Source organism: Argentina anserina, chromosome 7 (assembly GCF_933775445.1).
Source record: "Argentina anserina chromosome 7, drPotAnse1.1, whole genome shotgun sequence".
NCBI classification, from domain to species: domain Eukaryota; kingdom Viridiplantae; phylum Streptophyta; class Magnoliopsida; order Rosales; family Rosaceae; genus Argentina; species Argentina anserina.
The window spans coordinates 20,369,629-20,651,694 of NC_065878.1; the positions used below are offsets into that span (position 1 = coordinate 20,369,629).

The following is a 282,066-nucleotide window of genomic DNA, read 5'->3' on the forward strand; positions in this document are numbered from 1 at the left end:
TGAGGCTGAGAGGAACAACCCTCCATACCAGTTTTGGTACCGCTAGGACCTGCACCAGTCATTTTCGACGGTAGAGACATGCTGGATGGCCCAACCCCATGTGGAACAAGAGCAGTAGTCATGGCTGGACCTGGCCCGGAAGTGCTCAGAGGTGCAGTAGTGTTGATGGTGCCGAGAATCACCTCACTGTGTGGCAGCTCCCGATAACCTATTGTGCTAGTCACGGACGTGGCAGAGATGAGCGCAGGGGCCTCATGCGAGCTCAGATTTGGGCCAAAAGTAGCGGTCGCAGCTGCAGGATCAGTCGGGTCGACACGAGAACCAAACTGAATGGGACAAATCCCGGTGGTGGGTGGATCAGGGGGACGTCTTAGGGAACGGAGCTTGTCCATGAACTCACGATGGAAAAGAGAGAGTGTATCCTTGCACACAGCGAGACACTGCTGCATGGCATTGATTCGTGTTGTTGTCTCTTCCCGATGAGCTTGAAATTCGCTCTCAAGCAGTGACGCTTCAAAGGATCCACCGGCAGCACCAGCTCTCTTTGGACCCATGGAACCAGAGAAGGCTCTAGATACCAGATGTGACGAGACTAAGAACCCTAAGCTAAGAAAGGAAATAAAGAATTGAAAATGCAATGTTTCATAGATGATATCAGCTCCAGGGCTACAACTTAATATTTATAGTCCAGCAGAGCAATGAACACTGACCAGGTGTCATGCGGCTAGGACAATCATCAACCAACCCTAATACTTGGGGTAAAAGTAAATACACTGGTAAGATAAAATAAGGGCACATGCTAAACATGTGCACGACGAAAGCAAAACGCAGCTTTGGACCTCCTCCCATTACAGTTGCTGTATCCTTGAGCTTTGGAATCCCGCTAGCCAGCTTCATTCCTGGAATCAAAGGAGGCTAGGAATCTTCCCCATATTTCTGTTTTCTATTCTTTCTTTCACCTTCTTCCCTGATGTAGCTCAAGTCTTGGACGAACTCAACCTTATGAATTCTGAGTTAGGTCATATTACCATGTCCTCTGCTTTGCATTTTGAAATGATACAATGGTTGTTCTCAACCCTAACAGACATAGCTACTAAAGAAAAGGCAAGCCATGGAGCTTGGACTTTCCTTTCCGCAGTGGCAATGTGTGTTTTCATTGTTTTTGTCGTACGCCCGCTTATGGTATCAATTGCTAGGAACACACCAGAAGGACAGGAAGTAAAAGAGCGGTACTTAATCGCAATTAATGTTTTCAAAGGCAAAAACGAAGGCGAAGACGATGTGAGGAAGCCTCAAAAGGCGAGAGCATCAGCGTGCTAAGGCGACCGCATTTCCAACATATATTATTTTAATGTAATATGTTTATAAATAAGATATGAATATATATATATATATATAGGTTAAAATAAAGAAAGATTTTAATTAAATACATATAAATATATATAAATGATATTTTTATAAAAAATATGGTTGAGAAGCTGCGAAGACGTTTTTTTTTCAAGAAAAATATTTATATATACTAAATGTTCTTACAACAAAAACCTTGACAACTAAACCATACCGTCAAAATAAACTGCACTCCAAAGCATTAAGTGATCATGCATGTCTGTGCCCACCTTGCCACAAACCAAAACAACTATATATGAACTAGGTAGATGAAGATTGAAGAACTTGGAAGAACATTTAATTAGTTGCCTACTTTTTCCAAACCTTATCCCCATAGTTTATGAAGTGCTAGTACTCGAGTGATCTAGCCACTTAGCTTTTGAGGTTATGATCTTCGCCTTCTTCTCAGTTGCTTTTTTGGACTCCATTCTCATCCTTGCAGCTCCTGATGTACTTTCTTTCTTGGTCTTGGTCTTCGCCTTCTCTTCTTGCTTGCCAACATAATCTGATCTGGACCTCTGATGGGTACTTGGACCAGAAGAAGTATCAGAAACCATGGAATCATCATTATCATCCTTGTGATCATATCCATGTTTTCTTCCATCCTGGTAATCATCAATTCATCATCACTGTGATCTTGATGATCGTTTTCGCCATCTAAGCGAGAGCCGAGGTACATTGTCCACCTTGATTCACTGCTTTGGCATTCTTCCTCTGCATGATGGCCTCCATAGATTTTGGAAGGGCGTCGGTTTGATTACAAGTTAGTCAAAGACGTCAGTTTGACCGAAGGAAATAAGAAAACCCAGAAAATCTTCCGCCTCCCGCCGCATCAGCCGTCGCCTCCCGCCGCATCAGACCGCCCCGACAGTTTTTGCTTCGCCTTTCCAGCAGCTCGCCCTGGTTTGGACAAGCGAGGCGTTTTCCGGTCGCCCCGCACCAAAGCTCGCACCGGCGACGCCTCGGCGTCGCCTTTGAAAACACTGATCGCAATACTAGTCGTGGCTGTAGTCCTATCGTTCATATCAGATATTATAGGATGCACCTTTGTTCTTGGTTCTGTAGTTCTTGTGTTGGTCATACCAGATGGACCACCTCTCGGGGCAACATTAGTAGCCAAGACTGAGTTCTTGATCTCTGAACTTCTTCCAGTGTTTTATTTTCGTGTTGGCGCCAGAACAAACATAGATTCGATTCGCGATTGGAAGAGCTTTTCGATATTGCAGGCCATTATCAGTGCGTCATTTGTGGCAGTTACTACGGCTGCGTTTTTCTGCAAAATTAGTTTGAGAAATAGTTTCTTGCTTGGCATAATGATGAATATCCGGGGTATCATAGATTTGACCCTTTTCGCTAGATGGAGGTACAGTCAGGTATATATGCATATTTATCTACACCTTTCTTTCTTAATGCTGAGTAGTACTTTGGATTAGTAGGAATTAATGTTTATCTTTTGCAGTTCCTAAACGAAGAAGTTTATACTCAACTGTTGTTATCTATGCTGATTGGGAATATGATTGCAACATCGATTGTACATTTCACATATAGAGCTCAGTTAAGACTTAGCTCATCACTTCAAGGTCCTCCCATTATGAACATCCAATCAGTTCAAAGAAACTCTACTTTCAAGATTCTTTGTTGTATTCACAGCGAGGAAAGTATCCGCAACCTCACCTCCCTCCTAGAAGCCTCAAGCCCTACAGAAGCAAGCCCCATTTGTGCTTACATTGTCCAAGCCGTTGAGCTGTCGGGCGGGATATACCTGTACTAGTTCCTTATAAGAAGAAGAAGAAGAAGAAGAAGAAGAAGAAGAAGAAGAAGAAGAAGAAGAAGAAGAAGAAGAAGAAGAAGAAGAAGGCGGATGACCATATTGTACCTTTAATTATCCTCCCATTTCATGAAAATCACCAGGTTATGGGCGGCACCGACATGACTACCGCGATACGACAATTTAACAGCAATGTTCAAGAATATTCATCGTGTACAATTGGAATACTAGTTGAACGAGGGTTGCCTGGTCGACTGAGCCTGTCCCATTTCTCATACAATGTGGCTATATTCTTCATTGGCGGACCAGATGACCGTGAGGCTTTGGCCTTTGCAGCGCGTATGTTAGGCAACCAGAATGTAGTCCTCACAGTATACAGGATTCTGGTTGTGCGGAAAAAAACAAGTGAGGGAACCTATAGTGCAGATGAGAAGATGGAGGCCTTGCTGGATAATGCGATGGTGGATGAGTTTGAGCTGAGGAATAACAGGAATGATTGCTTGAATTGGCGAGATATCGAGGTTGAGGACACTGTACAGGCTATGGACGCAATACTGAATTCTCACGGGGATTATGATCTTGTAATGACCGGAAGACGGCATGCGACAGTTCATTAAGTAATGAAGAAATGTCAGACTTCGTGCATTATCCGGAGCTGGGAATGATCGGCGATATGCTTGCATCTTCAGAATTCTGTAGTGGAATGGTGAATGTTTTGGTGTTGCAAGAAAGCATGGAACTTAGTAGGAGTTACGGATAAGCTTTCCGGAGTTGCTCCATGGAATTGTGAGTTCTGCACCACAACTAACGCGTTACAAGAAGAAAAAGAAACTTGGTTATGCATTTGAATACTTGGATTCACCTACACATCGTACGAGTGATATTTCCCTCCGACAATTACTCTCAAAACTCTAGTGGACTGGTGATAATTCATCCTTTTACTTCGGTGGCCCCTCAACAATTAGTCTATAAACTCTATATGGATGAGACCAAATGATCGTGAGGCAGTGACATATGCATCACGCTGGGCGTCATGGTGTTCAGGATTCGATCTCATGAAGATCAACAAGTTAGAATATGGTTAAAAGAGGAGTGAGGGTTTGAGCTAGCTAGCTAGATCAGTCATTTTTGGGTTAGTTAAATTTAAGCCAATTAAGGAACACCGTGAACGATTAATTAGTTGGCTTGATCTTGAGGTGGATGCTGGTGTTAAGACTAAAATGCTATTAAGAATTTTCAAGGTGATCGAGTACGACCAAATTATGAAGGCAAGGGCAACATTTGCATCGATGTACCGTGTACGTGTCGTTGAGGGATGAAGACTTATCGCACAATCGCTGCTGAGTGATTGACGACATGCATGATTCCGTTTATTAGATTTCTGTGGTGGACTGCTGAGTGTGTGCATGCAACGGTAATGCAACAAAGTAGGAGCTTGAGTGGAGCTTAGTTTTTGCAACTGACTCCATGACGTGTTCCTATAAAGCTGGATTTCATTTCCATTTTTTTAGTACAAAGTCAAAACAATGGAGTAAGAGTACAAAGATAATCTACCTAGCATGTTGCATATCATACATATCGAATCAGACGGTGGATAGATTGTGTCTTGAAATGCATGTGGGGTGTGTGGGGTGTATGAACGGTGGATTAGGAGCGCTACACACATGCAGCATTGCACCATAAAATTTTTCCTATAAAGGCCGACAAAAAGAGTCATTCCATCTTACCATCCAAACTTAGAAAACAGTTAAGCTTACAGAGCCAAAATTATGCACCTACTATGAATACTATTTATAACATCATTATTTTAATGCATAGTAAGACTTAGAAAAATGAATAAAGTTTGCAACTAAGCCTCCTAAACACTATGACCGACTCAAAATTAAGCCATATTTTAGGTCATAAAGACCCAATGGAGCCAAAGCCATACCACACAACAAACGAGCCAAGAAGCTAACCAAGGCCCAGAAGCCAATCAAGCCAAGGCCCAACAAGCTCACTAATTCGACCAGCCAAAGTGTCGTCGACGTTGTCGCCTCCACCAACACCGCCCCTGATCTTCCAACCACCAAAGCACATCCACCAAAAAGAGGGAAATTAGTGTAATGCTCCAACCGAACACTACCCCCCGAACTCGTTATAATCCGTTAATCCCTTTAGTTTTAATTGATACGTTAAGAATGCCTAAACTCTCAATTACACCCACCGGCCGTAATTAACATACGAATATAGAGGTTAAAATGTTAACATGTATGAGAAAATTACCAATATCTCCACTACTATAACTAGAAGTGTGATTTTAGTATCAATAGTTTCACCAATAAACTAAAGTTCCCAAAATGTCCATTTATTATAAATGAATCATTCCATGAAAAAATATGTTATAAGGATTATTTGGTAACTATGCAGGAGATAACTTCCCACTATTTTTGGTTACAAAATAACTTTCCACTATCATTTAAACACTCCAATCGATAACAAAAACATAAAAACATAAAAAAATAAGATTGTAGGAAGAACATATTAATTGGGAATATCATTATGGATTTTTCACACATGCATCGCAAGGTCAAAATTCTAGTGTTATTAATTAGAAGCCCAATTTAATTACTTTTAAATCTTTACGTACTTTTGTAGTTTGTACGTAAACAACTTATATAGAGAGCTTCTATTCATATCTTTATAATATTGTACCTTATTACTTCAAAATTGAAACTTCCATGTATGATGTTGTCTCTGTTTGTGCATTTTCTTTTCCTTATATCTTTGTGAGCTTCTATTTATACCTCTAAAAATGACATTTTACCAATTTACTTTAATAAACAACTAAATGCTATATAGACCTCTCTAATTTTCTCAAAATGCTCATAGTCAATAAAACTAATATATCATGCTTGTCTTCTACCACGTACAATATTTTGCTGAGGTGTTATTTCACGCATTTTGACCTAATGTTACTTACTGAGTTATTGTCGACTATTTTTATGAATTCCATACGCAAAAGAAGTAAAGAATACGTACTAGCTAGTTCAGCACTTCAGCTTAACTGGTCATATCTTGCATGTTCATGCACCACGTTGCATTTTCAGAGCCGGAGAGCATGGCCAGATGGCCTTTTATTATGCTTTAGCCAACATACGTGTAATTTCAAAGAGTCATATTTGGGTATTCGTCTTCTTCTTTACTTTGTAGGCCAAAAATCAAATGAGGATGCGATGAGATGCTAAGATTTTGATATGACTAATGACTAATTTAGGGCATTAGGCGTCATTTTCTATTAACATGCATGCTTAATTAATTATGCGTGTTAATGAGCATAGCTAGCCTTCAATCTCTTTCCAATTTTCTTGTGGACTACGTTTCTCAGTTCTTTTCATATATAATAATAACCATACTTCCCACAACAACTTTTGCCGCTCATTTGAATCCAAACACCATCCCGAGCCCGATAAAACTATCAACCAGGGGCCTCCATATTCCACCGGAGGAGGCTTCATATATCTTGTTGGTAGTGAATTTCACAACAAAACCTCTGTTTGGATAATTCATAGGTTGAGATCATCATCAAACTATGAATTATCCCAACATTGGAATAATAACTGGGATCATTCAGCATCAAGATTATTGAATAATCAAGAAGTCTTTGAGAGGCACAAAAATGGCTGAAGACAGACCTGGAATATCGGTTCGCATATGTGTGCCATCAACTGCATTGTACTCCAAAGGGCTTTGGTTCAAAGAAAATCCTTTAGACCATCCATTACCTGCAACCCTAGCTCAAATTATAATTGTCGTTGTGACCTCCCGGCTACTTCATCTTCTTCTCAAGCCTATGGGACAGACCAAATTCACTTGCAATCTCCTGGTATGAACGCTTTTCTTACCTCGATGATTTTTAGGTTATATGTAGCCTTGTGTGAATATGATGATAGATTTCAAGGCCAAAACAATGAGGGCAACGTTAACATTGTCCTTTCCAGTCAACTATATGTTTTACGCATCAGTTTCAGCTTTTAGTCCAAAACATGAAACAAACTTATTATCAATATGATTTGTGAGATCAATTATCATTCTAAAGCAAGTGTTTTTGTTGTCCGGTCTTGTTCAGAGTGGCATTATCTTGGGGCCTTCTGTGTTTGGGCGCAACCATATTTTGAGCGAGAAGCTATTCGCTTCAAAAAATGCGTCGTTGTGGGCGCTATATACTCCTTGTTCATAACTGCAATAAAATTTGATGTCGGCACGGTTAAGAGAACAAAGCTTTCTCTGAAGATTGGTATTCCGGGGCTCATTTTCACCGTCGCGGTATCCTTGAGCCTCGGACTCACACTAGTTAGCTCCATTCCTGGAATCAAAGGAGGAGTGTTCCCCATTTTTCTGTTTTCCATTATTTCCTTCACTTTCTTCCCTGATGTAGTTCAGGCCTTGGATGAACTCAACCTTATGAACTCGGAATTGGGCCAAATCGCCATGTTCTCTGTTTTGCTCGCTGAGGTCGTGCAATGGTTGTTCTCAACAGTGCAAGACGTAGCTAGTAAAGATAATCCAAGCCACGGAGCTTTGACGGCCGCTTCCGTAGTGGGAATGGTTATTTTCATCGTTTATGCCTTACGCCCACTTATGGTACTAATTGTTAAGAACACACCAGCAGGACGAGAAGTAAAGGAGTGTTATATAGTAGCAATACTTCTTGGGGCGCTAGTTCTGGCGTTTATATCTGACGCTCTAGGTTGCTTCTTTCTCTTTGGTCCTCTAATTCTTGGGTTAGCCATACCAGACGGACCACCTCTGGGTTCAGCATTGATAGCCAAGAGTGAATTCTTGGTCTCCGAACTACTTCTACCCATGTTCTATTTTCGTACCGGCTTCAGGACGAACATACCTTTGATTAGCAACTGGAAGAGTTTTGCTACATTGCAGGCCATCATCGGTGCCTCATATGTCGCAAAGTTCGCCGGAGTTACCATAGCTGCATTATGCTGCAAAATTAGTCTCAGGAATAGTCTTTTGCTCGGCATGATGATCAATATCCGGGGTATTGTAGATATGGTCATTTTCTCTCGATGGAGGCACACTCAGGTACATACATATATTTACACCCTTGTTTCTTGACATATGTTTAGGTAGATTCCTACTGATGTTTATCTTCTGCAGCTTCTTGATGACCACGTTTATACTCAACTGGTGTTATCTGTGCTGATTTGGAACATGATTGCAACGGCAATTGTACATTTCACATACAGGCCTCACATAAGACTCGGGCCATCACTCAAAGGTCCGCGGATTAAAAGCATCCAGTCAATTCAAAGAAACTATCCTTTCGACATTCTTTGTTGTATCCACAATGAACAAACTATCCGCAACCTCACCTCCCTCCTAGAAGCCTCAAACCCAACAGAAGAGAGCCCCATTTGCGCCTACATTATCCAAGCAGTCGAGCTAGTGGGGCGTGCTGTACCTGTACTAATCCCTTATAAGAAGAGGAAAGAGGGGCACAAACTTGGCCGAATAAATTCACTCACATCTCATATGATGCAAGCCTTCATGAACTACTCGGAAAACTCGAGAGGACCTGTCTTGATTCAACCATTCACTATGATCGCTCCCTATAAATCAATGCATGAAACCGTTTGCCGTCTGGTGGATGACAATATCGTACCTTTTGTTGTCCTCCCATTTCATGAAAACCACCGGGTTATGGTTGACAGCAACGTGACTGCTGCAATACGCCAATTCAATAGCAATATGCTGGAGTATTCATCGTGTACAGTTGGAATACTCGTTGAAAGAGGGTTGCCTGGTCGGCTAGCCATATCCCATATCTCATACAATGTGGCTGCTTTTTTCATTGGTGGACCAGATGATCGTGAGGCTCTAGCTTTAGCAGCACGTATGTTAGGCAACCAGAATGTGGTTCTCACAGTATACAGGATTCTTATGGTGCAGAAAGAAAACGAGGGTAGCTGTGATGTAGAAGATGAGAATGAAGCTAGGTTGGATGAGTCGATGGTGGATGAATTTAAGCTAAGTAATATTGGGAATGACGGCTTGAATTGGCGAGATATCGAGGTTGAGGACACTATACAGCTTATGGATGCAATTACGAACTCGCAGGGGGATTACGATCTTGTCTTAGTTGGAAGGCGACATTCAAATAAGTGTTCATTGAGGGATGAGGAAATGTCAGAGTTCGTGCATTATCCGGAGCTGGGAATGATCGGGGACATGCTTGCTTCTACAGATTTCTGTGGTGGAATGGTGAATGTTTTAGTGCTGCAAGAAAGCAAGGAACTTAGTAGAAATTATGGATCATCTTTCCGTGCCGACTCCTCAAAACATTTAGCAGTCAAGTAGATTAAGGCCTAGTGGCCAAACATCTATAGCTTCATGTCTGTCCCGCACTCTTGTTGTGCAGATTTTAGGGAGATAGACGTAGCCAAAGCGATTTACGAGGAGTTAGTTTTGAATATGATGTGAAGAGCTAGCTGACCAGATGCTAGATTGTATATAGAAAACATGTAGCTTAGGAAAATCGTACTACAGTGTACGAATTTTGTACATGTTAATGATAATCTAAGTCTGGAATTTTCCACCAGTATTTTCAAAGTAGTATACAGTATGATACTACTCATTGCTATGCAGCTTGATCGGCTCCAAGTCATTTTTCTCATTTTCTAATCAGCACTATGCTTGGCGGCAAATGACCAAGAGAGATGCGTTTTATTTTGAAATGATAAACCAACTAAATATCCAGCCTTACCATCCCCATACCTGAGGTGGAAATATGAGAACCAACCTATTTCTTGACATTAAATGTATCTCTTGGTGAGGTTTAACCAATTTCACTTGTGCAGAACAACTGAAAACAGTTATAACAACTTAACTATACCAGTTATGTTGTAGTGCTCAACTATGCAACACGTCCTTCACTTGGACATTGATCTACAAACGTCTTTAACCACAACATAACTCTGATTCACATTAAACAGAACAGTTACCTGTTCCTGTTCCTGTTTTTGCCAACCTGATTTACCTGAACCATATCTTTCAGTTCAGAGCTTTAAAACGAGTATGTTGTGCTTGCCAATTCAATTCCATTTTTAAGTCAGGATTTGTATAATGGTTACAGTAAGCTATAACACAGAGTTCATGAACACCGATGAACATGGTCGAACATATTATTGTGATGGGAGCCGGCACAAAATTTCCAGAGGCATTTGGTTTGGTGATAATCCCTTGGAAAATCCCTATACTTTAACATTGCTCCAAGTCACACTAGTCGTGATGACCTCCCGGGTGCTCCAATATTTTCTCAAGCCTCTAGGATAAACGAAATTCATCTGCTATCTCCTGGTTAGGCCCAAGACCGGTTTCAAAATACTGATTTTTTCCCGAAACCGGAATCGGAAAAAAAAAAACGGTCCGGATCTAGCACCATTTGCTTTCGGAATTGAATCGAATCACAAATATTAGATCGGTTTCTGGATTTTTACGGTTCCAAAAGTTTACTGTAATATATATTCATCTCCAAGCCTTAAACAATAACCATATAATATACCAACTTTAAAAATGCGAATACAGAATGTCAACAACCTCTTTAGTACAATTACTCAATGATCAACAATTAACATACTCAATTATTTCAAAAAGAATTTAGAGAGAGAGAGAGAGAGAGTGAGAGAGTGCAAGCCTATGATACTTTGGATTTTAGGGAGTAACAAAATAATAAAGGACGTCATGGCATAAGACACAGAGAATAGTTTTTTTTTTAAGTTTATATAGTGATTAGTATGAGTCTGAGAAGTAAAAAAAATAAAGTGATGAAGGATGCGGCGACGAAAGATATATCTTTTAAGGATTTTTCTTATTTAGTTATGAATACTCGGTTCTAACGGTTCCAAAATCATTTTAAAAAATAGGAATCATAATCGAATCGAATCGGTTGTTTCGGTGCGATTCCTCTAGGGTTAGTAATTTATTTATTTTGAAATTGAATCGAATCGACCATTTTAGTGTGGTTCTGACGGTTCTAAACGGTTCTCGGGTCTAAAATCTCATACCTACTCCTGGTATATATATGCTTCCCCTACTTCTCATAATTCACATCATGTTTTTTTTTTTTGGAGAAATTTCTCATTATGCTTCTATCATATTTTTATACATATGCTATAAAGTAAAAAGCTTCCCTTAGAAAACTCAACATTTTGCTTGGTTTTATTGTTCTTAGGGCGGCATTCTCTTGGGGCCTTCTCTGATCGGACACAGCAAGGAAATCCGGGACAATATATATGGCAAAAAGGTACAATACCAGATGTTCGATACAATAGCTGAGATGGGCACATATATGCAATATTCCTAATGTCACTGAAATTCGACTTCGCGGTGCTCAAAAGAAATGCAAGAAGGTCATGGAAGATTGGTATATGAGGTTTCCTTTTTCCTACAGTAGTCACCTTTAACCTCATTTATCCAATTACTGGAATCGTTCCCAAGTTCCCGTGGTTGCAATTCATTTATCCAACAGATGAAAGCCCCATTTGCGCCTATGTTGTTCACACGGTTGATTTAGTTGGCCATTCTGTACCACAACTAACTCCTTACAAAAACAGAAATAAATTTAGGCAGATAGATAGAGCACCCACCAATCATATGATGCAAGCCTTTGAGAATTACTCAAACAGTTCAAGAGGACCAGTCGTAATTGAAGCCTACAATATGGTCGCCCCTTATACCACCATGCACGAGAATTTTATCCGTTTAGCTCTCGAGAATCTCGTACCTCTGATCATCGTCCCATTCCATGAAAACCACCAGTCTGTGGTTGGGCCCAGTATGACTGGCCCCATACGCCAATTCAACCTTATTGTACAAGAATTTTCCCCATGTACAATAGGAATACTGGTTGACAGAGGCTTGTGTTGTCGTCCTACAAAATCCAGTTTCTCCATCAATGTGGCTGTGTTTTTCATTGGCGGACCAGATGACTGTGAGGCATTAGCTTATGCATCACGCATGGCGGATAACTCAGACGTCTGCCTTACAGTGTTCAAGATTATCATGTGGATCACTAAAACAAAGAGTAATGAAGATGATTTATTTACAGATTTTAAGGTCGATGAGTCATTGATCAATGAGTTTAAGCTAAGGAATGCTGGGAATGATAGGTTGAATTGGCATGATACTGAGGTTGAAAACTGTGTTGAGGTTATGGATGTAATTAAGAATTCCCAGGGAATATATGACTTGGTGATGGTGGGGATGAAGAAATGACAGACTTCATCCAGAATCCAGAACTGGGAATGATAGGTGACGTGCTTGCTTCGCGGGATTTCTGTAATGGGATGGTGATGCAAGAAAGCAGGAAATTGAGTTATGGAGCTTATCATAATGAATCTATCGTCTGTACATGAATTGTATGTACTAGCTAGCTAGGGATTTTGAATCTATATATGCAGTAGAAGCAGATAGTGAGAGTAGGTATTTGGGAACTGTTTTCGTTGTAACTCCACATGAAGTGAAAGAAGTAAATTGAAATTTAGTGCATTATGTATTTTCATGTTTTCTTTTGCCGTAAAGATATTGTTTTCTTAGTATGTGTTATGCCTTCTCCTAGTTTGGTTCGGAGATTGTGAACTTTTCGGGTTTGAAATGAAACCTCTAAAGATCTAAATTTTCTTGTAGATAGTGACCAAGGGTACAGTTTTTTGTATTAAATCTTCTAAAATTCCAAAATATGAAGAGATAACATAGAAAGCAAGGCTCTTATATCAATATCAGATTTCAAACATAGACATGCATGTATCTATCAGTATAATCTCAAGTTGTTGCAACTATATATACGCAAATGAGTTAGACACAGAATACTATGTATGTGATGGAAATGGTAAATCTTACGACTTACCTGGATGGCAAGCTACACAAAATTCAATGACTTCCATGCATCCGTCCAAGTCTACAGCCATTGCATTTGGATCAAAAAGGTTAAATGTGCAGTACTCAAACCGCAACCAACTAGCTTGCTGCATGCTGTTTGTCATTCCTTTTTTAGAAACCACCCCAAGTTCGATTCACCCTCCTGGTTCACTCCGAGACCCTAATATCATCCGCATACCACAGTACTCTCACCACTTTCATGCTTTGCCCATTTTTCTTCCTCGAAATAATAACTTTCATTCAGACAAAACATCAAACACGTTATGAGCATGAATATCAACAAGCATCTTCTCGAGCATTTACTGTTGTAATTTCCTAATCAAATTAATTATAATGAAGACTGGATTAAATTATAATGGAATTAGAGAGAAAACAACCTGAGCATATGTAAAGATCACCACCTGGTGATATCTGGGTATGGACTATCTTCCAACGACTTTTGCTTCCCGCCATTCACCGGTGAGAATGACGACTATGACCTTTTGCTTCCCGCCATTTACCGCCCATAAGTTAAACATCTTCGTTATTTTTTTTAATACAGACCCAATTAAATATTACAAAACATTTAGCAAATATTTCAATTGTTTTTTCTTTCCAACTACTTACACAACTTTTACACACACTTGATCTTAAGCCAAAAGATATTCCATTATTTCCATATAATTTACCACCTGTAAATTTCATAAGCCAATTCTCATTTTCTTGTTACAACAACATATTTGCAATTGTATATTGTTTGGTATACAATTCTCAATTTCTTATCACAACACACTAACAACCGTTTATTATATTATTTATATCCAATCCTCTATTTCTCATTACAACACCAATAAACAACTGTATATTGTTTTTACATCTCAACTATATGGTTATTTCCTAACAACTTATGGAAAACCCCAGTTATTTTGTTCTATATTTTTACCTAAAGGCCTTCTTAATTATATATAAATGATTTTCATTTGTTCCAACATGAATGCTAATAGAAGTTCTGATGGTTCATTCACATAATACCATAAATGTATCGAAGCCGCTGCAGTGCTCAAATGATGTGATTTCAATGGATCTTCGCATCAATGGATTTCATATATATTGCAAGAAAAGGAACCCCATATGGGAATTTTCTTAGATACTACTCAGTATATGGTACATACATTTATAAATATGACTACAAATTTATCGTTATTGTGGTAAAATTAATAATTATTTAAGTAATTATAGCTTTATTATAGGTAATTACTTCACTTACAACATTTTACAAGTTTTTAAACAAATTGTTGTAATGATAGTAATTTTGTTGAATTATATATAAATTTATAAAAATTAATGTGATCATTTTATTGTAATTTAGTTCATGAAATTGTTATCAATGTATAAATTTTGTTCAATTGGTTGTAAATGGTTGTATGACATCCATATACCATACACGACCCATCCCAGATAATCAACCCACCCTATTAGTAAATTAAGATTATTTTTTCTGCTGGGGATTTCTTAATCCAATTCATCTAATGCTTGTTCTTTCGACTTGCAATACACATTGTCAATTTGCAGAATAGAGGTCGATTAACAGTGTCAGATATTGTATAGCTCGTGGGAGTTGAAGCAGCTCTAAAATTTAGGCTATATAAATAGTTACCACGGCGAGATCGATCATGAATATATGTTAACGGTTTAAATGAGCTTATAGCTCAATATTAGAAAATTATTGTAGACACGTGAAATTTAATGATGTAAATCATTTTCATTAAATGATTAAATCGACCAAGAACCCGATAAAATTGCACATATGACCCAAATGTTAACAAAGTTGGTGCGGATCCGAATAAAACTCGTATTAGCAAATAAATGGATGATCGTAATTGAAGCTACGTGATTCCGACTTAACTCAAAAATCGAATGTCATTGACGATTCGAAGTGGTAATCGGACATTTGATTAAATTAATAAATTCATTAACGGTTATAATTAAATCAATTATTATTTTTTATTTAGTTATGAGAATAACTAATTTTAAATTAATTAGAAATACATATTGATTTAATTATACAATTAAAGAAATTTATTATTTTAGTGTCATTAAAATATTCTACAAAATAGAAGTCTTGACACTATAAATACCACCTTCAATATGAAGAGAAGGTGAGCTGAGAAGAAAAGAGAAAATCACTTGAGCAAGATCATTATCGAGAAATCCTGAAATCTCCCAAGTCCACGAATAATCATCAAGCTACCAAATTGCTCGTTCGTCATCAAATCTAAATCCAAACCCAAGTCCACGAAGAATCATCAAGCTACCAAATCGCTCGTTCTTCATCAAATCCAAATCCAAACTCAAGTCCACGAAGAATCGTCAAGCTACCAAATCGCTCGTTCTTCATCAAATCCAAATCCAAACTCAAGTCCACGAAGAATCGTCAAGCTACCAAATCGCTCGTTCTTCATCAAACTCAAATTCTCAAGGTCAAATGCATGTCACCTTTGAGTCAAGTTACGTACGGAGATAGAATCAGAGGAGTTCACAAAGATTGTAACTTCGCACTTGATTATCAATAAATTATATTTTATTTGTACACGTATCTGCATTCTTATTTATTTTCATATTCTCGTTCTACAATTATATTGAAGCTTTTTTTAATATACTAATATATATATTGAGGCTTTGGTTGTTTCGAAAATGATAGATTTTAAGTAAGCTCGGAAAAGGGAAGGGAAACTACTTACTTACCATTTAGAGCAAGGTTAAGGAAATTGAATAAATCCACTCCTCAAGGAAGAATTTCAACTCCCTACATTAGTTACAGTTTATTTTTACATATATATTTTTATTATCACATTCTATGACAACATTACTAATTTGATGAGTACTTTGAGAGCATTTCTATGTTAAGATACAATACCATATATGAGACTGAAATGATCTATAATATTCAAGACTAATACAGCCACGCATTACAACAAACTTTAGCTAAATTCCGACTATCTATGTTTAACTATGGACTCAATTAATATGTTACAGCTTAATGAAGCTGTTAAATAAGCTGGCCGGAAGACTGTCCTTGTACTAATTTCACTTTGATCTACAAGGGCTCTTAGTTATTACCTCACAACGGTCAAAATCCATAGATGACTTTTCCAGTTATCACTGTCTTAATTTACTTAAACAACGCATGCTTCCTACTATATCTTCATGAGATTCCATTCAGTCCTGATTCCAATTGCAAAGACCAAAAAAAAAACAGTACTTTTGTTCTCCTACGAGGAATAAAAGTACTGGGATTACGAACAATTTAACGTTTAAGGTGTGTGATATTTGAGGATCTTCAGGTCTCATTCTTCTCCAGAAAGAAGAAGAGAAAAGGGATTGACGTTAACTTTGTCAAGTTCAAAAGGAGGTGAAAATCATGGCAAACTTGAGCAATATTGTCAACACCCAACACCTCTGTTCACTGCATCAGATCGGCTACGGTTCAAGATCCATTCGTCATGTTAACCCTCTAGAGTATATATCCGTATCCGCTAATGATGGTTCAAATCATTGTGATCGTTCTTACCTCCCAAGTGCTTTATATATATCTGAGGTCTCTGGGACAAAATAAATTCGTCTGCAATCTCCTGGTATGCTAACTCCTCCCAAGTGCTTAATATAGATTACGATCATTTACAACGTTTGATTAAATCTAGGGGTATTTAGTTTTACACCCATTTTTGACACATACTTTTAAAATAAATTCACATATTATTTAATTTTAATTTTCTCTCAAATATTGTCAATTAAGCTTATAAATTGTCTTTCGTTTTAACAAGAATTACATAGGTTGCCACTATTTAAATTTGACTAGTCAACTATAGTGAATTAAATTCTCTTTTAAATACCTAATTATAGATTGCACATTGACTCATTATTATTGCTAAAATTATAGAAATTCTGTTTGCAATTTTAATTTAAATTAAGGTAGATAATGAATGCAATACTTATATTTTGGTAATTTAAATTATAATCTTAAAGATAAGGCCAATTTTGCGGGCCGGTCCGGTTCATGATTTTGCCGGTCCGGTCTCAGTCTTTTAAATTTTCCTTACAAAAAAATCCCGAAGACCCGAAGATATACGTGTATGAATCTTATTTGGCTATATTTTGATTCTACAAGCTTATTATAGAGCCGATTGTAGCTGATCATAGGCTAAAAAATAAATCCTAAAACCCTAACTCTTTCGTACAGTTGCAACTCACAACCTAACTATAGAATCTCCTTTCGCAAATCGCAAGAGAAGAAGAAGAAGAACAATCTTAATTCGCAGAAGTGAAGGGTAAGAGAACGATGAGTTTCAATCTTTCATTGAATGGCGGAGCTGCGGAGTGCTGAGAACAACGAGAACACCATATTTCAAAACGACGAACAACTTTCCCAGATTCCTAATTTTCCGATAAGCTCTGTAATCCCAACTTTCCCAATTCTAGGTTAAATTGTGCAAGGATTCCAGATTTGCAGGCTCTGCGTAGATGCATAAATAACTTGCATACATCAATACAACATACCCTTTGACCTTGATGCCTTTGCCTTGATTCCCTTGAATGATTTTTTTCATCCTTTTGTAGGATTTATTGATTTGTATTGAATGGAGAATGATGGCAAATTCAGATAAAAACAGGAACAAAACCCGATCGAATTCTTGTCGGTCCGGTCCTTGACCGGTCCCAGGAAATTTGAGTGAAAAACCGGCCCGGAATTGGAGTGATCGGTCCGGTCCTAGTCCTGGAAAAAAAGAGGCCGGTTTGGGACCGGACCCAGCCCTACACGGAGTAATAGGAGACATCCTTGCTTCTGCGGGTACGGTGAACGTGTTGGTCATGCAAGAGAGTAGGGATTTAGGAATTGGAGCTTTCCGTTGCGACTCCTCCAAATCTTCGGAACTAAATCTATGTTTAATCACTTTAATGTGTAAAGAAACTATCAACGTAGTTTTGTTAATTAGAAATTAGCGGATTAGAATAGAACTGATTTTGGTAGCTAGTCATGAAGCTTTTGCCCTTAGCCTAGTTTATCTTCACAACTATAATTGGAGGCTCTAATTTGGTATTAACAACTTCACCAATAAATTGAAATTGTAACGACCCCAAAATTTCGAGTATAAAAACTCAAAATTTCAAAGTCGTTAAACACCAAACAATCTCGATGAAATCGAAATCATTTAAAATGCCACAGCGGATCATCTCTGAGTTCAAAATACAACTCAGTCAAACCGATTATTACAACCAAATTATAATTCAACATTATAACAAATGGAAATGTATAATCCTCACAACAACCTCACAAGATAGTCACACAAAATCCTCACATAAGCTGGAGATAAATAACTTCAAGTCCTCTGAGTGGTCCGTCAATTCCCGCTAATCCACACCTGCAGAGTTATCCACTACACCATCGAATTGGTGCACCGGGATTGTAACACAAACCCGGTAAGCTTTACAGCTCGTATGAGTAAAATGAAAATATATAACTCGCATATCAATATATACGAAAATTCACAAATCAAACAAATATAAATGCACTCATGAGTCAGTGGACGGCCCATCTGGTTGTCCCAAAGAAATATGAAATAAAACGCTCATGAGAAATTAAGTAACCCTTCTGGTTACCCAAATGCATTTATATTACGGGTACCAAGAACGCTGGTACACATCTGTTACCCCTCTCGTAATACACCGCCGACGTTGGATAGCCACCCGCTACCCAACATCCAAAACAATCTGAGTACCCATGAGAAGATAACCACCCGTTACCTCACATGCAGTACTAAGGCAGACAGACTAGAGCTCTATCTGTATCGTAACTTTCGCCCGGCCAAAGGCTAGGTTCCGACTTGCCAAACACGTACAATAATCTCACATCATATTGTACCAATAATCATGTCCGAAGACAAATCAACATTTTAACAATCTCAATGTTAAAATCACGTACAATAATCTCACATCATATTGTACCAAAAATCATGTCCGAAGACAAATCAACATTTTAACAAACTCAATGTTAAAATCACGTACAATAATCTCACATCATATTGTACAAATCAAAATCACATGCTCGATATTTAAATCTCGTCATCGAAATGACATAAATCACGATAAAATCATAACAGTATATTATATAGCAAACTATATATATATATGTACATATTTACCATTTATACAATATATATATATATAATCCATTATATCGTATACATGTCATATTTCATAAACACGTCTGAAGACAAAAACTCGTCCGAAGACAAAACTCGTCCGAAGACAAAACATTTTAACAAACTCATGTTAAAACCATATACAATAATCACACCTTATATTGTACAAAAATCACATCACATGCTCAACATTTAATTCTCGTCATTCGAAATTACCAATTCCAATGAATTCATAACAGTATATAATATAGCAAACTATATATATATGTACTTATTACCATTTATACGATATATACGTAATTCACTATATTGTATACGTGTCGTAATTCAATATTAAAAATTCTTGCAAAAATCTTGGAATCACCGCAAGGGTAGATTCGTAAATAAGTGAGATTTTACTCACCTTCTTTCCTGCGTGCAACTTCCACGACCCTGAAAGTAATTTCCTCACTCGTTTCGTCAGTCACCTAATAGCACGATAAATGCTTAGAAAATGATACTTAAAATATCAGGTGACGAGTTCAGCACAGCTAAATGTTGTTCAGAAAACACTGTTCACGGAACACTGTTCATGTTTACTAATCACTGTTTTTACTAAACCACTGTTCACATTTACTGTTTTACCAAAACAATGTTCAAAGTTACTGTTTTACCATGACCATGTTCACATTTACTGTTACAGATCACTATTCACAGTTACTGTTACAGATCACTATTCATGTGGAGTTACTATTCATAGTTACTATTCATTCGGCGTTACTGTTCACCGACCGCCACCAATCATCACCAAATTTCACCACCACAACCTAAACAACATTTCCAACAACTTCCTAGTTGACACCAAGGTCTAAATCCGAGTCTAAACAGTCTAAACAACGAAGAACATGAAATCGGCACTATTCACAAACCCTAGAAAATTGAAATTTTGATTCGGGTACTTACACTTCGATTTGGCTCGATTCCTTTTGTGGGAATGTTGCTGGGACTGAGACAAGCAAAACCCCCCAAGAATCTTGAGCCATGGTGGCCGGAGGAAGCGGCGCCGCCACAGCAGTAACTTCCGGCGTTTGTTACACCGTGTGTGGTTGTCGCCGGAGTGCAAGGCGTAGCCCAAAAGATGGAGCTCGTCGAGCCCGTCAGTTTGATAGGTGGCACGACATGAGGCGACGTCGGATGGTGGAGAAATCGGCCGGATAAGGTTTTTGGGTCGGGTGAACAGTACCCGAGCTCGGGTGAACAGTGCCCCGATCTGATTTTCTGATTTTTAATCTCCTCTCCTTCCTTTTATACTATTTCCAAAATCGGAAACGAACTTCCGACGTTAATAACTTTTGCATCCGACGTCCGATTCGAACGCATGACGTGTCCACGAATTCGTATCGATGAGCTCTACGACTTTTGCGAAGGAAGTTTTTGCAACCGAGCGACGGAATAAAAGTCGATCTATACGTTGCGGTAACGTTACGTTTTCTAATTAAACGATCCGAGAACGTTTCCGTTTTTGTTTTGAAATGTCGCAAACCTCCAATTGTCGTCTTAAATTAATTTCACAAGTTTAACACTTAAAAATACTCGACATTTAGTTTCTAAAAATTCGGGTTATTACAGAAATTTCAATAACGCCTATAAAATATAAATTTATAAATTAGAACATAATAGATTAAGGATGGTTATACGGTAAAAACGTAACAAGTGGAAAATAAATTAAATTAAATTAAATTAAATAAGGGGAGATAATTTTAGAAAAGAAACCACTATTTGAGTAATGGGAAGTTAAAAATTCTAAATCATGTTGATAAACCAACTACATTATTTGTTTAAAAATAATTGTGTAAAGTCCGTGGAAATATACACGGGTACATGTTAATTTGGAGAAAATAAATCGGAATTTAACGGGTTTCAATTTTCACTTCTTCCCAGTAATTTTGTCTAACTGCATGCAGTATATTTACCCGACCAATTAACACTCACTCATGTTTTGGAGTATTTAATGATCTGATCTTATTCGTACACTTCAAAAGGTCAAGTTTTATCTTGATGCATGTAGGTTGAATTTTCAGAGTTTAGACTATACGTACGTACCTTAACAAATGTTCTCGAGAAAAATTACTCTCACGTATATACGTAAGCAGAGCATTGGGGATGCTAGCTTGCTTGTATCACAAGCCACAGCGTCAATGGGGTTTTGCCAACCACACCGTCAAAAATTGTATATTGGAAATATTACCCCCTCACATTATTAACTTGGCTAGGACGACGAGCATATTGAAGAGGAGCTGGATGCGTTGTTGCTGGAGGAGTTGGTTCTATTTTTTTTTTTGGTTACAAACAAGGTCTAAAAGACCCAAACAAACAGAAACAAGAGACTAACTATTAGAGTAAGAGCTGATCTTCCTAAAAGTTGGTTGTATTTTGAAATAGCATATCATCATCTGATATAAAAGTATAGCAACTTTTTGGTTCAACGTATTGATATTTTTATTCCAAGACACTGGCACGTTTAGTTGAAAACATTAATTAATGTAAAGCTTGGTCAAATAAATGATGCTTATAGTTCCAGATACTATTTTCTTGATTAGTTATTTGCTGCCTTATTAGTGGTAGCAAGAGTCTAGGTTGGTCAGAAATTTGTAAGGCTAAATAAGTTAATTAGAAATTGCTGACTCAAGTGTCTAAATTAAATTTCATATTGAATTACCCGGGTTTACTTGTAGCTTGCTTTTCTTTCTACCCAGATCATTGTTATTCTTTCTTTGGTTGTATCCACATTTACCTAACTAATCTTCGAGTTCTTGCGTATATAACCAATTAATAAATGAGAGATGGTTGTATGAAGACTTGACATTATGATTATAAGACGCGCTATTTCATTTCTACCCACTTCTTTAAGGAACAGAGTAACAACAAAAGAGAACATTTGTATAATCTATTCAGTGTTTATCAATACTTTCTTAGTGGAAACACAAATGCTGAAAGTCGATGAAAAATATGGGCCGCCCTGTGGATAGATCGTATAATGCACGGTTTTGGAATCCCAGCACTATATATTTTCTCCAATCCCATTTCAAGTATCAAAAAGAACAGAACACAAACTAGACCCCAAAATGCAGGGGATTAAACAACAACGTACATAATTGTAACTAGAACAATATATTAAGGAAAAACTGAGAACCCTGTAATTAGGTTTTCAACAAGATGATTCGTTGGTCTAGGTACTTAACACACGGGAAGATCCGCCGGTGGAGGTTCAATCGACTGGAGCTCTCCGACTCCGTTATCCACCAAGAAAACCATAGCCAAACCCCAGTTGATGTGAACATCCAAATGACAATGCATAATCCAAGCACCTATTTACATAAACATAACCACAAACATGTGTTGGTAAATAACTATATATATGCATCAAATCTTTGATTATATTATGCATGTGAGATAAAATCATAGTTGGGTTTTACCTGGATTGTCAGCCACGAATCTTATGACGGCCCAACCATTCGCTGGTACTGCAACTGTGTTCCTCAGAGGAGGATCAATCAGGTTGAACTTTTGAGTGTCAGTCTGGGCATTGAAATTTCCAAACCCTTCGGCTAAGATATAGAAATCGTATCCGTGGAGATGGATGGGGTGGTTTTCGGGTGTGACAATACTAGTGCCTTGCAGTACAACCTGGACTCTTGATCCATATTTCAACCTGTAGCCCTTGGTCCCAGAGCTGGGCTGCCAGATTGATCTGCTCACGTTGCCGGTGTAGTCAAACTGCAGCGGTGGGTTTGCCGGGAAATCATAAGTGACGACTCCGGGGATGTTCTGCTGGTAAGCTTGAAGGATGGAGATGTTGTTTGGTAGCACAAAAGAGATATTGTTCGTGCTGGCGGTGAAGCGCGTGCCGTTAGGGCCCTGGCACCTACTGGAGGGGAAGTTTTTGGGGCAGTTGTTGAGTCCGAGGCCCACGGTGAAGAAGAGGTTCTCGTCGATGTCGGTGGGGACTTCGACTTTTCTAGGGCTACGGAAACTGGTGGTGAAGGCGGTGGCGGTGTTTGTGTCGTTGAAAGCAGGGAGTGCGGGCATGACGGGTTTAGTTGATGGGCCGTTTTTGCAGTTGCTGCATGGGGCAGACTTGTACTCAAGAATGGCGGTGGTGGTGGTGTTGTCGAACTGTGCATTTTGCGCACTGAAATAAGCACGCGCAGCCATGTAATACCGGGAAGGTGGCTGGTCGCCGGTGATTAACACGTCGGTGGTTTGGCCCGGGCCTAGCATGAGGGTGGTGGTGGTGAACGGCTTGGTGTACGAGGCATCTGCACCCACAACGGTGAGTTTATGGTTGGCCACGGTGAAGAATAGTTCTTGGTTAAGGGCGGAGTTGACGACTCGGATGAGGTTGGTCTCGCCGGAGGCTATTGGAACTATCACTGTGTCTGCATATATAACAAAGGAGCGTTACATGAATCACTGTTTTATGTACCAAATACAAGAATTTATTTCTTAAAAATAATTATTCAGTGACTCGAAAGAAACCTTTGCTCGAGCACTTGTAAAGATCACCAGGTTGACCATTGATGGTGTATGCATCAGAAACATTAGGAGCACCTCCGGTCCGAGTCGACTGCCTGAGCACGTCGATGGGGTTTGCGTCCCACCACTCACCAAGAAGAAGAGTTGTCTCGCGCTTTGGTTTAGTGAAGGGATACGAGTCTCCTTCTTTAGGATGGATAATAAGGGCTCCATAAACAGTGGCTCTAAGCCAGGAGCTGTGAGCATGCCACCATAGCGTACCTTCTTGACCTTGAATCGTAAACCGATAAGTGTAGCTCGCTCCAGGCCTAATCGGACACTGTGTTACGAATTCCGGCCCATCAGCCCATCCGGTTCTCATTTGACGAATTCCATGCCTGAAATTGCACACCTCGCGTTAGGATCTGATCATAACGCATGCATGTGTACTTATAGTTACCATGGTAACTTACCAGTGTATAGTCACGTTGTATCGAGCTTTGTTGGTCACCTTGACGACAAGAGTGTCGCCATTGTTAACTTCTAAGGTTGGCCCGGGGAATTGTCCGTTCACGGTGATGCTATTGTGGGTCTTGCACAGCCTCTTCACTGGTGTTGCTTGAATCTATATCATCGATTTTTTTTTCATCATCAAAATGATCAGTAAACAAAATGAACTAAACTAAATGCACTTACAAAATATAGAATATAATGAAGTGAGTAAACTTACAACAAATTCATGGTGGTGGGTTTTGGGTTCTGCCGAGGACATTGTCGATGAAGCCAAGAGAAGGCAAAGGCCTAAAAGGAAGATGGAGCTGTTGAGTACCCCCATTGCTGGTCGATAATCTGTGTTAGCTCTTGGAGCTTGGACTTTTGAATCTGAAAATGTTGAGTGACGAAATGATAGGGGGAGTGAGGCTTTTATAGAAAAAGTTTGAGAAGTGACAATGCTGTTTGAGGTTGGCAGATTAGGTTTTGATCGACACTTTGTTCAACCTATTGAAGCAGTAGTTGCACCCACTGGCCTAATATTTCCAGAGTGAATTATTTCTTCAATAATCAAATGCTTCATTTTCAAGTCATAAATAATGTCCACAAAGTATTAACGCGGGGTATATAGCCAGGGAAGTCCCACTAATAATTAGGTTTAAAATCTATGAGAATCTTTGTTTAAAAAAATAATTGGTTATTTCACTATGTGTCATCCGGTCTACAAGAACATATATAAGGTCTTTCCAAAAGAGAGTCGAATCCCACTTTTCAACATGTGAAGACAATCGTGATGCTCCCAAGAACTAAAAGGCGGGACACCCGTAAATAATATTAGTCAAACCTATTAATCAATTTTTATCTGTTACGTACAATAGAGCCCAGCTGAGACTATTTAGAACCCTAATCATTATTACAATACTATTGAAAATGGTTTCTTATTCAAAATATTACTAGGCCATACATGTAAATATTTCAGTTATCACTCGCTACCTATACACACGTAGATTAGATTTCTTTCTCAATTTTCTTTTCTTGGAAGTGAAATATATAAAAATCATACACGAATGAATTCATCCAGCTTGATCGATCATATCATTTTCTTTGTAATTATGGTGGAAATCGAAATTTGAGAGAACATTAGTCCTTAGGTGATCAGGAAGTGGGAATGTCTGCGTAACATATTTTGAAGATTAAGACCTCAAGCATAAACAGGATCTTGTATAACAATATAACGTCAAAATCAAACTACTTACTATTATATATTTAAAGACCCCACGGCATTGTCTCGATTCAACGAAGAGTATATAGTTGAGTTTGGTAGACAAGTCACAAGTGTTTGATGGTGGAGTGCAAGAGATTTCTGGGTTTCTAATTGATGTTAATTGTGGGCCAAGCTAGTTCAAATCAATTAGTTGCCCTTTGAAAGGTAATTAAAGTGATGTTGATGAAGTCATCCCATGTTAATTAGGTGGTATATTTGTTGCATGCATTACAATGAAGATTTGATTGAGTCTAACAGCAATTCTGTTAGAGAGAAAATAGCAGATAAAAGTGCTGATGAGTTCATTTATGGTAACAATCCCTTATGAAAGGTAAACTGTCATATACATGTAAATAGTAATGTCTTTGTTTCTTTAGTTCAAAGACTCTGGCTAGTAGCTAGCTAGCTAGTTAGTTAAAGATAAAATAACCAATTACTAGCAATAATTACATAGCTAGCTAGTAATGTATATCTAGTTTTGACTTATGAAGCAAATTAGTTAGGGTCAGTTCATAAAAGCTATGGAAGGATTGACATACCCTGGAACTACTAGGAATCTAGGATTATACCCTATAACGATGGAGTTAAAAGACAAATGATAAGTTATATATATTTTCCAAGGACCAAATTCCTTCAATTATTACATGAACTCCGGTGATTGATATCCTAACAAAAGTACTGCATGTGTTAATTTAGCATAAAATTCTTTAATTTAATTTGATAGAGATGAAGAAGATTTGAACTTAATTATAAGCTCATATATATCCAGTATTATCAAGACATGCACCATGACTTGTTAATTTACTTTGATTGCTAAGCGTTCTAGTTTAGTGCTTCAATTATAGGCACTAATTAAATTGCCTCGTAACCAGCTAGTAAGTTAATTAGTGGTGAGCTATATACTTATAATTAAACTAATCTATTGTTACATATAAGAAATTGGAAACTTGAAGATTTTTTTTTCGTACGGTCGTTCCAATCAATTATATTACATGCATGCTATATATGTTAATTTTCAATTAAACAATCAATTATATTGTATAAGAAATTTCGTCGGATAATGATTACATTTGATCGGATCATGCGTTCAAATTATAGTGACAAAACACAAGAAATTATTAAAGCTAACTAAGAGAAAACGAAGCAAAGAACAGCTAGCCGTTAGTACTCGATCTCTTAATTAGAATATAAGCATTTCTTTGATGTGAACTTAGGCTTTAGATAGGTGAACAAGATTGCTTAACTAATTCATACGACCAATTGACACATTCGATTGGTAGAGTTTGTTATTGACTTTTCATAATTTTGACAAAGATAATAAGAAAGTAGTTTAGAAGAGAATTAGTCGTTATGAGTAAGCTGCTTTTTGAAAGAAAAACAAGAGGAAACAATTTGATCGAGTAGCAAGTCAGTACGTTCATCGTCGAACTTTCCTGGGATCTGGATTTTCATTAAACTGATCTTATTTCTTTCTGCCATTTTTCTTGGGGTTTCGTTTTTCATGGGTAGTTGTGGGTGGTTGCCAAGTCACGTACCTTTCTAATTGTATCAAACACAATTCGATTGTAGTCATATATAAATTTTATGTTGCTTGCTTATGCTAGCTGTAACTAGCTCATAATAGTATTCATATGGTCTAAATCACGCCTAAATCACCAGAAAAATACATATAAGCCTAGTTAGGAAACTCTTAATATGGAGCCTATACGTACGGTAGATGTCTCATTGTACAAAATCTAGATTTTCATGAACACGCATTAATGCATTATACATAAAATGGACATTGCAAACATTATTTTTCTTCTTCTTCTTCTGGATTTGAGAAGGCAAACATTCATTCATAAGACTATGTGAAAAGTCCATATCGTAGGTGATGTATTCGTGGTCTATGTTACGTACACATTATCTTAGTTACTAAGTCTTTGATCAGTTATCACATATATTATGACTGCACAACTATATGTATAGTTCAACGCCTCAACCTCAGGGCAAGTACGAAAATTTATATATGTCTTCATTAATATAAATCATCATAACTACCGTATAGGCTAGGTCAATCTACAAGATGCCAAGAATTATTCTTTGTGGCCTTGTGGTTTGTCTGGGTCTCTGGGATGCTAGAAACAAGATCTTGTGGCAGTAGGGTGGCTGGAATCCGGTGTTTTGTGCTTAAGTATCTTGCGAAGTATCAGAAGTGTCATATCACCTAGTGGACAACTGAAGATCAATATCGACGGGGCGTTTTGACTACTCAAGGTGTGGGAGCTGCGGCAATAGCTAAACCTGTTCTACAAGGCCACTCTGCGTTATTCATGGAAGTGAAAAATGGCTGTTTAATTACTTGGCATACACCAAGGATGGACTGATATTGTGATTGAAAACGACTGTATCCGGATAGGGTACGACATTATGTGGTGGTGTTGAAATAAATTTATCTGATATGGCTGTATGAGTCGGGTTTCAGTGATTATAGAGATTATATGCGTGATTTTTTATTTATCCAAATCTGAAATCTGACACGTATTTAGAGACAAATAATATTGTTCATAGATTAACTCACCTAGTAAGTATTAGTACATACTTTAGAATCTAAATAACGTTTGGTTGGTGGAGACTTCTGACTAAATATTCTTTAAAATTAAAAGCATTTATCCTGGGAGGCCCAACATCACCAATCTTGGATCTCAATCCATGACAGATTGCCCGATCAATTTCATCAGACATAGGCCCAAATAACCAAATTAAAGATCGGATCCATCGGAGTGCATTGGCATACCACGTGGCATACCACGTGGCGGAAGCAGCGTCATCGCTTCGAATGAAAAACGAAATAGTTAGTCTCAAGTGTCCAAGTCGGCACCCAGAATTTGCAAAACGGGGGCTCCTCGTCCTCCCTGCTCCCCTCACCCGCCTTGACCCGCCCGAGTCAAACTCGGCTCAGTTCAACTCACTCACTAACTCCCTTTCATGCAGCTCCTCCTCCACCGCCTCAATCTCCTTATCCCTTTTTCTCTCTTTTTTTTTTAATTTAAATTTTTAATACCAGAATGATGAGGCAGGAAAACCACGGCGGCGAAAACTCCGACCTCTGCGAATCACAAGACGATATGGAATCTCTGGTCCTCGACGCGGCTCCTCCTCCTACCTCATCCAACGGCCAGTCTTCTCCTTCCTCAGACTTCATCGACCGCCAGACCAGCACCGCCTCCTCTTCCGCCTCAGCCTCGCAACACTTCAACTCCTTCCTCGAACCGCCGTCCTACGCCGACGCGATCTTCACCTCCTTCGACTCCTCCGCCTCCGCATCCAACGGCCACGACGCTCCCAAGCCTGAATCTGACCCTCCGGCGAGGTCCGAGTTCCTCAAGGTTTGGGTCTCCGACCCGCAGAAGGAGCTCGAGCTCTCCAACTCGCTCGTCCCGGGAGGGACGTCATACTACACGTACTTGATCACGACGCGGACGAACATGCCGGAGTACGGCGGCGACGGATCCGAGTTCACTGTGCGGCGGCGGTTCAAGGATGTGGTGACGCTATCGGACCGGTTGGCTGAGTCGTGCCGCGGATTCTTCATCCCAATCCGGCCGGATAAGAGCGTGGTGGAGAGTCAGGTGATGCAAATCGAGCAGTTCGTGGAGCAGAGGAGGGCGGCGCTGAGTCGGTACCTGAATAAGCTCGCGGCGCATCCGGCGATCAGGAGGAGCGAGGAGCTGAGAGTGTTTTTGGTTGTGAAGGGGAAGCTGCCGTTGATGAGGAGTGTGGATGTGGCGTCGAGAATGCTGGACGGCGCCGTTAGGCTGCCGAGGCAGCTGGTTGGGGAGGCGGCGGATGCGAACGAGGCAGCGCAGCCTGCGAAAGGCGGTAGGGACTTGCTGAGGATGTTTAGGGAGTTGAAGCAGTCTGTGGTGAATGATTGGGGAGGTGTGAAGCCGATTGTGGTCGAGGAGGATAAGGAGTTCTTGGAGAGGAAGGAGAAGGTGGTTGAGTTTGAGCAAGAGCTTAGCAATTTGTCGCAGCAGGTGTGTACTAATTTCACTATCTGCATTTGAGTTTCGGTTAGATTGTATCGACTGCAACTGCAATAGTGTGTTCATTTTTTATTTTATTTTTATCATCGAGTTAAGGGCTTTGAAGTTGAAAGATTGACCATTTACGTTTAGCATTGCTTATTAATTGCATTAGTGTGATAATGTCGAGCAGATCAATGATTACTGAGGGGCTTTGCAGTAGAAAGATTTACCATTTATGTTGATGAGGATCTAGCATTGTTTGTTAAGTAGCTTTCAAAACGGTTTCACTTAAAATGTAGTAGAGTGGCAGAGGTTTTAGGGATTAACTTGTTGAGCTGTTTGTCAATATTGATTTTCATGATAAATGTTTTTCCTTCTGGTGCTTTGCAGGCTGAGTTGCTGGTTAAAGCTCAGCAAGACATGGGAGAGACTATGGGGGAATTGGGATTGGCGTTTGTGAAGCTGACCAAGCTTGAGACGGAAGGAGCCATGTTTGAATCTCAAACAACACGAGCCACTGATATGAAAAATGTGGCTACAGCGGCTGTTAAATCTAGCCGACTGTACCGCGAGTTAAATGCACAAACTGTTAAACATTTGGTAAGTAATTTATTTAATCACCATAATAGGATAGTTTCTCTCTCTCTCTCTCTCTCTGTGTTATCACATTATGATCAAATATATTGCAGGACAAACTACATGAATATCTTGGAGTAATGTTAGCGGTCAACAGTGCATTTTCAGACCGAACAAGCGCTTTACTAACGGTGCAAACTCTTTCCACGGACTTGGTCTCCCTGCAGTCAAGGATAGAGAAGCTTGAAGCTGCAGCATCCAAAATATTTGGTGGAGACAGGTCCAGGATGCGGAAAATAGAGGAGTTAAAGGAAACTTTGAAAGTTAGTGAGGAAGCCAAAGCTTGTGCAGTTAACGAGTATGAACGCATCAAGGTAACATATCAGGCCTCTAAACCCAGACTTTTCAGTTTGCATCTTGGATTTATAGATTTTTTTTTAGAAAGATTGCATCTTGTATAGATCTGTCTTGTTTCTTTGTTTGACCTATAATCTTATACCTACAACATTTCATAGTTTAAATGTGATTCTAACTGATGTGCCTGTTTGATCATAATGGGGGGCCCTTGAGTTTCTTATGCTATTTCTAATTTCACATTACTATATAATAATGTCTGCAAATAAGTTTAACATGAGATTTGCACAGACCAGTGGACACAGAATGCACATAAAAGAATACGGAGGAAATTAGGATGAAAATTTAAAAATCTACAAACAGATCCTTGAATCCAGAAGAAAACAACAGAAGAGAAACTTTGTAATCTTCGTGATCGCATAATAAATGGATAGTGCATAATTTCTCAGATATGCCATTTATAAGTGTACAAGTACCAAGCAAGTAAGAAACTACCAAAGGTAGTTATAGTTGGTTACTAAATTAAGAAGAAATCATATGCCTTTGCTTATTAACAAAGGTATTCTGATTTAGACAATGCTTAAATATATACTATATAATTGGTTACCCATCTTCAATTTAGTGTGTGCCACTTGCCCTGCTTCTAGAGCTATTTAACTTTAGAAGGTGAAATGGCAACATTCACATTGTCTGTATATTGCCTTTGGCATAGTGAAAACCTGATGCCTCTTCTTTAGTTGATTATCACAATTAACTTAAAATTGGACATGTCTTGTTTGTGGTGTTTGGGAAACACTTCTTTGTGCAGTATTTTGGTCCAATAGGCTTGTGCAACTGCACTGCCCAACAAATGTTTTAAGTCATATTTAAACTAACTGAGGCCAACTATCATCTTTTCCTTGTTATTTTAGATAAGATCAAGTGTAAGAGTCTAAGCGGACACTGAACGACATGCATGCTTACTAGTTATAGATTTTAGCAAGAATCTTTGATATATGTGATTTCATGTGTTATTTAATGCAATCAGCTTGCCCTGGTTTTTTGTTCTTTGTTTGTATTGTCTGAATCTTACTCATCCAATGCTTGAAGTTCCTCTGAAACCATGTTTATTTCCGTAAATGTGAGTTCTTTTTTAAATTTGATTTTGAAGATGTAACAACTCATTCAAACCATGGGCAATTTTGGAAGTTAAGAAAAACACAGATGAACAGTGAAACAAATGCCTCGCTATATATATAGAGAAGATGAATGTTAAAAAGAAGCATGATTTATGGAGAACCTTGTATGCAGGAAAATAACAGGAATGAACTTGAAAGGCTTGACAGAGAAAGACAAGACGACTTTATGGGAATGTTGAAGGGATTTGTTCTTAATCAGGTAACTCTTCTGCTAAATCTCATTTTCCTGGTAACTTGGATGTCCTTGAACAATAATTTTGCTTCTTTTTTTTGTGTGGATAACAGGTAGGATATGCAGAAAAGATGGCAAATGCGTGGGAGAAGCTTGCGGAAGAGACTAGTGGGTATGCAAGAGATGGTAGCTGACATTTCTGCTGTAAATTTTTGCGTTTAGGTTTTCATTGTAAGTTCCCTATATTTCATCCATGTACACAAGTAAAATCGACATCCCATTTGTGTTATACAAAGAAGCTTCAACCCTAACCAATTCAATTAGGATACCAGAGACCGCGCCCTTTTTCTCTAATCTTCTATATCTTAAGCAAGGTTTTAAAGGTTTGATTTGATCAAAACTTGTGGTGAGCCTCTAGTTTCTGCAAGTTTTGGATGCTCGAGACTGGCCATTGCCGGTATATAGAAACATAGGTGCTTTTGGTGATGTTTAAACGGTGAATTATCTTCTTGGTATCATTTTCTTGGTATCATGCAGAGCATCGTAGATGTCGATGAGATAGACCAGTATATATATATATAATTATGTCGATTTTCTCGATGGAACATGGGTGTACACGTCTAAGTCTCATTTTCTATGATGATGACTAGTTTTTTTGTTCTCTACTCTTGTTCTCCACGTTGGGATTTGCCATTGATTTTTGGTCAGTGGTCCTTCCAATACGGTACTCACCTCTATATCCAATTTACATTGCAGATTGAAATGTACACTAACAGCATGCGGTCCATAATGCAGTCTCTGAGATTATGAACATTGATTACACTTCATCTAACTTTCAATCTTGGTTTGACATGGTAAAGAACTAAACTTCATCGCCCACTAGATTGATAACGCATAAGGAAATCACAAATGGCTCTTTAATTAAGAGAAACTTGTATTTACAAACACTGATGAAGTGTAACAAAACAAAACCAAGTAGGAAGAATGAAAGAATATTGAACTACTTTGTAAGTACTAGTTCTGGAATTCATTTTCACTCGCTTGTTGTCGAAGGGACTGACGGCTCTGCAGCTCCATCATCGGCTGAACTGGCAGCTGTTTCGGGTCTAATCTCTTCGAGTTGCTGCAGAACCTGCAGAACTTCCGGTCTTGCTGATGGAGAAGGATCAACACAATGCAGAGCCAGTTTCAATGTGTTTAGCAACTCATCCCCGATGACAGACGCATCCCTCATCAATTCCAGATCAAAAACTTCATTCGTCCACTCCTCTTTGACGATGGAGGCAACCCACTGAGGCAGGTCCAAACCATTCATTGGCTCGCCGGGCGACTTTCCCGTTAGGAGTTCCAATATGATCACACCAAGGCTGTATACATCTGTTTTTGTGTTGGCCTTCTTCAGCTTTGAGAGCTCAGGTGCTCGGTAACCAAGTGCCCCTGCTGTTGCAATCACATTCGAATTGGCGGCCGCTGTCATAAGCTTAGAGAGACCATAATCTGCGATCTTAGAATCAGTTTGCTCGTCAAGTAGGACGTTGCTGGATGTGAGGTTCCCATGTATGATGTTCTCATTGCTATGGAGATAGGACAGGCCTCGCGCCATACCCTTTGCGATTCTCATTCTTGTTGGCCAATCAATCGGAGTATCAGGTCCGCGAGCTGCAACAGAAATAACAAAAGGTGATCATTCTTGTTAGATAATGCAGAGCACAAGTCTTGGTTTATAAAGAACAGTTCGACTTAGAACCTTGGATGATGCTTACCATGGAGAAATGCAGCTAGACTTCCTTTAGGCATGTAATCGAAAACCAAAAGCTTTTCTCCTTTAGGTCCTAAGTAATAAGCCCTCATAGCCAAGAGGTTTCGATGTCTGATCTTCCCAAGTATATTCACTTCTGTTTCGAATTCCCTTTGACCCTTAGTAATCTTTTCTCTCAATCTCTTCACTGCAACTTCACTCCCATCCTCCAGTGTGGCCTTGTAAACTGTCCCAAAAGTGCTCTTCCCCATAATCTCTGCTGTTGCACACAAAAGATCATCAGCTGTAAAAGCCATCGGACCATCAAAATGGACTAGCTTTCCTCCGGCCTCTCCACCAGACTCGATTTCACCACCACCAACTGCAATTCCCTTTTCGGTTCTGGCAGCACCAGCTCCGGCCGGCCCACCGTCCTTTGATTTGGATGCATCTCTTTTCCGGATCAAACAGCAAAGCAGTATGCAGCAGAGTAGAAATAAAACTACTAGAAGTGCTGCTGCTGCAATGAGAATCCTGTCTTTGGTACTAAGTCTACGTCGACGACGTCTAGCTACCTCAGGTGCTGGAGCTACAACACTTTGGGAAGGCGCCTCAGAAGGACATGTGGTTGAAGCACTGTACCCACATAGCTGAATGTTCCCAACGAATGAGCTTTCATTGAACTTCTGGGAGAGAAGAGTTGGAACAGAGCCAGAGAGGTTGTTGTAAGAGACATTGAGGAAACCAAGATGTGGAAGATCAGCAAGAGAAGCTGGAATTGCACCACTGAGATTGTTAAGTGAAAAGTCAAGCTGTGCAAGAGAGGAAATGTTTCCGAGAATGTTTGGTATCGGACCCTGAATTTGGTTTCTGCTCAAGTCGAGAATCGCAAGGTTTTGCAATCTACCAATACTAGCAGGCAAGCTTCCTTTGAAGACATTGCTAGACAAATCTAATATCCTAAGATTTGAAAGAGTTCCGAGTTCATTTGGTATGTTCCCTGATAGATTATTGTGACTAATCGAAAGGAAAGTAAGGGAAGGTGAGTGAGTGAGACTAATAGGAAAAGACCCAGATAATGAATTGAAGCTCAAAGCAACTCTATAAAGCTTGGTAGAGTTTGCAAGACTATCCGGTACAGACCCAGTGAGAGAGTTGTTACTGAGGTCTAGGTTCTGAAGCAGAGGATTAAAACCCAATGAAGGTGGGATTGAACCAGAAAGCAAATTATTAAACAACTGCACACCTCTAAGGCTTGGAAGCAAGCCCAATGAAGCAGGGATTGATCCCCCAATGTGATTATCATGGAGGCTAAGCTTCCTCAACCCTTGAAGCTGGCCAATCTTCTCAGTGATTCTGCCACCTAAGCCCTTCCACGGAAGCTGTATCACAATGACCTGACCCTGAGCACACTTGATCCCAGCCCAGCCGCCGGAGCAGGCTCCGTAGCCGCTGTCGTTCCAGCTCTTCAGGAAGCCTTTAGGGTCGTCTAGCTCGTGCTTGAATGCCTGCAGGGACTGGTAGTCGGCCGCTGTGACAATAACGCCGTCCCAAGTCTCACCGCCAACCGGCCGAAACAATGCACACAACATGAAGAGTGAAAGAAAGATCAACAAGCTGTGTGATTGATTACCGCATTTCCATTTTTCCCTCCTCTTATGCGAAATGCGGTACCCTTTACTATTCAGGCAACCGCAGAACGTATTCGAAATGTGATTCTGGCTTTCCATAACCACAGAAGTATTGAAAGAGAGGAGGAGAAGAAGAAGAAGAAGAAGAAGAAGAAGTGAGTTGGGGAGTGAAGTAATGGAGGGCTTTAGAGGTGGGTTAGTGAGAGTGACAAGGCACGTGAGGAGTTGCAGAATCTTGTATTGGGAGAGAGAAAGAGAGAGTCCATGTGGGTAGCAGACGCTCTTCTTCTTCTTCTTCGTCTTGCAAAAACCTAACGGCTAGTTTCTATCTTTGTTAATGTTTTGATTTCTGAGAGGCAATAATAATAGTAGTGGGTGGGTCTGGTCAGCCTGGTCTGGGTGAGTACCAGAAAACCATAATGGTTGGGTTCGGGTGTATTTGTTTTAGTGTTTTCTTGTTCCTTTACTCTTCTCCATGCATTATGTAATAGTATGGTTGCATTATGTAACAGTATTCTTATTGGAGATCCTCGTGGTTCAGGTGATGTTTGAACTAGTTGAAGTTTGGGTCGTTTTATTGCTCTTATGGCTCCTCCTCGTAACGGTTATCTTGCTTTTTGGGTCTCGCACAAGCATCGTCAGCCAGCACCTGTACTATTACCGGATTAGGAACCTTCCCAATGGTCTAGACCATTTTTTACCCCAACGAGGCAACCAGTTAGTTCCGTTTGAGATCTGGCCGGAACTAAATCGTTCTGATTTCGGAGATACTTTGTGCCAAATTGTCGGTGTGAATTCGGCTGGGAACACGGCCTGTGATTCCCTCCGTAAATCACGGCATAATTAGTGAAAATTAGTGGGTAGAATAGTGCTAGAATTAGCCTATATAATGAAATGTAATATGTGAATAATTCATCAAGCAATATAATCAAACCATTTCAAGTTGGTATCAGAGCCTCTTCGTGCTCTGTTTTTTCCTGGGTTTTTTGCCCGTTTTTTCTTTTTCCGGCCGGTTACCACCGGGGTGCTCATAGCTACCTCCTCCCGTACTGCTGCCTCACCGCGGCCCTCTCTGACGTTGCCGCTGCCTTCCAGACGTCGCAGACTGCTGCTCCGGCGCCGCTGCTGCCTCCCCGACCGCTCCTGCTGCTACCTCCCCGAGGATTCTTCCATCACCGCTGCTGCTGTCTCTCCTCGCCGGACATCGCCACTCCACGCCGGATGTCGCCACTCCTCGCCGGACGTCGCCGCTCCACGCCCGACGTCACAGCTCGCCGATCCTAACCGAGGAGATTCTGCACCGCTCGACCCGTTTTCGGCCCAGCCCAGTTCATTGCGACCCGGCCCAGCCCATCTCAGTGCTACCCGGCCCATCCCAGCTCAGGTCCAGCCCAGCACAGTGCAACCCGGCCCAGCCCAGCTCAGTGCGACCCGACCCGGATCACCCGACCCGACCCGGTTCACCCGACCCGACCCATCAATGCATCTTCACTGACAGTTCCAGTGCACCGGCGGCAAATTCTTCTCCATTTTTTGTGCTTTTGCTCCTACCTCCTCTGCCTTTTTTTTCTTTACACTGTTTCTTTTCCATGGGTTCTGGACACGAAGGTGATGGTTCTCAGACCTCTGATATTCCGACATTCAAAGTATCTGTTAAGGGTTCTGACAGTGGCTCATTTGGAGGCGCCAAACTAAACGGCACCAATTTCCGTAAATGGAAACGACTCATGACTGCTCATCTTCGAGGCATGCATAAGATGGGACATGTCACCGGCGTCACTAAGGCTCCTAGTCCTACGGATATTGTTGCCTACACTAAATTGGACGACGACGATGGTCTTGTCATGTCTGTCTTGTAGAAAGCTATGAATGATGAGATAATTGATCTGGTGGAGGCCTGTGCCACTGCACAGGCAATATGGGAGACACTAGCCAGCTTATATACTAATGACTCTGATTTCATATAGGTTCATGAGTTAATGTGCACAGCTTTAGCCATTCACCAGGATGGGCAACCGGTGGCGCACTATTTCACTAAACTGAAGAATATTTGGGCTGAGATTGATGTGAAACGTCCTTGCATGATTAAAAATCAAGAGGATATTGTTTGGTACCAAAAGGAGAAGGAGCTTGAACGAGTTCACCATTTTCTAAAAGGTCTTGATGCCAAACATACCAGTGCGAAAGGCGAACTGCTCCGAATGACCGAACCACCTAGCCTACTCACAGCTTTCACCTATATCTGAAAGGATGAGTCTCAGCATGAGTATTCTTCAGGCACCGGTTGTAGTTTCCAGTCTCACTGTCCGTGCTCGTTCTCCAGCACCACCCCTTCCGCAAGTTACTTCCGCTCCCTTTCATCGACAAGGACCACCACCAGGCTTCGGGAATCAGCCCTGCCCTCCTTGCTCTTATTGTCATGATACTAACCATGCTCGTGCAACATGTTGGAAATTGTATCCACACCTTAGGCCTAAACGGCCTAATCATCGTCCACAGACAAAGGCAACTCTTCAATTAGTTCCAGAACCAGATATCTATGGTGTGGTTGGGCATGATCACCATACTGCTGGAGGAGCACCTACAGCCTCCATCGTTGGCCGTGGTCAAATTGGTATGGTTTTCAATATTTCTCACTCTGTTAGTTTTAATACAAGGATTATTGATTCTGGTGCATCTGATCATATGACTTATGAAAAATCTTATTTTACCGTATTGTCCCCTCCACCCGTACCCTATGTTACTAATGCTAATGGTGAGGCATTCCCGGTGTTAGGGACATGGTCCGTTCGTATTACTCCCACCATAGAGCTTCATAATGTACTATATGTACATGCTTTATCACATCATTTGATATATGTTCCCCAATTGAGCGCTGACGCCCAGTGCTCTGTGACCTTTTTTCCTATGTATGTAATATTTCAGGATCTTCTCACCGGACGGGTAATTGGTCGGGAGTATCTGAGGGGCCGGTTGTTTCATCTGGATCTGACATACGCTGGGGAAAAACCAGGGGGACAGTCTCGGACCACTTTACTCTCCACCTCTGACAAGCTAAGTGAAGTTTGGTTATGACATCGTCGCTTAGGGCATCCATCTTTTAGTGTTATGAAAACATCCATGCATTCTTTGTTTATTAGTGTGGACGAGTCTTTGTTATGTTGTGAGACCTGTGTTTTGGGCAAGAGTTATCGATCTACTTATTCCCCTAGTACTTCTCCTAAAATTTTTCTTCCTTTTGAATTAATTCATTCTGATGTTTGAGGACCCTCTAAGGAGTCAACTGTGTCAGGAATGCGTTATTTTGTGTCTTTTATTGATGATTGCACACGTCTTTCATGGATTGTTCTTCTTAAAACTAAAGATGATGTTTTTTCAGCTTTTCGTGCCTTTCATGCCTCTATCCAAACACAATATAATGCCACTATTCGAGTTCTTCGTTCTGATAATGGGAGGGAATATGTGAATAATGTCTTTTCAGGAGTTCCTTAACACACACGGAATTGTTCATCAAACAACGTGTCTTTACACACCTGAGCAAAATGGGGTCTTTGAAAGAAAAAATCGTCATTTACTTGATATGGCTCAGTGTATTCTTTTTAGTGCCCACATGCCTAAATACCTTTGGGGTGATGCTGTCATTACTTCCGCCCACCTTATTAATCGTCTTCCATCTCGTGTCCTTCAGGGGAAAGTTCCATATGAGGTGCTTGCATCACATGTCTCATTACCCTCTTTTCATAATCTTCCTGCCCGTGTTTTCAGTTGTGTTGCTTTTGTTCATCTTCCCTAACATCAGCGTTCTAAGTTGGATGCCCGGACAGTTAAATGTGTGTTTGTTGGGTACGGAGTACATCAGAAAGGGTACCGGTGCTATCATCCCCTACCCGGAAGTACTATGTCACTATGGATGTTACCTTTTTTGAGGACATGAGTTATTTTCCCTCTTTTGATACTGCTCTTCAGGGGGAGAATTCATATTTTGAATAGTTGTATCATGGAGAGGGGGAGACAAGTGAGCCAGTCGATATGGTAACAGGTTCTGTTAAGATTACCAATGTGTCAGCCACACAGGCACCCCCGGAGGTCATCACTCGAGAGATTCAGGCACCAGAAGCTGACAACACAACTACCCCTCATGACTCCCGTACAGCTGTTTATACCCCTGACCAATGCTCTCCTGGTACAGAAGATCACTTATCTGAGGTTAGTCATACTATTAGGGCTAATAGTAGACAATATGTTTTGTCAAATAGGTCTACTCGGGGTCAACCAACAAAAAAATATGAACCTACCCTTCAGACTAAAGCCAAGTATCCGGTGGTAAATTTTATATCTACCAAAAGATTATCTAAGTCATATGAGTCATTTGTGAATCAAATATCTACTGTACCATTACCTAACAAAGTGCAGGATGATACTGTTATTTCTCAAACATCAACAAGAGAAGGTAACAGCCTTGATTATATATGTTGATGATACTGTTTGAATACTTGAGTATATATGGTAGTTACTGGAAATGATACTATTGAGGTGGATAGATTATAGAAACAACTTGCCAAAGAGTTTGAGATGAAGGATCTAGGTACACTCAAGTATTTTTTAGGCATTGAAGTAGCCCGAGGAAATGAAGGTATCTATCTCTGTCAGAGGAAGTACATTCTTGATCTTCTAACAGAGACATGTATGTTGGACTGCACTCCCATTGATACTCCTATTGAGCAGAACCATCGGTTAGCAGAGTACCCATATCAAGTCTTTACTGAAAAAACTCGTTATCAGAGGCTAGTTGGACGCCTAATTTATCTATCACATACCAGACCAGATGTTGCGTATGCAGTGAGTATAGTGAGTCAATTCATGCATAATCCCAGTGAGGACCACATGGATGCTGTTGTAAGGATTTTGAGGTATTTAAAATCAGCTCCGGGGAGATGAGTAATGTTCTCTAATCACAATAATATCCTCGAAATTTGTGGCTTCACAGATGCAGACTGGGCTGGAAATATTACAGATCAGAGATCCACATCAGGGTACTTTACCTTTGTTGGAGGTAATCTTGTTACATGGAAGAGTAAGAAACAAAATGTGGTAGCACGATCTAGTGCTGAAGCAGAATACATAGGTATGGCTCATGGAGTGTGCGAATTGTTATGGCTTAGAAGTTTGCTACAAGATTTGGGTATTAAGCCTGAATGTGCTATGCAGCTGTACTGTGACAACAAGGCAGCCATTGATATCTCCCATAATCCTGTGCAACATGATCGTACAAAACATGTGGAGGTTGATCGTCACTTTATAAAGGAGAAGCTAGACGCGAAGATCATCAGTTTTTCTTTTGTTTCTACAGAGGAGCAACTTGCCGATATGCTCACAAAAGGAGTGTCTAAAAAGGCCTTTTATGATTCACTTAGCAAGTTGGGCATGGTTGACATGTATGCACCAACTTGAGGGGGAGTGTCGGCGTGAATTCGGCCGGGAATCACAGCCCGTGATTCCTTCCGTAAATCACGGCATAATTAGTGGAAATTAATGGGTAGAATAGTGCTAGAATTAGCCTATATAATGAAGTGTAATCTGTGAATGATTCATCAAGCAATATAATCAAACCATTTCAAGTCAAATGATGTGGTTAAAACTGGGTCAAGGATCAAGGTAGCAATGAGAAAGGAGGTCATCAATGTGGAGTACCTTATTAGGTTTGGTAACTTAGCTTTCAGTTCTTGACCATTTAGGGGGCCGTCGGCATCAGTTTAGGTCTTGGGGTGACAATCAGGGGTGGTCCAGATGCTGAAGCTTTGTAATTATTTTTGGCAGAAAGATGAGAAGGATATGAGGTAGAATGAGCATTCCCTTTCTAGTTTATGCTTTAGTTTTGGCTGAACTAAAACTCTGATTAGTTAATATAATACTTTCCTATTTAAGGAATTCATGTAGCTCAGTGTATGATTGGTCTATGGAGTTTATGATAACATGATGATAGATTTTAACGACCTTTGCATTTTATAATCAGATCGAACCTGCCAACCCATTTAACAGCATAGAATACAAAGATAGCATTGGCCCGGCTATTTAGTTATCAGAACTAATGAACCACCAGTCAAGTACTAAGAGGCCGGATACTAAGCATAGCACATGACAAGGGAGCTGTTGGGGCAAACCCTATCAATGAGAAGTGAAATTCATTTGATTACAATCACCAAATCAATCAAACAAACAGTGGAAGGCCAAGACTACGGTCTACGGATACATCGCCAAGACAGGCTTATTCAGTAAAGTGCATGATCAAGAGTTCAAGACATACAATGGTGACACAATTTCTGCAACTGTTCTTCTGCAAGAAAGCACAAACTACCCTGCTTAATACAGCTGCAGCATGCAATTACTTTTTACACTTTTTATTTTCACTTAATTCGTACTGATATCAGGAACATCATCCACCTTAATTATACCAGGAGTCTGATATGGCATCAAACAGATAAGCATTGCATAAACTATAGTGGCGAGCATTGTACTTCTGCCCAGCAGCCCCCTCTACCCAGCACTAGCACACTCCCTTGATCATAAACATGGCCTGACCTATCTCTCAAACAATCTACCCCCCCCCCCCCCCCCCCCCCAACGTTTGTGTCAACACAATAACTATCTCTTAGCAACCGACTATGAAATTCTATCAACATGAATGCTCCAACTACCATGAATGGGGGAGATACAGTCCACCCAACAATTTTTATTTCCGACTCACAATTCTATTGTCCCGAATGTCAATTCCTAGCTCAACAACATGTTATTTCTCTGATCAGAATGTACAGATCGTCATCTGAAGTTATAGACCATCACCAATGTCGGCACCTATTCCCCCAACACTCCACAATTAAGCACAAATACTAAACTAGGGTTCATGACCACCAAAACTAAACATGTGTGATCTCTCCGATCTAAAGCTTGTAGATCTTCAACCTGATCAATCTACAACACCCCTAGTCCACAAGAATTCAGACTAAAACCACCAATACTAAACTTGAGTTCTTGCCCACCTACTAGAACACATCAACATTGACTCTAATTGCTTTAGTCTTAAGTAAAACGTAAAACAAATGTATACAAACTGACAATAGACCCCATGAAGACTTGGCCACTCTCAAGACTACTAAACTTTAACAATTTCTTCAAAAAAATTGATCTTAAACTAAACATACTTGCATTCTCCTTGTACTCTACTCAATTTAACCTAAATTCATATTCACATTATCATCCCCATGCAATCAAATAAAATGAGTACTAATAGGATCATAAAGAATAGTTATACACAAAAAAAAAAGAACAAAATTCATGAGAATCAAAGTTATACTAAGAGAGAAGTAGCATTACATTTCGAAAATTCGATAGAGAACTAAGAAAATGCCAGATTCAATCTATATAAACCCTAATCTTTCACCAAACATATTGAATATCTCCCCCCTAAACAAATTAAAGATCCACCTACACACGCGCCGCCGCGGCGGTAGCAGCAGCTTGAGCACCGCCGAGGAACGAGAGGAATCCGGTGTTGGCCGGCTCCTGATCGTCAAGGAACAGATCCTCCGGAACCCTAAACGCGCCGTGCGCGAGCACAATCGCGAGTCCGATCAAGAGAGCCGAGATGAGGAGCGAGCCGACGCTGGAGACGAAGACGACGAGCACCGTGGTCACGACGAGGCCGATGAGAGTCTCGGCGTCGGAGAAGGTGCGGCCGCCGATGACGAGGGGCTGATCGGAGGATCGGAAGAGGTAGAGGAAGGCCCACGCGCCGAGGAGGGAGAGGAGGACGAGGAGGGAGAAGGGGTTGGTGAGGAGAGAGAGGGCGAGGACGACGGTGACGAGGGTGACGTAGTTGACGCGGAAGTAGGTGGCGTTTTTCCGGATCCGGGAGTAGGCTTCGGAGAGGGAGTCGGGTCGGGCGAGGGAGCTCCGGTCGAGGAGCTCGTACCAGGGGCGGCGCTGGGAGAAGCCGGAGCGGATGGAGGAGGTGAAGCGTGAGAGGAACGCGCGGAAGGCGGGCGTGGCGATTAGGGCAGGGGACTGGGAGGCGGCGGCGGACGACGTGGTTTGGGGGTTGGTGATGGGGAGCGTCGGTGGGGCGGACATTGTGGGAGGGTGGTGGCGCGTGAGATGTGGCGGGTGTTTTGGGAGCGAAAGAGGTTGGTTAGTTATTTCACGAGAGATCTTATGGAGCGAATTTAGTTATGGAGGAAAAGAACGGGAGTGTGATATAGTGTCTATTCCAATAGAAATAGAGCATTTGTCCAGGGTGGCGGACTTTTCTATAATCGGGTTTGGGTTCCAAGGTCCAACTATATACTTTCGTTTACAGGCTTTACCGGCCCAATTAACTATTTTGCAACGTTTGGCTCCAATTAATTTTATAAACCTCCCTAAACTAAAAGATCATTTTGTTAATTCAGTACAATTAAAGAAGTTAGACATTCTCTTAGAATAAAACACATGCTTAATATCCACCAAATGCATTAGTTAAAAAAAGAAGAAGTATGTATAATATCGAATACCCCTTAAGTCTTTATGTATACATCAAGACATGGCTATCAATATAATAGTCTTCAACAAGCAAGTTAGGTATGATTGCATGAAGCCATGAACGTAAACGAATCATGAGACAATAAGCTATTTGAAGGAGAAGAAAGCTTACTGTTGTAATTTGAGTCAAAAGTCCAATTCTGTTAATTATCACCATCCATCATCTGTCTACGAGCTTATGCAAATGACTAGCACATATTCGCATCCTTTTGGGGAACTAATAACATTTGCTTACATACGAAATGTTAGGCCAAACAAAAGTTAGAATCATTTCCTATATAATCACTGCATCATGTTGATTCTCCAGAAAACCAGAAAGCTAGCTAGCTTCGATGCACGTACGTACATGGGTAGATTTAGCACGCTATTGAAATTGTATTTATTAATTTTATCCATTTTTATATGAACTTCAACTGCAATTGCTGTAAGTCTTCGGGGTGTAATGATTGTCTAACACACCAGAGGACCATCTTGTGATTTGCCTACTTTTGTTGCTGATTTGGAAAATAAAATCTCTTGTCCGAAAACTAAAAATTCTTGAGTAAGAGACTACAAAACAAGCAATCGCATTTCTTGCACAACTATGAAATCCAAAAGTTCTTCCATGTTCACTTTTCCTACAACCAGAATCTGATGCGTTTGTATTCTATCTTTCAGTAGTACTATTTGCTTAACATGCAGAGCCCCTATAAAAATGGGGATCAACATTGAACTCTTTAGTTAAATTCTATGGCTTCTTCTGGATTTCCTGACATATTTTCATGGATTCAAAGCCTTCCACCAATCTCTCAATGGCCACCAAATAATTCCATCGTCTCCATTTCCTTGTGTTCTTCTTCAAGTTCATCTCAACCATCTCTCAAACTCTGCATATCTAAAAACCCTCAAGCCCCAACTCTCTATTTCTCCGTAGTTGCAGACTACAATCTCCCTGTCGCGCTTTGGACCTCGAAGCACTTCAAATATAGCCCCAATAACATCACGCCAATAAGTCAAGAAACCATTTCAAGTCTCCTAGTAAATGTCATTGAATCTGTCATTCACTATGGCTCAAATAAGAACAGCTTCTTGATCAAGTTTCTCAAGCTAGAGTACATAGCCAACTTGGAAGAAGTCTTCAACCTCTCATTTCTCACGCTTTTGTTCCTCGTTTGCATCTACGAAGCCCCTGCAGGTCTTCGCTCCGGATGTCTCAACATTCTCAAGAATCACTTGGCCGATTGCTGTTCAAGACAGACTTCGAAGTCGCTGATGATGCTCTTAGGATCAAATTTGGAGGAGGAATGGATGCGGTCCATGAACCTTGCTATTACTAATTGGACTGTGGAGCTCCAAGCAGAACACAGAACTGTCAAAACACCGTCACCACTTTATTCTTACGCAATTTCGACATTTGGGATGTTGAAAGTGCAGTTGTATTGTCCTGTGATAGCCATGGACATTGAAAAATCTAGCAGTCCTTCTTGTGATGATGAGAGGCTACAATTTTCTCTGAATTACCACCAGCTGGAGGGTGTTCTTCAGTTCAACTACAAAGTCATAGTCAAAGAGAGGTGGATAGATGTGATGCTAAACGTTGACAACATAAGGTAATTTCTTGTGTACAAATTTTGGTCCAACTATTAAGGCTTGTAAATCATAGGTGGCTTGGGAGCTCATGACCATCTTCATCCTTTGACTCACTTCTTTTGCAGATGTGATATTGTTAGGCTTGTGAATGAGACTCTAATGAAGGAACAAGGCGCCGGGACGGGTGAAAAACACTTCCCATCAAGAATTTCATTACAAATCACTCCAACTCGACAAAGCAATATAGTGAGTGTGTCGGTGAGCAAGTCCTCAGATAACCCTGCAAGAGAGATTGGCAAAGAAAAGGGCATAGAGGGTTCGTTCGAACCCCCTAACCCTTATGTGGCGATCAGGGTATCTGCTGGAGAGACCATGACAATGAGCTTGAAGCCATGGAAGTTCGAGGAATCTGTGTATGGTTATAGTGCAAAACTGAACTGGTTTCTCCATGATAGTGTGGATGGAAGGGAGATCTTCTCTTCCAAGCCATCAAAGTATCAACTGATCAACCCCAAGGCTTGGTTCAAAGACAGGTACTCTAGTGCTTACAGGCCCTTCACTAGGCAAGGAGGAGTCATTTTTGCTGGTGATGAGTATGGAGAGGGTGTCATGTGGAAGGTGGACAAAGCTGCCCTGGGAAAGACTATGGAGTGGGAAATTAGAGGGTGGATTTGGTTAACTTATTGGCCAAACAAACATAGGACATGTTATGCCGAGACTAGGAGGCTGGAATTTAGAGAAATCCTCAAACTTACAATAGCTTAAATAATCTTTGGGGGTCATGAATAATTAATAAACACTTGTATGAGTTCTATCCTATCATATGATGGAGAACTTGTAACTCTACTGATAATAAGCTAACAGCCTAATACACACTACCTGTTGAAGCAAGTGAGCTCCAATTGCCGTGGTTGGGTCAAAGCCCTTATATGTAAAGGATTATGCTAAAGTTTATAGCGACCTGTCCAAGATAAGGAGAAACTGTCAAAGGTATTGAAGCTGAAGGAAGTATGGATTGTAGAAGTACAGATTTATCTTTCTGTTAATATCTAACAAGATAGGCCTGTGTATATTTTTATTTCTGGATGAGGCTCATTGTGCAAAAATAGAAACCGAGAGGTCGTAGATGATTAAACCAGAGAAAACTTTGATATTTTACTGTACATATGCTCCAAATATATGTTCCACATATATATTTTTTCTTCCATATCCTGGAAATGTACAAGATCGAGGACCCCGATAACTTGTATATGCACTTAACAACGAGTTTAGTAATCTATAATGTGCGAAAATGTAGCAGTTTGAAAAAAAAAAGTGGAAAGCAGTACCATTTATCGTATCTGTAAGTGGTAAAAGATTCATCAGCTGTAAGACGTCACTAAGGAACTTGTGTTTGTCATCTCTGCGGCTAGACATTTCAGTACACTGCATACCTCTGCTGTTCTGGGAAGCATTGGATCATCAAAGAGAAAAGCATGCACCTGATTTCTGACTTCAATCCAACTGCAGCCAGGTTGCTTGACCGTGTCACTTTCTTTCATTAACACCCTGACTCGCTCAACCTCATCCCATCTGCCTGCCACAGCATTCATGTTTGACAAGAGTACATAATTTGAAGCTTTATCAGGTTCAAGTTCTAAAAGCCTCTCGGTAGCATACTTGCCAAATTTCAGATTTCGGTGTATCCTGGACGCTCCAAGTAATGCACCCCAAATTCTGGAAGTTGCCTTGATCTTCATATCTCTCACCATTATAAAGGCTTCCTCTAACCTCCCTGCACGGCCAAGCAAGTCTACCATGCAAGCATAGTGTTCAGCTAGAGGTTCAATAAGGTGAACTTCAGTCATGCTCTTAAACATTTTCAGTCCCCGATCAACCAGTCCACCGTGACTGCATGCAGACAACACCCCAACAAAGGTCAATTGATCTGGATTCAACCCTTTTCTTATCATCTCTTCAAACAGCTCTACTGCCTCGTTACCATAGCCGTTTAAAGCATACCCAGATATCAAAGAATTCCAAGAAACCATATCGCCATGATTGATATCTTCAAACACCAGTTTAGCACTCACAACTCTTCCACATTTAGCATACATCGTAATCAGGGCATTGCTGACAAACAAGTCATTCAGATAGCCAGTCTTCACAACCAAATGGTGAAGTTGCCTTCCTACTTGCAAAGCAGCAAGATTAGCACATACACTTAAACAACTTGAAAAAGTCGATTCATCAGGTCTCTTTCCTTCCTTTCCCATGATCACAGTACTCTTAAGTGCATCCAGATATAGCCCATTCTGCACATAACCTGTAATAAGAGAATTCCAAGAAACTATGTTCTTCTCGCCCATTTCCTTGAAGAGTTGAAGTGCTTGATCCATCTCCCCTACCTGAGCATAACCAGTGATCATAGTATTCCAAGAAACTACATCCTTGTCAGTCATTTTTCGGAAAAGAGATGAAGCTTCAACCATTCTTTCACACTGAGCATAGCCTGCAATCATTGTGTTCCAACAAACACCATCACGAATAGTAATCTGATTGAAAATTTGACTTGCTTCATCCATCCTTCCATTATGGGAATATCCAGATATCATTGCTGTTTGTGCTGCAATGTTCTTGTATGGCATCCGGTTTAGCAATTCCCTTGCTTTGTCAAGCTTGTCAACGCGAACATACCCATTAATCATTGTAGTCCATGACACTGAATCCATCTCTGGCATATCCTCGAATATTTTCACAGCCTTATCAATCTGGCGGTCTTGAACATAGGCTGCAAGCATTGCATTCCAAGCAACCACATTTCTACTCGGCATCTGCTCAAAGAGATCCTCTGCCTGCACAATCTTCCCATTCTGCGCAAACCCACACAACATTGTAACCCACGAAACAACATTTGGGTCTGGAGTCTTCCCAAAAAACTGCCAAGCAGAACTCAAATCACCAACCTGAACAAACCCATCCAACACCAAATTCCACGAAACCACATTCCTCTCAGGCATCTCCTCAAAGAACCTCAACCCCAAACACATCTCCCCATTCTTTGTATACCCTGCAAGCATTGAATTCCAAGAAACCAAATTCCTCTGCGGCATTTCATCAAACACTCTCTTGGCCTCATCAAACCTGCCCTTCTTCGCATACCCTGCAATCATGGCATTCCAACAAGCCGCGTCACGCTTATCCGGTAGCAAATCAAACAGCTCTCTAGCTCTCTCAAGATCACCCTTCCTTGTGTAGCAAGTAATCATCAAAGTCCACGAAAACAGATCCCTTTCCGGCATTCTTAAAAAGATCCCATAAGCTTCCCCGACCTTATTGTTATGCAGGTACCCAGAAATCATAGTGTTCCAAGTAACCAAGTTCCTGTGAGACATTTCATCAAACAGGTGGCGTGCACTACCAACTCTACCATTTTTGGCGTAGGCAGAGATCATAGAGTTGTATGTCACAGTGTTCCTATCAGTCATCTCTGAGAAAACTTGGACCGCATCGTCGATTCGTCCCAGCTTACCCAGCTGGGTAATCTTCCGGTTAAAAACTCGGGTTCCCTTTTCACCAATTGGTCTCAGCTTCATTTAGTCCTGCTTTGAACACTATTGAACCCGAAACGACACGTCGCAGGAGATAAAGTCCCTTCTCGAGAAGTGAGCCAGATTGGAGAGGACAGAAAAATTATTATATATACCTGTTACTGTGCGGTTTACCTGTTGTACTTTTTAAATATTATTAATATATTTTTATTGTATTTATTTTTAATTAATTATTTATATTTAAATAATTTTTTTATTTTCACTGTATATATATTTACTATATCACAGAGTAATATAATTAGTAGTCCTTATCCAGAGTGAAACTTCATTCTGAAATTTCAGAGTGAAACTTCATTCTGAAATTTCAGAGTGAAGTTCCAATTTTAGTATACTTTTCAGTCAAATTTTTTCACTATAAGCGATTTAATATTTAGGTATGTTATTCAAGATCATCTCCACAAAGTTTCATCAAATTTGATAATGGTTTGAGCTTTCAAAATTGAGATTTACACGAACGGTTCACGTTGAACAATTTTAATTCATTCATTCATTTACTCTAATTTCAATACCTTAGCGATGTCTGAATTTGATGAAATTTTGTAGAGATGATCTTGAATAGCATACCTAAATATTGAATCGCTTATAGTGAAAAAATTTGACCGAAAAATATATCAAAAGTGAAACTTCACTCTGTAATTTCAGAGTGAAACTTCACTCTTGATATTGACTGATATAATTAATATTGACTGATATAATTAGCTCCCACAACGTTAGTTACACAAATAATCTCTCGGAGAGGAAGGGCCACGTTGGAGTGTGTTAGCGACAAGTAGCACTAAAACGGAGAAACTAATGTGAGAGAGGGGGCGGAGATTTCCAAGACTGTCCCAACTGTGCTCAACCAAACTCCACCCCCTCTCCTCCTTCCTTCTCTACCTCTCTCTCGATTTGACCTCCCTATAAATCCAGTCCCAAACCATATCTGCTTCGTCTAAATCTCTCTCTCCCCTGCATTTTGCGAAATGGAGTCCTCTGCTGTTCTCCGATCCTTCAACTGTAAATCTCTCCATCTCTAATCTCTCACTGATTAATCATATTCGAAACTTGACTTAGTATACTTGCACTAGTGATTCAGCTGTTACTTGATTTGAGCTGTGTATCTCTTCTTATGTTTGATTTGCTGGATGAACTGTGTGAAATGGATTCGGAATGCTGTGACTTTTTAACCAGTAGTTGAGATTTTTGATTTGTTTAGTTGTTTACACACTATCTATGCTATGAGTGCAGTAATGAACTGAAATTGAGTAAATATGGATTCGATAGTAAAGAAATCGGCTCTCCCATGGTTTGAGATCTGATCTTAACTAGCACCGAGGTCTGTGATAGAGGCAGAATCAGGTGGACTAGTTTCTTGTGGAGCTGAAAAACTATTATGGAAAAGTAGTAAGTAGTAAACTGCTTGAATTTTGGTGTAAGGTAGTTAACTGTTAAGCTGTGAAGTTGATGCTTGCGAGCTTTTTAAATGGGAATATACTACAACCGTTAGATTGTTAGGCTCAGATGCTTCAACCGTAGCGTAAAATAGTGTTTCTGGGAGGAAATTGACTCTATATTTATACTGTGCGCAAAAGTTCACATTCACGCTTATTCCATTTGAAATCTGAAACGTGACAAACTTGTGGTATATTGAGTTTCTATCTCGCTATCATGAGACGGTCGATACCTGTTTTCTATCACTGACTCCGTCATAAAAGGAAACTTTTGTTAGTGCAAGAACATTCAGTTATGATTTGTTTCCAACAATGTTCTTATGGGTGAACTACTGAACTGAAACTATGTGTCTGAAGGTTTTTTCATTTTTATGCCCAGTGAAATTTCTCAACCAGTTTTGAAGTTTGGTCTGGATTCTGATAGACAATATTATACTGCAGGTTCTGTGGGCACAGTTTCGCAGATCCGCTCATTTGCTGACAAGCCTGGTATGCTTCCGGTGTACAATGCCAGAAGGCCTACCTCTAGTAGATCGTCTTTCCAAGGATTGATGGTTAGTGAGAAGTTCATTTATTCTCCACAAAAGCGGAAGGGAGTCCTTATATCATGTGTGAAGACAACAGAAGCTGCCAAGACTGAGAATTCCAGTGGTAAGTTTGTCTATCTTCAATCTTCAGGCTGTGAAATTTTCAGTCCGTTCATTTAACCATTCAATAACTATGGTTACTGACATTTTCTTGTTTACTTCATGTTTTGCGGTATTTGTTTTTATTTCCATTATGCTAGGTGTGAGAATAAAAGTACTTGAGAATTTGGTGGATTGGTATCCAATATTTTTTTTCACCACATTGAGAAACCATGGCTAGTCGCCTAGTCCTTCTAAAAAATCCTAAGCTTGCCAACCCATTGTGATAGTCACAGTTAGACTGCATCAATTTACATTATCCTTCTGCCTGGAAATTTGGTAAAGTCTGAATTCACTGAAACTGTAGCATTTATTTATTTTTCAATGAGAGAATCTAAATTATGATGCACGAGTATGGGTACGGGACACGGATACGGATACGGCATGACACATGATACGTTATTTTCTAAAATGTAGTGTTTTGGATACGTTTTGTAAAATAATATTATATATATATATTAAATTCTAAATTTTGATCAAACAAACAATTAAAAAAACATAAGTCTCATCAATTTTACAATAAACATAAGTTCATGAATTAAATACTTAATAAGTTCAAGCAAAACAAAACAATACGGCTAAGGGAGGGAGGGTATTAGATTAAGTTTTATTTACGTGACAATGACAATTATAACCCCAAAATGTATTCAAAACGGACTCTGACCGTATCTACAGAGTTGACATATACTACATAGTTTGGGTGCGTATTTTCAGCTTTGGATACGTATATGCAGCGTATCCTGCCCGTACCCGTATCTGATACGGATACGATATGGGCATTCACTTTTCTGGACGTATCCGTGCATCATAGAGTCTAATAACATCTAGTTCTGCTTTACCTTTTTTTCCTTTGATGCTCGATTTTGTATTGCATTATGCTTCTGTGCTTGCTAATTATAGTCATGTGTTTCACCATGCTAGTGCGTCAATGTCCCATTATTCAAGTAAATCTGTTACATCTTCCAAAAAAAAAAAAAAACCTGTTATATTGGCATCCTGATGACATTACATGTCTGCAGTTTTGTCGGATAGTAAGCAAGAAAGCACATCAGAAGGATCTCCTCAAAGCACTGTGTTTCCTAATGGATATGAGGTGAGAATATCCCTTTAAAAAAGAATAAAAAGGGAATGGATATAGGAAGCCTGGTTTTGCAGAATAATCCTTTCTTCTTCTTTTTCTGAGTGGATCCAGTGTAGATAACTTTTATTTATTCATAGATTTGTTAAGGAACTTATGATTAATTTGGTTAATATTGAGTTATTCATGCTATCTAGTTAATACTTCTCTTTTCTATCATTTGACTTGAGCTTTCTACATCATCAGGCACTGATGCTAGAAGTGTGTGATGAGACAGAGATTGCTGAACTGAAACTTAAGGTGAATCTTTAAATTCATCAAGCAACCTGGTGAACTTACTTTATATATAAACCCTATTGAACGTTCAGATAAAACTGCTATCTTAATAAAGACAGCATGGATTTGATAGAAGGTTTATGTAAAAAGTTCACCACCCTGTAAGCTTATAATGTCGTATTGTTTAGGGTTTATCTGGAGTTGATTACCTGCAACTTATTGGTTGTATTTACATTCTATTAATTAATTGGCCATGCTTATCTCTGTATTAGGTTGGAGACTTTCAAATGCATATAAAGCGGAACATTGGAGCCACCAGCGCTCCCGTGTCTACCATCTCACCAACAGTTGCACCACCTATTCCATCTCCTCCCATGGAGGCATCTGTTCCTGCTCCCCCTCCAGCATCACCGCCAAAATCTTCTCCTGCCAAAGCCACTCCATTTAATAACGGTTCTGTAGCCAAGTCACCAAAATTAGCAGCATTGGAGGCTTCTGGATCTAATGGATACATTCTGGTTACTTCTCCAACGGTATGTGTGGAGCGTATGTATGCAGGACTGAATAGTTCTTTTACGTTATTCAGGGAAATATATTTCTTTTACTTTATCTAGGGTCATTTTTTAATTTCTTTATTTCCCTTTCCCAGGTTGGTTCATTCCGAAGGGGCAGAACAGTGAAAGGAAAGAAGCAACCTCCTATCTTTAATGAGGTAACTATTGTATACATACTTTTTGATTATTGTATGCTCAGATTTGTAGCTCATAATTTCATGATAAAAAGCACCTAAGTATGCCATGCTTATGTGTTATTCATGTATCCGTGTTTTTCCTGTACTTGAATCTCTGAGCTGATGCGAAACTTTCATATGCTGGAAATGTATTGTTCAGTGTGACAAAATGTAGGTGTTCTGTGAACTAATTCAAGAACTTGGATGGTCCTGTAAATAATATGCAATATGAGATTCACACTTTTGGTAGGGAATGTTGCCAACACTGTCTTTGTGGCAACTTCACTTTACAATACAACTAGAGTCTAATAATGGCATGTTGATATCATCATTTTCTTATCCAATTACGGACTGTAGTTTTATACGCAATCTTGGCAACGTAATTTTTGATTGGCTTCTGTTTAATCCAATACACAGGGTGATCTTATCAAAGAAGGACAAGTTATCGGATATGTGGATCAGTTTGGCACTGAACTCCCCGTTAAGGTTTGTCTTCCATTTTGGTTTCTTGATGCCAACTTTTCCTGATGGACACTTCACTCATGATAAATTCTTATATTTTGAGCAGACTGATGTAGGTGGAGAAGTTTTGAAGCTCCTGTTCAATGACGGAGGTATAAGACCTATTATTATTTTGATTTATGAATTCTCTCGTACTATATCTTTTGAACACCAGAAACAAATTATAATATAAAAGTCAGAGTACTGATTACTGTTAACAGAAGGTGACATTGTATTCTAAAGCGCATGACAATGTCATTACTTTCTTATGATGTTTTTGTTTGATGATTTGCGCTCAACCTAAAGATAAGTAGACTGAATGTATATATAGGTATTCTGATTACTTGCAATTGTGTTGTATCACTTGAATGGCTGTTGATTGTGCCACTTGTTTGATTCGCAGATGCTGTTGGTTATGGAGATGCGCTTATTGCCGTCTTACCATCATTCCATGGTATCCGGTAATTGTTGTTGTTGGGGACCGGCGAGGCTTGCAGTTTTCAAGAATCATATTTTCCATCTGTCTATTTACCTCATGGCAATTAGGGGACGTGCTATGTTGGTATTCCGATATGTACTTCATATTTCTGGTCAGGAAAAAAATGACTGTAGATCAATCAAGGAATAATTTTGAGTTTTTTTAAACCTCGTACCGGACATTGCACTTGTTATTACTTATTAGTGGAGACATTGTAGATGTGTTGCATATGGACTTCCCATTTTCCTCCATCTAGCATGGCAGCAGTTTTGTACCATTTGTAACATCTTTATCTACTTTATCCCTTCAACTCTTTTCCTAGTGACTAAGAAAAATTTCATATGCTGTGGAATATGGATATAAGGTGGGACAAAATCAAACTCAATCAAGATGGTGAGGCTTTACTTAAACCCTAATTGATCTCCCACCACTCATTTTCTTTGGTGACTTTGGTGTATACCTGGCAGATAAGATTAATTGAGAAAGTTGGACAAATTCTGGATATAACTGATACAAGTAAGCTATTTTACCTCCAGAAATGTATGCTTCAAAAAATCCATAATATATGTGACAAAGAATTAAATTAAATTAAATTAAAAAAATTGAAAATGCCTAAGCTCTAAGTCTCTAACGAACTAACGACCCAACCCAAAAAGAGGCGGGGTACCTGCTCATCCATTCTGGCCTCTAAAAATGAAAATGAAGCCCCACACTAACACTGTTGGCTTCGCCGCTAGTAGTCCACCACTCCACATCACCTCTCCTCCCCGCGAATCTCTCTCCGGCGTCAACTCGTCCACGTCTTCCGGCGAGTATCTTACGCCGAACGCCGCCAAACTACTAGCGTCTCCGTCATTCTCCGCCGTAATCCTTCCGATAAAAACGTCAGAGATTCGTTGGAAAATGAAAACTATTCCGACGAAGCTGGCCGGACGAGTTCGCTCACAAGGAGACAAGCGCTACTCGTTCCGTCACTGGCGCTCGGCGCCTGGTTTCTCAAATCGGCCGCGGCGAGCGCGGACGACGCGCCTCCTCCTCCGCCGTCAGTGACGGCGCCGGTGCCGAGAGCGGAGGAGAAAAAGGAGGAGGTGATAACGTCGAGGATTTACGACGCGACGGCAATCGGAGAGCCGATGGCGGTGGGGAAAGTTGAGTACAGTGTGGGAGAAGCTGATGAACGCTCGGATTGTGTATCTCGGCGAAGCGGAGCAGGTTCCGATTCGCGACGATAAGGAATTGGAGCTGGAAATTGTGAAGAATCTGAACAAGAGGTGCTTGGAGAGTGGGAGAGCCTTGTCTTTGGCTCTTGAATCTTTTCCTTGTGATCTTCAGGAGCAGCTTAATCAGTACATGAGCAAAAGGTTTAAATCTGCTAAAATTGTATATTGAAATGTTTTTTATTTCTCTTCAAAAAGGAGATTGTGCATTTGTTGTGTTTGTGTTGATGATTTTGTGTTCTATGTGTGATGGCAGCATAGATGGTGAAGCATTGAAGTCATACACTTCACATTGGCCGCCGCAACGCTGGCAGGAGTATGAGCCTCTTCTAAGTTACTGCCGCGATAATGGCGTCCGGCTTGTGGCCTGTGGTACTCCACTCAGGGTACTCTTCTGCTCTTACTGCTAGCATTGATGAATGAATGCTGGTGCGTTTTGTTGTGAATTGTGTAATTTGAAATTGAATATATGATGACAAAGATGTGATTGCTTAAGTTTAGAGTGTGTTTGTAAGTTCTGTAAGGATTGTACGGTGAACTAGTGGTTCATCTTGTATTGATAGGTCTTACGGACTGTACGAGCTGAGGGAATTCGTGGGCTTTCAAAGGCCAATCGTAAAATGTATGCTCCTCCAGCTGGTTCAGGGTTCATATCAGGATTCACTTCGATCACACGCAGATCGCCAGTTGATAGTAATTCTCCGACTCAGACTGTTCCATTTGGGCCAAGCTCATATCTATCTGCACAAGCAAAAGTGGTTGAGGATTATAGCATGTCCCAGATTATCTTAAAGGCCATGGAAGGTGGAGGATCAAGTGGTATGCTGGTGGTGGTGACAGGTGCAAGCCATGTCAAGTATGGGCTTAGAGGGACAGGATTGCCGGCCAGAATTTCCAAAGGGATGCAAAAGAAAAACCAAGTAGTTATACTACTTGATCCTGAAAGACAGAACATACGGCTAGAGGGAGAAGTTCCTGTTGCTGATTTCTTATGGTATTCTGCTGCAAGACCCTGCAACAGGAATTGTTTTGATCGTGCGGACATTGCTCGAGTTATGAATGCAGCTGGCAGGAAAAGAGATGCACTTCCACAGGTGAGTTGGGTTCTTAAAAGTCATTTTGTCTTTCTTTGGGCAGTCATGGTTTCTAATTTCTGCAAATGTTAGTTCATTATTAAACTCTTAAGGATTTTCAGATTAAAACCTTTTGTTTCCAAAATACGCTATTATCGAGTGGTTCATACAGGTTAATGACCTAGTAATTCCAGTACAGATTGAAGTATATACACATTTGGGCAAATGGGATTAAGAGCTGTTCTCTACTCAAAAGTGTTGTCCCAATAAAACTTATACCTTCAGTAATTAATAATTGAAGGTTTTGAGGATCTCATTCTCTCTCCAGTTTTATCATGAATGAGGATAATATTTAAAAAGTGCTCTGTACTTCAATTGAGTGCCTACTGGTCATGGGTTTAGTGGGAAATATGTAGTTTATACAATAGTTAGCTGATGAGATCAGTTACTTGTAAGTGGAATCAGTTTAAACAACGATAATTGCAAAATATTGCTGAAACTCTGCCTTTACCAATAAGCCATATTGCATTAGCAGATGACATAGGGGGCAAGGAAAGATGTCATATGGGGTGGGTTGACAACCTGCATATGCTTTTAGAATTCCTTTATGATGTTACTTTCCTTCTCTCAACAAGACCATATTTTTAAAATCTTTTCAGGACCTTCAGAAAGGACTGGATCTTGGTTTGGTATCTCCAGAGGTATTACAGAATTTCTTTAATCTGGAGTGATATCCTCTTGTTTCAGAACTTACTCAACGTTTCCAGGTCAGGTTTAAACCTTCATAGTTTTGTTGAATTTTTAAGCATATCAACATCATGTTATATTTCTATGTGGGTGAAACCAATTGATGCTAGTGAAGCTACATGTGATGGGACACTTCAGTTGATCGTAGCTCATTTTGATGCAGGGTTTCAGGGAAAGATTGCTGGCAGATCCAAAGTTCTTGCATAGATTAGCTATAGAAGAATCTATATCAATAACTACTACTTTAATAGCACAATATGAGAGGCGTAAAGAAAATTTCTTCGAGGAGCTGGACTACGTGATTACGGTTACTTTAAGGGGAATAGTTGTTGATTTTTTTACTGTGTGGCTTCCTGCTCCTACATTGTAGTTCCTTTCATATGCTGATGAAACGAATGTGCCTGATAGCATGGACGCTATTAAAGGTATTCTTGGGTCCATTCCAGATAATGCGTTTCAGAAGAGTCTTGTGGGGCAGGATTGGAGTATCAATCACAGACTTGCATCTGTGGTTTTGGGTGGTCTAAAACTAGCTAGTGTTGGATTTATTTCCAGTATTGGGGCTGTTGCTTCCTCAAAATGTTCTATTTGAAGTTCGCAAATTCATTAGTCCAGCTCTGGTAACTAATCAGCAAAAGAAAAGAACTCCAATACTTAAAACAGCAATAATATATGGAGGCTTTCTCGGGACATCTGCAAATCTCCGCTATCAGGTAAGAAGAAGGGGTGGTCTTGTTTTCTCTTGTCCTGCAATATGACTAAATAAAGACATGTATATCAGTATATAGTTCTGTACATAATGATTATGTCCTGGTGTTCTTATGGCATTGACATGCAAAGTAAATGCTTCGCAGATCATAGCTGGACTAGTGGAGCATAGACTTTCTGACGAATTTTCTTTCCCGGACAATCAACTCTTACTGGGGAACTCAGGTTAGAATCATTTTGATACTTTTCAAGTTGTCTTATGCTGAATTTCATTTCTCTTTTACTTTTTCATGATCAACTATGCCATGGCAATATAAGTTCATTTCTTACCGAGAGTCAGGTTCCTGAACATGGTTTATCACGTTATAGTAATATTTTAGCTACTACCGGTATACTGTTGGTTTACATGAGCCATTGTGAATCTTTTTCTATTTGTGATAGTGGCTGATTTACAAAACCATATCGTCTACATGAACCTTTGATCCGTCATAATAACTATGATGCAAGTATATAATTTGTTGCACGGTATTGGTTATAAACATTTCCTGCTAACTACTGCAGCAATGGATTGATCTGGCACGCTTTACTGGACTGCAAGCGTCAAAGAGTAAACCGTCCGTTTACCAAACACCGGATTCTACTAACCAAGTTGCATTGGAATGTAACAGCACAGATGAAACAAGTATAGATGAAATCCAAAACAGATGAGGTGATTATCCCACTTTATACCTTTACACTAATTGGCAGATTATTCTTTAAGAGATGCTGGCAGAGTAGACAGATCTCAACAGAAATGAATTTTGGTCCGCAGCTTCACATGTATCACTTCCATACCCACATGTAAATTGTTTAATGCAAGTGTAACAGTTCTTGCAATTTTGGTGATCATAAAGTGTGCATTCTTGATTTGAATCCTAGAACTTGAATATATTTCTCGGTCTTGTTCGGTGTATAGGGTGGCAAGACTTGCATGGAAATGAATGAAGGAATCTTTATGGACTCAATTTCACTAAGCTTTCACACTAGAAAAATGAAAGAATTGTTCTGTTTCTTTTGGTAGGAAATTTACAGACGCCTCTCTGAACTAGTGAAATTACAAGAGAAACCAATCAACGAAAGAACAAAACATCAGGAAAAAAAAAATTCCCAACTATGTCATATACAGAAGAATGAATGTGCAGAAGAAAAAGAACGACGACGAGTAAAAGTATTCTAACCCCTATTTCCTATCGTATTCATTCACTGTAATTGTCCATGATGATCTCATTTGTTCATCTGCGATATCATGAATTAGCGGTTCTTTATCAACTGGTTTTGTAGTCCGACTAATTGGTTTTCCTGCTATTCTTTGTTGTTGTACCACTAGTACCGAAAGTGAGCAGCGAAAATCCGGCGAAGCAAGCATGTCGCCGACGATCCCAAGCTCTGGGCACTCACTCCACTCGCCGAGTCCCGAAAGAAGGGGGGAGTCCTGATGATGCATCCCCACCAACATCAAATCAAAGCAATCTACCATTGATTTGATAACAGAAGACAGCTTTGCTCCATCTTTGACCACTTCTTCCACCACAACAAACCGCTCATTTCCTACATGGGCTCGCCGGTATTCTTCAAGCAAGTCAGTGTCCCTCTTCCTGTCTTTCAAGTTATCATCTCCAAAGAGAAGAAACCGTGCAACTGTTAAGTCCACATTCGGATGACTCGCCATGCGAGAGCCATAGGCTAGTGCCTCTGCATCGTCTACACCGCCTAAGAAGATCACAGCAACGTGGTATATATACTGGTTGCTGAGAACTGACATCGAACCGCTCAGTATTCCACGATCAATGAGGATTCCAACGGAGCAAGGTGCCTTTTCAAGTACATTAATGTTCATGGACTGGTGAGCTCTGTTTACTGACCCAATGGTGCCATCTATTGCATAATGCTTGTGAAACGGCAGGATCACAATGTGTGCCCTCTTCTCAAATGCTACCCTTATAATGTCATCATGCATTGTCGGATAATGTGAGATGGAAGTGAACGGTTGGAGGGTGGCGCGCCCTTCATTGCACTCGGCATACTGCCCCAAGGCTTTGATAATTTGATTGGACGTGGATGCGCTGCTGCCGATGCTGCTCTGCAGATTGTCCCCGGGGTGGTGTGCTATGAGAACAGGGGTGCTTCGTCCCACAAGCTCGACCAGGATGAGGGCTATAGCTGCAACAGGGTTCTCTTCTGTAGCATTTGATACTTCTAGGATGTTTACAAGTGTGGGAACGTTCTCCTGGGAGTGGATGCAGGCCATGATTCTGAGTTCTGTGTCGCGCTTCAAGTGCTGGATCGTACTTCTTTTGGTAGCTGAGAATTGCCGTGAGGGATCATAAAGAAGTTTTATCAAGGGTGTTACAACAGCTGTTACTACTACTACGTAGATCACCGACAGGGCAAATTCTTGATCGCTCAGCAACTGCAAATCGAAGAAATGCACCATATTAGTCAAGATTCTAAATTATAAACAAGGACCAGGCAAAGCTATATTATGCGTTGCATTATCCTGGAGCAGCTTCAGTGTGCTTCCAAATGTAATAAAATGAACTTTTGACAGACTTGAACCTTGGTTTGCTTCCAAATGTTGTACATAACAAGCTCAGTGATGCCTTTTGCGTTGAGAATAAGCCCGAGCACAAAAGCTTCACGTACAGTCTGTTCATAATAGCAGGCTGCCAACATTACTGCTCCGATCTTGACCAAGCTAGCAAAGAGAAAAATAATCCCCAGAACCCAAGAAGATCGCGGATTGATTGTAAAGATGTTTGTTTTCAGCCCCGTTACGGCAAGGTATGATGGATAGAATAGTCCTGTAGCAAGAGTATCCACCCTAGCCACAACTGCCGAGCCCAAAGGCGGTCCGGCAGGTATTACAAAGCCAAACACTAGCGGCCCCAATAAGTAATGCTGGCTTGAGATCTCACTAAGAAATCCGAACACGAGCACAAGAACGAAAATGATGAAAATATGAGACTCCCTGACAGAATTCTTTTCCTCTGACCGGTTTCGTATCCACACCATGAATGGCCTGCAGATATAGATAATGCCAAGCACAAGAGCAGCTGCTTGTATCGCTGACAACCATGGTATTATTGTATTTTTGCTCTTCCTATCACTCAATGCAATAGCAAAAGCACTCATGATTATGCCAACAACATCACAAAACAGTGCCGTTGAGACCGCGGTGCGGCCAATGTCAGTATTCAACATCTTGAGCTCGGTAAGTAGAGAACCAACTACAGCAGAACTCGATATAGCTTGCGTAGCAGATACAAATGGGAGTGCAGCCTTAAGCGTCTGGTCCATTTTGGGGACACTGTGCATCAAGAGGAACGTTAGTGCCTCAGGGAGTACCAATGTGCAGAGGAACAATGTTCCTCCAATAACCATGTTTTTCCTTTGGGGACGTATCATTGTTGCGACATCCATCTGCACTCCTATCGAAAACAGGAAATATGTGAGTCCCCATGTCGAAAGTGTTTCGAGCACTATGATGCCTTCTAATGGGAAAAGGGTGTTCGCGATTTCCTTGAAATGCCCTAGAAGGGATGGACCGAATAATATACCACTCTGCAAGGCACACATTACGTTTGTTCAAGTTTCGCAAGCTATGCATTGCTAGCTAGGTACGTAATTGCATGTTACATGGTATTTAGGGACTGAAAACAAAGCTTACAAATATGTTAGAAACAATGCTGGATTGTCCCAAGTGCCGGAGCCAAACATTGACGAAGGTAGAGACAAATGTGATTAGAGATAACTGCACCAGAAGAAGAGAAGTGGAGGAATCCAGGGGGTTTTTGCCGCTCCAAAAACCCCTGACGTTGACGGTGTTGTGAGGATCTTGACACACCAATGTTACATTATCTATCGCCTGCCGGACGTCCGCGGCATGTGAAGACATTTCTCGCCTGTGCTACAAATCGATGAAGAAGAAAGGAGAGAAGCAAGAACACGAACACCAAAATCTGATGAAATGTTACACCCTACCTGCTACCACACACACTCGCAGAGACAAAATGAGAGGTCAAGCTGTTATTTTGGAAACTTTTATACTATCCACGGTTGTTCATAGATATATTATCTCTTACATTTTCCTTACATGACTAGGCTAAAAATAAATTTCAAAGCAGTGAGGAAAGTGCGGTGACCACAGTCAAACTCAGGTGACTGGTTGGGATTAAGTACTAGATAACCATAAAAATATGGCCGAAAATTTTCGACTAGAACCAGAACTTGAAACTTGTCAATTAAAAATCTATACTTTTATTGAAATATCTCATTTATGCGCCACTAAGTTTCCATAGTATAATATGTTCTTCTTAGGGCATTAAGGTAATGGAGCAGTAAGATATATAAAAATGACTCATACATCAATGAAATCATAAATTACTCTCGAAATTAAACTGTATACATTTTACAACTATGCAAGTTTCATTATATAAATATCCATTTTATAACTGATATTTAGTATTTAATTGGCGACAACATACATACTTGATACTTTTAGTTTCAATAATTTCATTCTATATCAATATATTCATCGACACCAAACTCAATGCTCTCCCTTTCTCCCTCTCTTGTTCAAGCAGCCACCAAGACATGTCTCCTGGTGTTGCGTTCGAACGAATTGGCCTAGATTCATGGTTGTGAGGCATCTCCGGTTATCCTCTTTAGGTGATGGCTTGTGGCCCTCACCATATAAGTGTTAGATACTAAGGTAGCAATTGGACGAGAGCCCTCAATATAATCGCTTGGTTGAGATTCTTCATTTTATTCCGAGTTTTATGATGTGATTTTGGCAATTAAAATTGTTATTGCTATAGGTTGATTCTACTTATGGTTGGAAAGTGATTTGGTAAGTGTGGTGACATGTTTTTCTTCTAAATCTTTCTCTCCTCCGTATAACTTAAGAGTCTGTTGGCACAAATGTCTATCTATAATCCACCTGATGTCTTTTCAATGCAGTCATATATTCAGATAAGGAAATGCGGTAGCTAACAGAATGACCAATTTAGGCCTCACCAATGACTCTTTGGCTTGGTATGATAGTCCTCATAATGTGTTCGTTAAGTTCTTACAAGCTGATTACTTAAGATTTCAAAATTATCGATTTTTATAATATGATTATATATTTTCTTTTTCTTTTTTCTTTGAGTTTTTTTTCTCTCGGCAATATTTTAGTCTAGTCCCCTTGTTAAGTTTTTTTTTTATTAAGTAGAATCGGGCACGGGACTGAGCCTCCCAACTTGATTCGGTTCCAAACCCATTAAAAAAAATTTGGATGAGGGCATAGGTTTGGTGTAGAATACGCGGTCTTAAAAGCTTTATGTCATGTAAATTAGGCGCTTCAAACTCAATGCTCTCCCTTTGGTTTGCTGGTATCAAAAAGTATCAAAAGTCTCATTATGTAAAGTCATAGTTTAAGACTTTAAAAACAGCTGATTTCTGTTTATTCCTTTACGTGTTCTTCTTATGTAATATTTTCGATTGACTAACCCCCACATTAATCTAAAGAAAGAACCTTCAATATACAATTCAGGGATTCAGGTCGATGGGTACGTATTTATACTTATATACCGTATTATCTTTTGTAACGTGATTACCAAAGCTTAACCATATATATTGCTTCATTTTATTATCCCCCGTCACAAGGATAAGGACAAAAGGCGCACACCTTTTACTCGTGCCTTGAATAAATACAGTGGGCTGTGACACTAAAATCATCGTTGGATTGGATTGTTTGGGCCGGTGGGTCCACATGTCCACTCCCCCCAATTATAACCCGCCACCTTTCGTTCTCGAACTTCCCTCAAATTTACTACTCTATCCTTTCCTCTTCCCTATTTATTCTCCCAGAACCAGGATAAGACATTTCACATCATTCTCGCCGATCTTATCCTCTCCACTCTTTCAGCTCACCTCGTTCTTCAGGTTCACACTCTCAAAGATCTCTCTTTTTTTCACTTCTTGTGGGTTTTTGATTGACACCCGGATCTTTTGCTTACAGTTCTTTTCCGATCATGGACGTCATTTCCCGACAGCAGCCGCATCAGTCGAGCCTGAACCCGAACGCTCCGATGTTCGTTCCGTCGGCTTATCGGTCGGTCGAGGACTTCTCCACCGAATGGTGGGCCCTCGTTCATTCCTCCCCTTGGTTCCGCGACTACTGGCTCCAGGAGAATTTCCATGATCCCCAAAATGACCCCTTCTATTCCGATATTCCCGACGACTCCGACTTCATCGACGACCTCTTCGACGAGCAGCACTACCCCAACACCACCGCCGACCACAACACCAACACCAACACACGTAAGTATTGAGTTTGAGTTTTGTTTGGTTTTACTGAGTCTACTGCGCCCGAGTCACCGATCTAACTCGGTTGTTTTTTGTTCTGCAGAGGCGGAGGAAGAGGGGGAGAAAGACTATCACAGGGAGCTGGTTTCGTTGGGACTGTTGAAGTGGCCGAAGGGCCGAGCTGTGGCGAAGGCGCCGAGGTTTATTGAGAAAGCTCCGAAGATTGTTAATGTCAAAGTGAGTCCTAGGCCGATTCAGCAGCCTAGGTAGATTGAGTTTCAGTGACCATCTCACTCGACTCGAACCCGATTTTTGTAAATACAAGTAATTTGGAGTCTTTGTAGTTCTTGTAATTTGCAGCTTTGTAATTTTCTGTTTGAGCAATAAAGATGTCTAATTTTCGACGATGTTTGGTTGGATGAGTGAAAGCTAGCAGCTTTTTCTGTTCTTTTTTATTGCAACTCGTAGCTAGAAGCTGAATTATACAAAATTTGATGGGATCAGTAGTGCAGATTAGATATGATCATATGAAACTAAATGGTTCTAACTTCTAACAAGGTGCTGCTTCTTGGTCCCAAGGGATTGCTGTCTTCTTGATCTTCTGAAGAGCTCTGATGACCTGTTCTGTGGTGACATTTCCGGTGACAATCACCTTGTTCAGCTCCGTATCCACATTATAGGTTTCGATATCTGCTAGGCAAATCAGAACAAGGGGTTTTGAGCAATTTTCGAGATAAGGGATCAGATGAATCACCTTTCAATCTTAATATGAACTAAGAAGCATGAAGAGAGATACAGTTGTGATGATTTACCTTCAATCTTCTTGATGGCCTTCAGGATTTTCTTGATGCATTCCTCACAGTGCAAGCCTACCTTCAATTCCACAACCTAACGCACAAAGAATCCAAAAAGGTATGTATGCCATTAGCGCAATCAAAACGAGAAGTCGAATAGCAGTACTACATGCGAAGATTGCCGTGCTGAAGCTTACGTTTCCCATTCAAGCTTTGTTGAGTTTTGAAGAACAAGTGAGACCTCTCTCAACTGTAAGAAGAGTAGAGATTTGAGGAAGGATTTTTCGTTCTAATAGTGAAATTCCCAATTGACACATATTAATAAACATTTCTGAGTGATTGAGGGTATTGGATTCTTTACGTGATTGATGGGAATTGGCCTTTTCCAGTGCAAAGGTTCCCTTTTTTCTTGATTGCTGACCTCAGAGCAACTAGCCTCCGCGGCTGAGACAAAGATTGAGACTTTAATTGTATTTTACCTGCTTATTCGTCAAATAAAGGCCCAGATTTTGGAAGGTGATTGAGAATTTCATATTCTATCTAGAAAAATGGAATGAACGGTGAATTTGTATGCCAGGGTAACACAGAGAACATTGACATTAAGCACGGAAAATGTCCACCAATTCATACTTGCCAAACATTGTTCAAATTGTTGCTGTCTTCCACTGTCATAAAGCTAAGCCAAAGGTGGAATGGAGAAGAAAGGAGACTCATGGGTGCAAATGGTGCAATGATGAAAGCCACATCAGGAGTCAGGACTAGAAGCTTAGAACACTCAAGAAATCTATACTCTCTAGACACATCATCATATTCTTTAAAAAAAAACTACTAAAAATTAGAGTAGAATAGCTACTAAGATAAATTTTTAAGGTTCGAAAATCGCAATAAAATGCAAAGAGGCAAGTAACCTTTTTCATCTTACCTTGAGAAGCTGGTACTTCCAAGGGGACAACCTCTTCGTTTGCACCCTTCTTCTCCACTGTGATTGCCTCTGGACTTTGACCTGCTACGTTTCACACAAACTTGAGAAGGAGAAAGAACAGGCATTTGAACTTAACTATCTTCATGTTGGTTCATGTACCTGCGTCACCGCCAGTTTGCTGTGAAACTAAAGTCCCTACATAAGTAGTTGCATGACTTGCATCAACGAAATACTCCAAATGAGTATTTGTGGAGTTCATAAGTGTCTTCTTCTTTGGATCATAGAGTGCCAATACAATTTTATCAAGGTTCATAATAATTTCATATAAACTTCCCCAGTATCTGAAATGCATAAAGGCCTCAAGTCCAAGTCATTGTCTCTAGGCAAAAGCCGCTAAACCTCCCCTTGGAATACTCATGACTCTTGTCCAAGATTCTTCTACCCCATATTCTTTCATCATTCATATTCTCAAGTTTTTATACAATGGTGTCATGTATAATGTGACACTTTGCCATAGTCCCGATACCGGCAGAGAAAAATAAACCGATTGTGAGAATTGTAATGCCGGTAGACCAGAAGAGGATGTGGGAATGGCATCTTGAAGTCTCTCCTCCGCCAAATCAAATGACACTAATTTCAAAACTAAATTTTTGAATCACCATTGCTTCCAAGACCAACATGTACCCAATGTAGAGCTTAGCAAGCACCCCTGCCGTATCAAAATCATTAATGTCTCGACGGATCTTCCAATGGTTCAGAGTTTTGGGAGCAAGAACATCAACTGTGTTGTGGGAGATACAAGTTGAAAAGTTAAATGTAGAAATGCATCGAACTACCTTGTAATCTTCGGGGGTGGAGTCGTAACCAAAATGCCAAATCCATAAAATGTAGATATATTAGTACTACAGAAAAACGTAGCAGCTAGAGGTTTTGGCAACATCTTGGATCTCCGCTACAACTACTAGGATTCCATATGATATTGCTGTCATAGTCAAATGCTAGACACATCAAGCCATTGTCAAATACTTCTATAGAAGAGTTTGGGATCATTACCGGCCGGATGATCAAGCACTCTGTTGCCTGCAACATTCAGTATGCTAGAGTAAGGGTGCGTAGTACGTCTATGGACTGGAGAGCATTAATGAGTTGTTATACAAAGATAAATGTCATATTTATCACCTAAGTAAATGAGGTAATATGAATGCTTGATAAAAACACATTGTAGTGCACATGAATGGTAGAAGAGGAGCTCGTAAATCTTGTTGTTCCTACTGCTCAGATGCATACGAACAAAACTAAGACCGGAGATTAAAGCACGCCTTGATGACTTGCAATTGTGCAAACACACCGGAATCCTATTACAGAATTGACTGGTGGCCTTGACAGTACTTATGTTATCTATGACATCGTTGTCAATAGAACAGAGTTGTCTTAGCTAACCATTGATACCAGATTACCAGAACTGGAACAGGCCATATCTAACACAGCAAATCAGCAATATAACGTTCTTTCTTTGTTTTGAAGAGATATATAACCTTCTTTGAACCTTTTGCTTCTCGCTGCGTTGTTGACTTGTTGGTTTTTGACATACTTATCTCATCATCTCCTTTGTTTGTCCACCATGAAGTACGTAGTATTGCAAATCTAAAGATTACTCTTATCTTTTGGATCTGAATCATCTGATACTAAAACAAAGCTTAACTTGGTTTCATAATTTAGGATAAACAGATCACACCATATAATTTACCTTAGACGCTTCAACCAATTTTAGCTATGAATAATAGAATTGTTGACCAGAGGACCACAAGATCAACCACGTGTCTTTCCCCAATTTGCGCCTGGCTTTCCTTACAGCTTTTCCTCCAAATTAGTCATAAGGAAAATGTTGGCCTTCAAAATTTAAGCTTCAAATCTCTTAATTATATGTGTCTAAGTCTAGTCACGTAGACACATCAAATCATTTGTAAATTTATGCACATAGACACATCATATCATTTCCAAATTTATGTAATATCATTGTTAAGTAGAAAAACCATCAAATCAGGTGCATGCAATATTGCATATCCCCAAACAGTCATGGATATATTACTTATGCATAACGAGGGCCCTAGTTATAAGCTTTAACTGCTTAATTATCGCTCATGCTCATCCATTCATACATAATGAATATGGGGTTATGAGCATGTCTAATCCAGGCTATGCAATAAAAAGTTTTCGAAGTGAATTCTCTTATATTGTCAGGGTGGTGAGCCCTAAGTTTTGAGCAAGGAGCTTCGGAAAGCAACATTTGGGTCTTAGTTCATCAAGAGTCCATCACACTTCTTTTTAATATCCCTACCTTATTCAAATTATCGCACTACGTGGTCGGCACTTGAATTAGATTAAAACCAATCAATTCAAGATTTTTATCTACATCTCTTAACTCAGTCCCTACATAGATGATTTGTGACAACAAGCTGCAAATTTAGTTGTTTTGGAAACCACCTAACTGACACGGTATTATGAGAATAAGCCGTCTCATATTTGATTCCAAGGCGTTTTGCTAGAGAGTTTGCGCCATAAGATGAGTCTAAACTCTTCTCTTTTTCACTTACACCTAACAAAGGTATAACCAATATGATTTACATATGTGGTGTTGACATTACCTAACCAATGACCTATCTCTTTGTTAAAACTAGATCCTACGGCTTTCTAGGAAGCTGTGGCGGCGACATAGGTTGATCATCACCATTAATTCCTACCGGATAGCACTTTCCATGTAAGACAATCTACAATGTTGTAATTTTACTTCAACAGAGTATGTATGGTTCAACATTAAACTCATTCAATATCGGCATTCTTCGAGATCTCTTAATTGAATTAGTATTTATATTCTGGCGTCCCCTAATGATAACCATCATCCAAGAAAACAGATGAGTGAGTATCATTGATCATAGATCAAGTTGTGTCATAACTCGCATTCAACAAGTATTAACGAACCAAGTGATCTCTTTACACTTTTTTAAGAACCACGGCCTAACTAATGACACCATCACCAATGAAGAGTGACTACATGTCCATTTGTTGAACATCAATCCTTACGGGTATAGTTGCAGCATTGATATATTTTTCTCAAATATATATTCTTCTAACTTTTTTTTCTTGCAAAAAAACTAAATAAACTCCCGAAAAGAAAAAAATGGTTAAATTTTTTTTAATGCGTAGTTGTTTTGAATATGTGAATACATATGAATATACACACATATATATAAGAGCTCTATATATAAATCATCTACAATATATATAATTTACACTAAATATATTGTGTAATTCTAACAAAATTCATATTGAAAATCGTATTTTATTTATGAAAATTTGTATTTCCTTGCATAATTACACTAACTAGTAAATTAAAAAAGTTAAAAGATCTAAATATGAAAATATATTAAGATATTTATTAAATTCATGAGATCCTTGTAACTAAAGTGGTAAGAAAATATTATTAAGTAATCAAATTTAATTAAGAAAAAAAATTCAAAAAAGTAAAAAATAAATTATAACTATTAAATATATTTGTAAAATAAATAATAATTATTAAATATGAAAGAATTTAATTATCTTTTTACTTAATAATGATTTGCATAGTTTTAAAAATGTGTGTACGTGACTAGACTTACACGTAGATTAAGGTTTTGGGAGACCCTATAGGCTATATCACTACTCTAAGTCATAAAGCCCTTACCAATTGGCAATTGTTTTAATTATTTATTTAGATATAGAAAAAGCTCTCATCTTTGCTTCGTTCTTGAGCTTCTCTCAACTTCTCCTTCCAGCTGAGACCACTTTAAGCGCAGATTACCAACAGCATTGCACAATGGGAAATGCCCTGAGGCTTCTTTACGGTCATTGCTGCAAGCCCACCACCACAGACTCCGATTCACTCGGTCCTCACGGCGTTACTGCCGCCACTGTCGGCGTTTCGGCTCTTGCCCACGATATCTTAAACTTCGCGAACACCGCCCAGGTACTTGTCCCAAACAGTTCGGTTTTACAAGTTTAACATTACTTAGACTTTCTGTCTCTGGGTTTTTGTTATTGTTGATCCCAATTATGTAAAGTAGACTTTTTTTAATTTAAGATTTTTTTTTCTAATTGTGTTTAAGGTCCCAGAAGGACTGAATCAGCATGTGGCTTCATCCAAGAAAGCTCAAGCAAACTGGTAAGTGATGATAAGAAAGCTAATCTATCTCATTGGTTTAGAAATGAGTGAAATGAAGGTTGTTAAAGATTTGATCTTTTATGTGTCTGAATTTGGAAATGTGTGAAGGTATAGAAAACTAGTGGAGAGCTGGAGGGAGGCGAGACCAGCGCCGAGAACAGCTGAAGAAGCAGCTAGGCTTGTTATTAAAACCCTCAGGAATCACCAAAAGGCTGATGTTGAGGTACATTTTAGAAGTATTGCTGCTATAATGTATGATGCTAATTAGTATGATGGAATGTGGTGGCATGTTAATGCTATTGTGATTTGTAAATGGTGTATGTGTAGGGATTATTGGCTTTCTATGGTCTCCCACTTCCCCATGCTCTGGTAAAACTTTCGGCTGAGGTCCCGAATTCATTGCCTCAAGGAGTTCAGTATGAATTCCAGACATTGCCGGTAATAGAAATAGTATTGGTAATTAATTTTATTGCTACTCTTTTTTGCGAGGCCAAGTTTAATTAGTTTTGATGGGTGAATCTTTTTGATGAAACCACAGGTTGATGCAAAAGCCGTTGCAGATGGCGATACAGTGACAGTCTATGTGAGTACAGCAGATCCTAGGGAGTCATCTTGTGTTCCGACTGAGGTACAAGTGGCAACCATCCAAAGAGAAAAGGCACGCGAGAAGAGGAATTATGCCAAGGCAGATGAACTACACAAAAAGATGAATGACGCTGGATACCGGTTGGATTTTCATAAAGCTTTTTAACATGGGATTCAGAATAGTACGGAAGGGTCTCTAACCTTCTTTTCACTCTCCATTCAGGGTACTACAGTTTCAAAATGAGGACGTCCTTGCGCGAAAGTATAGGATTCGACTGAGGTAAGAATATCAGCTTATAGGATTTCAAATAGGTGGAGCTTTTTCATATAGTTAAAGTTAACTGATTCTAGAGAAAACAGGGGTATAGATGCACCAGAGAGTAAGATGCCTTACGGAAAAGAAGCCAGAGATGAGCTTGTTAAGCTTCTTCAGGGCAAGTGTTTGAGGGTCCTTGTCTATGGGACAGATCGTTATGGCCGTTATGTATGTGACATATACAGCAATGGCATATTTGCACAGGTACTATTGCTACCGAAGAGGAATTCAATTCTATTATCTGTTATCAGCAGGTCACTGATCTTTCTCTTTTCTACTCAACTAGGAAGTAATGCTGAAGAAGGGGTGTGCATGGCATTACACAGCCTATGATCAACGCCCTGAACTCGCAAAAGTGAGTATTGTCATATTACTAGTTCTGCATTCAGTATAATAGCATTAACCCACCTTACATCATGATAAAATTGGGAAGTAATCCAGAATCTAATAGTATGTTATGTTTAAAATTGAAAGAAAAGAACTTCAAGAACCATACTCTCCAAGTGCTGTGTGTTACTTATTTCAAGTAAAAACTAATTATCTCTATCTATCAAAACATACCAGTGGGAAAGAGAAGCTCAAATGAAGCGAGTTGGATTATGGGCTTCATCAAACCCGGAGAAGCCATGGGAATGGAGAAAAGATAGACGTTAGGCAGATGATCAATTATTGACAATGTAACTTATCCAGACTATGTCTGAAGTTATCGATGGAAAGTCTGTTTAGGGTGAGGAAGTATATTTCATTATTTTGTACCATATGCAATTGTTGTAAGAGTAATATCCATTTGCGATTCTCCAAAAGGTGTACAATGTAACAGACAATGAATTGTATCTAGAGTGAATTGTATTTATATATCATTCCCGCTTGTCTGATAGTTTTAGTAGAATGTGCTGCACTGCAGTTCACATCATTTTCTTCGCAATACTTGGTACTACAGAAGAATACTGATGGCTTCATTTTCATTGCAAATTTAGTACTACAGAGCAATACGGATGGCTTACATTCTGATAAAGGTTCATAACCCTTTGGTTATCACTTATCAGAACCAACAGGTTCAGAACATTAAGGACTTTTTCATTATTATTATTTTTTTAAACTAAAGGGTTGTTACTGTTACTTCCGCACACAAAATGTGAGGACTATGTGACAATTCTTTAGCCAAAATCGAAAGTTATTATTATCTCACCAATATCCTCTTAAGGTATAACCAAAATTGTAGTTTTAAATGCATACATTCTTGATCACTTATTCCGGTAACAAAAGATCAAAACAGTCTCATGAACGCTCAGGGTGATTACTTGCTACCAAAACATCTTAGTTAACAGGTAATAGTCTACTAGAAATATATACACACACGTGTCACTAGAAATATATTTTAAGTTCAGGTCCCATAAGATCATCTTTCATGCGGATCCCATTTTACACAAATTTTTCATGATCATTAACATAGCAGTGATCTCCTAAGAAAGTACATTTTTCATGATTTAAGCTAATAGTTGAAGCATATTGAAAGGGGCCAATAGGTTGAGGTGGATGCAAAAGCAGTTTGCAGGTAGCAATACAGTGACCATCATATTAGTAATCATTTGCTCATAACAGATCCCAAAGAGTCATCCTCTGTGTTCCAAGAAGGTACAGACAGGAAATTTCTGCTGGCAAATGACACACTTACTGAAATTTATGGACATTCTTTTCATCTGCAAGTAATCATAACATGATTTAAGCAGGCTGACAGCTCTTTATGCTTTGGTACATGGAGGTAAACCAACACTGTACAACCTAGATAATGCACTTTTTTGGGTGACCAAAACAGTCCTTTGTCAACAGTAAAGTTCATCCGGAGCAGATATCCAGTGATCTCAAAACCAATATTACATTATTTTACCTGATATGATCTGTGATTTATTTGAATAGCAGAACGATCTGCACTGCTCTGCTCTGCTTTGCTGTCGAGTTTTATTCTAATAAGAATTGTTAATGACAAATCTACTACACATGCAGATATATTTACAAATTCCTTTCATTTAATATCTCTAGCAGCTAAAATCTAAGGACCAGAATATGATATCCCTACACAAAGGCTTCATGTTAGCCCACTACTAAGTTCTTGTACAGCTATAATAAAAGTGCAACACTCAATTTGACATTATAGAATCAGAACTTATTCACTTGCGTGTTGCATTATATGCATAATTTCAGATAACCAAAAAAAAAAACTTGCTTATGCAAAGTAAGGGTAGAAATCAATTCTTTTATTGGTGAGTTATGCGAGATACACATCAAAATCAAACCACAATGCTTCTTCAAAGACAGTAGGAACGAAAGAAAATCAACCCAACCTCTATAAGTAAACATTCCAAAATGAAAGTGCATCTGCTTTTACTTTGCGACATCTTCCAATTCATCCGAGTCAGAATCACTTGCGTGGTAACCTAACAATCGCCAAAAAAAGTTCAATTAGAACATGCCACACACCAATGATATAATCAGAGATTTGTTAAATAGCGACAAGCGTAGCCCGTGGACCAACTGTACCGATACTGTCTCAACTTAGCCACCTCACAGGTGTTGGGTTTTAAACTCAAAATGCCTCGGTACAATTGGTTATTATCCACCCACTTATAAGTTTTATTTTCTTTGTCACTTCTTAGATGTTGGATCTTTCCTCTCCAACACACCCCCTCACGTGCAACCTAATTTTTAGGTCTGCACGTGACAGATTAACATCCCACATACTGGAATGAAATAAACTAAGGTCCAGTAACCAACGACACTTAGTGGTCATCCAATCGGAAATCTTCCGATGACATGACAAAGTGGCACCCAATTCGGGCCCACGAAAGATTGGAGGCGCGACTGGAGAGGGACCCGCTCTGATACCATGTTAAACAGCGACAAGCGTGGCCCGTGGACCAACTGTACCGATACTGTCCCAACTTAGCCACCTCACATGTGTTGGGTTTTAAACACAAAAGGCCTCGGTACAATTGGTTATTACCCACCCACTTATAAGTTTTATTTTCTTTGTCACTTCTTAGATGTGAGAGATCTCTCCTCTCCAACAAGATTTCGAGATAGAGTTTACCTGGTTGCTTCTCGCTTACTTTCCAAGCCGCTCTTCGACTTCTTGAAGCTCTACTGATCCAAGCATGTCCCTACGAAACAAAATAAACCACTACCATCATTCAGAATGCACAGCTCACAATTTCAGAACAAGCAAAGATGACATCCTAAACACAATAGCTCACGGTCTCATTGCTCACAAAGAATAAAAAAGGCTAAAACTATCAAATGCTTCATTGAACTGAACCACACACTTTTAGACTCACATTTTCTAAACTAATATATCATAATCAATAAGCACTCAACTTCCTATATGAAAATAACAAAAGAACTGAGCTAAAACCAAACAGGCCCCATAAACAAAATGAAGAAAAGAAATGAACTTGAAGCTAAACCAAATTCAAAAATGGACCTTTTCAGGGTTTTTCTGAACACCATATCCACTGTGATACATCTGCCCCACCAACACCTGCATTGCGGTGTCGCCGCCCTTGGCCTCCTTAAGCGTGTCCTGAAACCACCGCTTGGCGCAGTCCGAGACGACCCGGGCCAGCGGGACCCGGCCCTGATCTTCGGAGCTCTCCATCTTCAGACTGGCCCGTTCCGGGTCGACCCGAAGACTGTTACCCGTTTTCGCGGTCTGCGGCGGCGAAACCCAGCGCTGGGTGGGGCGTTTGGGGCGGGAGAATTTGTCGGAGGCGATGATTCGGGTCAACTCTTGGAGCCGGGTCGAGGAAGGTAGGGACTTTCCCATTTTAAAAGTTGGAATCTTTTTTGGATTGGATTTGTTATCTGGTTTTCATAGATTTTAGAGGCTGCGTTTCTGGGATCTTCATGTTCTTAAACCACCTTCATTCTTTTTTCATTTTTTTTTGGGGGGGTTTGGTGAGCTGTTTGGATTGGAGAGACTATATAATGACACGTGCGAAGCTCGTGCGTATGATGTTGGTCTCTCTCTTTTTGCTGGGCCTGGTTTAAAGGCCTGGTTCTATTGAAAGCTAAACCCACTTTTCTTTGTTAACCCAAACAGATGTGTTTAACAAGAGTCTCATTTTTATTGCATAAACCACCAAAAATGGTGTTGTACGAACTAGGAGGATTGTGTCTTGGTTTATTTATCACAGCAATCGGGCTTGGAATTAGTTTTTGGGGAAATAGTTGCTTTAATCGAACGAGCATTATGTAATCTTTGTAAAATTTGTGCTATTATGGAATAGTCTCCGCAGAAATGTAGATGACGCTCTGTTTTTATCCATCAGCCACTTCTTAACCGTGGGAATAATATTCCTTCTCTTTAAGGTGCTAAGTCAAATTTCTTATCTAACTGTGCCTTTCGTAGAAGGCTGAGTTTTAAGCTTGAATATTTCTCCGTATTAGTTTCTTTCGTCATTAGAAGAGAAAATATGCTTAACTTAAGCCATAATTAACAGCTCTCGTATACCGAAATGTGGACAAAATCAAAGCTATTTAGAAGTTCCTTTGTCGTCCTAAAGCATAATTGGACCTTAACTTGCACAAAGCCGAATCAAGGTCGTCACACGCATTAACTTAATTAACGACTTTTTGGTACATGCTGTGCTGCTTGTTATAATCTACATACGGAAGATACATAATTATATATTAGCAACTAGTGGACTGGTAGAGTGGAACTTCAGAAACCCAGATTTTTTTTTTGGTTGATTCAGAAACCCAGATATACTACCTGAAAATCAGATATATGCACCGAAGTTAAATGCACGCGATACGTAACGTGTTGATTTGTACGGTGTTATCTACTAATTAACATGTTGATTGATACGTAACGTGCTTCTGCTAACTCCACGTAAGATGCATGTAAGAATTAGGGCATCGTGTAATTTGATATAGAATAAAGAAGAATATCTCCACAGCGAAAGGTCTGTTGTTATCGATATGCAAAGAGGTAGAAGGCTGCACGATAATGATTAAGCTAGAAACTTGCAACAACTGGTTAATTTCTCATTACAATACTCATGAGATTATGAGCAATGAAATGATTGAAAATAGTAAACATGTGGAAACTTTGATTAAGAAAATAATGATCGTGATATCCACGATCCAAGATATATAAGACTAATCACTAACAAAATTTGAAGTAGACATATATAGATATACTTTATCATGGTTTTTTCATGCGATAGATTTTTATCAGATATTAACAAACGAATTTCTACTGATGAGATGAGGTTTCAACTCTAATCAGTTTAAACTAACCTATCAATCAATTTCATAATCGATTGGTCACTGAACATCTATAAATTGTTGACGAACTGAAGTAGTCTTTATGTAATAGGAGCATAGATTATCAGCACACCCCTAACACTATCAATATCTCTTTCTCTTTTGAATTAATTCCAGCGCATCTCGATCATATCAGTGTCAGTCGACTATTCTCCACGCATGAACTGCAAATAGCTAGCTAGTGCAAAGTATTCTTAAACCACTAGGAAATATTGGGGAATCCATAATAGCTTAGATGAGTTTCCCTTGGGTATGTATGGGGCCATGGACCATCTCTGTCGGTGCAATTGAGAAAGAGTTTGCTTTTCAAAATTTATCGAATTTCTTTCTATATTGCTGAGAATTATATGTACAATATATACGTATAATTCAAGGAATCTGTTGAAGATTTTATTCCAATATTCAAAAATCCAGATCCTCATTCAAGTGTTTGATGCCTAAAAGGCTCGGAACGAGGTGCGAATCCACCTTACGGCCACTCACTAGGAATATAGGTATATTGGATCTGTTCAATTTACAAAGTTCTTCAAAACCTTAGTTAGTCCCATGCAAATAGGGTAACATGCTCTAGAACTAAACCTGATAACCATTTCAGCGTATATAAACTTCTTTTTTTCCAATTTGTTTTCAAGAGATAAATAGCTAATTAGCTTTACTCGTTTTATAATTTTATCAGTAACTTGGTAATTTAGGATTTCTCACCCATGACCCATTCGTACCTCACAATAATAAAATGAATGGGACAATGACAGGATAAACGTACAACATGCATACAGATTTTCTTTAAACATTATCGTATTAAAAATGCATCATTTTCTACTAGATAATTTATGAGTTTTCAAGTAAACTATCCGATCACTTCCGTAATGGATCACTAAACACACAATTCAAATAGCCGAATAGACGGAATAATCTTATCGAGTTGGAAATTAGGTTATTAAATATTGCATGGCTAGCTAGCTCTTGCAAGAGGCTTGGATGCATGACCATGACCATCACCACCTACTAATCTTTAAACTATCCAAACGTTGCTGATCCGATCGAATGTCTCCAATATGGTGCATGAAAGTATATGCTTGGCTTTTTTTAAGGCATCAAACAATATTCATCAACGTGGTCGATAGAGTTCGAGGTCGGTGACAATATGAGATGTGATAAACGAATTTCTTAATCCATTTGAGTTGGGTTATATATCATTCCGAAACAGAACAACAAACATTATTAGGCTCCCGGGACCCGATTGCCCGATTATAAGCAATCGGGCGAACATGAGGTGATGAGAACCCACCAATTAGGGCATGATGAACACGTTTTTGCATGTGGTCCGACATGATCAGATTGAACGATCTCATGTGTTTCATTGTCCCTGCATGCCATCCAAGTTTCCCTCGAACAATCCCAGACCTCTGGAAATTGAACCATAATTTATCTGCTCGTTCATTTTTTTATCATGATCGTCAAGTAGTCAAAATTACCACTTGAGAAAATGAGTGCCAGACTGACAGTCTTGACTGTTGACTGTTAAGTTGCATTTTATGATAGCCAGAGCTCTTTCTGGGGAATTCAACGATTTTTATTGATCTATTCCAGATTTCCAGAATATTGATGGAGATGAGAGAGCTTTTCGTCCTTTTTGATGAGACTTGTACACGGATATCGAGTGTTAGAGTTCTTTTTTCTTTCTTTTTTGGTTGAAATTAGGCTGAATTTTCTGGTCCAACCAGGATGTCGATATCGTTTATCAAATCGATTGTCTAATTTGTCTTCTAGGAGGAAAAAAAGGAAAGGTTTTTAAGGGAAACCGATTCAGCGCACCTAGGAGCACGCATACCGGTAAATCTAAACCGTCTATTTTATACACGTGGACAACTTGTTAACTTCGATATTAGTTGCTGTTAAGTCAGGCCAGTGAGGGTTTAGAAAAAGTAATACAGAGAAATGGAAGAACTAGGCTGGTTAACTCAGATTTCGAAATTAAATCCGATGGCTGAAAATGAAAATTTGTAGTTAGATTGAACTCAAAAAGAGATGGAGTTCGAGGTCTCAACAATACGTGTGTGGAATTAGGCCTCATCATTTAGCCCGCGGACCCGAAAAGTCCGCGGAGGCCCGCAAGCCCGACGGGCTTTTACCCGGCCCGGCCCGCGAGAAAGCCCGCCAAAGCCCGCTTCCGTGGGTAGAGGGCCGGGCTTAAATTAGAGGTGTGAAAGCCCGCAAGGCCCGTGAGACCCGGCCCGCCAAAAGCCCGCAAGGCCCGGCCCGTAAAAGCCCGCCAAATAATAAAATATTATACATACATATTTTATTAGGTTTAAAATAAAACTATTGCATTATGAAGCAACTATATTAAAGAAACTTCTTGGGATCGATCGACACCAGTAGATATGATCAGTATATATATTTAGTGACCCTGTAAAAATTTCATCCAATTCGGAACTCGTTTGACCGTCGGAATTTCCGGTAAACCGAAAACAACACTAATATGTCATAAGAGAAGACCCATTACCAAAATGCGAACACAAAAAGTCGTTTGCATATCTGAAATCACCTAATTTTTGTCACCGATTATGTGTGGTCGCACCAAGGAAACCAATTTGGCAAAGCCCCGGTCAAAGAAGATTTTAATATGTCAAAACGCCTTTTTCTTTGTTAACCGTAGGTACGGACGGTCAAACAATATCCAAAACGGACGAAATTTTTACGGGTTCCCTAAATATATATACCGATCACATCTACTGGTGTCGATCGACCTTATTTCGAACTAGAGTTATTGATCGTCGAAGCGTCAACTAATGTATCATACCCTTTATATTAGGTTTATATTAAAACTAACGCATTATGAAGCAACTCTATGAAAGAAACTTGTCGGAATCGATCAACACCATCCGATGTGATCCATATATATATTTAATGATCATTTTAAAAATTCATGCAATTCGGACCTCGTTTAACCGTCAAAATTTCCGGTAAACAAAAAACAACACTAATATGCCTTAAGGGGAGACCAATTACCAAGATGTGAATATATAAATTTGTTTACATATTTAAAATCACCTAATTTTTATTACCTATCGTGCGCGGTCGAACTGAAGAAATCTATTTGGCAAAGCCCCGGTCAATGAGGTTTAAATATGTCAAAACGCCTCTTTTTTAGTTGACCGTTGGTACGAACGGTCAAACCATGTCCAAAACGGACGAAATTTTTACGGGTTCCCTAAATATATATACCGATCACATCTACTGGTGTCGATCGACCATATTTTGAATTTGAGTTGTCGATCGCCGAAGTGTCCACTAATGTATTATAACCTTATATTAGGTTTATAATAAAACTATCACATTATGAAGCGACTATATGAAGGAAACTTCTCGGAATCGATCGACACCATCCGATGTGATCAATATATATATTTAATGATCATTTTAAAATTTCATGCAATTCGGACCTCGTTTAACCGTCAAAATTTCCGGTAAACAAAAAACAACACTAACATGCCCTAAGGGGGGACCAATTACCAAGATGCGAATGTATAAATTTGTTTACATATTTGAAATCACCTAATTTTTATTACATATCGTGCGCGGTCGAACTGAAGAAATCTATTTGGCAAAGCCCCGGTCAATGAGGTTTAAATATGTCAAAACGCCTCTTTTTTAGTTGACCGTTGGTACGAACGGTCAAACCATGTCCAAAACGGACGAAATTTTTACGGGTTCCCTAAATATATATACCGATCACATCTACTGGTGTCGATCGACCATATTTTGAATTTGAGTTGTCGATCGCCGAAGTGTCCACTAATGTATTATAACCTTATATTCGGTTTATAATAAAACTATCACATTATGAAGCGACTATATGAAGGAAACTTATTGGAATCGATCGACATCATCCGATGTGATCAATATATATATTTAATGATCATTTTAAAATTTCATGCAATTCGGACCTCGTTTAACCGTCGGAATTTCCGGTAAACCAAAAACAACACTAACATGCCCTAAGGGAGGACCAATTACCAAGATGTGAATGTGGAAATTTGTTTACATATTTGAAATCACCTAATTTTTGTTACCTATCGTGCGTGGTCGAACTGAAGAAATCTATTTGACAAAGCCCCGGTCAATGAGATTTTATTATGTGAAAACGCCACTTTTTTTTGTTGACCGAAAATTCCGACGGTTAAACGAGGTCCGAATTGGATGAAATTTTTACACGGTCCCTAAATATATATACCAATCACATCTATTGGTGTCGATCGACCATATTTTGAATTTGAGTTGTCGATCGCCGAAGTGTCCACTAATGTATTATAACCTTATATTAGGTTTATAATAAAACTATCACATTATGAAGCGACTATATGAAGGAAACTTCTCGGAATCGATCGACACCATCCGATGTGATCAATATATATATTTAATGATCATTTTAAAATTTCATGCAATTCGGACCTCGTTTAACCGTCTGAATTTCCGGTAAACTAAAAACAACACTAATATGCCCTAAGGGAGGACCAATTACCAAGATGTGAATGTGGAAATTTGTTTACATATTTAAAATCACCTAATTTTTGTTACCTATCGTGCGTGGTCGAACTGAAGAAATCTATTTGACAAAGCCCCGGTCAATGAGATTTTATTATGTGAAAACGCCACTTTTTTTTGTTGACCGAAAATTTCGACGGTTAAACGAGGTCCGAATTGGATGAAATTTTTACACGGTCCCTAAATATATATATCAATCACATCTATTGGTGTCGATCGATAATATTTCGAAACCAGAATTTATTTGTGACTTTTGTTTTAGAATGTTTTCTAACAATTCTTTTATTGTTTCAAACCCTTAAATTAGAGTATTATATTATTTTTCTAATACAAGCCCGTAAGGCCCGGCCCGTAAAAGCCCGCAAGGCCCGGCCCGCAAAAGCCCGCAAGGCCCGCCTTAGGTGGGCGGGCTTGGATCTTCGTATTTTTAAAAATACCCGGCCCGGCCCGGCCCGCCACTTATTTAAATTTATTAAGGCCCGGCCCGGGCCCGTCACTCATGGGCCGGGCCGGGCCGAGCCCGGCCCGTTGACGAGCCCTATGTGGAATAGGCTCCCTTTTTAAGTTTCAACAAAACGTGAAACAAATCAAGCACTCTTACGGAAATGATTCAAATGAACTTTGCCCCAAGGTCTTGCGAATACTAAACACCAATGTTTATCGAAAACACACGTTCTTATTGCATAATGGTATTCTCCAAACATAGAGGCGTCAGGATATGACCAGAAGGCCCTCGACCCCATGGTTCCACCAACACCAGCACACACAGAAAAACAAACACAACCAAACCAAACTAAAAGACAACAACCCGAAACCAAACAAACTCCTAACGGGTCTTACGTCGCCGTTATCCGAGTAGCCTCAGCCCATTCGCAGAAACCACTCAGATCACAACACGTAATCCCCACTTATTTATAATAATATTGAAATAAATTAAGAACCACGCCAAATAGATCTGGAGGGGGCTTTAGATGGCGAGGACCAGACCCGGAACCGACTTCCCGACCCGGTTGGAGCTCTCCCAGACGGAGGGGCAGTGGTACGAGGTAATCTCGGACGCCGATTTCGCAAACTTGGACGGCGCAGATTTGGCGGCAGAGTTCCCGAGGCGGGTGACGGTGAGGGAAGTGTTGAAGTACTCCCTAACCTGGGTGATTATCCCATCCTTGACAGTCCAGGCGTGCACCCAGAAGATTTCCTGCACCTGATCACAGCCCTCCACTAGGACTACTGGCCCGACGGAGCAGATAGACTGAGGCTTAAACTCAAACGACGCGTCGTTTTTACCGGTGAGCATGCGCATCAAGAACTGGTGGGTCGGGGGACCATGAAACCACCACTCGAGGTCGGCGGCGACGATGGTGTGGACGGTGGCCACGTCACGGGAGCTCAGGGCCTCATAGAGGGTCAGAACCAGCCGGTGATTGCTGGAGTCGGAGTCGGTTGCCTGAGATAACGCCAGTTCTAGCCTAAGCCCACGAGGCGGGTGTGCTGAGCAAATAGGTGGGTTTGTAATGGGGAAGATGAAGATGAATGTGGTGAAGAACGAAGAAGAAGAAGGAGTTGGGGTTTTTGCGTTGCAGATGAGGGTGGATTTTATAGGCCAGGTGGATGGGTGATGAGGATGATGGGTTTGGAATTCTCTACGGCCGTTTTTGCGTCTTTGTCGATCTAGCCGACCAATGAGAGGCGGTTGAATTTTGGAGAAGGCGTGTGAAGGTGACGTGGCGTATAGCGAGTGGTTTGGTGGTGGAGGGTACGTGTAGGGGTGCGGTGCCGTATCCGAAAATTTTGGTGGGTGCGAGGAAGGTGGGAACTGCGAAGAGTGTGAAGTGAAGGAGGACACGGAGAGTGAGGGAATCGAGCCAACTAAATTTGACGAAGTCGACCTCACAATTAAACACCTTAATCAGTGTGTTTCTGATTTTAGCTTAGTTGCTAAGTAGGATTAGAGTCAGTCTAATTACTTTACGCTAATGGCTTCGTGGTCAGTAGCCAGTAGCCACTACTTTTTTGGCCGGTGGCGGTCACTAGCCTTTAACCATATGTTACTACTTTATGCAGTAATGCTTCTAATTCTATAATCGTATGCTTCTAATTCGTGGTGAAAGTTATGACGTTTATTAAACCCATATGTTAAATCTAATGAAACGAGTTTGACTTTGATATGAAAACACGATTGGAATCTATACATGTATGATTGTTTATTTGTCGATATATTCTTACTGTGTTAATGATAGTTTAAGTTTTAAGTCTTTTAACCCTTGGTTCTAGGATTGAGAGGTTCTCAAACAAATAATATACCACTTGAGATCTTTCAAGGGTTTCAAAGGGGCTTTACTCGATCTTATGTCAAAGGGTCGGTGGAAAATTATTTAACTATGGTCCTCGATCACAATCTTTGCAATTACATATGATTCACTTAAACTAGACATTGAGTAAAGATGAAATCTGATATCAAATTAAGGGTCGAAAGAGGTGGTTGTAAACTGAAGCCGATCGATTTTTCAACTTTACAAAAGTAGGTATGTGTAGCCCCTTCTGGAAATGAAGCAAGGAATAACCTGGTTAACTTGAAAGCGAGGATTGCAAAAGTGGAACCTGATGGAAACCCATGCACGTTGATAATATTTATATGGTCCACAAATTGGTGGCGTCATGGGCAAATAGAAGGAAGGTATTCCCTTTTTCATTTTAGGTAGTTGCTGATATGGACTATCTAGTCACAGCAATACGAAAGTGCTTTTCTTCACAGGTGGAACTAAACTTGATCATGATTCTCCATTGAAGGATTCAGAGTTTGATGTCACTGAACCAATTCTGGATGGCGTATTTATGAACATGGAGTATAGGCGTATAGCAGTAGTCTTCATAGGCAACTAGTTGAACCAAGCAGGCTGTGTGTAATGATCAGAGAAAATCTTCATCAGATCCTGAATTACTATAGGGGATGCTTTGAATTTATTCTTTGGTTGAATTTTTTCTTTTAAAATTTGAAAGTCAAATTGATACATAGTAAGGGAAATATAATGGGTTTAACACCTCAAATGCATAAGTATAAGAACTTAAACTAAATAAATCTAATTATGCGATTTCTTAAACTTTCCAGTCTCTAATGACCTATAACCTCTTCTTCTCTTCATTTTCTATAGATTCAACATTTTTTTCACAATATAAATTGATTAATAATAACCTAGTATTCCAAAAACAATGAATCATAGATTGATAGATACATCAAGCATTCAAGGAGAACGAGAAATTAAAATAAACCTTAGACAAACCTAGGTTACCCAACGGCAACAATTTCCAGCAAGTAATCCTCAATTGAGTAATTCGTCCCTTAGTCCCTCACATCATCACATCCCTCCCAATAATTTTTGTAAACTAGCCTCATTGTTGACACAGGCCGGCAACCGACGGAGGTGGAGCCGTGGAGGGCGCATCAAAACTAGTGGTTTTGGCAGAGATGGTTCAATCGGGAGAATTAGGGATTTGAGAGATTGAGGTAATCAGTTGAGGAAGAAAAATATTAGAATAATTAAGCTGAGAAAGTGAGAAGGTTATTGAGTAGTGGTACGGATTCAGTGTGAGAATGCTTCAGTAGAGCCAACATTAAAAAACAAATTTAATTAATACTAGTTTTTGTTTTTTTTTTCAAGTTGTTGAGAGATGCTCAAGCATCCCATGCTTAGCCGTAGATCCGCCCTTGATCTCATCATTTACGTTACATGCATTATGTACATACGTACTAAGCTAGCTCTATTACAGAAACCCCGAAACAGCATTTTGATCTTAGACTAGATTAGGGTTTGACAGTTGACTCACGATGTGTATGTGCAGCACAGCAAACCACTGATCTGTTTGCCCATCGGACTATCAAAATAGAGTCGCTTTCAGGGGAATAATCGAAGACAAATTATTTTTGTGTTCTTCTTAGCAAAAGGGCAGCCCCCATATATATATAGTACAAAAATACTCGACTGGACTCACACCATCTGATGGTGCAATTCACTCATTGTGTACCATGGCATCCTAATCAGACAGCTAGCAAGAGTAGTTCATGGTTTACCGGCCACCAGACATGAAGGACTGGTTTCATGGCTGTCCTGTACTCGCTCTCTCGATCATCACCTCGAAAACAACAGGTTTTAGGTTTAAGAGTACAGTGTGCCAAGTTGTTTAGGTCAGATTAACTCGTTCATTCCCATAATGGATATGCCACGTCCTATCCCACTCTAATATTTTCCAAAGTATCATGGTAAGTGACAAGAACTGGCACTAGTTGTGCAATTATATATCAAGTGGATTGAGATATTAGTCTGGTCACTTTTTCCCCCGGAACGGCATCAATTTGTAGATTCTTATAATAATACGGATTCAAAATTGGGTAAATGACCTAATTAACTTGGCAATATTCACATGAACATTGTAAATAGGTTGGATTGTGGTGAGTTTAGGGTTGCATTAGTGGTCATTGATTCGGATCTAGTAGCTAGGCAGATACGTACCTAACCAGTCGAATCTCTAGGGCCATCTCCAGTGGTTCTGTCAAATGACAGGATGGAGGAAAAATGGAAAAAAAATGGCAGAGCAGCTCAATTACAGTGGAAGTGTCAAATCCTACGTGCTCCTAGGTGGATTTGATATTAGAGCTCGCACTGTCAAATTTGACAGGGCTCAAAACACTGTCAAATTCTTCTTCCTGTCCCTCTCCCTCTCCATACAGAAGCTATTGAATCCATTGTCTTTTTCCACAATCAAATCGATCTTCTTATCATCTCCTTCAAAATCGCACTTTCTCCACTCACAATCTTCTGTTCATTTACTAAATTAGAAGAAATTTCTAGAATCCTAGAAGATCTGGGTGAGATTATTATGTTTTGTTTGGCTGGGTTTTACAGGGTATATTCACAAGTTGGCTTGAATTTTATCGCATAAATCATGACATGGGTTTCAATCTGCAATTTTTGGAGAGAGAGAGAGAGAGAGAGAGAGTTTCCTGATATGCTGTAGGTGAGAAGGGTAGAAGATACGAATATAAGAAAGAAGGTTGGAGCCTGAGGAGTATGAATTGGGGGAAGTATGAACAAATAACTTTTTTAAATACAAAAATACTATAAATGAACTTGAAATATAACATATCCATTGGAGTGAAATTATGTCAAAATTGACACCGCTAAGTCACATGTTATATTTTGAATTTGTCAAAATCAAAAAATATTTTCATTGGAGATGCTCTTATGTGTTCGGCTTTTTTTTTTAAGTACAATATACATGTGACTCGAAAGATGTCATATGTCGAGTCTTTGGCAATTAATTCGAATATCCCCTTACACTAGGCAATTGAAATATGTCATACGTACAACCAGTCTAATTCTTCAATTTGTTTCTCCCGATATATACTATTCCAACGTATTCACGTATAATATGCTATCAGATGAGTATATATATAGGATATGATGCCCAGAAGCATATATTGTAGGACTGACGTTATATGATATTCCGATGTAATTTCACAGTAAGAGATGATCGATGATGTTGATATAAGATCTTACTAGTTCATATTGTCAAATTGTGCATATCGCTCATTCCATCGGGAAACATAGAAAACATAAGGTACGTGCCGGATTTAAAAATGACACTGGAGACTGTTTTAATTTATCGTGTATTACGGGTGGTGTTAACATCGTGATCGAAATTGCAAAGTTGCGCTTTGATAATTGATAGGAAGATGAACCTTTGGGTGAATCGAGAGTTTAAATTGAACCCTAAATACCAAGTTAATTGGGATAAGGTTTTGTTCTTTTCAGGGTGAACTTACTGAACCATGGACCTTATCAATTTGTGAAACTGAACATGCTGCAAATTAAGAATAAATCATCCCATGTCAAACAACAGTTTACTGGAAGAATAAACGAGAAATGAGCAATTGTTTCCTTAAAACTAGCAGATATTAGAGAACAGGGTTAATTACAGACGAAGAAATGACTTTTGTGTTGGGGAAAAGAAGTCACTTTGTATATCAATGTGCTATGCTTGGGATCATCGGATGTCTGAAACATTTAGGCCTTCACAGCCGGCGCTTCCACATCCATGCCGGAATAAGGATCCTTCTTTTGCAAGGGGTCAGAAGTTTTGTATAGAACAGCAAGTGTAGCTGTACTAATTATGATCAATACACTCATTCCAATTGCGTCGAGAGGTCGTGTAGATATACTGTAACGAAAGTGTAGACCACAAACAACATATTGGGAAAAATAGATTACTTGGAACAGAAATACAATGAGCATCTTATGTGCCTGTTCATGCGGCTTCTCTTTCCCATTTTCGCAGTAAAACCTTCGAAGCTTTGAAACATCTTCCGGTCTCCATCTGCACAGAAGAAAGAGGTGGTGGCACCACCTTGGATGGTGGTACAAACACAGTATGGTGAGAAGTAAATTGATAATTTGGACATTTACTTCGAACCATAAATCGTGCTCGGACTTGATTACTAGTTTGTGTTTCAACAATCCGCTTAGGAGAAGAAGCATAGAGATTAATGAAGCACAAACACAGATGAACCACAGAAGATGAAGTATCTTTAATGGCTGTCTGATCCATGCTTTGAAAAGGTCCACTTTCTCTTTGAAGGAAGTCATCTTGAAATTTTGGAGAAACCAAAAGTGTTTATATGTTAAATCCTCAAAACTAGAGAGATATACTTGAGTATTGAGTAGATATGTATTGGTTGCCTTGACCCTTGATTACTTGGAAATAATGAGACAAATGAGTTCTTATTTTAAAAAGCAAATGAGCAATGTAAACTGTACAAAAAAGAATCAGAATTAAAACTGCAGACAAAAATCTGGTTTCTCATGGTAGAAGAAACAAGAACGCGTTCTAACGGTAAAGATTTTTCAATAATTTTCAAGCCTTAATGTCAGGGACACCACAATTATCTGTTAATTGTTTAAAATTGGTTGCGTGATCTGTTAGACACCAAAAGGATGAAATTTACTAGTCCAGGTTGGTACCATTAACAAATGAAAGTTCTTAAATACTTGCAGTCAAGAGCCACTGACTATATAGTTGAACCGAATAAAAAAATCTCATAAACTAACAAATTAATATATTAGGTATAACTTGTCAAGGGAAAGACCGACTTGCGTAGGCATGCCAAAAAATCCAACCAATCTATCTACAGTTCACGTATTATGTACAAATCGTCTGTGACAGAAAACTAGATTGGAAAGAGGAAACATAAAAATCCGTAAATAGGGAAAGAATGGTAAAGTTTATAGAGCGATTTACCACACTAAGCAGGGCGGTAAACATTGCTATCACACCGCTTAAAAGCAACTTTGCATTTAGTATCCTTCCTAAATTTATCAGCACATCTAATAAGAAAGTCTAAGCTTTTCAATTCTATGATTAACCATCTGTATGATTATGGTCCATGGAAAACAAGAACAGATGCTACTGATCTTTGGCATGAAATAGTCAGCTGTCTTTGAACTGTATTACTTTATGTCATTCGATTAAGCTATATGTTATTCTAACATACTTCATAACTAACCCAACAGAAACAATGCAAAAGTTACATATCTATAAGCAGGCTAACTAATTGGTCGAATGCAATAGTATTGCTCTGATGGTACGGAAAGAATGCTAGGTGAAGGTACCTATCTTTAAGAGTTCTAAGTCAGACAAGAACAACAAAAGAAAGAAAATGAACAATAAAAATCAGAAAAGATTGCTAATGCAGGAATATCTAAGCAGATATTTCTTCACGAACAAAGTACAATTTAACTATTAATCATCGTGTCTTAACTATTGATGAAACATTTCAAAAGAAAAAAACAAGGATGCATCTCAGCACACAAAAGATTCCTGAAAATTTTACAAACTAATCTAAGGATTTCATATACAAAACATAGATGTAATCTTATGCCCAGTGGTGCTATGTGGCTTCTCTTTGTATCAATGAGGGTGTAGGTGCGGCCATAGTTCTATCCTTACCTGTTGGATGCGATTCTTCTTGGACCGAGGAAAGTGCCCTATCTGGACTATATAGTCCTTTTGAAAATCTGCTGGGACTTGGAGAACCAATCATGCTGGTCTTAGTTGGGCTCGAGTAGTTCCCCAAAGGAGAACTTGGACCAGACCTAGGTTCCCCCACTCCATCTTCACGGGGCAAGGGTGACATTGGTAGCTGGCTCTCAATATCCGTTCCTTTTCTACAAAACTTATCCTCCACTATGTCATAGGCATTCCCCGTCCTCACTTCCTGAGCAAGAGAACACCAACAACAGAAAAGCCACAATGCGCAGTCAGACATTGCTGGTTTACCAAAACAGAAGTTATAAGAAGGCAAATTGAATCTATTTCTCATTTGGATCCTCCAGAAGCCACCATAGAGCAAACCAAAGACACAGAGAATAATGCCAGTAACTGCAAGAGACTCCCGAACAGTCTCATTGTCAATATTAACAGCAGCCAAATTAAAGATCCAGAAAGGAGCCATGCAAAATAGCATAAATGTCATTATATGAACATACATGTTCCCAAAGCCAAGTCTGTCCATATTCCACCCAAATACACAAAAGTTACAGAACAGTGCAGCATATGCAAGAGAAATGTCATCCCAAATATCCAGTATACCTCCATTCCATTTTGGGGTAGTCTCAACAATTCGATGTTCATCTCTGGATGCAAAAGAATACATTCTCTCTAATTGTTTAAACCTTAAATTTTCAGCTACTTCATCAGCGCTAAGCTGAATTTGTGCTTCCTCATCAATATCGGAATCATAATCCTTCCCAAGGGGGCTGACAATGTTGTAAATACCAGCAAATGCAGGTGCACCAATTGCAAATGTTACACATATTCCAACTCCTATGGCTGGTCGATCAGATCTCTTGTAACCCAAGTTTAAACCACATAGTGCATATTGTGCAAAGCAATTCACATGGAGCAGAACAACAACAACCATCATGTGTGCCCATTCATGTGGCTTATAAGTCCCATGTTTACAGTATATCTTTCTAAGTTTGGAAATGTCTTCTGGTTTCCATCTACAGAGAAGTACTAGGTCGTAAAACCGCTTTGGATGCATATACAAACACATAAGAGTAAAAAGTGCATTGAGAATTTGATTATTCACCTCAAACCATGCATTTCTCTGGGACTTCTTTGGTAGTGCATGGTTCAACATTCCAGTCATGACAAGAAACAAAATTGCACCTGAAACAGCAACACATGCAATCCACAGAAAAAGAGCCATGTTCATTGGATCTCTGATCCACTCTTTGCTCATTTTCATGAGCGAAGGCCAATCAATTTTCTTCGAAAAGACCCCATTGATCCTTTCTTTGAAACCATGTCCACTCGACGAAGCCACCGAGCGTGAAATCTCATCTCTATCCAGTGCTAACCGCTTAACGCTAGCAGACGCCGAACCATATTTCAGAAACTTCACCCTATCAGAAATAGCATCATGGAACCTCCTCGGATTTTCCTCACTTAATAAATTCCTTTTAGACACTGAAATGTTGTCAAACGGAACTGGAGCCTCCACTCCACCACCATTAGAGCCTTCAATTTCCTCTTTTTGCTTCCCATTACCAGTCGAAACCATTCTCAAAATCAAGACAAAAACCGACAATCAATATCAAAACTGTGACATCAACCTCGCAGTGTGCACCTTTCTCCAATATTCCCAATGAAGAGGGTTACACGGAATCTCAAGCATAAACAGATGAAAAGTGCCCCTCTGGAATATAACTGAAGCAAGGAATCTACAAGCAAAATAAACAGATAGAATTCAAACTCAAGAAGCAAACCCAAATCACAAATCAACCAACACTCAAATCCCAAATACAGATACCAAGAATTAGACCCAGTTCAGATAAATTGCCACAGTGAACAACAGAAACTGATTATAAAGAACCAAACTTTCATCAACAAGAGTGGTCACACAAACAATTGCTAGTAACCCAGAAACTAAAACAACAGATTTGACCGAAAAATCATAACAACTCTACCCAGAACAAAAAAAAACAGGCACACAATTCAACCATTCAAGCAAAAACTACATGAACAAAGCAAACAAATGGAACCTTTATCAATGAAGAAATGAGAGCATGTAGAACAAAGCTTTGGATGTACCTTAAGAACGGTGGAGGGGCATGATAGACAGAGCAGAACAACAACAAGCTCTCATTGAAGGCTGCAAGTTACAAAAGGTGGGAGGTCAAACAAAGCGTTTTAAGTGGCTGTCATTTCCGTACGAAGGAAACCCCTGTACCGCTGTACGTCGTCGTTTTGAAGATTAGCAACCACGAAGCGGCGTCGTTTAAAAGAAAACATGAGTGGGGCTCGACTTTTCGCGCTGGTTAATAATGCATTAAGGGGTTTAATCAACCTTTTTGCCGCGTGTGGACTGTGTCTTCTCAATTATAGGAGGAATCGTATTCTCTCTTTGGATTATCAAATAGAATAGGCTCAAATTGCTCTCCTCAATTATTCATCTCCCAACTAACTACATCTTCGTCATCGTAATGATTTCCATTATAATTCTTGAGGATGATGTACCACCATAATGAATGGTTGAATACTTGAATTGCCCGAAAGATCATCTTGATATAGTGTGCAATAATTCGACCCAAGAAAAATATCTACAAGAATGTATATCATACTCAACGTGGAGTTCCATCTAATCATGGAGAAACTGTTAATCTTAGGATTATTCAGCCAGATTACCGGAATCGGAGAGCCTTCCAACACATTAGAAGGGTAAGTAGTTAAGTACTAAGTAGCATTACGAAACAATCAAGGAGAATTCAAAGTGTTTTGCTTTGGTCACCACAAGATCATATGTAGAACATAAAGAATGAATTGAACAGGGGAAGCAAAATCACCATTTCAGATGCACTTATCACCTTCTGTTATCTTTCAGATCTTCATTGCCACGGGAACTTGTATGCATAACAAGTTTACTTGTGGGAAAGTTTACTCAAGCACCAAACGAGGAATTGAAAAGAAAGACCCCATACATTATCTGATTATCACACAAAGAAACTCAATATAAGTGCACACCCACTCTGATTAGATACCAAACTTACTACAGTAATACACATCGTCAAAAGAAATGCAATTAAATTACAAATCCAGTGCAATGAAATCGAATCTTCGAAACCCAATAACAGGACCACACAACATCTTGTACTACTATTAGTTTAGGTCAGATCATCTTCCTCCAACTCCTTGGCTTTCAGCTTCTCCTTCACTCTCAGCAGTAGCGTGGTCTTCCAAGAATCCTACACGGAATTTCACGCAACAAAATTAAATTGGTTTATAATGAAAGAAAAACATTATGATTATATTTGAAGAGATGTGTACCAGTGGGGTCATGCTGTCAAATTCTTTCACCACATCAGTGAACTTAGCAACATCTTCTTCGTCAAGTGCAGCAGCAATATCCTGTCATCAAGCACAAAGCTCAAGTTAGAACCTGTTGGCAGTTAACAAACCAAATTCTTGTAGGCTACGGAGAGTTCAAGACTGGATATACATGAGTACAAGACACGTTCGAACAAAGAATAAAAGGCCGCAAGTTATCCTTTGATCAGAGATCAAAATTACTACTTGCAAACAAAATAATCCAAAAACGAACTGCTTCCAATATAAAAGCAACTCACCTTTAAAAATCTATACTCCCTTGTTCCTGAGAAAGTTGGATCCAGTTCCTGTAGAATACAATAACCATGTAATTTTTCTGAAAGATAAAGGGGCAACATGAAAATTGCAAATCGCAAATTTAAAACCTCGTATTTCTCTAATGCATTGCCGATTGCAACAGGATCTCCTTTGCAGAGTTGGCATATGCCAGCATTAAGGAGATGTCCTTTGACCCCATACTTCAGCAAGTTGTTGTTGAGTGAGTGACGTGCAATTTCCTCATATATTTGAATAGACTTGGGATATCTGCAGAATAATAATATTTGATTATTTTAATCAGTCATTCAGCAATATGTACATTGATAAGAAGCAATCACCTCTAAATACGTCTCACAACAAACCAAATTAATAATTAACATCTAGTAGATCCATTATTCACCATAATGGGTTTGACAATATAAAGCACATTAAACTAGAGAAGCCAAGAATCCACAAAAAAAAAATTCTGCAATCAGAATGATTATAAAATAAACTGAAGTTATTCAATGAAGGAAGGTCCAATCTGGTTGCATGCATTCTGGATGCTGATTACCATGTCATTCATCTTATTGTTTAGTTTGATGCAACCTTTGCTAGTTGGAAGGAAATTTCAGGCAACAAAACACCTGAGGCAATTCTTTGCAACCATATAATTCCTACCCATTTCTAATAGTTTTCAATGAACCAGCCGTGTCAAATGAAAACAAAAAAGTCATGCATATAATATCAAAGTTTCAAGAAGGCTATAATTACATATATTGACATCCAAAACCAAGCTGAACCACATAACTGCAGAAGTAAATTTGAATGACACTGATACACATTATAAAGTGTCCCTAAAGTACTGCAGGTAAAAATGATGCATTTGAATCTTATGCAAGGTTGTGCAAGGGCGATGTCATATCATACAAATAGTTGCATATAAGAACAATAATGTTGCTAAGCTTTCTGATCACAATCAGTTGCAAATATTAATGAAGTACAGTACAAATAGCAGTCACAAGAAGATCAGGTAGGCATATTCTTAGTATAGATTCACCAGCCAGACAAAAAATGGTATTCTCCACTAGAACTTACTGCAAATTATGTAGGATTCCATATCATGAACCAAAAAATAACTTTTGACTCCCAATATATTAGTAAAATGTAGACGACTTACTGTTCAATCAGAGCAGCATGATGAGCAACTTTCTGCTTGCACTGGTTGGCAGAAGTCGTAACTTCTTCATTTTGGAAAAAGTCAGCTGCTCTTTCATAGAAGTCAATAGCCTTCTCAGTCTTTTGTTGCTCTTCATATAACTCGGCAATTTCCTGATTGGAGAAAAAACATATCCCCATGTTACAGAACAACTATAACTTTTTCTTATTGCATTTAGGCTACAGAGTGGACTGCAGAAACATCTAGAATCAAGAAGAAAGCAACGAACACTAGAACCATTATCAGATTACATAATGTTTTGGTCACTTAATTTGCATCTTCCGTTTTTCTTTTATACACCTTAAGAATATAGTCTAACATTTCAACTCCTTATAATATTACCTCCTATTTTACATTTGTCTACTTCCAAGACCAGTTCCTCTTATCGTATCACTCATACTCTCATAGGTGTCCCAGATCAATGCAAGCATTTTAATCCTGGGAGAGTAGGCTTGTGACAGAACCTAAACAGGTGGAGGGTAGTCTACGTATGTTCACTTCAATAAAATCACACTAAAGTATGCCCCTAAATCCTTGGCCTAGGAGGATCCTCCATGCGGCAACAGGTTAGCAGGAAAAGAAAGTACCTTATAGTATCTTGCAGCCATATTCAGCCTTCCAATATCACATAGCAAATTTACACCCTGCTCTAGGCAAGAAATGGCCTCTGCAGGATACAAGAATCAATATGTATGATTACAGACTACCCTATGTATAGATAGGTAGAAATAATAGAAGAACAGAAAATTAAGAATTCAAATGCAGATAGAAATGGCTCCTGTCTATTCCAAGAAGGCTAAGTACCAGCTAAGTACAACAAATTTTGTAATTTAAACCTAAAAAACTTGATTTTAGGTACGTTAAATAACCAAGAACACAAATTATAGCTCAATTCATGAGACTATCTCTGTCTGGAGTGCTGAAATGCAAAGAACCCCTTCCTCACTGACTAATTGATTTTTTTTTCTGTATGATCTGTGAGCCAAAGCCACACATGTAAGATGTAAAATAACATACCATCAAAAGATGTTTTCTTGTAGCAATGCGCGGCATCAACATAAGCTGTGGCAGCTTCATGTTTGCTTTCAGTCTACATGGAAAAGTATCATCATCATCTTTTGTTCAAAGCATTATACAACAAATAAAGAATCCCCGAGTGTGAAACACCAAAAGCACCAACCTTCAAGTGACAGTTTGCCAACTTCACATATGTTTCCCCAGCTTTGTTAACTGAAACACCATATCATAAAGATCAGAATGCAATAAAAACGGCGCATTTCACAGAATAAGCAAAAGCATTACTTCCAAATAAATGAGCATACGGACCGATACATGTTGGCTTTCTACCATCTCATACAAAAACTCTTAATTTTTCGACAATATTTTGTACTTCTTTAAAGCAATTTCCAATCTCTTAACGCAACTCTGGAACATCATTAACTTATAATTACGCTAATTTTACACAATTAGTCCAAAATCAAACCCTAAACCATCAATTAAGTTGAAAATTCATACTTAACATAATTAACAGATCCTCAATAAACACTAATATCTTCCAAGATTCAAACACGACTAAATCCAATAGTGATTCGATTCAATCACACAAAATATCAAACGCAAAGAAACTCCTAGATCGCCGATCCTTCGTTAAATCCCTACCAAAACTTTACCGCAAAACCAAACCAATACAGAAAACCGGAGAATCAAAACAATCGGAGCGAAATCGAAGATGTTAGAGAGAGAGAGAAAAACTCACAGGATTTGGCGAGCTTGTAAGAATTGGCGGCTTTATCGAAGAGTTCGGCGGCGTCTTCGTATTTGGAGCTGAAGAGGCCCCAACCGCTGAGCTTCTTCTCCGCTTTGCGTTCGAAATCTTCAGCCTTTGCAATCTGATCGGCCATTTGGTTTTGGATTTTTGACCGAAAGAAATGAAAGGGTTTGAGTGGAATGGAAGGAAGAAAACAAGTCTTGAAGAGCTTGAGATTTATGTGAGGACGGGTGACGCGGCTAAGTCAAGCAAAGCGGGCTTTATATCCTCCAAAGGCCCAAGGTTGTTTAAGTTAAGGCCCATAAGGATTTGTCAACTGCTCAACTATGAACTATTATTCTCTCTTTTGTCACCATGCCAGTCAGAAGTTGTGTTTGATCACAGTTGTGTGAATATGGTTGAGATGATTTTTCTGTTATAGAGAATCAAACAGATTTAACTTCTTCTACTTATGTATAAAAGCATTAATCCAACGTCACTCAATGCATGATTGTATCGATAGCTTTCAATATTCGCATTAATAGATACCTAAAACTTGCATGAATAATTGATATCAAAGTTTTTGTGTCGAATTTGAATTTGACAACTTCTTCATCTCGATCTACACTCAAACCCATCAGTTAATGTTTTATTCAAGGATTAAATACTTGTGACTTATACGTTAGGTGTAAAAACTGTTTTGTCTTTCTACTTTCAAATTTAATATGTATATCCTTTAATTATTATTTTTAACAGTTTTGTTCATTCAGTTAGTTGACCGTCAAAGAATTTCGTTAAGCCGTTAAAATGTCTAAAACACCCCCAATTCAAATCAGATTTTTCTTTCTTTCTTTTCTTATGACTTTTTTTATTTTCTCTTTTAGTTTTTATTTTTGTTTTTCTTGTTTTTAAATTTAATTATGTGCTATCAAATATATATAATTGTAATCAACACAAATTATCAAATTAATGGTAAACAATGCCTAAAATGACATGTGAGTGCTAGTACTCAAATCTAGTTAGAAACTTCCTTTATATTATGATGCTCTACAAATGTATTTTGATTATTTTCTACAATGCTAAGACAAGAAAGACTTCTACTATCATAACCATACTTTGATGCAAAAATAGTTTCAAATTATTTATTTCCAACTTGTTGTTAAGAAATTGTCATTAATTCTCCTATTACTGCACAAGCAAATTAATAAAATTTCCAACAATGGGTTTGGGTGCTCTGACCAAAGGAAGAAAAAATATTAAAAAGTAATGTTTGGAACTAAACCTCTTGTCGTACGACAATGATTAGATTATAATTAGAAACATAGTGCAATTACTAGTAATAAAGTTTTCAAGCAATGCATTCACTATCATTTGCTCTAAGTTTGAGTTTTGAAGCACACATATATGGGGAGAGTCATTTCATTTTACTTGTTTTACATCTGCTCCAAGTTCTCGTAAGCGTTCAACAAAATTACAGATAACTTGATAGGGAGTAAGATCGTCATTCTCTTGTTTACAATTAATTTGATAATTTGTGTTGATTACAATTATATATATTTGATAGCACATATGATGAATTAAATTTAAAAACAAGAAAGACAAAAAGAAAAACCAAAAGAGAAAATAAAAAAGACATAAGAAAAGAAAGCAAAAACCTGAATTGGGGGTATTCTAGATATTTTAACGGCTTAATGGAATTTTTTAACGGTCAACTAACGGAATGGACAAAACTGTTAAAAAATAAGAGTTAAAGGATATACATATTAAATTTGAAAGTAGAATGACAAAACTGTTAAAAATAAGAGTTAAAGAACATACAGATTAAATTTGAAAATAAAAGGACAAAACTGTTTTTACACCTAAAATATAAGGTGTCACAAGTATTTAATGAATTGGAAGAAATATGAATATGAATATACATGAACTTTTAAAAATATGGAAGGTTAAAAAAATGTCGTTATGCCTAGTGTGCAGTGGCACATGGTCAAAAAATTTTGAAGGTTAAAAAAAAATTTGTATCAAAATGGTTTGAGTCTTGGATGTGTGTGTGGAACTAAGATGCATGGAATCGGGTGTGGGTACGTGGAAGCGAAGCGTTTAGAAACGCGGAAGTGATTTTTTTCAAAAATTAAGGAAGCGGGTGCGTTTTGGAATCGTCAGAATAATAAATATATATTATATACTATTTTTATCTTTTATTTTTCCAGTTTTAAAATAACTTGATAACTATTAATAACTTCTTTTTCAAACCATGATTATCCTTGGTTATAGCAATATTAAAGCTTCCTTTCAAAATTCAAACAAAAGAAGGTCTAGTATAGTGTGAAGGTATTGGCCATGTGCAAGTCAAAGAGACATCACTAGATGAAATTGAATAAAAAAATGTTCGTTTTCTCTCTGTCTCGTCAAGATTTTCTTCATATCTCTCCCCAGCTCTTTCTCTTTTCTCTGACACATTAGATCAATTGATGCTATTCATCTTTAACCGCTTGAAGAAATTGAAAGAAGATGAGACGACAAGAAGAGACTCAAGACATTGATTGATGAAATAGAGGAAGGGAAGGAATCGCGCTTCCAATTTGGAAGCCAACGCTTCCGCCGCGCTTCCACCGCGCTTCCAGTTTGGAAGCTAACGCTTCCGTCGTGCTCCCAAACCCTCCTTTTCTGGAATCGCGCTTCCGCTTCTGAAGCAGGAATCATCAAGACAAGCTTCCGTGTTATGCAGGTGTGGAATCCCTTTATCTCCGGTTCGAAACCTCTTATTCTTTGTTTTTTTAGTAATTTTCCTAAATTTTCATAAGTCATAAACTTATAATCTACCCTCATTCAAGTCAGTGACTTCCTCACTTCCCTCACAAACACAAAGTTGGCCAGTTCCCTGACTCAGTGACTCCCCTCATTTGAGTCATCTAGCTCAGTAACTCGTCCAGACCACTAAGACAGTGAGACCAGTCGTCCTCTCCCTTTCTCTGGCCTTTATTCTCCTCTCCTCTCCCACTCTCTTGCCTCTCCGAGACTTCGACCTTGACGAGCAATCAAGCATCATCATGACGACGAGGTGAATCTGGGTCAAAGCCGTCAAGCCTCCAAGTCTCCATTGTCCAACTCTCCAAGGTATGTTAGTTTCTTAGTTAGTCTGAATTGAGTTCTTGTTTTTTGAACTCTTTTCAAACTGAATTGATTGAACCACCAATTGTATTGGATTGAATTTTGATGTTGATGTTGGTCTTGAAATGAAAATGTGTGATAGGGGAGTTGAATTTCGTGTGATAGGGGAAATTACTGTTAAATTTGTATCAGATTGAATTAATAATTAAACTTTGTTTGAATATATTATGTTTGATGTGATGAATTTTGAAGTCAATGTAACATGCTTACAAAGCATTTGCTTTTGAAGTCAATCTATTATGCTTTTACAGAAAATTTGCTTTCAGTCTTCTATCTTTTTGTTGTTGTAATCTTAATTATTGGTCTGCTTATATAGATGTCTATTTGGGATACTATACTTCTAGTTTTGGTTTATTGTTTCTCTTTTTTCAGGAGCACATAAGGGGTCACATTTGATATTTCGCACAAGGTCTCCAAATACGACGGACCGGCCCTGCTGCTGCCGGAGAGCAAGAAAGCAAAGCATGGGGGCTCGGTTTCCGGGGCGGTGTTCAATGTTTCGACCAGCATAATTGGTGCAGGGATTATGTCCATACCTGCCACCCTCAAGGTGTTGGGGGTCATACCAGCTTTTGTGCTCATTGTGATCATTGCTTTCTTGGTCGATGTTTCAGTGGAGTTTCTGATGAGGTTCACGCATTCTGGTGAGTCGAGAACCTACGCCGGCGTCATGAGGGAGTCGTTTGGGGAGGTAGGATCTGTTGCAGCACAAGTATGTGTCATGTTCACTAATTTAGGGTGCTTGATCATGTACCAGATTATAATAGGTAAGCTAGCTCTAAATTCTCTGTTTAGTTTTATGTTATTTAGAATAGTTTTTCAAGAATAGTTAGATGAGCTATCTAATAATAGAATGAAATGCTTTTTAGGGGATGTTCTTTCTGGAAATGAGACGGGGCATTTGGGTGTTCTGCAAGAATGGTTTGGAGTTCAGTGGTGGAACTCAAGAGACATCGCCATTTTGTTCACTCTGGTTTTGATAATGCTACCATTGGTGTTGTTAAGGCGAGTAGGTTACTAGCTGATCACTTGGATTTGCCTTTAAATTATTACACGAGGTTTAGAAGCTTTTGAAATTGCGAACAAAATAACCCGAAAGATAGATGGAATTTACAATTGGTTTTGTAACGAACTGCAGAAACGCTTAGGTTCAGTTCGGCTATATCAGTTCTTCTTGCTGTGGTTTTTGTTGGGATAAGTTCCGCAATGGCAATCCTTGCAATCTTTGAAGGGAAAACCAAAACTCCAAGATTGGTTCCAAGTTTAGACCAACGAACCACCTTTTTTGATCTTTTCACTGCTGTTCCTGTCATTGTGACGGCCTTCACTTTTCACTTCAATGGTAAGAAGGGCATTGTTTCACCATTAGTACACACAGCTTTGAGTCCAGTTGCAGTCTTGCAGCTCATGTTTTTCACTATTCTGATATCTGATTTGCTTTGCGTACAGTTCACCCTATTGGTTTCGAGCTTAGGAAGCCTTCGGATATGATCTTGGCTGTTCAAATCTCTCTAGTGCTTTGTGCAGCCATCTACTTCGCCATTGGAATTTTTGGTTACCTATTGTTTGGGGATTCAATCATGCCTGACATACTTGTAAACTTTGATAGAAGCTCTGATTCAGCAATGGGGGCAGTACTCAATGATGCCGTCAGATTGAGCTATGCACTGGTGTTTCCACTCTTGAACTTCTCTTTAAGAGCAAACTTGGATGAGTTTCTTTTCCCTAGGAGACAACTACTGGCCACAGATAGCAGAAGATTTATGTTCCTCACTTTTGGTTTGCTAGTCTTTTCTTACCTAGCAGCAATAGCATTTCCCAACATTTGGTATCTCTTTCAGTTTCTGGGTTCAACCTCTGCTGTTTGCCTTGCATTCATTTTCCCTGGTGCTATTGTTCTGAGGTAATCTAATCTCTTCCTCTTCCCTCTTTGTTTACGAGAAGATGGCAAAACTTCATACTACTGATTTTTACTGTATGTGATTACAGGGATGTACATGGGATATCTACAAAAAGGGATAAGATTATGGCCACAACCATGGTAGCCCTGGCAGTGGTAACAAGTGCAATTGCCATTTCCACCAATGTGTATAACTTTTTCGGAAATAGCTTGTAAACGAATATCTTCTCTGGTTTGCGCAATATTGTTGTAATTGAGGTGTCTGTTTTGGTGTGTATTATTCATAATATTGTTGTCTATATAAAGCTCAGACATTACTACATGAATGCAAAGGAAATGATGAGGTTTCCTGGTAAATGGACTCCTTGAAGAACTGCTTACTGTCTTTCGAATACGCAGTAAACTACTAAATCGCCAATCTAGATGCAGGGTCTCTGTGTAAGGGGACACGTGTTATAGATAACTATCATTCATAACAAAAATGAAGCCAGTTGTCCGATCTCAAGCTCTGTTTATGACATGTAAGAATTATAGCATATAAAACTACAAGGCATATCCATCTATCCCAAAAAAAAAGAGGGCGTACCATGCGCATAGAGAAATGCCATTTCATCAGATTTAAATTGCAGCACCTGGACATTAGGAACTTGATACATCAGATGGAGTATCATATTTCAGATCTTGGAATCTCTGGAGTAAGGTTGACTTGTATTTCTCAATGTCAGCGTTCTCCAAGGAATCAGGGGCAGCTCGGATGACTGAGATTGCCCCAGCTTGGTGCAAAGCTCCAAGAGCTTGATCTGCAGTAATTAGAAAATAGGTTAGACAACCAAAAAGAATAAGAGAGAACTGATTGATACAACAGTTGGAGCATGAGTATAGTTGACATTACACTTCTGCACCAATCACCGGTTACTTGTGTAATTAACATGCTTTCTAAAATCTAAAAAAGTAAAATGTGGAGCTAATATGTTTGGCTTCACATTTTGTGCACATGCCTTTTCAAGAACTGTGTACAAAAGCAATCAAATCTATTACTGCCACCAATTACCAAAGGTTGATTGTGCTAATTAGTAATAGAACTCTTATGATTCTTATCAGCAACAACTATACTAGTTCTGTTTGGGGCACAGTCGGCATAACAATGAGGTATGCCTTGTACCTGGAAAGATTTTAAAGCCACAGTCAGTTACATTCTTCCATTCGGTATAAACAGAAACTGAAGTCATTTGGTCAACCAGCCTTAGTGTCTTTATTATCCACAGATGCAAATATAGGCATTCCAACAGTCATAGCAATTAGCCATTGTTCCGATCCCATTACAAAATAATTGCTAGCGTGAAAACTTATCATTGAAAAGAAATCAGTTGCAGTTAATTACTAATCTGGATATGGAATAAGTACAGGCATAAGGCACATGCAGTCACAAGACTATCAGCACAAGAACCTGACCTGATTTTGAAATAGCAGAAAGAGCTCTCAAAGCTTCCTTCCTTGTGCTATCATCTTTAGCATTCCCCAACATATTTACAAGCTCCTTAGCACCACCTATCTCCACTATTTTCATCCTCCTTTCGTCTACAAGCAACCAGATTAGTAAAGTGATGTAATCTTGATCAATTTCATCCCGAACCCCAACAAGTTCTAATATGGTACCAGCTCAACAAATCCTATTAGAAACATCAAACAAACATAGTGCAGCCCAAATTGACACATTTGAAGATCTGACTAATAATCGCCTACAACATTAAGCGGCTCAACATGGCAGTTTCAAAGCTACTACGCTTACCATCAATCGCAAACTGCACCAGTCTAGAAGCCCCTATTCTCTTAAACAAAGGATCCTTCACTTGCAAAAGTGACACCGACTGTTGCAACAAATTATCTCCTGCAAAGTGCATTACATCACAACAACAATGTCAGCCGACAAAACAACATAACACGAAAATCAAACAAAACCAACACACAAACAAACAACAAAATAAGCAGAGTGAGATTAAGACATACCCATGTATGGCATGATGTTGTAAGCTACAGCAGTGGCAGTGCCAGCAAATAACAGTTTCAGCAACCACCCGATTTTCCTATCGGCTTCTTCTTCAAGTGACAGCTCATCTGCACAATTCAAATCAAGCTCTCTCCTTTTTCACATTTCCCAAACTAAAAACCCAAACCCAATTCAATTTGGGTTGAATTCTGAACTTGGGTTATATCAGTAATCAATTAAACTCACCTCTTGCGTTGGAAGATGAGAACTTGCGAGGCTGAACATTCCGAACAGGGCTTGTTCTACAGTAATGCTTAGCACACTGATCAGAAAAGTTGGGAGAAATTAGATTGGAGAAGTTGGGCAAAGAAATTTTCAATTGGGGAGGGGCAACTTACAGTGGTGAGCTTGGTTGCTAACGTGCGCATACTGCAAAATTGCTCCGGTGCTCCCTGCGGCGATATTGGAAGTCCTTCAGAACCGAGTATAGGCTGCTCTGATTCGCACAGGGGGCTCTCTGTTTTTTATGTTATTGTTTCTCTTTGGATCACGGACTTTTAAGCCCAATATGAGCCTTTGCAGTTTGCACCAAAGAGAACTGAATTAGTTTCTTTTCAGAAAAATGATTAATAGGGAAGATTATACAGATTGGTGTCAATGGTATATCCTGAGAATTTGATTGTAGTAAAAGTGATACAAGGTGATATTCATCCACGGTAGACGGCAATTGAGTAAGAATTAATAGTCGAGTTGAGTACAACTGAGTGATGTTTGAACTGGGAGCTTTCAAGTTTTGATCCAAATAGAGATGAAACAAGTATACTGGCAGGAGAAGGGCACCAGAGAGAAAAAATAAGTGAATTGAAATGAGCTATAAGCTATGAAAATTGTGACAAATCTTGGGTATATTTGACTTCAGAAGGGTGATCTTCCATTGACTGTGATGAACATCTTCATCTTCTATTCCCGTAATGAAATCTAGTTAAGAAATTGTCTCCTGTTGAAGCACAAATGATAAGTAGATTATTCAATATTGGATGAAGAATGATTTTAATTACTCTTCCAGCGAAAAGCCCAGCAAACTCAGGGAAACTAGACAAACCTTTTGTTGGCCTTTACTGGGATTAATCCTCTTTTTTCAAGACTCTTGTAACGATCCTTGACAAGAGTGCAACAACCCTAGTCACAAAGAAAAAGAAAATTAAACAATTTAAAAAAATCTCAATCATACTCAAAACTGGAAATTTTGACCAAGGAAAGATGGAGCTAGTCTACTGTACCTTCAGTTTGCGGATGGATCCAGTTCTTTCTTCAGTCAAAAGTACTTGTACAGGGGCAGGTTCAAATCTGTAACAAAGGAAAAAGGACACATTACATCAAATGTGTATATATATTATAGAGAGAGAGAGAGAGAGAGAGAGAGAGAGAGAGTATAGTTTACATACTTGTGCTTCCCCAAGCGTGGGGGACATGACTTAGACTTTTCCTTTTTGGCAACAACATGTCGAAGATGTCTTTTTTGCTTCTCCTCATCCTCTTTGGCTATTTCCTGAATGATATCGGGTAAGCTGTGACGAAAAGGACCAAGCAATTTATTAGAATGCAACCTTCACCATAGATTCTATAAGCAAAAAGGTCATAAGACTACATTACCTATCAATTTCTTTGGAAAGTTTCTGCAACTTTTTAGCTTCTGCTTCCCTTTTCAGTTGTTCCTTACGCCTAGCTCTCTTGTTTAATACGACTGTGGTCACCCTCTCTTTTTTAAGGAGCCTGCACCATTTTCATCCAAACGTGAGCTCATGGAATAGCAACATAACAAGAAGAAATATCGCAAAGTGCAGGAAGGTGAAACTGTACAAAACAAGTACATACTTTTCAACGAGACATTTTCATATTGGCTACTGAAGTATTGACAGAGAGAAAGACAATGAATAAGGACCAATAAAACATGTTCTGTTTTAATTAAGTGGGGCATCTTCTCATATGTAAGCAAATCTAATCAAATAAACAAATAACACCTGTAATGGAGTAACAGCAATGTTAAACAAAATATTCCTCACCTTCTCTCAGATGTACCATCCTCATTCTCATCCAAATTTTCTGGATTCATGTCATCCTCACTGCCTTCATCTGCTTCAATGAAGTACATCTGACAAAGTGGATAGGTAGTTAGGTACTATAACATTCTCATTGTATATAAAATTTCAAGTAATATGTAAAACACAACAGTTTTTATATGATGATTTTAAAATTCAGTTGCATGATTAATAATTCAATCTATCTCATTATTTCTAGCACCAGTTGGAAGTACTTTTTTTAAGTAAATTGTCAAATGTAAAGACCAGAAATGTTGTACAATGTGTGAAAAAAACAAAAGACACTCACTTCTTCTTCATCAATAGTCTCCCCTGGAACAGTTAGTGGCACTGGTTCAGGCCCCAACTCATTTCTATAGACCTTCTGCATTTCATCTGCAACAGCATGAGCCAATGCTTCCTGGATTGGCAAACAAGGAGCAAAAGGTAAACAATTATGACATATAACCCAAAAGTGTCAACCAAACAGAGCTGGTACAAAATGTCAGAGATCGAGAAAATACCTGATGACTTTCATCTGTTGGATTATATGAGCAACCTGGAGGCTCAACTTCTACAGCAGGAATAGGTGTAGGCTTCATCTTCTTCACAAAGAAAATATAACTAATGAAAATACATTAATTAAGAGCTATGAGATGTTACTAAGATGTGCACCGTAATATGATAACAAATAATCAATAGAGTACTGCACCAGTGTTTTCTGTTTCATTTTTCAAAATGGGGACCCCCTGTCACACCATACAATCTTTATGACACAGGAAGCTATTACATTTAGCTAGGTAGGTACTGTCAAGGATTTCAAACCCAGGCCACATGAGAAGAGACAACGGCCATGATTAACAATAGTGGTTAATTGCATCCCACAACTAATGAACTGTAGGCCAACACTGGTGTATAGCATTAGTCGTCCAAATTTCGAATACAAATAACATAAAGCACCAAGAACCAAACAAAAAAGTGATCATATCTTCAAGCTTGAAAGATGAGCCTTACCTTCTTGACCACACGGTTGTCACCACCCTTCTCACCCCATAGGTCAGACATGCCAGAAGTTGAGACAGAACCCTGAAGATATGTGATAAAAATGATAACAATGGCTATAAATACAATTTCCTGTGTAAACACACATTTTAATATAACTATCTCACCTCAGGACCGCATTCAGTAGCATCTGCAGCATTTGCAATCTGTTTGCGTTTTTTCTTGGACTTCTTTAGCGTCGAAGAAGGCACTGCTTTTACAAATGGGTTTTTCTGTAGCATGCTGTCCATGTGAAGTACTTTCTCTCTATGCTTCTCAATCTTCCTCTTCACCGAAAGATCTGAACAAACAAAAGCAGATAACTTTCACATAACGAAGCTATGGACATTCAAACCCACAAGAACATCTGTGACAAGGGGTTCATTCGATAGTAGCTACTTACTTGTGGTTATTATTTATTAATATGATGAATATCAATTACTGTCTGTAAATATGAATATTTCATATATGTGAATAATGTGATACAGACACACCAGTCGTTGTGACTTGATATTGGTAATTGATTATCCAGAGATGTACTACCTTAATAGATAATATTGTTGACCCTTATTGTTTCATATATACTTGGCATGACTCAATGTAGAGAAAATCAAGATTCAAATAGAAACACAACCAAATTACAAATTATTGGTACCAAAAAGTAATCACATCTTTGATTCAACTACTGTCTATTAGTCAGTGATTATATGGCCGAGACTCCACTGTGAAGTAATCAAAACGCAAGATTGACTGCCAAAATACTTCTACAGAGTAACTACGCCTGAAGGTTTAAGTCGAGAGCTGACATCTACTCAAAAATCACCTACATTCCAGATTATCTACCTCAAGTAACTAAGCTCAATACTCTTCACTCCAACCAAATGGGGTTTTTCTTCAAAATTAACTAGTCATTTTCCAAAAAAGAATCAGACATTTTTGGCATTCATATGAACTTAAAATCTATATCTTGAACAGTAAACGCAACAACAAACTATACTTGTGACATTATATCAATAACAAAAGCAGTACAAAGTTTCCACAACCCCACATTTCAAGCATTCCACATCAAATTTGATATAAAGAAACACAATTTAAGCTAATTCAACACGATCCTGATGCTCCTTTAATTCAACTAGCTAATGAGGCTTAGATATGGGGACATGGGGGGAAATAGTTGAATAGCACAAGGGCAAAGACGGTAGAGAGAGAGGCGGGTACCTTTGGAGCTGTCGACGAAGAAGAGAGCTTCATCGGGAGCCTGGGAGAGATTGCCGCCGGAGAGAGCGTCTTTGGTGGACTTCTCAAAGTGGTCGTGGATGTCCTCCGTGCTTATGTTGGCCCTCCACGCCTTCTTCCCCTTCCTTGACGTCTTCGCTTTCTTCCCCATCTTCTTCTTCTTCTTCTTCTTCTTCTTCAGAGGGCGTGTGCTGGTTTTGTTTAGACTGAAGGACTTGGTGGATGGCGGGTATATAAACCCTAACTCCCAATTGCACCTAAGCGACACCGTTTGATCTTCTCTTCCGAGTTTTGGGTTTAGGCTTGCGTTATATACTTATATATAAAAATAGGCCCATTAAAACAAGGGTTTTTGACACTTACTTTTTTACTGTTTTTATTTATTTTGAAATCTTTCGGTACACACACATTAATTATCTAATGTTATAACTGGTTTTACTGATGATTAGGGTCAATATAACTTGATCCCAAGATTTCTTTGGAGGTGTACGGTTGATCGTATGATCCAGAGAATCTCGAAATTAAGGGCTAGTTTAGCATTGTTTTTGGAGTTGTTTTTGAGTCAGAATTGTTTTTAGGTCTAAATTGAAGTGTTTGGTAAAACTCTATAAAACTGATTTTAAACGAAACGCTTCTCCCAACTGGTTGTTTTTTGAGAAGCAGTTATTCCCTAGCTTTGAGAGATGCTTTTGCATAATCACCAAAGAAACACGGAGCTTTTAATGAATTGTGCTTCAGTACCTATTTTATCTTTAGTTATCTCTGATAATTCCATTGAACCTCATAACACAATCTTTCTTTTCTTCGTCAGATTTGCAATCTGCGAATCGCATTCAACCTCCATTGAAACCCCGAGTGCAAATTCCCCGATTATGAAGATGTAAAACAACTGACCCTCACAACATTAAATTATCGAAATCATTCAACAAAATCAGACTCAAACCTATCCTCGTACCTCAAGAGCTCATCAACAATGATTGTGAAACCTAGAAAAGCCTCCCCAAAATTCCTAGAAAAAAAAAGATAACAAAAAATAAGAAAGCAGAACCGCATCTACAAGATTGAGTGGGAATATAGGTAAACTGAAATCTAGATTACGAATTTCTTACATTAAAGAGAAATAAAGTGAAAAAAAAAACAAGAACGCATATCGGTAAAATGAAATCGAACGAATAAACACATTGGCAGGGTGACCAGATGTAGATCAAGAGAAAACAGTTGAAATAGAAAGTTTCTTCCCTCTGCGAAGACAATGGTGTGGGAGGTTTTTTAATCTTTTATAATGATACTTCTTTTGGGCCTGTTTTTAGTGAAAATGTGAGACACAAGAGAAGAAAAATTAGAAAAGATCAAGATGAACATATTAGTGAATTTTAGTACAGTACTTTCAGTCATTGGTCTTTTTGGTAATTATAAAATAGTCAACAATTTCACTCATGACTTTGCCAAACACTCGGACATTTATTTAAATTCTCACAGCACTTCCAAAAATAGTTTACCAAACAGCTCACTGTTTTATGTTACAGCAAATTCAGAAGTAATTCTGGCTACATCAGGTTTAAAAACAATTCTGCTCGCAGCACAACAATGTCAAACTAAGCCTAAAGCTCCTTGGAAGGCGCAATTATAGTACATAAAACAAGTGAAGAGTATTGTTCAGCCTGTTGAGTATGAAACAAGGTTTTCAATCTATCTTGTCATGGCTTAAGTTTTAGATGTTAAAGACTACATGGGGAAATGGTGGCTTGCAACAAACCAAAATAGGCCAAGATGGAATTGAAAGATCGGCAAAAGACATAAAACAACATTTTGATCTTGTAATTACCTAAAATTTAGATGTAAGGAACTAAGGATCCTCGAGGGCTCATATAACCTAATTTTATTAATCTTCTTTATAGCTCAGTCCTAATGTTTCACCTTTGGAAAATTTAATTAGCTCATCTTGTTCCCATTAAATGTGATGATTTGCGGGTAGCCGTGTGGTTACAAGTTACAACTAATAAGCATTGCCACTATTTGTGAGAATGTGCAAAAATAATGTACAACCAAACATTTACAGTATTGTAGTATATATATATATATATGTGTGTGTGTTCAATTAATACAAATTATTATATCAGGCTATACAATTTCATTGACTGATATAATTATCTGCCTATATATGCTCAACTCAATATATATATGGTCTTGTGGAAGATGCCCTTGAACGGTTGAACCCAATGTAAAATGTTGCCGTTGGGTACGTCCAATGGTCTAAATATCGTTTTCGGTATCGTATCGGTCGAGAGGTAAAACGATATATCGGAAGATATATCGGTTTTATCGGGGATATATCAGTTTTATCGGATTTACTTATTTTCAATAAAATTTATAAAATTATACTTCAATATGTAACAAATAAACTAAAAAAACGGTACTAAGTAAACTAAAGAAAATAAATACTTGATTTAATAACAATTAAAGTACACGAACGACATCTAATAATAAAAATAGGTATTTAAGAATGATTATTTAGACTTGAAATTCATCATATATATTTAAAATTTATATAAATTAAAAATATATATGAAAAAATGAAAAAATATATATAAGTTTTTTTTTAAAAAAAGAGGAAATAAATATTAAAAAATTAAACAAAATTTGAAAAAAAAAAAATCAAAGTTTGACCGATATTTGATTGTTGACCATCATTTTTGTGTTGACCGATAAATTTTGACCGATATGCTCTTATCGTATCGGATTCGAAATATCAGCGATATATCGGCGATATTTCGAACAGAGGGTACATGTGAAGGTGACCATATTGTGTGTTATTTCTGCGTGCAGTCATACTTATGGTAGAAGAAGGTCTCCATCATTTATGTTCTAATCTTGTGATCTGGTGCCAAGATGGAACATTACGCTTGGTCGTCTGAATGATGCAATGGACTTCATCTAAAGGATGCCGATTAAGCCCAATGAAATGGTCTGGCAGGCTTTATTGGCAGCATGCAGGGTCCATGAAAATTTCGGGTTGTTGGCTATTTATGTTCTTCTATCCAACACTTCAATTCCCGTTCCCATGCTCGTTTGTTGTTGGATGGCGTGGTAACTAAACATTGTACGTTTACGATATGGTGAATATGAAGCTGTTTTTACAGTAGAGAGATTGTGGGGCGCGGCATTGGACGTTGAACTGGCTCTGTACAGGGTAGATGCACCAGATGTTGGAAAGTAGTGGTTGCCTAATACAATGCCGACGGATAAATGATTATCTCAAGATCTGATTTTTTCCATTCCTGGTGCGATTAGCGGAAATAGCAACAACAAAAAACACGATATTTAACGAGATTCGGCAAATAAGCCTATGTCATCGGGGCAGTAGTAGTACTTTCTTCCACTATACTAAATAATAGGATTGCAAGAAACAACTCACTCTAGACTAACTAAAGTGGTAACACACCTCTTTCTCTTTCTCAAGAGGAATTTTCTTCTCACTAATTGAGACACTCTTTCTCTCAATCTAAGTGAGGATCACACTACTACACAAACATTTTAAGGTTTGTATCTCTGCCTTGCGATTTTGTTGTTGCAACCTTTCATGCTTTTATATAGGCAAATGGCTCCATGCACCATGACATGCAACTTATGCACGTAAATGCAATTGGAAGCAAAGTCAAGTGTCTTCCTCATTTCATGCTCAATGTTTGTATACTTATTAATGCATGTCTCCACCATCTTCAAAAATTGATGTCACCTTCCCACCTATGTTTATAGGTTTGTTTCTTTCGTTTCAAAGTTTACAGCATCCCCATGATATATGAATAGCAAACTAGCCTTGTGTAAGTCAATGGGTCGCCAAGGCTCTTACAACACATGTTTTTCTCATGTAGTAAATCACCACATGAATTTCTACCTCCAATCAAGGAGGGATTGACCTATCAATCTCCCCATCCCGACTTAGTTGAAGGGATGTGTCATTCCTGACGTGCTTTTGCAAAACTCAAACTTCTCATTTGATAATGACTTGGTCATCATATTTGAAATGTTATCATTTGTGTGAATCTTCTCAAGCTGTAGTTGCTTGGCTTTTAGCACATCACATATCCAGTGATACCTCACTTCAATTTGTTTTGACTTCGAGTGAAAACCCGAGTTCTTACTCAGATGAGTCACACTTTCACTATCACAATGCAAAACAAATTTTTGTTGCTTATGGCCCAATTCCTGTAGAAATTTATTCATCCATAAAAAAAATTTCTTTGTAGCCTTCTGTAGCTGCTATGAATTCGGCTTCTGTAGTTGACAAAGCAACACATTTTTGTAGTTTTGATTTCCATGAGACAGCTCCCCCTAGAAATGTAATCAAGTTTCCAGATGTAGACTTTTTCAAATCAATATTTTCGGCCATATCTGCATCTATGTAGCCAATCAGTTCAAGGTCCCCACTTCCAAAACATAAATCCATTCTAGAAGTACTTTTGAGAAATTTAAGAATCCACTTCACAACATTTCAATGTTCTTTGCCTAGATCAGACAAATATCGACTAACTACACCAAATGCGTGTGTTATGTCTGGTCTTGTACACACCATAGTGTACATCAGGATTCCTACCGCTGAAGCATATGGCACGATTGCCATTTCTTCCTCTTCTTTCTCACTTGCAGAACTTTGTTTTCAATTGAGCTTAAAGTGACTAGCAAGTGGAGTAGCCACTGGATTTGCTTTCTCCATGTTGAACTGTTTCACCACTTTCTCAATATATTTTTCTTGTGATAACCACAACTTCCCATTTTCTCGATCACAGATAATATTCATACCAACAATCTGCTTTGTGGGTCCCAAGTCTTTCATGACAAAAGACTTACTTAGCTATTTCTTGAATTTGCTAATCTTGTCAGCATTTGGTCCTATGATCAACATGTCATCAACATACAATAGTATGATGAAGTCACCACCTGAGAATTCCTTCACAAATACACAATGGTTTGAAGTTGTCCTCTAATATCCTTGCTCAATCATGAAGGAATCAAACTTCTTGTACCATTGTCACTGCGCTTACTTTAGTCTATACAAACTCTTTTTCAGTTTGCAGACTAGATTTTCTTGGCTTTTAACTTTGAATCTTTCTAGCTGCTCCATGTAAATTTTCATTTCATGGTCATTGTGAAGGAAAGCCGTCTTCACATCAAGTTGTTCAATCTCCAGCTTTAAACTTGCAGCCAAATCAAGTATCACCCGGATAGATGTCATCTTCACCATGGGCGAGAAAATTTCTTCAAAGTCAATTCCCTTCTTCTGACTGAAACCTATAACGACTAGCCTTGCCTTGAATCTAGGTCGTGAGCTATTCTCCTCAGTCTTCAGTCTATACACTCATTTTGTTTCTGAGTGCTCTTTTACCTTTCGGTAATTCCACCAGCTCATAAGTCTGGTTCTCATGCAAGGATTGCATCTCTTCGTGCATGATTTCCAACCACTCCCCCTTGTGGTCATCAGTTAGAGCTTCTTCATAAGACTCTGGGTCTCCTCCATTTGTGAGAGTAACGAACTCATTTATAAGGTGTCTATTTGAGGTTCTGCGTTCCCTAGTTGATCTGCGAGGGTCTAGTGCCTCTTCATCATCATTAGTTGTATCATCAATTGAACTATCAATCATTGCATCATCTGCTACATCACCGACATCTCTAGCTTCTCTCTGACTATCTTGCTTCATCGGCGGAGAAACTTTATCCGAACTGATCAGATATTCTCTGGGTTTCTCAGTTTTTGAGTATCTTCGATGTTCTAATCTTTGAAGAAGACAATATCTCTGCTTCTGACAATCTTCTTATTGACAGTATCACACAACCTATACCCATATTCTTCATTTCCATATCCCAAAAATATGCATTCTTTCATCTTGTTGTTGATCTTCGATCTTTCATCTCTGGGAATATGAACAAATGCTTTGCAGCCAAATACCTTCAAATGATTAAATGAGACGCATTTTCCGGTCCAAAACATGTTCGGCACGTCACCATTCAAGGGAGATGAGGGAGAAAGGTCAATCACATCAACTGCAATCATTAGAGCTTCACCCCAAAAGCTCTTAGGCAGCTTGGCATGAGATACCTTTGTTCTGATTCTTTCAACAATAGTTATGTTCATCCTCTCGACCACTCCGTTATGTTGAGGAGTCTTTAGAATAGATTGTTCACGCCTAATTTTGTTACTTTTGTAGTAGTGTCTAAACGTCCCCATGTACTCTCCCCCGTAGTCAATGCGTATGCATCTCAGAGTTCTATCGGTCTTCCTTTTAACTCCGGCATGAAATTGCTTGAATACTTCTTGCACTTTATCTTTAGTCCTTAGTGCATAAGCCCATACCTTCCGAGAATGATCATCAATGGAGGTAACGAAGTATTTTGCACCTCTAAGAGTACTTGTGCTCATGGGACCACACACATCAGAATGTACAACATCCAAAACAATGGATTTCCTTGAGGTAGGGAAACGATGGAATGCCGCTTAGTGTTGCTTTCCAGCCAAGTAGTGTGTACATGATTTTAGAGACACATCTTTAATATTGACCCTAGTCAGTACCTCTTTTTTGGCTAGAATAGAAAGTCTTTTCTTGCTAATATGACCGAGCCGCTTGTGCCATAGCTCTACCGGCGAATCTTCTTCGAGTGTAACTGCATACCTACTACAGACTTTTGCATATGTCATGTAGAGAGTGTTCTCCTTCTTTCCTCAAGCTAGAATTTATGGACCTCTACTGAGCTTCCACTTTCCATCACCAAAGAGGTTTGTGCAACCTTCATCATCAAGTAACCCTGTGGATATCAAATTGAGACACATGTTTGGAACATGTCTTACATCCTTGAGAACCATGCAGTGACATGTGTTGGTTTCAAGGGAAATATCTCCTCTTCCCACAACCTTGGACAATTTATCATTTCACATCCTAACGTTACTGAAGTGTCTGGTATTGCAAGATGTAGAGAACTCTCTTCATGAGGTTACATGAAATGATGCTCTGGAATCGACAACCCAACATGTATCTTGAGATGTCATATTAACATGACCATCTCCACAAATGATGATTACCTCGTCTTCGTATGAGGTAACGGCTGTATCTTTGGTACCACCTTTCTCAGCTAACTCTTCTTTGAGCTTTCTGCACTCATTCCTCATGTGACCTTTTTGGCCACAATGATAATATTTGATGTTCTTCTTTAGGTTGGACTTGCCCCTTGACCGATCTTTTACTTTCCCTCGGTTGTGGAACTTTCGACTACCTCCACGGTTGTCAGTGACGAGGGCTTCTGACTCAGTCGATATTCCTTGCTCCTTCCTCCTTGCTTATTCGTTGAACATGTTATCTTTTATAATGCTCAGTGTAAGAACGCCTTGAGGAGCTGAGTTACTTAATGACACCACCAAGGTGTCCCAGCTACCTGGGAACGAGCTTAGTAACAACAATGTTTGCAACTCATCATCAAGCACCATCTTCATATTCGTCAATTGATTCACCATGCCTTGGAAGTCACTCAAGTGTTCTGAAACACTACAACCATCCATGTACTTCGTGTTTACCAACCACCGAATGAACGAGGTTTTTTTTTTGTGGTCTTTCGCTCATACATGGACTCAAGCTTTGTCCACATTGAGTAGGTATTGGTTTCTTGTGCCACATGATGAAAAACACTTTCATCAACCCATTGATGAATTCATGTAACAACTTTACTATTCAAGATGCTCCATTCCACATCAGTCTTGGATGCTTACTTCTCTCCACCATTTTGAAGAGGCTCGTATATATCCTTGCTGTAAAGATGTCTTCCATTCTGAGCTTCCAAATGGAATAATTTGACGATGTCAACTTAACCATTGTTGTCGACGATAACGACGATTCTGCCATCTTGATCACCACCAGATGCCACGGACGATGATCACTAGGCTCTGATACCACTTGTTGGGAAAATAGTGGCTGCCTAATATAAGGCCGACGGATAGATGATTATCCCATGATCTGACTTTATTACCCCTGGTGTGATTAGCGGAAATAGCAACAAAAAAAAGACACAATATTTAACGAGGTTCGACAAATAAGCATACATCCTCAGGGCAACAATAGTACTTTCTTTCATTATACTAAATAATGAGATTACAAGAAACAACTCACTCTAGACTAACTAAAGTGGTAACACACCTCTTTCTCTCTCTCAAGAGGAATTTTCTTCTCACGAATTGAGACACTCTTTCTCTTAATCTATCTAAGTGAAGATCACACTACTACACAAATACTCTAAGGTATGTATATCTACCTTGGGATTTCTTGCTGCAACCTTTCATGCATTTATATAAGCAAATGGCTTTATGCATCATGCCATGCAACTCATGAACGTAAATGCAATTGGAAGCAAAGTCAAGTGTCTTCCTCATTTCATGCTCAATGTTTGCATACTTATTGATGCATGTCTCCTCCATCTTAAAAAAATTACTGCCATTTTCTCACCTATGTTTATAGGTTTGTTTCTTCATTTTTAATGTTTACGCCACCCCCATGCTATATGAATAGAAAACTCGCATTGTGTAAGTCAATGAGTCACCAAGGCTCTTACAACACATGTTTTTCTTATGTAGTAAATCACCACATGAATTTCTACCTCCAATTAAGGAGCGACTGACCCATCACCAGAATGCAGGATCCTCGATCATTGCTGTAGAAGAATTCAGGTAGATGCACCCCAACTCTGCAGCAAATTAAATGGTCAACACAACAATGAGATGCATTATTGATATATAGGTTTTGGATCACCTTGTTGTAGCTAGGTCATGATGAGTTGGGAATAATACCTCTGTATTGGTTCCTCGATATGATGATAGTTAAGTCGATCATCAGCCCCCACTATTTTTACTTGAATTTCTCAGTCGTATAAGAGCAACGTTGAACTATTTGTTAAAGTGCAAAAATGAACCTTTTTTTTTTCACAGCTTGGTGCAACTGTAGAGCTTAGCCGCAGAGAACTGATTGCTAGTATGAACAGACACGTACGTGAATGAACCGTACGTGATGAGTTGAGAATAATAACTCTGTATATTGGTTCCTCGATTTGATCATCGTTAAGTCGATCATCAGCCTCCCACTATTTTTACTTGAATTTCTCAGTCGTATAAGAGCAACCTTGAACTATTTGTTAAAGTGCAAGAATGAACCTTTTTTTCACAGCTTGGTGCAACTGTAGAGCTTAGCCGCAGAGAACTGATTGCTAGTATGAACAGAACCGTACGTGAAAGAAGCACTTTCTATTGTGCAATAAAATCTTCTTTTAAGGAGTTTGGCTGGGGTTTTACTTTCTGCTCTTTTACTCTCGTACTATTTTTCTAAAATCTGAAAACTGCGTCTCCTGTCTTCATGGGGCCTAAGAAAAGCAGGACATCGATTGAAAGGAGGCGGTAGAATGTGTGCCTTTGATTAAGCATCCAAATATCAGCAAGAGGACAGCAACAGTTGAAGATACCAATCTCGATAGGTCGTGCTGAAAAATACAGATAACAGGATCCGAACCCCTTCTGCCATCGCTGTAGGATCTCGCAGCAGCCCTAACATGTGATGAAGAAGACACAAGTCACACAACTACTCTCTCTCATTCACAAGGGACTAACTTGCATGATCATCATCATCCAGGTTCTCTTTGCTAAGCTATGCTCCATTCAACTTTTACTGAATTCATTTCTGGATCATTGCAAATCCAACTGTGTCAAGTTCGATGGCTACAATGAACCCCGTGACCTAAATTTTGCGATGTTTTTTTGGCACGAATGAGAAGTGGGGTACATGGATTGCTCAACCCGAAGGAAGTCTAGAACAATTACCTACAGTTCCTCTGTGACTTAATGCCATGCATAATGATGCCAGATATAGAGATTTTTGTCTTATACAATCGTCACACCTCCAAGATGATGGGTACAGATTTCACGTCCTTGAACACCCCACACAGGCCACTACACCCATTATTGTGGTTATTACGGATTGAAATTACAAATTTCTCTAATCAACTTAATCTCAATTTGCAAGGCAATGGACGTATGACAGTGTCGAATTAATTCAGACATTTTCCTTTAATTTATAGTGCTCCTTTGGTTTATAATGCACCTTCAAGAGGTTATAACGAGAATAATACAATAAATTAAGTTGGTTTGAATCGACTTCATAAGTATTCTTACTTCACAGCAGGGATCGATCGACTGACATTAATTTTCATACAACATGGATTTACGCGTTTGTCTGCACAGATTAAAAGAACAAGAACATCATCACCTACTACAATTAATGGCATCATCAACATTTAGTACTAACGAGTTAGACTACCTATAACACAAATGTTTTTGAAAGATGTCATGGCATGGACAAGGTTATTGACTCCGAACGATAGCGGGTAACATCTACGTGGTTGCTGGTTCCGTACAGCCACACATGGATGGGTTGAAGCCTAAGAGACCATGGCCAAATGAACTGGGAAATGGGAATTACAAGTGACTGCCCAGTTTGCATAGTACTCTTTACTTTTCTTATATGGCCTACCAAAGTCAATAGAGTCATAGACCGGCTGACCACTCATGACCATGAGTCCATGACCAAACAACACACCCTTTATTCATTTATGTGAAGTAACCAGAATGATATAACTTACGTAATCTGGTATTATTCATTGAAGATAATCAGGAGCCGGTCTGAATCTGATATTATATGCAAGAACACGCATTACAGAATCAATGAAAATAATTTAGAATCTAGAAAACAATGCATGCCGATATCGATCGCTTTCATAATACAATATATTACAGAAGAATTGTTTTGGATGGAATGAAAGAGGACAAAGCGATATAGCTGTATGAAGTCTAAAGCTTTCTTTGTAACTGCATGGCTGCTCTGCTTCTCTCTCTGCACATAACAAGCTTATAACATTACAGCGAAGCAATTTGTAGGGGCATTCGATTATGTAAGCTCCAATTCTGGAAGGACGATCGACGTTTCGACGACAGTGACCCCTTTTATTCTTCAGGGAAGAAGAAGATACATTCATACATACATGCATGCATAATGAAAATGACCTAACTAGCTTGCTAGATCTTCATTGCGTTAAACAAATTCATATACACTAATAATTAATATGAATTAATTTATATACAAGTACGTGTATATATCCGACCAAAATTAACCAAAAAACAAATCCTACCAAACATTTGGCTAAATGGGGCAATGGGCACAGTTTATATATATATATATATTATCCTTGCGCGTAGATATAGATTCTTCATGATTTGCGAAGAAGAAACTCTCAGTGTATATGAACAACAGAGGCACTTATCACTCGGCTTTAAACTTCGATTGAGTTTTTGTTTCCATTGCTGTCACATTTGCATGTGAATGTACTTTCCCGAAGTGCAGCTGGCTCACGTGAGGATTTGCTAGCAAGTCACAAGAATCCCATAATACTACTATACTATACGACTACAGGATAATTTATCTTAAAACAAGTAAAGTAACAGAATATATTGCTGGATTCACAAAGTTGGTGGATTTGAAACAGTTTCTACACTGTGATAATTATATTGTATATACGGTGCAGTACATTAAAAAGCGTATTTGTTGCATCCAAGTACTGTAAAGTCGTCTGTCATACAATATAACACTACAGTACGTATATAACAAAATACATGGCAATAATGACTTAGGAGTGTCGAATTAACATATATGATTATATTTGAAAGAAGTGATATATCACGTTAACGATGTATTAGCTAGATACACTTAATAATCACTATAAATATAATGCGTAATAGTTTTTATGGGTTGTGAATTACCAAATTTTGGAACCCTAATATGATCGTAGAATCACGTATGTTACCTGAAGCAGTGTGAGAAGATGGATCCATGTGGAGTTTGGGGGTGGCATGGCTTGTCATTTTCTGAGATTTATATTCCATTTTCAAATAATATGGAATGTCACGAGAAACATTTCTGAATAAAAAATTACTTTGGTTGCATGATTGTGCCCTAATCAAATGGGGCTCCTTCTTTGTTGTCATTTTGTTTTTCATTTTGATTTGTTTAACTTACTTAGACACCAAAACGCGTACCGGGTCATGAGTGTGCGCCATAATGAGTTAATGACCATATTCACTCACATTACTAATCACTTCTTAATGCCTTAGATTATTGTAGTTGATCAGGGTTTTTTAATAAGATTTGGCACAATATATATATAGTAAATTACATTCTAAAACAAAGGAATATATATAAAGTTTTTGGCTTACTAGGGTGTCTGTGTACTCCAAAGCTTTCTTGTCATCATAAAACATGTGAAGGAGAACAATCAAATCCTTAAAGAATCTTCTCCTATATCAACCTCCAACTTTTTGGCAACTAACAAAGAACTTATGTTTTTTATCAACTCAAACTAATAATAATACAATTGTATAGCTTTGTTAGCCTTCCCTTTCATCTGTAATATGTATTCAGAATAAAAGGAGCTGATCGAAAGCAAAAACAAAGATCAAATGGTATGATGGCCGTATACTATTGGTTCCAGATTGGACAACAACAACAGCATTTCAGCTTTCGAAACCCTCCAGCTTGTGGGCAAGCTAAACGGGCCCTAACCAGTAACCACAGAGCTCGCTGAAGGGAAATTAAGCCAGTGGCTGTAAACTATTGGTTGTTAAACTAACCGAAACATGCATGCAAGTACCTGAGCATAATATGGCCTGCAGTGATGAACCAGAAAGAAAAATCCACTTCTTCTTCGAGAGAAATAAGAAACATATCACGTCAATATTTGACGAATATATGTATTACTTGCTAATAGCTAGGATTCAAATGTATTATAAATGAAGACAAATTGCTTATCTGTTTAATTTGGTTTCATGCTTCTTTTTCCTCTGAATTATGATTTCGATAAGCATCAAGTCACGCTCATTCGACATGTTGTTGAAGGTGGGTATTTTGTTGATTCATGCCCTTATAGTATAGCATATATATTACAAGTGGAGGATATTTCATGGAGATAAAACGGACTAATCTTGTACTGCCTGATTAATCAGTGACGACTGAGCATGAAATATCACATCGATCAGCGTATATATATATATATATATATATATATGAAGCTAGCTAGTAAATTTATATGGAAGATTTACTACTGCATGTATATATATAGGTCTATGAAGCTCGGGCAAGAGACAAAGGTTTGAGCAGGGTGTGTGTATGGAGAGTATTGTTTGGTTGTAATGATTAAGAGGCACACATGTGAATAGGGTTTGGTACATGATTTGTCCGTGTCGAATGGTGACAATGTTGGAAGCAACAAAGGACTAGCTAGCTAGTGCAGAAAATTTCTTATAATATGGCACATATATAAAAACTTTGTGATATAATCACACTAGTAACCAAAAGAGCTTAATACATATTCTAAAGTCTCGTGATAATACGCGGTACTTTCTCCTTATCGATCTAGCTGTCCATGAAATGATATATAGAAGTAATACTAGTTTTAAGAAATTAATGTTTTGTGTACTACAATTGCAAGATATGATGAGAGCTGGTGAACAGTGAAACTGGAACGTCGAGATGCATATCGGAATCGAATAGTGTATACATGATTTTTCTTTGAAAGGGGGTTGGGGGAATAACCCCCAACACAAATTTATTTAATTAAATGGAACATCAAATAAATGCCTCAAAAGGGACATAAAACCAGAACTCCGGGCTATAATAGAAGCATAATATAAATCCTCGTAGAGAACATCCCGAATAATAGCAGGACTCTCATTTAATAAAATTTCATCAACATAAAAAAAACTAGCAAGTTGTACTAACTTGTTAGCCACGCTATTTGCTTCATTGAAGATATGACTCACTTGAATAGAGGGGAGTGAATATAAGTACACCTTACAATCCTCCACAAGCCGACTCACATCAGATAAATCACATGTTGTACGCGCAATTTCCGCAGCAAGCAAGGCACAATCGCACTCTATTTCAACGTCATCCCAACCCTTATGAATATCAAGAAGAATACCTGCACACAATGCCTCCGTCTCCATATGTACCGCCGACCAAACATGATGAAGCGGTCGAGCCAATGCAGCTACACATACACAAGTAGCATCACACACCACTACTCCTATGCCTCATTTCCCTGTAGCCTGAAGAAATAAGCCATCAACATTGATCTTCATTCTACCACTCGGGGGTACCTGCCACCCTACCTGATTAATAATTGGAGAAATTACTTGCTATATTGCTGAGCTAGTGTACCCAGCCAATAATTTGAGGACACGTCCACAACATTTTAGATTAGGATGTGAATAAATCGTTGGAATGTTAACACATTTTCATTGGATTTGTCTATGGTGTAGCGCTGCACACAATGCAATACATAATCATCATTATTTAAATTTAAACTTTAAAAATCTTGTGATTCTCATGTCATCTTGAAATCGATTTTTTGATTGATTTTTTTTTCACATGCGCACAAAACAGTCTGTATAGTGTGAATCACTGCATAATAGAATTTTCCCCGTTTTACTCCGTATAATTCTTTTCACTTCCGCAAACTGCAGGCTTTATTTTTTTGGATTCAATGGTTCTTCCAGATCTAGCACCCACACCAGCAAACTCATTAGCCTCAACACCACCCACCCACGATTGTATCTTTACCAAAATGATATACTCAAGCACCAACACACAAAGCTTCTGCAAATCCATGACTCACTGAACCTCAATAACCCTTATGGATCCTCTTCCTCTGGAAACAAAACCTTTGCAAAATTGCAACCGTCTGCGTTTCGTTTGGCTTGACGAAACCTTCTTATTCATTATATAGATTCTAAATAACTTAATTCTCCATTAAATAACAAAATTTTTGGATCTTCAATTATCTCATGGGTATATGTATATCAATTACGTTTTCAATAGCATTTGGGGTTTCTGTGAAAAGTTAATCTTTGCAATGTTGGCAAATTCCAGCTTAGGTAATTCTGTTGTTGCACTCTTGGGTTTTGCGGGGAAGAGGCTTTGGCTTCTGGGTATCATTCATATGTTCATGGAACATTGACACCGTCATCACAAAGATTAATTGATATAAATTACTCATTAAAAAGCCACGTGTCATTAAAGAATTGGCACTAAAGAATTGTCATTATTTCTCACTGATCGCTTTAGGTTTTCTACTTCATGATTTTGTTGCGATTGCATGGATTGGTAAAGATAGAACTAGGGCTGGGACCGGTACGTTTCGGTTCGGGATTTGTCCGATACCGATACAGATATCGATAATTTATTCGGTTTCGGTTTCGGTTCGGGATCGTAAATTTGAAACTTAATACCGAACTGAATCCGTACATATCGATTCGGGATGAGTTCGGTTCGGTAAAATTGTACATTTTTACATATATTTCTATCTATTTATAACTATTAGTTAATGTAAATTAACATTCTAAGTGTTTAAAAGTACAATGTAGACCTAACAAACTAAAAACAATATTGAAAATGCATATATTTAATATATTTTATACATTCGGTACGAATTATACATATACCGAACCGTACCGTTTATAAAATTTCAGTATTAAGTTCGGTACGGGACGGAAAATTTTACTGATTCGTCCCGACCCGTCGGTATTTGGTACGGGACGGTCGGTTTCGCTACCATTTTTTTCGATACCAACTCCCAACCTTAGATAAAACTAGCTAGCAAGTAAGATTGATGAACATGAAGGAAAGCTACTGTGAGTTTTGTCATGCATGCACAGGGATATCCATTATTATTATTGCATGGTAAGATATTTCGAGTCCCCAAAAATTAAAAGGGACTATGGAATTCAACAAGTATGAAGTAGAGATCGACGAGATATGAGAAGGTTTATGAAAGGGCGCACGTGTAGAGAGAGATCGATATTGACAGAGATCGAGAGGGAGAGGAGAGCTGGAGAGGAGAGGTTTGAGAAGAGCCTAAAAATGTCCCCCGTGAGGAGTGTTTGGAGGCATTCTAAAATCACAAAACCATATCGATCCTTTGTTTTTGTTGCTTTCTCGATCTCTCTCGCTCTCTCTCTCTCTCTCTCTCTCTCTCTCTCTCTCACTCCTTTCGATGTTGTTTGCTCGAATGGCCCCTATTTAGATTCACAGAGTTACCTCCTTCACGAGTTCATGATTCCTCCGTTTTCATCCCTCTTCCCGCCTTTACCTCCTTACCTGATCGTTTCCCAATCTACCCCTCTTAATTATATGTTATTATACTGTGATATACTCATATACTGATATTATTTTGTTAATGTATAATGCCGATAACAGAATCCAATATCAGAATTAGGGCTTTATTGAGGATTGATTTTAGGTTCAATGCTCTCTTTTCATTTGTCAGCAAGTTTTGTACATGTTTATCAGAGAATGTTATGATTTTAATTTCTCTATCTATAGCTTAATAATCACTTATTTTGGCGCCTCGCGCAGAAACCGCTACCATTAATGGCTGAAGATTTTTTTGTTTTATAAAGGAAAGGTTTACATAGCATGACTAAGTGGCTTTTGGCATTTGATTCTTGGATAGTTTTGATTATTAAGGATTGCTAACCTTTTCCTTAATTAATTTGTAGCATAATTAAAAGTCTCCTTATTGACATTTGATTGGAGATTTCTAAGTATTTTGGTGTTTGTTGCATTTACAGTATATCAACTTGCAGATTACTACAAAAAACAGGCATGTGAAAGTAGTGATCACTCCTAATCTACATCAATGTTACTGTTTTTAGTATCAAAAGGTTGGTTGTGTGTGAATTTACGTACTAGCTACTTGATCAATAATTAGCATCATGTTACAGTGTTGATATTCCTACTCTTTTAATTCGGCATATAAGAGATCCAAAGAAACAAGAAATGTTTTTCCCTGGATTTTCCATATTTGCAGATGAAGCTAGAAATACGTACATAGAAAAATAACAGTATCAAAATTAGAATAAATCAGAAAGGGCAGTACAGTATTTGGCTAGAAAAGAGAAATATATATTTTCTGTGAAAAAAAAACTGAGGTGGGAAGCAAATTAAAACAGGTGATCGTATACAGTTGAGAGCTCAACCCCCCTCCTATATAAACATCTTCTCAGAGTTATAAGGAGGATCGATATATCAGAGAAAGAAAGAGAGAGAACCATTAGAGAGAAGGGAAATCAGAAGCTGAAAGATAGAAGAGAAAAAGATATCGAATCTGATATGGTTTCTAGGGAGCACAAGAGAGCAGCACTTTATGAGAAGCTGCAACTTCTTCGTTCCATTACTAACTCTCATGCTGTAATTCCCTGAGGCCTTTGTTTCCATTGGCTTGAAGCTTCTTAACCAAACACCGAATTGCATGTTTCTTCTTTTTGTTTCCTTTAGCATCATATTTCATTTAACAAAACTATATATTTTGATTTCATTCATTTCTCTTCACTTGCCTCTCAGAAACCTCTGAAACTCTAGCCCTTCTCCAGAATAATTATCTGCTTTTTATCTATCTGTATATTCTCGACGGTTTTCTTCCGTTTGATATCATACGAACTGAGAATTTAATTGTTGTACGTGTAATCTGTAAATCAACTTTCAGAGATCGATGGACTATCCTGTAAATCTAGTTATAGCCATTGTGTTCATTTGCATGATTAATTAATTAGTACGTTTTCTAACGTTCTCACTTTCTTTCTGGAAATCTCATTCTCTTGGCTTTTTGTTTTTAACGTACTTATGAGAAATATAGACTTGTATTGCTCAGATGGTATTATTATTTATCTACTTGGATCTTTAATTTACTCTACATGTTTAAGAGGAAGATCGGAAATTCCCGATACTTAGGAAACTGTCAGTTAATTTGTACAAAGCAACAACTTCTTACGTTTGTCAGTATTTCTATAATTATCTAAATCTATGATGGGAGATCATGTAATTCTTCATATCTAGAGGTACATTTTTAATATTTTTATTTTCTGATTATGTGTGTGACAGCTAAACCAAACCTCAATCATAGTAGACGCATCAAAGTATATTGAAGAGCTAAAACAGAAAGTGGAAAGACTCAATCAAGACATTGCGAATGCAACTTCAAGTCATGATCAGAATCAATTGCCTGTGGTACTTGCTATATATATATACTGTAAACTCGATCAATATATACCCTCAATTGCATTTCTTCCTCCCCCCCCCCCCCCCACCCCACACCCTCGTTTTTATATTCTCACTTAATTTTTGCTTCCAATATTTCGTTATACATCTAGTACGTATTAATTGATACAGAAATATGTGTATTCCTTTGATCATATCAGCAGGTTACGGTGGAAACCCTAGATAAAGGGTTTTTGATAAATGTGTTTTCCGAAAAGAGCTGCCCCGGTTTGCTTGTTTCTGTACTGGAAGCCTTCGAAGAGTTGGGCCTAAATGTGCTTGAAGCTAGGGTTTCTTGTGAAGAAAGTTTCAGATTGCAGGCAGTTGGAGGAGAAGTAAGACATTTAGTAAAAGCACGTTGTAGAATTATTAATTAATGAGAGTAATAACTTACAGTATCTTTGTACTGCAGAATGAAGAAGACGGCGAAGGGATTAATGCTCATGCAATTAAACAAGCAGTTGCAGTGGCTATTAAGAACTGGAGTGAAACAACCGAACGAGATTAATCAAGCTTCGGTTAACATATATAGTAATGCTCTATCTAAGTACGTACGTGCCTAGCTAATTATATGTTTCAATTTGGGATCATAAATTTCCCCGTCTTCTATTTTTTTGCATGTGTAGCTAGCCAGCTAGCTAATCTAAAGCTTGGTTGGCCTGAATGATCTTGATCAATGAATCAAGCTTATAATTTAAAAAGATGAATTATGCGGTATAAATGTTTCATATGACAGAATCCACGTATAAGAACAAGCTTCATGATGATGAAAAAAAAAAGGTTTACCATGCCAACTAGTGAATCGAGTACGTCCTTATAAATCAGGTTCTCATCTTTGCACGGCAGAATAACTTCGAGTCGAATATTGGTATCAGAGAGGTCAGGTATAGTCAAAGTTATATCAATAGATTTTCCAAAAATCTAATAATTAGTTCGAAGAATTTCGACTGAATGCTTTCAATCATGCCTTTGTTGGAACCGTCGACCATGAATGCCATTATTCTCATGATATGTTTCATACTCAAAGGACCTACTTGACAAACCCGGTGAAAAGGATGGTGCCATGAGCCCATGACTAATTTTTTTTTTAAATTCTTTTCGATCTACTGATCGATGCATGCCAAATATTAGAGTAATTAGACTTAATATTCTTGCACCACTGTATATTAGTATATATAGACCCCTTCATCAGAAGAAAATTCAAGTTTACACCGGGAAAAGAAATAATGACATGTCGGAAAACAAATTTCGGTCAGACTAGTAAAAAAACCTATGTTCCATATATATAATCGGTGGGAATCTCGCCCTTATTGATCGACTAATTATAGCATAAAGCAATCAATTTACTGAATTGGATTGACTTTAGGATTTCAGTCGTAAATGTACGTATCAATAAAGCAAAATGGATTAAATTTTTGGCTCATGCATGTCGCCGAAAACAGCTTAATGCATCGTATAACCGTTTAGATCAACGTCATAACTTGGCAAAATAGGCTATCCTGCTGGTATACATGAATAATACACTAGTCCGCGCAATTTCTTTTAGCATCCATCAATGATGCTCTTGTAATTTGCACGCTTAAATGCGGATTCTTAAGTGCAAATGTATCATACTCGGCAGAAAATATGATCTCTTGCATGTTTTTGACAATGTAGTTCAAGGCTTTCTCCTTCAACATTAGAAAAGAACAAGTATCCGCAACCTCTAAGACATCAAGAGCATTGGACGAACTCAAAGACTTGTGCATGTGGCGTTCACAGAGCTTCTGCAAGTATGATATTCCGTACTTATCAGCTGCAAGAGATAATGAGTAGACATGCTTGCTCATCCTTTCTTCAGTCAAGTCACCACTATAGAGGAGTTCAAAGAAAGACTCGAGCTCTTCGTGATTCAACTTGGGCAATGTTATGGCGTCATCACTAGGTGGAGCAATGTTATCCGTCTGAGTCCAGCACGTTGCTAAAGATTTCCGATCTAACTGCCTAAAGTAAAATATAAACGAATTGAAGTAAACTAAATGCCTGTGTCCCAAGTAATAGAATACATTGAACATGATCATCGATCCATATAAAGTCAGTGAGAGAGAGTTACCAGTAACGCTCTATGTGTACAAATTGGAGGTCTCTTTTCTCCAGAACGAAGTTGTATGTCGATGTGAATTTGATCTCTAAATGTGTAATACCCCGAAAATTCATATCAAATTTCAAATGAGTTCCATGATATTATTAAATTGGTTATTCTCCAATTTTATTAGACGAGGATGAAAAGAAATGGTTCGAAATATTAATTGTTCGGAAATGTTCAATTTGACGAGTCTAAAAGTTGATTTTTGATTCATTGGGTTTCTTAGAAAACTTCTTACAAGAAAGTCGTAGAGCTCGTCGATACGAATTCGTGGACACGTGGCACTCATAAATCAGAGTTCGTATGAAGAAGTTCCGAATCAAAAGGTATTTGGACATTTTTGGAAAATAGTATAAATAGGGGAATAAAAGAGAAAAAGGAAGAAAAATCAGAAATTTCGAATCGGGTACTGTTCATACCCGAAAATCCCATATTTTCTCTCTTCGAGTGGCTGACTTTGGGGCGCCGGATCTCCGTCGTCCGGTCACCATAGAGTGGCGCACCGGTCACGTTTGAAAGGTTGTTGCATCCCCTGTCGATTGGTGGTAGCGTCACCCGCCATCTCGCCACCGTTTTAGGAGCAATGAAGCCCGAAAGTTCTCCCGAAAAAGCATATTTCGCTGAACTTCAACTCGTCGGATCTCCCTCCTCCAGCAACCAATCGGTACGATTATTATCCCATTTTGAAGGTCTCCTTCCATATTTTAGTTTAGATTGTGGTGGTCATTGGTGGCGACGCATGAATAGTACTGTGAATAGTGTTTTATGAACAGTGTTATGTAAACAATGGTGGTAAAACAGTACTGTTAACAGTGTTTTAGTAAAACAGTACATTGTAATAGTGATTAGTAAAACAACAAAACATGAACAGTGTTATGTGAACAATGTTTTATGAACAGCAATGAGCTGTACTGAAATCGTCACCTGATATTTTACGTATCATTTTCTAAGCATTTTATCATGTTATTAGGTGACTGACGAAACGAGTGAGGAAATTACTTTCAATGTCGTGGAAGTTGCATACAGGAAAGAATGTGAGTAAACCTCACAATGATCATCATGATCGAAGTAATATTATAATTATTGAATTTAGTTGAGTTATCATCATAGTCGTTGCATCACTAGTTTATAAAAATTATTTAAAAAATATATTTTGGTTTAAATTACGTGAACTTGATCGTCTACGGTTCATGGGTAAGTGAAACGTTATTTTAATAAATGATTTTTAAAAGGTTTTAGTGATTATGGACTATGGTGAATGTGAGTAAAATCTCACAGTAACGAATATACCCTTGTGGAGATTTATGATTACGCTAGATTTTAAAAGAATGAACTATGATATGTATATGATATAGTGGATTGTGTATGTGTATAATTGGTAATATAGGTACATATATATAGTTTGCTATATTATTTACTATCATAATTTTTTGTTGCGAATAAGTTCATCATAGCGTTGATATTTATTTATTTGAGCATGACAATTTGATTTGTACAATATCATGAGATAGTTGTTTTGTACGTGGTTTTAACTTGAGTTATGTTAAAACGTTTTTGTGTCTGTGGATCTATCTTCGAATGTGTTGGCATGTCGGAACCTAGCTTTGCCCGGGCGACAGTTACGATCCAGTTAGAGCTCTAGTATGTCTGCCGGGGTACTAACATGAGGGGTAACAGAGGTGTTCCAGCGCTTATAAGTCCCCATATTTTGGATATTGGGTAGCAAGTGGTTGCCCAATGTCGGGCGGCGTACTAACATGAGGGGTAACCGATATGTACTAGCGCTCATGAGTACTCATATTATAAATGTATTTGGGTAAACAGAGGGGTTGCCCGATTTCTCATGAGCACATATATTTTCAAATATCATTAGACAACCAGAGGGGCCGTCCAATGACTCATGAGTGCATTTATGATTAATGCTTTATGTATTTTCTTATGTATTTATATGCAAGTTATATTATTGTTTACTCATACGAGCTGCAAAGCTTACCGGGTTTGTGTTTATAATCCCGGTGCACCTATTCGATGGTATAGGGGATAATTCCGCTGTAACGACCCCGAAATTATGAGCATAAAAACTCAAAATTTCAAAGTCGTTAGAACACCAAAAACAATCTCAATGAAATCGAAATCATTTAAGTGCACAACGGATTATCACTGAGTTCTCAATACAACTCAGAAAACCAATTATTACAACCCAAATTTATAATTTAACATTACATAAGATGGAATGTAATAATCCTCACAATCTCTCACAAAACTCACAAATAAAACCACACCAATTCTCACACACAAATCCTCGCTAGAAACCTCACCACAAGCAGGATACGAACGACTTCGAGCCTCCAGAGTCGTCACTCAATCTCCACTAATCAGCACCTGCTGAAATATCCCCTACAGCATCGAATTGGTGCACCGGGATTGTAAACACAAACCCGGTAAGCTTATAGCTCGTATAAGTAAAATCAAAATATAATTCGCATATCAAAATATACGAAAAATCACAAATCAACAAATATAAATGCCCTCATGAGTCAATGGACAGCCCATCTGGTTGTCCCAAAGGAATATGAAATAAAACGCTCATGAGAAAATTAAGTAACCCTTCTGGTTACCCAAATGCATTTATAATACGGGTACCAAGAACGCTGGTACACATCTGTTACCCCTCTCGTAATACACCGCCGATATTGTATAGCCACCCGCTACCCAACATCCAAAACAATTTGAGTACCCATGAGCAGATAACCACCCGTTATCTCACATGCAGTACTAAGGCAGACAGACTAGAGCTCTAACTGTATCGTAACTTTCGCTCGGCCAAAGGCTAGGTTCCGACTTGCCAAACACGTACAATAATCTCACATCATATTGTACCAAACATCAAGTCCGAAGACAAATCACATTTTAACAATCTCAATGTTAAAATCACGTACAATAATCTCACATCATATTGTACAAATCAAAATCACATGCTCGATAAAATCTTGTCATCAAATGACATCATCACGATAAAATCATAACAGTACATTATATAGCAAACTATATATATATATATATGTATTTATTTACCATTTATACGATATATATATAATCCATTATATCTTATACATGTCATAATTTATAAACACGTCCGAAGACAAAACGTTAAACAATCTCCATATTAAGCTCACATGCTTGTCATCGAATTAACCTAATCCAGATGAATTCATAACTCCCAAGATGCATCACCCTCATCATGGTGACTCCACAATACCTTGACTAGCTCAACTTCTTTCCTCCGAAGCTTCTTTGTGGATCTATCCAGAATACGAACTGGCTCGACAACAAATGTTGCATTTTCCTTCACTTCAATGGTGCTATGATCGATCACATGTGACTCATCTGGTATATACTTCCTCAGCATGGAAATGTGGAAGACGTTGTGTATGCCCGACATGATAGTAGGCAATGCTAGTCGATATGCTAATTCACCCACCTTCTCAAGTATCTCAAAGGGCCCAACGTACCTCGGAGCCAGCTTTCCCTTCTTGCCAAATCTCACTACACCCCTCATGGGTGAAACTTTCAAGAACACATGATCACCGATCTCAAATTCCACATGTCTCCTCTTCAAGTCCGCATAGCTCTTCTATCTGCTCTGAGCGGTCCGGATTCTATCCCGAATGATCGAGATCTTCTCCGTGGTTTCCTGAATCACCTCTGGACCCATCATTGCCTCATCATCAACTTCGGCCCAACAGATCGGAGATCGACATGGTCTACCATAAAGTGCCTCATAAGGTGCCATGCTAATGCTAGAATGGTAACTGTTGTTATAGGCAAACTCAATCAATCTCAAATGATTTTCCCAACTACCCTTGAAATCCAGCACACATGCTCTCAACATGTCTTCCATCACCTGATTCACCCTTTCCGTCTGTCCATCAGTCTGAGGGTGGAAAGCTGTACTCATATCCAAGGTGGTGCCCATCGCCTTCTGCAAACCACCCCAGAACTTCGAAGTGAAACGTGCATCTCGATCAGAAACAATAGAAACTGGAGCACCATGAACTCTCACTACCTCATCCACATATAGTTTCCCAAGCACGTCCACTGAGTACTTCATCGACACTGGGAGAAAATGAGCCGACTTCGTCAACCGATCGACAATCACCCATATGACATCGTGACCCTTCTTCGATCTAGGCAATCCGGTCACAAAATCCATAGATATATGCTCCCACTTCCAAAGAGGAATAGTCAGTGGTTTCAACATGTCAGCTGGTCGTTGATGTTCTGCTTTCACTTGCTGACATGTAAGGCACTTCGATACAAACTCCGCTACATCCTTCTTCATACCGTTCCACCAGAATTGCCTGCAAAGGTCCTTGTACATCTTGTTGTTCCCTGGATGAACGGTATAACGTGATCGATGTGCCGTACGAAGGACCTCTTCCCGAAGATCATCACAATCTGGGACACACAATCTTGCCCTAAACCTCAACCCTCCATCGGGTCCAACTCTCCACTCAGAATGGCACTCATCAAGTGTATCTACTACAAGATCCGCCAACTTAGATTGTGAGAGCCTATCCTGCGCCTGACCCTGTATGATCCTCGTGATCAATGTGGGTGCACCGTGACACTACCAAGGAAAACCCTTGGTTCTCCTCCCGATGGTACTAAATCAAATTCCGATGCAGTTTCGAGCATGAACCATTCCTGGACCATAAGTGAAGCCACTACGCCTCTCGGTTTCCTGCTCAAGGCATCGGCCACCACATTTGCCTTTCCCGGGTGGTCCAATCTCTTCTCCTCCTATTCCTTCCTACGGTCTCAGACCACCTCCTACTCCTCCCACGCTCTCCCACGCGCCGCCTCTAGGCGGCGGTAACCCTCCCCTCTATCAAACTTCGATCTCACTCCAAACACACCAAAAATCATCACAACAATCACACAATCATTCCTAGCATGTATCTCACCTCGATTCGATGGTGGAAAGCTCGCCTTGAGCTCGGTGGTGGCGAAGAAGATCGGTGCTGAAACTTGCAGAAACTGTGGCGACGTCGGGGGTCCTCATGGCGGCGAGGTACGGGCTGGCAGGCTGAAGGGTGGCTGCAGAGGTCCTTGCGGTGTCGAAGAGATGGGCGGTGTACGTCATAGCGGCCTAGGGAGGCAGATCGCACGGAGGCGATTTCTGAGGTGAAGGAGAGAGAGTTTCAGGTGAGAGGGAGAGGGAGAGAGTGAATCGGTGAGAGGGAGGGACTCGGGGAGAGAGCACGATAGGGGAGAGAGAGAGAACCGAGAGAGAGAGAGAGAGAGAGATGATGGAGGCGGAGGGAAGAGAGAGAGAGGGTTTTCCAATTATGGAAACCCTAATCTCATAAATACTCTATTTATACTAGTTTCCAAATCGGAAACTAACTTTCGACGTTAATAACTTTTACGTACATCGTCCGATTAGAACGCGTCACATATTCACGAACTCGTATCGACGCGCTCTACAACTTTCGTGAAGAAAGTTTTCGCAACCGAGCGACGGAATAAAAGTCGATAATTTCGTTCGGAAACGTAACGTTTTTCTTATTAAACGTTCCGAAAACGTTTCCGTTTTTCGTTTCAAAGCATCGCAAACAATCACATTCGTTTTAATCGAACTTCACAACTTAATAGAATTTAAATTAAACCAAATATTGTTTTGAAATTTAGGGTTATTACATCCGCATGTGTAGATTAGCGGAATCGATGGACAACTTTGAAGACTTTGAAGTTGTTTTATTTTATCTTGTGGTGAAGATTGAGAGGATTTTTACATTTCCATTTGATATAATGCATGAATTATAAATTTGGTTTGTAATAATCAATTTAACTTAGTTGTATCATGAACTCAGTAATGATCAACTGTGACATTAAGATGATTTCGATTTATTGAGATTGTTTTCGAGTTTTTTATGGGTTTGAATTCGATTTTCATGCTCGAAATTTCGGGATCGTGACAAAATGCTACAACAAACCCACTTAGGTATTTAATTCTCACATCGAGTTCTTCTGATGAGTCCTTCATATCAAGAACCCATGTTGACACATTCATCAAATTCTGCAAAAGAAAAAAGAAAGCAGCAGCATATATATCAGGAAGATAGTAATTAGCAGTACTACTGCAGTACCGTGTCAAAAATTACGGCAAAGCAATAAGATTTGTCTTGCTCGTGTATGAAAGCTGAAAATACATGTACGCGTATGATTTTCGTGCAACTAATAGTTTGGAATCCAAAATCAGAAAGTTGGTTCGGTTCAAAGTACGTAATGGTTCGTGAGAGCCAAAATGACTCAGCACAAACGTTCTGTTTTATGGATTTTGTGCATATGGAGGTAATGTATGTACGTAGTGAAATTTAAGAGAATAATCACATATATACAGCATCCCGAATGAATTAAGCGTAAGCGGGAGAAATCAGATCCGAAAGAATCCAAAACGGTGTACTTGAAGAAAGATAAAATCAGCTTGCCTTAGTCAAATTTGCCTTATCAATTCCTTAGCAGCTTCGATTTTGTTTATGAAGGCGATGAGGCTTCTAGCTCCCTCAAAACATGCCCCGCATATCGTATTTCTTGGAGGCCTTAACTGAACCGGCATTGAAGTACAAACTGAGCAGTCCATATCTGCCTTAATCTCAAACCTTGAGATCGATCAATAGCGAAAACTGTCACGACCCCAAAATTTCGAGCATGAAACTCAAATTTCAAAGTCATGAAAATCATTAAAACAATCTCAATGAATCGAAATCATTTAAAATGCTACAGCGGATCATCTCTGAGTTCAAAATACAACTCAGTCAAACCGATTATTACAAAACCAATTTATAATTCAACATTATAACAAATGGAAATGTAAAAATCCTCACATAAATCCACACAAAAATTCTCACAAGGAAATCAACACAAAGTCCTCACCACAATATGGAAAATAAACAACTTCAAATCTTCAGAGTTGTCCTTCGATTTCCACTAATCGACACCTGCGGAATTATCTCATACACCATCGAATAGGTGCACCGGGATTGTAAACACAAACCCGGTAAGCTTTACAGCTCGTATGAGTAAAATAACAAATATCACTCGCATATCAATATATACGAAAATCCACAAATCAACAAATATAAATGCACTCATGAAAAATTAGACGGCCCATTTGGTTGTCTAATAATATGAAAATATATGTACTAATGAGAATTGGGCAACCCCTCTGTTTACCCAAATACATTTATAATACGGGTACTCATGAGCGATGATACACTTCTGTTACCCCTCATTTAGTATACCGCCGACATTGGACAACCATCTGTCCTCCAATATCAAAAATATATATGGGTACTCATAAGCCGATAATCATATGTTACCTCATATGCAGTACCCTGACAGACAGACTAGAGCTATAATTGAATCGTGACTTTCGCCCGGTCAAAGGCTAGGTTCCGACATGCCAAACACGTCCGAAGACATCAATCACGTCCGAAGACCAAAAACTCGCCCGAAGACATCAATCACGTCCGAAGACCAAAAACTCGTCCGAACACATCAATCACGTCCGAAGACCAAAAACTCGCCCGAAGACATCAATCACGTCCGAAGACCAAAAACTCGTCTGAACACATCAATCACGTCCGAAGACCAAAAACTCGTCCGAAGACATAAATCACGTCCGAAGACAAACACGTTTTAACAAACTCCATGTTAAAACCACATACAATAATCATCGCATCATATTGTACAAATTAAATCGACATGCTTAATATATAATCTCATCATCAAAATGAACATATTCACAACGAACTCATGACAGTAAACAATATAGCAAACTATATATATGTACCTATTTTCCATTTATACAAATATATATTCCACTATATCATATACATGTCATATTTCATTCTTTAAAATTCTGCATAATCTTGAATCTCCGCAAGGGTAGATTCGTAAATGTGAGATTTTACTCACCTTATAATCTCGAGCATAATTCCACAATTTCGAATGTAATTTCTTTTCTTAAATTATCGATCACCTTGAAAATATAAGAAAAGAATTTAGAATCGTTACGTAAACCTTAAATGCTGAAATAGTAATAATATGTTACTGTTCAGCAATTTTTAGTTTTACGAAATTAATGTTCACGGAGTTACTATTCACGTATTTATGTACAAATACACATCAATTACGTATTCATGTACATGTAAATATTGTTTACGTATTTCTGTACGTATACATACTATTCAAATGTAAATACTGTCTCTGTAAATAATAATTACTGATTTATCATTTCGAAATAACTTTTACATTGACTGAATATAATTTACATTTACATTTACTGTACGTAATTTACTTTTTACATTCACCGCACGTTAAAAAATAAATTTACAAATTACTGATCCTGGAACACTATTCACGCGCAGTCGCACGTGGGGTACACGCGCCACCTCCTGCGACCGCGCGTGGCACTCACACGCCATTCACTGTGGCAGCGCCACCGCCACCGCCGCCCTATTTCTCCTCCTCTTTTCCCCTTCTTCCTCCCCACAGCCACACGCCGCCTCTAAACCACTCCATTGCCCTTCACGCGCCGCCTAAGGCGGCGGTATCTCTCCCCCCTACTTCTCCACTCCTCCTCCTCCAATCCACACGAAAACCTCACCAAATTGACAAACAACCACACCAATCCATCAATCAAGCAAAACCCTTACCTCGACGAAGCTCGAGAACCACTGGAGAGTCGCCGGAGATGCGCCTAGGACGGAGGCGGTTTTTGGTTGAATCTTGGGGTCGCTGGTGGAGCTTCAGCACGGCGTGTCGAGCTCGGGGTCGGCTGCGGAGGGTCGCGCGAAGCTTCCTAGGCCGGCGGTGTGTGACACGGACGGTCGGAGGATGAGATCGCCGGAGATGGGTTATTTGAGAGAGGGAGAGAGCGAATCGGGAAGAGAGAGAGAGATAAGGGAGGCGGGTGAGAGGAGAGAGAGAGGGGTTTCCAGAAATGGAAACCCTAATCAGAAAAAGTCATTTTTATACTAGTTTCTAAAATCGGAAACTAACTTCCGACGTTAATAATTTTCACATCCGACATCCGATTTGAACGCATGACGCGTCCACAAACTTGTATCGACGAGCTCTACAACTTTCATGAATGAAATTTTTACAAACGAGCGATGGAATAAAAATCAATTCTCACGTCGCGGAAACGTAACAGTTTTCTAAATAAACGTTCCGATAACGTTTCTGTTTTCGATTTCCGACGTCACAAAGTGGAACAAACACAATTTAATGAATTTCACAAACTTATAAACTTAAAACCAAGTCCAATAATAGTTCCGAAAAATTCGGGTTATTACAAAAACACAGTGACAAAGAAGAAGCCGCAGGCCGGAAAGGAAGCTGCTAGCTGCTTCTTAATTCTTGAACGTATACAACTTCGATTAGAAGCATGCCATTTTTCTCTTGCTTTAAGGGAGAGATTTGTTGGACCTCACCCTGTCATTAATTAGTTAATTAGTCAATTTCATGAACCACCACCATGATTATTGCCTTAAGAAGCATGTTGAACTGCTAATTCGTTTTCGATTGAATTGACTAACCCAACCTTGATGAAAGCTTTTGCAAGAGCAAGTTGGAGGGTGTAATCGTCAATCAGAAGAAACTGGGAAGCTGGTTGGACTCATTTTTTGAGTGATTTTTAGTTCAGATGTATAAACAAACGAATATATTATTGCCAACAGAAGAATCAAAATGTTAGGAAGAAGAAAACGACTTTCCAACGTTACAACGGCAAATATGTGCAGCGCAATCAGCACGTCCTAGACGTAGGTCAATGAGTAAAACTAATAACCTTAAACATATTAGTCTCTATGATGATATAAACCGGTCTGGCCGGTTTGTAAACAGCACTGGCCAATAAGATTGCCACATTCGTAGAAGTTGAATCTCATCATTGACCGGAATTCATTCACGATCATTACTTCCATGAATAAACGAAGAATCATTTGAAAACGATATGTATGTGTACGTATGTGTATGACACTAGATTAATTAGTTTTTAGAGCTAGCAGTTTTGATTTAGGTTCCATCACCCTTTTGATCGAATTGGGTTCCAAAACCTTCCCACATTCGTTTAAAGTACTATTATAGTCGAAAAGTACTTAACAGAAAAGTTCTGCGTAAACCCAACAATATTGATGTACTTAATTATGTAATCATATATATTTTCATTATACCACTAATGGTGAAGGGAAAATAAACATAGGGGAATTAAGAAATTAAAACAGTACGAACTCCTATGAACTCATAAAGAACCCCTCTGAAATTAATCTGCCTACAAATTTATTAGAAATTAAACGTGAAACGAACTCCCATCTAGGATGGATGAACTTGGTAGAGATGAGAACATTGGTGGAGCTCTAGCTAGCTAGTTCGATCAGGCAGCTACAGCTAGCTAGCAAAATGTGTGGCCGGTGATCAAGCAGCTACATAGTTAAGTTGCAGAAGCAGCAGCACCGTGTGCTTCTTCAACAGCACCAGCACGCTGCTCATAGTAATGGAAGACCGCCGCGGCAGATAGTACACCCAGTGTCAAGGCTTGTGCGTGAATTCTGCCAAAACAAGCATTCGAAATTAGCACTACATCTATACATATGATAAACAAACACATACGGCAATGCAAGACTAATTAAGCAAAAAGTAATGTTGCGTCACAGCACTTGATGACTTGATGGAAGTTAGTTTTCTTGTCTTTAAATATCGGTTAAGGTAATTAGAGTGCTACTTGAACATATATACATCTGAAATTACATAATGCATGGGGATACGACTATTAGGTGCTTCCCATCAACTGATTAGTCGGAATAATATACCTAGCATGTATAAGCTTAAGGCTGGTCTTGAGAGGTGTTCTTGCAGTTGAATAAGCAAGGGATGCGCCAACTCCTGTTGCCCATAATCCTCCTGTAACACCCATTTATGAATTCAGATACTTCTGTGCTTTCACACACACACACACACACACACAAACTACATGATAATGCTAAAAGCACTCACCAATGCTGGCCAACTTGTTCTTTGAAACCCAAGATTGAATCGACTCCATCTTCTTCTTCTTCTTCTTCTTATTTACCGGGCACAACGTACGTTATTCTCAGAATATCTGAAAGCTGATGAAAACAGGAAAGATCGAGTATATGTTGAATTGAATGAGTTCGATGAGTGGAAACGAGCTTGTAGGTTTGGTATATATAGAGAGAAGTGGATGATCTTGATTCTTGAGAACTGTGCTTCTGGTTTTAACTGTGGTCTGGTATAGATGGTTTTATCTGGCTTTTGTTTTTCTAGCCGAGAACTCCGGTTTTGATGACATAAACTATAGGCTGCTTTCCTTAGTTTTGGCCCCTCTAGACTTAGTGGATTTCTGCTTAATTTGTTTTGCAGATTTTGCAGATTAGATTGTGGTCACACTCACCTTTGGATTCGTACAGTACTAATAAAAGAGATCGAATAAAAATCTTGGAGCCTGACGTGATCTCAGACTTACAGGTCGGTGGTGTTTGGTGTTGCGATTTGATCACCTCGAATAGTTAACTCCATCATGAAAGGACAGTTGGTGGCAACTAGCCTGCACTTGCACTTTCCATGCATGATGATGCAGCAGTTCAGGGTAAAATCACAGTGTGCTTCTGTTTACCTTGGTGAAAATGTTGAAATTAACCGAGAGATAAATATGATGTTAGTTATTTAGTTATGTTATAGACTAATGATGTACTTACAGAGTTGATTCACTTGATTGTGTTTAAAATATTTTCACAGCCCCATGTTACTGGACAATGGTTATGGAATTTGGCGATAGGCACGTGTATAGGAAAAACAACTGAGAAATTGCCTTCGAAACCAGCAACGCCACTGGATTTAGGTGAATAAAGTGAAAGCTTTGGTGCACTTGTCAGAAGTCAGTATATTACATCTCAAGTCTGAACCCTTTAGGGTAATTATTTTAGAAAGAAATTGAGATGCAATGTATTAAGGTCACTTTGAAAATGTGTAACAATCCATGAAAATATATAGTTCGAATGCTACTGGATCATAGTAGTTTTGGTCACAAACCATAGTTCCAACGTTGATACAAGGTATTTAAGTTGTCAATGTGATTACATGTATTTCATATTTATGCAACCATCTAATAATTAACAAATAATGGTTTAGTCACAAAATGATACATTTTAATGGCAACATCTCTTAAGTTGATTGGAACATACCAAATTTCGTGAAAGGTAAACTTGTCCTCGATATTATTTCTCGCCACATGGTTCCTTTTCAATTCATGCGTATACTTATAGTTTATAACCTAATGACGTTTCTTCTATCAAATAATTTATCGATAAGCTAATTCAACAACATGCATCATTTGACACGCCTAATGGGACTAAGGAACAAATGACATTTGATGCTATTGATTGCGAGACCGAGAGGCCGAACTTGCATGCAATTGTAATATGATATGCACGTAAATTTGACTAATCAAACTCTTATATTTGGGCGATTTAACATTCCCAGTGCTATCACTGGTATGAGATTTTGGTTGTGTGTGGTTCTTGTATCTACCATTTTCTTTAATTTGTCAATCTCTTGCTTCACGTAATTGCTTTTGGGCCATGTTCTAAGCAGGGTACACAGCAGCTTATATCTTTCTCCAGCCCAAACCCGAACCCGCTCACATCGAGTCCATAACCCGAATCCCTCGCTCTTTTTGTTCACGACCTAAAATCCTAAATAAAAGCCAAAACGAATACTGGTCAGAAGTCCAGAACCCTCTAAAAGTCTCCAACACAAAATCCATGACCGAAGAAAATTTTCCCGCCATCTCAACACTAAAGCTTCTCCCACACACCTTCCTCCTCCTCCTCTCTTTCTCTCTCTCTACTACCCTAACCCTCCTATAAAAGCCCAAACAGAATTCCACAATGAACGGAATCCGGAAAAGAAGTAACAGAAAACCAGAAAGGGAAGCTTCACTGCGGAAGCTGAGAATCCAGAAGCCGCTCTCCGATTGCAGCAACACCGTCGCCGTCGCCGCTACTACCGCCGCCTCCGCGCAGTCCTCCACTGCCTCCACCGTCAAGCGCCAGAACCCGACGCTGTCCTCCGTCGCCAAGACGCTCATCGCCTCCTTGAGTACCAAAAACGACGCCGTCGCCGAGAGCCCTAGGGGTTCCGATCCTTCTACTCCGCAGGTCTCCTCGTCCGTTGAAGGTAGTTTCTATGCTCGGCTTGGTTGTTGTTGTTCCTTTAGGGATGGAGAGGTTTGGGCTTTTGATTTCAATTGCGGAATCTAGGGTTTCTGAAATTGAATTTGTGGGTTTTGGGATTGAGCTGTGAGATGTTTGATTTTTGGAGCTGGCTAGTTGTTTTAGCTCTTATAATTTCTTTTAATTCAAATCAGACATGAAATTGGAGTGTGTGTTAGTGAAACTCAACTTGATGCTATGCCTAGAATCCCTAGATAGTAGATACATCATACATCTGTAAATGCTGCATAACTATCTGGTGGCGTTTGTTGGAAATTGAATTTGGTTTTCGGAGCTTAGTGAGTAATTTCTGTGTTTTGTGGGTTAGGTACCAGCGATTACGAGCTTTCAGAGCCTTCTTCAGTGCGCAATCGAAGACAAACGGCGCTAAAAAGAAAGAGTACAGGGAAGGAGAATGATGTACCATTCCTTTGCCCTCGTACACCAAAGACTCGGAATGTTGGGTGAGCTTATGGTTTTATCTATATTACATTTGCTACTCAGCAAGCTTTGGATTATATATGTTTCCGCAAATGTAGGATAAGATGTTGATTCTGACAGAGTAGTCCTATAATTATTTCCACTTGAATCAGCAAGCTTGACATGCAAAAGTTACTGGGTTCCAACAACATCTACTATTTTCATTCTCCTCTCTTCATGCTTCGATGTTGTTATTCTGTCTTACATGGAAGGTTAGACTGGGTGCGAAACATATTATCTCCTTGCCAGATCTTGGAAATGTCATTCCACGGTTCTCTATTCGAATTCATGATTCCTTATGCCCCTACCTTTTCTTCCCCCTGACCGTGTGTGTCCCCTTAGCTATAACCAAACCGCTAACGAGCTAGAAAAGGCATTATATATGGTCTACTGATGCTGTTGTATGTATTTTATTGCTTCAAACAGGAAAAGAACGAAACAAGATGGTGATAACATCGAATTGGAGATGGACAAAACACCAATTGCTTCCACTCCACCTTGTGTTTCGTCATCAACTTCTGGTAATTTGTTTGCTCCACTTTGAGTTTATACCTTCCTTGTTGGATTGTCCATGTTGAGATTCAATCAGAAACCAGATTTCCCGTAATGAGATTTGGTGTCATATACATCCAGCTCTGTGCCATTCTAGGAAATTTGATTGGCTCAGTAGCTTATTGATACTGAAGTTGGCTGTATTTGGTACTGTTGCTGTGATATATAGATTGCCTCTGCTTACAGTTAAATTTGAGTACTGCGCTTGCTGTGATATCGTCATGAATTTGGTACTGGGGTTCTGATTGTTGCACATATCATATATTTGTTGGTTATGCTGTTGGTTAACTCTGTGTGACAAATTTGACTTGATATGCTCATATACCACTATCAACTCTACATAATGTTATTCTGTTTCAATTTTTTAGTAACTCCTTTTGGTTTTGGACCTTAAAGTCTGCTTTTTATGAGTTCAGATACCATTAATCGTGATGTATACGAGCCTCATTCAGTATATAGTCGTAGACAGACTGCACAAAAAAGGGATAGTGAAGGGCAGAAAAACGTTGGATCTTCTAGTTGCCCTCCCGCACTGAAGATCCGGAATAAATGGTTAGTCTCATTTGCTTGATGGTATTTGAGTTTGATATTGTCATGGTTGGATAAAATTTTGTTTCTCAAGGAGAAAAGATCCAGAATACATGGTTAGTCTCATTTTCTTGATTATACATGATATTTGAGTTTGATATCGTAATGATAGGATAAGATTTTGTTTCTCAAGGAGAAAAGGCCACATACTTGAGTGATCTACTGAGAAACTTAATAAATCCAACACATGTTCTTGAATGAATGAGTTTTGAAATCGAAATAGTTTTCTTCTTTAGTGTAGCCAACTAGCCATAACACCTTTTTCCCCTTTATTTATGCTTGCATATTAATATTCTATTTCTGTGAATATCTTACACACCAATGCGTGTGAGAAAGGTGATTCATAACATGCCTTAGTCTTGACTAATGATCATCATCTTTGCACTTGAAGCAGGGATAACTCAAATGAAGTCGGACAGAACTGTCCTTCCAAGAAATGCAAGGCTCCTAGTAAAACAGTATGTGTTGCTTGTTATCTTTGTTGGCACATGACGTGTACCCTCATTTGATCAGGGCTTATCCTTTGTCCTTTTATTAGTAATTGTCCATACATCCCTGTGTATATAAGAATAATACGGTATTATTCTGTCTTGACACTCTTTTCATGGGCTTATGGCACAATTATCAACTTTAAAATGTGTACTCAAGTTGTTTGATCAAAATTGTTGAGACATGTTTTTATTTCAGTGTTATAATGTATAAGCTGATTTTGGAGATAAATGTCTTAATCTTACCATCTACTAGATTTATCATTTATAAAATTGGAAGTTACGTCTGAGGGGAACATATACTCATTATTAGATGATTTATTCATTGCTTCTCATTCGTTTAGATAATGGTGACAGTTATAAGGCCTATAGTCTCACGAGATTGTATGTTTTACTGAGTTTGATATATGTGTCATTTTTTATCCATCTGTAATATGTGCAGAAGGTTTTACCAGCTAAGAAAGAAACTTCCCAGTACACATCGCCAGAACTTGAGAAGCAGAGAGCTTACTTTGCAGAGCTCGATAAATATGAACTGCCAGTAGAGGAGGCTGAAGAATGGGAGTTGGACTGAATGAAAGACCGGTATGCTTCTTATGGAAGAGCAAAGCAGTCAATCTTTTGGGGCACTATGTATAGTCAGAATAGAGTGCAGTTGACCGGTTCTGAAGTAACTACCATTTTACCCACTTTCTAGTTTAACATCTATGCAAATCATTGATAGTCATATACTTATATATAGCTGCATATATATGTATGGCCTCTGAGCGTACAGAGCATTCGGGAAGAGAGTGTTCGCTGTTTACGGATAGATCATTGTGCATGGACATGATATCAATAGAGCACAAAGTTTTGGAAAAAAAAAGTGGTGGCTGAATTTGTACTCCGCTTTATTCACTGCATTTGATTCTGATTTCACCCTGGCTTCCTGTGAGAGGCTTTATCCTTCTCATTTTGGCCATGGAGTCGACAAACTCCACCAGCTTCGGGTATATTCACTAGTCTCCGTCAAAAGGTACTTGTGTTATAAATTTCCAAAACATGTCGGGATTTGGAGGTCTAGTGGTCGTGAACTCGTGATTGTCATTTCCGGTGATGTTAAACAGAATCATTCTGTCAACTTCGACGTTTCTTTTTCAATGCGAAACACATGAGGCGCTTAGCGCATTAGCTAACAAAAACGTAGGGAAAGAGTTGCAATTAATCAAAGTGAACTCTTCTAGATTGGAAGGGACCATAAGTTGTACAAAGTCTCTACTTAGTTAATGTGGGTTGTCTTGTTGGAGAGGGAAGCGGAAACAGTGATGTCCGATCCATGTCAATTGTGTTCATGATCGATCACGTAGTACTGTGACCACTACTACTCCTGCGCTCAATTTGCATGGATTGCAATGGATCTTACTTCCAACTTGCATATTATTACAGTAACCCAATCGATCGGGATCATCACTGTCACATAGTCCCTCATATTTTCCATATTGTTGTATTGATCATGTGAACTCGATGAAACGTGAAAAGTGCAAGCGTATCTTATAATAAACGACTACGTACGTATACCCCCGGTCGTGAAGATATTTAACATTAATGTTAGGGTTTTCAGGATGTGATATGATACAAAAGCTTTTCCGATCCTCACTCCAAGATTGATTACAACATCAGAATTAGGTTCGTTGGCTTTCAGTACGTAATATTATCTCTTTGTAAGACAGAAATAAATAAGAGCAAATCCAATTACAAAGCTAGGTCCAACTGGAGCAACATATATGTATGAGTGAGAGATAAGCTTTGGCTTGGATAGGGCTACTACCTATAGTCAGGTTGCTGTTGCTCTCGCTGTTGCTGTTGCTCTCGCTGTTGCTGTTGCTGTTTACCCTCGCAGCCATGCAACACAGATATGCTAAATTAGACTTATACTCCAGCACACTCCTTTGCTTTGGCCGTATATTTCATTTGTAAAATAATGCTATTCTTGTCAAAACCTTTCTCCCCATATATGATATGACACAATTTCAAGGGGCGGCAATATTATCAAGAAAAGAGAAGGAAGGTTATCATCATCATTAATTTGAACTTGATCGGAGCCAGACAAAAGACTTTAAAAGGCGTTGGTCTGTACGTCTCTTCGGGTATTTCAAGTTGGAGGTCGATTGTATGTACTGAACTACTGATCGAATGAAGCGTTTATGATCGATCTTTTTTCTCGTTGAAGATCATGTTACGACTAATGACATATATGACTGATATTCACATGTATTTTCTTATAACAATAGTTTATACCGCGCGCTGTGCTTCGTTATAAATCATGTTTATATAACTCTTTCTGGTTGTCTTCATTTCCATACAATGATCAGCTGGCTAGGGATTGTGCTTAATTTAAAAAAAAAGTGAAGTATTGTTACATGTACGTAACTTTTTTTCCGCTTAGTTCTGCCAGATTCTAACCCGAGTCCTGCATAGGTGATACAGTTAATCAAGTCGATATTAGTGCATGGCCAATATAAACAGACAAAGGTTATGCTGTCATGACTCATGAGTGATTAAGCAAGAGCAATCCGGGACAATAAAAAGCAGACTCTTGTGGTGCAATTTGTGGGTGGGCGGTTCAAAAGCTTCCATAAGTTCCCTTCAATATAAATGGCGGTGCTATCCAGACAGGTGAAGTTATAGTAATGGATGGGTCTGTTACTGAAGCATCAGCCATTCATACAACAGTGATATTATAGGTACTCGGGTTATCGTATTGCTCTATTCATTTTTCCAAGTCTGAAAAATTAGCTAGCTTGCTTGAATGCTCGATCAAAGCTGCAAGATTCTTCTTCCCGGTCCCTAGTTGATCGATTATCTTTCGTCTAGATTCCAAAAAGATCAGCATCCTCGAGAATTTATATCTGAATTTCAATCCACTGAAGCAAAACACGCATGCATGCACCACTGGCTGAAAAAAAAGACAAAAAGCTATGTTTCTACCTAGCTAAGGTAGGAATTGAACTTCTATGAACTTTGAACCATTTGTGAGGAAGAGCACTTGTACAAATACATTTCTTTAAACCCATTTTAGTGTCATGAAAGATCACCAATCCAAGCACCTCAGCTTTCATATTCGTCCGTACAAATATGCATGATGCACATAATACACGATCATGATATATTCATTGTTTTATCCTCTTCAACTATGTGATTAGGGCATTAGGCAGTTAAGTAGGTAGCTCTGCTTTTGTCACGTACTTCCCCTTCCAACTAGCTTAGCACAACTTAAAACCATTTTCTTCTAGTCAAGATGGAGGACCATATACATTCATACAGGTCTAATAATTCATGATACATATTGGTCGGTGCATATGTATATTTATATTGGGGTTCACGCGCCAATTCATTCTTTTAGCTAAACAAGAATATTTTGAGGTATTTGACCTAATTACTAATTAAGGGCGTTATGCATGTGGTAACTGATTATAACAAGGTTGGTAGCTACCATGAATCATATGTGGTATTTAGTTTAGGAGAAAGTTTAAATGTTGTTGGGGTTTAATCCTTTGATCAATCCCTTTGTTTTGGTAGAGGAGTCCTTTTATTTCGTTTTGCTTTTCGTTTTTGGTTGTGTTGGTTTGTCTGTTATGTTTAGGAGTGTAAATGAGCCGAGCCGAGCCAAAAACTAGGTTGTTCATGATTGGCTCGTTTTCATTCGATAAAGCTCGAGCTGGGTCAAAATTTAATTTTTGTTCTTCATGTTCAAGCTCGGCTCGGCTTGAAAAAACTCGAGCTGGGCTTGGACCAGCTCATTGTATTAGATGAGATCGAATTCGACATGTTATTGTACAAAACCAGGTGACATGCTCAAATAAATAAATATCAATGTTATAAATGAACTTATTTGCAAACGACAATATGACAATATATAATATAGTAACCCATATATATGTATCGATTTTACCAATTATACACATACACAACTCACTATATCATATACATATAATAGTTCAATCTTTTTAAAGAAGTGTAATTATGAATCTCCGCTAAGGGTAGATTCGTCACTGTGAGATTTTACTCACCTTATAATCCCGAGCGTAATTTCCACAATTCCAAAAGCGAATCTTTTACTTGTTGTGTCGATCAACTAGAATAGATAAGAAGTGAATTTAGAAGCGTTACGTAAAACTTTAAATGTCGAAACAGTATTAATGTTTTATTGTTCAGCAATTTTTGGTTTTCACGAAATTACTATTCACATATTAATGTTCATATACGTACTGTCTACGTATTACTTTTCATATACGTACTGCTTACATATTACTTAACCAGTAAATAAAATTTACTAAATTACCTTTCAGAATTATTTTACAATTACTGTACGTAAAATAATTTTACATTCACCGTACGTAAATTACTTTTTTACATTCACCGTACAGAAATCAATTTTTTTTACAAAATTACTGTTCACGCACCACCTCCGGCGACAGCACGTGGCGCTCACGCGCCTCTCCACAATGGCAGCGCGTGGAGCTCACGCGCCGCTCAAACCGGTGCACGTGGCTTGCCCACCACTGCCCAAATCTCTTTATTTCCTTCCCCTCTTCCCCTTCACGGCCCAAAACCGCCTCCTGCACCCCTCACCTTCCCTCACGCGCCGCCTAAGGCGGCGGTGTGATTCTCCCCAAATCTACGCAATTCACAACCAATGCATCTCAAAAATCAAATCGAATGAACCCTTACCTAGATTGAAGCTAGAACTCAGAAATGGCGCCGGAGAAGCTTGAATCGCCGACGGTGCTCGATTCCTCAGGGGAGGGTGTGTTGCGGCTTGAATCGAGTCCCAATTACTCTCATGCGGCGTCAGAGGGTGGAGAGGGATAAGTGCCGAGAGCTTGCGTCGCTGGGAGTGGGGTTTGAACGGCGGCGAACGAAGGCGTGTTGAGCTCAGGGGTCGCTGCGGTGGACCGTGCGAAGCTTTTGGGCGAGGCGGTGAGATCGCTGGAGGCGATTTGAGGGAGAGAGGAGAGTCGGGCGAGAGAGGGGGAGGTTGCGGGGTGAGAGAGAGAAAGGGGTTTCCGAAAATGGAAACCCTAATTCCCAAAATTTCCTTTTTATACCCTTTTCCAAAATCGGAAACTAACTTCTGTCATTAATAACTTTCACGTACGACGTCCGATTAGAATGGTGACGTGTCCACGAAATCGTATCGACGAGCTCTACAACTTCCGTAAAGGAAGTTTTTGGAAATGAGCGACGGAGTAAAAGTTGACTCCTACGTCGCGGAAACGTAACGTGTTTCCAATTTAGATTTTTGACGACGATTCCGTTTTCGATTGACAAAGTCGCGAAGTGAAACAAATGGGCTTTATTTAATTTTACAAACTCTATTAATTTCTAAGAATTCAATTTATTTGATTCCAAAAAATTGGGTCATTACATTGTCTATCCTAAAAAGGTGGTAGTGTGTGGATATGTAACGACCGTCTTACATTGCATTGCTCTTGGCCTCTTGCGTTTTGAACGAATGAATTCATCTTTAAAAAAAAAAATCATATTTGGTGTTTTGTGCTAGCTAGCTGCATGCAGGATATTGATTTCAAGACGTTAAATTTATGTTTAGTCAGATCCACTTTTGCTTAGAACTATGACGATCGATTAGGTGGTATTTGGTCGTTAGTGTCAAGTGTCAAGCTCCATGGACGCACCTTACTCAAAGCAAAGAAGAAGGGTTTCACTAATGTTGAAGTTGAAGGTGATTCCAAACTTGTGATCGATGCAGTGAAGGGCCGCTCTGAACCACCTTGGAGGTTGATCAAACTAGTGCAAGACATAAGAAACCTTGCTAGTTGCTACTTGTTTTGATACTATTTTCTTTTAATTTTAATGCCGATATCATTGCTAATCTTGAGCATTATGGTGATTTTCTTTATATTGGAATCATAGAGTTCCTAACAAGGCTTCGAGAGCCTTATTGTTTGACTTTCTACATGTTGGTTGTCTTAGAGCCTTCTTATTGTAATTCATTTCTCCTATAAAAAATAAAATAAATAAACCTCGAGACGCAAGCATTACGTAGCTTGGATAAAAAGGAATATTATTTCATCAAATTATATATATCTTAACGATGTCCGAATTAGATGAAACTTTGTAGAGATAATCTTGAATAACATACCTAAATATTGAATCGCTTATAGTGAAAACATTTGACCAAAAAGTGTGTTAAAATTAGAACTTCACTCTGAGCATATCAGTGTGTGTTCTATAGCGATCACTATCATTCCTCACCTCAACACAAGGGCTCTCCCACAGTCCCACGTATATTCATCATAACTGTGAGCCCCATTTACAGCCAAGCCCATCCCCCCGCCCCAAAATGATTCCGGTCCTTACTTTGATCGACCTCGCTGTTTTGAATCAATGTCATGCATGGGGTTTCAATTTCATTCAGCATAAGTTAAACTAGCTATAACTATGACGTACTCTTCTGCTGTCTTCTTCTAGGAACATATAATCGACCTTATTAATCAATACATAAGGAAGTATGTTTAAATACGTACCTGTAAACGAAACTACCGCTTCTGTCCTCCAAACTTACATTCACTGATCAACTCCCCTGGTTCGGGGGCCAACAATTGAAAATAGGGTTTGCCCACAAGGCCACAAAAAGGATATATTTGCCATGCATAGGCCGCATAGTGTGAGAGTCGTCTCTCACTACTCACTAGCTAGCTCTCTACTATATATAAGGCCGCCACTACCACTGCCCTGACTATACAAAGAAGCTTGATAGCTTTCTACATCTAAAACTACTTTGATTCACTTCTATATATCTCTCTTCAGAATCTGCTTTGTTTAACTAGTTCCCTATATAGACATACTTAACTGTGTTCGATGGAACTTGAAGCTGCCAAAGCGGGGTATACTGGAGATGGAACTGTCGATCTCCGGGGACGCCCTGCGCTTGCCTCTAAGACTGGAAAATGGAAAGCCTGTTCTTTCCTTGTTGGTACGAAGCTAACAAACCATGTCTTGTAATCATATCGTTAATTAACTTGAAATGTCTACATCTTTCTACATCGATCTAATACAATTTTGGTTCAGTGTACGAAGCTTTTGAAAGGATGGCCTTCTATGGAATAGCTTCAAATTTGGTGAACTACCTGACCACACAGCTTCATGAAGACACCGTCACCTCCGTCCGGAATGTCAATAACTGGTCCGGCGCCGTTTGGATCACTCCGATCTTCGGTGCTTACCTAGCTGATTCTTACCTCGGTCGTTTTTGGACTTTCACGGTCTCATCCCTAATTTACGTCATGGTAATTCTTATTTCTTCATTCATTTAATGATCCTTGTTATCTCTATAGTTCTATATAGATATATCTAGGTTCTACCATTTAACTGAGATAGTGATTGACACTTACACTACTATATATTGAGATTAACGTTCAATATCATTATCTTCAAAAATACTGCAATGTCGATCAGTCTGGACTCTGGACCATAGTTTATGTATCACGAAGTTAATATACACTTTTTTTCTCTTTCGGGACCAACGAAAGTTTGATTGGTGTACTTGTAAGATAATACTCGGTTTGAACATGCTAATTCTCGGTTTGGTGTACTTGTAAGATAATACTCTATTATTAATGCCGATAACGTTGATAGCTAGAGAATGAAACTCAACTGATCGATACAGACATTAAAATTTTGTATTTATCAATCAAAACAACGTACAACGGTGTTTCTTGTCAAATTTGCAGTGGCCCCTGGCTTGATAACAACAATTACTTCATTATTTAAATGCAGGGAATGATGCTTTTGACAATGGCTGTGTCACTCAAAACATTCAAGCCAACCTGCAGCAATGGCATTTGCAACAAGGCCTCTACCTCACAAATTGCTTTCTTCTACCTCTCTCTATACACCATTGCTTTTGGTTCCGGGGGAACAAAGCCGAACATATCAACTTTCGGGGCGGACCAGTTTGATGATTTTAACCCCCACGAGAAAAGGATCAAGGCCTCATTCTTCAACTGGTGGATGTTCAGCTCTTTCTTGGGTGCTCTGGTTGCAACCCTTGGCCTCGTCTACATCCAGGAAAACGTGGGATGGGGATTGGGGTATGGTATTCCCACAATTGGTCTAGTAGTATCCTTATTAATCTTCTATATTGGGACACCAATGTACAGGCACAAAGTTAGCAAGAACAAGACCCCAGCTAGGGACCTCATCCAAATTCCTGTTGCTGCCTTTAGAAATCGGAAGCTTCCCCTCCCGAATGATCCGTCTGAGCTCCATGAGTTTGAGCCACAGCATTACATTGACAGCGGAAAACGCCAGTTTTATCACACCCCAATTTTCAGGTAACTAAGAAATTAAGTACGCTCTAATTTAACTAGTACTATTACATAGTTATTTTTTTAAATTAGTTACTTTTCTAGCTACTAATTGTTGGCCGGTTTGATTACGAAGTGCAAAGTACTGGCTAGTAGAATCGAAAAAATAGGATACCCTTTTCCATAGGGCATGGACTCAAAGGTGAATCAGACCTCATATGATAAATACTGTGCCAAAGGCTAAGGTAGGTTCAAATATGGCATTGGAGTTTGGTATGCCTCATCATGGGCCGGGCTAGCCTTACTCTAAATTTTAGGGCTTAGGCAGAGCGAGAGATTTGAGGCCCAGTACGCGTAAAAAAAAAAAGATCATTGTATAATTTTTTTTATTTAAAAAAAAAAATTTTTCATTGGCAAAATTAGAAAGAAAAATAGGGGATTATATAAAGCTCTGAACACCGAAGCCGTCGAATTCAGAATATCAGAATAATTGTGAAAGATCACTATTAAGTCTATCCATTTATAGAGGTAGCATAGAAATAAATTTTGATTTAGGAGAACATCAATCGGCAACCAAACTCTTTGATTCTTGCTATTAGTCTTCTTCATAATGAAAGAAGAAGATTAATAATTTAAGAGAAAATAAGATGGCGGAAGCATGAAAAAAGTGAGGTTTTGCTGAAAAAATACATTATGAAAACCAAAGAAAAAAAAGAGGAAATTAATCGACAAATGAGCAAATAGAAAAAAAAACGAATTGGGTCCTGGGCTCAGTGTAGGAGCACTGCTTGCCCTCCCTCAGGGCCAGCCATGGGCTTAGGTAGAGTCAGGCCTTGACTAAACCAACATAATTTAAGGCTGGGCTAGGGTTTTGATTTTCAAACTCTTACTCGTCCTAAAGGCCCATTCATTTAGAGCTAAGAGAGCAGGTCGGACCGGCCCTCCACATAGAGTCGAAACGGGCTAAACATTGCATTCTTTTGTTAAACAAAAACAAAAATATTATGTATAATTTTTTTCTTAAAATTTACTTAAGTGGTGACAAGTATAAAACAAGCTTTTTTTTTTTTTACAAATATATAATCATATTATAAATACATATATGTGTTAGATTTAACTTAAAACATCTATATTTTTAACTTTAAATCTAAGTGATTATATATGAATACATTGTTTCAAAGCACTCAAAAAATATTTTTTGTTTTTCAAAATCAATTACAAATGAAGATAAGGTGTATTGTATATAAAATAGAAGAAACATATTTAAAATAGAAAAACATAAATTGTTATTAGGACCTAAACCTGCCAAATAAGGCAGGCTTCTAGGGCTTGGATGGGCTTGGCCTAAAGATCTCAATAGAACCGAGCCAGAGGTAGGGTCGGGTTTCAATTTCTAAATCCTAATTCTACCATATTTGAGAAAGAAAATTGAAACCCTAATTCTACCCGATTTGAGAAAGAATCGAGCCGAGCAGGACTTTGACCCTATTCGGATATGATTGGTTTTGGGGCGGGTTAGAGTCTATAGGCCAAATAATGACCCTAGAGTTTGAAGTGGATTTTGCTTCTATAAATGTCCCCATCAGTTGAGAGTACACCCCATTAACATCATTTTTGAATAGTCATAGTCATTTCAGTCAAGTTGTCAATGGAAGTGTCTGGATGGCATGTATCATATATGCGCACTATGTATGATACCAATTTCTCACCAAAAAAAAAAAAGCGCACTATGTACCCTACCAATTTCTTAAAGACAGAAAGTACTTGGTGTAAGTGTGTAACACAACTTCGATGCGTTAGCAATTTCGTTGTGGAGCGGATGCTGAAATAAGCAACTGTTTTGGCTTGAAGTTTAGAAAATGATGTTCCCTATCGTATACACATTCTGCAAGATTATATGTACAAGTTGATCAAAGAAATGCATGCCCTAAAGTATTCAGGCTTATTTGATTTTCAGGTTCTTGGACAAGGCTGCTATAAAAAATGGCAGCACGGTTGACCGATCAAGGTCGCCATGCACAGTGACTCAAGTTGAAGGAACAAAGCTGGTTGTGGGAATGGGAATGATATGGCTTGTGACCCTAATTCCAAGCACCATTTGGGCACAGATCAACACTCTCTTCGTTAAGCAAGGCACTACACTAGATCGGAGCTTGGGCTCGAATCAATTCCATATCCCGGCCGCTTCTCTAGGGAGTTTTGTCACCCTCTCCATGCTTCTCTCTGTGCCCATGTATGATCGTTACTTCGTACCCTTCATGCGTGGCAAAACTGGAAACCCGAGAGGAATCACCCTCCTCCAGAGGCTTGGCATCGGATTTGTCATCCAAGTCCTAGCCATTGCAATCGCCTATGCTGTTGAAGTTCGTCGATTGCGTGTCATTCGTGTCCACCATGTTTCAGAGCCTAAAGAGATCGTCCCCATGAGCATCTTCTGGTTACTCCCTCAGTACATACTACTCGGCGTAGCCGATGTTTTCAATGCCATTGGATTGCTTGAGTTTTTCTACGATCAGTCCCCGGAGGACATGCAGAGTCTCGGCACAACTTTCTTCACCAGTGGGATTGGTATTGGTAACTTCTTGAACAGCTTTTTAGTGACCATGGTGGATAAAATTACGGGGAGTAATGGGAGTAAAAGTTGGATTGGGAATAACTTGAATGATTGTCACTTGGATTATTACTACGGATTTCTTCTGGTCATATCTTCCTTGAATCTGGTGGCATTTTTGGTGGCTTCAAGCAAATATGTATACAAGAAGGAATCTGTTGACGTGAAAGAAGGGTGCATTGATTTGATTGAGGCCAAAGCAATGGCCACTCCTCTAGGAATATGTAATTAAGTAAACTTAAACTTTCGATCAATCTCAGAGCTCTAGGAGATCGATATCATGCGTGAATGTCGTTTGATTTTCAATTCTCTATTAAAAGAAAAACTCAAATACAGTTTGTAGACACTGTGGTAAGCTAGATTTGTGTATATATGCTGAGATTGAAACTAAGGGGGGTTGTATTCAACTAAGATTCTATAAGATTTTATTGTATTTGAAAAATCTTTTGAAATCTTGTGGTATTCAATTAACATTTTAAACAATTCATTGAAATCTCAACGTATTCAATTAAGATTTCTAAAACTCCTATGAATTCTGGTGGTATTCAAAAATCGATTGATTTTGAATGATTTCATTTATTAGTTGATTTTGTTGGATTTTGAAGTATTTTTACACTATATCATGCTTGTTAGAAATCAAGCATCTAGACATGAGATTTTGATGTATTCTCTCTCTCTCTCTCTCTCTTAATAAGATCGAAAATTTTTATGTTCTTAATTATGTGTTTTATTTTAATTGCTCAAATCAATACATATGAATGTTTATTATTGCTTGACATGTATGTATAAAAGATGTCGTTCCGATTAATTTTCTCCTGAAATAGAAAATGATGAAGAACTTGATATGGAAGACGAGAATCTTGAACTACTTTCTCAAAGTCAACTACAACAAAGAGCAAAGGCTAATGCTTGGAGACTTAATATTGCTGAAGCTATGTGGGAAGATAGACCACGGAATGATAATAATGAAAGTCAAGAAGATAACAATGATATTGAAGGCAATGCGAATGAAAATAATGAGGACAATGCGAATGAGAGGGATCATGAAGACTATGATGACAATGAGGTCGGAATTGATGAGTATGCAGACTGTTAAAAAAGAAAATCAACTTAATAATTCTCCATATTCTATATTTTATTATTTAATAATAATATATAAATCATACATGCACTTGTGAAATCCAAGCAAATCAAGACAAATCTGATAAATATAATACAATGAAATCTGGCTAAAACTATGTGGAGTTGAAATAATCTATGGATTTTCAGAATCTATTGATTATAATAAATCAATCAGAATCATTTGAAATCAGAATTGAATACACCCCCTTAAATAAAATCAGTTCATTGAGGCCCTTCCCCCTAAATAATTTATAGCCTTGTGTAATAACCCTACTTTTCAAAACAATTTTTGTTGGTTTGATATGATTTCTATAAAGTTGTGAAATCCAAGTAAAATAAATTTAATTGTTTGCGACTTTACGAAACGGAAACGGAAACGTTCCGAGAACGTTTAATTAGGAAAAAACGTTACGTTTTCGAACTAATATATCGACTTTTATTCCGTCACTCGTTTGCGAAAACTTCCTTCACGGAAGTTGTTGGGCGCGTCGATACGAGTTCGTGGATATGTGACGCGTTCTAATCGGACAATGTACGAAAACGTTATTAACGATAAAAGTTAATTTCTGATTTTGGAAACGAGTATAAAAAAGACATTTTGTGATTAGGGTTTCCATTTCTGGAAATCCCCTTCTCTCTCCTCTCTCTCCGCCTCCCTCTCCTCTCCCCCGAGCTTTTCTCCCTCTCTCGGCTCTCACCGCCGATCTCCCTCCCCCGAGGGCCGTGTCTCTCACCTCCAGTCCAGGGAGCTTCGCATGGACGTCTGCAGCTACCCTCGAGCTCGTCACGTCGCGCCTCGCCGCCGTTAGCTCCCTCGAGACAACCCGAGGCTTGGAGGATATCTCCATTGTTCCACGCGACGTCGCCGGCAAGGCTAGGGTTCAGAGACCTGCTTGTCGTCACCGCGCGCCATCCTAGCGCCCTCTGCAGAGTGATCGAAGCTCAAGCAACCGTTCGTCGCTCGCCCCGGCACGATTTGACTTCGCCGTACTCGTGAGCCTCTCTGGTGGTCTTCACGGCATTGCTGCACCCCCACGAGGTAAGGGTTTGCTAGATATATCGATTGGTGTGTTTGATTGTTGGATCAGAGTTGTTTTGGGAGAGAATCGGAGGAGGAGGATATTTGGGGATACCGCCGCCTTAGGCGGCGCGTGTGGACCTGTGGAGGTGGCTAGGCACGGCGTGAGGCCGTGGGAAGGAAGAGGGAAGAAAAACAGAGGTTTTGGGAGCGGCGGTGGCGTCATACGCGCCTTGGTTGGTGTCGGCGCATGGGCCCCACGCGCAACCACAATGAGTGGCGCGTGAGCGCCACGCGCGGGCCTGCCGGAAGTGGCACGTGTACCCCACGCGCCGCCACGTGCGGCTGCGTAAACAGTGTTTCCGAAAAAGGGTAATTTTGTAATTTATTTTTACGTACGGTAAATATAAAAAGGTGATTTACGTACAGTAAATATAAATGTAAATTACTTTTAGTAAAGGTAAAAAGTAATTTTTAGAAGGGTAATTCGGTAATTATTATTTACTGAGACAGTACGTACATTTTGAATAGTATTTATACGTACAGAAATACGTAAATAGTATGTACTCGTACAGAGATACGTATTGGCTGTGTATTTGTACATTAATACATGAATAGTAAAACCGTGAATAGTATTTAGTGAATAGTACTCAGTGAACAGTAAATTCGTAAAACCGAAAATTGCTGAACAGTAACCGATTATTACTGTTTCGGCATTTAAAGGTTTACGAAACGTTTCTAAATTCTTTTCTTATCTTTTCAAGGTGATCAATAAATCAATGAAAGGAATTATCTTCGGAAATTGTGGAATTACGCTCGAGTCGATAAGGTGAGTAAAATCTCACATATTTACGAATCTACCCATGCGGAGATTCAAGATTTTGCAAGAGTTTTTAATATTTAAATACGACACGTATATGATATAGTGGATTACATATATATTGTATGGTAATAAGTACATATATATATATATAGTTTGCTATATTATATACTGTTATGAATTCATTGGAATTGGTCATTTCGATGACGAGAATTTAATATTGAGCATATGATTTAATTTGTACAATAATGAGTAGATTATTGTACATGGTTTAACGTTGAGATTTGTTAAATCGTTTTGTCTTCGGACGTGTTTAAGAAATATGACATGTATATAATAAAAGTGGATTATATATATATTGTATAAATGGTAAATAGGTACAAATATATATAGTTTGCTATATTATATACTGTTAGGATTTCGTTTGTGAATTATGATCACAGTGGCGATGAGAATTATATATTGAGTATGTGATGAAATTTGTACAATAATGAGTAGATTATTGTACGTGTTTATGTCTTCGGACGTGTTTGACATGTCGGAACCTAGCCTTTGACCGGGCGAAAAGTTACGATTGTAATAACCCTAAATTTCTATACATTATTTGGATTGAATTGAGTTCTATAAAGACATGAATTTCAGTTTAGATGAAATTGAATTGTTTGCAAACGTTACGAAACGGAAACGGAAACGTTCCGAGAACGTTTAATAAGAAAACGTTACGTTTCCGAACGAATTTATCGACTTTTATTTCGTCGCTCGGTTGCTAAAACTTTCTTCACGAAAGTTGTAGAGCTCGTCGATACGAGTTCGGGGATATGTGACACGTTCTAATCGGACGTCGTGCGTAAGAGTTATGAACGTTGGAAGTTAGTTTCCGATTTAGAAAGGGGTATAAAAGGAAATATTTCTGAAGTAGGGTTTCCATTTTTGGAAACCCACTTCTTCCTCTCACCCCGCGCCTCCCTCTCGTCTCTCTCTCCATTCCCTCAAACTCTCTCCCTCCGAAACTCCTCAACGCCGGCGATCACTACCTACAGGCGGCCGTGGTCACCACCGCCTAGCCCAAGAGCACCGCACGGCTCTCCTCTACGAACCTTGAGGTTGTCGCAGCACCTCGTGACGTTGCGAGCCTCCACACTTCAACCCGAGGCTGCAAGCTCCATCGCCACCGTCGAGAGCACCACCGTGGCGACGCGAGGGCACAAAGGGGAGCATCACGACGCCAATCGTCGCCCTTGGAGTTTCTGCCATCGACGTAGTGGCAAAACCCCACGATTCGAACCCTTCCCGAAGAATCGAAGAACTGCCGGCGATCCAAGCTTTCCGGAGCCAAATCGGAGTTCGTGGAGTCAATTTAAGGTACGATTGATGTAATTGATGGGTTGTTTGTGATTGATGTTGAATTTTTGGAACGATTCGTGTAGATCGGAGGTGTGGGAGGAGGAGGGGTTACCGCCGCTTAAAGGCGGCGCGTGGCAGCGAGTGGGTAGGCTTAGGAGGGGTCTGAGGTTGTGGGAAGGAAGAGGAGGAGGAGGAGAAGAGGTTGGGCACGGTGGTGACATCACACGCGCCGGTTTTGGGCTCGGCGCGTGGGCCCCACGCGCTGCCGGCCGGAGGTGGTGCGTGTACCCCACGCGCCGCCACGTGCGGCGGTGTGACAGTGTTTTCCGATAGGGGTATTTTGGTAATTTACTTAAATGTAAATGTAAATTTTATTTACTACGGTAAATGTAATTAAATTTTACCTTCGATAAATGTAATTATAAATTACTTTCAGTAAATGTAAAAAGTAATTTTGTAAAAGGGTAATTTAGTAAATTTTATTTACTGAATTTGTTTTTACATTTAAATCGTACGTATACGTACAGAAATACGTATTAATATTTATACGTACAGAAATACGTATTAATATTTATACGTACAGAAATACGTATTAATATTTATACGTACAGAAATACGTATATAATATTTATACGTACAGAAATACGTATTAATATTTATACGTACAGAAATACGTATATAATATTTATACATACAGAAATACGTATTAATATTTATACGTACAGAAATACGTATTAATATTTATACGTACAGAAATACGTATATAATATTTATACGTACAGAAATACGTATATAATATTTATACGTACATGAATATGTATTAATTGCATAATTGTACAGTATTCGGGAATAGTAACAGTGAACAGTAACACTGAACAGTAATTTCGTAAAACCGAAAATTGCTGAACAGTAACCGATTATTACTGTTTCGGCATTTAAAGGTTTACGAAACTATTCTAAATTCATTTCTTGTCTTTTCAAGGTGATCGTTTAATCGAGGAAATGAATTATCATCGGGAATTGTGAATTACGCTCAAGTCTATAAGGTGAGTAAAATCTCACTGAATTACGAATCTACCCTCGTGGTGATTCAACATTTTTGCAAGTGTGTTTATCAAATGAATTACAACATGTATATAATTTAGTGGACTATATATATACAGTATAATGGTACTAAGTACATATATATATATATATATATATAGTTCATTAAATTACGTACTGTTATTAACTCATTAAAAATAGTCATTTCGATGACGGAAGTTGTGAATTGAGCATGTGTGGTGAAATATGACATGTATAAGATATAGTGGACTATATATATATTGTATAAATGGTAAATAAGTACGAATATATATAGTTTGCTATATATTATACTGTTATGATTTTATTGTGATTATATTGAGCATGTGAAATGAATTGTACAATATAATGTGAGATTATTGTACGTGATTTTTAACATTGAGATTGTTAAAATGTGAATTGTCTTCGGACCTGATTTTTGGTACAATATGATGTGAGATTATTGTACGTGTTTGGCAAGTCGAAACCTAGCCTTTGGCCGGGCGAAAGTTACGATACAGTTAGAGCTCTAGTCTGTCTGCCTTAGTACTGCATGTGAGGTAACGGGTGGTTATCTGCTCATGGATACTCAGTTTATTTTGGATGTTGGGTAGTGGGTGGCTATCCAATATCAACGGTGTATTACGAGAGGGGTAACAGATGTGTACCAGCGTTCTTGGTACCCGTATTATAAATGCATTGGGTAACCAGAAGGGTTACTTAATTTCCTCATGAGCGTTTTATTTCATATTTCTTTGGGTCAACCAGATGGGCTGACTATTGACTCATGAGGGCATTTATATTTGTTGTTTTGTGATCTTTCGTATATATTGATATGCGAACTGTATTGTGATTTACTCATACGAGCTATAAGCTTACCGGGTTTGTGTTTACAATCCCGGTGCACCAATTCAATGGTGTAGGGGATAATTCCGCAGGTACTGATTAGCGGAGATTGAGTGACGACTCCGGAGATTCGAAGTCGTTCGTACCATGTTGTGGTGAGATTTCTGGCGTGGATTTGTGTGAGAATTTGAGTGAATTTATTTATGAGATTTGTGAGTGATTTGTGAGGATTATTACATTTCCATTTTATGTATGGATTATAAATTTGGGTTGTAATAATTGGTTGTCTGAGTTGTATTGAGAACTCAGAATTGATCCGCTGTTACACTTTAATGATTTCGATTTATTTGAGATTATTTTGTGTTTAACGACTTTACAATTTTGAGTTTTTAGGCTCGAAATTTTGGGGTCGTTACAACGATGCAGTTAGAGCTCTAGTCTGTCTGCCGGACATCGGGTAACGAGGAGGTTGCCCGATGTCAGACATAGGGTAGCGAGGAGGTTGCCCTATGTCGGGTGTTGGGTAGCGAGGAGGTTGCCCAACATCGGCGGTGTACTATGCGAGGGGTAACAGATGTGTACCAGCGTTCATTAGTACCCGTATCATAAAATGTTTTTGGGTAACCAGAAGGGTTGCCCGATTTCTCATGAGCACTTTCATTTCATATATTTTTTAGGACGACCAGATGGGCCGTCCATTGACTCATGAGGGCATTTATATTTGTTGATTTGTGATTTTTCGTATATATTGATATGCGAATTATATTTTCATTTTACTCATACGAGCTATAAGCTTACCGGGTTTGTGTTTACAATCCCGGTGCACCAATTCGATGGTGTAGGGGATAATTCCGCAGGTGTTGATTAGTGGAGATTGAGTGACGACTCCGGAGACTCGAAGTCGTTCGTATCCTTCTTGTGGTGAGGTTTCTAGCGTGGATTTGTGTGTGAGAATTGGTGTGGATTTGTTTGTGAGTTCTGTGAGAGATTGTGAGGATTATTACATTTCCATCTTATGTAATGTTAAATTATAAATTTGGGTTGTAATAATTGGTTTTCTGAGTTGTACTGAGAACTCAGTAATGATCCGCTGTGCATTTTAAATGATTTCGATTTCATGAGATTGTTTTGGTGTTGTACGACTTTAATATTTTGAGTTTTTTTATACTCGAAATTTTAGGGTCGTTACACCTTGGCATGACCATATTTTCTTTACATCAACTACAATAAATTATCGTTAAATTAATACCCGATTAATTAATAATCTCGTTAAAATAATATTTTTTGCTGGTTCCGACTTGGGACTAACGTATTAAATTAATATTTTGCCAAATTTGTAAGATAATAGAAATTTAAAAATTCTAATAGACCCCATAAAATATATAAATTAATAATGACATAATTTATATATGTTTATGATGATATCATTGAAAATTTTTATTGATTCAATTATTATGAAATAATATAATATAATACATCAGACAATATACTATTTTGAACAACAATATCTACAATAAATCCAACAATGTAGTGCATGAAGAAAAGTAAAACTCTTTTTTCTTCGAAAAATGCAAGAAATATTTATTTCTACATTTATAAAATATATAAATTAATAATGACATAATTTATATATGTTTATGATGATATCATTGAAAATTTTTATTGATTCAATTATTATGAAATAATATAATATAATACATCAGACAATATACCATTTTGAACAACAATATCTATAATAAATCCAACAATGTAGTGCGTGAAGAAAAGTAAAACTCTTTTTTCTTCGAAAAATACAAGAAATATTTATTTCTACATTTATAAATTAATAAGTTATTAATTAATTGATAAATTAATAAATTATTAATATATTAATATTTCGTTAAAATAATAAATTTTTTCAGTCCTGAACCTATTAATTTATGGAGGTTACCGTATAAAATAGTTGCAGGTTATAGCAATTGTAGCATAAAAATACTTCTTCATCCTTATAATTGTTGTAAGCACATTTCTCCCTCCGTCATCAAGATAGTCACAAAGTAGCCTTGAACAGTTATGCATGCGCTTCTTTCGTTCTTTTTTTTCATATCTGCAATTTACTCCATTTGCTAGCTGAATCAGCCTAACTAATTGGTACGTGTATCCATTTTGGCTTCCAGAGAGAAAGGTCATGCATGCATTAATATTGGCTAGCCACAACTCAAATGACCATGGATAATATCGCAAGAGTACAAATTAAGTGGAAACACTCAGAAAATGATAGGTTCTCAGAAGTCAGAACTTCCGAAGTAGTTTACCTGCCAAAAGATGTTTTGTCTCCATATATGTATTATGATTCCGAGTCTTTTTGAAGCTAGACATTGAATTCATCTAAACTACTTGACAGATGTATTTCATCAACCTTTTGACCTGTAGCACAACATTGATCCATATAGTGTAAAATTTGTACATAGAGTGCCCATGTTTCATTTTATTACAAAAGTCTTTTGTTTTGTTAAACTCCAGTAGTGAGACTAATTTATTAAAAGAATTACTAGTATATCATAGAAGGAGGGATATGGTAAACCTCAACTCCCACCGAAACCTATATATATTACTCTCAAAAACTGTATAAATCTTCTGATACTTTTTTTTATACTAACGCTAAAAAACTTTATGTTTTGACAGAATTTACAATTTGAATATTGAATTCGAAACCTCAAATTAAGAATGACGTTGGATAACTTAGAAAAAGTACTACACAATGATGAAGGAGCCTTGATCGGTTTGAGTTTCAGTTTGGAATGAGTTTTAGCACTAGCTAGCTAGCTTCCATGAGCTATGAGTGTTTGGAAGTCCCTTAATTAACCTTCTGGATCTGGAGCGTATTGCAAATGAACTATACCAATTTATAAGCAAACCCGCCTAGACGGCGTAGTCTGATCAGGTAGTCTTCCGTATAATTAGTCTGATTCTGTTAAACTAATATCAAAGAGTGTGAACTCGAAGACTCACTCTCGCCGCACTACCATATATGCTAATCTGTGTAGCTACTTTCGGTTAAAGCTGAACTTCAATTTCTTCATCATCGAGACCTCTGGTACTAACAACTCCTCCACTTTGGCAAATATATAGTAACTTCAACATACTATACTAAGTCACTAACACGTATCCTTTGACAAATCTCAGCATGCACGTTCTATTATGGGATTAAGAGATTCTCTTCCGCGTCTTCCTCATTATCTTCGATTTTATTGCATGTCTGTAACAATCAAATTACCTTTCTGAACCTAGTTATCAATTGCCTGCACTAAAATTTCTACGTGTTAGGTCACCTGCCGAGACCAATCACCGTGAGAAGACCAGTATATAAACACCACCATCTCTGCTCTTATTTTCCACACAATAAGTAGCACTATCAAGTACTTGCTTTCTCCCACTATCTAGCTAGTACTTCTTAAAAATGGTTTCCTCTTCTTGCATAGCCATTTTGACCTTTGTTCACCTTATGTTCATGGGCACTACCACTGCTCAACTTTCAACAAACTTTTACTCCAAGTCTTGCCCTAGGCTCTTCTCCACCGTGAAATCCACCGTGCATACCGCAATCAGAAATGAGCCCCGAATGGGCGCCTCCCTTCTCCGCCTCCACTTCCACGACTGTTTTGTCAACGTACGTAAATTAATTTTCTTGTTTACCTAATTAACTTTCAAAGTTCACAAGCATTTCGTCATCCAAAAAGCCAACAATTATTGTCTGCATTGGTCGATCTAATGTCCATGTCCAACTATAACTAATTCATTAATTACATAATGGCAGGGGTGCGATGGCTCGGTGTTGCTGGATGACACATCAAAATTTACGGGAGAGAAAAATGCAGCTCCGAATCAGAATTCTATTCGAGGATTCAATGTGATCGATAACATCAAGTCTGCAGTTGAGAATGCGTGCCCCGGCGTGGTTTCATGCGCTGATATTTTAGCCATTACTGCCAGAGACTCTGTTGCTATCGTATGTCAGCCAAGTAATTAGTAATTTGAGCGTGCACTAATTATGGTTTAGCTAGAGCTTCATCGAGATTTGATTATACATGACTCTTTATGCAGCTTGGAGGACCAAGTTGGACTGTTAAACTGGGAAGAAGAGATGCCAGAACTGCCAGCCAAGCCGCTGCTAATAACAGCATTCCCCCTCCAACCTCTAACCTCAACCAGCTCATCTCCAGATTCAACGCTCTTGGCCTTTCCACCAATGACATGGTAGCTTTATCTGGTACGTAATGTAATCGGTATTATATAACACAAAAACTTACTGTACGTCGTGATGCACAACCTACTTGAGCCTCGATAGCTATTCTCTTATCTCTGGAGGTTAACAGTTATTGTACTATTGGACAGGGTCACATACAATTGGGCAAGCAAGGTGCACAAACTTCAGGGCTCGTTTATACAATGAGACCAACTTGGAGAGTTCTTTAGCACAAACAAGGCAATCAAACTGCCCAAGAACCACAGGCTCAGGGGACAACAACTTGGCTCCACTGGATCTTCAATCTCCAACAGCCTTCGACAACAACTACTACAAGAACCTTATCAAGAACAGAGGTCTCCTCCACTCCGATCAGCAGTTGTTCTTGAATGGTGGCTCCACTGATTCCATAGTGCGTGGCTACAGCACCAGCCAGAGCACCTTCATTTCTGACTTTGCTGCCGCCATGATCAAGATGGGAGACATCAACCTGCTCACTGGATCCAATGGAGAGATTAGGAAGAACTGTAGGAAGCCCAATTAATAGTATGCGCACATCAATCCTTCATAGTTCATATAAGAATATAAATGGTCTTAGTGAAGATATTATGTTTTATCAGTAATTAAGTAATGTCTTGTGCCGTTATGTCCTTGTGGGTTTCTCCTGTAGGACTCAAAAACTCAACGCCCATGATGGTTACAATTTGATTACTACAAGTTAAATGACCTAGATGTTCATCATGATATATACTAGGTGCTGAAATTTGCACGCCATATTTTACAAACCCCACACCCCATGTATTATTCCAAATATTTACACTGATAGATAAATATGAAATATTGGAAGCAGCAAAAAAGTGCCAAAGTACACGTCAATTTTGTTGATAGGAGCTAGCTCTGTATGGCCTTGGAATAATGTAGAAGTTTGTTTGAAATCTTCGACATGCATGCATGTCATTGTCTATTCTTCATCTATTGATTAAGGGCCAAGCATTAGTTGATTATTTCTCACTAATTTAACCAGAATCAGTGATAAATTACAATTTTCTAGGCTAGTATGTGTCGTATCTGGTCAAGATGCATGAATTCTCGTTCTATTTTTGTAGGGAGGCCTTTGAATTGGGTGTCCTAGTAGTCTAGTACGTAGTGCATGTTTAACTGCCAATTAGTGGGAACTAATGAGAGTTTGAGCTAGTCCGTACGTTGGTTAACTCTATCACCAGCTGCAATTCTCTTTTACATGGTTTGTGGAGCCGGTTTCACTCCATGCATACAAATTAAACGTCTTCTTTGTTTCACTGAAACATCTTCTGAATTCTGATCCGTTCTATCTATGCAAGAACAAAATAATTAAAGAAATACGTATACCAATTCTAGACCGTCTGAAACAAATAATATAGCAATGGCGTCGTCTTATTCCGTAATGACCATGTTCATGACCTTGGCTCTGGTTGCGAGCATTGACACCGCAGCCGGTGCTGGACTTTCCATGGGCTTTTACTCTGGATCTTGTACAGAGGTCTTCCCCACCGTGACCCATAGTCCAAGCTGCAATTAAAACGAATCCCTGAATGGGTGCCTGTCTTCTCCGACTCTTCTACCACGATTGTTTTGTTCAGGTAAATCTTCCACCTTAGTTATTCATTATATGCACACGAGGAGTAAAACTAAGGACTTGCATATGTAAAATTGTAATAACCCGATTTTTCGGAACGATTTAATGATTGAGTTTTAAATTGATAAATTTTGTGAAACTCATTAAATGTATTTGTGTCGCCTTGAAACGTCGGAAATCGAAAACGGAAATGTTATCGGAACGTTATTTAGAAAAAACGTTACGTTTCTGTGATGTGAATATCGACTTTTACTCCGTTAATCGTTTGTGAAAACTTCCTCCACTAAAGTTGTAGAGCTCGTCCATACGAGTTTGAGGACACGTCACGCGTTCGAATCGGACATCGTATGTGAAAGTTATTAACGTCTGAAGTTAGTTTCCGATTTTGGAAACGAGTATAAATGTAACGACCTTAAAATTTCGAATATAAAAACTCAAAATTTTAAAGTCGTGAAACACGAAAACAATCTCAATGAATCGAAATCATTTTAAATGCCACAGCGGATCATTACTGAGTTTACAATATAACTCAGACAAACCAATTATTACAAACCAAATTTATAATCCAACATTACATAAAAATGGAAATGTAATAATCCTCACAATCTCTCACAAAACCAACAAATAAATCTTCACAAGTTCTCACACACAAATCCACAATAAAAACCTCACCACAAGTAGGATAATGAACAACTTCGAGTCTTCAGAGTTGTCCCTCGATCTCCACTAATCAACACCTGCGGAATTATCCCTTACACCATTGAATTGGTGCACCGGGATTGTAAACACAAAACCGGTAAGCTTTACAGCTTGTATGAGTAAAATGAAAATATAAATCACATATCAATATATACGAAAATCCACTAATTAACAAATATATAATGCACTCATGAGTCAATGGACGGCCCATCTGGTTGTCCCAAAAATATGAAATGAAGTGCTCATGAGAAATTGGGCAACCCTTCTGGTTACCCAAATGCATTTATAATACGGGTACTAATGAACGCTGGTACACATCTGTTACCCCTCACGTAGTACACCGCCGATATTGGGCAACCTCCTGCTACCCAACATCCAAATATATGAGTACTCATGAGTCGATAACTCATCTATTACCTCACATGCAGTACTCCGGCAGACAGACTAGAGCTCTAACTGTATCGTAACTTTCGCCCGACCAAAGGCTAGGTTCCGACATGCCAAACACGTCCGAAGAGTGGTCCGAAGACATAAACACGTTTTAACAAACTCCATGTTAAAACCACATACAATAATCATCACCTCATATTGTACAAATCAAATCATATGCTCGATATATAACTCTTGTCATCAAAATGACATAATCACGATAATATCATAACAATATATTATATAGAAAAAATATATATATATATATGTACCTATTTACCATTTATACAATATATATATAATCCACTATATCCTATACATGTCATATTTCATAAACACGTTTGAAGACAAAACTCGTCCAAAGACAAAACGTTTTAACAAACTCCATGTTAAAACCACATACAATATCCATCTCTTCATATTGTACAAATTAACTCGACATGCTCAATATATAATTCATGTCATCAACATGACATATTCACAATGAATTCATAACATTATATAATATAGCAAACTATATATATATATGTATCTATTTACCATTCATACATATATATATATATATATATATTCTACTATATCGTATACATGTCGTATTTCAATATTTAAAACTCTTGCAAAATCTTGAATCTCCGCAAGGGTAGATTCGTAAATATGTGAGATTTTACTCACCTGATCAACTCGAGCGTAATTTCACAATTTCCGAAGATAATTCATTTCCTTGATTTATCGATCACCTTGAAAAGACAAGAAAAGAATTTAGAATCGTTTCGTAAACCTTAAATGCCGAAACAGTAATAATAAGTTACTGTTCAGCAATTTCTGGTTTTACGAAATTACTGTTCACGTAGTACTATTCACGTGTTTATATCTTCGAACCAGTCTTCGGACGTGTTTGGCATGTCGGAACCTAGTCTTTGGTCGGGCGAAAGTTACAATACAGTTAGAGCTCTAGTCTGTCTGCCGGAGTACTGCATGTGAGGTAACAGATGGGTTATCGGCTCCTGAGTACTCATATTTTTGTATGTTAGGTAGCAGGAGGTTGCCCAATATCGGCGGTGTACTACGTGAGGGGTAACAGAGGTGTACCAGCGTTCATTAGTACCCGTATTATAAATGTATTTGGGTAAACAGATGGGTTACCCAATTTCTCATGAGCACTTTCATTTTCATATTTTTTTTAGGACAACCAGATGGGCCGTCCATTGACTCATGAGTGCATTTATATTTGTTGATTTGTGGTTTTTCGTATATATTGATATGCGAGTTATATTTCCATTTTACTCATACGAGCTGTAAAACTTACCAGGTTTGTGTTTACAATCCCGGTGCACCAATTCAATGGTGTATGGGATAATTCCGCAGGTGTTGATTAGTAGAAATCGAAGGACAACTTTGAAGACTCGAAGTCGTTCATTATCCTGCTCGTGGTGAGGTTTTTATTGTGAATTTGTGTGAGAACTTGTGAGGATTTATTTGTGGGTTTTGTGAGAGATTGTGAGGATTATTATATTTCTATTTTTATGTAATGTTGAATTATAAATTTAGTTTGTAATAATTGGTTTGTCTGAGTTGTATTGTGAACTTAGTAATGATCCGCTGGGGCATTTAAAATGATTTCAATTCATTGAGATTGTTTTGGTGTTTCACGACTTTAAAATTTTAAGTTTTTATGCTCGAAATTTTGAGGTCGTTATAAAAATTGCGCATGCGTTGTCAACTATTGATGTCTGAGAATACTAATTCACGGCAATGCCAGGGATGTGACGCGTGACGCGTCGTTGCTCCTGGACGATAGTCCGTTCATTAAAGGAGAGAAAAACGTGCATCCGAACAAGAACTCTGCATGCGGATTCGAAGTCATTGATCGAATCAAGAACGCTGTCGAGAGAGTCTGCCCCGGCAGTGTTTCATGTGCCGATGTAGTTGCCATATCCGCAAGAGACTCTGTTGGCATTGAAGCTACTACTGAAAGTGGAATACATCAAAAGTTGATCGATTATATGGAATATCAATATAGTATATCTCAAGTTCCCAACATATATTAGTAACTTTAGCTGTATCAAAAAAAAAAAACTTTAGCTGGATAGTACGTTGATGCATGTTAGCTTCAGTAATAACTACGTACTTTAATTCTAAATATTACATGGTTTGACTGCATGCGTGTTATGTATAATGCAGCTTGGAGGGCCGAAATGGGAAGTCCAATTGGGAAGAAAAGACGCAAAGGTTACGAACCCCCTCATAGCCAAGATCAGCTTACCAACTTCAAGAGCTAATCTAAACGAGCTCATCTTCAGATTTAGAGCTCTCGGCCTCAGCAAACGAGACTTGGTTGCTCTCTCAGGAGCTCACACACTCGGCCACGCACAGTGTGTCAACGTCAGGAAACGTATATACAACGAGACCAACATTAACCCGGCCTTTGCAAGACAAAGATAGCTGGATGCTCTGGCTCCGGTGACAATTACAAGGCTCCCATTGATACCGTAACTCCGACTAAGTTTGACAACAGCTACTTCAAGAACCTTGTCGAGGTGGAGGTGCTACTCCATTCCGATCAACAGTTGTTCAACGGACGGGAAACATATTCACTTGTGAGAACTTCAGTGTAAGCCAAGAAAGCTTCTTCATGGACTTTGTATCTGCTATGACTAAGATGGGAAGCATCCAATGTAACGATCACAAAATTTCGAGCTTAAAAATTCAAAATTTCAAAGTCGTTAAACACCAAACAATCTTAACGAATCGAAATCATTTAAAATGCCACAGCGGATCATCTCTGAGTTCAAAATACAACTTAATTAAACCGATTATTACAACCCAAATTATAATTCAATATTATAACAAATGGAATTGCGTAATCCTCACAACAAACTCACAAGATAGTCACACAAAATCCTCACACCAGCTGGAGATAAATAACTTCAAGTCTACTGAGCGGTACGTCAATTCCCACTAATCCATACATGCGGAGTTATCCACTACACCATCGAATTGGTGCACCGGGATTGTAAACACAAACCCGGTAAGCTTTACAGCTCGTATGAGTAAAATGAAAATATAACTCGCATATTAATATATATACGAAAATCCACAAATCAAACAAATATAAATGCACTTATGAGTCAATGGACGACCCATCTGGTTGTCCCAAAGAAATATGAAAAGAAGCGCTCATGAGAAATTAAGTAACCATTCTGGTTACCCAAATGCATTTATAATACGGGTACCAAGAACGCTGGTACACATCTGTTACCCCTCTCGTAATACACCGTCAATATTGGGCAACCACCCGCTACCCAACATTCAAAAATATGAGTACTCATGAGCAGATAACCACCCGTTACCTCACATGCAAGACTTTGACAGACAGACTAGAGCTCTAACTGTATCGTAACTTTCGCCCGGCCAAAGGCTAGGTTCCGACTTGCCAAACACGTACAATAATCTCACATCATATTGTACCAAATCAAGTCCAAAGACAAATCAACATTTTAACAATCTCAATGTTAAAATCACGTACAATAATCTCACATCATATTGTACCAAAAATCAAGTCCAAAGACAAATCAACATTTTAACAATCTCCATGTTAAAATCACTTACAATAATCTCACATCATATTGTACAAATCAAAATCACATGCTCGATATATAAATATCGTCATCAAAATGACATAAATCACGATAAAATCATAACAGTATATTATATAGCAAACTATATATATATGTACATATTTACCATTTATACAATATATATATATAATCTATTATATCATATACATGTCATATTTCATAAACACGTCCGAAGACAAAACATTTTAACAAACTCATGTTAAAACCACATACAATAATCACACATCTTATTGTACAAAAATCCAATCACATGCTCAATATTTAATTCTCGTCATCGAAATGACCAATTCCAATGAATTCATAACAGTATATAATATAGCAAACTATATATATATGTACTTATTACCATTTATACAATATATATGTAATCCACTATATCATATACATGTCGTAATTCAATATTAAAAACTCTTGTAAAATCTTGAATCTCTGCAATGGTAGATTCGTAAATATGTGAGATTTTACTCACATTCTTTCCTGCGTGCAACTTCTACGACCTTGAAAGTAATTTCCTCACTCGTTTCGTCAGTCACCTAATAGCATGATAAATGCTTAGAAAATGATACTTAAAATATTAGGTGGCGAGTTCAGCACAGCTAAATGTTGTTCATAAAACATTGTTCACGGGAACACCGTTCATGTTTACTAATCACTGTTTTTACTAAACTACTGTTCACAGTTACTGTTTTGCCAAAACACTGTTCAAAGTTACTGGTTTGCCAAAACACTGTTCACAATTACTATTCATGCGCGTTACTGTTCACCGACCGCCACCAATCATCACCAAATTTCACCACCACAACCTCAACAACTTCCTAGTTGACACCAAGGTCTAAATCCGAGCCTAAACAGTCCAAACAACGAAGAACATAAAATCGGCACTATTCACAAACCCTAGAAATTGAAATTTTGATTCGGGTACTTACACTTCGATTTGGCTCGATTCCTTTTGTGGGAATGTTGCTGGGACTGAGACAAGCAAAACCCCCCAAGAATCTCGAGCCTTGGTGGCCGGAGGCGGCGCCGCCACAGCAGTAACTTCCGGCGGTTGCTACACCGTGTGTGGTTGTTGCAGGAGTGCAAGGCGTAGCCCAAAAGATGAAGCTCGTCGAGCCCGTCAGTTTGATAGGTGGCACGACACGAGACGACGTCGGATGGTGGAGAAATCGGCCGGAGAAGGTTTTTGGGTCGGGTGAACAGTACCCGAGCTCGGGTGAACAGTAACCGAGCGGATTTTTGGAAAAAAACTGATTTTCTGATTTTTAATCTCCTCTCCTTCCTTTTATACTATTTCCAAAATCGGAAACGAACTTCCGACGTTAATAACTTTCGCGTTCGACGTCCGATTCGAACACGTGACGTGTCCACGAACTCGTATCGATGAGCTCTACGACTTTCGTGAAGGAAGTTTTTGCAACCGAGCGACGGAATAAAAGTCGATCTATATGTTGTGGTAACGTTACGTTTTCTAATTAAACGATCCGAGAACGTTTCCGTTTTCGTTTCGAAATGTCGCAAACCTCCAATTGTCGTCTTGAATTAATTTCACAAGTTTAACACTTTGAAAATACTCGACATTTATTTTCTAAAAATTCGGGTTATTACATCCAACCTCTGATTGGTCCAGCCGGCGAGGTCCGGATCAATTGCAGGAGAATCAATCCATTGTATTGACTCCACTGATCCTACCACCCGCACTTCATTATTAGGTTTCAGGGCTCGATTAATCGTACCCTAAGGAAAATTATTTGATAGAATTGTTGGATGGAGATTTTGTTGTTTATCATATTGTGACTCACTTATTGAAACATATTAAAGATATATATTAAGGTGTACCCAGTGGCGGAGGGAGAAACAAAAATGAGAAGGGGCAAATTTTTGAATAATCACACAAAAGATGCCTTGATGAATGAACACATGCATGCATCATCTCAGATTCAAACATTGAATCAATATTTTAATTACTTTTAACCTCGAAATGAGATTAATACACAAATTTGATTGCCTTAATTAAGTTCATAAAAGATAAACACAAGTTAAAAGAGATGCAAAGCTATTACCTAGCAACAAAAGCGAGAAGCAACAAGTATGTTTATCTCTTAGATCCCTCCAGATATTGCTCTCTCCCGTAGAGTTGCTATAGTTGCTATGTGAGAGAGCATTGCCTAAATCCTTTCCCAAAGGCTATGAAGTTGATCATATCTCATCCTTAGCTTATTAAAGTTATTTTTTGTGATGGAAATTAAACGGATCAAACATACTTTTTAGCCAAGTCTTTTGCAGATGTGTTGGAGGCAGCAGATCGACAATGTGGTATATATGTATACATACAATCTGTCTAGGCCTCCGCTCTAATATATCAAAGGCCACAAAAATAGAAGAACATAGCAGAAATATCACACTAGAAAAGAAAAACTTAACTAAGAAATTAGTATCGCATAGTAAAATTAGTGTCTGAGTGGGGTACAAATGACTCAAATGTGAAAATAAAATAAATAAAAAGTCAGTGTGGGCCCCTGTCTCGGCCAATGGGTGTTAGTAAGGGGTATATTTTTCTTTCATATCCACTAAAGTTAGCCACCGATCTATTGGGTGCTCTAAATTCATCTCTTACTATTTCAAAGAAAAAAGAAAAAAAAAAGTGCGTGCCCTATATGTGTAAATCCTTGAACTTTTGGCCTAACAAATCATATCTTATCCCAGAACGACTTTAATTACTATCATATCAGTGACATCACATGGATTAATTAAGTTAATATCATGTATTATTTACAGAACATTGTCAACCCTGGCCTGCAGTCACGAAACTCAGTTACATATATTCTCAAACTTACCGTAGCGAATTTTCATGTGTGTTGTAATATCTTGAAAATTTATAATTATTTTCTAATTATTTAAATTGGTGTTGATCAGATTATATAGTATGAGGGAGAAAACGAAAGTATTCGAGCGTTTTATACTCATAAACGTTACCGTGAGGGGTAAAAGGTTTACTTTTTATCCGATAGGAATTTCAGAAAACTTCATTCATGAAAGTCGTAGAGTTCGTCCATACGAATTCGTAGACACGCGGCACGCCTAAATCAGAGTTCATATAAAAAAGTTACGAATCAAAAGGTATTTGGACATTTTTGGAAAATAATATAAATAGGGGAATTAAAGAGAAATATGGGAAGAAAAATAAAAAAATCGGATCAGGTACTGTTCACCAGAAACCCCAGATTTTTCCTCTCGAGCGACCGACTTTGGGCCGCCGGATGTCCGCCGTCCAGCCACCATAAACCAGCGCATCGGTCCCGTTTGAAAGGTTGTTGCGTCCCCTGTCGATTGGTGGCAGCGCCACCCGCCATCTCGCTGCTGTTTGGGAGTGGTGAAACCCGGAAGTTCCCTCGAAAGTGCACAGTTCGCCGAACAGTGTTGTGAACAATGTTTTTACGAACAACTTTGCATGAACAGTGTTGTATGAACAGTGTCCCGTTGTACTGAAATCGTCACCTGAGATTTTACGTATCGTTTTCTAAGCATTTTATCATGCTATTATGTGACCGACGAAATGAGTGAGGGAATCACTCTCGGTGTCGTGGAAGTTGCACGCGGAAAATAAATTGAGTAAACCTCACGATGATCATCATGATCGAAGTAGTGTTATAATTATTGAATTTAGTTTGAGTTGTTAACATTTATTTTTGTAAGCGTAAGGGAGCAAAACTCATTCCCTTACGAAAATTTATTAAAAAAGAAAAAACAAAAGTACATAAAAACTGGAGGACAATTCTCCTAATGAAACTAAGCAAATAAGTTGCAACCATGCAGTTGAACTCCCAACTAATCTTCCACACAATAGAAACCACAAAGCAACGAAATCCATATCATCAACATCATACCACCAGTAGACTCTAATTAAGTTACTTATAACCCAGATGTAAAACGATAGTTTGGGATACCCAAAAAATCAGCTTGCAAGTACCTGAGCAGCTCTGTCGGAGGCCGAACATACCAAGTAAGTGAGTCCTTTGAAAGACCTAAATTTGCCATCTTATCTGCCACTGCATTCCCTTCTCTGAAAATATGCGTACCACGAAAATACATATGTTGGATTTTCCTTAGACAGTTTTGTCATCTAACTCTTAGATTCCATGGAGGAGAAAAAGACTTTGAGGTAAAACACGTTAAAACACTGATAGAGTCACTCTCCAACCACATAGTAGACCAACCTCTAGAATAAGTAACTTCAATAGCCACAATCACCGCATAAAGCTCAACATAAAAAGAAGATATGCAACCTAAATGCTGGCAAAAACTTCCTAAAAATTCTCCGTTTGTATCACGAAAAACTCCCCCACAAGCTGCAGGACCAGGATTACCTGTTGCCAAACCATCAGTATTAACTTTAACCCAAGGAATAAAAGGAGGCTGCCACAGAACATGCAATATCTTAGGAGCCTTATGGGGCTTCGGATAAACTTTAAGAGAAGATAATAACCGGGAATCAAGAATACCCTTATAACAACCAGGAATTAGATGACCAAATTGGCGAATCCATGCCATAATTGAACAACACATTGTGGAAAAAATAAGAGATCGATTATCGAACCTGAGTCTATTACACGCCTTCCAAATTACCATGAAAGTAAGCAGACCCGTTGATAGCCAAAGATTGTGAAGCTGGGGGATAAAAGTCTTATGACAAAACCTATCCCAGAACTTTAGCAAAGAGCCATGTGTATAAAGAGTAGTTCCAAACTAAGCTGCAAGCCATCCCCAAAGCCGTTGTAAAAAAGAACAATATAAAAATAAATGAAGAGCTTTCTCAGATTAACTATTACATAATTGGCATATGGACACAACCGGAATCCCACATCTTCTCATACGATCATCTGTAGGCAAGCGATTATTGAGAATTCTCCAAGCCAAAAAGGAATAGCGTGGAGGGATAAAAGAGTGTCAAATAGTTGAGGCCCAATCTCTCAAAACAAAACGGCGCCGAAGATAATGATAACTGTTGTTACATCACTAGCTTATAAAAATATGTTTTGGTTTAAATTACGTGAATTTGATCGTCTACAGTTTATTGGTAAGTGAAACACTATTTTAATAAATGATTTTAAAAAGTTTTTAGTGATTATGGACTATGGTGAATATGAGTAAATCTCACTATAACAAGTCTACCATTAGCGGTGACTTATATTTTTGAATTATTAAAAAGAGAGTGAACTGTGACATTTATATAATATAATGAGTTGTGTATGTGTACGAAAATGGTAAATACGATACATATATATGAGTTGCTATATTATATAATGTTTCGTTTTATTTCAAATGTGAGATTATAATGTTGTGACTATATTCATATTGTTGTGCAAGAGTCGCTTGTTTATAGTACAATAACACGTGTGGATTGTTATTGTACGTGGTTTTAACATTGAGTCTTGTTAAAACGTTTTCTAGTGTTCAGACGTTGTTGACAGTAGTCGAAACCAAGCCTTGGCCAGGTGTCGGTTACAATTCAGTTAGAGCTCTAGTTTGTCTGTCGGTGTACTGCATGAGGTGTAACAGATGGGTTACCTGGGTCTCATGAGTACCTATATTTTTGAGTGATATTGGATAACAGATGGATTGCCCAGTGTCTGTCGCTGTATTGCATGAGGGATAACATATGGGTAGCTGGGTCCCATGAGTACCCATGTTTTTAAATGATTTTGGGTAACAAATGGGTTGCACAGTGTCTCATGATTACACATATTTTTAAATGATATTGGGTAACAAATGAGTTGCCCAGTGTTAATGAGTACGTTTGTCTTTAAATGTTATCTGTCATATTTTCTTGATATGCGATGTATGTTATACTGTTGGTTTACTCATACGGACTGAAAAGTTTACCGGGTTTGTGTTTACAATCCCGGTGCACCATTTTAATGGTGTAGAGGATAGTTCTACATGTGGAGATTAGTAGATTCGAAGGACTTACTCTGAAGATTTCTTTCTTCTGTTTGTGGTGAGGATTGAGTGAATTTTACATTTCTATTGGTTATAATATTGAGGTATAAACTGGTTATTGTTCCGGGAGAATTACTATTCTACCCTTGTGTGTGTCTTAGCCTAATAGGTTTCCTGTTAGGAGATAGATTAGCATCTCCGTAGTAGATTAGGACTCCGAATCCTACGGGATTGTGGTGTTGTAAATGCCTATATATAGGCCCCCATATCATTCAATAATATACAAGTAATTCATCCTCAAACACGTTATCAGCACGAGGCCCAAAAACCCTGAATCTTTTAGAGCCTTCCGAAATTTTTTTTCTCTTCTTCCCGCCGCTGCCTCCTGCCGCCGCCGCAGCCCCCCCTGCCGCCGCAGCCCCTGCCTGCCCTCGCAGCCCCTGCCCCTCGCAAGCTCCGCAGCCCTGCTGCTCGCCGCTCGCCGCATTCACCGCTCGCCGTTCGCCGCATTCGCCGCTCGCCGTTCGCCGCATTCGCCGCTCGCCGCATTCGCCGCTCGCCGTTCGCCGCATTCGCCGCTCGCCGCATTCGCCGCTCGCCGCATTCGCCGCTCGCCGCTCGCCGCACTCGCTGCTCGCCGTTCGCCGCACCTGCTGCTCGCCTCAAAGCATTCAAAATTGCTCCTCCCGCATATTCACGCAAGAGACGTGAAAGTCACAAGCAAGGACTTCGCTCAAGAGAAGCTACTCCCGTATACTACAAACCTTCCAAGGTAAATTTTTATAAACGTTCCCGCTTTTGAACGTATAGATATATTATATCGGGCGCTATTAGCCTTCTTCTTTTCTTAATTCCGGCCTTTCTTATAACGCCGATGAGACTATAGAGGGATGGGTTTCCCCTCTTGGTCGATGTTTTCTGTGTGACGGTCCTGGGGGAGTCACGATTGTTTTGAAAGGGAAGTTAATCGATTTTCGTGTGGTCGCCTGAGTGCACCGCTGTTTTGGGTGCGATCATGAGTATCGCCGCTTGCATCGATTTTTTCTTGTGACCATATACGTCACCCCTTCTAATTCCTATTATACTTGAATCTAATCGATTCCGTATTCGTTTTGTAGATGTCATCGCCATCTCGACCGGAATTTGGCCTTCTTGATCTAGAAGGAAAGGAATACCACCGCTGGGTTTCCGACATGGAACTCGCGTTTGAGAGCCGAGGGATTGAAGGCATGTTTGCCGACCCTCCTGCTGATTTCCCACCTATGGCTAAGACTCAGACTCTCATCTTTATGAGACGTCACATCCATGCAACTCTCAAGAGGCAATACTTGAACGTAAAAGATCCTAAAGAATTATGGGACAAACTACGCTTGCGGTACAACAACGTTCATGATAAGCTTCTTCCTGAATTGACCGTTAGATGGGATAACATCCGTCTATTGGACTATAAGAGAGTGGATGATTTCAATCAGGATATGCTATGCTTGCAATCCGATCTTGGCACCGTTGGTGTCATTAAGACCGACCTAGATCTTCTCAATAAGACATTGGACACGTTTCCAATCAACTATGAGGTTCAAGCTCATACGTACCGCACTCATGTAGAAGAAGGGAAGATCCGGTCTTTTGCCGACTTAATGGCACTCTTAGCTAAGAAGGAGAGACATTCTGAAATTCTCCTCAACAACAACAATAGACCTGTTGGCACTAAAAGAATTTCTACGCCACAGGCTAACTATGGGAAAGCTCCTAAGCAAAAGAATCAATCAAGGAACGCTCCATATCAGCACCAAAATAACAACTCTCGTAGTGGGAGGCAACAAGGCCGATCTCGGCCTCGGTCCAATACATGGACCCGTGATGGTGGCGGCGCCGCACCCTCAGGGGGAGGCCGTCCCCGTCCCACACTCCAAGGAGGCCGTGCACCTCCTAATGCCTCCACTTCCGGTAATGGCAAGTCTCCATGCTTCAAATGTGGCTCCTTTAAGCACTTTAATCGCGATTGTCGCGCTAGCAAAGAGATGATCAAGGCTTACTCCGCCTACAAGAAGTTTCTACAACCCGAATCGAACCATGTGGATGAGGACCATGAGATCGAGACTCACCATATCTCCATGAAACCCGAGCCCCTTGCTTCTAAAGCTAGGCCTCCGGTTGCTACCATGGATACTCCCGACTTTGATTAGTCGTTTTAGCTTCTTTAGCTTTATGATTCAAGTATCGTTATGGCCGACCGCCATTGTTATTTTCATTGACTTTGTAATAGTCTTTTGATTTTGGAATTAGAAGTTCATGTGTGATGTATTAAAGATTGGCATTCAATAAAATTTCTCACTTCTTGCTTACAAGACGATCTCTTTGAGAATTTTATTTATCCGACACTTAGCATGATGATCAACGTGTGCAACTCACGTTGTTTTTAAATTGGACGCTTTTGGGTTACATGGGACCTCAATAGCACTACATTGTGAATTTGGAACTTAAAATTCGGAAAACGAACCTCGGAACGTCGAAAACGACGTCGTTTTGCCTTGGCCGGCCCCGGTTACTATTCCGGCGTTTCCGGCACGTTTTGCCGGCGTATTCGCCGTATTCCGGCCATTTCCCGGCGTTTCCGGCACCGCCACTCGGTCCCTGCCGGCGTCCCCTGTCGGACCTAAAGTCCCGGCCTCCATACCGGCCAGTTTCGACAGCCGCCGGCCAGTTTTTCCGGCAATAGGTGTCGGCGGTTTTCCACCGAGTTTTTCGACGATTTTTCGTCGTTTTCTCGTGATTCTTCCGGCATATTGCAGCAGCCCCTGCTGCCACGTTTTCCTCGTCCAAAATTCACCCGGTTTAGAGTTCTTTTGACATGGTTTTCCGGTTTGTTTTTCCGGTTTTCTCCAAGTCCGTTATATGCACTCACCGGTACTCTTTGTGTGTGTTTCCACACCATTATTGGATGGTTTCTACCACCCTCGTTTACTATTTGGTATTTCACTGCTTCAATACCATGATTTCCAACTCTTTAGTTGAAGAATGTAGTACTATTGCCATGTGATACATTCGATGGAATCGCGCTTTGTTCCGATTCCCTTTCTTACAATATCCTACGGCGTATTGTATAGAATTGTTCCCGTGTCGCTGACTCTCTTAATTGTCATTTTGTAGATGTCCCGCGGTGAAATCGAATGTCTAGCTGATTGCGGAACCACCCACACTGTCCTACGGCACAGGCAGTTGTTCACGGATCTAGTGTTTTCGACTTCTTCGATGACTACAATGATTGGCTCGAAATCCATCATTCAAGGAAGAGGCACTGCTTCTTTCATGTTGCCTAATGGTACGACTCTTAACATCGTAGACGCTCTTTATGCGCCGAAGTCTCCCCGCACCTTGCTAAGTTTTAAGGACATACGTGCCAATGGTTTTCACCTCGATACTTATGTTGAGAATGGAGAGGAATATCTTTGCGTTACCTCTGAGAACGCAGGCTATCGCCGCATCTTAGAGAAGATGAAGAGTCTTGGGAATGGTTTGTATCTTACTTCCATTCGGATCTTTGAATCATATGCGGTTGAACGCAACTTTTGTGATTCGGACTCTTATATGCTTTGGCATGCCCGTCTTGGGCACCCTGGACGTGATATGATGATTAGAATTCTTAAGAATTCACATGGTCATCCATTTTTCAAGTCCCGAAAGCGATTGGAGGATCACCTCACCCGTGCTCCGCACGGTGAGGCCGTGCCGACCCATGCACCGCATGGTGAGGCCGAGCATGCCTCACTCGGCAGCTCCACGGCTTTCATGCCGTCGGTGGCGGCATCCCCTCCTTCACAGGAGCTTGTGATGCCTCCCGTGCTTTCACATGCCTCCATGGCAATTTCTGATGCCAATCGCTCGTTTTGCAAAGCTTGTTCTCTTGCTAAATTTCAAGGAAGTCCTTCTTTTGCTAAGGCTTCAACCGAGAACATTCCATTCTTACAACGTATCCAAGGTGACATTTGTGGACCTATTCAACCAGAATGCGGACCTTTTCGATATTTTATGGTATTGGTTGATGCATCGACGCGTTGGTCACACGTCGCATTGCTATCCACAAGGAATGCTGCATTTGCTAAGTTATTAGCTGAGATCATCAAACTTCGGGCTCACCACCCCGATTATACTATCAAATCCATTCGTTTGGATAATGCTGGAGAATTCACCTCCAAAACTTTTGATGATTACTGCATGTCTATTGGGATCGAAGTTGAACATCCCGTTCCTCATGTTCATTCACAGAACGGTCTAGCAGAGGCTACCATCAAGCGTATTCAGCTTGTTGCTCGGGCAATGGTTATGGGTACTAACCTGCCGGTCTCTGCGTGGGGATATGCAGTGTTGCATGCAGCGACACTTATTCGTTTCCGACCCGCGGCTAACCAAGCGTTTAGTGCATACCAGATGGTAACTGGTTACGAACCCAATATTTCACACTTACGCATCTTTGGTTGCGCCGTTTATGTGCCTATTACGCCTCCGCTGCGTACTAAGATGGGTCCTCAGAGACGATTAGGTATCTATGTTGGCTATAATTCCCCAACGATTGTCCGCTACTTAGAACCAACCACCGGAGATCTCTTTACTGCAAGATTTGCAGATTGTCACTTTGATGAGACATGCTTCCCGTCGTTAGGGGGAGATGGGAATGTTATCATTCCAAATGAACGTCAGGAATTGACGTGGTGTGTCCCCACTATGTCTCATTATGATCCCCGCACTGCTCAAAGTGAGTTAGAAGTGCAACGCATTATCGACCTCCAGAAAGTCGCGGATTCGATGCCCGACGGCTTTGTAGATATTGCTAAAGTGACGAGATCAAACATACCCGCTGCGAACGTACCGGCACCGCCCCTGACAGTGGGACGGAGGCCGACGGCGGCACCACCGTACGCCGTGGTGTTGCCGGCGCCCCTTGTGGCGACGATGCCGAGATGGCCCGGCATGGAGCAGCTTCGGCCTCGGCTCCTCAAAGAAAAAGGGGAAGACCGATAAACTCTAAGGATTCAAAACCTAGAAAGAAGCGAATGACTAAGGCACAGCGCGTCATCAACGATGAATCACCATCGTATGAAGTTGTCTCTGATTACAGCTATGTCCATGAATCAACTCAAGTGTTTCCGTGGGACGCTATGGAACCTTGTTTGATGCCAGAGAACAACGAAATCTCAGTGAACTACACAAGTGAGCAGTCGGTCCGAAACCGAGCCACCACATGCATTGATGACGTTTTCGCTTATTCCGTCGCACTTGAGATCATATCTGAAGACGACGTTGAACCTCGCTCTGTAGCTGAATGCGAACGCAGAGCAGATTGGCCGAAGTGGAAGGAAGCAATCCAGGCAGAACTTGACTCATTAGCGAAGCGAGAAGTCTTCGGAAAGGTTGAATTGACTCCAAGAGATGTCAAACCTGTTGGACATAAATGGGTCTTCGTTCGTAAGCGTAATGAGATGAACGAGATCGTGCGTTATAAGGCAAGACTCGTGGCGCAAGGATTCTCACAACGACCTGGTATTGACTATGAAGAGACTTATTCTCCTGTTATGGACATCATTACCTTCCGCTACCTTATTAGTCTGGTAGTGTCCGAAAGACTAAACATGCAGCTTATGGATGTGGTCACAGCTTATCTCTATGGGGATCTTGACGCAGAGATATACATGAAAGCTCCTGAGGGACTACCTTTACCTCCATCAAGTGCCTCCAGACCACGGAGTGCTCATGCAGTCAGATTACGTCGTTCGTTGTACGGGTTAAAGCAATCCGGAAGAATGTGGTACAATCGGTTGCATTAATACTTGGTGAGAAGGGGTTACAAGAATGATGAACTATGCCCATGCGTGTTCATACGAAAGACAAATTCCGGATTCGTCATCGTTGCGGTCTACGTTGATGACATGAACATAATCGGTACTCTTGATGAGATTGAAGAGACCGTGTCTTATCTGAAGTCGGAATTTGAGATGAAAGACCTAGGGAGGACGAAATTCTGTCTCGGCCTTGAGCTTGTGCATAGGGCCGACGGCATCTTAGTGCATCAGTCAAATTACACGCAGAAGATGCTTCGACGTTTCAATATGGATCTATGCAGTCCATTGTCTACTCCCATGGTCGTCCGAAGTCTAGATATCAAGAAGGATCCCTTCCGTCCTAAAGAGGATGATGAAGACGTTCTTGGTATTGAAGTTCCATACCTTAGTGCGATTGGGGCACTATTGTATCTTGCTCAATGCACTAGACCGGACATATCTTTCGCAGTGAACTTATTGGCTAGATTTAGCTCCGCACCTACGCTACGTCATTGGAATGGAATCAAGCATTTGTTTCGATACTTGAAAGGTTCCCTTGACATGGGATTGTTCTACCCCTATTGCAGAGAGAACACCGCCACGGTATCTCCCCACACCACCGCCGTCGCCGACCCCGGCCTTGCCGCCGTACGCCGCAGCGACGCCGCCGGCCGCCATGGCGTGGAGACCGTGCGCGGTGCCGAGAGCAGCCACCGGTCCCGTGCAGCTCTTTCCCCCGATGCAAAGACTCCAAACAACTTGTTAGTTGGTTATGCCGACGCAGGGTACCTCTCTGACCCTCACAAGGCTCGTTCTCAAACCGGTTATGTGTTTACCATTGGGAATACGGCGATATCTTGGAGATCCACAAAGCAATCTCTTGTTGCTACTTCTTCGAATCACGCGGAGATCATCGCTCTCCATGAAGCAGTGAAAGAATGTGTTTGGCTACGATCACTTGTTCGCCATATTCGTGATTCTTGTGGATTAGTCTCTACAACTGATCAACCTACGTGCATTTATGAAGATAATGCTGCTTGCATAGAGCAGACGAAGTTAGGTTTCATCAAGGGAGACAACACCAAGCATATTTCGCCTAAGTTCTTCTACAATGTTCAACAACAGAAGTTCTTGAATGTTCAGATCAATCAAGTGAGTTCAGAATCCAATGTTGCGGATTTTTTCACCAAGTCTTTGCCTAAATCTACTTTTGTGAAACATGTGAAGAGCATTGGCATGCGTCGTTTATCGGAACACTAGAGTTTGGTAGACTTCAGGGGGAGTCTACATCACATGTTAAGATCCTTAAGTAGTTGGTGCGTTGTGCTCTTTTTCCCTTCGATCAAGCTTTTGTTTTACCCAAGAGGTTTTTGTTTTGCTTGACAAGGTTTTTACCGAGGCAACGATGTGTGCACCATGCAACCTAGGCATGCGACACAAGGGGGAGTGTTCCGGGAGAATTACTATTCTACCCTTGTGTGTGTCTTAGCCTAATAGGTTTCCTGTTAGGAGATAGATTAGCATCTCCGTAGTAGATTAGGACTCCGAATCCTACGGGATTGTGGTGTTGTAAATGCCTATATATAGGCCCCCATATCATTCAATAATATACAAGTAATTCATCCTCAAACAGTTATGTATTATTCAAGTCGACTAAGTCGAGTTGTGGACTCAGTTTCGATACACTGTTATTATAAGATGATTTCAATATATTTGAGATTGTTTTAGAGTTTTCATGACTTCGAATTCAAATTTTTATCATTCGAAATTTCAGGAATGTGACATGTATATTGGTTTGAGATTCAGTTCAACAAGTGTCTATCAACATGTTACAATATGAACTCCGTCCACTCTGTTCTAGTCTAATTAGTTTAATTGCCAATATTCCCGCGCCGAGAGACTAGGGTTTCATTATTTTGTGATCGATATTTCTCTGTAGCTGGGTATCTGCTATAACCCTTATATATTAACCTGTACAAATATTCTGCATGACATTTACAGCTACATCTTAGCTAGTATATAACTAAATATATCCTTCGATTTTTGCCCTCGAGATTTGAGGGCAAAACCATGTGCTATACAGAGAGGGAAACATGGGTCAAATTATTTATATGTTCATTGTGTTGTGAGAAAAAATCGTATATTATCACAATTTCATAAGTTACTATTTTGTTTCTGAATTTACAGGGTTTATATAATTAGACTGCATGTTGATAAATTTTATTAGCCCCTGCAACGATTTAACTAATTTAAAGGCATCCGTAAGCATCTGATACATTAATATATTTACCACTTATAAGTAAAACTTATAAGTTAAGCAGGACTACGCTGCAGCTTCAATTGAGGGAAATTTGAGAGCTAAGTGTCATTTGGTCCTGTGAGATCGATGCATGTCTGCTGGATAGCAAACTTCCACCGACCTGGTAAATCTACAGAAACTAAAGTTGTAACGAAGCTCGCAAGGTTCTCAGAACTCTCTCATTTGTCATAATTAATTACTCAATTGAAAAGAGTGTCTGAAATGTCTGATGATGAGTATATCCCGTTTTGTACCACATAATATCGCTGATGATAAATATATTTGAATCTATGAATACGCATCGCGAACATAATGTGTTTGATGGACAAAAAATATAAGAGTTTTCTGAAGAGATTTGATCCCTTATTTACTAGCTAGTTAACGACGAATATCATTCATCAAATTGTTTGCAAAGATATTGAGTGAGATCTAAGCATGCATGACTGTTAAGTGAATAGATACTAGACGTTGGGAATCCTCTACTCACATGGACATTGATAGGTTCGAGTTTGAGAAACTTGAAAATAACAAATCAGAGCCTTCGACCATCATATATCAAGATATAAGCGATCCAGTCATAGCCTCTCATATACTTCAATTAATCAATTAACTTCATTTGCTTAGTTAATAATGGACTTTACTTCATCATCATATACTGACTTGATTCCATTGGTTTTAAAACTATTTGCAACATCTTGCTGTACGTATAAATTAGGCGGCATATATCCGTATATAAAACAGTAATTTGGAAGCATATGGAGAAGAAAAGATCGATCACGTACATTATTCCTTGAAATTATTTTCGACATAGGAAATGATTCAACGAGATCAAAGGTAAGTTGGATGAAGACAAAATAAGAAACCACTATCCTAAGCAACTATGACTTAGGACCAAATCCATCGCCATCTTGCTTCTAGATACTCGATATGAAGGAGACCAAAACTTAAGCACATATATATAAGAGAGTTTGTATATTGCGTAAAGCTTTATGTAATAAACATTGACGAAAGAAGAAGTAGCTAGCTAGCTAGCTAGATATTTATATGTAGGATATATTTATTGAAATTCTGTTGAGGTATATTATGCTTATGTAATTGATTCAGGTACCTATATCTTTCGCCCTTCAATTTGGATTGAAATCCTCACGCCAAGGAAACTAGAACTGCAAGGGTTTGAGAAAAATATTCTGCTTAAAGCTAGCTCCAGCTGGCAAGACCATTGACCATCCAACAAATACATACATGGATCTACTTCAATTATTATATGCTGAAACTTCACTAAATAGCAACATATCTGTATGCATTGTCGTCTGGATTATACGAACTTGTTTTTACAGAACCAACTTTTTGCAAACCTAACACCCAATCGGAACAATTAATCAATTGCAACCAAGTCTCTCATTCAGGTAACCCCTAGCTAATTTACCTCATCAATCTGTTCCAAGTCCAAGAATATAATCCGAATGCCAGTTGTTGATGAATATATATGCTTGATGAAAAGGTTTACATGCAGAAGAAAATTTAGGGGCAAATTGGTTTTACCTACCAGTTTCGGATAGTAATTTACATCATGAACTGTCCTAACTAGGCTCTGCATGTATATATATTGCTGCCTTGTATATGTTGGATAAGGCTAGGTCTAAAGTTCAAAGCTTTAGGTACATGTTTCAGGTGTTTGCATGTATATCTCTGTTGATGAAGATTACCTGTCCTTGTAGTAATTGTATGTTTTTGTTCTAATTCGATTTGTTTTTGGGGAACCCCTTGTTGTTATATAACTCATACATTGATTGTTCTGATAACTAAAATTAAAAATGTGTAGCTACCACTACCAACTAGCTAGCTAGCTAGCTACCACTGCCTTGGCATTAACTCGTGGTGATGACGTACACTCAAAACTAATCAACTTATACTTAATTATGTGTATGATTACTGGCTCAGTGTCAATATATTAGGCTCGATTAGTCGATTTTCCCTTAAAACAGTTTTCCTTCGGAAGAAAACTACTTCATGCATGATGGTGAATTGGTGATACTAGTTTATATCTTATATTGCATACATGAAATATGTTCCCTACTGTACTGATTAATGAAGTGAGAACCACTTGTTACTGACGGAAATTACTGATGTTCGAAGGATAGTACGTACAAAATTCAAAATACATATATTTTCGAGTACCATTATAAGTTTTGGTCCAGAAATGCAGTACCATTAAATCCATTAATCCCAGATACATAACAACACCACAGAGATATCAGTGACTTCATAATTGCATGAAAGACTAAAAAGTTTAATTTTAGTTGCCGTTCAATTACGATATATAGTAATACGTAGATAAATAGGTGGACAAGAACTTACTTGATCTAACATAACACGAAGATAGGAACATTACCACAAACAATGTCTAGAGTCCACAGGCAAATTATTTATTCAATTATATATGGACAATATGAATCAAAACAAGTAAGTAAGAAACTTAAATACCCAAAAGCATTAAGACGAAGATCAATATATATAATTCAGTCATGTCATTTTATTCTTGATTCCTCATGGTAAGAAAATTAAATGGGATTGTTCTTTTAATTCAATCGATCAGTCTACTTAATTAGAATCTCAATTAACCAAAGTAAGAAACATTTTCACTTGAAAGGGTGCTATAGTCGGTGGCACTGTTGGGTTGAGTGTACATAGATGAGGAGGAGGAAGTAGGAGGGAGAGGAGGCGGCGGCGGCGGCTGTGTGGACGGTGGGAGGGAAGCCACCGAAACAGCTCCCCCTGAAGTAGAAGAGAACAGAGCTGTCACTTGATGATGATGATGATAATGATGAGAAGAAGGATCCATGAGATTTGCTTCCCTATATTTGTACTTGAGTATTTCACCCCTCACAGCATTAAGCTCAGTTTGTAAAGATTGAACTTGCTGCTGCAAAGCCGATATCGCCCCCATGCATCCATACACCGGATCTCTTAGCCTCACGTTCGCCTCGTACACAAGACTATTAGCCGCGTCGGCTCTTTGGCTCTCCGGCACCTCCTAAAAAGTTGAAACCCTGAAGTTAAACACTCTAGACTCACTAAAAAAAAATTGTATACCGAATGCTACGACAGTGTTTCGTCCGTTTAATTACCATGAGCATCTTGGAGACATTGCTAGCGCCAAACACTTTGTGGACGGAGGCGAACTTCTGTGGCTCGTGGGGAGAGAAGTACGGAGAGAAGGGGCATTCTTGTGCGCATCTTCTTCTCAAGAGCTTGCAGGCTGCACACGGCGTGATCGTGTTTAGGGTTCCGGGAGGACCCAACATGTGTCTTCTTCCCATCTGATGATGGTGATGAACTGAAGAAGAATTAGAAGCATCTATTTCTCTCTTCAGCTTCTTCCCTATCTCATCAAAATCAAATCTCTCCCTGCATACAAGTGAAGAAATCCACAAAATCCATCAGCGAAAATCCTCAACATCATTTGAAGAAAAGCAAAAGGAGTGAAAGCATATAATAGAATGTTATAACCTTTCCCTGGACATTCAGGCATGCTCCGATGTCTGTGTTGCCAAAGAAGGAAAGAAAAAGAGGCAGAAGAAGATAAATAAGGAGAGGGCTGTAGCTATAAGGTTGGAATTGTAAAATAAGAGCGTACAAAAGAGTGTACTTCAAAGCCAAGATATCAGAAGAGAAAAAGTTGGTCCACTTGCTATATATATAGCTAGTGTTATATTAAGTATTAACACCAAGGTTTTATATAAAAGAAAGAAACAGACCAAATGGATTTTGAAGAGACTGATCGAGTGGTAGTGGGAAGGAAAGTCGATCACGAATTGAATTTAGTTTGTTTGTTGGTGGAGAAATGATGATTTGAATCTGTTAAATTGATGTACGAGGATTTGAGGAGTTATAGTTCTTCATCAGATCAGCTCTCTGATGAGTCTGAAGCAACATCAATGGTGAGAGAGAGAGAGAGAGAGAGAGAGAGAGAGAGAGAGAGAGAGAGAGGGAGATAGTGAGAGAAGACCGGTAATGTAGTATAGCTGTGACTTCCCACCGCTCACGTGTGAACCCTTAAATGGATTTTGACTTCACAGAATCTTTTCGAGTATTTTTGATCAATTTCATGCCAGGCATGTGGTGCTAGTCTTTGCTTCATTCTCAGGAATCCGATATATTAATCGAGCCCTATTTCACTTAAGTTCTAGATATTGAGATTGATAATTATATATATATATATATATGTATGTATGTAAGCATTAGCTAGTAATTATAATAATATTGAAAGTGGTAGAATCATGGGAGGCTTCTTTCAGTAATACGTTAGTTTTGGAAATAAATAATAAGCAAAAATTAGGAAAATTTTGATTTACCTTGAGAATTTTTAGACAAAATGAACCAAAAGCTGTTAAACACCAGAGGTGTATCTTAGCTTGATGCATGGCAACATCCTATACACTAATTAATAAGCCTTGATCAGTATAATTTACCGAGTAGTTTCGATATATAGTGAAAGCATTATGTGTTTTACAAAACAAGATTCATAACTGTATTAGAGGAGATCGGAGGAATAATTACATATATTATGCAGATGACAGAATTATTCAATAATTTAACGTTAAGCTGTAATCTTGAGGGCAATTAGGCATGTTAGTTCCTTGTCAATATCAAGTACCCACGTTTAATTAAAAATCCATATCTGGGATCTAACTCCCAAAACGAAAACTTTATGTACATTATCACTTGATCAGTATTAGAACCGCAACAATTTTAGCAACTGAGTTAAGGTATATATCTAGCTAATATGGTAATGTTATATCCAATGGTCTAAATCGTATCGGTTTTGTAAAATAAGGATATAACGGGAATATATCGAGATATATCGGATTTATCGTTTTTACTAATTTTTAATTAAATTTAATGTATATTTACAAACATATATTTCAAAACATACCAAATAAACTTGAGAAATTAAAACTTATAATTAAAAATGTATCAAATAAACTTCATAAAAAAATATATGATTGTTTTGACAATTAAAATACATAAATAATTTTAATTAATAAAAATAGAGGTGATCATTCATCATAAACTCTCTCGTCATCGAATATTATCAACAAATCTTTTCTTTAAATTATTTTTTCAAATGGGCCTTTTTCAAAACGACGTGGTTTAAATAAAATTAAAAAAAGCGCCGATATATCGGGTTAAACTCGGTTTGACTTGATATATCGTCATTTGACTTGATTTTTCGGGTTGACCGATATAATAGACCAAGAAACAACTTATCGTATCGTTTTCTTAATATCGGGGATATATCGAGGATATATCTTCAAGATATATCGAGGATATATCTTCAAGATATATCGGGATATTTAGAACATAGTTATATCAATCAACTCAAAATGTTATCATATACAGTATGATCAACATTAAACACGTAGAAATAAGAATATAAAAATAGTTTTGTTTTGACTCGTTAAGTCAGAATGAAATATCATTATTTATGGTGACAAACTGATAATTACCAATCTAGAGTCATCTAAGGGCCCTATCTGATATATATACACAATTAAATTGGGACAATTCAATATTGGTGGATGGGACAAACAACTGATTCTTTAAGGTTTGCTTGTGATATTAATTTGTTTTTCCTGTCCTCTTCAAACTCGTAATTCCTTAAAGATCGGTAGAAGTATCATCATAATGTTGAGAATATACATCCCATATTAGGAATTGAGACTTAGTATTTGGGTTTATAAAAATTTGGGCCACTCAATCTAATTGATTTTGGATATAAACGTCAAATCACTTTATTATGGTATTAGAGTGGGTTACTCACATTTACGTGTGAAGTCCAAATGATTACATAGACTTCATGTCACCCAAAATGTTTTCCACGTGTATAACTAGATAGGAATTGAGACCTAGCATGCGGAGTCTGTGTGTCCACTTAGACTTCACACGTGGACATGAGTAACTTAACTCTGATATCATGATAAAATGATTTATGATTTACATCCAAAACCAATTGTTAATAGATGAAGTGACCCAAAGTCCAAACCCTCATAAACTACTATGTCTCAATTTCAAATGTGAAATGCATATTCTCATGGCATGAAAACAAGTCATTGGCAAATGTTCCAAAAACTCTTCTCACTTAATCATATCGATTAAGTCTGGCCTCAAGGAGCTGATGTATATATTCACCTGGGATGTCAACATGAGAAAAAGAGATGATGTATATATTCATCTGGGCTGTCAACATGAGAAAAAGACTAGACACCGTACCCATCCATGTAAGTTATTTTCCTTCATGTAGGCTGCTGCGACTCTAGTTTTTGTTGGCATAAGCTGGAAAGCTGGAAAGCATGAAGCATGTTACTCATGGTGGTGTTAACAACTGGGTTTAATCATTAGGATTAGTGCTAATATTCTCCGATCTTTCATATAAATAGATAGCTTAAACATTGTATCAAATCATCAAATTATCAATCAAGATCAAACAATCAATATAGCATTTCTAGTTTTAACTTGGTATCAGAGCCAAATTTTTTCTGTTCTTCTGGGTTTGGATTCGTACCTGCCATAAACCAGCCGGCAGTAGCTCGGCGCCTTCATCCGACGGTCTCCTCACCACTCTCTGTCTCCGCACCGCAACGCGGAGCTCCACCGCACCATAGCTCGGCGCCTTCATCCGACGGTCTCCTCGCCCGAGCTCTCCACCGCCTCCACACCGCACCGAGGAGCTTCAGGGGCACCACTGCCTCGCACCGCACCAAGGAGCTCCACTTCACCGAGGCTCCACCGCCCGACCTCTCCACCACCTCCGCACCGCACCGAGGAGCTTCACCGCACCACTGCCTCCGCACCGCACCAAGGAACTCCACTTCACCGAGGCTCCACCGCCCGAGCTCTCCACCGGTGCTCCACCTCCTTTGTTTCACGTTTTCCATCGAAGGAAGTTTGGGAGAAGAAGAGGCAGCGGACGAAGTGTGTGGGTGGATAGGCGAAGGTATTTACGCCCTAAATACCCGGTTCAAAAACAATTCGACCCGACCTGACCCGGAAAATCCGACCCGACACGGACGATCCAATCCAACCCGGAATATCCGACCCGATCCGGAATTTCCGCCCCGACCCGGAAGATCCGACCCGCTCCGGAAGATCCGGCCCGACCCGGCAGATCTAACCCGATTGCAGGTTTATATCAGTTTTTTGGTACTTCCGCTGTATAATTCCTGATTTTCTCAAATTCATTTTCAATGGGTTCTAAAGGCGCAACTGAAGTTCCGAAATTTGAAGTATCTGTCAAAATTGGTATGGCTTTAAATATCTCTAACTTTGTTGGTTTTGATACATGGATTATTGATTCAGGTGCGTCTGACCATATGACTTATGACAAATCTTATTTTTCCGTATTGTCTCCTCCACCCGTACCCTATGTTACTAATGCTAATGGTGAGGCATTTCCCGTATTAGGGAAAGGGTCAGTTCGTATTACTCCCACCATAGAGCTTCACAATGTGCTTTATGTACCTGCTTTATCTCATCATTTGATATCTGTTCCCCAATTAAACGCTGACGCCAAGTGCTCTGTCACATTTTTTCCTATGTATGTGATATTTTAGGATCTTCTCACCGGAGAATTAATTGGTCGGGGGTATCTGAGGGGCCGCTTGTTTCATCTGGATCAGACATATGCGGAGGAGAAACCAGGGGCACAGTCTCGGACCGCTTTAATCTCCACTTCTGACAAGTTAAGTGAAATTTGGTTATGACATCGTCGCTTAGGGCATCCATCTTTTAGTGTTATGAAAAAATCTATGCCATCTTTGTTCATTAGTGTGGATGAGTCAGTTTTACATTGTGAAACATGTGTTTTAGACAAGAGTCATCGATCTACTTATTCCCCTAGTATTTCTAAAAAACATACTCTTCCTTTCGAATTAATTCATTCTGATGTTTGGGGACCCTCCAAAGAGTCTACTGTGTCAGGGATGCGGTATTATGTGTCATTTATTGATGATTGCACCCGTCTTTCATGGATTGTTCACCTCAAAACTAAAGATGAGGTTTTTCCAGCTTTTCAAGCCTTTTATACCACTGTCCAAACACAATATAATGACACTGTTAGAGTTCTTCGTTCTGATAATGGGGGGGAATATGTGAATCATGTCTTTCAGGAGTTCTTTAACACACACGGAATTGTTCATCAAACAACGTGTCCTTATACACCTGAGCAGAATGGAGTTTCTGAAAGGAAAAATCGTCATTTACTTGACATGACTCGGTGTATTCTTTTTAGTGCTCATATGCCTAAATACCTTTGGGGTGATGCTGTCATCACTTCCGCCCACCTCATTAATCGTCTTCCCTCTCGTGTCCTTGAGGGAAAAATTCCATATGAGGTGCTTGCATCTCATGTCTCATTACCCTCTTTTCATAATCTTTCTGCCCGTGTTTTCGGTTGTGTTGCTTTTGTTCATCTTCCAAAACATCAACGGTCTAAATTAGATGCCCGGGCAGTTAAATGTGTGTTTGTTGAGTATGGAGGACATCAGAAAGGGTACCGCTGCTATCATCCACCTACCAGGAAGTACTATGTCACTATGGATGTTACTTTCTTTGAGGACATGAGCTATTTTGCCTCTTCCGATACTGCTCTTCAGGGGGAGAATTCATATTTTGAAGCCCTGTATCATGGAGAGGGGGAGACAAGTAAGCCAGTAGATATAGTGACAGGTTCTATTGAGATTACCAATGTGTCAGCTACACATGCACCACCAGATGATTGCGGTAGTGAAGTCACTCCAGAGATTCAAGAACTGGAAGATGACAGCACAACTGCCCCTCATGCCTCCCCTACTATTGTTTATACCCCTGACCAATGTTCCCCTGGTACAGAAGATCACTCACCTGAGGTTAGTCATTCTATTAGGGTTAATACTAGTGAAGCTAATAATAGACAATATGTCTTGCCAAATAGGTCTACTCGAGGTCAGCCAACAAAAAAATATGAACCTACCCTTCAGGCTAAAGCTAAGTATCCTATGGCAAATTTTATGTCTACCAAAAGATTGTCTAAGTCATATGAATCATTTGTGAATCAAATTTCTACTGTATCAATACTTAACAAAGTGCAAGATGCATTGGGAGATACAAAATGGCTAAAAGCGATGGAGGAAGAGATGGAAGCATTACATAAGAACAACACTTGGGAGCTTGTACCTCCACCATATGGCAAGAAGACCGTGAGATGTCGTTGGGTGTTTACAGTGAAGCATAATCCAGATGGATCAGTAAGCTGATATAAAGCACGCCTAGTAGCAAAAGGGTTCACCCAAACATATGGCATAGACTATGATGAGACATTTGCACCGGTTGCAAAGATGAATACTATTCGGGTATTGCTCTCCTTTGCTGCTACCTTAAACTGGCCACTTAAACAATCTGATGTTAAAAATGCATTCCTTCATGGAGAACTTACAGAGGAAGTGTATATGGATCTTCCTCCTGGATATGTGGCAGGTTCTCCAGATAACTTTGTATGCAGGTTGAGAAAATCTTTGTATGGTCTTAAACAGTCTCATCGTGCTTGGTTTGGAAGATTTTCACAATTCATGAGGAAAATTGGCTACATGCAGAGTAATTCAGACCACACATTATTTCTCAAACACCAACAAGGGAAGGTAACAGCCCTAATCATATATGTTGACGATATGATAGTTACTGGTAATGATACTAGTGAGGTGGACAGATTACAAAAGCAGCTAGCCACAGAGTTTGAGATGAAGGACCTAGGTACACTCAAGTACTTCTTGGGCATTGAGGTAGCCCGGGGAAGTGATGGTATCTATCTGTGTCAGAGAAAGTACATTCTTGATCTACTAACGGAGACAGGTATGTTGGACTGCACTCCCATTGATACTCCTATTGAGCAGAACCATCGGTTAGCAGAGTATCCAGATCAAATCCCTACTGACAAACCTCGTTATCAGAGGCTAGTTGGACGCTTGATTTATCTATCACATACCAGACCAGATGTTGCGTATGCAGTAAGTGTAGTAAGTCAGTTCATGCATAATCCCAGTGAGGACCACATGGATGCTGTTCTAAGGATCTTGAGGTACTTGAAGTCAGCCCCGAGGAGAGGAGTAATGTTTTCTAATCACAACAATATCCTTGAGGTTTGTGGTTTCACAGATGCAGACTGGGCTGGAAATATTACGGATCGAAGGTCGACATCAGGGTACTTTACCTTTGTTGGAGGTAATCTTGTTACGTGGAGGAGTAAGAAACAAAATGTGGTAGCCCGATCTAGTGCTGAAGCAGAATACAGAGGGATGACTCAAGAAGTGTGCGAGTTGTTATGGCTTAGGAATTTGCTACAAGATTTAGGTGTTAAGCCTAAGTGTGCTATACAGTTGTACTGTGACAACAAGGCAGCTATTGATATTTCACAGAATCATGTGCAGCATGATCGTACAAAACATGTAGAGGTTGATCGTCACTTTATAAAGAAAAATCTAGACGCTAAAATCATTTGTTTTTCGTTTGTTCTTACAGAAGAGCAACTTGCAGATATACTCACAAAAGGAGTGTCTAAAAAGGTCTTTTATGACTCACTTAGCAAGTTGGGCATGGTTGATATGTATGCGCCAACTTAAGGGGGAGTGTTGGCATGAGCTGGAACAGATGTAAGAGCTGGAAAGCATGAAGCATGTTACTCATGGTGGTGTTAACAACTAGGTTTAATCATTAGGATTAGTGCTAATATTCTCCAATCTTTCTTATAAATAGATAGCTTAAACATTGTATCAAATCATCAAATTATCAATCAAGATCAAACAATCAATATAGCATTTCTAGTTTTAACTGTTTTAGCTGAGAGATAAATGATACAGGTGTTGTGCTTCAATTTTCTTTCAGCTGGGACAGCTCACCTACATTTTCATATAAGGAAAGCATTCTGATTAATATAACACACTGCAGTTTATATCAACCACCCAGATTTTAGCTTCTGCTGTCAACAGCTCAAGTTATTACACTTTCTTCAATGCTAACTCCTAATCTATCAGAATATCAGATTATATTATCAACAAGAAATCTAATGCATTCATTTCGAATGCTGCGTCAGTATAACATGGCACTCTGAGGCTTAAGTGTACACAATGTTTAATTAGTTTAAGTCTCGATTCAATAGCTTGATTATACGAAAACTGCGTGTAGAAGTTAACTTCATCAGCAGTACCATGTACATCCTCTACTTTAATTAGTCATCAAATTGACAACAAAAATGCAGGTTAAACACAGAGCTAAACTCAGCTAATACTCGGTTAATCGAGGACGTCGTTGTAATTGCCTAGGGAATTCTTAGTTGTCATTTTGAGGAGTGACAAGGAGGGGATGAAGAAAATAACTAATTATTTGAAGAGTAGTATATTTGTGTGTGTGTGTATACGAGTTACAACAGTGACTTATATTTATTTACAAATGGCATATTGCTTAGATTGAAAGGAATTTAAATGGCAAAATCATCTGCTTAATTATTGCTCTTGTTTGACCCGTATCTCAAGCCTAACAAGTCGCCCCGATGTTCTCTCATCCCCAACCTAGCTACTTTCTCATTCTTTCAGAATTATCTCGCTTCTATTTCTTGTCCAAAAAGAATTGCGCACCTAGAAATTCTTTCTCATCCTTTGCACACATACGTGTGTGAGTGAGAGAAGAGAGATTTTAAATACACATCTAAAATCTCTTAATACACACACATACTTAATACATGTTATATTTCAATTCTCATTCTAATAATTTTACTAAATACACCACATAAAAAACTTAAAATATCCTTGAATTAAAAAAATCACAAAATACGTGATTATTTAGTTATACAATAGAACTTTTATAGTGATTAGTATATTAATATATATATATATATTAATATCTTATAGATGTTCATATCGATTCTTGTTTGTTCTTACGAATCATTATAGATTGCAATTGTTTTTTTTTCAAATTCTTTAACCATTAAAATGATAAACAACATGAAGAATATATATATATATATATATAAGAGAAAGGGATAAATTGATTGTTTGAAGAAGATGAACATTTCTTTGTTAAGAATGTATGAAGATGAAATTTAATGAAGGATGAAAAATCATAATTTTTTTTCATGAATTACCTTGTTTGGGACTCTAAAAATATAAATGATATTTTTCGGTGAAAAGCAAGGAATGAATTGATTGTTTGAATCTCCCGCTTAATTTTTCATCATAATATATATTAATTTAAATTTCTCTGTAAATTTTCTTATTTTAATTGTTTCCAAAAATAAATTCTTATTTTTAATAATTTAATTTGTTATTAAATTTTCTGAATTATTACATGTACCTATTTTAGTCAATTAACATACATGTAAAATGTTATTTGAATTATTGAATAATATAAGTGTGTATCAAGAATTTATGGGTGTATATTTAAAACTTCTCGTGAGAGAAATAAATCAAACTTATTTTGGTATTTTATTCAATTTATCATTCGGTCTTATTAGTTTCGGGTTTAGATGCATACATCCGTATCAAGAAAATAATTCGTGCATGAAATGTGGCTGTAAAATGCACATAGCATCATGTTGTTCTTGAATTTTGACAATCTCTTCGATTGGTCTCCCACCACTTGCATTGAACTGAAACCCTAATACTGTATATGCATACAGTACCACCTAATAGATTTCTCAATTCCAAAATGTATCGGAGCCTATTAATCTTGATCAATCAAAACGAAAGTCGTATATAGTATCCCTATTTCGTACCTATATATGGAGCTGTATGCATGCGGACAGAACCCTAAAATCTTAATTAATGAAATTACAGAATACGTGAAAGGAAGCTCCCAAATTACAATAAACATGCAGTGGAAGTTTCAATAATCAGAATTGGAAATCCAATGTGATCCAACGGAGAAGGCCCAAAAGCCTATTCTAGGATGGTTATGTCACTGTGAGGCTATAGTGATACTTTGATTTCCACATTCCATACGTGGTCTTTTGAATGATAGCTACACCTTAAGATTTGATGGCTACACGCGCGCGGATACAATGTAATTAATCAGTAACCAAATGGCCCAAACTATATTTCTCTCACCTTCAATGTGTCGACTCATATTGAGTCACGCACTCGAGCCCTCTAGCTAGTTTACAAATTAATAGGAATATCTAGCCAAACATAACATAAAGTAAGAGCAAGCTGAGTGCCCACTTCCCCTTCTATTTCATTACAACAATATATACGAATCCAAATCTTACGTAATTCACTCGAAGGCATGAACCACAGGGTAGGGGATCTTTAGAAGAACGAGGGCTGTCCATGTGGAGAAATAGGCTCAAGGCGGAAAAAAATTAGGGCCCCTGATGCAGGATCAAAGGAGGATAGGAAGTAGAGGGTAGGATAGAAGGAAACTATATTGAAGATAGAGGATTTAGGAGAGATGATCTCTTAAGAAGAGAGACCAGAAAGAGAATAGGGAGACATGAGAACAAGAGAAAAAACAAAACTCAGAGGCTAAAAAATCAATATTTTCAATATTCAAATCCGATCTTAAGTCAATACAAAACTCATATATATAAGAACTAGAATTATAATTAAAACAGCTAGAAAAGACAACTCATAATACCACTAAATAACATATTTAATCAAAGTAAACATTAAATCTTAGAACAAGCTGGAACATAAAACATTCATAGAAGCATTCTTAGATAATACTTGTTGATTCTGCATCAATCCCAAACATAAATTTAAATAGAAAAAGTCAAGATATTATAGAAAAAATTCATTGTATTATTTAAATATGACTCGTCTTGCATTTTTAGATGCAAAATTATTAATTAAATCTGAATAATCAAGTTGTATGGAGCATTTTTAAGGCCACCAATAAAAACATGTAGAAGATAATATAGTGGTTAGTAAGGGTTATCGTTATAGGCTAGAGATTGAGGGTACTTTGCAAGATAGAGAGTTAGTAAAAAGATTATATGCAATATTCACATATATACAAGAGTGTGTTCGGAGTTGATTTAATTACTGAACAAAAATAAATAAAATAGAAGTACAGTTGAAAACATAATATCAAAAAGTGAATATGGATGTAAATAAGAGAGAAATAATATGTAGGAACTTATTTCCACCACTAGATACGCTTCAATCACCCCAAAACAATGTCAATGATTATACATGAATGCACTCATAGTTAAGGCAATGTCGTTAGGTCATTACCCATATTATGTTATCTTACTTACTATGTTAAATGAAATGTCGGTATCGACTTAACTATATTCTCAATTAATTGATTTATGAAATGTCAGTATCTAGACCAAAATAACTGAAATCATGAAGATCTAAGAACATTTGAGTAATAACAAGGAATTTAAGGTCAATGTCGGTAGCCTTAGATTACTAAGGAATCACTTCACACAAGTACATGCAAAGAACTTGTTATCTCTCATAGAATATGCAACGATATGTCGGTCATGTAAACATTCAAGATAATAAACCATAAAACATGCATCAAAGTGTAGACCCAAAGAAACATGTAATAAAATTATCAATGAACAATCAGTAAAAGAAATTCTCATATGAAATTATATATATCAATTGGGGTTTGAAATCAAAGACGTATCTAGGGCTTTGATCAGCCCCTAACTATTAAAGAGTTTAGTTACACATAATTTTGAATAAGAGCATCAAATAATACATGAGAGATGAACTAAAGGAAGAGAAAGAAGAACTTGATGATAGGTAGGAGATCTTCATGATGTAAGGTTGTCCGAATGTCCCTTTTCTTCTTTTTCTCTTCTCTCCGTTTTTCTTTTTGCCTCCTTGCCTCCCTTGCAATTCGTCCATGGGCTTTCTAAAGTGGTCTGGGTCTTAAAATAAAACTTTGATCCACAATAAGAAAATCCCACATACCTCACTCACTCACTAAATCGTCCATAAATTTTTTTTTTTTCAGAAAATAGATATTTATGCGATTCCGATGGTTTTGGAAAGTAGACTCATAGGGCTTTTCATAGATATATTATGCAGAATTTTTCTTCATGTAGATTGCCCGTTATGGTCCATCGAAATTGACTATTCTGCAGAGGCAGAATCTTGATTTCAGGTTTTATTACTCTTTTTGCTTCTTTAAACACATCATCCTCTTACTTTGCTCCAATGTACCTAAAAACAATAAACTAAGTTAAAATAGACATTTTAAAGAGAATAACTAAACTAAATGTGAGGGATAACATACTAAGAACGTCGCAATATATGCTTTTATCATTATTTAACAATATCTTTTTCGATGGATATCATAGCTAAACCACTCAATCTTTCTTGTGACATAGTAGACTGAAGGTAAGTCTTGATCAACTTCAGTTTTGAAAAACTTCTTTCAGCAAAGGCAACAATGAATGGTAAGATGAGCATAATCTTGTAAGCAATCCAAGCATGTGGATTACAACCAGCTACCACTTCTTTTATATAATTCAGCATATCAATAGCTCTTTTTGCTTCATTCGGTAAATCCTAACTCAACATTTGCAAGTCATGATATAAATCATTCTTACAAAAATCTTCAAAGTATCTATATTTGCCGACCTCAACTTATCCAAATCAAATAAAAGTCCAAATTTTTCTTCATATATCTTAAATTGTTCAAACTTGGTTTTTCTATATCAGTAACTAATATGTTATGTATTTAGTTAATTATTATATTAAATAATTATGTAAATACTCATAACCTGGTGGTAAATGAAGAAATAGCTTGATCAATTATGTATAGAAAATAGTTGAATTTGAAGGATTCTGCAGCTAATTATGTTACCGCTTCACTAGAATTTTCATCAAACTATCTCGTTCTATGCACTGTCATTTTCTCAATGAACACCATATCAATCCCCATTTCACTTGCAATCTCTTTTGCTTCAATCAAGGACTCCTCAAACCCGGTTTCTCTAAACTTGTTAATAAAAGAAAAGGCATTCTAATTCTTTGATGGCAGTATCAACATACATATCTTCAATTTGTAGAACTTTACTGACATTATCAACAACATATAACAACTCATACCATATAATGTTACAACCCAAACCCGGGTTATGACTAATGTGATGGATTTACTTTAAGCAAATGGCAATAAGCTCTTTTGGAATTTTTTTTTTCTCAAAAGAAGAAGAGAAGGAATTTGGAACTTGGTAAGAAATAGAGTCAAAGAATATGTCAGTCTGAAACAATAGAATGTAATCACAACTTTGTTTCTTATGTGAGATTTTCACAAAGTTTCAAATTACAACTACAAGAAAGTATGGTAGAAGATAACGAATAAATTTTCATTTATAAATAAAAATGTACTGTCACGACCCCGAAATTTCGAGTATGAAACTCGAATTCGAAGCCATGAAAAACTCTAAAACAATCTCAATAAATTGAAATCATTTCAACATCACAGTGGATCATTACTGAATTCATGGTACAACTCAGTCAAATTGATTATTACAAACCAAATTTATAATTCAAGCATTATATCAAATGGAAATGTAAAAATCATCTCAATCCTCACCACAAGATAAAATAAAACAACTTCAAAGTCTTCAGAGTTGTCCGTCGATTCCGCTAATCCACACCTGCGGAATTATCCCTTACACCATCGAATAGGTGCACCTGGATTGTAAACACAAACCCGGTAAGCTTTACAGCTCGTATGAGTAAAACAACAATATAACTCATATATAAATACATAAGAAAATACATAAAGCATGTAATCATAAATGCACTCACGAGTCATTGGACGGCTCATCTGGTTGTTCAATAATATCTGAGAATATATGTGCTCATGAGAAATCAGGCAACCCCTCTGTTTACCCAAATACATTTATAATACGGGTACTCATGAGCGCTGGTACGGCTATGTTACCCCACATGTTAGTACGCTGCCCAACATTGGGCAACCACTTGCTACCCAATATCCAAAATATAGGTACTCATAAGCCGGTAACCCATCTGTTACCTCTCATACCAGTACCCCGGCAGACAGACTAGAGCTCTAACTGTATCGTAACTATCGCTTAGCCAAGGCTAGCTTCTGACATGCCAACACGTCCGAAGATAGGTCCACAGACCACAAAAACGTTTTAACATAACTCAAGGTAAAACCACATACAAACAATCATCACATGTTATTGTACAAATCCAAGAGACATGCTCAAATAAGTAAATATCAACGCTATAATGAACTCATTCGCAAATGGAAATTATGACAGTATATATTATAGCAAACCATATATATGTACTTATTTTACCAATTATACACATACACAATCCACTATATTATATACATATCATAGTTCGTTCTTTTTAATTAAGCGTAATTATGAATCTCCGCAAGAGTAGATTCGTCACTGTGAGATTTTACTCACCTTATAATCTTGAGCGTAATTTCCACGATTCCGCAAAAGAATCTTTTACTTGTTGTGTCGATCACCTAGAATAGATAAGAAGTGAATTTAGGAGCGTTACGTAAAACCTTAAATGCCGAAACAGTAATAATGTTTTACTGTTCACCAATTTCTGGTTTTTACGAAAATACTGTTCACGAAATTACTATTCAAAATATGTATTGTCTACGTATAACTTTTCATATACATACGTTTACGTATTACTTTTTATATATGTACTGTTTACTTATTAATGTACACTAATTTACTATACATAGTAAATACTGTCAGTAAATACAAATAACTAATTTACCTTTCGGAAATTACTTTTACAATTACTGTACGTATATTACTTTTACATTTATTGTACGTAAAATAATTTTACATTCACCGTACGTAAAATAATTTTACATTCACCGTACGTAAAATAATTTTACAAAAATTTACTGTTTCAAAATTTACTGTTCACGTGCCGCCGCACATGGCGGCGCATGGGGTACACGCGCCACTTCTGGCGGTCGCACGTGGCACTCACCTCAAACCGGCGCGCGTGGCTTGCCCACCTCCGCTCAAAACTTCTCCTTTCCTTCCCCTATTCTCTCCACGGCTCAAGGCCGCCTCCTACCCTCCTCATGCTCCCTCACGCGCCGCCTAAGGCGGCAGTTTCTTTCCTCCTCCTCCGATCCTCCACCAAATCGCCACAAAATCAACAACAATTCATCACAATCAATCAAATCGACTAACCCTTACCTAATTCAAGCTGTGGAACTACATAAGAGTCGCCGGAGGAGCTTGAGCTGCCGGCAGAGTCGAGTTTGAGCAGAGGCGAGGCAACGCCCGAAATCGATCTCCAATCTTGTCGCAGGCAGCACCGGGGTGAGGATCGGCATCGAAATTCTATCCCCCGCGCGCTTGAGTCGCTACCGAGGAGGATTTGGACGGCGTCGAGTTGCAAATTGACGGAGGAGCTTCGGCGTGGCGAACGGCGGCGAGGAAAGACACGTCCTGCTCGGGGTTTGTCGCGGAGGGCCATGCGAAGCTCTTGAGATCGGTGGTGAGAGCCATGGCGGCCCAGGAGAGGAGATCGCCGGTGAGGAGTTTATGAGGGAGAGAGAGGGGTCGGGGAGAGAGAGAAAAGAGGGAGGCGGGTGAGGGGTTTCTGAAAATGGAAACTCTAATCCCTAAATTTTCTTTTTTATATCATTTTCCCAAAATCGGAAACTAACTTTTGTCGTTAATAACTTTCACGTACGATGTCCGATTAGAACGCGTGACGTGTCCATGAACTCGTATCGACGAGTTTTACAACTTTCGTGAAGGAAATGTTTGGAAACGAGCGACGGAGTAAAAATCAATTCTCGCGTCACAAAATCATAACGTTTCCCAATTTAGTTTTCTGAATACGGTTCCGTTTTTGATTTCGACAACGTCACGAATCGAAACAAATGCATTTTAATAATTTATCGAATTTATTAATTTCTAATAATGCATATAATTTGATCCCGAAAAATCGGGTCATTACATGTACAACTTGTCTTTGAAAACAACTCCATCTCATTAAGTACCATTTTCCAATTTCATACTTCATATACATATACAACATGTCCACAATAAATAAATAAGAAGTATAATTCCTAGAATAGATGACCAACTACTTCAGTCCACATAACAGTTAAGGAACAACTCAGTCAAACATGGAACTTCAAAAAGATTAGACTCCACACATTAGCAGCTCAAGATAACTCAAGAACATCAAAACCACTACCACTCATGGACTTCTTTCCTGAAAATAAAAATAAAATATAGGGAATGAGCTTCAAATCCCAGTATGTACAACAAACAGTCAACATAACCATGAACTCTAAATTAGCATGTAATATGAAATGAAAGGTGAGTAACATAACAATAGAAGGACAATAAAAAGCATTGAATAAAGGTACTACTGCTGAAACAAATTGAAGTGAATCAAAGACATAATTGTCTTCAAGCTTTGAAATGAGGCTAAGCATCAATATTCAAGAGGCAATGAGTAAGTGAGATTCTTTCAAACAAATGAATAAAAGAAAAAGTTAAATTATCAAAAGCAAATAGCCCCAAAGATTAACAAAATAAATGGGAACAAGAACAAAAGTATTTCAGCTCAGGTTTTGTGATAAAATTCTCATCAACTCTTTCCTTTTATCGGCTACTCAAACTGCAGCAACATGAAGCTTTGCTTCAAATCAAATTTCAATGAATTCAGATATACCGGTTAGGGCCCATCGCTAAGCTAAAGCACTGAGTAACCTCCACAAGTGGATCCTAATAAGGTTTTTAGGTAAATACCCTTATGAGTCACAATCACTCCTTAACAATTCTCTAGGCCTAACCAAATAAAAAAGGACATTTAAACTAACAACATGCTTTCACATGAGTTATTTACTCTCTTAAAGCGATCTATTACAGCTTGAAACTCCCTCCAAGCTTAGAATAAAAATTTGTCTAGAAAATAGGCTTATACCTGAAATCCCTTTTCTCTTATAAATCAACACCTTACAGGAGAATACATGTTTACAAAGTTTGGTATCTGTGAACATATAAAGAGAGCTTGGAATGTCAATATCATACTCATAAAAAGACATGTCTCCAGCAAGCTAGTGATGTATTGTCAAAAGTGTAATTATATGTATGTATGTATATATATATATATATAGTCCCTATCCAGAGTGAAACTTCACTCTGAAATCACATAGTAAAGTTCCAATTTTGGTACACTTTTCGGTCAAATGTTTTCACCATAAGTGATTCAATATTTAGATATGTTATTCAAGATCATCTCTACAAAATTTCATTTAATTCGGACATCGTTAAGGTATTGAAATTAGATTAAATGAATGAATGAATGAAAATTATTCAACGTGAACCGTTCGTTTAAATCTCAATTTTGAAAACTCAAACAATTGTCAAATTAGATGAAACTTTGTAGAGATATATACACAGTCCCTATCCAGAGTAAAGCTTCAATTTTAGTATATTTTTCGGTCAAATATTTTCACCATAAACAATTCAATATTTATGTATGTTATTCAAGATCATCTCTATAAAATTTCATCTAATTTAGACATCATTAAGGCATCGAAATTAGATTAAATGAATGAATGAATTAAAACTGTTTCAACATGAACTGTTCGTATAAAACTCAATTTTAAAAACTCAAACCATTGTCGAATTAGATGAAACTTTGTATATATAATCTTGAATAACATACATAAATATTGAATCACTTATGGTGAAAAAATTTAACCGAAAAGTGTGTCAAAATTGAAAATTCACTATGTAATTTCGAAGTAAAGCTTCACTCTAGATAGGAACTGTATATATATATATATATATATATATATATATATACAGTTCCTATCTAGAGTGAAGCTTTACTTCGAAATTACATTGTGAATTTTCAATTTTGACACACTTTTCGGTTAAATTTTTTCAGTTCCTATATATACAAGACTTTTCACATAAGGAGGTCCTTATCTTAGCTTAAGGTACGGATTTTCATTTTTGACCAACTTTTCGATCGAGTTTTCACATCTCCACCGTCTAATATCTAGATTATAACGTATAGATCATCTATACAAAATATCAGCCGATTTCATGATCGTTAAGGTATCGAACTAATCAAAACCAATGGACGTATTGAATTTGCCGAACCTGAACCGTTCATATTTTTGAGTAGAAAATCGAAGTTATGAGTACCTTATCATTTATGGAATCGGTTGAAATTTTGTGGAGATGATCTATACGTTATAACCTAGATATTAGACGGTGGAGATGTGAAAACTCGATCGAAAAGTTGGTCAAAAATGAAAATCCGTACCTTAAGCTAAGATAATGACCTCCTTATGTGAAAAGCCTTGTATATATATATATACCCTTCCACTGAGGGATCTTTTTTTGGGTATTTCAAAGGGATAGCTTATTCACCAACTTTTTAATTACATTTTCACATCTTCACCGTTCAACTTTTAGAGTTTAATGTGTAAAATTTTGGCTTAAATTTTACAGAAGTGATCTATACATTAGACTCTAGAAGTTGAATGATGGAAATGTGAAAATATAATCGAAAAGTTGGTCAAGTGACCTATTCCTTTTTTAAACCCAAAAAAGTGACCCCTCACTAGAAAGACCATATATATATAGACCATTGTGGAGTTCAAGACCTGGAGCTTAAATGTGGAACAAACAATTGATAAAAATGACTACTCTTTAATGTAATTCAAAACTTGGTGAAATATAAGTATATCACTACAATGACTAAATTCTTGTGGAAGGGTTGTATAGATATAGGTCAAAGTAGTCTCCTTCAAGTTTTTAGAAACTCAAACTTCTGCAAAAGCAAGGTAACTGTAGTTACTCATATTAGGTTACAAAATAAGAGGTGACTACTGGGTCAATAATAAGGAAACATCTAAAAGTTTTGTCTAAAGAAGTCGAAGAATAGTTAAATTCTTTAACGTAAAACAACACGGCAAGATATAGTAATAAGGAGACTCGAACATAACTTTCTATGGGTAAGAGAGATTAGCTTCTATAACAAATCTGGCAGTAGCAAGTACAATTTGCTACAATCATGTCAAAAAAAAAATACAATTTGCTACAACACTTGCAAAATTGAAAGAGAAGAAAGTGTGTCTACTACACTCAAAGTTTATTAAGGAATTATCAATTAATTGAACCAGTAGTAAAAGGGCAACTGAACACCCAAAATCAATATTATTTTATGGAACCAAAAGAATCAAGAAATTGTTCCTAAGCCAACATAAGAATAAGCATAATCAACTTATACTAGAACATGTTCTATATAAGAACTTTGAAACCAAAAGTAATCCATTAGAAATGTATCATTGATATCTGGCTTGCTGGAGAGTAGAGACCCAAATTCCATAATCAAACAAACCTTAATTCAAATAGCAGCTTCCAAATTTATATGATTCACCAAAACAAGAAAATCCCACCAGAACATAAGGCAGCATCACAACCAAATGAACCAATCATAACATATACAGCCTAATTTTAGAATTCAAAGCTATGTAGAAAACTTTTTTTCCCTACCTCTAGAACCAAAATCTCCAACAAAAATCAAGTAAGACCAAAACCCAATCCACTTAAGCACCAAATCTCCTCAAAGCTCCCAATCTCCTCAATTATTCAAGCGTCCCAGCCACCTAAACCAGATAGAGCCACACCCACAACTCTAAGAAGAGCAAAACAAAACGAATTGATTCGAGAAGATGAGAGATGTGGACTTACTGAAAGTAGCTGCCATAATACAAGGAGTTAGAATTCCTGGGTAGCGACTTAATGATAATCTCCTCGACGTTGTTGGGAACATGCAGATTTGGGTGTAAAAGAAAGCTGAGTTCTCAAATGCAAGTTAGGAGAAAATTCAGTAGAAGAAGAAGAAGAAGAATAAGAACTGACCAGTTTTTTTTTTAAATTGTAAAAGAAGAACGGGAAAAGAAAAGATGAGTATCACACGGCCTGTTAAGGAGAAAGGAATTGGTGGCTAGATACTTCTAATCTGAGAAGTATAACTGAAGTAACAAAAATAAACAAGCAGCCTAAAAGTAAGAAAATATAAAGTAAATCTAATCTAAAATTATAAAAAAAAATGTAAAGTACTGAATTCTAATCAAGCAATAAAACACACATAAGAGTAAAATCAATTAAGTGAAACTTCTTAATTAAAGCCATGCTCGTCACATATAACCATACCTAATAAAAACTCAGAGCTCTTAAGATTATAGTTTGCTAGATTCTCAACATCACTTTTGGTCTTGATTGATACATTACTACTTTAACACTCTCAACACGATTTTTCCAACAAGTTTCTCATAATGATTTCACAATATGTCATGTAAAAACCCGCCATCTCTTTATAGAAGCTGAAAACAAACAATAAATTTGTTATATAACACACAAAAATACTCAGCTTGGTGACAACAATGAGCCATATCAGATAGCACAAGATAAGAATGACAAGCATAAAGTGTGTAAAATGCTCTTGGGTTTATTTCAAGTGGTCTACTTTGAACACCTTTGTTTTTCCTCTTCATGTTGGATCAATTGTCATATCCCTAGCCTCTTACGTCATATAGATCAAGTACAAGATTCTTCAATGCAATTAGAAGTTCAATCAATAGCCTGAGCCCTAATGTGTCACATACCTTTAAAAACTCCAGAAAATATTCTTCAACCACAATAGGATTAGTGGAAACATCGACACTCTTAACACAAAAGACATTTGTTCGTCATTACTTACATTTGGAATACAGTCAAGAATAACTAAAAAATATTTAGCTTCTTTGATTCTGTAACGACCCCAAAATTTCGAGCTTAAAAACTCAAAATTTCAAAGTCGTTAAACACCAAACAATTTCAACGAATCGAAATCATTTAAAATGCCACAGCGGATCATCTCTGAGTTCAAAATACAACTCAGTTAAACCGATTATTACAACCCAAATTATAATTCAATATTATAACAAATGGAATTGCGAAATCCTCACTATAAACTCACAAGATAGTCACACAAAATCCTCACACAAGCTGGAGATAAATAACTTCAAGTCCTCTGAGCGGTCCGTCAATTCCCACTAATCCACACCTGCGGAGTTATCCACTACACCATCGAATTGGTGCACCGGGATTGTAAACACAAACCCGGTAAGCTTTACAGCTCGTATGAGTAAAATGAAAATATATAACTCGCATATCAATATATACGAAAATCCAGAAATCAAACAAATATAAATGCACTCATGAGTCAATGGACGGCCCATCTGGTCGTCCCAAAGAAATATGAAATAAAACGCTCATGAGAAATTAAGTAACCCTTCTGGTTACCCAAATGCATTTATATTACGGGTACCAAGAACGCTGGTACACATATGTTACCCCTCTCGTAATACACCGCCGATATTGGATAGCTACCCGCTACCCAACATCCAAAATAATCTGAGTACCCATGAGCAGATAACCACCCGTTACCTCACATGCAGTACTAAGGCAGACAGACTAGAGCTCTAACTGTATCGTAACTTTCGCCCGGCCAAAGGCTAGGTTCCGACTTTCCAAACACGTACAATAATCTCACATCATATTGTACCAAATCACGTCCGAAGACAAATCAACATTTTAACAATCTCAATGTTAAAATCACGTACAATAATCTCACATCATATTGTACCAAAAATCATGTCCGAAGACAAATCAACATTTTAACAATCTCACATCATAATGATGTTTTCAGCATAGAGGCGTCAACGCCCTCTTTTGTCTAGTTCACCACTCTCTTGCGATTTGACAGACTATCCTCACGTCATGAGTTAGCTCCTACCACTAAGCATGGTCAAAACTCTCAACATCTAACATGAGTCAAATCAATGATTAACACATGCCTACTACTTACATCACACATAGTGGTTTTCAAATAAACGTGCTTTATCACGACAATACCTTCATGACTTCACCATAAATCATCGTTAGAATAACGAACCTACCATTCCTTCCAATCAACAAAATAATCCCCTTTCATGATCATCTTATTATAACCATAAAAAGTTGTCGTGCATGATACCCACTCAAGTACCATATTTGTATCGGCAACACGATAAAGAAATCTTAACTCATTGAGTTCACAACCACCACAGAACACCACCTTGGATTAAGAATTACTCTCAAACAGTTCACCAAAATCCACATCATATTGTACCAAAAATCATGTCTGAAGACAAATCAACATTTTAACAATCTCAATGTTAAAATCACGTACAATAATCTCACATCATATTGTAAAACTCAAAATCACATGCTCGATATATAAATCTCGTCATCGAAATGACATAAATCACGATAAAATCATAACAGTATATTATATAGCAAACTATATATATATGTACATATTTACCATTTATACAATATATATATATAATCCATTATATCATATACATGTCATATTTCATAAACACGTCCGAATACAAAAAAACTCGTCCGAAGACAAAACATTTTAACAAACTCATGTTAAAACCACATACAATAATCACACCTCATATTGTACAAAAATCAAATCACATGCTCAATATTTAAATCTCGTCATTCGAAATGACCAATTCCAATGAATTCATAACAGTATATAATATAGCAAACTATATATATATGTACTTATTACCATTTATACGATATATATGTAATCCACTATATTGTATACGTGTCGTAATTCAATATTAAAAACTCTTACAAAATCTTGAATCACCGTAAGGGTAGATTCGTAAATAAGTGAGATTTTACTCACCTTCTTTCCTGTGTGCAACTTCCACGACCTTGAAAGTAATTTCCTCACTCGTTTCGTCAGTCACCTAATAGCACAATAAATGCTTAGAAAATGATACTTAAAATATCAGGTGACGAGTTCAGCACAGCTAAATGTTGTTCATAAAACATTGTTCACGGAACACTGTTCATGTTACTAATCACTGTTGTACTAAACCACTGTTCACAGTTACTGTTTACCATGACACTGTTCACATTTACTGTTACAGATCACTATTCACAGCACTGTTACAGATCACTATTCATACGGAGTTACTATTCACAGTTACTATTCATTCGGCGTTACTGTTCACCGACCGCCACCAATCATCACCAAATTTCACCATCACAACCTAAACAACAACTTCCTAGTTGACACCAAGGTCTAAATCCGAGTCTAAACAGTCCAAACAACGAAGAACATGAAATCGGCACTATTCACAAACCCTAGAAATTGAAAATTTGATTCGGGTACTTACACTTCGATTTGGCTTGATTCGTTTTGTGGGAATGTTGCTGGGACTGAGACAAGCAAAACCCCCCAAGAATCTCGAGCCATGGTGGCCGGATGAGGCGGCGCCGCCACAGCAGTAACTTCCCGCGGTTGCTATACCATGTGTGGTTGTCGCCGGAGTGCAAGGCATAGCCCAAAAGACGGAGCTCGTCGAGCCCGTCAGTTTGATAGGTGGCACGACACGAGGCGACGTCGGATGGTGGAGAAATCGGCCGTAGAAGGTTTTTGGGTCGGGTGAACAGTGCCCGAGCTCGGGTGAACAGTACCCGAGCTGATTTTTAGAAAAATCTGATTTTCTGATTTTTAATCTCCTCTTCTTCCTTTTATACTATTTCCAAAATCGGAAACGAACTTCCGACGTTAATAACTTTCGCGTCCGACGTCCGATTCGAACGCATGATGTGTCCACGAATTCGTATCGATGAGCTCTACGACTTTCATGAAGGAAGTTTTCGCAACCGAGCGACGGAATAAAAGTCGATCTATACGTTGCGGTAACGTTACGTTTTCTAATTAAACGATCCGAGAACGTTTCCGTTTTCGTTTCGAAATGTCGCAAACCTCCAATTGTCATCTTGAATTAATTTCACAAGTTTAACACTTTGAAAATACTCGACATTTAATTTCTAAAAAATTCGGGTTATTACAGATTCTACTGACAATAGATTTTTTCACTTCATTTGTCAACAACTGAATCAGTTCATTCTAAATTTTGTGATTCAAATTGTGATATTGAATCTCATATTGATCAATACGTTGAACATGCTATCTCAAAGTTGGATCAAATTCAGCAAGTAGTTCTATCATCTACAAGAAAAGGCCATTGTTCTCCTCATATAGCTTTTCAGTATCTCCACGAAAAGCCAAATTATTTTTTCCAAGTCTTTTTCACAATTGCAATTATTCTTACTAATACTTGCTTCCAATATTATTTTTCTTGATTGATTTGTGCTTGTAGACTTGCATCAATTGCTAACTTCAATTTCAACCTTTTTGCCAACTTCATCCAGCTTTTCATTACTGCAATGTGATACCTACTTCTTTGATGACTTTTGAATTTTTATATAAATATTATGCCAATCACATATATCTTCATCACCAAGCTGCCCCACAAGATGCTTCTTTGCAAATAATTTACATCAAAAGCAAAATATTTATCCAAAGAAATTGAATATATGAGCCACTTTCTCTCTTGTTTCTCTCTATTCGGTAACTCTTTAAAGTAATGCCTTGAAGATAAAGACCTCTTAGATTTATCTTTCAGAAAGATCACACTACTATCTCTTTTCGGGCCTCTTTCCACCAAAAAATCTGTAATATTATTGTGTGTTCTATTCCAATTTCCTAGATCATCCATGTCAAAGGAATTTCCTCTATTGAACTTATAGTGTGAACATCTTTATTCTTTGACTAATTTGACTTTGTAATGTGTGCATCTTCATTCTTGGATTGATTTGATACTGTAGTGTGAGTGTCTTCATTCTCAAACTGATTTAGCTCTGTAGCGTGTGCATATTCATTCTCAGGCTAATTTGATTCTGTTGTATGAACATCTTCATTGAGAATTTCATCGTTTTCCTCATTGTCTGATTGATTTAGTTGTACCACATCCTCAATATGATGATCATTCACCACATGCTCTAATGCCTCATCTATATTCTCATTCACAACTTGACTTGCTTCTCCTTTGTCAATGCTAAAAAAATCTTAAAAGAACCAACTTAAGGTTTATGTAAAGCTTGTCTTCTATTTCACTCTTTTCTCTTTTGAGACCCTGATTTGTGCTCTTTTTAACAGTAATAGGAGCCATGGAACAATTTCAAAGCCAATCACCAATCCAACAATTTCAACAAATAAATCCTAAATAATATCATATAAAAAGTCTCAGATAAGTAACTTAATGAAACAAAAAATAAAATTGAAACATTGAGAATCTTAAACAATTAAACCCTAAACCCAAATGTGGAAACAATTTCAGAAAAAAGAAGAAGAAGCTAATAGATAAAAATTAAAAAATCCTATGATGCATATCTCAGATGAGTTACGTTGTGAATAATTGCAGAAGTTTGAATTAATGAAAAAAAAGTGAAGAATTGTAGAAAAATTGAGGAGAGAAAAGAAGAATAGAAGAACATAGAGAAAATTAAACAAAGTAGTCTTGAATTGGAACAAACGTGCTCATGGAGAAAATTAAACAAAGTAGTCTTGAATTGGAACAAACGTGCTCACGTGCAATCTCCCTTTTATATAGGTTTAAATTTTTGTTTCGGTAAATAATTTTTTTTCAGACCCTTAAATTTTTGGGCCTAATGAGCCGGCACTGTGGAGAACCCATAGAACTAGGGTTTGCAGCTACACTATACTCTCTACAGAAGTACAGAAATACGTACTTATATATTTAGAATCTTAGATGCTGCAAATTTCTAATTTTCTATTCTCAGTTCTCTATACTCTTATCTGTACGACTGTACCCCACTCAAATTGCGGATCTGACATTTCTTTGCCTACTTACCTAACAGCCTCTAACCAGCTTACTAATGTTAAAACTACCATAATTTTTAATTATAAAATAATAAAAATGTCTTGAAATAAATAAAAAACGTGGATCTCTTTATGTTGTTTTTACTTTCTCTCACCCTCCATCCCATTCACCCTCCCCCCAACCACACTATCCCGCGTATCCCCGTCCCCAACTTCCTCTCCTGCTACTCATATCAGTCATATGGTGATCACTAGTTCATTGATTGAAAGTTAAAGGACCACAATCGAATCTAGAGGTGAATCTCATAAGAGAAATGGGTTGAAATCAAATAATGGAAGTTGCTGGGTAAGGTTTCTCCATTATATTTGGAAAATGAAGGTTGCAGACGAAACAAACAAACCCAGAAAAATCATGAAAAAAAACCCAGAATTTTTTTTTGTTGAACAATTTGGCTGACCATTCAATTAATTTAAGTGTTGGCTACAAGATCGGAATAACTTCTATGACTTGGATTAAAAACACTCCATGTGCATCATCAATTCTAGCTAGCATATGAACAATAAACTACTTACGCTGGAAATACCACCACTATTTACTCGACAAGTCTACGCATACAATATTATAATACAACTAGCTAAATAGTTAGCTCATTCTAGAATAAATTCTACTTTCAGGTTGCTTCGTGTTACATGCCAAAGTGCACAGTACATATTGATGATTCTTCTATTATTGTCTTGTTCAATATATATATATATGTGTCTTTTATGAGCAACTCTACAGTCCTGATGTGCGGATGAACCTTAAATAAATTGGGAGAGAGATGAGCACAGACCCAACTAATAACCCAATCAACTTAACAACAGTCATAAAATTAATGTCGTCGCAATAACAATAATATAAGAGGAAGTTTACAGTGACGTTTATAAAATGTCGACAGAGTAAGTAGTATTTATATTAATGACATTTGTTAAATAAAACGTCATTAAAAGTGTATATGTTGACGTTTTTAGTCGAACGTCATAAAATTACTGTCATTAAGAGCCATATTTATACTAGTGTCCCCCAAGATATTCTATTCAATTCAAAATCTCCATCTTCGGATCTTGAACTTTCAGATCTTCTCTAGCTAGCTTAGCAGACACAAGAAAGAGGAAGCTCCTCGAATAGGTTTCAACTTTCTAGTGTTCAACCCAACACAATGATGAAGCACAACAATGTTCACAGAGACAACAACAAGGTCTTCTTCTCCCCCAAGCTCGAGGCCAAAGACACCTCCGGGGCAAACTCGTCGTGCAGAGTCTACTATGGTGCCGCTGCCGGAGCGGTTCCATTCATGTGGGAGTCGCAGCCAGGTACTCCTAAACACACTCTTTCCGAGACTTCTCTTCCTCCTTTAACTCCTCCTCCCTCATATTCCATCACCACATATCCGAAACACTCGTCCTCAAGCTTACAAAGAAGCGGCGCAAGAGCAAAAGCTCTTCTGGACTCCATTTTTCCTAGGACACTGAAACCTAAAAAGGGCGCGCGGAACATGTCGCCATCTTCATCGGTGTCGTGGTCGTTTTCCTCGTCCGCATCGTGGTCGTCGGTGTAATAACCCTCGTATTCAAACAATATTTGAAATTGAATTTAATTTTATTAAGTTGTGAAATTTAATTAGAATGGATGAGATTGTTTACGACGTTATGAAACGAGTAACGGATACGTTATCGGAACGTTTAATTCAAAAAACGTTACATTTCCGAACGTTTATATCGACTTTTAATCCGTTGCTCGGTTGTGAAAACTTTCTTCACGGAAGTTGTAGAGCTCGTCGATACGAGTTCGTGGATATGTGACGCATTCGAATCGGACGTCGGAGGTAAAAGTTATTAACGTCGGAAGTTAGTTTCCGATTTGGAAACGAGTATAAATAGAATGTTTTGTGTTTAGGGTTTCCACTTTTGGAAACCCTCAGTTCTCTCCGCCTCCCTCTCACTTTTCTCTCTCTTCCCTCTCGTTTTCTCTCCCTCTCGATACTCTCTCCCGAGACCTTCGGCCTCCCTCCCCGATCTCCACCACCGCACGTCCGTGAGGCACACCGCCGGCACCACGAGCATCGCACGGCACCCTGCGGTCAACCCCGAGCTCGACACGCCACCCCACGCAGCGCCGGAGCTCCACCAGCTACCCCGAGATTCGGCAGAAAACGTCTCCTTCATGGGTGCATCTCCGGCGACTCACCAATGGTCCTAGAGCTTCGTCGAGGTAAGGGTTTTACTATATTGATGGATTGGTGTGGCTAATTGATATTTGGGAGGTTTTGATGGTGGATTGGAAGAGGAGAAACGGAGGAGGAAGGAGGAGAGGTACGGTTGCCTTAGGCGGCGCGTGGAGCGTGTTGAAGGGGGGCTAAGCACGGTGTGATGCCGTGTGGAGGTGGCGGAGGAAGAGAGAAGAGGTTTGGTGGTGGCGGTGGCGCTATACGCGCCGTGGTTAGCCTCGGCGCGTGGGCCCCACGCGCGGCCGGCCGGAGGTGGCGCGTGTGCCACACGCGCCGCCGTGTGAGGCGGTGTAAATAGTTTTGACTGAAAGGGTATTTTGGTAATTTACTGTGTAATGGTAAATGTAAATGTAAATTTTAATTACTACGGTAAATGTAATTAATTTTTTACCTTCGGTAAATGTAATTATAATTTACTTTCAGTAAATGTAAAAAGTAAATTGTAAAAGGGTAATTTAGTAAATTTTATTTACTGAGTTGTATTTACATTTAAATCGTACGTATACGTACATAAATACGTATTTAATATTTATACGTACAGAAATACGTATATAATATTTATACGTACAGAAATACGTATTTAATATTTATACGTACATAAATACGTATTAATATTTATACGTACAGAAATACGTATTAATATTTATACGTACAGAAATACGTATTAACGTTTATACGTACAGAAGTACATATTTAATATTTATACGTACAAAAATACGTATATAATATTTATACGTACAGAAATACGTATATAATATTTATACGTACAGAAATACGTATTAATTGAGTATTGTACAGTAACCGTGAATAGTGAACAGTGAACAGTAACTTCGTATAAACCAAAATTGCTGAACAGTAACCGTATATTACTGTTTTGGCATTTAAAGGTTCACGAAACGATTCTAAATTCTTTTCTTATTCTTTTAAGGTGATCGTTAAATCGAGGAAAGGAATTAGCATCGCGAATTGTGGAATTACGCTTGAGTCAATAAGGTGAGTAAAATCTCACTGAATTACGAATCTACCCTCGCGGTGATTCAACATTTTTGCAAGTGTGTTTATTTAATGAATTACAACATGTATATAACTTAGTGGACTACGTATATATATAGTATAATGGTAATAAATACATATATATATATATAGTTCATTAAATTACATACTGTTATTAATTCATTAAAAATAGTCATTTCGGTGACAGAAAAATTGTGCATGTGTGATTTTAATGGTACGATATGATGTGAGATTATCGTACGTAATTTTTCAGGTGTTTATGAAATATGACATGTATATGATATAGTGGACTATGTATATATTGTATAAATGGTAAATAAATACAAATATATATAGTTTGCTATATAATATACTGTTATGATTTTTATTATGATATATTGTGAAAGTTTTAAAACGTACAATATGATGAGTGATTATTGTACATGATTTTATCTCGGAAAATGTGAAATATTGTGATTTGTCTTCGGACGTGATGTGTGGTACAATATGATGTGAGATTATTGTACATGTGAGGCAAGTCGGAACCTAGCCTTTGGCCGGGCGAAAGTTACGATACAGTTAGAGCTCTAGTCTGTCTGCCATAGTACTGCATGGAGGTAACGGGTGGTTATCTGATCATGGGTACTCAGCTTGTTTGGATGTTGGGTGGCGGGTGGTTACCCAACATCAGCGGTATACTAAGTGAGGGGTAACGGATGTGTACCAGCGCTCATTAGTTACCATTTTGTGAAAGTATTAGAGTAACCAGATGGGTTGCTCGTTTTCTCATGATTTTCATTATGCTGTGTTGATGTGGAGTTGTGTCTTTTATGAGACGAGAGTTATTTTAATATTTTACTCATACGAGCTGTAAAGCTTACCGGGTTTGTGTTGCAATCCCGGTGCACCAATTACAATGGTGTAGGGGATACTTCCGCAGGTGCTGAGTAGTGGTGATTGAGTGACGACTCCGAAGACTCGAAGTCGATCGCATCCAGTCGTGGTGAGGTTCCAGCGTGGATTGTGTGTGCGATTTGGTGTGATTTTATTTGTGAGGTTGTGAGGATTATACAATTCCATTTGTTATATGTTGAATTATCATTTGGGTTTGTAATAATCGGCTTGATTGAGTTATATTTTAAACTCAGATGTGATCCGCTGTTACGCTTTAATGATTTCGATTTATTTGAGATTATTTGGTGTTTAACGACTTTAGAATTTTGAGTTTTTAAGCTCGAAATTTTGGGGTCGTTACAGTCGGCTTCATCAAAGGGCACTCAGAAACGTTACTCGGTTTCGAGGGTGCCCTTTGGATACGACGACGAGGATGAGGACGAGAATCCAAGGAGATCTGGATCGCCCACTTCGACTTTGTGCTTTGGGATTAAACGAAGAGATAGTGATTACTTCAGACGCTACAATTCGGTTCGGAAGAACAAGTTTGCCATCATGTCCATTGCTAGCCATGACCAATCACGTCGAGGTCGCAATGCTTTAAACTAATGCATTCTCTGTATGATCATCGATTGTGTTAAATCTGTTTTTGTGTTAGTCGATCTGTGGAACAGAATGTGTACTTGTGTCCATTACTTGATGTCATGTATCTCTATGTTGTACTAATTGTCGATCATAATCCGATTGAAAAATTATTATATGTAGTTCTACATTTTCACATTAGTCTGCTGATTTGTAATTGAATTCAACTCTTGTTATGAGCTCATATACATCAAGTAATAATCATTGCTTCGACATGTAAATTACTATATGTTACTAGTGTAAATTACTATATGTTACTAGCTGGTACCTTCATTAACTAGTTTGGTGTCAGATAAATTTGTATAGGGGAATGCATATATTAAATGGTGATTGCTAATTGTTGGAATTTGTCCTAATTGGAAATGGACTTGAGCTTAGGTTAGAGTTAATTATGAAGTGGTGATTGTGATAATCTTTACTAACGGCTACTCTTAATTATTTTTGTTTGAGTTACTGAAAGAAATCGAAGTCTGACCTAATTTATTCTAACTCAATTTCTAACCTCTTTCTAACAATTATATTGCTAACTTCGCAGGCTTTGCTGATATCTGCTGTTTTATTATGAGATTTAATCTACCAAAATATTTCACGTCTAAATCTAAATTCAATAACAATTTGACACATCATTCATCTTGACATTCGTATTAATTATGAAGAATGACTTTGAGTATAGGTGGCACATACTGTACGTATCTGCAGATTAGTTGATATCCTAAACCCGTAAATGATGGTAGTTTCATATTTTGGCAATCAAAGTGTTTTAACACAGAATGCATAACTTCCAAATGTAAATTGAAATGGGAACAGTATTTTGACACAAACGCAAAACCAGAAAATTAGCAACTACGTACGGGGCAAAACATGCGCGCAGCTACCAAATGAATAAATGTTGCGGGATGACTCATATCAAAATGGCTGGTTTGATCGATGAAATGTATTCAGCCGGAGACCGGAGTGCAGGACCATATATCAGTAATGATATGATCGATCATAACAAAGGATACGGTTGAGAAAGTGTGGGATATGGTTATGATCGATCACTGTATCATAAATGAGTCTGTCCCGATTCATATACTATCTCCTTTCCTTGCCCCATTGCTGTTTTAATGGTGGAATTGGGAAGAAACCATTATGGTGCTGAACTGCTGATTTAAAAACATGTTCGATGGAACTTTTTCGTTGTTGTTACTGGATAATATACCCATTAATTAATGTAGAGCATCCTTGGGAGCTGTCTTCTTATTAGTTCTTCATCAGTCAGAATCACATATTGGAATTTAAACATTCAAAACATGTTTTATCACTCATTCACTGCATTCTGAATCTTATAGTTAGTTTGAAATCAGTCTTCTTCACAAGGTCATCTCTGCTTGTAATTTTGATATGATTCTGGGAGATAGATCAATATTTATTTTTTTCAAACCGAGTTTTTACATGGGATATTAGGAGAAGTTCTTATGTAGGGATTCTGGGGTAAGACTTACTACGTAGGGCGGATCAATCAAAACTCAAATGTTAAGTTTATTTCTAAAATGATTATCCTTTCTTTAATTTATACCCAAAACTACAATTCATGCATCATGCATGTGAACTGATTGGTTTGTCTTACCGACTACGTGGTACGTGTCCCCGTTCTAAACACTAAACAGCCATACATAATTTCTCATAAGCAAATGGTGTGTAAACTAATGTGTATGCAAAACACATTACTAAACCTTGGACCCTTCCAAAACGTATTATATGTTGCCAAGATATATGCCAATAATCATGCCATACAAGATTCCTCATTCCTCTTGTAAATCGCACACCAATCACCAGTGTAACCAATTTATGATACTCTGAGCAACAATTGACTGCACAATTTCTAGTACGTGTCAATTCGATGTTTTCTCTTTTGCATGTATGGTAGTCTGGACCGGAATCAATCACAGGTGGAGCCCTAGTTCTGTATTCATATTCATGATGAACAAATAGCTAATTAGCTGCTACGACTGGTATTGATCCCTTCAACTACCCCCCGCCAGATTCTTCGCCCTGAGTTATGAGCTTGTGTGTGACCCACGGCTTTAAATCACAGTAGTGACTGGAAACGATGTGATGAATATGCGTTTTTGGTTTCTTTCAGTTTCTTCTTCGCCGATCCATAATTTCTGCAGGAAAATCATTGGCTTTTTGTTCTTGGGTAGATAAGTGTTTACATCAGAAAGCTTTGTTGATTTGTTTGTTAGTTTTGAATTAACGAGAGGCACGTTTGAATTTAATTTGTGATGAAGTAGCAACCAAGTATTCAACTCCTAGCTACGTAAACCATGTTGCGCGCGTTGAGTATTAGTCGGGAGAGCTTAGGCCTTAATCTCGATCAGATCACATGCGAGTTCTGTTTTTCAGTTATTACAAAATTTATTCAATGATGAACTAGGAAACAAATGCTGGCCAAGTTCAGCTTAAAGAATTTTTTTAGGGTTTTACGTTGTGTATCATATATTTTCCCAACTGGTACATGACATAATACATTTTCGAGATTTGTTTATTACAGATAGTTTTCGTAGCACTCTAATATATCGTCGAGGAGATTCAGATAAGAAATGTGTTAGCTTAGATGTGAGAGGCTGAGTTGCAACCATGCATGACGGAACGAATTGTTTAAAATGTAATGTTCGTTGGATTTAAATTTCCCGCAGTTTCTATAGGCTGAGTGAGGAAAAGTCTTGAAAGTTTTTAGTGTGCAAGGTTTGCTAGGATCCTAGGATCATCAACGATTAGATGCATGTATTTACTAAATCGAGTTCAAATTGAAACAAATATGAATGTGCCATTATATCCCTAATTTGAACAACATTGCTATCACCTCTCAATCTCACCGGCCATTCGCGTACAAATAGTCCTTTTGAATTTGTCTTACTTCAATACGTCTAATATAATTGCCACCTTACTAGGAGATCCGACTCGGATGAGTTTTGTTATAATGACACTGCGTGCTGTTAGTAGAGGATCAGATGATTCAGATCGTTGTAATTAGATGTGGCAAATGGATCGAAAAGCCCGAGTCCAGTATGGGCCCGACTCGTTAAAAATCGGCCCGGCACAGTCTGAGCCCATTAGTAGCACAGCCCGAATCCGTTATTGTAATGAACTAGGCTGTGCCGAGATATATTAGCACATGGACCATTTTCGTTTTGAACTTGGCACGGCCCGGGTAAGATAAATTAATGGGTCGGCACGTTAAACACATAATTTTATATTATTTATATAAATATTTAAAAAATTATCATTATTAGGGTTTAGACTTGAATATTATACATTTTAAATTAAAATTTCTTGATTATTTAATTATTTTAACTACAATATTTCACAAATATTATAAAAATAGTGAAGAAAATGTTATTATTTTGATATACATAACGTTTTAAAAATAAGATTATATAATATGTTGTAATATTTTATTTATTTTATTATTCTAAATAGTTATATAAAATAAATATTCTAATTACATAATATTTTTTATTATAATTGTGTCTTATAATGGTAATGGGGCAGACCGGTCTGCTTCTTGGCCCGACTCTACATAAGCTTGGGTCATGGGCTGTGCTTAATGTTTAAGCAAATGAGCCGGCCGTAACCCAGCACGATAAATAAATGGACCGGCCTGAGCACGACACGAGTACGATTTTGGTCACCTCTAGTTGTAATTAATAATTATTGAGGTTTATATTCTATGTCCCCCTTATACATCGTGAGGAAAATCATCACTCAATCATCTTGGGATGTTTATCTGAAGTAGTGAAACCTTTCGCCAAGATGAGTTGTGAGAAAATAAATGCAACTAGACATGCTTATTGTACTTTTTTGAACACTTGGATCGAACCTTCCATGTATACATAATGCTTTGAGGCATGCTAAGGCCTCATTTGGTTCATGGAATGGAAAGGAATTAAAACCAATTCCTTTTTCTTTCCAATGCCATGGGAATATTATTTTCATGTCAAGTTTCCCTTCCGGTGTTTGGTGCTGATGAGGGAAATGAATCAAAGATTAGTTTATTTTCCTATAATACCCTCATATGTGGTACAAAAAAAGCTGGGTAATTTAGGCCAAAAAATTAATAATGATTGTGGAACTTGGTTGAGAAAATGAGTCCATAGGGGAGGGGGGGCTCCCTTTTTATTGAGCACCCAAACAAAGGAGATGAACCATTTTCTTTTTCCATGCCACAAACATGGCCTAAATATAAGACTCGTTTGTGATTTCTATGTTGTTTTATTTGAAAAGTCATAGAAATTATGCTCGTTCTTACTAGGATACTCAAACCTCATGGAATACCTACCCCTTTTCTATTAAAAAAAGAGAGAAAAATTAGAGATATACCCAATAATAAAGCCTCATTTGAAGTCAGACCCACACCCAAATATTTTTTCAATCTAGACCCAAATTCTTTATCTACAAGTCTATTTTGCCATTTTGATAATTTTAATTTGCTTAATCTTAGCATCTATTTAAAATATTTTTATTGTATATGTCTAATTCAAACATCTCATTGATTATTCATTATTTTAAATTGCTAAAGGATTTGATTTCAAATTTTCCTTGAGAAAAACTTATTTATATAGCTGATATCAAAGCTTCAAAATACAAACACTACTACAACTTCTATAGATCATATGCGAGATTTTCAAGCTTATTGTGTATTTGTATCATTGATTCGTTTCAAATTTTGAATATATGAATAAAAGTATATTATCCATACAATATGTATGTACAGTAAAACATCTAAAAATTAATAGGCTCAGGATTGAATAAATTTATTATTTTAGCAAGATATTAATATATTGATAAATTAATAATCTATTGATTTATTTATTTTTTAATAACTTATTACTTTATGAAGGTATGATAAATATTTTATTTCACTTTTTCAAAAAAAATGTTTTACTTTTTGTTTATGCATCACATTGTTGAATTTATCACAAATACTGTTGTATAAAATATTATGTTGGTCAATATGTTGTATTATTTTATTTGATGATAATTAAATCAACAAAATTCTTCAATGAAATCCTCATAAATGTAAATTTTATTATATATAAATTAATAATGACATAATTTATATATTTGATAAGATCTATATGAATTCTCAAATTTGTATTATCTTACAAATTTAGCGAAATATTAATTAGTTGAGTATTAATTTAACGAAGTTTTACTGTATATATATTTTCGCAAATATTTTCTTTTCGTATCATTTTTACAAGAACTTTCGTATGGTAAACCTTTGTTCTAGGGTTCAACTTTTCATTTTTTTACTCTATATTGTTACCTAATAGATAGAAACATGTCTTCACTAGCTGTGTTTGGTAAAGCTTTTTGCCTCTGGTGATTATAAGCAAAGCCCACATAAGTGTTTGGTAAATCAGCTTCTCACTTGATGCTTCTAGAAGTTAAGGCTTTTAAGCTCAATAAACAGAAATAAGGGGAGGGCAGCTTTTAAAAGCAGAAACCGTTGGAAACGGAGAGATTACTGTAGCGACAATTAATGAAACTTTCAAAATTCCAGTGGGTACCTCGTCCAGTTAAAGGAATTACACGATCCAACCTCGAGATCTATTTTAGTTCTCTATCTTCTCCATTGACTAATCTCTGATCTCTCTCTCAATCATCCTCCAAAACTCCCCGATTCTTTGTTCCTTGTTTTGCATTCTTTAACGCAAATGGAGGACGATGCGTCGGTCCCCAAGCATTCGTGCTTGAAGCTCCAACCAAGAGACTCCCAGCCCATCTTCATCAAGGGCACATGGTTTGCCTCCCGCTTCGACCTCTCCATCACCGACGACCTCAACGTCTGGGTCTGCCGCGCTTCCGAAGACACCGTCTGATACTGATCCACCTAGTGGAACCAGCCAGCGCCCAAGTACGTCTCATTGGTATAACATTATTTAAGGTTTCGACACTCTGATTCCGTCTACGGGTCCGCTGAAGCTGGTGATGGCCACAAGAGAGTGAGTTGTCACAAAATCAAGTAAGTACACTGGTTCACCGTACGTTGTTGAATGGAACCAAGCAAGCAACAATGTGGTCTCCGTAAAGGCAAGCTTTCTTTATAAAATTTTAATTAAAATCGAATCAAGATTGGTTATCAATAGGCAAATGAGGGTGTACCCATTGATCTCAGGTAGGTTCAAGGAAATCTGCAAAGATAACATTGATCTCAAGTAAGTTCAAGGAAATTTATGGGTCCGCTGAAGCTGGTGATGGCCACAAGAGAGTGAGTTGTCACAAAATCTAGTAAGTACACTGGTTCACCGTACGTTGTTGAATGGAACCAAGCAAGCAACAATGAGGTCTCAGTAAAGGTAAGCTTTCTTTATAAAATTTTAATTACAATCGAATCAAGATTGGTTATCAATAGGCAAATGAGGGTGTACCCATTGATCTCAGGTAGGTTCAAGGAAATCTGCAAAGATAACATTGATCTCAGGTAGTTCTTGACTTCTTGTATGTTCTTGTGGCATATTGAGGAGTTTAGGAACATGCTTTTGTTTGATTATGATAAATTAGGAATACATATGCTGATTTAGGGGCTTCAGCACATCTCATACTTGACAATTTTGATCCTTGTTGTATAGGTGATTACTCTCTATTGTTGGATTAGCTTGAGCTAGCTTGCGGCCAATAGACCTAAAGATTCTCAAGGCTGTTGAAAAAGCCAAACCAATAGTCCTGGTCTTCATTTCCACCACCCAGTTGAAGGTAGGTTCAAGAGGCCTTTAAAATCAAATCCCCTAACGCAACCACAACTAGCTTCCATTTTTGTATTAGGTTTGTATTCCCCTTGTATTCCTTTTCAATTTCTTCTTATGTATACTTGAGTAACTTGACCCATCCTTCATATCATTATGTTTATTTGAAACTGAATTTAATTGCAGGTCATTCATCTTATTTTGGTGAAAGCTATGCTCTTTCATTTTGGGGTTAGCTTTTTCAATTCTGAATGAGACATATCAGATTCATAAAGGAAATCATTTCCTCCATATAGTGATCATGTAAGAAAGTTTCTGTCTTTAAGTAACTGTCTATGCTGATGCAAATTATCCTGTCTAGTTTTGTTTCTGTGATGATTATTGCTTTTATTCTTAGACTTTATGTTATCTATATGCATATAATTTACACCATAATTGGTTTCAAGTATTTGGGTTGGGTTTAAATTTTTGATCTTTGGCTTATAGGGGATCTCTGCATAAAGCTATCATTCCTGGGTTGCCTGACAACTTGACATTGAGATGTCTGGCAAAGCTATCTCATGGATATCATGGACTGGTTGGGACTGTTTCAAAGACATGGCGAAATTTTTTCCGTAGTTCAGACTATGCCAACTATAAAGCCAGGGAGGGATTGTGTGGCAAGTGGTTGTTTGTTCTGAATGATGGCTCCAGTGAGTTGCTTATGATCCTGAGGCTGATAGGTGGCATCCTCTGCCAAAAATTCCTTCTATCCATGGTGAAGGGAGACACTATGGATTTTCATGTATTAGTGTTTGCAATCGATTTTTCGTAATAGGAGGGTCATATTCTCCGGTGACGAATGAGGTTATGCAGTTTGATCCGTTTAAGAAACAATGGACCAATGTGGTAAGCATGATTACTCCCCGCTCTCACTTTGCATGTACTGTTGTACTTAATGTCCAATATGTATATGTTTATTGGTAGACAAGGGACTTGAATTGTTTGATCAAATGTGTACCTTTTATGAGGTTAAACCCAGGCTTCAACACTATGCTTGTGTTGTTGACCTTTTGGCCAGATCAGGCATGTTAGAGGAAGCTGAGAAGTTTATAGAGGAGAAGATGGGAGGACTGGGAAGAGGAGATGCCAACGTGTGGGGGGCATTACTAAGTGCTTGTAGAGTTCATGGGAATTTTGAAGTGGGGAACAGAATTTGGAAAACGCTCGCTGATATGGGAGTAGCAGATTGTGGTATTCATGTCCTTTCATATAATTTGTACAAGGAAGCTGGCTTACAATTCGAGGCAAAGAAAGTCCGAGATATGATATCAGAGGGTGGACTGAAGAAGAAACCTGGTTCCAGTGTGATAGAGTGGCTTAAGAAATGCTTGTCGGTGATCTTTCTTCTCCACAAGCACAAGAAATGCTTGAGATGCTGGACTCTTTGTAAAATCGAGAATTTAGAGGATGTATGATTCGGTGACTCCTTCCTTAGATGTATTTATCTATATATCACTTCATTCTTTTGATTCAATACAGCAAAAACTTGAATAATGCAGCAGAGAAATATTTGTCTTTATTAGAACTTTTTGCTGGAAGCATAGAAGAAATTAATACAAGAATATGCAACTATGATCTCATGGTTCTGTGTTCTCCTTTTGTGCGGATCAATGACCTGAACGATATGGAATAAAAATAGTGAAATCTTTTCTTCAGATTAATACAAAATGCAAGCTTTCATAATTCTTCTCATTATATAAACTAGATGATACATTAGACTTACAGTAGACTAATATTGCACTCAATATTAAGATGAGGTAACGAATATATGCTGAGAAGGTAATTTATTCTCATTCCCTCTAAGTTTCTATAGCATGCTATCTGCCATATCTACCATTATTAAGATCAATAAACTACTTGTACTTGTCCAATATGTATATGTTTATTTTCAAATGTTGCATGGTAATCACAATGTCATTTAAGTTTTAAAAGTTAAGAAAAAATGATACATAAATAATATACTTGAGTACGTTATATTACCAAACAATTCATGTAAATTTTTTAAAATGTCTAAATTGGTCATTTGTCTAAAAGTATAAGTCAGCTTGAGTTTACCAAACGCTTTGTTACTGCTTCTACTACTAACAACCACTTATAAAAGTCAGTTTACCAAACACTCAGCTACTTTACTTATCAGCCATTTATTTTCAAAAATCAGCATAAGCCAGCTTTTTTTATAAGCTCAGCTATACCAAACACAGCCAGTATAAATTTCACATTCAACCTAAGAAAGATTTTTAGAATAATAGAATATCTAACAAACAGGTTGATATAAAAATCCTTATAAAATATATAACCATCTATATAGATACCTAATCATTAGGTTGTAATTAAAAACAAAACTTACTAGATAGGGGGAAAACTTATATCTCTACCTTAAACATAGGTTGCATTGATGAAATATGAACAAAATTTACCTATAAAACATAAACTTGAAATTATTCAAAAAAGAAGAAGAAAGTTGAATTATATCACCATGAAGTGATTTCGATATTGAATTTATTTAAATTTAAAAAGCTTCTAATTTTTAGATATGTAATTACGGAAATGTTCTATTATTTCTATTTCGAAATTTATGATGAGCAAAAAAAATGAAATTATTAAGGACTATGGAAATCTATAATTAAGGTAATAAATAAAAACATAATTTGTGTTTCAGGATGAAATAATTGTGTATTATTGAATGATATGGGGGCCTATATATAGGCATTACAAAACCACAATCCCGTAGGATTCGGAGTCCTAATCTATTACGGAGATGCTAATCTATCTCCTAACAGGAAACCTATTAGGCTAAGACACATACAAAGGTAGAATAGTAATTCTCCCGGAACACTCCCCCTTGTGTCGCATGCCTAGGTTGCATGGTGCACACATCGTTGCCTCGGTAAAAACCTTGTCAAGCAAAATAAAAACCTCTTGGGTAAAAACAAAAGCTTGATCGAAGGGAAAAAGAGCACAACGCACCGTCTACATTTGATAGCATCATGTGAGGTAGACTCCCCCTGATTAGTACCATAATCATGGAGTACAAAGAACAACGTATACAACGTTCATTACATGCTTCTCAAACGTAGTCTTGGGCTAATGATTAATCATTAATCTAGTCACACATCCTTAGATCATCCATGCTATACTTAGCCAAACTTAGATCTTAGGAAACAAGATTGCATAACAACTCAAAACAAGAGTTTGCAATGAAAATCAGATTCTCGGGTAGAATGACCTTCACTCACTTAAATGGCCATAACTTCTTCGTCAAATAGGTATCAGCGAACCGTAAAATGTTCTGAAAAGTAGACACCCGTGGCTTTCCAGTGACATAAGGTTCACAACCTCATCCGATCGGAACAGTTCACAATGCTCTGTCGAAGTTGACTGACTTGTAAATTTCCAGACAGAACTGTCCTACTTTGCTAAAACGGCCATAACTCACTCAATATGATAGCTATGAACGAAAGGTTGATATCGCTTCAAAGTAGACACATAGACCTTTCCAACGGTACTAATTTCACCATATTTCATCGAGCGAGCAGTCTTGTAGGTCTTGTTGAAGTTGACCTACGAAACTGGACAGATTCTGATTTGTCACATTTAATGTGTCTTTCGCGAAAAGAATGGGGGAATAGACCAATGAATGACTGATTTTGGTCCAAGACGGAACCGTACGCATCCTCTACGCAACCAGTGTCGACTGCTACACCAAGGCGTACGTTGATGTTGCTGGAGCTGCTGGCGGCGTTGGTGTGGATAGGATTTGTGTTGGTTCACTAAGTGTAGAACTAAACCCATGTCAAAGAAGCAATGCAAGTCCAATGACAATGCATAGGCGCATAGTTAATCACGTCATAATGAAAGCAATAGTGTCCCAACAACACTAAAATGCATGAATGTATAGCTCATTGAATCTCTTCATCATCTATACTTAGACGGAATAGAGAATCAAGAATTAGCTTCATATGAACACATATGGGTATGAGTTCTTGCAACCGTGTACTACGTTCTCTCGAACGTCGCAATCTGATTACATAAGCTCTCCATAGTCTGGAGGCATTTAAAGTCCCTCGGGCACTCTCATATCTGCATCAAGATCCCTTTATAGATATTCTATGACCACTATTATATGCTGCAAATCAGTTTTCATGGACACTACTACTGATCAAGTAGCGGAAAACAATTATGTCCATAACGAGAGAATATAACGCATCGTACTCAATACTAGGATAATGAGACAATCTTTGCGCCATAAGTCCTGCATATATTGCATGACTTCATCTTTCTCATTACACTTACGAACAACGACCAATATAACAAGTCTAGTTCAGCCTGTATTGATTCTTTCCACTTCGGTCAAGTTGCTCATCATTGATGCTTTACAACGGAATAAGAGCATAAGCGAATACATCATCAATCATGGGAGATCAATCCATTAAACACACGCGCGCGCTGTATACGATCAATTCGTGAGAGTTCTATTCTTCTCTAACATCAACAAAATGAGTCTGTAGCGTCCCACAGAAACTTAGTTGATACACATGTTTAGAGGATATCTCTTGATGATGGGCGAAATACTTGTGCCTACGCACTTCGCTTCTTTCTAGATTTGATTCTAGAGAATAATGGTCTCCCCTTCATCTAGGCAGGAGCCAAGACCGAAGTTATGACCCTTAGTAGTCCATCTTTGTGTTTGCCGCCCTTGTTCTGTGGTGCAATGCCACGGGCGCCGACAACACCACAGCGTACGATGGTGCCATCGCCGGCTTCCTTCCCACTGTCAGGGATGGTGCCAATGGTGCTAGGACCAGGTCATATGAAATTCTCTCATATTCTGAGAGTCCCAACCTTACCGGCACATCACATCATTTATGTGCGATCTCGTCACTTTCGCAATATCGGTAAAGTCATTGAGCATCGAATCTTTGACTTTTTGGAGGTCGATAATGCGTTGCACATTTGCTCACTTTGAGTAGTGCGGGATCTTAATGAGACATAGTGCCACATCACGTCAATTCCTGGCGTTAAAACCAGAATGGGAGCATTCCATATCTCCCCCTAACGACGGGAAGTATGTCTCATCAAAGTGACCGTCTGCTAATATCGCAGGATAGAGATCAACGGTTGTAGATTGGAAAATAGCGGACAAGTGTTGGTAATTCATAAATCATAACCAACCAGAATACTTAATCGTTTCAAGTAGACCCATTGAGATAACTACAATAGAGGCACATAAACAACTTTAACCAAATAGGCGTTTAAGGAAAAGAACGTTGGGATCGTATCCAGTAACCATCTGGTACGCACTAAACGCTTGGCAAGTTGTGGGTCTAAAACGAATAAGTGTCCCTGCATGCAACATCATTACATATCTCCATGCAAAAATCAGCATGTTAGTACCCATAACCAAGTCCGAGCTCTGCTAGATAATGCAGTGAATGAACATGAGGAATACTATGTTCAACGACGATCCCAGTAGATATGCAAAACGAAATCATCAAAGTTGTGGAGGTGAACTCTCCAACGGTATCCAATCAAATAGATTTGAGAGGATGGGAAGGGTGGTGAGCCCTTAGTATGATGATCATAGCTAAAAACTTTAGCGAATGCAGCGTTTCTTGTGGAAAGCAAAGCGACGTGTGACCAACGCGTCGATGCTCTTAACCTATACCATAAAAATACCGAAAAATGGAATGTGTCCACTAATGTCACCTTAAATACTTTGTAAGAATGGAATGTTCTCGGTTGGAGCCTTAGCAAATAAGGACTTCCTTGAAATCTAGCAAAAGAACAAGCTTCGCAAAATGAGCGATTGGCATCAGAGATTGTCATGGAGGCATTAAAAGACACGGGAGGCATCACAAGCTCCTGTGAAAGAGGGGATGCTGCCACCAACGGCTTTAATGCCATGGAGCCGCCGAAATAGGCAGGCTCGGCCTCACCGTGCATGGCACGGATAGGCTCGGCCTCACCGTGTGGAGCATGGGTGAGGTGGTCCTCCAATCGCTTCGTGAACATAAAAAATAGATGATAATGTGAATTTCAAAGAACTCGAATCATCATATCTTGTTCAAAATGACCAAAAATGATCATGTCAAAACCGAGAAGACAGTAAAACCGAACCCATGATTCAAAGAATCTTGAGTTACATAAAGCTACTGCTGCAGGCAAGCAAAACGATGTCTGCAGGCTAACAAAAGCTTGAAAAAGATACTGTCAATGAAATCTGACAGATTTATTCCTCTCCATTCTTAAAACAAATATCAAGATGAAAATCCATCATTGGCATGAATGGCCTTTAAAACTTAGCAAGGCACGAAGATATACAACACAATCTCCGCACGAGATCCGTAAAACAACTACCTGCGCTGTAGGACAGTGTGGGTGGTTACGCAATTAGCAAGACACTCGATTTCACGGCGGGACATTCTCAAAATGAAGATTAAGAGAGTCAACAACGCGGTGAACTTCTCTACACAATACGCCGTAGGATATTGTAAGAGAGGGGATTGAAACAAATGGCAATCCCATCGAATGTATCACATGGCAATAGAACTACATTCTTCAACTCAAGAGTTGGAAAAACATGGTATTGGAGCAGTTGAATACCAAACAATTTGGGTGGTAAAAACCATCCAATTGGTTCGGGTGGTCACTAATAATAATAAAATCATTTGAGCTATGAAACGACTTGGAGAAAACCGGAAAATTAACCGGAAAACCATGTCAAATTAACTCAAAACCGCCTGAAATTTGGACTGGGAAAACGTGACAGCAAGAACTGCTGAAATATGCGGAAACCATGACGAGAGACGACGAAAAAAAAACGTCGGAAGCCGGCGGCACCGATTGCCGGAAATCCGGCCGGCAGTGGCCGGACCTGGCCGGTATGGAGGCCATAACTTCAGGTCCGACAGGGAACGCCGTCCGGAACCGGATGGCGGTGCCGGAAACGCCGGAATATGGCCAGAAGGCGGCGAATACGCCGGTAAAACGTCAAAAAACGTTCCGGAAATGCCGGAAGAGTAACCGGGAAAAACGACGTCAATTTTGACGTTCCGAGGTCCGTTTTCCAAATTTCAAAGTCCAAAATCACAATGTAGTGCTATTGGGGTCCCATGTAACCCAAAAGCGGCCAATTTAAAAACCACGTGAGTTGCAACGTTGACCATGCATGCTAAGCCAAGGCAAATAAAATTCTCACGAGTCAATCTTGTAAACAAGAAATACGAGAGATTTTATAGAATATGCCAATATTTAATACAACACAAAGAAGCTTCCAATTCCAATAGACGACTTAAGCTAAAGTCGAGCAATAATCATGGCAATGCCAACGTCATACTTGAAAAATAGTAAGCAGAAGACATAGTCAAAATAGATTGACTAATCAAAAGTCTGTAGCAAGAAAATCTTACATATCTGATTGGGCGGAGCCTTAGCCTGAGGCTCAAAAATGTGCTTACTTGAGAATGGAAGAATGTTACGTTTCCATCTCCAAAATTCCCTCGAGAAATAGATACAGGTACCAATAAATGACATGTGTTTCTCGGATGTGGAGCATGTTTCAAGGTCAACTTTGGTAATACGTCGTCATAGACGTTCATTAAATCACTTTTAAGTGTGTCCCATAGAATTCGTTATTTTTGGGATCTTTTTGTCAGCAAATAGTGCTGCATCAGAGTAATGAATCAACTCAAATAAATGAGTACGTAGACCTTGAGATTATCGTTTATAGACATGAGTTTAAGAAACTCAAACATTCAAATAACAGTCGCGATGGCGACGCATCCATAAGAAACAGAGTTGTATAGGTTTCGAATAATCGAAACTATTCAAGTATGTAACCGGAATTAGAATGGTTGTGATGTATATGGTCACAAAATAATCGATGCATATCGGCGATTCTCATGATCGCACCCAAAACAGCGGTGCACTCAGGCGACCACACGAAATCGATATCTTCCTTTTTAAATAATAACGTGACTTCCCCAGGACCGTCACACGAAAAACGTCGACCAAGAGGGGAATCATATCCCTCTTTGGTCTCATCGGCGTTATAAGAAAGGCCGGAAAAGAAGACATAAAAAAGGCTAATAGCGCCCGATAATTTATATATATCTTCAAAAGAAGCAACTTTAAGAAAAACATACTTGTTGGTCTGCCAAATAGACCGCATATAATTAAATTGCACTGCAAATCGATTGTCATGCATGACGTTGCTTGATGAATTCCTTTTCGATCTTCGTCCGATGACATAAAATCTTGGGAGGATACGATCAAAATCGTATGTAGATGACAAAAGTATCATCCATCTCGGCATGAATGTCATCACCATAGTACGACGAGTGATCACTTTTCCTATGCAAGCACGTGAAACATAGTTAGAAAACGAAAACGTGCAAATAAACGATTTAATAAGCAATAGGAAAATAAAAAGGAAAAAAGAGAAATAGTTTAAAGGCCAAAAAGGGTAGAGAAGACAGAAGTACCTTCTCTTGAGCGAAGAGTTTGCTTGTGCAGTTCGCGTTCATTGCGTATATATGCGGGAGGAGCACTTTTCGGTCAATTTTTTTCACCATAAGTGATTCAATATTTAGGTATGGTATTCAAGATCATCTTTACAAAGTTTCATTCAATTTTACAATGATTTGAGCTTTCAAAATTGAGATTTACATGAACGGTTCACGTTGAACAGTTTTAATTCATTCATTGATTTAATCTAATTTCAATACCTTAACGATGTCTGAATTAGATGAAATTTTGTAGAGATGATCTTGAATACCATACCTAAATATTGAATCACTTATGGTGAAAAACATTTGACCGAAAAGTGTGTCAAAATTGGGACTTCACTCTGGATAGGGACTATATATATATATATATATATATATATACATGCACACACACAAACATTCTCAGCTGCAAGCGTCTGTACCGTTCGTACGGTGCAGATTTGACGATTCTGGCGACCGGTAACTCGCAACAACGACGCGGATGGTGTCGGCCGTGGTCCCCCTTCCGGTGCTCCTGTTTGTACCGGCCGGAATTACAACGCCGGTCCACGGCGGCCGAAATCTCGAAATTTCCGCACGTTGCCCAGAAACTTGAAATTTTGAGATTTCGGCTTGCCCACACTGGCACAGACATGAGCGTCGGGAGGAGGGAGTGTGACGGACACCATCCACGTCGTCGATGCTCGTCGTCGGAATCGCCGAATCCACATTGTGCAGACGTTCGCAATCGAGGAGCCATATATATATCAAGAACGGACGTCTGCAACTCTCCAAAAGTGCAAACGTCGAAGATTCCGGCCGGAGCTCCATCGATGACCCACGATGGCTGGAATCGGTAAATTTCCATAAACGCCGGGAGGGGGGAGCACAACCGGTACCATCCCCGCCATCGTTGCACGTTGTTAGAATCGCCGACTTCCGTTCTCGATCCTCTCCGTATATATTCAACGATACACTTTGAAAGTATGAATGCATGTTAATTATCGAGTAAAGTAACTATTTTAAATTGCAAAAAAAAAAATCATCGTGTATGCATGAACACTTGATATTTATAGTGAATGAATGATATAAAATTTCTCATGATTAAAGTCGATTACGAAGAAGGATCCAAAATTTTAACCGATCATTACTGGGATGAAAAAAAACCAGTAATCGATCTTTAAACGCATGTTGTTTCTTCTCTAAATTTCGAGCAATCACCAAATGGAAAAAGCATGCATGTATTAATTTCACTTTTACTTTTACTTTGTGCAAAGCAAAAAATAAAAAGAAAATATCACCTTGCACACCAAACTAAAGTTACCTACCAAACGAAACCTTTAGAAAGGCCATCATGAATCTGCAATTGGCGCTCGTAAATTAAGCAAAAAAGAAACCCGGTCAACTAGTCAACACTCTGATCTCCTCCTTCTCACCCAGACTCGACCTCTGACGCGTAATCTTCCCATTGGGAGTACTCTAAACACAAAATCAACAACTTCTGGTCATCCAATCCTTTTCTACCGCGTACCCCTTTACAGTGATCCTATTCCACACTGAATCCCAAGAAAGGGTTTATACTGCACGACTACCTTTTACTGGACCCCAATTACCGAGTGGTGACTCGGACCACCACCCCAGGGCACCGGGCAGCATATCATCACGAACCCATCATCCTCGGTAGTCGGTACCACATAAACTCACAGAAGGTGGTTCATTTCGATGATGAGTTTTGTCTACATCCTCCTTATTAAGCCCTGCTTTCTGTGAAGGTCTGACTGAAACTGAGTAACTGTGACTTGGGTTCTGCAATGGCAGCCGAGCCGGTTCCGGGTACTCCCAGTATAAAGGAAATGAGGCCCGACTCCGGGTCCGAGATGTTTCAGTTTGACACCAATGCCAGTCATGGAGGAGGTTCATTGTCGCCGAGTCCGCCGCCTGGGATAAGAAGAGTGAGTCTCAGGGCGGAGATTGATACGTCGCCGCCGTTCGGGTCGGTTAAAGAGGCTGTGACCCGTTTTGGCGGAAGCGGGGTTTGGATACCATATTATAAGCTTGGAGAAAATTATGTGAGTGAAGTTGTGAACTACTACATGTCTTACTAAGTTACCATGCAAGCAAGCAAGTATTCAATCCATGAGAATTACAAAACCATTGCAAAGCCATTTCACACCATTTTGTCACACTTCAGTTTAGTATAACAGATTTATACTTTCCTGTAATATGATGACTACTAAAATTGACAGTATAATCCATAACTTTGAACCCTGCAGTTTGTTTGTGAACTTTTCTGCCTTCATTCATACAAGAATTCTATGCATATGACTTTGTTTCTGACTGAAAAGTTTAGTTGTTTCAAGTATGAGCTGATGATCACAAACACACTGTTTCATGCATTTCTTGCTTCATTTAGGGGTCAATCTGGAAACTTATTAAAGAGTAGTTTTCCCTGAATGTGATATTGGCATGGATGGATAATTTCATATAAACATGTCGTATATTGGGCAGAAGAATTTTACTTCTTGTGTTATTTAGTAGTTTAAATGGTGATTCCTGAATTAAATGTAGTATATTTTCATTATTCGTCTTGGATTGATTGGGCAATTTTTTTGGTTTGTTTGGAATTTACAAAAGCAGAATGGGATTGAAGAGTTTGACTTGAAGAAAGTGGAGGAACAAGCAGCAGAGTTGGAGAAGGATCTGATTGTAAAGGAGTTAGAGACACTTGATGTTTTAGAAGAACTAGCAACAACCAAGAGAATTGTGGAGGAGCTAAAGAGACAGCTGCAGAAAGAAGCACTGAAATGCTTGACGGTTCCACCGGACTACAATTCAGAGGCAGAGCACATGTCACCATCCCCTGCCATCAAAGAAATGAACAAGGAAAATAACCACATGATGATGGGAAATACAAGTCCTTACCACCCTGCATCTTCTCCTGATCTGATCTTGATGGAGCTGAAACAAGCAAAAATGAACCTTGGTAAGACGATCAATGATCTCGGGGTGATTCAATCTTCTGTTGAATCCTTAAACAAGAAGATGCAAAACGAGAAGATCTTGCTTGAAAAGACCCGAGAGAGGCTGACTTCACAATTTGCTGGGGTGTCATCACTAGAGGAGGAGATGAATAGCATCAAAGTGAAGACAAGAGTAGCTGATGATGCAGAAACTAAGGAAAATAAAATGACTAAAGCTTCAAATTTTGAGGCCAAAACCAGCATGAAAAAGACTGCCGAAATGAGGTGGGTTGCGGCGAAGAAGATGGAAGAAGCAGCTGAGGCAGCGGAAGCTGTTGCTCTTGCAGACCTCAGGGCTCTAACAAGTTACTGTGATAGTTCATCAGGGTATGTTCTTCCGGAGCCTGAAAAATTGAGCTTGAATTCAAGAATGAATTCTCCTATAAGCTCGAGAGCTCAAGAAGCTCATGGCTGGTTCAAGAAGAAGCTAGCAGATGCCATGTTCCAAATTGATGAAGCTAATGCATCCAAATTGGCCATACTAAAGAAATTGAAGGAAGCAACAGACGAAGTCAATTGCAGTAAGCAATTCTTGGAGGAGGCATTAAACAATGTAGATCTCGCAAATCGGAACCAACTTGCTGCTGAAGAGGCTCTACAGATTTTGGTGCCAGAGCATGGTAACAGACAGGTTACTTATAACACAGGCAACCTTAACAACCTCCAGACAACAAATTACACCAGGAATTCCCCAATTAATGAGATGAGCAGGTCATCAGTCCTAGCAAACGATCTTCATCGTTCAAAGCCCCTTCTAAGGCCAAACGTTTCACTTCGAGATGTGCTTAGCAGGAAGCAAGTTCTCCCCGAAGATTTTGCTGCGAAAAAGGAAGTGGATCGCGGCCACGTTGAGACACATAGAGTGGCATTGAGCGAAATGCTTCATGCACTCAGGGAGGATCTGACATTGCCTTCAAAAGTTGAGCAGAAAGATGGGAATGATCGACAAAGGAAGAAGTTTGGTTTCATCCAGATTTCGCTTCCTTTGTCAAGGCCAAGTAAGAAAAGGACACAACCTTTGAACGCCAATGGGACACATTAGATTGAGTGAATTGGTACCAAAATATTTATTTTCTGTTTATATTTTAAATTCTTGGTAAGTTGGTGTTGTGTTATGGTTTTGTTAGTGTGTTGAAATTAAAGTTGTTCGATAAGGTTTCACCTTATCATTTTTTTATAGTTTTTTTTTTTTGAAAACTCACGATATTGTCATTCAATATAACTCAAGAAAGAGATAATGATATAACAACGTAATTCACCCTCTCGGGACCTGGCATAAATTGGAACTAAACAAAGAACCTAAGTAAGGGCATACCCAAACAAAGGAACTTTGCAAACCAACCCTAGCATGAACATAAATTAAAATAAAAAGTTTTTCAGACCAAAATTAAAATGCTTGTGACCAATTCGCTTATTTGGAGACCGCTATGACCACCACCATACACAGAGGGGGAATCCCAAGGGTCTACTTGTAATAACCTGATTTTTTATGAACGATTATTGGATTGATTTTAAATTTATAAAGTTGTGAAACTCAGTACACGTGTTTGTGTCGCCTTGCGACGTCGGAAATCAAAAACGGAAACATTATCGTAACTTTTATTTAGGAAAACGTTACGTTTCCGTGACGTGAATATCGACTTTTCTTCCATCGCTCGATTTCGAAAACTTCCTTCACGAAAGTTATAGAGCTCGTTGATACGAGTTCGTGGACACGTCACGCGTTCGAATCAGACGTTCGACGTGGAAGTTATTAACGTCGGAAGTTAGTTTCCGATTTTGGAAACGAGTATAAATAGACATTTTTCAGATTAGGGTTTCTATTATTGGAAAACCCTCTTTCTCTCCTCTCACTCGCCCCCTTTCTCTCTCTCTTCCCTCGCGATTATCTCTCTCCCCGACCCTCACCTCCCACGCCGGCGATCTCCCTCCACAGGCCTCGGTGCTCGACACCGCCGGTGACATCGAGACCGCACGGCCATGACGCAGCGACCGGTGGTAGCGGCGACGCACCCCGAGCGGAGATCGAGAAGCGCAGACGGAGCTCGACCATGGGATCGCCGATTCTGACGTTCCCGACATCGCAGGAGCTCGGAGCCACCACCACGAGCTCACCCTCCTCCTCCTCGACACGGATCGACCCACGGTGAGACTCACTTTGAGCGGCGACACCAGCGATCATCTCCTCTCGAATCCGAGACCTCGCGGCGAGTGCAGCGGTCTCCGGTCGTTCTAGGGCGCCATCTAGGTAAGGTTGAGTTCAATTAGATGATTGTGATTGATTTTTGGGGTTGTTTGAGGACGATTTGGGGAGAATCGGAGGAGGTGGTGTAGGGGTGAACACCGCCGCCTTAGGCAGCGCGTGTGAGTGCGTGGAGTGGCATAGAGGCGGCGTGAGGCCGTGGGAAGGGCGGTGGAAGGAAGAGGAGAGGATTTGGGGCACTACGCGCCGACCTTAAACTCGGCGCGTGGGCCCCATGCGCTGCCACAGTGAGTGGCGCGTGAGCGCCACGCGCGGTCGCCGGCGAGTGGAGCGTGTACCCCACGCGCCGCCACGTGCGGCGGCGCGTGAACAGTGATTTCGAAACAGAAATTTTGTACAATTTATTTTTACGTCGGTGATTGTAAAAAGTGATTTACGTGCTGTAAATGTAAATTTATTTTACGTTTGGTAAATGTAAATGTAATTACATTCAGTAAATGTAAAAAGTAAATTCGGAAGGATAATTCAGTAGTTATTATTTACTGAGACAGTATTTACATATGAATAATATTCATACGTACATAAATACATAAACAGTATGTTTACGTACATGAATACGTAATTGATGAGTATTTGTACAGAAATACGTGAATAGTGAATGCATGAATAGTAACTCCGTGAACAGTAATTTCGTAAAACCAGAAATTACTGAAGAGTAAATGGTTATTACTGTTTCGGCATTCAAGGTTTACGTAACAATTCTAAATTCTCTTTTTATCTTTTCAAGGTGATCGATAATTTAATGAAGGAATTACTGTCGGAATTGTGGAATTACGCTCGAGTTTATAAGATAAGTAAAAGCTCACTTATTTACGAATCTACCCTCTTGGAGATTCAAGATTATGCAGAATTTTAAAGAATGAAATATGACACGTATATGATATAGTGGAATATATATATTTATATAAATGGTAAATATGTACATATATATATTTTGCTATATTATATACTGTTATGATTTCATTGTGAATATGTCAATTTGATGACGAGATTTATATATCGAGCATGTGATTTGAATTGTACAATATAATGAGATGAATATTGTACGTGGTTTTAGCATTGAGATTTGTTAAAACGTTTTTGTCTTCGGACGTGATTTGTCTTCGAACGTGAATTTGTCTTCGGACGCGATTTGTCTTTGGACGCGACTTGTCTTTGGACGCGACTTGTCTTTGGACGCGATTTGTCTTCGGACGTGAATTGTCTTCGGACGTAATTTGTCTTCGGACGTAATTTTGTCTTCGGACGTGATTTGTCTTTGGACGCGATTTGTCTTCGGACGTGATTTGTCTTCGGACGTGATTTGTCTTCGGACGTGAGTTGTCTTCGGATGTATTTTGTCTTCGGACGTGTTTTGTCTTCGGATGTGTTGGCATGTCGGAACCTAGCCTTTGGCTGGGCGAAAGTTACAATACAATTAGAGCTCTAGTCTGTCTGCCGGAGTACTGAATGTGAGGTAACATATGGGTTATCGGCTCATGAGTACTCATGTTTTTGGATGTTGGGTAGCAGGAGGTTGCCCAATGTCGGCGGTGTACGATGTGAGGGGTAACAGAGGTGTACAAGCGTTCATGAGTACCCGTATTATAAATGCATTTGGGTAAACAGAGGGGTTGCCCAATTTCTCATGATCACTTTCATTTTCATATTTTGGACAACTAGATGGGCCGTCCATTTACTTATGAGTGCATTTATATTTGATGTTTTTGTGGATTTCTGTATATATTGATATGCGAGTTTTATCGTTGTTTTTACTCATACGAGCTGTAAAGCTTACCGGGTTTGTGTTTACAATCCCGGTGCACCAATTCGATGGTGTAGTGGATAACTACGCATATGTGGATTAACGGGAATTGACGGACCGCTCAGAGGACTTGAAGATATTCAATTCCAGCTTGTGTTAGGATTTTGTGTGACTTTCTTATGAGGTTTTTGTGAGGATTATACATTTCCATTTGTTATAATGTCGAATTATAATTTGGTTTGTAATAATCGGTTTGACTGAGTTGTATTTTGAACTCAGAGATGATCCGCTGTGGCATTTAAAATGATTTCGATTCATTGAGATTGTTTTAGTGTTTTTCATGACTTCGAAATTTGAGTTTCATGCTCGAAGATTTGGGTCGTGACATTACTCTACCTACAAAGGTCATAAAAATGCAAGATTGAAACCCTACTTGGCCAGGTCCATAGCCCAACCAAAGACTTGTCTGCAACCATAAACAAATCCCATAAACCCCACAACCAAATATTGTCGAGTCCAAAGCTTGATCAGAGACCGGGAACGCCAATCCCATAGACTATCCACCCTCACCCTTTCGCCCCCACAAACCCCACAACCAAATATTGTCGAGTCCAAAGCTTGACCGGAGACCGGGAACTCCAATCCCATAGACTATCCACCCTCACCCCTTTGCTTGTAGTCTGACAAGAGGAAAGGAGAACAAGATGAGGAGGCTTGAGCCACTTAGATGCCGGAGTCAAGCCAAGGCTGTCTTCCCTAAATCCGCAGCCATCTCCGCAGCCTCGAGAACTACCATCACCACCAAAGAGGACGGTTAGAGTTACCAAGGAGAGGAGGAAACGAGCCATTTTATGATACTCAATTGTACTTACTATTATATTATAAGTAACAACGTGAAAATCTTGACCATATATGCATGCATTAGGTTAAGAAAGATACCCACAACGTATGGCTTTCTATAAGATTTCATTTTTTTATAATTGGTTTTGTATTGATTGATATGTATTATTTATTAAGAAGATGATTGAAGCAATTGTTTTAACCCAGTTTCTGATTCACTCACCGAATTTAAATTTGAACATTTTTTGTTGGTAAAGTTTAGTCTGATTGGTTAAGTCGTATTAGCCGAGGATGAAAACGAAAGGGTTCGAAATATTAATTGTTCGGAAACATTCAATTTGACGAGTCTAAGAGTTGACTTTTGACTCATTGGGTTTCTTAGAAAACTTCTTATATGAAAGTTGTAGAGCTCGTCGATATGAATTTGTGGACATGTGACACACCTAAATCGGAGTTCGTATGAAGAAGTTACGAATAAAAAGGTATTTGGATATTTTTGGAAAATAGTATAAATATGAGAATTAAAAAGAAAAAGGGGAAGAAAAATCAGAAATTTGAATCGGTACTGTTCACGGATACTGTTCACACCGAAAAAATCCAAAAATTCTCTCTCCGAGCAGCCGACTTTGGGCCACCGGATCTCTGCCATCCGGCCACCCGTCATCTCGCCGCCGTTTAGGAGCGGTGAAGCCCGGAAGTTCTCCCCAAAAAGCATATTTCGCCGAACTTCAACTCGTCGGATTTCCCTCCTCCGACAACCAATCGGTACGCTTCTTGTCTCATTTTGAAGGTTTCATTCCATACTAAAAACCCTCTAAAAGATTTAACCTCAATCGTTGTGTGCTAGGAGAATCGAAGAAAAGAAATCCTAGGTTTTTAAATTGGGGTTTTTTGGTTCTTGTTAAATTGAAGTGTTTAGGCTCATAATTAGACTTTGTGGTGAAGTAGGAAGTTGTTAGGAATGTCATTTAGATTGTGATGGTGAAATTTGGTGGTCATTGGTAGCTGTCGATGAACAGTGGCGCCGCATGAATAAGACTATGAACAGTAAAACATGAACAGTACTCTGTGAACATTGTCTGGTAAGCAGTAAATGTGAACAGTAGTTTTAGTAAACATTAAATTGGAACAATGTTTAGTAAACATGAACAGTGTCTATGAATAGTGTTTTATGAACAACATTTAGCTGTACTAAAATCGTCACCTGATATTTTACGTATCATTTTTTAAGCATTTTATCATGCTATTAAGTGACTGATGAAACGAGTGAGGAAATTACTTTCAGTGTCGTGGAAGTTGCACACAGGAGATAAGGTGAGTAAACCTCACAATGATTATCATGATCGAAGTAGTATTATAATTATTGAATTTAGTTTGAGTTGTCACCATAGTCGTTGCATCACTAGTTATAAAAATTATTTTAAAAATATGTTTTGGTTTAAATTACATGAACTTGATTGTCTACAATTCATGGGTAAGTGAAACGCTATTTTAATAAATGATTTTGAAAATGTTTTTGTGATTATGGACTATGGTGAATGTGAGTAAATCTCACTATGATGAGCCTACCCTTGGTGGTGACTCATATTTACGTTTTCTTTAAAAGATCGAACTATGACATGTATATAAAGTAGTGGGTTGTGTATGTGTATAAAATGGTAAATACGATACATATATATGAGTTGCTATATTATATACTGTTACGTTCTTATTTCCAAATTATATTGTGGTAACTATATTTATTTTATTTAAGCAAGAGTCGCCTGTGTAGTACAATAACATGAGTGGATTATTAATGTACATGGTTTTAACATTGAGTTTTGTTAAAACGTTTTCTGTCTTTGGATGTGTTTTTCTGTCTTCGGACGTGTGTTATGTCTTCAGACGTATTTTTCCATTTTCGAACGTGTTGGCATGTCAGAACCTAGTCTTGGCCAGGCGACAGTTGCGATACAGTTAGAGCTCTAGTCTGTCTTCCGGTGTACTACATGAGGGGTAACAGATGTGTTACCAGCTTATGAGTACCCATATTTTTGGGATTTTTGGATGATAGATGGGTTACCCAATGTCCCGCGGTGTACTGCATGAGGGGTAACGAATGAGTACCCGTATTATAAATGTAATTGGGTAAACAGATGAGTTGCCTGATTTCTTATGAGCACTTATATTTTCAGATATTATTGGACAACCAGATGGGCCGTCATGTGACTCATGAGTGCATTTATAATTGAATGTTTCAGTATTTTTCTCTTGTATCTTATTTGTGTTATATTGTTATTTTACTCATACGAACTGCAAAGCTTACCGGGTTTGTGTTTACAATCCCGGTGCACCTATTCGATGGTGTATGAGATAGTTCTATAGGTGTGGATTAACAGAATTAGAGGGATTTCGCTGAAGATTGAAGATTTCTTTTTACTGTTCGTGGTGAGGATTGAGTGAATTTTACATTTCCATTGGCTGTGTATTATTCAATTCAACTTAGTCATGTTGTGGACTCAGTTTCAATACACTGTTATGATAAGATGATTTCAATATATTTAAAATTGTTTTAGAGTTTTCATGATTTCGAATTCAAATTTTTATTATTTGAAATTCAAGGTCGTGACAAGAATTACTGCGACATCATTCTACCCCGAATCAGCAGCAACACGATCTTTAGAAAACTCAAGCAATTGACCGTAAATCTTGTTGGAACTTAGTGTGGGATAGACTCCCACATTGAAGAAAAGCTACTTGCTTAGTTGTTTATAAACAAACACCCATGTGAGCAAGTGAATGAGTGGAATAGCCTAGAGTGGGCTTGATGGGCTTTCTATTGGATTTCTAATAGAAAATGGTATATATTTATATATATATTTATATAAAGTCATAGATGGGCCTTGGGCCTTGGGCCTTGGGCCTCTGGAAATTAAATCTGATTATAATTTTTGAATTAATAATTTTATTATTATTTTCGGATAAAACCAAAGGTAATAACTGTTACCAACAGTTACAACCTTTTGAACAGTTTTACCTGTTCGGATTTATCTTTATATAAAGACGACATTGTGTCGTTGTTTTCCATCAGACGTTCATCTCTTCTTCTTCCTCCCCAAATCGATTTCTCTGAAACACAAAGTAAATTCGCCAGGGACAAGTTCTTGTGCAAGAACTTGTACCAGATAGTTGTATCCTCAAGATAGACGTCCGAATCTGCAGCACAAGTGGGGACGAATTTCTGTCTTAGGTCACTGCAAAGCAGACCTCTATCTGAATCAAGTTAGTATTGTTAATTTTTGTTTTCGTTGTTGTTTGTTTTGATTCAATTATACTGTTATATATATTTTGTTTGTAATCGTGATTTTGATTGGTCATAACAATCTAAGACAGAAATTCTCTAATCTTGTAGAGATGGATCAATCAATATCATCGATTGGGAAAAATCATGTTGAGAAACCTGAGAAATTCAAGGGTTTTGATTTCAAATGCTGGCAACAGAAGATGTTGTTTTATTTGACAACTTTGAATGTGGCAAACGTCCTCACTGCTGAGGCTCCTGTTGTTCTAATTGGAGAATGAGATAATGCTCCAACAGCAGCACAACAGGCTGAGAACAAGAAGGCTATAGATTCTTGGGAGACTAATGAGTTTCTGTGCAGGAACTATATTCTCAATGCCTTGGACGATTCCTTGTATGATATCTACTCCACATTCAAAACTGCAAGGGAGTTGTGGCGGTCATTGGAGAACAAGTACAAGACTGAAGTTGCTTGTTCAAAGAAGTTTGTCATTGGCAAGTTTCTGAATTTCAAAATGAGTGATGCCAAATCTGTTGTCAAGCAAGTGGAGGAACTTCAAGTCATTGTTCATGAGTTAGAAGTGGAAGGTATGGGTCTTAACCCGAATTTCCTTGTTGGTTCTATCATTGAAAAATTACCTCCTACATGGAAAGATTTCAAGATATATCTGAAACATCTAACTGAGGATATGAATTTTGAGCAATTGGTTCTTAAACTTCGAGTTGAAGAAGATAACCGGAAAAATGAGAAGGCTGATGCTATTTCCTTGGAGCCAACTGCTAATATGGTTTGAGGGAGTCCATCAAAGGCCAAGTTTCAGAAAAACAAAGGCAAGAATGCTTCTGCTAAGCCTCTTGTAATTGCTGGAAGGAATCCCCTCGCCCCACAAAAGACCAAACCTTTCAAGAAGAAACAAATTGGAGGTTGCTGGGTCTGTGGAAAACCAGGGCATAAAGCCAAGGAATGTCGACTGAGGAAGGATCAAGGAGGTGGTCCTGGAGGTTCTGGAAATTCCAACCAAGCCAACCTTGCTGAAACTGAAAACCAATTCATTGGAGTGGTTGCTGAAGCAAATCTGGTTACTAATTCAACTGATTGGTGGATGGACACTGGTGCTACAAGGCATGTTTGTTCTCAAAGGGAGATGTTCTCATCATACCAGTCAATTAATGAAGGTGAATCATTGTTCATGGGGAATGCCACAACTGCAAAAGTGGAAGGACAAAGGAAGGTGATTTTGAAACTCACATCCGAGAAGGATCTTGTGCTTACTAATGTGCTTCATGTGCCTGAAATTTGAAAGAATTTGGTTTCTGGTCATGTTCTAAGCAACAAGGGCTTTAAACTTGTATTTGAATCTGACAAATTTGTACTCACCAAGGGTGGGTTATATGTAGGAAAGGGTTACCTTTGTGAAGGACTCTTTAAACTAAGTGGTGTACCTACTATGGATGCTGCTATTATTAATAATAACGCAGGCACTAGCACTGCTTCTATGTACATGGTTGAGTCCTCTTCTTTATGGCATTCTAGATTAGGACATGTTAACTTTCATTCTCTACAAAGAATGATAAGTTTAGGCATGCTACCTAAGTGTTCTATGGACAAAATGACTAAGTGTGAAATCTGTGTGGAATCCAAATATGTGAGTCATCCTCACAAATCTGTAGAAAAATCCAATAAAGTACTCGGTTTAATTCATAGTGATTTGTGTGATTACAAAGCTACTCCTTCTCGTGGAGGAAAGAACTATTATATATCATTTATAGATGACTGCAGTAAATATTGTTATGTGTACTTGATACATACCAAAGATGAGGCTTTAAACATGTTCAAAACATACAAAGCCGAAGTTGAGAATCAACTTGAGAAAAAAATCAAAATTCTAAGGTCGGATAGAGGAGGAGAGTATGAATCCAACGACTTTGCTGAATTTTGTTCTGCTCATGGTATTGTGCATCAAACCACAGCTCCATATACTCCAAAACAAAATGGTGTTGCCGAACGTAAGAATAGAACATTTAAAAATATGATCAATTCTATGTTAATTACTTCGGGAGCACCACATAGTCTTTGGGGAGATGCGTGTCTTACTGCAAATATGATATTAAATAGGATTCCTCATAAACAAAGTGATCAATCTCCTTATGAAATTTGGAAGGGACGATTGCCAACTTTGAAAACGATGAAAGTGTGGGGTTGTCTTGCGAAAGTTCAAGTTCCTTTGCCAAAAAGAACTAAACTTGGACCAAAAACTATCGATTGCATCTATATTGGCCCTGCTAATAATAGTGCTGCATATAAATTTTTGGTCTACAATTCGGAGGTAGAAGGAATTAACAAAAACACAATCATTGAATCTGCCGAAGCAGAATTTTTTGAGAATATTTTTCCTTACAAGGATAAAGATAAGGAAACATCTAATCCAAGGAAAAGAACCATGTCTCAAAGAGAGGTAGACAAAAGTGCCGAAATTGGAGAAGAAGCATCTTCAGTTGGTCAAAAACAAGTTGAACCAAGAAGAAGCAAACGTGGAAAAATAGCCAAAGATTTTGGACCCGATTATATGACCTTTGCAATTGAAGGAGAACCTCAAACTTATAAGGCTGCTATAGAGTCATCAGAAGCACCTTATTGGAAAGAGGCTATCCAAAGTGAAGTAGAATCCATTATGCAAAATAATACATGGACACTGGTTGATTTACCTCCGGGACATAAACCAATAGGCCATAAATGGATTTTTAAAAGAAAATTGAGACCTGATGGTACCATAGAAAAATACAAGGCTCGTATAGTAGCCAAAGGGTATCGTCAAAAGGAGGGTATCGACTTCTTTGATACTTATTCACCGGTCACAAGAATTACGTCTATAAGGACGTTGATTGCTATTGCGGCTGTTCACAATTTGGAAATACATCAAATGGATGTGAAAACTGCGTTTTTGAATGGTGAATTAGATGAAGAAATTTACATGGAACAACCCGAAGGATTTGTCGTTAAAGGTCAAGAAAAGAAAGTGTGCAAATTGGCTAAGTCCCTTTATGGACTTAAGCAAGCTCCAAAACAATGGCATGAGAAATTTGATAATACACTATTGTCAAATGGTTTCAAAATCAACGAATGTGACAAATGTGTCTATGTGAAAGAGTGTAAAAATGCATGTGTCATTGTATGCTTATATGTGGATGATATGCTAATAATGGGAACAAGTAAGGATGTAATTAATCAAACCAAGAAGCTAATGCATTCTTCTTTTGATATGAAGGATATGGGCATAGCCGATATCATTCTTGGAATTCGGATTCAAAGGAACCCTGATGGTTACACACTTACTCAATCTCATTATGTGGAGAAAGTCCTTAGGAAATTTGGACATTTTGAAGATAGGCCGGTTGTTACTCCATTTGATCCCGCTAGTCATCTTAAGAAGAATCAAGGTGATAGTGTGTCTCAATTGGAATATACTCAAGTTCTTGGGAGCTTAATGTACATAATGAATTGTACGCGACCGGATATAGCATATAGTTTGAGTAGACTTAGTCGTTACTCTCACAATCCCGGAAAAGATCATTGGTTTGCACTAGTAAGAGTGCTACGATATCTAAAGTATACAATGGATTATGGATTGCATTATACAAAATATCCTCCCGTGTTAGAAGGATATTGTGATGCTAATTGGATTTCCAATCATTCGGAAAGCAAGTCTACAAGTGGTTATGTATTTACACTTGGAGGGGCAGCCGTTTCCTGGAAATCAACAAAGCAAACCGTGAATACACGTTCGACTATGGAAGCCGAGTTTGTAGCCTTAGACAAAGCTGCCGAAGAGGCGGAATGGCTCAAAAACTTCCTAGAGGGTATTCCGTTGTGGCCAACGCCTGTTACGGCCATTTGCATTCATTGTGATAGTATGGCTGCTCTTACAAGAGCTAAGAACCAAATCTACAATGGCAAATCAAGGCATATAAGGCGCGACGTCACAAGACAATACGAGACTTGCTCAAAAATGGAATTATTTCCATTGACTATGTGAAATCAAAGGAAAATATAGCGGATCCTTTGACAAAAGGCCTTAATAGAGAGCAAGTAGTATTTACATCGAGGGAAATAGGCTTAAAGCCAATATAATGAGTCATTACTTGGCGGAAACCTAACCTAGCAACATTAGAGATCCCATGGTCTAGGTTCAATAGGCAAACTAGTTGGGGAAGACTCAAGAAGCATAAACACACCTATGTTCATTCCTATGATGCAATTTAAGTGTGTTACTCCGTTGACGTATAAGGGATGAATATTACATTATTCTTAATAATGCTAATAGCCTTTGATTAAGGTGGGATAGTACGGACTATTCTTCATTGGCACTACCTATATGAGATTGATGTGGGGTCGCATCTTTGGGAACCGAGATGGCTAAGTTCTCTAAAATTCTCATGAAGTAAGGAGTTGTTCAGGACCAAAATGAACACGACCGTAAGAATTGAAATGTGTATAGATATGCTATGTGTGATATTTGTTGTCTCGATTTACTACAACATGTGAATAGTTCAAGACTTAAGTTCACTCTTTCACAAAGTAGATCCGATAAGTATTCACTACGAAAGGTTCAAGTCCAAAAGACACCTTTTCCGATGCATTTCATATCTAGTTTCTGGAAAATCGATAAAGTTCATTATTATCTTATTTTCTATTCAAATGTGGGGTATTGTTAGAGTTTGAATAGAAAATGTGGGGTATTGTTGGAACTTAGTGTGGGATAGACTCCCACATTGAAGAAAAGCTACTTGCTTAGTTGTTTATAAACAAACACCCATGTGAGCAAGTGAATGAGTGGAATAGCCTAGAGTGGGCTTGATGGGCTTTCTATTGGATTTCTAATAGAAAATGGTATATATTTATATATATATTTATATAAAGTCATAGATGGGTCTTGGGCCTTGGGCCTCTGGAAATTAAATCTGATTATAATTTTTGAATTAATAATTTTATTATTATTTTCGGATAAAACCAAAGGTAATAACTGTTACCAACAGTTACAACCTTTTGAACAGTTTTACCTGTTCGGATTTATCTTTATATAAAGACGACATTGTGTCGTTGTTTTCCATCAGACGTTCATCTCTTCTTCTTCCTCCCCAAATCGATTTCTCTGAAACACAAAGTAAATTCGCCAGGGACAAGTTCTTGCACAAGAACTTGTACCAGATAGTTGTATCCTCAAGATAGACGTCTGAATCTGCAGCACAAGTGGGGACGAATTTCTGTCTTAGGTCACTGTAAAGCAGGCCTCTATCTGAATCAAGTTAGTATTGTTAATTTTTGTTTTCGTTGTTGTTTGTTTTGATTCAATTATACTGTTATATATATTTTGTTTGTAATCGTGATTTTGATTGGTCATAACAAATCTTTGGCAATCATGAGATGCTGATAATCTCGATAATCTACGGGATTCCTCAAGGCTGCACCCCTTTTGGAAGAGTTTGAACTGGCTGTAATAAGACCCTTGGAGGCGAATGAATAAGTTATAAAAGTGCATGGGTTTGAGATGAGTTATAAATGGGCTCTAATTTTAGGATCATTCAGACATGATCATCTGAGAAAAGTTAAGCTGCATGGGTTTCGGGGTTCTGAGTATGAGATGCAGTTTGCCATTTGTATTCCGAAGAGTGCAGCAAAGCTCGAGACACTGGTGATTAATCCGGCTTGACAATACTACCATGTTGATTTGGCAGAATGGTTTGATCTTCGAGATAGATGGGATGGTTCGTCATCTTTGGCAAAACTCAGGGAAGACATGGTACTTGTCGAAGAAAAAACTGAAGCAGAACAAAACTAATGTTAGACTTATTATTGAGAATGATTACTGATCTCGCGGAAGCATGATACCATGATTGCATTTCTCAAGTATCATGATTTGGCTGTAGGAACTCTCTTTCTCAACAATGAAGCTAGATTTGGCAGTAGAACTTGTTCAATCTGAAGATATCTTCCTTTGAAATATGTATGCCCCAGTGCGGACTTTCACTTTCTTAAATTAGTGTGTTAGTAAAATTTGAGGATCATGCTAATTGTAATTGTGTCTTGCTACTTGAACTTTTATTTTATTTTTGGGAACGATGGTAGTGTCTATGTTGAATGATACTAAGGAGTACACATTCGTCACTTTTCTTCATTTTGTTTCGTTCTTTCACAACTCATCTACATCAATTCTCATCATTTCATAATATGAAATTGAATTTCGATGAATCATAGTGGTTCTTCTAGATTTTTTTTCTCTGAATACTGAAGGCAATCCCATTCTGGATGCAATCAAAGGACTTGGACAAATAGACGTTAACAGAAGCAACAACTGTAAGAGCTAGTCTCCTTGTTGCATCTTTTCATGGTTTTCATGATTCTGAAGTTTAAGGCGATTCTAAAATTATCATTGATTGTCTTAATGGTCAAACAAGACAAACTTGGCGAATGAATCATCTACTGCAAGATAGAAAACAACTAAGGAACAACCAAAGCTAAACTTGTTAGTTCTATTGCAATTTTTGTTGCGGATTCTACTGCAAAAACTACATATTAATTATCATGTTATGAAGGCTGAAAGCAGTTGCTTCTTTCTCTGCTAACTCTGCCTTGTACTTTGATGTAACGACCCCAAAATTTCGCTTAAAAACTCAAAATTCTAAAGTCGTTAAACACAAAATAATCTCAATAAAATCGAAATCATTTAAGTGCACAGCGGATCATCACTGAGTTATCAATACAACTCAGAAAACCAATTATTACAACCCAAATTTATAATTTACATTACGTAAGTTGGAATGTAATAATCCTCACAATCTCTCACAAAACAGTCACACAAAATCCTTACACAAGCTGGAGGTAAATCACTTCAAGTCCTCTGAGCGGTCCGTCAATTCCCGCTAATCTACACCTGCGGAGTCATCCACTACACCATCGAATTGGTGCACCGGGATTGTAAACACAAACTCGGTAAGCTTTACAGCTCGTATGAGTAAAATGAAAACATATAACTCGCATATCAATATATACGAAAATCCACAAAACAAACAAATATAAATGCACTCATGAGTCAGTGGACGGCCCATCTGGTTGTCCCAAAGAAAAAGAAGCGCTCATGAGAAATTAAGTAACCCTTCTGGTTACCCAAATGCATTTATAATACGGGTACCAAGAACGCTGGTACACATCTGTTACCCCTCTCGTAATACACCGCCGATATTGGATAGCCACCCGCTACCCAACATCTATAACAATCTGAGTACCCATGAGCAGATAACCACCCGTTACCTCACATGCAGTACTAAGGCAGACAGACTAGAGCTCTAACTGTATCGTAACTTTCGCCCGGCCAAAGGCTAGGTTCCGACTTGCCAAACACGTACAATAATCTCACATCATATTGTACCAATCACGTCCGAAGACAAATCAACATTTTAACAATCTCAATGTTAAAAATCACGTACAATAATCTCACATCATATTGTACCAAAAATCATGTCCGAAGACAAATCAACATTTTAACAATCTCAATGTTAAAATCACGTACAATAATCTCACATCATATTGTACCAAAAATCATGTCCGAAGACAAATCAATATTTTAACAAACTCAATGTTAAAATCACGTACAATAATCTCACATCATATTGTACAAATCAAAATCACATGCTCGATATTTAAATCTCGTCATCGAAATGACATAAATCACGATAAAATCATAACAGTATATTATATAGCAAACTATATATATATATGTACATATTTACCATTTATACAATATAAATAATCCATTATATCGTATACATGTCATATTTCATAAACACGTCCGAAGACAAAACTCGTCCGAAGACAAAACATTTTAACAAACTCATGTTAAAACCACGTACAATAATCACACCTCATATTGTACAAAAATCACATCACATGCTCAACATTTAATTCTCGTCATTCGAAATGACCAAATCCAATGAATTCATAACAGTATATAATATATCAAACTATATATATATGTACTTATTACCATTTATACGATATAAACGTAATCCACTATATTGTATACGTGTCGTAATTCAATATTAAAAACTCTTGCAAAAATCTTGGAATCACCGCAAGGGTAGATTCGTAAATAAGTGAGATTTTACTCACCTTATCAACTCGAGCGTAATTCCACAATTCCCAATGATAAATCCTTTTCTCGATTTAACGATCACCTTGAAAAGATAAGAAAATAATTTAGAATCGTTTCGTAAACCTTTAAATGCCGAAACAGTAATAATCGGTTACTGTTCAGCAATTTTCGGTTTTACGAAATTACTGTTCAGTGTTACTGTTCACTGTTACTATTCACGGTTACTGTACAAATATACGATTAATACGTATTTCTATACGTATAAATATTATATACGTATTTCTGTACGTATAAATATTATATACGTATTTCTGTACGTATAAATATTAATACGTATTTCTGTATGTATAAATATTATATACGTATTTCTGTACGTATAAATATTAATACATATTTCTGTACGTATAAATATTAATATGTATTTCTGTACGTATACGTACTATTTAAATGTAAATACAAATTCAGTAAATAAAATTTACTAAATTACCCTTTTACAAAATTACTTTTTACATTTACTGAAAGTAATTTATAATTACATTTACCGAAGGTAAAATTTAATTACATTTACCGTAGTAAATAAAATTTACATTTACATTTAAGTAAATTACCAAAATACCCCTATCGGAAAACACTTTCACACCGCCGCACGTGGCGGCGCGTGGGTTACACGCGCCACCTCCGGCAGGCCGCGCGTGGGGCCCACGCGCCGAGCCCAAAACCGGCGCGTGTGATGTCACCACCGTGCCCAAACTCTCCCCCTCCTCCCCCTCTTCCTTCCCACGGTCCTAGGCCGCCCCTACGCCACCCCACTCCTCCACACGCGCCGCCTAAGGCGGCGGCATCCCTAACTCTCCCCTTCCTCCGATCCTCCATCAATTCACCTCCGATTCAAACCAAATTCACAACAACAAACAACACAACCAAATAAAATCAACCCTCACCTAATCGACGTCTCGATAGCCTCGGAATCAACCGTGTTTGAGTCAAGATGAGGTGAGGTGCGGCGTTTGGTTCCCCTCCGATTGTAGGTGGTGCCATGTAGGAGATGCAGCGGCGATGACGATGCGTGACGATGACGATGACGATGCGTGATGCAGCGGCGATGCTCGTGGCAGTGAGGCACGGTGCGGGGGAGCTCGGGGTTGCTTGCTGCGGAGCTCGCAAGGCCGTAGGAGCGGCGGTGCAAGCCTCAAAGGGCACGGCGGAGATCGGAGAGGGAGATCGACTCGAGGGCGAGAGAGAGAGAGAGAGAGAGAGAGAGAGAGAGAGAGAGAGAGAGAGAGAGAGAGAGAGAAAGAGAGAGAGGGGCGGCGGAAGAGAGAGAAGAGAGAAGAGGGTTTCTGATTAAGGAAACCCTAATCCCATAATTATCTATTTATACTAGTTTCCAAATCGGAAACTAACTTCCGACGTTAATAACTTTTACGTACGTCGTCCGATTAGAACGCGTCACATATCCACGTACTCGTATCGACGAGCTCTACAACTTTCGTGAAGAAAGTTTTCGCAACCGAGCGACGAAATAAAAGTCGAAAAATACGTTCGGAAACGTAACGTTTTTCGAATTAAACGTTCTAATAACGTTTTCGTTTTCAACTTCCGACGTCACAACACGGAACAAACACAATTTAGTATTTCCGAGAACTTAAACACTTAGAAGTAGTCTATTAACTTGTCCCGAAAAAAATCGGGTTATTACATTTGACTTGTTAGATGTATATATATATATATATATAGGCCTTCTTGGCTGCGGAGGTCCGCACCAAGATTTTAGTGCGGATTTCCATCTTTTTACCACTTTTTGATTGAATTTTATCATCTCCACCGTCTAGTATCTAGATAATATTGTGTAGATCATCTCTGAAAAATTTCAGCCAATTTGGTAATCGTTAAGTCACTCAAAATTGTGTTTTTCTGTTAAAAATATGAACGGTAACGGTTCGACAGAATTCGGTCCGTCCATTTGTTATTCGATTTGGAGGGCCTTAACGATTACCAAATTGGCTGAAATTTTGCAGAGATAATCTACACAATATTATCTAGATACTAGACAGTGGAGATGAGAAAATTCGATCAAAAAGTGGTAAAAAGATGGAAATCCGCACCAAAATCATTGTTGCGGACCTCCTTAACTGAGAAAATCCGTATATATATATATATATATATATTTTTGAACGGGACTTGTTAGATTATAGTTGTGATAACAGTTTTCCCTTGTGTAAGAAAAGTTCTCATCATTTTGTCAAGAGCACTCAATGTTTTAAATAAAATTATTAGCTCTTATAAATTTATATCGTTTGAAATATTAAATTAAAATAACACATACAATTATCTATTTCTTTGTTTTTACTTTAATTATTTTAGAAATTGTATAACTCACAAATTATAATACTTATGATGCATCCCACCCGAGACAAGCGCGTCTCCGTTTGATAAATTCTTGATAATATAGTTTCTAAATTAAAAAAGAATATCCAATTTCCACTAAAGAATAACCTTTCACGTGACTCCAACGACCTACGGGGTCACGTGCACCTTCATACTCATCTCAAACGAGCCTCCCATCTGCACAAGATAACTCCAAATTTAGCCAAATTTAAGTTAAATAGAAAATGAAAAACAAATAAAAAACAAATTTCTGCTCTTCTTCTAAAGCTCCTTCATTTACGTCTCTCATGGACTGCGCTAGCAGTAATATCAGAAGCTCCTCTCTGCTTCACCAATGGCGATCTCCCTCTCCGCTTCCTCACCCTCTCTTATCCCCAAACCTCACCTTGCTGGTAAACACCCCTTTCTCATTTCTCCCGCTACTTTCTTTGTATTTCTTTTGCTTCAATTTGGTTGCTTATTGGTTGGTTCTGTTTTACAGAGAGTAAAGCGTTGGAACCTTTCTAAGCATGGAAGGATGGTCACCAGGGCTTGTGGGTCTGACGAAACTAGCTCTGTTAATGGGTTTAACAGAACACCCAATAAGCTTTTCTTGCAAGAGGTACTCATTTCTCAAGCCCCTGTTGCTCTTTTGTTTAAAGATTGGGTCTTTGTGTATGTTGTGAATGAAAAGGTTGTAAAGTTTCGGTCTTGAATTCTGGGGTTTGGCTTAACTTGTCTTCTGGTAGGTAGTTTGGTTAAGACCAATGGTTCATTCATGTTGTAGGCTATTGGAGCTGAATATGGAGAAGGGTTTGAGACTTTTAGACCGGATGGACCTCTGAAGATTGATGTGGTAAGGAGGTTATGAGCTTTATGTGCTGTAATCAAGTTGATTTTCTGTGTAATTATGTAAAATTTGCGTTGCTTGTTTGTACATTTTTTGATGCTGTTAGCGTGTAGACTATAGCTAACTGGTTATCTTGTTCCAAGTAGGATTATTTGAATGATAAACTGCAAGAAGGTTTTCTTCAACGGATAAGATATGCCATGAAGCCTGATGAAGCTTATGGTCTTATTTTCTCGTTTGACAATGTTGTGGTAAGTTTCTATAGCAGTCATTAGTTATGTCTTTCAGATTTTTATAAGGTTCTGGTAGTAGGAGATGGAAATGATACCGATGAGATATCTCGAAGATAAAAAGAAAGCTTTACATGTTTGATTCTTGGATGATCTAATTGCATATATATATAATTCGTTTCAGGCTGATACTCGAGCTTTGAAATTAAATGCGTGGAAGCAGCTTGCTGCAGAAGAGGGTATGTATAGCCATTTTCTCTGAACAATCTTCTGCACAGCCTTATGTTTATTTAAGGTCCAATCAAATGTTGAACTCATCAGTGTTAATCAGTGTTTTTTTCCTCTTGGAAGCCCATAGGCTTAAATATTACAGTTCTATGTAGGCTTTAGGCAAGCACTTGTTTATATATATGGGTGTATATTTTACCTTACCTCTGATAACATGCCTTTATTTTCTAATTTTTTTAATCAGGAAAGGAAATTCCAAAAGAGGCTGATGTGCAAGGACAGATGCTTTATGCGGGTGCTGATCATGTATTACACAAGGTTGGATTCATGTCATTTTGAGGATATGTCAAATTGAAGTAGAATTGTAGTTTTAATTATACATCTCTCAGACTCTGGCAATTCTTTATCCAAGACATTATATCCACCGTTGCTTACAAGTATTCAAACCTTCAGCTTTTACCCTGGGACGAGGCAGATACAGAATTGACTAGGTTGGCATTAAGGTTTTCACAACTATATTATGATAATCTTCTCAGAGTGAGTGCCAAACTGCTTCCATATGAAGGACTTTCATATTATGATGATCTTTTATTTATTTATTTTTCTCTATCTTTGCAATGTGTTATAATAATCTTATTTTCCTTGTTCTTTTCGTTTCCAGCTTAGTAAACCCATGGAGGGGCTCAACGAATGGCTGGATGCTGTATCCACAGCGCGCATCCCTTGTGCTGTTGTTTCAAGTCTGGATCGTATAAGCATGGTCAAAGCCCTAGAACGAATGGGACTTAAGAAGTATTTTCAGGTTTATGTCCTTTAGAGATATATTACAGTTATTTTTTGGAATTTTTTTGTGGGTTGAGTATCTTATAGAATCAGGAGTAGCACATCTTTCAGTTTATTGTTTCTTACTGGAATATATTTAACACATTCCTGATTGTCATTTTCTTGGGTTTATAGGCAATTGTGACCGAGGAAGATGGCATGGATTCAATAGCTCATAGGTTTCTTTCTGCGGCTGTGAAGGTATTGTTCGCAACCTATAAAAATTTCTCCATAAATATGTAATACAAGTGAAGGTCCAATGCTAATTATATGATTTATATCCCCACATCTTACGGTATATGATAATAAACCTAGAGGAAATCCTACTGGATTTATTTTTGTAGCGTCACTCTAACCAGATTCATTATACTCGTTGCAGCTGGATCGGAAGCCATCCAAGTGCGTAGTGTTTGAGGATGAGCCTAGAGGTATAACTGCTGCTCACAACTGTACGATGATGGCTGTAGGATTGATCGGTGCCCACCCAGCGTATGTGATCTTTCCACATAAACATAGAAAATTTGCATTTCAAAATAACTGTCTATACTGAGTCTGAGATTGTGGTTGGACGGACACACAGGTATGATCTGGTGCAGGCTGATCTTGCAGTTGCTAGTTTGAATGAACTTTCAGTAATCAATCTCCGAAGATTATTTGCAAACAAGGGTTCTACTTTCATGGACCTCCAAAAACAGATTATAGAGAAATCTCCAACGAAGAGGAAGCTTACAATGGATACTATTTTCTGATTCATTATTGATTATCATCTCCCCTAATGTAATCTAGGCCCTCTAGCAGCTGAATTTTTTTGTTAGTTCTTTGTTTGTACTTTATCTCACAATTAGCTTTCATATTTGATATACGGATTCGTTATAGTGAAAAGTATTCATGTGATCAAGGGAGTCAAACTCTTATCTCAAAGCCCCCCAAGTCAATCTCTTTTTTTGGGTTCTTGGTTTGCACTCAATACCTTCTTTTTTTAGAAAAGAAAAGCAAGCCAGATGTAAACAACATAAGTTAAAAAGGATTAATGTACATGCTTCCTAGTGTGACATTTTAGCCCCAATAATGCCGCACCAGCCAACATTTCTTCCGGTCCGGTCATCTTTGAAGACCGCCGATCTCCCTCTTTTTGGCGCCTCAATGTTAAGTCTCTCCTCTTTTCGGCGTCTTGGTGTTATTTTCAGCATCATGTGCGTCGATATGTTTTTTTTTTAGAGGAACAGTATGGTTGAATTGGACCTAAGCCGAACCCGTAACTGCCTTAAAGAACAAGAGGAACTTAAGTGAACAAACGACAGTCGTATGACCACATCCAATCTCCTTAACCGTTGACTGTTGGAGGGGTGTGTGACATGGCAAGAATCAGAGCCCCTTATCGTTATTATTATCATCGACTCCGACAGAGCTCCTTCTTCTAGTTCTTCTTCCTTTTCCTTCTTTCCTATTCTGCCTACTCTGATATGCAAAGACCCTTAGATAGACACCCAAAGCTTTCTCCTTTTCCTCCAAACATGTCCTGCATTCACAGCTATGGCTCCATAGCTTGCTTCTCTGCTCCCTCCTCCGCTTCATTAACAAGAAGGAGATCCAGTCTCTCCCCCAAGCCTCGAATTCTCTGCGCTTTAGGAGGTAATAAGTTCAAAGCTCGCATCTTTATTTTAGTGTAATTCTGGGTTTTCCAAGTTTGGATTTTTAAGCTTAAAGATGGTTACTTTTTCTAGTTTGATAGATACCCAATTGAGATTTTTTTTCCACATTTTGATTCAGGGAGTGTGGCTGAGCCTCAAGTTACCTCAGTGGCTGAACCCCTTTTGCTCAATGCGGTTCGGGGTGAAGATGTGGAGAGACCCCCAGTTTGGCTGATGAGGCAAGCAGGGAGGTACATGAAGGCAGGTTTATGAATCTTGTATTGTATATCACATTGTATCTGTTAATTGATTCTTAGCTGAGGTCTGGTTAGTAACTTGTTTCAGTCGTTTTGATTTGACAGAGTTATATGGATCTCTGTGAGAGGCATCCTTCTTTTCGAGAAAGATCCGAAAATGTGGACCTTGTAGTTGAGATTTCGCTGCAGCCATGGAAGGTTTTCAAGCCTGATGGAGTAAGATGCCGCCTTACTGTGCATTTGTATATTGCCTGTTATCTCTTGTGTCCTCATTCTCACAGTTCATTCGGATTGTGACAGGTCATTTTGTTCTCGGACATTCTTACTCCGCTCTCTGGGATGAACATACCGTTTGACATTGTTAAAGGCAAGGGTCCAGTGATATTTAATCCCTTGAGTAGTGCTGCGGATGTTGATGAAGTGAGAGAGTTTGTTCCTCCAGAGTCGGTTCCGTATGTTGGGGAAGCATTGACAATCTTGCGAAAAGAGGTCTATCAATATGTCTCCTGATTCAATTTCAAGTACTGATCTTCACAATGCCATTTTAAATAGAGCCAATTATTCATATGGATCACTAACAGTGTCTACTTGCTCTGGTGTCGATAGTTTGCTGATAGCTATGGAGATTTGAAATAAGTAGCTCTATATGTGTTGTGATCATTGTATTGTTTGAGCTCATTATTTTACAAATTTTACTATATAATGTTGGACAGCGTGGTTTTGAAATATTTATACTGCATACTTTGACGATGTGTCCCAAATGTTACTATGGGGAAACTTTGGAGTTTGGAGTTAATAACATGCCAAAATTTTTACATGAACCCATACGTACGAGCTAGGATACTTTAAATCTATATAGTTCTTTATTTAGTTTATCAAGTTATTGTCATTAAATGAAATTTGAATGACTATTCTTTAGTGAATATCATAATGTAAGGTATATTAATCCATGTTTTTACTTTTGTCAGGTAGATAATAAGGCGGCGGTATTAGGTTTTGTTGGTGCTCCTTTCACGTTAGCATCATATGTGGTGGAAGGTGGTTCATCAAAGCACTTCTCAAAAATAAAGAGATTAGCTTTCTCTCAACCCAAGGTAATTTTGCTGCTTGTATCAAGTTTTATGCAATCTTTTGAGGTCTATGAGGTTAGCTGTTTTTCTGCAAATATTTGATGACTTACTGGGGCATATGTTGTTCTGGATCATTAAACCCTTAATGGTTGCACTGTCACTCTTTGGAGCTGATTTTCTTGTTGTGACTTGGGGTTTGAAAATTGTTCCAGCAAGTCATTGACTTTTACCTTTTGTTGTATAATTACGGTTACATGCATTGTGAGACAGCCAATATGTAGGTTTCTTAGCATCCATCTTCTAAATTTGCTATTTACTGATGGTAATCTACTCTCATAAATTCTTATATTATTTTATCTGAGGAATGGTAGATAGCTTCTAGGGCAATTTCTATACTAGGATTTTGGTTTCAAATCCATCTCTTAACGTTTCTTTTCTTGTTTTTGTTTTTGTTTTTTTTCTGGGAGTAGTATATTTAGAAGTGAATTCTTTTTGTAGTCCCCAGATAATTTTGTCATCCTTCTTGTTTTTTATTGCCTTCCCCCTTTCTTTTGTGAATGTTGACTCCACTTTGATGACTTATGGTTACTTCTGCAGGTCCTCCACGCATTACTTCAGAAGTTTGCAACTTCAATGACAAAGTATATTCAATACCAAGCTGATTGTGGAGCTCAAGCTGTTCAGATATTTGACTCATGGGCCACAGAACTCAGCCCGGTTGATTTTGAGGAATTTAGTCTTCCATACTTGAAACAAATTGTGGATGCAGTGAAACTGACTCATCCAGATCTTCCTTTGATTCTGTATGCAAGCGGGTCTGGGGGTTTGCTTGAGAGGCTGGCTTTGACTGGCGTGGATGTAGTTAGCTTGGATTGGAGTGTTGACATGGCTGAAGGTAGAAAACGACTGGGACCAGATGTAGCCGTTCAAGGCAATGTGGATCCTGGTGTTCTATTTGGTTCAAAGGATTTCATCACCAGCAGAATACATGATACTGTGAGGAAAGCTGGTAGAGGGAAACATATTTTGAATCTTGGCCATGGAATTGTAGTAGGTACACCCGAGGAGAATGTTGCTCATTTCTTTGAAGTTGCAAAAGACATCAGATATTAACAATTTTGCTTAGTTGAGTTCTGTCTTTATTTTTTGTTCCAATTCAAGTCCTTTTGGCATTGTTGAAGTATACTTATCTTTATAAGTTGGATGGCAGATAAGGTATAGTTCAGTTCACCTACCTCTGCTCTCTGATCTTTTAATTGGTGCTTATTTATTAGTGTCAAATCATCAAGATGAGGAAATGCAATATCTGAGACCCAAGCATGTTTAACAAGACATAGAGCAGTATATTCAATCAAATGTGGAACACATACTGTGTTTAGAAAATAACCTCAATATGCCTGTGTTCTTGACTTCTTGTTCTACTTTTAGTTGTTAGTATTTTATAACTGTTTAGAAGTTGGCTTTTATCTTTTAGCTTCTTTGATGAACTTTTAAGACTTGCTAGTGGATCGTTAGAGCCTTCGAATTTAGTACCCCGGAGATTGGATCCTCCTTTTCCCGAGCCGTGTATAAGAAGGGTTCGGGATATGGAAAAATCTATTTATTAGATTCAATTTGGATCTTTGATGATTTAGGGTAAAAAAATATGGACCATCTTTTTGAAAATATTGGAAAGTTTTGGAAGATTTAGTAAAATTTCTGGTTTCCAGTTTGTTTTAGGGTTGTTGTCTTCTCACACAAGTTAGTATATTTCCTAGTGTTGGTTAAGATTCTTTAGTGGCTACTTACCGTTTTCTGTTGGTTGTCCTATGGCTCATTATAAAAGCAGCGGGTCATATTTGTGAATTTAGTTGATCTAATTTCTGATGTAGTAAAGAGAGTTTCTCCAGTGAACTCAGATTTTGATAAACCTGTGTTCATGTGATCTTGCTTTGTTAGAAACTTCTGAACTGGTACCAGAGACAAGGAGAAAGTATTCGTGTTGAAGGTCGTGTTGGTATGGAGAAAAGGGGTAAGCTGTTCATGGAGAAAAGGGCTAAAGTGCTTCTGGGGAAGTACGAAGTTGATAGATATTTAGGTCAAGGCACCTTTGCAAAGGTTTATAGAGCAAGGAACATCGAAACTAATAAGATTGTGGCCATTAAAGCAATCGCCAGAGATAAGGTTGAAAAAGAAGGATTAGTTGTTCAGACAGAAAGAGAGATAACTATCATGAGAATGCTTAAACACCCTAACATAGTGCAGCTCTATGATGTCATGAACACCAAAGACAAGATCTGCCTAGTCATGGAATATGCGAAAGGAGGTGAGCTTTTCCACAAAATAGCTAAAGGAAAGCTGGATGAGGACGTTGCAAGAAATTACTTCCAGCAGTTGATCACCACGGTTGACTTCTGTCACAAGAATGGTGTTTACCACCGCGATTTGAAGCCTGAGAACTTGCTGCTAGATGAAAAAGGAGTGTTGAAGGTATCGGATTTTGGGTTGAGTGCGCTTGCTGATTCGAAGAGGGAAGATGGTTTACTCCATACAAGTTGCGGCACTCCTTATTTAGCTCCTGAAGTGTTAAGCAAGAAAGCCTATGATGGAGCCAAAGCTGATATATGGTCTTGTGGGGTGATCTTGTATGCACTTTTGGCTGGTCAGGTTCCATTTCGTGATCGAAGTACGATACTCATGTGTAGAAAAATATGCGAAGCAGATTATAGTTGTCCCAGGTGGTTTCCAGATGAAGTGAGGAGCCTACTGTCTAAGATCCTCAACCCAGATCCAGATAAAAGGATTCTTATATCAGAGATAGTGAAAACTTACTGGTTTAGAAAAGGCTCCAAATCCATTACGACCAGAACAGAAGTAGAAGAGCCAGGTTTGTTGGGTGCTAGTGCCGGGTTTGATGATGGTAACAACAGTGAGCAACAAGAGCTTGCTAGACCAACCTCTTCGAACCATTTTGATATCATAACTCTTCCAAGTAATTTAGATCTGTCTGGTTTGATCAAGATATTCATGGTCCGAGTTGCCAGCGTGTGTTCTTCCAAATTCCCAGCAACACTTTCATGAAGTTTTTGAGTTCAAGTCGAATGTAAATTGCATACTTGCTTCTGCTATACAATTAACTGTTCAAATTATTCCTTCATGTGGTCGTAGTCTGTAATGTTAGTAACTGTTTAACTAACTAACTAACCAATACTTGTTATTGAGCTCAAAATTAATTAATCAAGATTTCTGCACATGTACTTCCAGTTATACATTTTTCAAAATTAAACAACAAACTTGGAATTAATAGCACTGCAGATCATATAAAGTACTGCATTTTTTCTGTTTCATACTATCAAATTGTACAACTCAAACGATCTAATAGCGCTATTGTGTACTACTCGTTTATTAACAAAAATTTAAATCTCTAATGTGCAGTTTCTGACATAGAATTTGCACTTGAAAAGTTGCATGCCTATACCTTTTTCATCAGATTTGCATACACAGCTTCAATACTGTCACTGCAACCTCGACGCCACATCTATTTACTTTGGCAGATTATTCTGAAGCATATTCATTACCTAAGCAAGATTGTTTCATGACTTGTTTCATGAACGATCGTCGAAATAAATTTTTTTTTTTAATAGATCTTAACCCTAAGCCGAAGATCATACAATATTTCAGAGCAAGTCAGCAAGCAACCAACTCGGGAAGAAAATATCTCTTTTGAAAATAACGGGAAGGTTTGGAAGGTCTCTAGATTCCAGTTTCTTTTAGGTTTGTTGTCTTCCCAGTCAAGTTAGTATATTTCCTTTCTTTGTTCGTTATGGTAGTTACTTACCTTTTCTTTTTTTGTTGGTCGTCCTACTGCTCATTATTTAAGCAGTTGCTCCTGTTTGTAAATTCAGTTGAGCATATATATTACTCATGTAGTTTAGGGAGCTTCTCCATCTTTCTGAACTCCAGTTTTGCTAAACCTGTGTTCACGCGCGTAATCTTGCAGCGTTGTAATTTCTGCAGAGGTTGGTTTTATATTGTTCATTACGATTCAAGAATGGACAAGAAGGCGAAGGTGTTGATGAAGAAATACAAAGTTGAGAAATTCTTAGGGCAGGGGAACTTTGCGAAGGTCTACAGCGCAACAAACCTCGAAACAAATCAGAGTGTGGCCATTAAGGTAATCTGCAAAGACATGGTTGTCAAAACTGGACTCATTGAGCAGACCAAAAGAGAGATTACTATCATGAAACTGCTTAAACACCCCAACATAGTGCAGCTATATGAAGTCATGGGCTCCAAAACCAAAATTTATATTGTCATGGAACATGCAGAAGGCGGTGAACTTTTCCAAAAGATAAAGAAAGGAAGGCTCGGGGAGGAAGTAGCGAGGAAGTACTTTCAACAGCTTATTACTGCTGTTGAATTCTGCCACAAGAGAGGTGTTTACCACCGCGATTTGAAGCCGGAGAACTTGCTGTTAGATAAAAATGGAGTGTTGAAGGTATCAGATTTTGGGTTGAGTGCGCTTGCAGAATCAAAGAGGGAAGATGGTTTACTGCATACAAGTTGTGGCACTCCAGGTTATGTAGCTCCTGAAGTTATCCGTTGTAGAGCCTATGATGGAGCCAAAGCTGATATATGGTCTTGTGGGGTGATCTTGTTTGTACTAATGGCTGGTTATCTTCCCTTCCATGATTTAAATCGAATACGCATGTATAACAAAATATGTGCATCAGAGTATCAATGTCCCCGGTGGTTTTCATGTCAAGTTAGAAAGCTCTTGTGTGGAATCCTCGACCCCAATCCGGATCAAAGGTTTCTTGTTTCGGAGATTATTGAAAATAGCTGGTTTCAAAAAGGGTTCAACTCCAAAACCAAAACAGAAGTGGAAGAGCCGGATTTGTTGGATGGTGATGAAGGATTTGATGATTGTGACAAAACTGAGAACCAAGAGACTATTACTGCGACCAGTTTGACTGCATTCCATATCTTATCTCGTTCAAGTAGTTTCAAGTTGGATGCAAAGAGAGAAGTACAGTTCACCTCCACGCAATCTGCCACATCCATCATGTCGAAGCTGAAGGATATTAGTCGGAAACTGAATCTGAAAGTGAAGAACGAAGGAGCATCAATGCAGTTGGTGAAATCCATGGATGGAAAGAAGAGGACATTATCCATAGAAGCCGAAATTTTTGAGTTTGCTCCATCCTTTCATTTAGTGGAGATGAAGAAATCTGGTGGGGATTCATTTGAGTTTAGGAAGATGGTAGAAGAGGATATAAGGCCGGCTCTCAAAGACGTCGTCTGGGCATGGGAGGGTGAGTGTACTAACAACAGCAGCGGCATCTGCGTCTGATATACACAAAATTAACTGCATAAATCTGTTTTCGTAGTGCTATCATCTTTAACTTCTAAACTTTGTCTGTAAACGGCATCTGCGTCTATATTACTAGCTAGGTGACGAGTACTTATATTTTGAGCAATAAATTGGTATTTGAGTTTAGCATCAATGCAAATTTCTACATCTATCGATCTGTGCTTTATAATTTTACTGCATTTTCCATTTTTCCATACAAAATTTGCTAAAAAGTTGCACTTTTATGTCCTTAAAATATAGTGGTAAGCTTCTATCAATCATTGAGCTGAGACTCTAGTATCGTTCCATGTACTATGTCAGATGTGCAAAATGCACAGCCTATAATCCTGTGGCACCATATTTATTCACTTAATTTGGCATCTTAATCATATACTCATAATAGCTAAGCAACATTCGAAGTAGGTCGGAATAGAAAGAATGCGCCTTGGTCAGAAAAAGAAAGAATTAATACTCCAGATATCTGTTCTTCGTGCAAGACTGTATTGCTCTCTCTAGTTGCTAATGCTAAGCAGACTCTTCAGTCAGCTGCTTCTTTGGTTCTAGATAGATATTTTACAATGTACAGAACGGGAAGGTATATGATGAATCCAATTTTTTAAAATTTCTTGCTTTGTTGACGATTGTTATCTTGTAAGCCAAGTTTAATTTAGTTATCTACAGTATAGATTTTGTTCCTTATAGTCACTTCCCGTTTTCTGTTATACAATCCTTCCTAATTTACTATATATCATTCAGCCTAAAGGGTTAGTCCTGTTCACATTCTTTACTATTCATTTTTTTTTTTTTTGCATTTCTATAACTGGGCCGGGTTGGTTACTGGGTATGCGGGTTGGGTTTGGTGGCTGCATGTGTTTCTTTGTTATTACTTGCTATCTGGTTGGGGTGGACAAAGAAGAAGAGGAGAGCTATTGTTTCTACTACCCTTTAGTTTACTATGTATCATTCGGCCTAAAGATTTAGTATTGTTCACCTCATTTTACTCATTTACTGATCCCTTTTTAGTGTTGTTCACCTCATTTTACTGTTTTTTTCTCTACATTGGCTTGGGTGGGCTATTGGGCTTTTGTTGGAGTTGTGTTTAATGTATAATTAATCTGCAATCTCATTATCAAGAATTTGATTAGTACTATAATAAGCGTGTTATTGGACCAAATTAATATAAAAGATCACAATATCTGGACTATTGACACAAGCCAGCGCAACACGCAGCCCCTACACTAGTACTATACTAAGTACTAACTACTAATTGAGAACTAAAGTTATGTTGTTCATAAGTATTAAATTTGTACACTTGCCCATAACTTTCTAAAATATTAAATAAGCCTTTAGGTTTTCCTTAGACCGTTTGGTATTTGTTAGGATGTCCCTTAATACTGAATTATTATTACAAACACGTGTACAATAACAAACTAGGCTACACAGAATCGAGTGCGGGTACGTGGAAGCGTAACGTTTGAAAATACGAAAGTGTTTTTTTTCCTTTTCAAAAATTAAGGAAGCGGGTGCATTTTGGAAGTGTTGGAATACTAAATATATATCATATACTATTTTTATCTTTTATTTACAATCATTTTATCCAGTATTGAAATAATTGGATAATTATTAATAACTTCTTTTCTAAACCATGATTATCCTTGGTTATAGTAATATTAAAGTTTCCTTTCAAAATTCAAACAAAAGAATGTTCAACATAGTGTGAATGTGTTGGGCACGTGCAAGTCAAAGAGACATCACTGGATGAAATTAATATAAAAAATGTTCGTCTTCTCTTTGTCTCTCTCTCTCATCTGGATTTTTCTTCATATTTCTCTCTAACTCTCTCTCTTCTGTCTCTCTCTCTCATCTAGATTTTCTTCATATCTCTCCCCAACTCTCCCTCTTCTCTCTGACACATATTAAATAGATTGATGTTATTCATCTTTAATCGCTTGAAGAAATTGGAAGAAGATGAGACGACAAGAAGAGACTCAAACATTGATTGATAAAATAGAGGTATGGAAGGAATCGCACTTCCAATTTAGAAGCCAACGCTTCCGGTGCGCTCCCAAACCCTCTTTTTTCAAAATCGTGCTTCTGCTCCCGTTTCTGCTTCCAGAGCGAGAATAGGTCGTCAAGCCAAGCTTTTGTGCTACGTAGATAACAAATCTCCAATTTTTGACACCTATTGTTAGTGCATGCAGATGGAGGTCTCATCTAACTCCACGTTTTCTCTCCCTCTGACCATAAAAGGATTCTTCTACCCAGTGAGAGAGGCTTGCCAACAAACAGAGAAAGGGGGTTGCGGGAGAGAGACGAGGTTGCGATTTGAAGGAGACAGTTTCAATTTTTCAGTTGGAAGGGATTAGATTTACCGATAGAGCTGCGATCTGAAGGAAACTATTTTGATATCGATCAAAAGGATTTCGATAGGGTGGCGATCTGAATAGTGCTCATTTTCTAAAGGAAATGTTTGTCGGCTCAATCACAGTTCTTTTCTAAATTTATCGTACTCATTTTCTTAAATTTTTGTTTTCTCTCTAGAGGCATGTCTATAAACAATAATTTCAAGGTCTACATACTCATTTATTTGAGTTGAAATTCATACTACTCTGAAGTGTCAATATTTGCCGATAAAATATCTCAAATTCTATGGGACACACTTAACAGTGATTCAATAAACGTTTATGACGTTGTTTTATTAGAATTGACCTTGATGCATGCTCCACATCCAAGAAACACATGTTATTTTTGGCACATGTACTTATATCTATTTAGGGAACTTTAGAGATAGAAACATAATATTCTTTCATTCTCAAGTAAGCAAATTTTTTAGCCTCAGATGCTTCGCTGTTTCTACTCTACATATATCAATATATGCAATCATGCTAAATGAATGAGTTTTCATTTTGTAGATGAATTTGATTAATTTGTATTTTTCTTTTCTGCAGGTTTTTACCTTCTGTTGGTTGGATGATAATAATCATGACAGAAAAGCCTACAATCAAGGTAGGCCTTTATTGAATCTAGAATGTCTTCTTCTGTGTATTAACGTGACAAAAAGATCTCCAAAGTTTTCCATTTGAATAAAATTTCAATACCTTCTATATATCTCAGCCATCTACAACCCACAAGCTTGGGAATTATTGAATCAATTGTCCTGCTAATTGAAGTTGAGGCAGAAAAGGTGAAGCAAAGAAGGGGAATTTGCATATAGAAGTGTAGGTAGAACATATATTTCATCATGTACAAGTTGTACTAGGTTATTTCATCAAGGGCAAAAATTTCTTATACAAGTACTGCAGTAAGCATAAAAATTTCATCTTCTATCCAAAAGTATGAGTCAATGTTTATCTTTTGGAGCAACTTAGCGAATTGAGATGGTTAGCCATGGTATTGTCATTAAAACCACCGTATACATTACTTTAATTTCAAAGTTTGTTATTTGTGTCGGTGAAATTGGATAGATCCTTTATGGATATTAATTTTGCTATATATTATTGTTTAGGTACTTTCTGTTTTGATCTTCAATTCTTTTTCAGGAGAGTGTTGCATCAATTTTTTTATCATGCACTAATGCGGGTTTGTGTTTTGCTTTGTAGTGACCAAATAGTGTGTATGGTTTGTTTGGTTCTTCTAAATGATGCAGTGTGCATTAGTTAGAGGGGCAGATGTATTGGAATTTGAAAAAAAAAAATATCTTAGTTACTGAGATTTTCTTCAGTAAATGTGTTTATGTTTGTATTCATTAATACTGTTGTCTGCTATTGCAAGGTTGGAGGCTATTTTTGTTTATGGGACTAGGATAAGGTAATATATGTGTTTTTTGTTTAATTTTTAATGTATTTATTTACTTTTTTAAGGTCTTTTTATCCCTATTGTAATTTCTCTCAGATTTCAATTTTTTTTTCATTCATAGGTGAATGATGACTGGTGTATTACACTTCAGACTATGGTTTCCTATAATTGGTGTATTAAGATAGTTATATAAGGGTGGGTAAAGATAAATTAATGGAATTCTGTAAGTTGGGAGTCATGGTAAGGTAACGTTGGGCAATTTTGATATCTGATTTGTGTTGGAATGTGTGTGTGTGTGTGTGTAAGTTCTCCATTGCGGATTTAACATGTGATCTAATAAGTCGTGCTTAATTTGTTTCTGCATTAGATCATGTGGGTTTGAATTGTTGACTTTGTTCGTAGATGGCGTCACCATGCAATACATCTAAAATTCAAATTTTGGGATTATTTTGATGTAAGTTTGATCACGGATAATAATTAATGTGCTAGAATCATGTTCTTAATGTCCCAATAAAACTTTGAACTGGTTTTTGAATATAACTGTAGCAAGTGTGTGAAGTTTGAAGTGGTGCTCAGATCCTTCTTTCTAGAGTTCATGTGTGGAGTTAAGACACATTACCATGGCAATTTATGTCAACTGAGTGTAATACTTTGGTTAAATTGGCTTCCCTAATAGGCTACAAAATGACATAATGAACAACGTCTCTTTTTCTTTTTTTAATACGAATGAACTGTATAATCATTTTGTAGATGTAGTATTAGTATTATTCGGTTAACAATTGATATTAAGATTTAAATTCAGTGATTTAGGAAACATGTTATGTCCATCTAAGTATTTTGATATGTTTATGTTTCATGTTCAAACTTCTAATGTTTTATTTTAAGGGAACTTCAAATGTTTAATTATGGGTGATTTTATTGTGTAGAAATCGGTGACGGTGAATCATCGACAGAGTCAATGTCTTGAACTTAGACAAAAAGATAAAGAATAAAACTAAGTTGGAGTAGAAGACAATGGTGTTTTTTTTTTTTTGCACTTTTTTGAAAGAGGTACTAATGCATCTGCATGATGCCGTTTTGTGGTATCAGCCTGAAGAACAAAGGCAAAAAAATTAACTGGTAGCTAGATTGGTACCCTAAGTTCAGAATATTTGAACCCTTGATAAAAGGGTATGATGCATATGTATAATAGGATTTGGATTTCTATTTGATGTCTATTAGAGATATTTAAGTAACAGAACCCGCGGCAGGGCTGCAGGCATCTTCCTAGTGGTTCTCCTATAGAAGGACTTGCTGAGTCTTGTACAGTGTACTGAATTATCTATGTAACTAGTAATTTTCAGTTTTCTCCGGTGTGCTCCAAATCACGCTGTGTTAAATTTGCACGATAGATTTGTTTGTAATTATTTTTCATTACTGTGGAAGTTAGATCGAGTAGGAATGGGGAGGGGGGAAGTGTTGATGGGGAAGTACGAAGTCGATAAAAATTTAGGTAAAGGTACTTTTGCAAAGGGTTATAGAGCAGAGAACCTCGAAACTAATAAGATTGTGGCCATTAAGGTACTCGCCAGAGACAAGGTTGAGAAAGAAGGATTAGTTGATCAGACCAAAAGAGAGATAACAATTATGAGAATGCTTAAACATCCAAACATAGTAGAGCTATGTGAAGTCTTGGCCTCCAAAGACAGGATCTATCTAGTCATGGAATATGCGAAAGGTGGTGAGCTCTTTCAGAAAATAGCAAAAGGAAAGCTGGATGAGGAAGAAGCTAGAAGTTACTTCCAACAGTTGATCACCACGGTTGACTTCTGCCACAGGAATGGTGTTTACCACCGCGATATGAAGCCCGTGAGCTTGCTGCTAGATGAAAATGGAGTGTTGAAGATTTCGGATTTCGGTTTGAGTGCGGTCGCTGATCAAAGAGGGAGGATGGTTTACTGCATACAAGTTGTGGCACTCCTTCGTATGTAGCTCCCGAGGTGTTATGCAAGAAACTGAAGAAAGCCTATGACGGAGCCAAAGCTGATATGGTCTTGTGGGGTGATCTTGTAAGCACCATTGACTGGTTATCTTCCCTTCCATGATTCAAATCGAATACATATGAATGAGAAATTATGTGCATCAGAGTATCAATGTCCCAGGTGGTTTTCAGGTCAGGTGAGAAAGCTCTTGTTTGGTACCCTCAACCCTAATCCGGATCGAAGGTTTCTTGCTTCGGAGATTATGGAAAATAGCTGGTTTCAAAAAGGACTCAACTCCATTACAAGCATAACAGAAGTAGAAGATCAGTGTTTGTTAGGTGCTGGTGACAACAGTGAAAATCAAGAACTGGCTAGACCAGCCTCTATGAACAGATTCCATATCATCTCTTTCAAGGGGCTTAGATTTGCCTGGTTTGATCAGGATTTTCATGGTTCGAGTTGCCAGTGTATGTTCCAAATTCCCAGCTACACTTTCATGAATTTTGTCTTCAAGTCGAGAGTAAATTGCATACTAGCTTGCAGCTGCTACACTTTCAACTGTTAAAATGCCTTCATGTAGTGGTAGTCTTTAAATGGTGACAAGGTAATTTAGGTGTTTACCGAGTAACCAATAGTTGTAATTGTGCTCAATGTTAATCAAAATTTCTGCACATTTTGTTTCTGTTAGACGTTTTTTATATTAACAAATTCCGAATATATGGCACTATAGTTCATGCTTCCTATTGATCATATAAAGTACAGTAGTGTTAGTGTTCCATACCATAAAATTGTAGAACTCAAATAAACTAATTGCAAATTCTACTCCTTTGTTCACAAAAATTTGAAACTTTAACTTGTCGGACCTGACAATAAACTGCAGTTAAAATGTTGCATACCTGTACATATTGTATCAGATTTGCATGCACAGCTTAAATCTTGTCATTGCTATCTTCTGCCATGTTTATTTACTACACGCACATTATTCTTAAGCAGTTAAGCATATACAGTACCTGAGCTAGATATTTCCTGAACACACTGTAGGTAGAAAAAGGATCCAGATACCTCTGCTTTGTGTCCAACATTATTGCTCCTCCACGCTGATCAACAACAGTCTGAAGGACATGGAATCTGTGAAGTAGATGATTACAGGTGAGCTGAAAAGAAACTGTGTTATGCTTCAAGTTAAGCCAAAACTTGTTTTAAGAAAAAAGTGAGAAAAAGAAAAACTGTTTGGATATAAACTCTAAGACAGAACAATGGCAAAACTGTATAAGCGTTCTTCAGAGCAAACTTCCCAAGTCTTAGGGAAGAAAGTACTTCCAAGCCAGCCATGCGTTTGAATGAGAAAGATATTTACATACTGCTAGTTTAGAAGGTTCTCAGTGTTTAGACTTCACAGTAAATTTAATGCCAAATTGTTGTCATGCTCGCAGATTAACATGAATAATTGGCCAGTAAAAATACATGGTTTTTGGAAATCTTAGACACAGTTCCTTTGGAGACGGACTGAGATTTCTGAGTAGATCACTTGCAACTATAGACTGGAGTTTGATGGGAGAAAGTTGAATACCGAAGTGTTCATGATCCACGGAGAGAAATGACACGGTCTTGAATCAACTTCCTTTCCCAATCTGCCATATCCTGAAATGCATATTCAGGAAGATTCTCAAATGGCTCCTTCCACGGATCTTTTTTGGCCAGATCATAAGTAGCTCCTTGTATCGCCCTCTTATTGGGTCCACATGGTCTCTTGAGAGTCAATGCATCATATGCTGCATTGAGCTGCACATAGCCACAATACAGAAGCAATGAACGTCTCAATTTCTCAAATAATAAAGTCTTAATTCAGATTTCATAGTATTTTAGAGTTCACCGACGCCTTCGTAATACATTGTTGGAATGCTGAAAAGTTCAAATATAAATACAGCATATAGATAAACAAGGACTCTCACAGACATTCATTCCAAGGAACCAGTACATGTAAGCTATAGCCACAGCAGGGGCCCTTCCCAGTCCGGCAGTGCAATGCACGTACACTTTTCCTTTTCCCTCAGATATGGCCCATTCCAGTGATGAAACTGCTTTCCGTAGACCATTTCGCAAGGAATGTGGATCAAAATCCTTTGCCTGTAAACGAAAGGTAAATGCAGAAGTTGTAACATCTATGAAAGTTTGAATATTCAATGAATGGTTCCCCACAACCTGAAAAAAAAAATCAATGTTAAATGAATAATGCAATGAATATTATCTCACAGGTCACCTCATGTGACGGATTCCGACTTCTTTACATCTTTCTATGATCGACTGCAAGTCAATCCCCAATATTCAACATCATTGTCCTGCTGCAAGTTTAGAATGTATGCCACATTCTCTTCTTCTCTCAGGTGATCAATATCTTCTGGTTTCTGAGGTTGGGAGCCCACAATCAAGTTATCAGTTATCAGTGTGTAGTTCATGCCTGAACATTGGACAGTAACAATCACATTAGCTGAAGAACCAGATTCAAGTTCATATTAACATTGGCAATTGCTTAATGCAAATCCCAAACTCCCTAAGGTCAAACTTCACCTATTATCATGCTCCTAGCATCCTAGTTATTCTAAATTTGACATGAAGATAATGCAACATAAGGTTCTGATTCATCAATAAGTGATCTAAAGACTGTTTGGATATAAATTTGACTAAAATGACAATTTTTGCTGCTTAAGTAGTTCAAATTATCAGAAGGCGTTTCAGACAAATTAGCTAATTTTTCCCACTGTTAAAGAAGAACAGCTTTCTGGGCCAAAAAGGAGAAAGGAGAACAAGAATAACATATTCTCCGGTGCAATGTATACTGTTTATGTGGCACCCACTTCCCAAAGTATTAAACTTTATCAACCTCTATATATCTTGTGCAAAGTTTCTTTTTAAAACCTGGCCCATTTTCTAGAGAAAAGTTGCAATGGAAAGTCAAATAGTCTACCACATTCTAGTGAAAGATCACAGCAAAAAAAGCTACCCACTTACTAAAAATCCAACCTTTTTCGATTCATATGAAAAATCTCAAATCCACCACAACAAAAATCAGACTAAATTCAAACAACCTAGACAATGGGGTTTGGTTTTCAATTCCCAAATGTGAATGCGGCAGATGACAATTAAAATAGTACTAATGATGGATAAGAGAACTGACCCAGATCATGATGATATTCATATGGGTTCCTCATCATCCTCTTCATAGCTGTATTGTAATCCTCAACCACTTTGTTTGAATTTGAGGCTGAACTGCTTGTGGGTTTCTTTTCAGTTCCACTCTCTGGCAATCCACAATAGACTCTGCTCACTTCGAAGGGTTTGTTGTAGGAACCCATTAAAAAATTGCATGAAGCTTTCTTCATCTTATTCAAGAACACATCTTTTTCCAGAGGAGCTGTGAACACTGAGCTTAAACAACTGTTCCCAGCACTTGCCATCTTTCCTGTCCTCTTTTGGTTCTCTCAGATACTGTGATTTGGGAACCAGAAATTATATACCACGACAACTGGTTTGTCCAAAATGCCCTTATCCTTCAGAAAAAACTACTACTTGTGAGTTCCAAGATATAATAATTTTAGGATCTCAGGTTTTCATGTATAATATTGATTGTTCAATTTACTTGGGTAACAATGTTCTTAATCCAATACACAATTTACAAATATATTATGGGTTTGGAGAACGGAGACCATCAATTTGTTGACACACTAGCTCATTAACATAATCTAAACTGGTGTCAATTCACTTGAGAACCTGCATAGATGTCCCTAATCCTATGCTCATCTTGTCTCCTGGATCAATGCCTTGAAGTGTTTAAAACAAATACAAATTGGGGCTTTTAGGATTAGAGAGAAGCACATGCACCACCACCATGTTTCATGTTTCATGTCAGATCAACATAGGCAAGAATATGTTCTCAACTCAGCTTTGCCCCTTCTCCTTTTTCCTTTCTTTAGTCTCATTGCAGAATTATGGTTATGATGGCAATAAGAATATTAATCATCTGTCATTTAGAGCAGCTTAACCAGCCAATCATGTTCAGCAGATTCTGACTGTATCAATTATTATGTACAAAGAAAAAAACAGATGATAATTCTGGTGCTTTTGGTGCAATATGTTAAATGCCCACTTGAACAACACAATTGGACAGGTGTTTGGTATCAGAATTCCCCACTAATCCTGCCTTCAAGAACCTTGTGAGTTGTGGTTTTCATGGGGCCAATTCCAAGATTTGCTTCTGAATTTTATGCAACTTTTTCCAGATCTTGACATGAGAATCACTTGTTATTCTGAATCTGAAGTTTGATTTTACTTCATGTCCTTAGTGTGCTCATGAACTGGACACTGGCTAGTACCAATGTACCACTACTTCTTAACCATATTTTAAGATCAATATCTTGGCAATAAAAATGCATACTTTATGCTCTCTTCTTTTCCATTGTTTAGTCCTAGACTCCTAGTTAGTACCAGAAATCCAGAATCAATTACAAAGAATATTACGTAAATGAGATTTGGGTCAGGTAATGAGGTCTCGAGTATAACAAGCAAACCTCCGATAATATCACAAACAAAATATCATGAAGGCTTCTTCTTTCACATTGTCTCGATCATCTATCATAACCATTACAGTAACCCATCAAAAGAATTTAATCGAAGAATTACACAGGCTTAAAGCATTAAGTATGTCATACACCGGTCACAAAATATGAAATACAAACTAAATTGTGAAGCACTGAAGCGTGTCAAATTTATAGTGATAGTACAAATTTTTTCGGGTCACAAAAGTGTAAAGGCAAGAGTTAAACAATATGTAAGTATTTACATTAATGAATATCACCAATTTCCTACATTTGAGAACTGAAAATTAATCTCCACCAAAGTAGAAAGAGGAGGTTAAAAAAACCTAAACTTCAAGCTCAAGTACTTTCGCAGTTGAGTCTGCTCTGGACTGATCATGCACCACCCCATTGCCGTTGACTGCAACAGCTTCTTCTTCTTCTTCACCTTTCAAAACTCCTAGCTTCACTAAAAGTTCTCTACTCCAATCCCACAGGTGAAGAACAATAAAGGTTCCAATCCCACCAATCAGCCCATAGGCTATTGAATACGTCAACGGCATCAGTATCAAAGTCACAAACGCCGGGATCGCCTGCCTCATATCATCCCATTCTATCTCCACTACCGACTTCATCATCAGCACACCCACCAATATCAGCGGCGGCCCCACCGCCCACGCCGGAATCGAAGCCAACAACGGCGTGAAGAAAAACGCAAAGAAAAAGTACCCCGCCGCCGTCAGCGCTGTCAGCCCCGTACGCCCGCCTTCTCTTATCCCCGTTGACGACTCGATAAACGCCGTCACGGGTGACGTCCCTAGCAAGGACCCGACCACGATCGACGTGGCGTCCGACATGAAAGCGAAGTACTGCCCTTCAAAATTACCGTTTTGGTCCATAAATCCGGCGAAGCGTGCCATGGAACAGAGCGTCCCCGTCGTGTCCAATATGTCTACGTATAGGAACGTAATTAGGGCTTCCCAGAAATACCCTTTGCCGAAGCTCTTGAAGCTGAGGGCCCCCGCCGTGGATTTGATCGTGTGTACGTCCACGACTTTCTTGAAATACTCGTACGCGGCGTTGCCGGCGTCGGTGTTCGGGAATGCCGTTACTTCTGTATTACGGAACCACGACACGGCCGTGACGAACACGATGCCATAGATCATGGCCCCCTTAACGTTTTTGACGAGGCAATACGCAATGATGACGAAGCCGACCACTCCGAGCCAGAATGTGGGGCTCTCCATGCGGTCCCTGGTGCAGAATATGTCACCGGAGACCGTGCCGCCAGCCACAAGGCTGACGGTGCCATTGGCAGCCGCCACGACGGGCGCGAGCATAGCGCGCGACGAGCTGGGGCAGGCTCCGAGCGTGACGAGTGTGGAAGAGCTGTAGCCGATCAGTCCAATTCCTTGGTTGGATTGGAGGCCGATGAAGGCGAGGAAGAGGCCGATGCCGGCGGAGGAGCTGATCCTGACGGGTTTAGGGATCAATTTGGCGAGTTGGGCCCGGAGTCCGATTGCGGAGATGAGGAGGAAAATCAGACCTTCCATGAAAACAGCTGCCAAGGCGCTCTGGTATGAGACGTTGCCCGAGCCGTGAAAACCGACGACGGTGTAGGCGAAGTAGGCGTTTGTGCCCATTCCGGGAGCTAAAGCGAGAGGAAGGTTGGCGAAGGCGCCCATGATGAGGCAGCCGATGAGGGAGGAGGCGACGGTGGCGACAATGAGGTCTTTCCGGACGCGGTCAAGGCAGGCAGCGTAGCCGGGGTTGACCGGGTCGAATTTGCACGAAGCGTCGGGCTGAATGACGGTCCCGGTGCAGTTGGTGGCGGAGAGGGAGGGGTCGGAGCAGAGGGGGATGCAGTCGGAGACGGAACATGTGCCGCCGGAGTCTGTTAGAATGGAGGCGTTGACAGCGAGGATGTAAGCCATGGTGAGAAAAGTGGCGGTGCCGGCGCGGAGCTCGGTGGTGAAGGTGGAGTTGCGCTCGGTGAGTTTGAAGCGCTTGCCGACTCGGCTCTTGGCGACGTAGGTGTTGAGCCTAGTTAAGTGACTCGGCTTTGCAGGCGGCGGAGGAGCCTCCATGACCATTGGGTGGAGGTGGCCGGAGGTTTAGTTGTTCAGAGATTTTGAAAGGGTGAGTTTTTGTATATATAGTAATTGGGGATGAAGGAGGAGATGGAGGACTTGCGTATAAAGAGAGAGATTCCAAGAGAAGATCCTCTTCCTTTTTTAATGTGAAAAAGGTGTGTTATAGGAGTTCCCATATAGATTAGATTCATAGTTTTTCTAAATCGGTTTTAAATGTTTTTTAAATTAAATCGGTTTTTATTTGTATTTTGATGAACTTTTTTTGTTTTTATCGAATGTATATTGATGAATTTGATCGATCCTGATCAAATAAATTGCTATATTGTTTCCATATAATTCTTGCATTATATAAGACGAAATTTTTCATAGTCTATGAGAGTATTATATGTTTATATTTCTACCTTCGTTTAAGTGGTCAATGAAACAATTCGCTCTATGGTTGTAAATAAAAGTAAAATCGAAATTTTGATGATTATGCTGCTCATGACACTAGCTTGTATTCAAACATCAAAGAAAGAACGTACATATATTCATAAATTAATATCAACGTATTTGTAGTGACACTTATTTTGGATCGGAGGAACATGCATGCATGTCTTTTCTTTGGTAACAATAGGTCCAAAATTCTCCAACCACAAGCAACAAACATGAAAAAGGAAAAAAAACACTCGCATGTGCTTCTTTGAACAATAATAGTAATAATATATAGGTACTAAGGTACGTATATGTTGATCGACGAGGTATCAGAGACAATTTAAAAGGACAAAATATATCTTGGTCAAATTAGGAGGATCAAATATTTCTCTAAATGCGGATTTTATTGTGTCATTCTTGTCAATTTTAAAAGCAAATGTGGTTGAAGCCAGAATTATATATGCATGACGAACTCTTTCGTAGTAAACATGTCATATGTAGGGTTTGCGTGTTAATTCATGAACTATGGTCTCAAGTGTGAACAAAAATGAGCAGTTTTGTTGTTTCGAAAACTTTGAAATTCAACTGAATTAAAATAGAGACCAAAACCCAATTAGACCCGTAAGCAATTGATACTGCTGGAGCTTCGGAGTTGAATTCATGTTTGCCTGGCTAGTTTGATGATTGCCAAACAACTAAACTATACGACCTATAAGTCATCCAAGCAAGATTGATAAAGATAGAGGGCGACTTACTTATAGCTTAGCTAATTTCCAGGGCATAGCCGCATTAGATAACAACTATTCCAGTCGATCTGCTTCATACTTTTATAAACTTGATTAAAATGTGTAGAGAAAATTGTTTCACATAACAGCTGTTAAATTCTGATAGAGACAAATTTCTACATCGTAATGGCTATTGAGGTCGAATCCGAAGTTGACTTCTTCAAAAAAAAAATTGTAGGTGAAGAATGAATGCAAAACTGATATATAAATGATTTTTTCTTAGCAACTAGCCTAATTCGATACCACTCTCTCCCTCAAGACTTTGACAAATATGAAAACATGTGTTTTGGAATTGGGATATTCTAATTCATACGTACATAAATCAAGTAATTTAGATCAAATTAATATTAATTACCCAAAGAATCTAACTCATCTTATATCTTATCTTATATTAATAAAGTCAGAAGATAAGTCAAAAAGTCAAATGGTTAAAATGTTGAATTTTCTAATTTGATCAGAGTTTATTAATCGTAAGTATATTCTCATGAGAGATAAGAGTGTAACTTGACAAAAAAAACTCAAAAATAAAGTTTTCTTTTGACGGTTGCTGACGTGCTCACTCACAATCTCCACAGTTGAGATGAAATGTTGGACTATGATCTCAACACTTTTGACAAATATTAGGTTAGTACATAATAATCTTCTCATTTGCATGCTTAATGATGCACCTCGGTGCCTTCTTGAGAAGGCAATATAAAGTTTGCAGCTGGAGCCATGTAGTTACAAGCTGTTAAATAGTTGATAAACAATCCCCAGCCAACCGACCAAAAGTTTGCATCATGCATGATACTTCATGCAAATTAAGATTAATTTGTGTGTGTGCTGTTTGCATAATTATGAATTATTTTCAAATCTTCACCATTATGGATTCGATAATGTAATATCGAAACCCTGAATTCTTTAGGTTATCAAAGATCGGTAAGTTCTAATGCCTTTACTAACAGAAACGTACACTATTGGAGTTTCAGTATACAGGTCCCATTAACAAATTTTCTATGTCATCTAATAATTTAATAAGTAGAAGTTGATGTAATTGGGGTATATAATCCGAAAAAATCTATCATACGCCGTTGTTTGGTATACGCCAGCACATCTGACTGAACAATTCCACCACTATTATTGCGTGCAAAAGCTGATAGCTCCTACCAGCCGTTCAGCCCCTGTTGTATAATATACAACTATGTAGCCCAAACGAATCCATATAATCCCAGTCATGACTCATTTAATTTCTCAATTCGAACTTAATTTCAAACAGAGCAGGAATACAAACGGTACTGTATCAATCATCAAATAAAATACTTTTTATTAATTTAATTTTACTTTATGTTTTGTGAAAGGGATATCCTTGTTTCGTTAATTAGCTAGCTCATCAGTAATCATAGTTGAATACTCGATCAAGTGCATAGCGTGTTAACAATGAACTACACTTCAATTATTGGTGGTGACAACTTCACGAGATGACTCTCGTCCTTCTTGGTCAGGACCCTAGAACAAGGTAAGTGTTTTCCTTAATTACTTAATGAATGTATACAAGATCAAAATGGCCTATATAAACTAACTAAAGTACATTTAGCGACAAATGTTTCCTTGTTTTCCTCCGTGAATCACTCCCGTGATTTACGGAGTTATTCATGCTAAAGTAGAGTTAATCATGCTAAAGTTAATCGCACTAACACTCCCCCTCAAGTTAGCGCATATACATCAACTATGCCCAACTTGCTAAGTGAGTCATAAAAAGCTTTCTTAGACACTCTTTTTGTGAGCATATCGGCAAGTTGCTCTTCAGTAGGAACAAAAGGAAAACTAATGAACTTCGCGTCTAGTTTCTCCTTTATAAAGTGACGATCAATTTCCACATGTTTTGTACGATCATGTTGCACCAGATTTTATGAAATATCAATAGCTGCCTTGTTATCACAGTACAGCTGCATAGCATACTCATGCTTAATACCCAAATCTTGTAGCAAATTTCTAAGCCATAATAATTCGCACACTCCCTGAGCCATACCTCTGTATTCTGCTTCAGCACTAGATCGAGCTACCACTTTTTGTTTCTTACTCTTCCATGTAACAAGATTACCCCCAACAAAGATAAAGTACCCTGATGTGGATCTCTAATCTGTAATATTTCCAGCCCAGTCTGCATCTGTGAAGCCACAAACCTCAAGGATATTACTGTGATTAGAGAACATTACTCCTCTCCCTGGTGCTGACTTCAAGTATCTCAAAATCCTCACAACAGCATCCATGTGGTCCACACTGGGATTATGCATGAACTGACTCACTACACTTACTGCATATGCAACATTTGGTCTGGTATGTGATAAATAAATCAGACATCCAACTAGCCTCTGATAACGAGGTTTTTCAGTAGGCACTTGATATGTATATTTTGCTAACCGATGGTTCTGCTCAATAGGAGTATCAATGGGAGTGCAATCCAGCATACCAGTCACCGTTAGTAGATCAATGATGTACTTTCTCTGACACAGATAGATACCATCACTTCCCCTGGCAACCTCAATGCCTAAGAAGTACTTGAGTGTACCTAAGTCTTTCATCTCAAATTCTGTGGCTAGCTGTTTCTGTAATCTATCCACCTCAACAGTATCATTCCCAGTCTCTACCATATCATCAACATATATAATTAGGGCTGTTACCTTTCCTTGTTGATGTTTGAGAAATAATGTGCGGTCTGAGTTACTCTGTCTGTAGCCAATTTTCCTCATGAATTGTGAGAATCTTCCAAACCAAGCACGAGGTGATTGTTTAAGACCATACAAAGACTTTCTCAATCTGCATACAAAGTTACTTGGAGAAGCGGACGCATATCCAGGCGGAAGATCCATGTACACTTCTTCTGTAAGTTCTCCATGGAGGAATGCATTTTTAACATCAAACTGTCTAAGTGGCCAGTTTAAGTTAGCAGCACAAGAGAGCAATACCCGAATAATGTTTATCTTTTGCAACAGGTGCAAATGTCTCATCATAGTCTATGCCATATGTCTAGGTGAACCCCTTTGCTACTAGGCGTGCTTTATACCGGCTCACTGACCCATCTGGATAATGCTTCACTGTAAACACCCAACGACATCCCACAATCTTCTTGCCAT

General features: G+C 38.5%; 35 protein-coding genes and 2 pseudogenes across 44 annotated transcripts; 21 read left to right on the forward strand and 16 right to left on the reverse strand.

Moving 5' to 3' along the window:
- The first annotated feature begins 6,812 nt into the window (after positions 1–6,812).
- On the forward strand, positions 6,813–9,508 carry LOC126803266 (cation/H(+) antiporter 15-like). The gene is given in 4 exon segments (XM_050531054.1): positions 6,813–7,019; positions 7,263–7,350; positions 7,353–8,233; positions 8,309–9,508. Coding segments are annotated over 4 exon segments (2,376 nt in total).
- A 765-nt stretch (positions 9,509–10,273) lies between these two features.
- LOC126803768 (cation/H(+) antiporter 15-like) lies at positions 10,274–18,067 on the forward strand (annotated as a pseudogene).
- A 4,104-nt stretch (positions 18,068–22,171) lies between these two features.
- LOC126802100 (laccase-5-like) lies at positions 22,172–24,633 on the reverse strand. Its single transcript, XM_050529647.1, has 5 exons — positions 24,491–24,633; positions 24,234–24,385; positions 23,785–24,158; positions 22,722–23,684; positions 22,172–22,613 (listed from the first exon to the last, which is right to left on the reverse strand). Exons 1-5 carry the CDS (start codon positions 24,593–24,595, stop codon positions 22,483–22,485), a joined length of 1,725 nt encoding a protein of 574 aa, XP_050385604.1. The 5' UTR covers positions 24,596–24,633; the 3' UTR covers positions 22,172–22,482.
- Positions 24,634–28,382: 3,749 nt separating this feature from the next.
- On the forward strand, positions 28,383–32,160 carry LOC126802308 (sorting nexin 2A-like). Its single transcript, XM_050529918.1, has 5 exons — positions 28,383–29,535; positions 29,917–30,126; positions 30,216–30,476; positions 31,747–31,833; positions 31,920–32,160. The coding sequence occupies exons 1-5, from the start codon at positions 28,564–28,566 to the stop codon at positions 31,998–32,000; spliced, it is 1,611 nt and encodes a 536-aa protein (XP_050385875.1). The 5' UTR covers positions 28,383–28,563; the 3' UTR covers positions 32,001–32,160.
- A 665-nt stretch (positions 32,161–32,825) lies between these two features.
- Positions 32,826–35,521, reverse strand: LOC126802303 (probable leucine-rich repeat receptor-like protein kinase IMK3). The gene is made up of 2 exons (XM_050529913.1): positions 33,570–35,521; positions 32,826–33,465 (listed from the first exon to the last, which is right to left on the reverse strand). The coding sequence occupies exons 1-2, from the start codon at positions 35,272–35,274 to the stop codon at positions 32,840–32,842; spliced, it is 2,331 nt and encodes a 776-aa protein (XP_050385870.1). The 5' UTR covers positions 35,275–35,521; the 3' UTR covers positions 32,826–32,839.
- Positions 35,522–42,527: 7,006 nt separating this feature from the next.
- On the reverse strand, positions 42,528–43,379 carry LOC126802317 (PRA1 family protein B3-like). Its single transcript, XM_050529929.1, has one exon. It carries the CDS (start codon positions 43,300–43,302, stop codon positions 42,658–42,660), a length of 645 nt encoding a protein of 214 aa, XP_050385886.1. The 5' UTR covers positions 43,303–43,379; the 3' UTR covers positions 42,528–42,657.
- A 1,099-nt stretch (positions 43,380–44,478) lies between these two features.
- On the forward strand, positions 44,479–46,219 carry LOC126802310 (uncharacterized). Its single transcript, XM_050529919.1, has 2 exons — positions 44,479–45,338; positions 45,444–46,219. Exons 1-2 carry the CDS (start codon positions 44,479–44,481, stop codon positions 46,081–46,083), a joined length of 1,500 nt encoding a protein of 499 aa, XP_050385876.1. The 3' UTR covers positions 46,084–46,219.
- A 234-nt stretch (positions 46,220–46,453) lies between these two features.
- LOC126802304 (pentatricopeptide repeat-containing protein At4g02750-like) lies at positions 46,454–48,913 on the reverse strand. Its single transcript, XM_050529914.1, has one exon. It carries the CDS (start codon positions 48,891–48,893, stop codon positions 46,680–46,682), a length of 2,214 nt encoding a protein of 737 aa, XP_050385871.1. The 5' UTR covers positions 48,894–48,913; the 3' UTR covers positions 46,454–46,679.
- A 757-nt stretch (positions 48,914–49,670) lies between these two features.
- On the forward strand, positions 49,671–54,261 carry LOC126802314 (uncharacterized). Of its 2 annotated transcripts, XM_050529925.1 has the most exons (10): positions 49,671–49,904; positions 50,780–50,989; positions 52,044–52,117; positions 52,349–52,402; positions 52,651–52,744; positions 52,775–52,911; positions 53,028–53,090; positions 53,526–53,594; positions 53,677–53,722; positions 54,013–54,261. In XM_050529925.1, exons 1-10 carry the CDS (start codon positions 49,871–49,873, stop codon positions 54,072–54,074), a joined length of 843 nt encoding a protein of 280 aa, XP_050385882.1. In that variant the 5' UTR covers positions 49,671–49,870; the 3' UTR covers positions 54,075–54,261. The 2 variants fall into 2 exon arrangements, with proteins under 2 accessions (XP_050385882.1, XP_050385881.1); XM_050529924.1 differs by having other exon boundaries at positions 49,672–49,904; positions 52,651–52,911.
- Positions 54,262–54,786: 525 nt separating this feature from the next.
- LOC126802305 (protein RETICULATA-RELATED 6, chloroplastic) lies at positions 54,787–58,744 on the forward strand. The gene is given in 11 exon segments (XM_050529915.1): positions 54,787–54,856; positions 54,859–55,234; positions 55,236–55,448; positions 55,561–55,690; positions 55,868–56,398; positions 57,037–57,144; positions 57,288–57,701; positions 57,703–57,837; positions 57,979–58,016; positions 58,018–58,057; positions 58,394–58,744. Coding segments are annotated over 11 exon segments (2,202 nt in total). The 3' UTR covers positions 58,541–58,744.
- A 306-nt stretch (positions 58,745–59,050) lies between these two features.
- Positions 59,051–61,926, reverse strand: LOC126802326 (cation/H(+) antiporter 15-like). Its single transcript, XM_050529939.1, has 3 exons — positions 61,539–61,926; positions 60,428–61,432; positions 59,051–60,281 (listed from the first exon to the last, which is right to left on the reverse strand). The coding sequence occupies exons 1-3, from the start codon at positions 61,764–61,766 to the stop codon at positions 59,052–59,054; spliced, it is 2,463 nt and encodes an 820-aa protein (XP_050385896.1). The 5' UTR covers positions 61,767–61,926; the 3' UTR covers position 59,051.
- A 1,815-nt stretch (positions 61,927–63,741) lies between these two features.
- LOC126802323 (protein EARLY RESPONSIVE TO DEHYDRATION 15-like) lies at positions 63,742–64,566 on the forward strand. Its single transcript, XM_050529936.1, has 3 exons — positions 63,742–63,796; positions 63,873–64,174; positions 64,263–64,566. The coding sequence occupies exons 2-3, from the start codon at positions 63,886–63,888 to the stop codon at positions 64,427–64,429; spliced, it is 456 nt and encodes a 151-aa protein (XP_050385893.1). The 5' UTR covers positions 63,742–63,796; positions 63,873–63,885; the 3' UTR covers positions 64,430–64,566.
- Positions 64,563–65,273, reverse strand: LOC126802325 (copper transport protein CCH). Its single transcript, XM_050529938.1, has 3 exons — positions 65,151–65,273; positions 64,972–65,047; positions 64,563–64,849 (listed from the first exon to the last, which is right to left on the reverse strand). The coding sequence occupies exons 1-3, from the start codon at positions 65,157–65,159 to the stop codon at positions 64,710–64,712; spliced, it is 225 nt and encodes a 74-aa protein (XP_050385895.1). The 5' UTR covers positions 65,160–65,273; the 3' UTR covers positions 64,563–64,709.
- Positions 65,274–69,633: 4,360 nt separating this feature from the next.
- On the forward strand, positions 69,634–71,849 carry LOC126802312 (staphylococcal-like nuclease CAN2). The gene is made up of 9 exons (XM_050529921.1): positions 69,634–69,878; positions 70,018–70,073; positions 70,182–70,296; positions 70,401–70,511; positions 70,612–70,799; positions 70,882–70,938; positions 71,019–71,178; positions 71,261–71,329; positions 71,539–71,849. Exons 1-9 carry the CDS (start codon positions 69,729–69,731, stop codon positions 71,626–71,628), a joined length of 996 nt encoding a protein of 331 aa, XP_050385878.1. The 5' UTR covers positions 69,634–69,728; the 3' UTR covers positions 71,629–71,849.
- Positions 71,850–72,410: 561 nt separating this feature from the next.
- On the reverse strand, positions 72,411–74,906 carry LOC126802321 (uncharacterized). Of its 2 annotated transcripts, XM_050529935.1 has the most exons (4): positions 74,453–74,906; positions 74,063–74,132; positions 73,317–73,409; positions 72,411–72,674 (listed from the first exon to the last, which is right to left on the reverse strand). In XM_050529935.1, exons 1-3 carry the CDS (start codon positions 74,792–74,794, stop codon positions 73,357–73,359), a joined length of 465 nt encoding a protein of 154 aa, XP_050385892.1. In that variant the 5' UTR covers positions 74,795–74,906; the 3' UTR covers positions 72,411–72,674; positions 73,317–73,356. The 2 variants fall into 2 exon arrangements, with proteins under 2 accessions (XP_050385892.1, XP_050385890.1); XM_050529933.1 differs by lacking the exon at positions 72,411–72,674 and having other exon boundaries at positions 73,199–73,409.
- Positions 74,907–81,503: 6,597 nt separating this feature from the next.
- On the reverse strand, positions 81,504–82,412 carry LOC126802324 (wound-induced protein 1). Its single transcript, XM_050529937.1, has one exon. The coding sequence runs from the start codon at positions 82,148–82,150 to the stop codon at positions 81,815–81,817; it is 336 nt and encodes a 111-aa protein (XP_050385894.1). The 5' UTR covers positions 82,151–82,412; the 3' UTR covers positions 81,504–81,814.
- A 6,054-nt stretch (positions 82,413–88,466) lies between these two features.
- On the reverse strand, positions 88,467–91,115 carry LOC126802306 (uncharacterized). Its single transcript, XM_050529916.1, has 2 exons — positions 90,997–91,115; positions 88,467–90,626 (listed from the first exon to the last, which is right to left on the reverse strand). Exon 2 carries the CDS (start codon positions 90,464–90,466, stop codon positions 88,790–88,792), a length of 1,677 nt encoding a protein of 558 aa, XP_050385873.1. The 5' UTR covers positions 90,467–90,626; positions 90,997–91,115; the 3' UTR covers positions 88,467–88,789.
- A 794-nt stretch (positions 91,116–91,909) lies between these two features.
- On the reverse strand, positions 91,910–95,716 carry LOC126802315 (alpha-soluble NSF attachment protein 2). Its single transcript, XM_050529926.1, has 9 exons — positions 95,502–95,716; positions 94,926–94,975; positions 94,763–94,835; positions 94,333–94,412; positions 93,707–93,858; positions 92,655–92,814; positions 92,529–92,576; positions 92,230–92,310; positions 91,910–92,147 (listed from the first exon to the last, which is right to left on the reverse strand). Exons 1-9 carry the CDS (start codon positions 95,644–95,646, stop codon positions 92,067–92,069), a joined length of 870 nt encoding a protein of 289 aa, XP_050385883.1. The 5' UTR covers positions 95,647–95,716; the 3' UTR covers positions 91,910–92,066.
- Positions 95,717–98,862: 3,146 nt separating this feature from the next.
- LOC126803769 (amino acid transporter AVT6C) lies at positions 98,863–100,910 on the forward strand. The gene is made up of 6 exons (XM_050531510.1): positions 98,863–98,962; positions 99,044–99,427; positions 99,530–99,673; positions 99,799–100,002; positions 100,110–100,563; positions 100,650–100,910. The coding sequence occupies exons 1-6, from the start codon at positions 98,863–98,865 to the stop codon at positions 100,774–100,776; spliced, it is 1,413 nt and encodes a 470-aa protein (XP_050387467.1). The 3' UTR covers positions 100,777–100,910.
- Positions 100,911–101,044: 134 nt separating this feature from the next.
- Positions 101,045–103,106, reverse strand: LOC126802319 (uncharacterized). Its single transcript, XM_050529930.1, has 6 exons — positions 102,946–103,106; positions 102,794–102,869; positions 102,568–102,675; positions 102,350–102,448; positions 102,013–102,138; positions 101,045–101,360 (listed from the first exon to the last, which is right to left on the reverse strand). Exons 1-6 carry the CDS (start codon positions 102,973–102,975, stop codon positions 101,200–101,202), a joined length of 600 nt encoding a protein of 199 aa, XP_050385887.1. The 5' UTR covers positions 102,976–103,106; the 3' UTR covers positions 101,045–101,199.
- Positions 103,107–103,253: 147 nt separating this feature from the next.
- Positions 103,254–107,108, reverse strand: LOC126802311 (ribosome biogenesis protein NOP53). Its single transcript, XM_050529920.1, has 11 exons — positions 106,885–107,108; positions 105,795–105,967; positions 105,640–105,711; positions 105,150–105,230; positions 104,936–105,046; positions 104,611–104,699; positions 104,201–104,320; positions 103,993–104,115; positions 103,828–103,894; positions 103,650–103,726; positions 103,254–103,544 (listed from the first exon to the last, which is right to left on the reverse strand). Exons 1-11 carry the CDS (start codon positions 107,051–107,053, stop codon positions 103,526–103,528), a joined length of 1,101 nt encoding a protein of 366 aa, XP_050385877.1. The 5' UTR covers positions 107,054–107,108; the 3' UTR covers positions 103,254–103,525.
- A 16,965-nt stretch (positions 107,109–124,073) lies between these two features.
- Positions 124,074–125,806, forward strand: LOC126802320 (uncharacterized). 2 transcript variants are annotated; one of them, XM_050529931.1, is made up of 4 exons: positions 124,074–124,223; positions 124,914–125,039; positions 125,231–125,404; positions 125,482–125,806. In XM_050529931.1, exons 1-4 carry the CDS (start codon positions 124,146–124,148, stop codon positions 125,575–125,577), a joined length of 474 nt encoding a protein of 157 aa, XP_050385888.1. In that variant the 5' UTR covers positions 124,074–124,145; the 3' UTR covers positions 125,578–125,806. The 2 variants fall into 2 exon arrangements, with proteins under 2 accessions (XP_050385888.1, XP_050385889.1); XM_050529932.1 differs by having other exon boundaries at positions 125,234–125,404.
- Positions 125,807–126,583: 777 nt separating this feature from the next.
- On the reverse strand, positions 126,584–127,129 carry LOC126803770 (BTB/POZ domain-containing protein At3g56230-like). The gene has a single exon (XM_050531511.1). It carries the CDS (start codon positions 127,127–127,129, stop codon positions 126,593–126,595), a length of 537 nt encoding a protein of 178 aa, XP_050387468.1. The 3' UTR covers positions 126,584–126,592.
- A 12,898-nt stretch (positions 127,130–140,027) lies between these two features.
- LOC126802316 (uncharacterized) lies at positions 140,028–143,553 on the forward strand. 2 transcript variants are annotated; one of them, XM_050529927.1, is made up of 6 exons: positions 140,028–140,460; positions 140,824–140,959; positions 141,402–141,496; positions 141,944–142,079; positions 142,507–142,573; positions 143,046–143,553. In XM_050529927.1, the coding sequence occupies exons 1-6, from the start codon at positions 140,172–140,174 to the stop codon at positions 143,175–143,177; spliced, it is 855 nt and encodes a 284-aa protein (XP_050385884.1). In that variant the 5' UTR covers positions 140,028–140,171; the 3' UTR covers positions 143,178–143,553. The 2 variants fall into 2 exon arrangements, with proteins under 2 accessions (XP_050385884.1, XP_050385885.1); XM_050529928.1 differs by having other exon boundaries at positions 142,510–142,573.
- A 6,131-nt stretch (positions 143,554–149,684) lies between these two features.
- LOC126802307 (protein NRT1/ PTR FAMILY 5.1) lies at positions 149,685–153,894 on the forward strand. The gene is made up of 3 exons (XM_050529917.1): positions 149,685–149,892; positions 150,383–150,939; positions 152,870–153,894. The coding sequence occupies exons 1-3, from the start codon at positions 149,695–149,697 to the stop codon at positions 153,753–153,755; spliced, it is 1,641 nt and encodes a 546-aa protein (XP_050385874.1). The 5' UTR covers positions 149,685–149,694; the 3' UTR covers positions 153,756–153,894.
- Positions 153,895–163,129: 9,235 nt separating this feature from the next.
- Positions 163,130–164,610, forward strand: LOC126802313 (peroxidase P7-like). The gene is made up of 4 exons (XM_050529923.1): positions 163,130–163,384; positions 163,532–163,723; positions 163,819–163,984; positions 164,110–164,610. The coding sequence occupies exons 1-4, from the start codon at positions 163,175–163,177 to the stop codon at positions 164,502–164,504; spliced, it is 963 nt and encodes a 320-aa protein (XP_050385880.1). The 5' UTR covers positions 163,130–163,174; the 3' UTR covers positions 164,505–164,610.
- Positions 164,611–165,531: 921 nt separating this feature from the next.
- Positions 165,532–172,015, forward strand: LOC126803771 (peroxidase 52-like; annotated as a pseudogene).
- A 14,889-nt stretch (positions 172,016–186,904) lies between these two features.
- On the reverse strand, positions 186,905–188,287 carry LOC126801679 (LOB domain-containing protein 15). 2 transcript variants are annotated; one of them, XM_050529101.1, is made up of 3 exons: positions 188,152–188,287; positions 187,522–187,801; positions 186,905–187,427 (listed from the first exon to the last, which is right to left on the reverse strand). In XM_050529101.1, the coding sequence occupies exons 2-3, from the start codon at positions 187,711–187,713 to the stop codon at positions 187,011–187,013; spliced, it is 609 nt and encodes a 202-aa protein (XP_050385058.1). In that variant the 5' UTR covers positions 187,714–187,801; positions 188,152–188,287; the 3' UTR covers positions 186,905–187,010. The 2 variants fall into 2 exon arrangements, with proteins under 2 accessions (XP_050385058.1, XP_050385057.1); XM_050529100.1 differs by lacking the exon at positions 188,152–188,287 and adding an exon at positions 187,904–188,143.
- Positions 188,288–223,570: 35,283 nt separating this feature from the next.
- On the forward strand, positions 223,571–226,321 carry LOC126802862 (pentatricopeptide repeat-containing protein At2g22410, mitochondrial-like). 5 transcript variants are annotated; one of them, XR_007673016.1, is made up of 6 exons: positions 223,571–224,060; positions 224,327–224,463; positions 224,612–224,735; positions 224,912–225,028; positions 225,212–225,613; positions 225,747–226,321. XR_007673016.1 is itself a non-coding variant. In XM_050530572.1 (4 exons), exons 3-4 carry the CDS (start codon positions 225,575–225,577, stop codon positions 226,180–226,182), a joined length of 486 nt encoding a protein of 161 aa, XP_050386529.1. In that variant the 5' UTR covers positions 224,474–224,735; positions 224,912–225,028; positions 225,212–225,574; the 3' UTR covers positions 226,183–226,321. The 5 variants fall into 5 exon arrangements, 1 of the variants encoding a protein (XP_050386529.1); XR_007673017.1 differs by having other exon boundaries at positions 225,786–226,321; XR_007673014.1 differs by having other exon boundaries at positions 225,212–226,321.
- Positions 226,322–234,972: 8,651 nt separating this feature from the next.
- On the forward strand, positions 234,973–237,417 carry LOC126802365 (WEB family protein At2g40480). Its single transcript, XM_050529983.1, has 2 exons — positions 234,973–235,322; positions 235,891–237,417. The coding sequence occupies exons 1-2, from the start codon at positions 235,065–235,067 to the stop codon at positions 237,313–237,315; spliced, it is 1,683 nt and encodes a 560-aa protein (XP_050385940.1). The 5' UTR covers positions 234,973–235,064; the 3' UTR covers positions 237,316–237,417.
- Positions 237,418–255,184: 17,767 nt separating this feature from the next.
- LOC126801454 (5-amino-6-(5-phospho-D-ribitylamino)uracil phosphatase, chloroplastic) lies at positions 255,185–257,942 on the forward strand. The gene is made up of 11 exons (XM_050528805.1): positions 255,185–255,327; positions 255,417–255,536; positions 255,702–255,770; positions 255,911–256,015; positions 256,179–256,233; positions 256,467–256,540; positions 256,676–256,759; positions 256,884–257,024; positions 257,180–257,245; positions 257,424–257,533; positions 257,625–257,942. The coding sequence occupies exons 1-11, from the start codon at positions 255,223–255,225 to the stop codon at positions 257,791–257,793; spliced, it is 1,098 nt and encodes a 365-aa protein (XP_050384762.1). The 5' UTR covers positions 255,185–255,222; the 3' UTR covers positions 257,794–257,942.
- Positions 257,943–258,471: 529 nt separating this feature from the next.
- LOC126801453 (uroporphyrinogen decarboxylase) lies at positions 258,472–261,174 on the forward strand. The gene is made up of 6 exons (XM_050528804.1): positions 258,472–258,676; positions 258,815–258,936; positions 259,038–259,148; positions 259,233–259,421; positions 259,901–260,026; positions 260,600–261,174. Exons 1-6 carry the CDS (start codon positions 258,508–258,510, stop codon positions 261,113–261,115), a joined length of 1,233 nt encoding a protein of 410 aa, XP_050384761.1. The 5' UTR covers positions 258,472–258,507; the 3' UTR covers positions 261,116–261,174.
- An 814-nt stretch (positions 261,175–261,988) lies between these two features.
- Positions 261,989–263,062, forward strand: LOC126803773 (CBL-interacting protein kinase 18-like). The gene has a single exon (XM_050531512.1). The coding sequence runs from the start codon at positions 262,001–262,003 to the stop codon at positions 263,060–263,062; it is 1,062 nt and encodes a 353-aa protein (XP_050387469.1). The 5' UTR covers positions 261,989–262,000.
- Positions 263,063–264,032: 970 nt separating this feature from the next.
- LOC126803774 (CBL-interacting protein kinase 2-like) lies at positions 264,033–265,334 on the forward strand. Its single transcript, XM_050531513.1, has one exon. The coding sequence runs from the start codon at positions 264,033–264,035 to the stop codon at positions 265,332–265,334; it is 1,302 nt and encodes a 433-aa protein (XP_050387470.1).
- A 5,235-nt stretch (positions 265,335–270,569) lies between these two features.
- LOC126803775 (CBL-interacting protein kinase 11-like) lies at positions 270,570–271,331 on the forward strand. Its single transcript, XM_050531515.1, is given in 2 exon segments — positions 270,570–271,047; positions 271,050–271,331. Coding segments are annotated over 2 exon segments (642 nt in total). The 3' UTR covers positions 271,214–271,331.
- A 1,304-nt stretch (positions 271,332–272,635) lies between these two features.
- LOC126802879 (phosphoglucan phosphatase LSF2, chloroplastic) lies at positions 272,636–274,550 on the reverse strand. The gene is given in 5 exon segments (XM_050530587.1): positions 272,636–272,872; positions 273,047–273,217; positions 273,344–273,405; positions 273,408–273,548; positions 274,266–274,550. Coding segments are annotated over 5 exon segments (858 nt in total). The 5' UTR covers positions 274,546–274,550; the 3' UTR covers positions 272,636–272,668.
- A 1,281-nt stretch (positions 274,551–275,831) lies between these two features.
- Positions 275,832–277,849, reverse strand: LOC126802227 (adenine/guanine permease AZG1). Its single transcript, XM_050529819.1, has one exon. The coding sequence runs from the start codon at positions 277,752–277,754 to the stop codon at positions 276,009–276,011; it is 1,746 nt and encodes a 581-aa protein (XP_050385776.1). The 5' UTR covers positions 277,755–277,849; the 3' UTR covers positions 275,832–276,008.
- Positions 277,850–282,066: the final 4,217 nt, after the last annotated feature.

Excerpts from the sequence above, each read along its gene's own strand:
- LOC126802100 (XM_050529647.1), bottom strand. The coding sequence starts at position 24,595 with ATGGGGGTACTCAACAGCTCCATCTTCCTTTTAGGCCTTTGCCTTCTC. Across the intron at positions 24,159-24,233 it reads TACAACGTGACTATACACTG|GCATGGAATTCGTCAAATGA; the intron begins GTAAGTTACCAT and ends GTGCAATTTCAG. Across the intron at positions 23,685-23,784 it reads TTACAAGTGCTCGAGCAAAG|ACACAGTGATAGTTCCAATA; the intron begins GTTTCTTTCGAG and ends TTATATATGCAG.
- LOC126802308 (XM_050529918.1), top strand. The coding sequence starts at position 28,564 with ATGATGAGGCAGGAAAACCACGGCGGCGAAAACTCCGACCTCTGCGAA. Across the intron at positions 29,536-29,916 it reads TTAGCAATTTGTCGCAGCAG|GCTGAGTTGCTGGTTAAAGC; the intron begins GTGTGTACTAAT and ends GGTGCTTTGCAG. Across the intron at positions 31,834-31,919 it reads AGGGATTTGTTCTTAATCAG|GTAGGATATGCAGAAAAGAT; the intron begins GTAACTCTTCTG and ends TGTGGATAACAG.
- LOC126802303 (XM_050529913.1), bottom strand. The coding sequence starts at position 35,274 with ATGGAAAGCCAGAATCACATTTCGAATACGTTCTGCGGTTGCCTGAAT. Across the intron at positions 33,466-33,569 it reads TCTAGCTGCATTTCTCCATG|CTCGCGGACCTGATACTCCG; the intron begins GTAAGCATCATC and ends TTTCTGTTGCAG.
- LOC126802317 (XM_050529929.1), bottom strand. The coding sequence starts at position 43,302 with ATGTCCGCCCCACCGACGCTCCCCATCACCAACCCCCAAACCACGTCG.
- LOC126802310 (XM_050529919.1), top strand. The coding sequence starts at position 44,479 with ATGGCTTCTTCTGGATTTCCTGACATATTTTCATGGATTCAAAGCCTT. Across the intron at positions 45,339-45,443 it reads CTAAACGTTGACAACATAAG|ATGTGATATTGTTAGGCTTG; the intron begins GTAATTTCTTGT and ends CTTCTTTTGCAG.
- LOC126802304 (XM_050529914.1), bottom strand. The coding sequence starts at position 48,893 with ATGAAGCTGAGACCAATTGGTGAAAAGGGAACCCGAGTTTTTAACCGG.
- LOC126802314 (XM_050529924.1), top strand. The coding sequence starts at position 49,871 with ATGGAGTCCTCTGCTGTTCTCCGATCCTTCAACT. Across the intron at positions 49,905-50,779 it reads TGTTCTCCGATCCTTCAACT|GTTCTGTGGGCACAGTTTCG; the intron begins GTAAATCTCTCC and ends ATTATACTGCAG. Across the intron at positions 53,595-53,676 it reads GCACTGAACTCCCCGTTAAG|ACTGATGTAGGTGGAGAAGT; the intron begins GTTTGTCTTCCA and ends TATTTTGAGCAG.
- LOC126802326 (XM_050529939.1), bottom strand. The coding sequence starts at position 61,766 with ATGTCTTCACATGCCGCGGACGTCCGGCAGGCGATAGATAATGTAACA. Across the intron at positions 61,433-61,538 it reads GCATTGTTTCTAACATATTT|AGTGGTATATTATTCGGTCC; the intron begins GTAAGCTTTGTT and ends TGTGCCTTGCAG. Across the intron at positions 60,282-60,427 it reads ACATTTGGAAGCAAACCAAG|TTGCTGAGCGATCAAGAATT; the intron begins GTTCAAGTCTGT and ends TTCGATTTGCAG.
- LOC126802323 (XM_050529936.1), top strand. The coding sequence starts at position 63,886 with ATGGACGTCATTTCCCGACAGCAGCCGCATCAGTCGAGCCTGAACCCG. Across the intron at positions 64,175-64,262 it reads CAACACCAACACCAACACAC|AGGCGGAGGAAGAGGGGGAG; the intron begins GTAAGTATTGAG and ends TTTGTTCTGCAG.
- LOC126802325 (XM_050529938.1), bottom strand. Across the intron at positions 64,850-64,971 it reads GGCCATCAAGAAGATTGAAG|ATATCGAAACCTATAATGTG; the intron begins GTAAATCATCAC and ends TTTGCCTAGCAG.
- LOC126802312 (XM_050529921.1), top strand. The coding sequence starts at position 69,729 with ATGGGAAATGCCCTGAGGCTTCTTTACGGTCATTGCTGCAAGCCCACC. Across the intron at positions 70,297-70,400 it reads ACCAAAAGGCTGATGTTGAG|GGATTATTGGCTTTCTATGG; the intron begins GTACATTTTAGA and ends GTGTATGTGTAG. Across the intron at positions 70,800-70,881 it reads ATGAATGACGCTGGATACCG|GGTACTACAGTTTCAAAATG; the intron begins GTTGGATTTTCA and ends CTCTCCATTCAG.
- LOC126802321 (XM_050529935.1), bottom strand. The coding sequence starts at position 74,794 with ATGGGAAAGTCCCTACCTTCCTCGACCCGGCTCCAAGAGTTGACCCGA. Across the intron at positions 74,133-74,452 it reads TTCAGAAAAACCCTGAAAAG|GGACATGCTTGGATCAGTAG; the intron begins GTCCATTTTTGA and ends TTTGTTTCGTAG. Across the intron at positions 73,410-74,062 it reads AGTAAGCGAGAAGCAACCAG|GTTACCACGCAAGTGATTCT; the intron begins GTAAACTCTATC and ends GGCGATTGTTAG.
- LOC126802324 (XM_050529937.1), bottom strand. The coding sequence starts at position 82,150 with ATGCGCATGCTCACCGGTAAAAACGACGCGTCGTTTGAGTTTAAGCCT.
- LOC126802306 (XM_050529916.1), bottom strand. The coding sequence starts at position 90,466 with ATGGTTTCGACTGGTAATGGGAAGCAAAAAGAGGAAATTGAAGGCTCT.
- LOC126802315 (XM_050529926.1), bottom strand. The coding sequence starts at position 95,646 with ATGGCCGATCAGATTGCAAAGGCTGAAGATTTCGAACGCAAAGCGGAG. Across the intron at positions 94,836-94,925 it reads TGGCAAACTGTCACTTGAAG|ACTGAAAGCAAACATGAAGC; the intron begins GTTGGTGCTTTT and ends TTTTCCATGTAG. Across the intron at positions 94,413-94,762 it reads CAAGAAAACATCTTTTGATG|AGGCCATTTCTTGCCTAGAG; the intron begins GTATGTTATTTT and ends TGTATCCTGCAG.
- LOC126803769 (XM_050531510.1), top strand. The coding sequence starts at position 98,863 with ATGCTTACAAAGCATTTGCTTTTGAAGTCAATCTATTATGCTTTTACA. Across the intron at positions 99,428-99,529 it reads CATGTACCAGATTATAATAG|GGGATGTTCTTTCTGGAAAT; the intron begins GTAAGCTAGCTC and ends AATGCTTTTTAG. Across the intron at positions 100,564-100,649 it reads CCTGGTGCTATTGTTCTGAG|GGATGTACATGGGATATCTA; the intron begins GTAATCTAATCT and ends ATGTGATTACAG.
- LOC126802319 (XM_050529930.1), bottom strand. The coding sequence starts at position 102,975 with ATGCGCACGTTAGCAACCAAGCTCACCACT. Across the intron at positions 102,870-102,945 it reads TAGCAACCAAGCTCACCACT|TGTGCTAAGCATTACTGTAG; the intron begins GTAAGTTGCCCC and ends TTTTCTGATCAG. Across the intron at positions 102,139-102,349 it reads GGTGCAGTTTGCGATTGATG|ACGAAAGGAGGATGAAAATA; the intron begins GTAAGCGTAGTA and ends GGTTGCTTGTAG.
- LOC126802311 (XM_050529920.1), bottom strand. The coding sequence starts at position 107,053 with ATGGGGAAGAAAGCGAAGACGTCAAGGAAGGGGAAGAAGGCGTGGAGG. Across the intron at positions 105,231-105,639 it reads ACAACCGTGTGGTCAAGAAG|AAGATGAAGCCTACACCTAT; the intron begins GTAAGGCTCATC and ends TTCTTTGTGAAG. Across the intron at positions 104,321-104,610 it reads GATGGTACATCTGAGAGAAG|GCTCCTTAAAAAAGAGAGGG; the intron begins GTGAGGAATATT and ends AAAATGGTGCAG.
- LOC126802320 (XM_050529931.1), top strand. The coding sequence starts at position 124,146 with ATGGTTTCTAGGGAGCACAAGAGAGCAGCACTTTATGAGAAGCTGCAA. Across the intron at positions 125,040-125,230 it reads ATCAGAATCAATTGCCTGTG|CAGGTTACGGTGGAAACCCT; the intron begins GTACTTGCTATA and ends TGATCATATCAG. Across the intron at positions 125,405-125,481 it reads TGCAGGCAGTTGGAGGAGAA|AATGAAGAAGACGGCGAAGG; the intron begins GTAAGACATTTA and ends TTTGTACTGCAG.
- LOC126803770 (XM_050531511.1), bottom strand. The coding sequence starts at position 127,129 with ATGATCATGTTCAATGTATTCTATTACTTGGGACACAGGCATTTAGTT.
- LOC126802316 (XM_050529927.1), top strand. The coding sequence starts at position 140,172 with ATGAACGGAATCCGGAAAAGAAGTAACAGAAAACCAGAAAGGGAAGCT. Across the intron at positions 140,960-141,401 it reads CCAAAGACTCGGAATGTTGG|GAAAAGAACGAAACAAGATG; the intron begins GTGAGCTTATGG and ends TGCTTCAAACAG. Across the intron at positions 141,497-141,943 it reads TGTTTCGTCATCAACTTCTG|ATACCATTAATCGTGATGTA; the intron begins GTAATTTGTTTG and ends TTATGAGTTCAG.
- LOC126802307 (XM_050529917.1), top strand. The coding sequence starts at position 149,695 with ATGGCCTTCTATGGAATAGCTTCAAATTTGGTGAACTACCTGACCACA. Across the intron at positions 149,893-150,382 it reads CATCCCTAATTTACGTCATG|GGAATGATGCTTTTGACAAT; the intron begins GTAATTCTTATT and ends ATTTAAATGCAG. Across the intron at positions 150,940-152,869 it reads TATCACACCCCAATTTTCAG|GTTCTTGGACAAGGCTGCTA; the intron begins GTAACTAAGAAA and ends TTTGATTTTCAG.
- LOC126802313 (XM_050529923.1), top strand. The coding sequence starts at position 163,175 with ATGGTTTCCTCTTCTTGCATAGCCATTTTGACCTTTGTTCACCTTATG. Across the intron at positions 163,385-163,531 it reads TCCACGACTGTTTTGTCAAC|GGGTGCGATGGCTCGGTGTT; the intron begins GTACGTAAATTA and ends ACATAATGGCAG. Across the intron at positions 163,724-163,818 it reads CCAGAGACTCTGTTGCTATC|CTTGGAGGACCAAGTTGGAC; the intron begins GTATGTCAGCCA and ends CTCTTTATGCAG.
- LOC126801679 (XM_050529100.1), bottom strand. Across the intron at positions 187,428-187,521 it reads ATGTCTCCAAGATGCTCATG|GAGGTGCCGGAGAGCCAAAG; the intron begins GTAATTAAACGG and ends TCAACTTTTTAG.
- LOC126802862 (XM_050530572.1), top strand. The coding sequence starts at position 225,575 with ATGCAGTTTGATCCGTTTAAGAAACAATGGACCAATGTG. Across the intron at positions 225,614-225,735 it reads AGAAACAATGGACCAATGTG|GTTAAACCCAGGCTTCAACA; the intron begins GTAAGCATGATT and ends ACCTTTTATGAG.
- LOC126802365 (XM_050529983.1), top strand. The coding sequence starts at position 235,065 with ATGGCAGCCGAGCCGGTTCCGGGTACTCCCAGTATAAAGGAAATGAGG. Across the intron at positions 235,323-235,890 it reads ATAAGCTTGGAGAAAATTAT|AATGGGATTGAAGAGTTTGA; the intron begins GTGAGTGAAGTT and ends TTACAAAAGCAG.
- LOC126801454 (XM_050528805.1), top strand. The coding sequence starts at position 255,223 with ATGGACTGCGCTAGCAGTAATATCAGAAGCTCCTCTCTGCTTCACCAA. Across the intron at positions 256,541-256,675 it reads CTGATCATGTATTACACAAG|CTTTTACCCTGGGACGAGGC; the intron begins GTTGGATTCATG and ends TCAAACCTTCAG. Across the intron at positions 257,534-257,624 it reads TTGATCGGTGCCCACCCAGC|GTATGATCTGGTGCAGGCTG; the intron begins GTATGTGATCTT and ends ACGGACACACAG.
- LOC126801453 (XM_050528804.1), top strand. The coding sequence starts at position 258,508 with ATGCAAAGACCCTTAGATAGACACCCAAAGCTTTCTCCTTTTCCTCCA. Across the intron at positions 258,677-258,814 it reads AATTCTCTGCGCTTTAGGAG|GGAGTGTGGCTGAGCCTCAA; the intron begins GTAATAAGTTCA and ends ATTTTGATTCAG. Across the intron at positions 259,422-259,900 it reads TGACAATCTTGCGAAAAGAG|GTAGATAATAAGGCGGCGGT; the intron begins GTCTATCAATAT and ends TACTTTTGTCAG.
- LOC126803773 (XM_050531512.1), top strand. The coding sequence starts at position 262,001 with ATGGAGAAAAGGGGTAAGCTGTTCATGGAGAAAAGGGCTAAAGTGCTT.
- LOC126803774 (XM_050531513.1), top strand. The coding sequence starts at position 264,033 with ATGGACAAGAAGGCGAAGGTGTTGATGAAGAAATACAAAGTTGAGAAA.
- LOC126802227 (XM_050529819.1), bottom strand. The coding sequence starts at position 277,754 with ATGGTCATGGAGGCTCCTCCGCCGCCTGCAAAGCCGAGTCACTTAACT.